The sequence below is a fragment of the Bos taurus genome, chromosome 7 (genome assembly GCF_002263795.3).
Source record: "Bos taurus isolate L1 Dominette 01449 registration number 42190680 breed Hereford chromosome 7, ARS-UCD2.0, whole genome shotgun sequence".
Classification (NCBI taxonomy): Eukaryota; Metazoa; Chordata; class Mammalia; order Artiodactyla; family Bovidae; genus Bos; species Bos taurus.
Genome location: NC_037334.1, coordinates 37,259,354 through 37,547,711, shown reverse-complemented (window position 1 = coordinate 37,547,711; position 288,358 = coordinate 37,259,354). Strand labels below are relative to the sequence as shown.

Below are 288,358 nucleotides of genomic sequence, written 5' to 3'. Positions count from 1 at the left end.
CTCCATCTATAAAATAACATGGTTAGACAGCATCACTGGTTGTCAACTTTGAGGTGGCAGAGTGGTCATACATACAAAATAGATGATAAATTTTCTGAAACAACTTTTTAAAAACATGTGTATTTGTTCCTCCTCAGCCCCCATCCCCAAGAGGTTGTATCTCATTCTCTGGGGGCAAAGACCCAGAATGTGTATTTTGGAAAAAGCGCCCCCCCCGCCCCCCTACCCCCAGCCCCACTGGATGATTTAATAAGGGCCCGTCCCCCCAGCCCAGTGTTCTTTCTTCAGGGAATTGCTTTGCTGAGAAGCTAGTCTTTTCTCTCCCAAATGTCATCGCTCAGAAAGTGATAGTGAGAAAGATGTGGTTAGTCAGAGCTGGGTCAGGGCGTTTATCAGAGGCACCAGATGCCCTGAGCTCTGCCCTTGGTGGGCAGATGGCCAAAGAGCCGACAGCTTTATTTTTACAGCTTCATTCTTTGGGCCTGTCCCCATTCAAATGCATAAGGATGAGAACTGAATCTCAGCTCAGTTTTGTTGCTGTTTTTTGGGGTTTGGGGTGTAATATCAGGCCACACCATGCTGTTGACCAACCTAAGCATTGGCTCTGCTTGAGAAGGGTGCTGCCTTGGCCGGTAATTGGGGGAAGCACAGGATATATAGGCCCAAAGGTGGGGAGTGAACTCAGCGCACTGACTCACCCTATATCCATAACACCTAGAGATGTACTCAGCACATAGTAGGGACTCAACAGATACTTGTTAAACTGAAATCTAAGGGGAAAAAAAGGAGTCAGACATGACTGAGCAACTAACATTACTACTACTACTAAGAAAAAGCAGTAAGAGATCAGAGTATAGCCATTTAGGAGAATTCATTGGCTTTCAACCACAGGAAAGAGAATGGCTTCAGAGAAGTACAATTTTATGCTAAGTCCAGCTAGCATTAGAGTTGAAGGACAGAATAAAATTTAGATCACTGACTTGCAAAGACTTGAGAGTTAATTATCTACAGAACTTCTCTGAGCAAATGTTTCTAGTAAGAAGAAAAATGATTAAGAAAGTGATCAACAAATAACAAAGAAACCATAGACCTGTAAGATTAATAGTTAAATCTGAAAAAGTTTTAGATTCAAGGTAAAAATCTTCCCAACCAAGGGACTGAATCCACATCTCCTGCATTGCAGGCAGATTTTCTACTGCTGAGCCACCAGGGAAGCCCTACTATAACTAAACTAAAATTAAAACCCCAAGTGATTTCAAGACGGTGGGGTTTGGATGGAGAAGACCGTTAGAGCTGACTAATACTGAAATTGTATCAAATCACTAGATAACTTTCAGGGAAATTATAGAGATATTAACAAATACCATAAGGTCATAGAAAACATACTTAAATATGTGTTAAAACATAAGAATGATCAACAGAAAAATGGAAATAGGTTATATAATGTCCAAAGTATTGGAGGAAAAAAATTCAAAGTATTTAAAATCAATTTAAACATACAGTTTAAAAAAAAGGGAAATGAAGATTTTTTAAAAGTAGGATACATGGAAAAGATAAGGTTGTAGAAATCCATTCATTCATATTAGTAATCATGATACTTGTAAATGGATTACATTTCCCCTATTGAAAAAGATTCACAGATTGGGTAAAAGAAAATCCAGTGTGGGTCATGATATGAAGAGATTGGAAAGCACTACTCCCAGGTGCTGCTAGCGGTAAAGGACCTGCCTGCCAACGCAGGAGACATGAGACGTAGGTTGGATACCTGGGTGGGAAAGATCCCCTGGAAGAGGGCATGGCAGCCCATTCCAGAATTCTTGCCTGGGGAATCCCATGAACAGAGGAGACTGGTTGGTTACAATCCATGGGGTTGGGAAGAGTTGGACACGACAGAAGTGACTCAGCATGCATACAGCACACACATACTTTCAGGATATACACCCAGGAGTGAAATTTCTGAAACTCTCTGACTCAGAGAGTATGTGCCTATTTGGTTTTACGAGGTGCTGCCTCACTGCTCTCCAAGTTAATTGTATTAATGACCTTTAGAGTCATATTAGAGCTCCCATTGCCAAATCTCGATATTGTTAGGCTTCAAAATTTTTGCCAGTATATGAGGTGTAGATTTTATCTCATTATTGTATTTCATGTTACTTTGCTTACTAATGAGGTTGAGCATCTTTGTATGTGTTTTTTTGCTCTTCCAGTTTATTATTTGAATAGCTTGTTCCTATCATGTTTATACATTTTGGCTTGTTCTTACTGGTTTGTAGGATTTCTTTATAAATTTGAATAGTAGCCTTTTATTAGTCATATGCACTATAGTACCTTCTCTTTGATTTGTCTTTTCATTTTGTTTATGGTATTTTGGAACTCTACAAGTTTTAAATTTTAATGAAATCAAATTCTATAGATTAGCCTTATTGTGATTTGTTAAAAAAGTCCTTTTGTTTCCTAAAGTCATAACCAGATTCCAATAAGCCCAAATTTTACTTCCTTAGGAAAGTCTTCTCCAATCCTTCAAAATAGATCATGTTCCACTGTTACGTGCTGTTAGGATTTTTTTTTTTTTGGTCATACCACATGTCATGTGGGAATTTAATTCCCTAATCTGGGATCAGACCCATGCCCCCCACAGGGGAAGGGCAGAGTCTTAACCACTGACAGGGAAGTCCCTGTTACATGCTTTTATGATACTGTTTTCTCTCTTTTATTACACTTCTCTCAGCTATAATTATACATTTATTTGCATGATTAAACAAAAGTCTGAAACCTCCACAAGGTAAACTCCACGAGGTCTCAGATCATGCCTTATATTCTCACTTTCATTACAGTAGCACCAGAATTTAACATGGTTCCTGTCACATAATGCTGCTGCTGCTGCTGCTAAGTCACTTCAGTCGTGTCCGACTCTGTGCGACCCCATAGACGGCAGCCCACCAGGCTCCCCTGTCCCTGGGATTCTCCAGGTAAGAACACTGGAGTGGGTTGCCATTTCCTTCTCCAATGCATGAAAGTGAAAAGTGAAAGGGAAGTCGCTCAGTCGTGTCCGACTCTTAGCGACCCCATGGACTGCAGCCCACCAGGCTCCTCCGTCCATGGGATTTTCCAGGCAAGAGTACTGGAGTGGGGTGCCATTGCCTTATCTGTGTCACATAATAGCTGACATTTATTAAGTTCTTACTATATGCAAGCATTTTTTCTAGGACTTTATATGTACTCATTTAATACTTAGGACCAACAACATGAGGTAGTGACTACATTAGCCACATTTTAATGACATAAAAACTGGGGCACAGAGAAATGAGTTGCGTATTCAGTATCACACAGCTAGTAGAGAGCAGGGCCAGGATTCAACCCCAGGAGGTTGAATCTAGTTCCACCAGGCCCTGGTTCCACATCCTCTGCTCTCAACCTTTAATGCATAGGGTAAGAACTCAGCAAATGTTTCCTGGATGAAATGAGTGACAAGTATACAATTTTAGCATGTTTTTATCAGAAATAGAATTAACATTTTAAAAATAAAAATAGTATATTTGAATAACAAACTATCAGCTATATCTTAAAAAGTTATTTCTAACAGAATAACACATATTCTTTCAAATATTCATGGAGCAATAACAAAAATAAATATTAAGAAACTGATTGTATTTAAATAAGTTTCCTGGCTAAATGCAATAATAGTATGAACTAATAACAGAAAGAGGGAAAAAATACACATTTTTATTATTGTACTTGTTCTTCTGAGTATAATTTCCACAGTTAAATGCATAAGTATTCTATGTACAACTCGAACAATTTTGACGTGTACACTTAAGTACTAGGTGTGTGCTCAGTCATGTCCAGCTCCTTGCGACCCCATGGACTATAGTCTGCCAGGTTCCTCTGTCCTTGGAATTTTCTAGGCAAGAATACTGGGGTGGGTTTCTATTTCTTTCTCCAGGGGATCTTCCTGATCCAGGGATTGAACATGCATCTCTTGCAGCTCCTGCATTGACAGGCGAATTCTTTACCACTGCACCACTTGGGAGACCTGCGGGTTCAGTTCAGTTGCTCAGTCGTGTCCTACTCTTTGCAGCTCCATGGGCTGCAACACGCTAGGCCTCCCTGTCCATCACCAACTCCCGGAGCTTGCTTAAACTCATGTCCATTGAGTCAGTGATGCCATCCAACCATCTCATCCTCTGTCATCCCCTTCTCCTCTTGCCTTTAGTCTTTCCCAGGATCAGGGTCTTTTCCAGTGAGTGAATTAATTGCATCAGATAGCCAAAGTATTGGAGTTTCAGCTTCAGTATCAGTCCTTCCAATGAATATTCAGGACTGATTTCCTTTAAGATTGACTGGTTTAATCTCCTTGCAGTCCAAGGGACTCTCAAGAGTCTTTTCCAACACCACAGTTCAAAAGCATCAATTCTTTGGTGCTCAGCTTTTTTATAGTGCAACTCTCACATCCATACATGACTACTGGAAATGTATGGACTAGATGGACCTTTTGTTGGCAAATTAATGTCTCTGCTTTTTAATATGCTGTCTAGGTTGGTCATAGCTTTTCTTCCAAGGAGCAAGTGTCTTTTAATTTCATGGCTCAGTCACCATCTGCAGTGATTTTTGGAGCCCAAGAAAATAAAGTCTGTCACTGTTTCCATTGTTTCCCCACCTACTTGCCAGGAAGTGATGGGACTGAATACCATGATCTTCATCTTTTGAATGTTGAGTTTTAAGCCAGCTTTTTCAGTCTCTTCTTTCACTTTTACCAAGAGGCTCTTTAGTTGCTCTTCATTTTCTGCCATACGGGTGGTGTCATCTGCATATCTGAGGTTATTGATATTTCTCCCTGCAGTCTTGATCCCAGCTTGTGCTTCATTCAGCCCGGCATTTCATATGATGTACTCTGCATATAAGTTAAATAAGCAGGGTGACAATGTACAGCCTTGTTGTACTCCTTTCCCTATTTGGAACCTGTCTGTTGTTCCATGTCCAGTTGTAACTGTTGCTTCTTGACCTGCATACAGGTTTCTCAGGAGGCAAGTAAGGTGGTCTGGTATTCCCATCTCTTGAAGAATTTTCCATAGTTTGTTGTGATCTACACAGTCAAAGGCTTTGGTGTAATCAATAAAGCAGAATAAATATATAAAGTTTATATATATATAAAATATAAATATATATTTATATTTTATGTAGTTTATATATTTATATAATATATATAAATATATTTATATTTTATATAGTTTATATATATAAAATATAAAAAATATATAACGATGGAAGCCCATAAATACCCATTATTCAAATGAAGATCTAGAACAGTTCCACCACTCCAAAAGGACTTCTCACACCCCTTTTCATTCCTCAACCCAGAGACAATCACTGTCTGTTCTTCTTTTTAAAAACCTTATTATTTATTACGTATTTCTGAGTGCGCTGGGTCTTCACTGCTGTGCCTGGGCTTTGTGTGGTTGTGGCAAGTGGGAGCTACTCCCCAGCTGCAGTGCGGGGGGCCTCCCACTGCAGTGGCTTTTCTTGTTTCAGAGCATGGGCTCAGTAGTTGTGGCACACGGGCTTGGTTGCCCTGCAGCACGTGGGATCTTCCCCGACCAGGAACTGATCCCATGTCCCATGCACTGGCAGGAAGATTCTCAACCACTGGACCATCAGGGAAGTCCCACCATCTGTCCTTGAACTTGACATAAATGGCATCTTGCTGCATGTACTCTTTTGTGTCTGGCTCGTTTCATTCAACATAATGTTTCTGAGATGCATCCATGTTAATTGTGTGTAGCAGCAGTTCATTCCTTATTTATATATTCATTTTCTGTGTAGTATCTCTTTGTGTGGATATATGACTGTTTGGTAACCGGATTTTCAGTTTGGGGTTATTGTAAATAAAGCGAATATAAACATTTGTGTACAGGATTTTTCTGAACATATACATTCATTTCTCTTAGCTATGTATCTAGTAATAAAATGTCTGGTTTGTAGGGTAGGGCCATGTTTAATTTTATTAGAAACTGCCAGAAACTCACTCTTTTCCAAAGTGGTTGTGTCATTTTATATCAATACTTCCATCAGCAATATACAAGAGTTTTTGTTCCAATTTGATCAAATACCAACATTTGATATTTGACATCATTTAAGTGACAGCCATTGGGTGGATGTCAAGTGGTATTTCACTGGAGTTTTAATTTGCATTTCTCTGATGACTGCTAATGTTGAATACCTTTAACATGTTTATTGGCCATTCAAATATCTCCTTCTGTGAGTTGCCTGTTCAAATTTTGCCCATTTAATAATAGGTTGTCTTTAATTTATCTTTGCTGTGCTGGGTCTTTGCTGTCGCACAGGGGCTCTCTCTAGTTGTGCGCACACAGGCTTTTCGTCGCAGTGGCTTCTCATTGTGGAGCATGGGCTCTGGGGTGCGCCGCCTTCAGTAGTTGTGGTGCACGGGGTTAGTTGCTCCACAGCATGTGGGATCTTCCCGGACCAGAGATCAAACCAGTGTCCCTTGCATTGCAAGACAGATTCTTAACCTTGGCAGAGTTAGTGCAGAGTTAGGACCACTGGACAGCCAGAAAATTCCCAAGGTTTTTTTAATGAACTTATGAATCAAGAAGCTAGCTTTTAAAAAAAAGTTAAGGTAACACTCCAAAAAAGCAGAAGGAAAGAATTAATAAACATGCAAAAATGTGGAAGTTAATAGAGTAAATGCAAAATTGAAGTCACTCAATCATGTCTAACTCTTTGCGACCCCATGGATGGTAGCCCACCAGGCTCCTCTGTCCATGGGATTTTCCAGGCAAGAACACTGGAATGGGTTGCCATTTTCTTCTCCAGGAGATCTTCCCAACCCAGGGATTGAACCCAGGTCTCCCGCAGTGTAGGCAGACGCTTTACAGTCTGAGACACCAGGGAAATAAATGCAAAAAAGAATAACTAATCAAGACTTTGCAATTCCAATTATGAAAAAAGGAAGAAATTAATGAAACATTAGAAATAAGAAAGCACATGTATTCTGTTAGCAGATTTAAAACATAAAAGCATACCACGCTCAACCTCATTAAATAAATTTGAGAAACTAGATTAAAAAACAGGTGGTTTCCTGGTAAACACAAATTCTAAAATTAAAGAGAGATAAATAATTACAGAAACATTTAGCAGTTAGTAAAAGTTAGTCATAAAGCTCAGATCATGAAGGCAGATAATTTGAGGGTTATATCACTTCTTTCTGAACACATAATAAACTTGGAAGCTTCTCAACTCATCTATGAGGCTTGGATAATGATATACCAAGACTAAACAAAGCTATCATGGGAAAATAAAACTATAGATCAATCACTGTTATGAACAAAGATATAAAAATCCTAAACAAAACATTACTAAATTAAATCCATTAATATACTAAGTGAATAATACATCTTAACTAAGTGCAGTTTATCTTTGGAATGCCAAGACATTTCAACATGAGGAAATCTATTAACATTAATTCATTTGATCAAGAATTAAGAGAGAAAAATCATAACATCATCTTGATAGATTAACAAAATTTAATTCAACAAAGACGATTTAAAAAACCACTTAACAAAATAGAAATTAAAACAACCCCTCTACAAACATCATAAGAAAGAAACCCCTCTACAAACATCATTTTCAATAGTGAATCACTAGTTTGAAATCAGAAACAAAGACGTGCCACTGACAGTAGCCTAGCAAATGGAATAGTCTTTTGGACTCTGTGGGAGAGGGAGAGGGAGAGGGTGGGATGATTTGGGAGAATGGCATTGAAACATGTATAATATCATATATGAAACGAGTCGCCAGTCCAGGTTCGATGCACGATACTGGATGCTTGGGGCTAGTGCACTGGGACAACCCAGAGGGATGGTACGGGGAGGGAGGAGGGAGGAGGGTTCAAGATGGGGAGCACGTGTATACCTGTGGTGGATTCATGTTGATATATGGCAAAACCAATACAATATTGTAAAGCTAAAAAATAAAATAAAATAAAAAAATATTAAACTGAACAGAAAAAAAGAGTAAAAAGAAAATATAAATATTGTAAAAGAAGAGACAGTTATTTTTACTTGCAGATAATATAACTATTTAGAAAATCCATGCAAACCAACTGAAAAATGAGTTGAACTAAGAAGAGAATTCAGCAAATTGTTCAGATACTATACCCCATTCGTAAGCAACTATGAAAATGTCATGAGAAAAAACGATGACATTTATAAAACTCTAAGCCACCCAGGAATGACTAAATGAAAAAATGTTTAAGATGTACCTGGGGTAAACAGAGCTGAAACAATTTCCTAAAGATTTAAGAAAGCTTTACTGAAGAACTGCTCAGACATCTGTGTAGAGGGAGCTGTGATAGGGCCCATGTGGGTGAGATGAGTCCACATTATCATATTTGACCAACAAATTCCTATCAAGATTGTGGGTTTACTTTTTTCTTGGATAGATTTTCCAAAATTGAAAGTAACAATTCCCTCTACCTGTCAAAATTAGATGTTATTTTAACCCCTTACCCTGACGAATCCAAGCTGTTGTATTTTCTATAATTTGATTTACAGGTTTTGCAGAACTGAAAGCTAACCCTCAAAATGACCTCAAGCCATTTATTCACTGGACAGTTGAAGTATGTCATACAATAGTTGTATCTTTTGGAAGGCGACTGCAAGGGTGAAGACGGCTCTTGGCTGATCTTTAGGCAGCAGGGGAAGACTGGTATTGGCTGCAACATGATTTGGAAAGACCGGTGATCACAGAGCTGTGGAGTTAACTGCATCCAAGAATGCAGCTGGTTTCGAGGAACATCCATTCTCTGGTCACACAGAGATATTTTTCAACATGTCTTGAGCACTGAGATCATGTGCTGCTTTGCTCCTTCCAGAGGTAGGCTGGCATCAAGAACTGTAGCTGTCAAGCTCTCATGGGTTTATATGTGTGTGTGACACATTTGAAAGTGGCCTTGCAGACTAATCAAGACCTAACCCTCATGTCCCAGCTGGGAACTCCAAGAAATCAGGGCACACCTTGGGGGTCAGTTGAAGTGTTGGGGGAGAAACAGTAAAAGAGACTTTGATGTTTAAGATTCTGAAACACTGATAATCAAGCAGCCTGGGTAAAGAGGAGATGCATGATAACTACTAGGCAGCATAGTACAAAGCAGACATATCATACATGTATACCTGTGGCCAATTCATGTTGATGTATGGCAAAAACCAACACAATGTTGTAGGGTAATTATCATCCAATTAAAATAAATTAATTAATGAAAGCAGAGATATCACTTTGACAACAAAGGTCCGTAGAGTCAAAGCTATGGTTTTTCCAGTAGTCATGTATGGATGTGAGAGTTGGACCATATAGAAGGCCAAGTGCTGAAGAACTGATGCTTTCAAACTGTGGTGCTGGAGAAGACTCTTCAGAGTTCTTTGAACTGCAAGAAGATCAAGAGTCCATCCTAAAGGAAATCAACCCTGAATATTCATTGGACAGATGCTGAAACTGAAGCTGCAATACTTTGGCTACCTGATGCAAAGAGCTGACTCACTGGAAAAGACCTTGATCCTGGGAAAGATCGAAGGCAAGAGGACAAACAGGCGGCAGAGGACGAGATGATTGGAGGGCATCACTGACTCAGTGGACGTGAGTTTGAGCAAACTCCGGGAGATAGTGAAGGACAGGGAAGCCTGGTGTGTTGCAGTTCATGGGGTCGCAAAGAGTTGGACACAACTTAACGACTGAACAACAAAAACAAAATGTCAGGTTAGAGACATTTTCCAAGAAGCTGGTAGCTTCTATTGAGCTGATGAGAAGTCATAAATATATATGCCTTTCTAGGGCTGGTATGAGGGCTTCCCCAATGGCTCTAGCAGTAAAAAATCCACCTGCAGTACAGCAGATACAGGTTCAATCCCTGGGTCAGGAAGATCCCCTGAAGGAGGAAATGGCAACCCACTCCAGTATTCTTGTCTGGAAAATCCCATGGGCCAGAGGAGCCTGGCAGCTTACAGTCCATGGGGTCACAAAGAGTCAGACACGACTGAGCTCATGATGGATGGAGGGCTGGTATGATCCGAAAAAAAAATTAGAACACCCTACATGTAAATTAAAATACTCTAACAACTCCTGATTCCAGGGGGGACCATGGTGGCAGGATGGCTCCCATAAGCGTGTTCCTTCAGGTGTCAGTTCATCCATTGAATGTCCATGGCCTGCCTCCCGTGTTCCAGTCCCAGTGCATAGTCCAGGTTGATGAGTGTAGAAACCAGGTCCCAGCAGGAACAATTAAAACGGCTTTGGGCTTTTGCCCATTTTCATAGCCACCTTGCTCTCCGTGGTTAATAGAGACTGAGTGTGGAGTAAGTGATTTCCTGCTAGTGGCAGGAGTCCAGAGGCCACAGCTGATCGCTGCCCTGCTCTTCACTCCAGTCCTGCCCGAGGGCAAAGCAGGAAGTCACCTGCCTGCCTCAGGCCCACATGGGCATCTGGCAGAGGACACGAGCAGCAGCAGCTGTAAGAGCAGTGGGTTGTTTTCTGGTTTCGGAGCAAAGAACAACAAAATATCCTGTTTGACTAAATTGAGGGAAGCTGGCCAGTTCTGAAACAGGTGGTCTGTTGATTTTGCTTCTTGACAACAATTAACTGAGGTTTTGTGTCCTGTTCTCAACACCCCACATCTCCTGCCTGGATCCGGTGTAGCCAACAGCCCTGCCTGACAAAGTTCCTTTGGGGACACCAGCAAGCCCTGCATGAACTCCGCTCCACTTCGGGTTTTGCGTCTGATCTCAAGTTCATTCCTCAGTCAACTTAGGATAATGGCATGTATTGTCTGGGCTGGAAGGTACCTCGCATCCTGTGGGGAAGGAGGCTGAATAAGTTAGTTTCAAAATAATGATGATGAGGTCCACGCAGCAGAAGGATGAGCCCGTTCTTTGGCTGTTCAGATGCCTTTTTAGGTGAAAGGAAAACCACAGCAACAACCTCCCAAGTGGGAACTTAAACACAGTAGCATCCAGGTGCTCAGATATTTGAAAGCCACAATTTAAAACCATATGTAAAACCAACAGGTTCGGGAGTGATGAGACTTTTTTTGGAATTCTTGTTTTGCATCTGACCCCTAACATGTCTGCTTCACCTCTCTTCGGAATATACATTGTCAAGCTGTTTATCGGGTTTGAGATCATGTTTATCTGGCTCCAGCCACTCTGGAGAAGGGAGTGGGTTTTGTTGGTTTGGTGTTTGTTTTTAAGTTCTACATTTCTCTCTGGAGCATTTGGAAAGGGTACTTGAGTGGAATTCAGTACACATATAAGACTTTTAAAAGTCAGATATCATAGGATGAAAAGGAAGGCTGAAAAAAAGGAAATGCTGTTTGCATAAAACTGACATTCCCTGACTTTGCCAAATTTTGTTCCAGAGGTTAGTAACCTTCTGTTTCAAAACAGGAAAGAAGCTGAATCACAGGGAGTCACCTACACACAGACTTTGCTAGATAATTATCCAGCTGACAGTTCAGAGAGCTTAACAAACCCTACTCAGTGGCCTCTGAAGACTGAATTCATTATGCCTTAAATAAGAGAAAAAAAATCCCATTGGGATTTTCAGATCTTAGTACTTTCTTTAAATATGTGGTTTACCTGTTTAAGGACTTGGCAAACAGGATAAAATGTCTTTCTTGACAGTTACATCTCAGGCTTTAATTATTCCTATTTTTGATCTTCTAGCTGTGGATCTAGAATTAAACAGTCTTCCTTTAATGTGGGTAGTTGCTTTTTAAAAAAGCTGTTTTCAACTTGTAGACTTTTTTTTTCCCCCTGCATGAACGGCTGGGTGGAGAGAGAAAAGAAAGTGCCAACTACAACCTTTTTGTTTTCCTGGGAAGCTGATGGCAATTATCTGGAAATGTCTGGTGTGTCTTGTGCCACACAGATTGGGAGAAAGTGTGAGGAGTGCTCAGAGGTGCCGCGGGGGAGACAGACACAGGGGCACAGCCAAGGTAGCTTCCTCCACCCATGTCCTTCAGCAGCAGTGACGACGGTCTTTGTTCCCACCTGCTTGGTGGGCTGTGAGGTCAGGAGTTGCAGGTGGGGAGAGCCATTATGTGGGGCTTGGGAATTTTATTTCCATAACTTCTATCCAAGTGGCCAGAAAGGACAGGTTTACCTAAGAGGATTCTCTTTTAATCTCTGTTGTTGTAGCTTAAAAAAAGATGGCTATTAAGAGGGGACCTATTAAGAAAAATCAAAACAGTCTCCTGTGTGCCTCCCACATTTTGGGAGAGTTAGGAACTTAGCAAAACTGTCTTTTGTTCCCCATCTTAGGTTCTGGGGTGGGGCTGTGCGTGGTGGTGGTGGTGAGGTTGACATATGTGGGTCTTTTTAAAAAATTATGCATGTATCTGTTTGCAAAATGTAGATATATATTTCTCTCTGTGGAAGTGAGGCAGAGTGGGTATACGGAAATGTGAGTAAACAAGATAGTTCCGGAGAAAGAGGAACCGTCCCAAGAACAGGAAGGACTGAACTCTCTGGGATCACAATAAACAGGCAGAGAGAGCCTGCAGTGTGATGGATTAGCTCGGAGTGGAGAGCTGACTGGGCAGTCTCTATTCTTTCTCTCCTGAGACACGAAACCTCCGAAGAACCCTGCTAATGATGAGAGGTTACTGAGGCATGAGAAAGCAGCAATAAAGCAGTCAGCAACAGCGTGGCTGTGCTTACTACGTTCCAGACACTGTTCTCAGTGCTTTAGACACCTAAACACTGTGTGCAGTGTTTCATCCTCACAGCAACCCTGTAAAGGAGGAGCTGTTATTACCCCCATTTTACGGTTGTTAGAAACCGAGGCACAGACAGATTAAGAAACTTGGCTAAAGTCACATACACAGTAAGTGGGAAAGCAGCATGTAAACTTAGGTAGTCTGAGACCAGAGTCCATGCTTATTATTGTTTAATCGCTAAGTCGTGTGCAACCATTTGCGACCCTACGGACTGCAGCCCATCAGGTTCTTCTGTCCGTGGGATTTTCCAGGCAAGAACCCTGGAGTGGGTTGTCCTTTTCTTCTCCAAGGGATCTTCCCAACCCAGGGGTTGAACCTGGTCTCCTGCTCTGGCAGGCAGATTCTTTACCCCTGAGCCACCAGGGAAACCCAGAGTTCATGCTGTTAATGACTAAAAGTTTACTAGTAAGAAAAAAAATTAGGTAAAACAATAAGTCTAGGTAGGAAATGCTGTGTCCAGGACTTGAAGGGCATTAGAATGGGGATGGGAAATTCCACTAGAGGAACTGGAGGTAGTCAAGGGAGGGAGAGAGGGAGGAAGATTTTCTGCATCACTTATCGGAGCCACCACCTCCCTGAGTCATCAGATCCCCACCACATTCCAAGCTGGATGCGGACTGTCTTGAGGAGCATGTGATCTCTAGTGGAATCAAGAGAAAGTAGTCTCTGGCCCCAGCTTGTTCCCAGGCTGACACATGAGGATGAAAGTGTGTAGGGTTTAGAATCTCTAGGGGCTGACTGCCTGTGCCTGTCAGACAAGTTGAGGACCCGTCCAAAGGGAGGATGGTTGTGGTGAAGAGACACCAGATGATTAACAGGGTTGCCTGCCAGCCATCAGTGGGTCTTTGAGAGAAGCTCAGAGCACTCAACAGCAACCAATACTGAACTCCAGAACAGGGTCTCCAGCATGACTGAGCAAGGAGTTATCATGAGGCTTTTACCTTCTCTTCTTCATAAAGGAGGATACATGGGCTTGGAGAGGTTCAATGACTTGCCTGCAGCTCTGCAGCTGGCAAACAGCAGAGCCAGGATGAGTGAAGCTATGGCCGTGTCCTCTACCCCATGTGTTCAGCCACAGGTATCACACCAAGACCCTGGCTATGCCTCTGTGTGTGGAATTATACAACCTCCTCTTTTCTGATTCAGCTGGGCTTCATATGAACACCCAACCCCCAGCTAAAAGTTTATTTAATGTTTCCCATGGGACACTAATAAACATAGGTGTGACCAAAATTATCAGGGCTTTGAGGAGGGTGGCAAAAATGACTCATTTCTCACTCTGTCTATAATGGCAGAGGTGCTGCTTTGGGACCAAGTGCTGTGAAATCACAGGTGCAAAAACCAGAGCTGTTGGCTCATAGCCAGTGAACTGCTCCATGCCCTTCCTAAACCAGAAGGTTCTGCAGCCCCCAGTCCTTCTTCTAGAGCAGGCATGTAGGTCATATCAAATTTAGCTTCCATGATACCCTGTCCTCAGGGGGGTTTTGTGGCGGGGACAAAGAAGGGGTTTTTAGTGACACCAAACACAAGAGCTACATATTACTAAACACTTCCTACACATCAGCGTCCTTGGCGTGAATTATCTCATTGGATTAACATACCAACCTGATGAAGGGACTGTTTCTGAAACCCATTTTATGGATGAGGAGACTAAAGCTTAAGTAGATGAAGTCAGTTGTTCAAGTTACGTGACCTGAAAGAGCCTCAGAGAATAACTATCAGGAATACTGTCCCTCTCGTTTTGATTGTGTGAGATGACACATCTGTTGCAATAGGTTGAGTTTGGAATCAAACCTGCTGTCTGTGGCCTAAAGGGAAACCTGATGCTGCCCTATTTCTCTGGCCCCTGACCTTGGCCTCTGAGGCCGTGGGAGTCCTGAAGAGGGAGTTCACTCAGCTCCAAGAGGAAGGAAGCCCCTCGTCATTTCCCCAAATGAAGCCTCCTACTTCCCCTCTTTCAAACGGACTTGGAAGAACTCCTGAGTCTGGTCTGGGATTAAGGGTCATAGGGATAGAAAGTCTTCAGAGCTATATAATTTCAGGTCTGGTCAGGAGGTCTCTGGGAGGAAGATATCCTTAAGCATCAAATCTGAGTGACAGGCTGAAAACTTCAAGGTCTTTCTGTATCAGAGAAAGAAGTTTGTTGAACTAGAACTGGATGTGCAAGGTGGTCATCTCAGGTGGATTTTCCCTTGGGGTCGGGGGCAAAATTATAGTGCAAAGCATGGGATTCAGCCCATTGTATCTCCCTTTATAACTTGCTTTGGGTTTAGGAGTAAAAGGAAGACAAGCAGCCTCTGAGTTCTTTCTCCAACTGTGGTATAGATTTGGGTTTTGTTTTGAGAGGAGTTACTGTATGTGTGTGTGTGTGTGTGTGTTTGTGTTCTTTTCCTAGCGTTACTGATTTCAGAAGAAAGATCATCTTTGGAGATAGATCATTTTATACATTAGTAGAGTCTCTCCGTTTTATAGCTGAGAAAAGTGAAACGAGGGGTTCCCAAGGTCATTCCTTGACTGATAAAGCTAAGGCTTGAACCCGTGTCTCTTGACCCCTTGTCCAGATCCCAAGACTTGCTTATGTCCAATGGCTCCCCCATGCCTTTGGGTGAAATTCCTCATGATTCCTCTTCTCTGAGGACATAATGTTTAAGCTGTTATAGTACAGTCTTAAAAATAATGTTTGGTGTCACAAAGATGGTCATTTAAACATCCAGTGTTGGAGATTCCCTGGTGTCTCAGTGGTGGGGAGTCTGCCTGCCCGTGCAGGAGATACTGGTTTGATCCCTAGTCTGGCAAAGTCCCACATGCTGCAGGGCAACTAAGCCTGTGTGTCACAAGTATTGAGCCTGTGCTCTAGAGCTCAGGAGGCACAACTACTAAAACCCATGTGCCCTAAACCCATGCTCTGAAACAAGAGAAGCCACCACAATGAGAGGCTCGAGCAATGCAGCTCGAGAGTAGCCCCCACTCCCCACAACTAGAGAAAAGCCTGAACAGCAACAAAGGCCCAGAACAGCCAAAACACATAAATAAATAAAATACAAATTAAGCATCTCATGCCCAGCTTCCCTGAGAACAAAATAGAGCCTTTTTTTTGTTGTTGTTGCAAATCTTCCCAAAATATTTGTGGCCACATTTATGCCTTAGTAATTAGAGTCTGATGAACATAACACATTTTCACATGATTCAAGATGCCACAGTACCTCAGGGTCACCATTTTAGAGCTCTCTAAGCACAACTTGTAAGACACCACCTAGTTTAACACTTTTAAAGTGATATTTTTGGTCATATGACCTTTTATGTTTATAAAAGTAAACAGTAAAATGTCTGATTAATTGAGAAGTTTGGGTTACTTGAATTCTGGTTAGTGGAGGTCTTTTTACACTATATGGTCTGCATCACCCTTGCCCTGCCTGCCTCCTCAGACAAGTTGTGAAGAATATTTCATGGCCTAGAAACTTCTTGAAGTTTATAAAAATACCATGCATCCTTCCTAGCCTAGAGCGTGCTCACTGTAAATCAAACAGAAAAGAAGATAAAACACCAAAGTACCTGCCACCCAGCCTGGAACAGGAATCCACCTAAACTTCCTATAGCTTCTCATTTGTTGTCAGTCGAAAGGAATCAGGCCTCTGACCCCTTCTCAGGCCACATCTGCTAGTGGCCCTGCCCAGAGAGAGACGCGAGAGCTGCCTGGCATGACTGGTGTGTTTTGAATCTCCAAATGGACAGCCGTTCTGGCAGGAGAGATCAGATGCCGTCTTTCTCCCTCTGAGGCAATCGGGTTATTCAATCTGTATAAATGGCACTGCCTTTGCCTGCCTGGATCATCCTCGCAGGGTCTGGTGGTTGCCTTATAAATCAGGGCTTTTGTTTGCCTTCCTTTAATCAAACAGAGTGGGAATGATTAAATGTGTTCTTAATGTAATCGCCCTTTTCTTTTTCGGCCTGGGGAAACAAGTCTCCCCAAGATATCTGTTGTGTTTTTCCAGGGGAGTTTTCAGGGAAGGAACAGCGCCTCTGGAAGGGGGAACTGATGATGAGCTGTGCGGGGAGCAATGAGGAAGGCCAGAAACCAAGATCACAAAATGAGGCATAGCTGCGTCGCCTGGAAATGGTACAGAAGATTCAAAGGGGCTCCAGCAGGGTCCTCACTCAGGTACTCCTCCTGTAGGACGAAATATAATACAATCCACCCTCCATCTCTGCAGATGTGGAAGTGGCAGGTGCTGACGGCTCACTATGGGTGGTGGCCAGAACCAATGCCCATGATACCAAGGAACAATTGTATCTATATTCAGTGTGATGGCCTCTTTCTCTCTCACTCTCAACCATTAGTGACTCCTGGTGCTCACAGCCCTGCTGCTGCTGCTGCTGCTGCTAAGTTACTTCAGTCATGTCTGACTCTGTGCGACCCCATAGACGGCAGTCCACCAGGCTTCCCCGTCCCTGGGATTCTCCAGGCAAGAACACTGGAGTGGGTTGCCATTTCCTTCTCCAATGCATGAAAGTGAAAAGTGAAAGTGAAGCTGCTCAGTCGTGTCTGACTCTTAGAGACCCCATGGGCCGCAGCCCACCAGGCTCCTCTGGCCATGCTCATCCTTAATTTTGATTTCTTTAGCTCTACATTTATTTCATGACTCTTCAGAAGTCATTTCTTCTGCCACTAGGAAAGTCTTGTCTGATTCATGGTTCACATTAGTGAGAAAGAGAAGTTTAATTATTACTTTCTCCTTCTTTTTGTTTTTTGAAACATGGGTCATAGGTCATTGGAAAGGTAATTTGTTCTTTCTGTGTGTCAGGTCTCCAAGCCCTGGTCCAGTGAGTTGTGCAGGAGGAGTATGCATGGAGCGAGATGGTTCAAAAGTACACACCTAAGCAGCAAGGGTTTTACGTGGACTGGTTTCTCTTTGAACAGAGCATGGTCACAAGTGGGCATCAACTACCCACCAATACAGCCGGCACTTACAGGCATTTGAGAGTCTTTAGAGCAGCCATAAGCTATTCCTAAACTACTACTCCCACTGGAGACCTGGTTCTGTAGGAGGCTGGAGAAAGCTAGGAGAAGGTGAGAAATGTGTCCTTGGCTCTAACAGTTAAATACACATTTTGAGTTCAAGGGCAAAGCCAAGGCCAATCTGGCTCTTCCAGAGTGCAAGGAAAAGAGCCACACTCACAACCGCTAGGCTTGCCCTGTGCTCCTGGCTCTGGAACCAGATTAAGTCTGTCACTCGCACGTGCGCGTCCAGGCGCTCGCGCATGCGCACATCGGCAGGCTGGAGCAGATGTGGTGGAAGACTTGAAACTCGCCTGCGGTTTTGATGGGAAGTCTCCCGGTGCCCCTCTGTCGTCGGCCTGAACCGAGAAGCCGGCAGCAGCTCCTGCCCTTTCGGCCAGACGTGCCTACAGAGCTGCTATTGTTTCCCTCAGGTAACAAATGCCACGGGCCTGGGCCAGCCCAGTTGCTTCCGCGCCCGTCAAATGAAGGGTGCTTTGTTTTAATTGTCACATTTGTTGTTTGGAGGGAGGCTCCGACCACGGAGTTTTCTGGGTGACCTTTCTGTTAGAATTGCATGCAAATGGCCCAGCGAAAGGTTGTGATTGGTCTGGAAAGGTTATCTCCGTTTGTCTAGATGGCTTTCTTCACAAAGGAAGAAAGTTCAGGCAGGGAGCCCAGGGCTAGGGTACAGCGGAGGAGAAAGGTCATCTGGTCTACACCCTTCAGTCCACAGGGCCCTGCCTGCTGGTGGCGACTTCTGTCTGCTTCCGGCCTCCTACTCGTTTTTACCTCAGCCTGGAGTAACCGTGGGGCTGAGGCTCCTTGCTGCTGCTCCCCCAGGTTGCCTTTTTTCCTCAGAACAAGCTCTGTTTGAACTGATACAGTACATCCTCCAGTAGCCCTGAGCTAGGCCATGTAGAGGAATCACCCCTCAACAACCCAGGCTGTTAATAGGTTCTTAAAGGGTTTGTTGAGGGGACAATGTATTAAATCTTCACCCTCCAGACAACTCTATTTAAATAACTACCCTTTCTGAACAACAACAACAACAATTCTCTCTGGAAGCTCAGCTGAGATTAATGTGTTCTTTATTACCACAGAGCCACCTGATAACCCCTTTCCCCTAATTTCAGACTGGCATTGGGAGTGAGATCTATTTTAAATCAGACACTCAGACTTTAAGCTGCTGAAGAGAAAGATGTCTGCTAGGATTATGTGTGGGGAGTGGGGCAGATTTCTTGCCCCCCACTGGCCAGTCCCTCCCAGGGAAATCAGACTGTTGACTTTCCTGCTGGGTGGAGGCCTGGAGGCAGCGCAATTAACCTTAGAGGTCGCGTTGGGCGAGGGTGGGAGAACATGAAGCCAGCGACCGGGACTGTGTGTGAGGGCTAGCAGAGAAGGTTCCAGAGGCGTGAGGGGATTGCAGTGCAGGAGTGTGAAGGTCTCATGAATCATGTCAGCTGTTGACCGGGGATTCACAACAAAGCAGCTGCTTGAGCAAGCTATAGCTCAGTCCTTGGGGAAGCAGGTGGTGGGGGCTGTGTGGGGCATGGCCTGCCCCAACCTGTCTCCATTAGCTGTAATTACGCTCGTGACTTGTGCTTGGGGACAGCAAGGAGCCATCAAGGCCTGCCGGGACTACCGGAGACCTGCCTTTCTAGCCGGTGGTCAGTCAGCTGTAAAAATGGGCCAGAGTTGGCAACAACAGAAGGAGTTGAGGCCTGAAGCAATTTTTCTTTGAAATCAACTTCTAAATTGCAGGGAGTCCAAATAAATTGACACATTTACTGGTTTGCCAGGCTTTCTCATTCCTGCTTCGTTGCCTCTGCCTGGCCACTCCTTGCTAGAGCAGTTCTGGGTGGGGGAGGGGGGATGTAGGAGATCTCCTCCCCCGACAACTGGCGGCAGCACTGAACTGTTTGGAAGGCTGTCACAGGCTGGGCACTTAGATGACAATTTCTGTGTGCAAGCCCAGTTTCATTACAACATTACTGAGTGCTTTTCAATTTATAAACTGAAAACATGTTCCACAAAAGAAACCTATAATCTACAGGGGAAAACCCCTGTACACTAAACAACAAAGAGGTACCAAGTATTCTTTCCAAGATAAATACGTGTTTTACCATGATGTAGGCTCTCTCTTCAGTCCACCCTCCTGGGGAGAGAAAACCACTTTCTTAGCAGAATTTTCTCATTTACCCAGTTTAAATTCTGGCCTATTTCCTTCTCTAATCATAACTGAAATTCACTGACAAAAGAAGGCCCTCATGAGTTTTGATCAGTCACTTAGTATTTACAGTAGCATCTTGGTCACTGGGATTTTGAAGTGCTGGCCTGCTTGGGCAGCCTAGAAGCACTTAGGGAGGAGTGGTCATTGGCGGTGACAGTCTCTGCGTGGGTGGACAGCTTAGGGACAGGGCTGCAAGCACAGGCATGGATTCAGAATGCAGTTCTGCCACTTGATGGTTGGGCAAGGAATGTCATCTAAGACTCAGGTTCCTCATCCATCAGTGGGGAAAATAATAGCTACCTACTGGTTAGTTTAGGATTGAGTGATGTGACAGCCCAGGTACACTGTAGATGCTTAGTGACTGTTGGCTGTCTGTCATCATCATTGAGGATCAACACGGTTCTACTTTCTCTTCTCAGTGCTGGACAAGCTCAGGCAGTGAGGTGGAGGATCACTTCCTGATATCATTCTTGACGTGAGCCCTAGCTTTTTATCCTCCTGTCCTCTACACTAGGGCTTCCCAGGTGGCACAGAGGTAAAGAATCCACCTGCCAATGCAAGAGATGCAGGCAACACAGGTTCATTCCCTAGGTTGGGAAAATCCCCTGGAGGAGGCAATGACAACCCACTCCAGTATTCTTGCCTGGAAAATCCCATGGACAGAGAAGCCTGGAGAGCTGCAGTTCCTGGGCTAACAAAGAGTCGGACATGACTGAGCAACTGAGCACCTCCACACAAAGTCGAAAAGCCAGCTGGGTTGGGGCCTTCCCCTGTTCCAAATAGGCCCTTTGAACTCTGACTTCTTCTTTCTCTCCCTTTTCCTCCATCTATCTTCATGCCCTGACTGAAGTCTCACCTCCTCTAGGAAGGCTTCCTGAAGTCGCTTGTCATGATTCATAGAGTAATTTGTTAGCACTCTTTGTCTCCTTACCAAATGTAATGTCACGACATTAATTAGCTTTTGATGAATCTGTGTCACCTCTTAAACCACCTGGCTACTATTTTGAGGTCATGGGTGGCTCTTTCTCTTTCCTTGCATTTCCCCCTGTACCCAGGTTAGTGTCTGGCTCAAAATAGGTGTTGAGCAAATGCTTGTTTACTCATAGATTGATGTAAAAAAAAAAAAGTGGGCTGAAGACTTGTGCAAAGATTAGAGTTTGCTTTGATCATCTCTGGCATTGATTCGTTCAGCCAAATTTGACTGAGACTAGGCTCAGACATATGGTGGTGAGCAAAACACAAATAGGTGCTGCTGAGAACAAATGCATTGCGCTGGGATTGGTATTTCTTCTACAGGTGTGGGGAAGGGGCGTGGAGGTGGAGGTCACAGGTCTTAGCAAGTATTTCAGTTGTTTGTACTGTAGCAACTTAGGAAGCTGGAGCTGCAGCCCCCCCTGAATTCCCCGAGCTGCATGGTTCTAGGTGAGCCTTAGCCACAGGAGACATTTTGAGTAAAATTTGGAAGATGGAGGTTAAGCAGGAGCCACAGTTCTTCTTTTAAAATTTATTTTGTTGAGGTATAGTTTATTTACCATGTCTTAATTTTTACTGTATATCAAAGTGGTTCAGTTATATATATATATATATATATACATATATATATATATATATATACACACACACACATATTCTTTTTCATCTTCTTTTCCATTATGGTTTATCACAGGATATTGAGTATCGTTCCCTGTGCTATGTAGCAGGGCCTTGTTTATCCATTCTGTATACAATAGTTTGCACCTGCTAATGCCAGCCCCCAGTCCACCCCCCTGCCCCTCTCCCTTGGCAACCACAAGTCTGTTCTGTATGTCTGAGTCTGTTTCTGTCTCATAGATATGTTCATTTGTGTCATATTTTAGATTATATATATATGTGTGATATCATAATGGTTTTTGTCTTTCTCTGTCTGACTTATTTCACTTAGTATGATAATCACTAGGTTCATCTATGTTGCTCCAAATGGCATTATTCATTCCTTTTTATGGCTGAGTAATATTCCATTGCATATATGTACCATATCTTCTTTATTCATCCTTCTGTTGATGGACATTTAGGTGGTTTTTGTGTCTTGGCTGTTGTGAATAGTGCTGCTATGAACACTGGGGTACATTTGTCTTTATGAATTGTAACTTTGTCCAGATACATGCCCAAGGAGTGGGATTGCTGGATCCTACAGCAGCTCTGTTTTTAGTTTCGTGAGGAACCTCCATTCCATTTTCCAAGGTGGTGGCACCAATTTACATTCCTACTGGTAGTGTAGGAGGGTTCCCTTTTCCAGGAGCCACAGTTCTTAAGCCCTGAATGTGGCTACAAGGCAAGAGCAAGGTAGCAGTTTGTATACCCCCATGCTGATGTGCTGGCTAACCCAGGAGGTGCTCTCTGCAGATCTTCCCACTCCTACCAGATCTCCTTCAGCCTCTCCAAGGCCTGGGCCAGCTCCGTAGCATAGAACCCCCGCTTCTGCAGGTCACCAAGAGCATCCAGGTGTCGAGACACAGAGCGGCATCCCCCTGGGTTTCCAGATGTCATGTGCTATGCATGCTTAGTCGCTCAGTCACGTGCTGTTCTTAGTTGCTCAGTTGTGGCTGACTCTTTGTGACCCCATAGACTCTAGCCTGCCAGGCTCCTCTGTCCGTGAAAATTCTCCAGGCAAGAATACTGGAGTGGGTCATATGAGTCTCAGTATATTGTAGGTTCCAGTTTGCCCCTGCCGTCATCCACATGTGCTTCCTTTTCCGAGGACGGTCTAGCTGACCCAGAGTAACTGCAGATCCAACACTAGACACAGAAGCAGAGGCCATGCAAATGGCACGACTTCACTGAAGGACGTCTAACTCCCGCCAACTCTGATATCCAAGTCTAAATCATCTAGAATGGTTCTGCTTCTCCAACCAAACCCTGCCTGATCCGGTGTCTACAGCACATAACATTTGTGGCGCTTCATTGTGTGCAGGTTGGGTGGTCACGCTGCATCTAAGAGAGATGACACGCAAATGATGTGGTGGGGACCCTTCACACCCCAACCTCGGAGGGAGAAACGCCTACCACTCCCCCATCTCCTGGACTATTCAAGCCGGCCTTGGGGTTGATGGAGAGGAGGTAGAATCTGTGCACATGACCACCACTGGAGGCACAACCGGTTCATCACAACATTGGCATGATGGAGACGCAAAGATGCAAAGCAGCTTCGGTTTGTGTGGCTGGAAGTGAGAGAAGCGGCAGCTTGCTTTCAGTTGAGCAGATTATTGCTTGGCTTCTGCCAGCTGGTGGTAGGAAGAGGTACCAGAGAATCCCATTTCCCAGATTCAGGGGATGTGCGTGTTTGCCTTAAGGGACCACAGCCTTACCTGGTCTTTGGATGATATGGGCCAGGGCTGGGTGCAGCGCTAGACCTCCGGCTCTGGCATCACACACGGGCCAGCACAACCATCACCCAGCAGCACAGCTGTGGGAATCTAGGGCAGGACAAGATGAGCAGAAACACCCAAATTCAAAGTCAGTTACACGACAGTGTACATATTCATGTGCAGAAAACACAGGGAGGTGGAGAAGGAAGTGGAGTGGAATAAGGGAGCCTCCTGGGGGGCACACTTTATTATCGAGTGATGAACTGAAGCCTTGCTGTCTGTCACTGTTCAGAGCACCGTCATTTTTTTTTTTTAATCCCTCCCACGCAGCGCTGTGCTATTTTGAGTTCTGTTATTTTTTTTCCCTCTCTCTCACCTCAGTCTGCTTGAGATGCTTGACAAATGAATGTGGAAGAAATGCTTTATTTTCCCCAATTCGGATGAGGGGTTTATTCCAGGGTAGCTGCCTCCTTCTTTGTGTCATCATGCTCTGCCTGGGCGGAAGGTGCCTGCTGAGAGCAGAGCCTGCGGTGGTCTCTTCCTGTGGTCTCCTGCCGCTGCTTTGAAGCCCTGTTTGCTAGTGAGAGGCCTTCCTTTAGCCAGGATCCAAGTAGAACAGAAAAGAATGCCAGGTACCCTTTTGCAAAGACCACGTACCTCTCCTCTATCTCACACACGGTGTGCCGAAGATTTGTTTAATTTCCCTTTTAAAAAGCAAAAGAAGGTCCCATTTGTTTATTTTTGTTTTTTATTTCCATTACTCTGGGAGTTGGGTTCATAGAGGATCTTGCTGCGATTTATGTCAGAGTGTTCTGCCTATGTTTTCTTCTCAGAGTTTTATAGTTTCTAGTCTTGTATTTAGGTCTTTAATTCATTTTGAGTTTGTTTTAGACATGTGAAATAGGTAGCTAGTGGGAAGTTGGTGTATAACACAGGGCGCTCAACCCGGTGCTCTGTGACAACCTAGAGAAGAGGGATGGGGTGGGGGTGGGAGGAAGGTTCAAGAGGGAGGGGACACGCGTGCTTATGGCTGATTCACGTTGTACGGCAGACACCGACACAACATTGTAAAGCAATTAGCCTCCAATTGGAAAAAAAGACAAAACCAGGGAAAAAACCCAAAAAACATAAAACTTGGAACTCTTTTGAGGACAGGAAGGAGATGCCAGAGGACGTGGAAGCATTTGATGTTATCTTCTTACCACCTGTTCACCTAAGTTAGCTATTTAATCAAATGAACAGTTGAGGGCCTGTGTAAACCAGGAGACCAGTGAGCACCTCATTCATCCCACTCTTTCTCTCACTGCCCTTGCTGGCCAGGCCTCCTCAGTGTCAGGACGGTGGAAACCTGCATCCCTGGCGTACGTCCTCTGCTCTGGGTGAGGACCGAGCTGCGGGCTGGCCCTGCTGTTGCTTCACCTCTTGACCTGCGTCGTCCAGGCCAGGGAGGTGCCAGCTCTCCTCAGAGTAAATTGCTGTGCCCGTAACCCTGGGGCCGGGGCTGCCCTCAGCAGTGCACCAGAGGCTGCATTACTTTAAGAAGAGTATTTTCAGCAGGGGGACAAACCATTAAACTTAAGAAGCTGCCAGCCGCCTCCAGCAGAGCATGCATCCCACAGGATGTGGCCAGTGACTGGTTCCCAGCCAGCTTGAGCAGCCATCTGCAGAGATCAAGCCCTTTCTCTCTGGAACTTGGTGACACTTCACCTTAAAAAGGGAATGGAGCCAATTTGGGGCATCAGCTTGGGCCTTATCTAAGTGTGCTAATAAAAAGTTATGTTTCCCTAGGAGAGAGTGCAGTGACAGCAGAGAGGTGACTGCCTGGGTTTAAGACTCCACTGACAGGTGCCTCCGGCCCCCCTCATTTTCGTAGCACCCCCAGGCAGATGCTCCTCCATCCTGCCATTTATATGCTTCTTTATATGGAAATCCTAAAGCCCTGCAAATGGAAGCTAGAGGACTTGGTGAAAATTTCTGAGAGAGCTTCCCTGGTGGCTCAGATGGTAAAGAGTCTGCCTGACGGTGCAGAAGACCTGGGTTTGATTTCTGGTTCAGGAAAATCCCCTGGAGAATGAAATGGCAACCTGCTCCAGTATTCTTGCCTGGAGAATCCCATGGACAGAAGAGCCTGGTGAGCCCAAGTCCATGGGGTTGCAGAGAGTTGGACATGATTGAGCAACTAACACTTACGTGGGAATCAGACCTAAATGAACCCTATAATGCTTGGAAGATTTATTTTACAGTATGCAATACATGACCTGTCTCTCTAAACTGTTTTCAGTTCTGCCTCACATAACTCACTTACCTCTTTAGTGGAATGTTTTACTGTTACTGTGTTTCTCTGTCACTTCCAAGGCCATGTCAACCTCATCATTTCTACCTGAAAAGCTCCCCACCTAGTACCGGTTTTTCAAACTCATCCATTCTTTAATTTGCACACAAATGCCAGATCCTCTGTGAAGTCTGACTGAGACCCCAGTGCCCCTGTTCCCCACCCAGAGGGGCTCTCCATCTCCTCGGGATTCCCACAGGTTTTTTTTTTTTGGCCACACCACATGGCATGTAGGACCTTAGTTCCCCGTCCGAGAATTGAACCTGTGCCCCCAGTGGTGGAAACACAGAGTCTCAACCACTGGACCACCAGGGAAGACCCTCCCATAGCTATTTACTGTGACATGTTTTATGTATCCTATTTATTTATGCATCATTTAATGATTGTCTAGCTTCCTGGTATAGTGGTCAAATATGTGGATTTAAGGGGCTTCCCAGGTGGATCACTGGTGAGGAATCTACCTGCCAATGCAGGAGCTGTAAGAGATTTGGGTTTGATCCCTGGGTCGGAAAGATCCCCTGGAGGAGGAAATGGCAACCTACTCCACTATCTTGTCTGGAAAATCCCATGGACAGAGGAACCTGGAGGGCTACAGTCCATAGGATTGCAAAGAGTCAGACTCAGCTGAGCAACTGAGCAGACATGCATGTGGATTCAGGAGGCAGGTTTTCTGGATGCAAACCCTGACTTGGGTGTTTATTGTGTGACTTCGGGCAAATTAACTAGACCTTCTGTGCATCAACTTCTTCATCTATGAGATGGGACAATAATTAAATACTGTATAGGACTGTTGTGCAAATCAATTGAGCAAATCCATGTTGAATGTGTACAGCAGTGACTGGCAATATTTAGTAATGTTAGGTGTTTATTATTATTAATTGTTACTATTGTTATCATTATGATTATATCTTCTCCTTTAAACTTTCTGATGGCAGGGTCCCACCTTGTCTATCTTTCTGCTTCACCACATGACTTTGTATATTGATACACGTTGATTTACTTTGTATATGATAATGGTTATTTATAAATAAGTAGATGGCCACAGGGGTTTCCCAGGTGGCTCCATGGTAAAGAATCTGCCTGCCAATGCAGGAGACGTGGGTTTGGTCCCTGGGTTGGGAAGATTCCCTGGAGGAAGAAATGGCAACCCACTCCAGTATTCTTGCCTGGAGAATCCTGTGGACAGAGAAGTCTGATGGACTACAGTCCATGGGGTTGCAAAGAGTCAGACACGACTGAGTGAATGAGCACATATACACGGCCAAAGAATAAATAAGACTGCCATTCCTAGCAAATTGATCCCATTTTCCTTCATTAGTTTTAAGTTAGAGGGACTTAATAAAACTGACTTAGGCTTCAGATGACAGTATTGACATACTTTTTTAAACATAATACATCATGAGCATCCTTTCCATCTCAGCACATCAGCCCATGCTGTTGTTGCTCAGAAGCAGTATCAAGAGTCCGTAGCACAAACCAAGACTTCTAGCAATGGACCGTTAAGAAATAACACACTACTGGGCTGAGGCCTGTCTACAAGTGCGTGGCCTCTGGTGGTATTCCCTGGCCACTATGCAGAGATTGACCCCAGAAAGCCAGAGATGTGACTAAAAGTAGAATTTAGAGTTCCAGATACATCTGGCATCAGGGAGGGGCCGTGGAGAAGAGCCATACAACTTTTCTCATACACGTAGTGCTCCGTGGCTCACTTGTGTCTGACTCTTTGTGGCACCATGGACTGTAGCCCACCGGTCTCCTCTGTCTATGGAAATATCCACATAGGAATATTGGAGTGGGTTGCCATTTCCTACTCCAGAGGATCTTCCTGACCTGGGGATCGAACCTGTGTCTCTTGCATCTCCTGCATTGGCAGGAGGATTGTTTTCCACTGAGCCACCTAGGAAGCCCATAGACATAGTGTAACCCTCAAATTTGAGAGGTATCCTCACACAAATACTGCTGTCCATAAGCCTCACAATCATTTTATAAAAGGACCTGGTGGTTTTTTGTGAAGTCTAGGCCATGCTAGTTTCTGTCCTGCCTGTTTCTGAGATTCTTGAGCAAGTGAGAGAAAATGTAGTGATAGAAAAGAGAGGAGGGAGATAAATTGGAGAAAAATAACCACAGTGGAAATTACCAGGGAGGAGGAGGAGAGATTTCTATTTTGACATCTTTTCCCACTCTTGTGACCACGAATGAAACGACAATGGAAGCTGTCTGAAATATTGATCAATTGAAAGAGAGTGAGGAATGTGTGTGCCCACACTGGCCCTGCCAGTGGCACCCCACAGATTGCTCTGCAGGGGGCAGAGGTGGTGGGCACCAGGTGAGTGTGGGTGATGGTAGTGTCAGGGCAGCTGAGTTATACTGACTAGCTCAGAGTTCTTTCTTGATGAAAAATTTGAAATTTTTACACTGTGGTGAAGCAAACGGGACAGTGACAGTTCACAACTGATGCAGTTTGGCACGCCTAGCGTACTTCTCAGTGGCACAAAACTCTGTTGTTCTCAGCTTCATGGAGAGAAGCAGCAGACGGGAGGGGAGGCACTATTCCCGCTTCGTCCTCGTCGGTTGATGTTTGTTTGTTTGAATTCATTCAACTCAACTAAAAAGTCATCTTGGAAGAGCTAGATGGGTGTTCTGAGTTTCTTATAGAACTGTGCAGGAAAGACCAGGCGGATTCGGGAGTCTGACTGGGAAATAAGGAAGAAGAGAAAGTTCTTGAATAAATTAGTCAAGATCCTGGCCAGCAATAGCTTAGACGTGAGAAATGCCACAGAAAATGTCGGTAATTTGTGATGTATGTGACCTCAGTTAGCAGGCACAGGAGAGCAGGGATGTGTGTCCCTTGATGAGATGACGTGTCCAGGAGGGGATTCGGATAGAGCCACAAGCAGCAGCCAGCCACCCCCTGGGACCTCATTTAGTCCACTTTCAAACCTGTGAATGCAGTGGGTTTCTGTTGAAAGCAAATATGATTAAGTTGGTTTAAATAATTTAAGGACCAAATAAAATCTTCACAGAGTCGACTGAGGTGTGAAGCACAAATGTCTCTTGAGCTGCAGATTAAAGTGGGAGCAGGGCTCGAATCACAGACTCAATGGACATGAGTTTGAGCAAACTCTGGGAGATGGTGAAGGACAGGGAAGCCTGGCCTGCTGCAGTCCGCGGGGTCACAAAGAGTCAGACACGACCGAGCGACTGAACAACAGCAGCAACAAAGCGCCGACGCTCGGAGGACATGTGATCCCCACAGTGTCTGGGGACAGTGAAGCCATGGAGTGTGACTTCCCTTCCTGCCCTGGATGGCAGGAGGGGAATTGCGTCAGAACTGAAATGTATGGGAGTCTGAACACTCCATGTAACCTCCCTGGGCAGGCTATCTGCTCCCAGGCTAGGAAGTCAAGGTTAGGTTGTGTTCAGCTTATGCTGGGAGCTGCCTACTCACAGGTTGGAGGCAGAAAGTCCCACACCATGGCCTGACATCATCCCAGGAAATAACCTCTTTGACCGCCTGAAACCTCCTGCGTCATCCACGATGCAGTGTTCCCTTCCTGGCCTGAAGCATGGTCACAAAGCGCCCCTCTCTGCTTAGCCAAGGGTACACTGGCGTCTTTGGGACTGGGGACACCCTGGTCACAGTACAACCAAGAGAAGACCCCGGACCTCTGTGGCCTCCTTGCCCATAGTCCAGTAGCCACTTACAGGACCCTCAGGAGGTATGGGACAAAGCCGTGGACAGAGCAGCTGAACTGTTTCTGGCTCATCAGATGACAGAATTACAAAATGAGAGGCATATGGCAATGTCCATCTGCATCTTATTTTTTTAAGATTTCTTTTCATGTGGACCATTTTTAAAAAGTTAGTATTGAATTTGTTCCAGTGTTGCTTCTGTTTATTTATCATTTTTGGTTGTGCTGGGTCTGTGTTGCTAGGTGTGGGCTTTCTCTAGTTGTGGCGAGCGGGGGCCACTCTTCATTGCATTGCAGTGGCTTCTATTGTTGCACCACATGGGCTCTAGGGCACTCAGGATTCAGTAGTTGTGGCTCCTGAGCTCTAGAGCACGGGCTCAATAGTTGTGGCACATGGGCTTATTTGCTCCATGGCGTGTGGGATCTTCCTGGACCAGGGATCAAGCCTGTGTGCCCTGCATTGGCAGGAGGATTCTTATCCAGTGTACCACCAGGGAAGTCTTTGCTTCTGTTTTTATATTTTGGTTTTTTGGCAGAGGCATGTGGAATCTTAGCTCCCTGACTAGGGATTGAACACGCACCCCTTCCATTGGAAGGAGGAGTCCTAACCACTAGACCACCAGGGATGTCCCCTCCATCTGCATTTTATTTATTTATTTATTTTTTTTCTAAGCCTGTATGCTACAATCACCAAGTCCAAGTGCTGCAACTACTGTAACCTGAGCACTGACAGCCTGTGCTCTGCAACAAGAGAAGCCGCCGCAGTGAGAAGCCTGCACACGGAAACCAAGATCAGCCCCCCTTCCTGCAACTAGAGAAAGCCCATGTGCAGCAACGAAGCCCTAGTGCAACCAAAAAATAAAAGAGCACCTCCTCAAAAGGCAGCTGTGGGAACCACAATTCACATATGTAAAGCACTTGCAGGAGCGCCTGCTGCAGGCTTGGCAGTGTGTATGTGAGAGCTGCTATTACTGCATCATTATTACATTGTTCCTGTTCCTTGGCTATGCTTCCTTCTCATCCTTCAGCTCTCAACTTAGCTGGTGTCTTCTGGCCCTTCAGGCCTGGATTGGGGGTTCCCCTTGCTCACCCTTATGATGGCACTCGTCACTGTTTCATTTGTCTCTCTCCTCCATTGCATTAGAATCCCTGTCTGGATCTTATTCACTGTTGTAGCCCGGGTATACTGTCTAATATTTTTTGTAAGAGTAAGAGCCAACTGGGCTTGATCCCTACTCTGCCTCTTAGAGGAGTTTTCCCTGGGACCTGGCAACCCCACTTTTATGCATCTATAAATTGATACACCTGTACATATATTCAGTAGACGCACAAAGCTATTCACTGTGATAGTACAGTAGCCAAAGATTAGAGTCAACTCAAGTATTTATTAATAGGAAACTGGTCAAACAAATAATGGTACATCTGCACAGTGGAATACTACATCACGATAAAAAAGAATGAAGTAAATCTGTATGAATCAACATGGAAAGATCTCTAGGATATACTGTAAAGTGAAAAAAAAAAAACCCAAGGTGTGGAACAGTATCTATTGTATACTACTTTCTGTAACAATCGTTTTTTCATTATCCCCCTCCCAAGAAGCCTTTTTTAAGACATTTTTTTCCTAATTGCCACGCCTATGAAATTTTAATATCATGTATAATCAGTTTATGTGCTGTATGTATACTGCATATCTGTGATTTATACATAAAAAGAGTAAGAATTTTTCACTTCTGAAAACCAGTTGTCACCCCCTTGGGGGTGGTATCCCCCCTGTTAAGAATGCCTATTCAGTAAGAAAGGGAGGAAATAAACATATGTAACCAACTGGAAGGACACATAAAAAACAGGTGTGGGCAAGCTTTCTTCAGGTATTCATTTTCATATTATTTTTGTTTTTGAACTATCTAAATATGTGGCCTGTTCAAAAAATTAAATTGAAAGACATGAATTCATTTTTTCTAAAGTGAAACAAACAATAAGGAACGTCTGAGGAATGGCCAAACAAAACACACAAGCAAGCAAAACGTGCTGCTCCACCGATTGCTTGTCCCTGAACCCTGCAGGGTCCTGCCGGCTGGAGGCTGCCTCTGGCAGAGCCGGCATCCGGTTCCCCTGGGGGCCTCCGGCCCTCAGCAAAGGACTCCTGTCCTCCCAGGGTTAGGGTTCAGCACAAAAGAAACCTGGGAGTACTCTCTGCTCTCTTTTAAGCACTGTTTGGGTTAGTCTTTAAGATCATAGCTTCTACTTTAAAAGCATCAGGATGTCTCAGAGCCTTCGGCATAGGGGCTGGAAGGAAGCACGCACCTCCTGGCTTTTTGGAGAGAATGGGAAATGAAGGGGGAAGTCACTCACGCCCTCTCTTCCTCTTGAGGCCCACAAAAGCTCTTGCCAAGAAGGGCCTGGGATGGGGCAACACAGCCCTGGCAGTGAGAGAGGGATAAAAGGCCCCTCTGGTTCCCAGTCTCCGGGACCAAGGCCAGGTCAGCTTCCTCCAGCAGTGCGCTTCCTCCTCCCAGAGAGATGGCTCCGGAGGAGGAAAGGCCATGCTTCAGGTTGATTAGGAGACCAAACATTCCACCGTGGGCCTAACAAAACAAAATCCAACAAAAACGTGTGTGTACACCTCAAGGTATCAGCAACTTTCATTTGATTGTATAAGGAGACAAGATGATAAATTAGATTTGTGTGACTGCGCCCTTTCCTCTGCTTAAATATCAAACATCGCCATGCATATTTGGAATAACTGGCTGCTGGTGAATGAGTTTTGTTTTTAGATTGCTACAGTAATGTACCTGGAGAAGAGAGTCAGTTCATTTAGGTCAAGTCCTGGTTGTGTCCCTCAGCCTCACTTTCTCCATTGGTAGAATGTGTATGATAATAATCATATCTGCATGATAATGCTGTTGTAGAGAGTGACCGGTTGATATAAGAATTGTTTCACGAGAGCAAGATATTGTCATTGTTGACATTGTTATTTCTAGAAGATTGAGGGAAGGTCTTGCTTTTTAGAACTCAGCTGGGGACACTTAAGGGGCTTCCCAGGTAGCTCAGTGGTAAAGAATCTGCATGACAATGCAGGAGATGCAGGAGACATGGGTTCAATCCCTGGGTTGGGAAGATCCCTTGGAGAAGAGAATGGCCACCCACTCCAGTATTCTTGCCAGGATAATCCCCTGGACAGAGGAGCCTGGTGGGCTACAGTGTGTGGGATCGCAAAGTCAGACACGACTGAGTGATTGAGCACACACAGACATACAAACACACACACAGGGTACACTTAACCACCTTGTTGAGCTGAATCGTGCTGAATTCACATGTCTCTGCTCCATTGAAGGAGATTCTAGATTTTCCCTTCTATAATGTGGATTCATTTCTCAACATTTTTGGAAACATCGAAGCCACTTACGAGTGGGTGGTTCGGATATCTAGGGTGTCGTGTGGGAAATGGCAGCTTTTGATGATTTGCCTTATGCCATCTTACCACATCTCCCTGTTGGGCCTCAGGTCTCTCACTTTTCTGTTTTCTCTCCTCTTTCTGTGTCTGAGGGGTTGCTGTTTGAAACACACACAGGGAAACGAATCTGTCTCAGGCCACACCAGTGCTGAGTGCTAAACTATAAATGTTAGAATGCTCCTCTCAGAATTGTGTAGACCCCCAGCACCATTTTATATCCTAGTGAATTACCCTCACACCTGTCCACCTTACTAACATGTATTCCTGGCAGAAGTGGCTGAGCATTTTTTGCTTTAAATTAAAAAAATTGTTATATGTTTATTATAGAAGTTCTAAAATAAACATAAAATGTATGCAGGAAAAGGTATTACTCATAATCTTACTACTTAGAGTTATGGAATGTTAACCTCTAGGCACATAATAATCTATGTATTTGTATATATCTAGTCAAGGCTATGGTTTTTCCAGTGGTCATGTATGGATGTGAGAGTTGGACTGTGAAGAAAGCTGAGCGCTGAAGAATTGATGCTTTTGAACTGTGGTGTTGGAGAAGACTCTTGAGAGTCCCTTGGACTGCAAGGAGATCCAACCAGTCCATTCTAAAGGAGATCAGCCCTGGGATTTCTTTGGAAGGAATGATGCTAAAGCTGAAACTCCAGTACTTTGGCCACCTCATGCGAAGAGTTGATTCGTTGGAAAAGACCCTGATGCTGGGAGGGATTGGGGGCAGGAGGAGAACAGGACGCCAGAGGATGAGATGGCTGGATGGCATCACTGACTTGATGGACTTGAGTCTGAGTGAACTCTGGGAGTTGGTGATGGACAGGGAGGCCTGGCGTGCTGTGATTCATGGGGTCGAAAAGGGTTGGACACGACTGAGCTACTGAACTGAACTGATGATGTGTATATACATATATATATAGAGAGAGAAATATAGACTATGCATATGTGTATACATGTTTATATGCATGTATTTGGGTTTATATAATTTTGCTCATTTTTCTTTTGAGGGGCTGCACTGGGTTTTAGTTGCAGCACATGGGATCTTCGGTCTTCACTGTGGCATTTGGGATCTTTAGTTGTGGCACGTGGAATCTAGTTCACTGAACAGAGATTGAACCAGGCTGAGTGCATTGGGAGCACTGGACCACCAGGGAAATCCCTGCTCACCTTACTTTTATGTGCAAATGGAATCACAGTGAATCTACTATTGTGTGGTCTACTCTATTCCTTTTCTAAAATTTGATAATATATTGCAAACAACTTTCCATATTAATAAACATATCATATACATTATTCTTAGCAGAAGTATCCCAACTCCCAACTCACCTTCAAGAAAAAGAGCCAGCGGCAAGTCTCATGTCTAAAAACATAGGGAACTGGTAGGAAAAGTAGTTCTTCACATTCCCTGTTCCTCCAAAAAAGCAGTGTGCGTGCATTCTCAGTCACTCATTCATGTCTGACTCTTTGCAAACCTGTGGACTATAGCCTCCCAGGCTCCTCTATCCGTGGAATTCTCTAGGCAAGAATACTGGAGTTGCCATTTCCTTCTCCAGGGAATCTTTCTGACCCAGGGATCAAATGCATGTCTTCTGCATTGGCAGGTGAATTCTTTACCTCTGAGTCACCTGGGAAGCCATCAAAGAAGCAGGTGACTGCAGTAAGGATGTGCTGAACTGCTAAGAAGAGAGATTTTCTCTAGTACATGTGAGTCCCATGGGAGTGACATGGACCTGAAGCTTTTCTTAATGGAAGACTTTCCCAGGTTTGGGTTCCCAAGTGGGGCAGCAGCACAGCCACAATGCTGCAGGGCTCCTGGGCTTGCACTGAATCCCACCCCCACCCCTTCCACCCCCAGAGAGTCCTCCTGGTTTCCAAGGACCCTCAGGACATCGCTTCAGGACAGACAGAAGGAGAGGTGTTCCAAGGGCTTTTTTGTGTTTCTGTTGCCCAAATCTTCCCTGGCTTCTGGTTTTTTGTTTGTTTGAGGGTTTTGTTTTTGCACCGAAAATGTTTTCCATCTGGGTACATACTTGTGCTGTTTTCAGCCAGCTCTTTACCATTCTGCTGTTACCATGTCTGTCCTGGCCAGGGTGGCTGCTGTTGCTGCAGTCTTCTGATAGTTCTTGTTTACCTCAGCGGGTATTCTTTCTTTTAAGACAGGGCTATGTGGCACAGTCAGCTCAGTGCAAACTGCTACCTTCCTTTCCTGGGGCTAGTCAGCAGCAGAATGCAGCTCTGGGGCCTCTTGGCAGACTGCACTCTCTGTCCCTGAGAATGCCCCCTGCAGCTACCCTGATCAGGTCTGTACCTCCTCTGCTCTTGTAGAAACCGGTTTTCTGAGGGAGAAGGGGAACGGTGTTCCATAAGAATCAGGGAGAAAGCGCTGCCCATTTCTGAAGAGGTAAATACCAATTCCAGAGAGCCATGGCATAGACCCTGTCTGCAGATAATGCTCCAGGCAGTCGAGAATGGTTCTTGGAGGTTTGGACACAAAGGGCCCTGCTTCTCAGAGAGGAAGAACAGAGCAAGTTTACCTTTCTGGAGCAATAGTTCTTAACTATTCTGGGGTCATTGAAACTGATAGTCTCTCAGTCATGTCTGACTCTGTGCAATGCTATGGACCATAGCCTGCCAGGCTCCTCCGTCCACAGGATTCTCCAGGCAAGAGTACTGAAGTGGGTAGCCATTCCGTTCTCCAAGGGATCTTTACAATCAAGGGAATGAACCCAGGTCTCCTACATTGCACGTGGATTCTTTACTGTCTGAGTCACCAAGGAAAGTGAAAAATGAAAATGAAAGTCATGTCTGACTCCTTGCAACCTCATGGACTATAGTCCAACAATGTCCTCTGTCCACAGGATTCTCCAGGCAAGAATACTGGAGTGGGTGGCTGTTCCCTTCTCCAGGGGATTTTCCCAACCCAGGGATCGAACCCAGGTCTCCTGTGTTGCAGGCAGATTCTTTACCATCTGAGCCACCAGGGAAGTGCTTAAGAAATAGGATCAATAGAGCCTGATGGGGGCCAGCAGGTGTCCTCCTTGCTATGTACACATACAGTACAGACACATCACAGACAATCTCAGGAAGTTCACGGACCTGATAACATCCAGCAAAAGGCCTGCTGGGAGTTAAGTCCAGGAAAAATCTGGTTAGAGATTTTAGTGGAGGAAATCGAAAGCTCTGGAGAGTGACTCTCCACCCCCAAGCTGAGCAGAAGGCAGAGGCTGTTTTTGGGGTAATTTAGGTTGAATCCCTCCTGGCCTTCCCCCATGATTTCTTTACAGGGGGAAGTCAACCTCCAGATTTGTGCTTTGCTGGGTATGTAGTCAGCCCCAGACTTGGCCTGGATACCATGGCCGAGCCTTCATGCCCAGCTCTCCCTAAAGAAGATCCAGTGGGGCTGGGAGAACAGGCTCTGGATCAACCAGGGCTTACTAACCAGAAGATAAACCCTGCAGCACCAGCTTGGAGTTTGGCCTCTGGTAACAGGGACCCCTATTGGCCTTGAAGCTGGTGCATTTGGACTGATTTATTGTGCCAACTGTGGGAAGCCGCTGAGCCCCTCTGCTAGCTGAGAAAGGAGGGCTTCCTGGCATCTGTTTGGATATGTTTTTTTGTGGCAGGACAGCCTCGTGGACCCAGGCCCCATTTCTCAGCAAGGTGGCTGGTGGTGGTCTTGCTCCAACCCATCCATCAGACCCAGCACCTGGCCGGAGGCCTGGGACTAGGCCAGTGAGGGTGGCGGTGTTATTACAGGGGTTCTGCTGGTTGAGCCCTCACTCATGGAGCCCTGTGGGACAAGAGGTAGCCTTGGACAAAACTGGAGAGCCTGAGGAGTACTTTTTCCTCCTGCAGCTTGTTTCAGGGCCACTTCCTTCTGCCACCCCCTTGAAGGTGTGTCCTTCCCGTTAGGTCCCAGGGGTGCCAATTCTGCTTTTTGGAGAAGAGCCCAGGTTTTGCACAGCTCCCGTGCTGCTCTCATCTCTTCATCAAAGCATGCCTGTTAGTAAAGTCCTCCCTTCAGAGCTGAAAAGCTGCTTTCTCATTTTAACTTCAGAATGGTCCTGTGAAATGAGCAGAGTTATCTCTGCCCCAGCCTTGCTCCCTCATTTACAGATAAAGGACCCAAGATCCTGAGGAAGTGGGGAGTTGGTGTTTATTTTTTAAAAATTAAAAAAAAAATTTATTTGGCTATGCCAGGTTGGCATGTAGGATCTAGTTCCCTGATGAGAGATCAAACCCAGGCCCCCTGCTTCTGGGACTGCAGAGTCTTAGCTACTGGACTGCCAGGCAAGTCCCAGGAGTTGGTGTTTTTTGAGCAAAGGTGTGACTTCTCTGGAGCCCTGGGTTTGAGGTAAAAAGGATCTGGATTCAAATTAAGGTCCTTTTGCCTGACATTATGCCTGGGGTTGATAGGAAAATGGAAAGGAACTGGTAGCAGGTGTTCAGTCCTGGTGGAAATACTGGCTGTAATCTGTGGAAAGCCCACGCATCGTGTTTTATTGTTGACTTGCTCACGTACCACTCACGTGGCGGCATCTCTTTGGAGCCAGTTTCCATGAATGATGACCCGGTGTGAGGTTGACATAATATGGCCAGGACATTTCCCAGTGTCCTCACACTGAAATGACACAGCTCATTAATTTTGTTCCAATGCTGTTTTAAATAGCCTGAATCCAAAGGGCACTTTCCGTTCTCATTTCCTTGGCAAATCGCTTGGTGCATTTGCCAGGATTTGTTTGGTTACTCTCAGGTATGGGTTAGTGGAGCATTTTAATACTGAGAGTGTTCTTTGGAAGGAGTGATGCTAAAGCTGAAACTCCAGTACTTTGGCCACCTCATGCAAAGATTTGACTCATTGGAAACAACTCTGATGCTGGGAGGGACTGGGGGCAGGAGGAGAAGGGGATGACTGAGGATGAGATGCTGGTTCGAATCACTGACTCGATGGACGTGAGTTTGAGTGAACTCCGGGAGTTGGTGATGGACAGGGAGGCCTGGTGTGCTGCGATTCATGGGGTCGCGAAGAGTCGGACACGACTGAGCGACTGAACTGAACTGAACTGAATACCGAGGCAAACAGAGCCAAACTGAGAATTTCACATTTTCGACATATGCGTTTATTTTTTTTAACTTGGAACTCTCCATTAAAGCTTCTTATAAACTCCCGTTTGGTGAGTTTGCCACTGACACACCGGTGCACTGTCACTGGCCGCTTCCCTCTCAGTCCTCTGGTCCCTCACTTTGACTAACAGAGTCAAGTCCCAGATCTCGGCTGCCAGATGTTACAAACACACTCAAATGTCTTAACATAATGACCCGGGGTGCCCAGAAGATGACGCTCTTTCCTTCTGCCATTTCTGCCCTTCCTCACCGACAGCCTGTCTCCCCAGATAGAATTCCAAACAGAAAAGCATCTCTCGTCCCACAGCTGGAAGCACCCTCCCTTCCTCAGAAGTCCCTGGTGCTTCTCTTTGTCTTTCATATACCACTTATCGCATTCTCCTTTGAAGAATATTCATTTAATCTCATCCACCTGGCTTAGCACCTCTTATAGAAATCTCCTTGGAGGCAAATTCCCTCCCAATTCATCTTTGTAACCCCATGATACCATGCACAATATCTTTCACAGATTTTCAAATGAATTAGTGCATTGAATAGGTAGATTAAAAACTTTAAGTATGGAAGAAAGTGATAAGAAGTAGCTTGAATTATTAAAAAGTTAGAAAGTAGTTGAGGCCATGTAGTCATATTACTTTCAAGTATGTATCTCCAACTAGGCTAATCTAGTCTTGCATCATAGATAGCATGAGGGAACCTATTTTAATGAATAATTGACTTATTATTAATATTCTCTGAATTACTAATATTTATATGTACTTGGTGCTTCTGAAATACTTTTCAGGTCTTTAGAAACAGTTCTTTTTCCTGCTAAGTATTTTACTGTTTCTACTTTGAAATCTGGGGCTTCCCTGGTGGCTCAGATGGTAAAGAATCCACCTTCTATGCAGGAGACCTGGGTTTGATCCCTGGGTCGAGAAGATTCCCTGGAGAAGGGAATGGCAGCCCATTCCAGTATTCTTGCCTGGTAAATCCCAAGGACAGAGGAGCCTGGCGGGCTACAGTACATGAGGTCGCAAAGGGTCAGACATGACTGAGTGACTAAGCACACACACATACCTTGAAATCTAGTTTACACTATTAATTTCTTGTTTGCAGATGTGCATAGATATATTTTAGCTCAACTCCTGTCTGAGTGACCAAAATATATTCTGGGAAACACCAGTCCTGGGAGATGTTCCATGAAAACAACACATTTAGTCATCTAATACTTTTAGGATATATCCTGTTCCTTCCTCTATAAGATTCCTAGCTAGACACTAGTTCTCCACAGGTACACTGTATTATTGAGTAGGCATCTGCTGTATTCAGTCACCCTTTACTGGAGCCTCCACTGGGTGTCAGGCGCCCAGGTAAGGTCTAGGAATGCACAGCAGACTGACACTGTCCCTGCCCTCTGGAGGCACCTTTAAAACAAATCATTGCAAGGCAGGGTGATGAGGGCAATGGTGATATGGAGGCAGTGCAAAGAATAATCCCCCTTTGTCACTCAGGACAGGGTCACTTCTGAACTCCACTCCTGTCTCAGTTGTCTACAGTCTCCCTTGCAGCTCGGCTTCTGTCTTCACCACCATCCACATACCCACCTCCTACCATGGCAAATTTTGGAGGCTTCTATGTCCTCAGCCTCTTCATTCCTTCCTATTTCTCTGCTCTTATCCAGTAGCATATTGGGCACCTACTGACCTGGGGAGTTCATTTTTCAGTGTCCTATCTTTTTGGCTTTTCATACTGTTCACGGGGTTCTCAAGGCAAGAATGCTGAAGTGGTTTGCCATTCCCTTCTCCAGTGGACCACGTTTTATCTGAATTCTCTACCTGACCTGTCCATCTTGGGTGGCCCTACATGGCATGGCTCATAGTTTCATTGAATTAGACAAGGCTGTGATCCATGTGATCAGTTCGGTTAGTTTTCTGTGATTGTGGTTTTCTGCTCAGTTATGGATGAGTCTGGTGGTGAAAGTAAAGTCCGATTCTGTAAAGAACAGTATTGCATAGGAACCTGGAATGTTAGGTCCATGAATCAAGGTAAACTGAAAGTGATCAAACAGAAGATGGCAAGAGTAAACATTGACCTTTTAGGAATCAGTGAACTAAAGTGAACAAGAATGGGCGAATTTAAATCAGATGACCATTCTGTTACGGTGGACAAGAATCCTTTAGAAGAAATGAAGTAGCCCTCATAGTCAAAAAAAGAATCTGAAATATAGTACTTGGGTGCAATCTCAAAAACGACAGAATGATCTCTATTTGTTTCCAAGGCAAACCATTCAATATCACAGTAATCCAAGTCTGTGCCCCATTAATAATGCTGAAGAAGCTGAACAGTTCTGTGAAGACCTACAAGACCTTCTAGAACTAACACCAAAAAAGATGTTCTTTTCATCATAGCAGGCTGGAATGCAAAAGTAGGAAGCCAAGCGATACCTGGAGTAACAGGCAAATTTGGCATTGGAGTACAAAATGAAGCAGAGCAACAGAGTTTCGCCAAGAGAACACACTCATCATAGCAAACACACTCTTCCAACATACAAGGGATGACCCTACACATGGACATCACCAGGTGGTCAATGCTGAAATCAGATTGATTATATTCTTTGTAGCCGAAGATGGAGAAGCTCTCTACAGTCTGCAAAAACAAGACCTGGAACTGACTGTGGCTAAGATCATGAACTGCTTATTGCAAAATTCAGATTTAAATTGAACAAAGTAGGGAAAACTACTTGGCCATTCAGGTATGACCTAAATCAAATCCGTTATGATTATACAGTTGAAGTGACAAGTAGATTCAAGGGATTAGGTCTGATAGACAGAGTGCCTGAAGAACTATGGACAGAGGTTCATAACAGGAGACAGTGATCAAAAGCATCCCCAAGAAAAAGAAATGCAAAAAGGCAAAATGGTTGTTTGAAGAGGTCTTACAAATAGCTGAGAAAGAAGAGAAGTGAAAGGCAAAGGACAAAAGGAAAGACATACCCATCTGAATGCAGAGTTTCAAAGAATAGCAAGGAGAGATAAGAGAGCCTTCCTAAGTGAACAATGCAAAGAAATAGAGGAAGACAGTTGAATGGAAAAGACTAGATATCTCTTCAAGAAAATCAGAGATACCAAGGGAACATTTCATGCAAAGATGGGCACAATAAATGACAGAAATGGTATGGACCTAATAGAAGTAGAAGATACTAAGAAGAAGTGACAAGAATACACAGAAGAATTGTACAAAAAAGATCTTAATGACCCAGATAACCATGATGATGTATGTGATCACTCACCTAGAGCCAGACATCCTGGAGTGCTAAGTCAAGTGGGCCTTAGGAGGTATCACTATGAACAAAGCAAGTGAAGGTGGCAGAATTCCAGCTGAGCTATTTCAGATCCTAAAAGATGATGCTGTGAAAGTGCTGCACTCAATATGCCAGCAAATTTGCAAAACCCAGCAGTGGCTACAGGACTGGAAAAGATCAGTTTTCATTCCAGTCTCAAAGAAAGGCAATGCCAAAGAATGTTCAAACTACTGCACAATTGCACTCATCTCACACACTAGCAAAGTAATGCTCAGAATTCACCAAGCTAGGCTTCAACAGTATGTGAACCAAGAACTTCTAGATGTTCATGCTGGATTTAGAAAAGGCAGAGGAACCAGAGATTAAATTGCCAACATCCATTGGATCATAGAAAAAGCAAGAGAATTCCAGTAAAACATTTACTTCTGCTTCTTTGACCTATGCTAAAGCCTTTGACTGTATGGATCACAACAAACTGGAAAATTCTTCATGAGATGGGAATACCAGACCACCTTATGTACCTCCTGAGAAATCTGTATGCAGGTCAAGAAGCAACAGTTAGAACCAGACCTGGAAAAATGGACTGGTTCCAAATTGGGAAAGGAGTACGTCAAGGTTGTGTATTGTCACCTTGCTTATTTAACTTCTATGCAGAGTACATCATGCGAAATGCTGGGCTGGATGAAGCACAAGCTGGAATCAGGATTGCAGGGAGAAATATCAATAACCTCAGATATGCAGATGACACCACCCTTATGGCAGAAAATGAAGAGGAACTAAAGAGCCTCTTGATGAAAGTGAAAGAAGAGAGTGAAAATGGCATCCAGTCCCATCACTTCATGGCAAATAGATGGGGAAAAAATGGAAACAGTGACAGACAATTTTCCTGGGCTCCAAAATCACTGCAGATGGTGACTGCAGTCACGAAATTAAAAGATGCTTGCTCCTTGGAAGAAAAGCTATGACAAACATAGATAGCATATTAAAAAGCAGAGACATTACTTACTGACAAAGGTCTGTATAGTCAAAGCTGTGGTTTTTCTAGTAGTCATGTATGGATGTGAGAGTTGGACTATAAAGAAAGCTGAGTGCCAAAGAATCGATGCCTTTGAACTGTGTTCAGGACTCTCAAGGAGACTCTTGAGAGTCTCTTGGACAGCAAGGAGATCAAACCAGTCAATCTTAAAGGAAATCAGTCCTAAATATTCATTGGAAGGACTGATGCTGAAGCTCCAATACTTTGGCCACCTGATGCAAAGAACTGACTCTTAGAAAAGACCCTGATGCTGAGAAAGATTGAAGGCAGGAGGAGAAGGGGATGACAGAGGACTAGATGGTTGGATGGCATCACTGACTCAATGGACATGAGTTTGAGCAAGCTCCAGTAGATGGTGAAGGACAGGGAGGCCTGATGTGCTGCAGTCCATGGGGTCACAAAGAGTCGGACACGACTGAGCGACTGAACAACAACAGCCCATGTCCTCCCTCTCGAACCTTTCCATCAGGTAGTTTTAGATGAAATTGTATGAAGTTGCCCACAGTCAACCGTTTTGTGCCTAGAAACGGCAGTGTCATGTGGTTCAACTCCGTACTTCTCTGTTGGCCTCATGACCCTCCTTCCAGGGTGGGGACGGAGGAGGAGCTTGCACAAGAGCAGCAGAAAGGCTGTCCCATTCGGGCTGCTGTCACCCCACCTCCCAGATTAGCTTTTAGTCTCCCCCTCTTGACCCCTGAGGCAGTGTCTCCCACCTTCAGCCTCCATCAGCTGTTTCCTCTTAATACTCAAAGCTCATCACTCACAATTTCAACTTGCCACTTCCAGAAGAGACCCCAGAGCAGAATCCACCCTGTCTCCCGAGTTCTAGCCCTGTGTATCCACTGCTGGAGAGACAAGTACATGTCTCACAGGGGGAGAAAGAATGGGGTGACTGTGTCCATCTGTGATGCCCTCCCCCCAACCCTGGGACGAGGGTGGGCACAGAAGTGTGGGTGGACTTATACACCCTTTCCCACTGCTAGAGACAACTGAGGCCCCTGCCCTCCTTGCTTCTGAAGGGCACACCATCTGTACCTTCATAGAACTCTCTCCAAGCAACGACTTTCAGCTGGGGACCAATCTCTTTGCAAAGATGGGAAACTGAGGCACCAGTAAAACACCGAGCAGACAGGAGTCCTGCTCAAAGCTAGAACTCAAAAGTATTATCAGCCTGGATTAAAAAACAACAGCAAAGAATGAATTACAAACCAAGTCTCTTGTTGGCAATTAGCATGTTATTGGATGTCTACTATGTGTGATACAGGGTGGGTATGTGGGTGTGTGGGTGGGCGGAGGGGGGTCCCAGGGGACAGATGGAGACTGTGAGGCGGCCTCTCCCAGCAGAGGAGATGAGTTCTAGAACCTAGGAGAGAAATCACATTAGACACATCAGGATGCATTTTTGGCTTCAGGGGCCTGAGGAGTGAAATATTCTCATGTATGTCATGGTCACATTTTATGCATCCCATGCTTTTATGAGGATCCTGCATAATTCAAGACAACTTTTCCCATAGCAGCAAATGTGAAGTCAGGGGGCTGTGTTCCAGGAGCACATAAATCTGTAATTACTATGTTGTCCTCTCGCTTTCAAGCTGCCTCCCCACCCCCAGCATTATCTTTAATATTTGGCAGAGCCTTTTCTTCCATTAACAGCATGTCAGAGTGTATGGATGGGTTTTATCATGGCATTTTGCCACATCTAACTTCTCTTGCCAAGATTTTGATTTGGGGGCCCCTATTATCAGCTCCCATTAACATCCCCATTCAGGGCTCTTTTAAGTGGTACTTCTATATCAGATTTTCTTAAGATAATAAATTCTATCAGTAATGATTAATATTAGCAAAATAGTCACCAATATACTAACAGACTCTTTCATATATATAAACATTAAGAAGGTTCACAGATTACAGATCCTAAAAAAGCATGGTAGACATTTCTATGGCCTTACATGTGGGAAAAATGCAAATGGTTTCCAAGGGTCTCTGCTGGTCTTAAAATTATGCAGTTCCTGATGGATTTTTTTGGGGGGGATTCATATTCTGATTTTGTATATAACATGAGACTGTTAAGTCTATACTACTGTATATCACTTGGTTTGGATTTTCTGCAATTATGTTGTGATAATTAACTGGGACCCTCTCTTGTGTGCCTGACAATTTAGGCTGGAAATCCTCTAGGCAGAGAGGCAGGCCTGAGCAGTGTGAGAGGAGGTGCAGGGGATGTGGGATGCAGGAGAGGCTGGATCTGGGTGACAGCTGATAGCAATGAATGGAAAGTGAGTTTTCCACCCCAAGTGTACTGTCCTGCTGGTTGGTCACCTCTGTCAGCAAGGAAATGAAAGCTCATTAACTGCCTCTTCAACCCCCAGTGGAAAACACCCCAGGGGAAACTCAAGGAGTGTTGATTCCCTGACTAGTTCTTAGGCAGTAGTTCTCAAACAGTGGTCCCTGATCAGTGCCATCAGCACCACCTGGGGGTCTTGTTACAGTGCACATTCCCATCCAGTTCAGCTGCTGGAGCCTGAGCATCTGCATTCCTAACAAGCTCCCAGGGGATGCAGATTCTGCTGGTCCAGGGACCACATTTTGGGTCATAAGGCTGTTGAGGTCTTTTAGGGCCCATCAGCTCTGTCCCCTAATACCTCTTCACCCACTTGTGTGTGTGTGCTCAGTCACTAAGTTGTGTCCAGCTCTTTGCGACCCCATGGACTGTAGGCCACCAGACTCCTCTGTCCACGGAATTTTCCAGGCAAGAATACTGGAGTGGGTTGCCATTTCCTTCTCCAGGGAATCTTCCTGAACCAGGGACTGAGCCTGTGTCTCTTGTGTTTCCTGCATTGGCAGGTGGATTATTTACCACTCTGCCACCTCGGGAAGTCCCTTCACCCACTTCTAAGTGCCTCAGATTCACCTGATCATACAGTTAGAGGAAAGGTCAAACACTGCTGAAGCCGCAATGTCAGTGATGAGTTCTTTCACGGGAGGCAACGACTGGTTCACCTTTTGATACTGGAGAGAGGATGAGGCCCCAGCTTTGACCTGGGAGAGAGGACAGAGGAAGGAATCTGGAAAGCCAGAGTCATAGCAAAGACTTGATGGTTCTGCACAGGACGAGCCAAAGGGGTCCTGGGAGCCTCCATCTCTCAGAACGGCTCTGGCTCCATGCTGCTTCGGATGTATTTATTATGTCTGACTTCACAGAAAGGGGCTTTGTTTAGGGGTGAGCTAACTGAGGCATCAAGGTATATGAGGTAGACCTTGTCATCCAGGAGTGTAATGTTGGATTTTTAACTATTTCCAGAACAAGACTTAAGCACCCCAACTCTGCACAAAACCCACCATGGTTAGTTTCCAGTTTCTAAGCACTTTCTCATCCCGGACAGAGAGGCGGACAATCCTGAAAGAGCCTGCTTTCTTCTCTAGAAGCCAGAGGTCTCTCTTACATGTCAAAATATATTCAGCATTGGGGGGAAATGACATGACAACTCATTTTCCCATAAAATTCATCTTCACAAAGGACAGCAGGCAATGTGCAAGAGCCATGCATGGGATTCCTGAGATTTATTTTTCTTCTTTAAACACACCTTTTACTAGGACTCTGATGATGTGCATACAATAAAAACATTCATTTTAGAAGGCGGAGGAGTCTCTGAACTGTTTCTATTGTGCATTATATTGGTCAGGAGAGAATAAGCTCATTATTCCCATACAGGCAGGAGAGCAGGAAGTGATTAAACCTTTTGATAAGAAGATAAATGATAGGAAATCCATCTGAAAGCCAGTCAGCCTTTCCACACGGGGCCAGCACAAAGCCTGCCTTCTTTGTGCGGCAGCCCCCTCCTTCCAGCTGTTGTCCGCCGTTGGCGGTGACCCTCTTGGAGCCCCACACCTGGGGCAGTAGTGGTTCCTGAAAGCAGGACCTGGAGGCGTGGGCACGCCCCTGGCCCTTCACGCCTGTCACCCTCAGCGCCCTTGGAACCGTTTGCTGTTCAGTGTGTGCTCCCCGGATGCTTGATGCTTCCAGATGTTGGAGATCAGGTCTCACGTGCCCAGCCTGCGATACATGGGAACTTAGGAAGATTCGTTAGGTGGATGGACATATAGATGGATAGATGAAAGCTGATCAAACTTTAAAGTGGCCTTCACTGAAAGCTTTGGAGAAGGCAATGGCACCCCACTCCAGTACTCTTGGCTGGAAACTCCCATGGACGGAGGAGCCTGGTAGGCTGCAGTCCATGGGGTTGCTAAGAGTCGGACACAACTGAGCGACTTCACTTTCACTTTTCACTTTCATGTATTGAAGAAGGAAATGGCATCCCACTTCAGTGTTCTTGCCTGGAGAATCCCAGGGATGGGGGAGCCTGGTGGGCTGCCGTCTGTGGGGTCACACAGAGTCGGACACGACTGAAGCGACTTAGCAGCAGCAGCAGCAGCAGCAGGCCAGACTGTTGTATGAATTGGTAACTGAGAGACCATATGTTTGCATCACTTACCCATCTAGGGGGGCTTCCCTGGTGGCACTAGGGGTAAAGAACCCAGCCACCAATGCAGGAGACTTAAGAAATGCTGGTTTGATCTCTGGGTGGAGAAGATCCCCTGGAAGAGGGCTTGGCAACCCACTCCAGTATTCTTGCCTGGAGAATCCCATGGACAGAAGAGCCTGGCGGGCTGTGGTACATAGGGTCACAAACAGTGGGACAGGACTGAAGCAACTTAGCGTGCACGCACCCCTCTACTGGGCAGGTTTCTTCTTGGGGAGATCAGGGGGCACCCATCTTTCTCAGGAATTTTGTGTGCATGCAATGATTTGCTTTATTTTATTTTTTAATATTTATTTACTTATTTGGCTGTACTGGTCTTAGTTGTGGCACATGGGGTCTTCGATCTTTGTTGTGGCGTGCAAACTCTTAGTTAGAGCATGCGGAATCTAGTTCCCCAACCAGGGACCAAACCCAGGTTTCCTGCATTGGGAGCATGGAGTATTAGCCAATTGACCACCAGGGAAGTCTCTGATTTAAGTGCATCAAAAATTGTATCCACTGATGTCCAGGCTCTTAAGTAACACAAACCAACTTCAGTTTGTCTGCTTCAGATGTCATAGCTCACATTCAGGGCCTTGAAGGCACTCCGGACATAGGACCCTCCAACTCTCAGCTCCCTCTCATTTCATCTCAGGTTGTGGCCCAGCAGGGTCTGGACTTCCAGTCCCAAGTTTAACATTCAGGAAGAAAGGAGGCACTGAGAGATTATGGAAATACCACTCCATGGCCCACCTTCCTCCCATTTCTCTGCCTCCGTGCTTCAGGTAAAGCATCGCATGTTTAGGATTAGTGACTCGCTTGACCGCCAGCCAGAATCCACTCATTTAATTGATGCTTCTGAACGTCTGTGTAGCAAAGATAAGGATTAAAAATAGTCTAGGTGTTGTTTCTATGCAAAAAAAAAAAAAAAAAAAAAGCTTCCTTTTCTTATGTACAGGTAAATATAAACAAAAGAAAACCCCAGCCTTCCCATTAGACATCCTATGTATGCTCTTGATCTCATCTGACAAATTAACAGCTCTGTCCCTTCCACAAGCCGTGTTCACCTCTTCCCTTTTGGACCTCATGGTGATGGGTGGACAGAACTCCCAAGAGCCCTGAAGCATACATTGGGCTCTGTTGTCAGCTTGCTCTAAATTTTGTCTCACGCATGCGAAAGCAACAGTGCTTTGTAATCCTGTATCAGGAGTTTATCAAATTAGAGCTTTCTCAAGTGTCAGAATCAATTAGAGGACAAATTATTTTCTGGAACAATACTAATACAACGAGGCCAGGGGTCTCATTTGCTGTCTTGTGTGTGAAATGATATTGTTTACATGGGTGTATTTTTAACAGGTCCTTCATGCAGGATAAATTGAGTTTTGGGATTACCTATTAATGCTAGCGAATTTACCTATTAATTTATCTATTAATTCCAGCGAATAAAATATAAAAAGAGAGTCACTTTTTATAAATAATATAAATTTATAAAAAATATAAATTTCAGTGAAATTTCTTTGGACTGACAAAAATCTTTGGTTTAGGAATAAAAACATGTACATTCTGATCCCTGCTTTGCCATTTACTTACTGGCGTTCTGTCCAGAGTGAACATCTGTTGTTTTTGCCTGCCTATCACCCATGTCCTCGTCTTCAAGTACCAGCAGCTCTTTCTCACTCACTTGCCATGTTTTCCCTGGGACTGATCCCAAATCCCAGCCCCAAGGAATGTTCTAGGCCAGGACATTCAGACGTATAGTGATTAGTTCAGCACTGGGCATGCAATTTAAACCAGGTCAATGAAATTCAAGCTGTGACACCTGCTAGAACCGCTCTTTTTCACTGGGATTGCCCATTTGGTAGAATACTAGAGCTACTGGTGGCCATCTTTGTTCACAGCAAAGCAAATGCATTGGCAAGAAATGGAAAAAACATACATGTTTGGGATAATGTTAATTGAGCACTTAGAAACAGCCTTGAAAGTGAAAGTGAAAGTGTTAGTCGCTCAATCGTGTCTGACTCTTTGCTATGGACTCCTCTGTCCATGGAATCCTCTAGGCAAGAATACTGAAGGAGGTTGCCATGCCCTTCTCCAGGAGATCTTTCCGACCCAGGGATCGAACCTGGATCTCCCACATTGCAGGCAGATTCTTTACCATCTGAGCCGCCAGGGAAGCCCCAGATACAGCCTTACCTGTACAAATAATGCTGCTGCTGCTGCTAAGTCACTTCAGTCGTGTCCGACTCTGTGCGACCCCAGAGACAGCAGCCCACCAGGCTTCCCCGTCCCTGGGATTCTCCAGGCAAGAACACTGGAGTGGGTTGCCATTTCCTTCTCCAATGCATGAAAGCGAAAAGTGAAAGTGAAGTTGCTCGGTCATGTCCGACTCTTAGCGACCCCATGGACTGCAGCCTACCAGGCTCCTCTGTCCATGGATTTTCCAGGCAAGAGTACTGGAGTGGGGTGCCATTGCCTTCTCTGATACAAATAATGCCTCACATACAAAAGCTAATAAACGTTCCACATATTTGCCTTTTTCTTTTCTCTCACTCCCTCCTATCCTTTCCTTCCTGACTTGGTTTTTGTTATTTGCAACCAAAAGAACAGTGATTTTAGCAAAGGCCTTAACCTCTTTGGTCTTTACTGTACAATTGATAAAATTAAATGAAATGAGATTCCTTGCCTGTCCATGCAGGAGACATAAACGACAAAGGTTCAATCTCTGGGTTGGGAAGATCCCCTGAAGGAGGGCGCAGGAACCCTCTCCAGTACTCTTGCCTGGAGAACCCATGGACAGAGGAGCCTGGTGGGCTATAGTCCATACGTTTGCACAGAGTCGGACATGACTGAAGCGACTAAGCACACAGGCTTTTATGACTCAAATATCCATTATAGAGATGGTAAAGCACCTTTGGAAATATGTTTATCTGGGACACCAACTAAACATACGGGGACTGGGAAGAGTCAGTGCCCCCCCAAACCTTTCTAAGCCCTGGCTCCAGGGAGCAGTGGCTGCATCATGTCACTGGCCATCTCATCTGCCCTCCTGGGTTGGTGAATGAGCTGACCGCTCCCACCAAGCCAGACCTGTCCAGAGGGTGACAACCATTGCAAGCACACGGATATCCCTGCAGCGTGTGTAACTGGCACACTGACTGACCCAAACTTGGGGGGTGCAGGTAGAAAACAATTTTGTTGTTGTTCAGTCACTCAGTCGTGTCTGACTTCGCAGCCCCATGGACTGCAACACACCAGGCTCCTCTATCCTTCACCATCTCCTGGAGTTTGCTCAAACTCACGTCCATTGAGTTGATGATGCCATCTAACCATCTCATCCTCTGTCATCCCCTTCTCCTCCTGCCCATAATCTTTCCCAGCATCAGGGTCTTTTCCAGTGAGTTTGCTCTTTACGTCAGGTGACTTAAGTATTGGAGCTTCAGCTTCAGCACCAGCCCTTTCTCATTGTTGACTCTCCAGATCCATTCTCTGTAGCAATTTTTATCCATCCATGATAAAATTTCTTGGGAATTCCCTGAATGGTCCAGTAGTTAGGACGCTATGCTTTCACTGCATGGCCTGAGTTCAGTACCTGGTTGGGGAACTAAGATTCTGCAAGCCACATGGTGAGGCCACACACACACACATTCTGGTCGTTTAAGAATAGTTACAGTTCAGTAATTAAAAGTACCCAGTCTGCTGTAATAATTAAAACCAAACTTGACTGAAATAGGAAAGCTCTGTCCTCCCAGCTTAGGTTTGAGCAGTGGGAGATGGATGAAGGTTGGCTGGATTCTCTTCCATCCCCACTGTCCTGTTCACCTTCTCTTCACTTTACCAGGCTGCTTCTGGCTCCTCCAGAGCCTGGAGAGGGTGGAGAGAGCAGAGATGGGGGTAGGAAAACTCGAATTTGGCTGGTGTCGCTATAACCCATGCTGTTGCCTCTTGGGTAGACAGGTTCCCAGCAGGGCCCATGTGGGGTTTATGGGGGGACATTCTTGGGAGCCTTCAACTGCCATGGGTATCACCTTTTCTCCTTCAGCCCCTGAGTCCACTGGCCCTGTAGTTCACTTTCCTTCCAGGTGGCCCATATGGGCCGGGTCTAAGATGTTTTGCTAGGCCAGGTCCCTTCTTGTGGTCCCACATCTCATCCTGGGGAGATGGCCACTGTGGATGTATAGTCAGTTTTCAGGAACCCTCTCTGCTCCGCCACCAGGCTGGTTCAGCATGCCTCTGCCTGTGGACTTCTTGAGGAGTGAGCCAGACTTAGTCTCTGTCCCCCAAGCATTCCAGGGGACACAGATCAGACTCTCCAAGTGATTCTTTTGAAGCCATTATCAGCTGAATTGAAAAGGGGTAAAGCCTCAGCCCTCCTTCATGACCCCAATGAAGGATAGAGCCTTGCAGACTCAGGGCACACTCTCATGCCTGTCCAAAGAAAACCTGGAAGCTTCCTTCAGCTCCGGGCAGATGATGGCTGGTGGACACATCTTCGAAGTGGCCTGCGTAATGGTCGAGCACCCCACTTTGGACTGGAGCTTCCTTGACTCCTAGTGTTCTCTCATACTTCTCTGCCTCTGGGATCTTAACCAAAACTGAGACGACGTAAAGAGCCCCCTGTTGATTTCCTGTCCAGGAACTGCCCTGGTGGTCCAGTGGCTAAGATTCTGTGCTCCCAGTGCAGGAGCCCAGGTTTGATCCCTGGTCAGGGAACTGGATCCCACATGCTACTACTGAGAGTTCACATCTGTAGTTAAAGATCCCATGTGCCACAACTAAGACCCAGTGCAGCCAAATAAATAAATAAAATTTAAAATATATTTCCTGTCCATGCCTTGGGGTCGCTGTCAGAATTTTCTAGTTCTAAGTGCAAGTGGAATCTTCTTGGTAGAGGGGTCTCCAATCCTATCCTTGGACTCTTCCCCCAAATCATCTCTCTGCCCAGGAATCAGTAGGATCTGGGCCACCATGACCCCAGGAGTGAAGGGGGCACACCTTTGCACAGGAGGGTTCATTTTGATTTCTTGCTCCCTTGCTCATTTGGGAGGATTTCAATCACACTTGATGAGTCTTCAAGCACTCTTCCCAATGATTTGCATCATTATTTAGATTCTAACATATATCATTTGTCTGAACACCTTTGTGAGTTAGACTCCTAGAAGGAGACCAGAGAGTTTAAGCACCTCACCCAAGGTCACACAGCAGAGCCATGGCAAAAACTCTACGACTGTGACCCCCAGATCATTGCTCTGGCCTCTACACCTTGCCAGGGCCCTCCTAAGCTCATTATCATCTGTTAAAAATCCCTCCTCCCATTTTTACACACAGCCTCTGAGATGTCTACAGATTCATTTTAAACAGAAAGCAGACATTTCCAGAACTCATTTCCATTTCCAGCTCTGAGGAGTGTTAACATCTGAGTACTTGGCTGATCATTTTTCCTCTAGCAGCAATAATTGTTTTGAAGAACTTGACACACATTTCACCAGGACTCAGTGCTACCGGGTGGGCAGGGAGCTGTGAGCAACTGAATTCCAAGAGCTAAATTTACATGGTACGGGTGTCCAGAGAATGAGCTGAACACCCAGCTCCCATTAACAATAATGAGAGGTGTGCGTTAAGCTCTTCCTTGTTGCCAGAAATATATCTCATCCTCTGGGGATCTGTTCTGATCCTTGGCCCTTCTGTGCACCCAGCCTCCACAGCATTTGCTCTGTAATTTATAAAAGATGTGTGTTGCACCTGGGTGCCTCAGAAAATTTAACATAATTTAAAAGCATTCAACACCAGCCTTAAATTAAATCTCCCCAAATCCCTTGCCAGACAAGTATAATTAAACTCAGACCCACACAGGTGAGTCTATTAATACATTTGAGGGATCAGGAGACCTGGGCTGGGTCTAAGACAGGAGCAGTTCCAGAGACTGGAGGGGGGAGGAGGATTGTTGCACAGGTGGTGTGGCATCCCGAGGGCAGATCCCAGAGCTTGGGAGGGCACCATTGTTCCCAGACACTCTGAGCTGTAACAGACACCATCTTACTCACCTGGCTCCGCCCATCAAGGAGAATAGCTCTGGCTTCCCACTCAACACCTTCCCACTCAAAACACCAGGCTGGCCTGACCCCAGGCTTTTCAGCAGAGCAGGAGAGTAAAGTAATCAGAGTCTCTCCCAGTACTGGGATCACTTGCTCATTGTGAGGTAGAAGGGTATCCCATGGACAAAGTGCTTGAGCTTAGGACCTGAATGATCTGCTACTACACCAATAACAACAACACTTGCCACTAAAACACTTATTTTTTAAACCCAAGTCCCTGGAACCTTGGGTAGCATGAACAGTACCACTTTGGGAATTAGAGGGAACTGGGTTGCGTCTTGGCTCTTACTACCCACTAGTGCTGTTGCTGCTGCTGAGTCGCTTCAGTCGTGTCCGACTCTGTGCGACCCCATAGACGGCAGCCCACCAGGCTCCCCCGTCCCTGGGATTCTCCAGGCAACAACATTGGAGTGGGTTGCCATTTCCTTCTCCAATGCATGAAAGTGAAAAGTGAAAGTGAAGTCGCTCAGTCATGTCCAACCCTCAGCGACCCCATGGACTGCAGCCTACCAGGCTCCTCCGTCCATGGGATTTTCCAGGCAAGAGTACTGGAGTGGGGTGCCATTGCCTTCTCCGACCCACTAGTGAGTGACCTTCAATAAGTCATGTCACCTCTCAGCTTCATTGTCCTCATCTGTAAGGGGGAAGGGGATAACAGAGTCCACTCTACCATCGCTTTCTTTTTTTTTGAAAGATGTTATCAGTTGGGGAATCTGGATAAAAGGTATACAGGAGTTCTTTCTGCTATTCTTCTTTTAACTTAGCACTTTATTTTTTATGATAAAATTTATTAAGAAATAAAATATATGTAAATAACATTTTTGAGGACTCAAATACGTGTTATTTAATTTTCTTTACCTTTTACCAATAATTTTTTTTAATTTTTAACTTTTATTGGAGCATAGTTGCCTTAGTGGCACAGATGGTAAAAAAATCTGCCTACATTGCAAGAGACCTGGGTTTGACCCCTGGGTCAGGAAGATCCCCTGGAGAAGGACATGGGAGAAGAATACCCACTCCAGTATTCTTGCCTGGAGAATGCCATGGATGAGGAACCTGGAGGGCTGCAGTCCATGGGGTTGCAAAAGAGTAGGACATGACTGAGCGACTGACACTTTCCCACTTTTGCCTTACAGTGTTGTGTTAGTTTCTGCTTGGGAATCAGTTACGTATACACATATCCACTTTTTTCAGGTCTCCTTCCCATTAGGTCCCTGCAGAGCGCTGGGTAGAGTTGCTTGTGCTGTACAGTGGTTTCTCACTAGTTACCTGTTTTATACATAGTGGTGTGTATGTGTCACTCCTGACCCTCATCGCACCAGCCCCCTTCCTTGGTATCCATATGTTTGTCCTCTGCATCTGTGTCTCTCTTCTGCTTTGGTTCATCTCTAACATTTTTCTAGATTCCACATATAAGAGATAGTACACAATGTTTGCTTCTCTGACTTCACTCCATATGATAGTCTCTAGGTCTATCCACACCTCTGCAAATGACGGCGTTTTGGTACTTTTTATGGCTAATTTTCCCTTGTATATATGAACCACATCTTCCTTCTCCTTTCCTCTATTGATAGGCATTTAGTTTGATGCTGCAACGAACATTGGAGTGCATGCATCTTTTTGAATTATGGCTTTCTCCGGGTATATGCTCAGGAGTGGGATTGCTGGGTCATACGGTGGACCTTTTTTAGTTTTTTGAGGAACCTCCATACTGTTCTCTGTAGTGGTTGTGGCAATTTACATTCCCACTAATGGTGTAGGAGGGTTCCCTCATTTTTATTTTTGGCTGTACTGCACGGCATGTGGAACTTCCCCAACCAGGGGTCAAACCTGCGTCCCCTGCTTTGGAAGTGCAGAGTCTTAACCCCTGAACCACCAAGGAAGTCCTGCCGCAGCTTTCTTAACAGACAGACCTGGACGCCCTATTTCCAGGGTTGCCCTACCTCCGTGGTGCAAGCTGGATAAACTCGCATGACGCTGAATCCCTGGTATTTTATCCCAGACTGCAAATCATCTCAATATTTCTCTTATTTCCAAATCTAAAAGCAAGGGTGCTCCATAAGCTCCTAAGTAAATATGTCCTTGTGCTCCACTCTAGATGGGATTCTAGAGAAACAGAATCACTCAACTGAGACAATAAAGAAAAAGCCAAATTTAGGACCTGAGCAATCCGTGTAATGGCTTTACCTATGTACTTGGTAGGGTTGGAGGCCCCAACTGGGATTGTGCGTTAGAATTGCATAGTCCAGAGTGTGTGTGTGTGTGTGTGTCTCTGTGTATAATACATTATATATATGTGCTGTGCTTAGTCATGTCTGGCTCTTTGTGACCCTGTGGACCGTAGCCTGCCAGCCCCTCTGTCCATGGGATTCTCCAGGAAACCCTGGAGTGGACATTATAAATATATGCACATACATTCTCATTAACCTTTTTTATATTGATTACATGTTGAAATAATATTTTGAACTTAATCAGTTAGATAAAATATTTATTTAAATTTTACTGACTTCTTTTACATTTTTTAATATGGCTACCAGAAAGTTAAAAATTACATATTTGTTTTGTATTATATCTATACTATCCTGGATGTATCTTTTGTTGCCATTGTGAGAGGTAGATACATAGCAACATCAGCTCAAACAAGGGGTTTTATTTTCTGGATCCTTGTGTAATTGTTCAGAAACCTCAGAACCCAAACTCCAGTGTGGATATTGCTCTGGGCGACTGGGTCTGGGAGGCGTTCCTGTGTCCCCAGTGGCTCAAAGGCTTCCAGCAGCGGAGTCAGAAGTCATCTTCAGCCTGCGTGGTTCACCAGCTCCTGTTCATGCATGTTCTCTCGCCTTCCCCGACCAGTGGGCAGCCTCTCTCCAGATTTTGTGTTTATATTCCTGAGAGAAGGGGAATCATACTGGCCTAGCTAATGTCTCTCTTCTCCATCAGCTCCCATGGTCAGTCCCAACAGCATCCAGTTAGTGTTTGGATTCAGACAAAGCACAGGAAGAAGCTCAGGTGAGGGTCGTACAACAGAGTGAGAGGAAATCTAGGAGAGAAGGCTTTTGTTATGTGCTGAGTTTTGAAGTGAAGTGAAAATCACTTAGTTGTGTCCGACTCTTTGCGACCTCATGGACTGTATGGTCCATGGAATTCTCTAGGCAAGAATACTGGAGTGGGTAGCCTTTCCCTTCTCCAGGGGATCTCCCCAACCCAGGGATCAAACCCAGGTCTCTTGCATTGCAGGCTGATTCTTTACCAGCTGAGCCACAAGGGAAGCCCGTGCTGAGTTTTGTTCCCCTTCAAATTCAGACATTAAAATCCTAACCTCCTGAATGTGACTGTATTTGTAGGATCTTTGGAAATGTACTTAATATAAAAAGAGGTCATGAGTTGGGTCCTAATGATGTGCGGCCTAATAAAAGCCTTGAGGTGCAGACCTATGAGGGCAAAGATCGTATCAAGACACAGGAGAAGGTGGTCACTTACAAGTGAAAGCAGGGGGCCTCAGAGGAGACTGACCCTGGTGGCATCTTGATCTCAGATTTCTAGCCCCAAGAGTTGTGAGGAAGTAAGTTTCTGTTGTTTGAGCCACTTCATCTGCAGTACAGTTTTATAGCAGCCCTAGAACACTAAAGGAAACAGGGACAAACTTTATTTTCTTGGGCTCCAAACCACTGCAGTTGGTGACTGCAGTCATGAAATTTAAAGACGCTTGCTCCTGGGAAGAAAAGCTATGACAAACCTAGACAGCATATCAGAAAGCAGACACATTACTTTGCCAACAAAGGTCCATCTAGTCAAAGCTGTGGTTTTTCCAGTAGTCATGTATGGATGTGAGAGTTGGACTATAAAGAAAGCTGAGCACCGAAGAATTGATGCTTTTGAACTGTGGTGTTGGAGAAGACTCTTGAGAGTCTCTTGGACTGCAAGGAGATCCAACCAGTCCATCCTAAAGGAAATCAGTCCTGAATATTCATTGGAAGGACTGATGCTGAAGCTAAAGCTTCAATACTTTGGCCACCTAATGAGAAGAGCCGACTCATTTGAAAAGACCCTGATGCTGGGAAAGATTGAAGGCAGGAGGAGAAGGAGACAACAGAGGATGAGATGGCTGGATGGCATTACCGACTCAATGAACATGAATTTGAGCAAGCTCCGGGAGTTGAGCAGACTCCAAACAGAGGAGCCTGACGTGCTGCAGTCCATGGGGTCGCAAAGAGTCAGACACGATTCAGTGACTGAACAGCAGCAACAAGCAAACTCACACAGCCTCAAAGATGAACTTGCCCCAGGCTCAGATTTTCTGTCAACTCAGCCTACCTGGGCTGCAGACTTGTGACTGGTGAAGGCAGCCAGGGAGATTTCCCGACAGGAAGTCAGCCCATCCAGGTGTTCACATCTCCCTGACTCTGTGGCTGGAGGCATAGCCGTGGGGGGAGCCCTCCCCTCACCCCTGCTGCGGTGCACTTCAGCCGGCCGCTCCTTTCTGCTCTGTTGGCTCCTGGAGGATGAGGTCTGCTTTCCACACCTGCTGCTGTCTTTCCCTCCTGAGTTGGCAGCAGGAAGACAAGGACTTGCCCTGGCTTCTCAGCAGCTGCGAGGCAGCTGTTTTTGCTTTGAAAGTCACCAACCTGGGAGCTCCCAGAACTGCTACCCTCTTTAGTGGAACAGGCCCCGAAAGAGCACGTGGCAGGCTGCCGAGTGCCAGGAGAAAGTGTAGTTGTCATCCGAGGCCTTGAAACTTTTAAAGTGACTCAGCAAAGCTGTGTACCCAAAACGTTATCAATTATGCATCATAAAGAAGTTGTTTAAATGCTCAATGTACTAATTAAATAGTACTTTAATTCATAGCAATATGGAGTCATTATGAACCCCACTCCACCCCTTTGCAAAATGCATAGGTGCGCAGAATGGACACCCCTTGAGAAGCCTTGCCATTGGAGAGAAATACTCAGGGTGTATTAATGGAACACAGTACAGAGATGCTTCTTTAAGTCCGTTTTCTGTACCTGTTTTGCCTGTCATCCTGTGATTGCAGAAATCTGCAGCCTGAAATCTCTACTCCTCCTGTTTGCTAAGTTTTTGAGTTCAAGAAAGGGGCAGCTGTTTGGCTTCTGACAGTGTGCGATGCACCTCACTAGCACTGGGCTCTGAAGGTCACACTTGAACCTGGGACATATGTAGATGTGGCCAGCACCACCCTTCAGAGAGGCTCCACCTTTACCTCCAGAACTTGGGGTTCCTCCAGAACCTGTAGCCTTGGATGGTCTCAGGATGTCCCTTATCACAGCCACTTGCCAGATGCATTGTTATATTGAGAGAAAATGGTTTATGAGAAATCAGAGTGACAGTAATATAGTTTGTAACAAGGGAGAATTGAAATGCTTGCAGATAAAATTCACTTACAGTGGTTATCTCGGGAAACTTTTCAATTTTCTGCTCCATTTTTTGGTAGTGACATTATATTCATTTTTAAAATAATAATAAAGGAGACAAAGCATCTAAATGTCTCCTCTCTACAGTTGAATCAGATGCCCCACATCGTGGCTGTGGCAGACCATCCATCCAGACTGCACAGAGTCTGGGATGACATCCAAGCCGTGTGACCCACCAACAGTCTAGCCCATCACTGGGAGTTTGATTGCCAAACAGGCTGGTGTGTTGGAGAGAGCATCCACGAGAGGGAAAATCCAGAATGTAGCCCCTGGCAAAGGAGAGGCCCTGGGCAGGGCCCACTAGGAAGCACAGCCTTGGCCGCGTGTCTTAGCCCAGCATTCTCTGCCCTTGCCTGACCCGTCTCCCCTGTTAGGTTCTGTCCTCCAAAGCCAGATGGTGTGAAAGGAGCTGGTTTCCCTGAGAACACAACAAAGTGGCCCTGTCTTTAGGGCTGGAGGGGCCGGGGCGAGAGAATAGAGCTGCAGCTTTCTGCCTGCAAAACCCACATCTCAGGGTCCCGCCAGCCGCCTCCTGGCAGCCCCTCTCCTTCCTCCCATGGGCTTTCCACGGGAAGGAAGGAGGGTGAGGAACCAGGGAATGAACAGTCAGTATTTGTCAACCATGAGCCAACTGCTTTATGTGAATTAATCCATCTGAGTTGTCACAAGGACTTGGAGAGATTGGGGTGGTAGTCTACGTTTTTTTAAAAAAACTGTTTATTTTTGGCTGTGCTGGGTCTTCGTTGCTGCACTGGCTTTTCTCTCGTTGTAGTGAGTAGGGCACGCTCTAGTGGCGCTGCACAGCTTCTCATTGTGGTGGCTTCCTTTGCAGTGGAACACAAGTTCTAGACTCTGTGGGCTTCAGTAATTATGGCGCATGGGCTCAGTAGTTGCAGTTCCCAGGCTCTAGAGCAGAGGCTCAATAGTTGTGGTGCACGAGCTTAGTTGCTCCATGGCATGTAGGATCTTCCCAGACCAGGGCTTGAACCTGTGTCTCCTGCACTGGCAGGCGGATTCTTTACCACTGAACCACAAGCCCTCTACCTTTATAAAATGAGGAAACTGGGGCTAACGACCTAAGAAATGAGGCAACTAACATCATGCAGCCAATAAGACAGATGATCAAGACTTGATTCCAGATTTTCTGACGTTGAAATTCAGGCTCCTGGCTTGACTTCTGGTGCATCCTGCAGGGTGAACAACTAGTTCCAAGACTCCAAGTCTATTTTTTCCCCCAAATGTATTGCTATGGACTGAGTTTCTTTTGCCTAGCTTAGCAATATGTGTAGATTAGAGATGCAGGTACAGAGTCCATAGAAGGGACAACTGGAAGCTGACCACACTAGGCTAGAAAATTGTGGATGCAATAGGTTGTGTGGCTTGGCCATTGTTCCTCCTGTGAACACTGAGCGTGGAGAGTGTAGTCTCCCCTGCACACCCCCCACTCCTCCTCTTCCACCACTGCACCCAGCACCATTCTTCATTTCGTACAAGTTTAAAAAGTGTTGAACCACAGTCAGAATAAAGTTGTGAGCAGATGAGCCTTTTATCATGTGCCCCAGTGTGAAGTCTGCATGCGAAGTGTGTACTAGGATCACCTAATCACTAGGGCTCAAAATTGGGAAAGGAGTACATCAAGGCTGAATAGTGTCACCTTGTTGTTGAATTTCTATGCAGGGTACATCATGTGAAATGCCGGGCTGGATGAAGCTCAAGCTGGAATCAAGATTGCCGGGAGAAATATCAATAACCTCAGATATGCAGATGACACCACCCTAATGGCAGAAAGCAGAGAGGAACTAAAGAACTTCTTGATGAAGGTGAAAGAGGAGAGTGAAAAAGTTGGCTTAAAACAACATTCAAAAAACTAAAATCATGGCATCTGGTCCCATCACTTCATGGCAAATAGATGGGGAAAAAATGGAAACAGTGGCAGGTTTTATTTTCCTGGGCTCCAAAATCACTGCAGATGGTGACTGCAGTCATGAAATTAAAAGACACTTGCTCCTTGGAAGAAAAGCTATGACAAATCTAGACAGCATATTAAAAAGCAGAGACATTACTTTGTTGACAAAGATCCATCTAGTCCAAGCTATGGTTTTTCCAGTGGTCATGTATGGATGTGAGAGTTGGACCGTAAAGACAACTGAGTGCCAAAGAATTGATGCTTCTGAACTGTGGTGTTGGAGCAGACTTTTGAGAGCCCCTTGGACTGCAAGGAGATCCAACCAGTCCATTCTGAAGGAAATAAGCCCTGAATATTCATTGGAAGGACTGATGCTGAAGCTGAAGCTCCAATACTTTGGTCACCTGATGTGAAGAGCCAACGCACTGGAAAAGACCCTGATGGTGGGACAGATTGAGGGCAAGACCAGAAGAGGGCAACAGAGCATGAGATGGTTTGACGGCATCACTCACTTGATGGACGTGAGTTTGAGCCAACTCTGGGGAATAGTGAAGGACAGGGAAGCCTGGCGTGCTGTAGTCCATGGGGTCGCAAAGAGTCAGACACGACTGAGCGACTGAACAAGAGCAGCCACTGCTGGGGCACACTTCATCATGCAATGCGTTGTTCTTTCAGCAGAGCGGAGAGATTCCTGTAAGCCCAGTAGCCTGGTCACTGTTCTTACGTAGCCAAATATGACATTTCTCTGCTCTGTGGGGAAGTGGGTGAGGGTTGAAGGCAAGAAAAACAAGACAATACTCTGAAGAAACGTGGTCCAGAGAAACAGACTCCTCTGAAGACATTAGAGCGACAACAAAGGGCAGAGTTTGCTAAATGTCTTTCCTTTCTCTGCCACCTTTATGATTTTTTGTCATTACATTAGATCACTGAGCTATTATTTATTTTATATTTTGACTTGACTCATTTGTATTTTGGCCACCTCTCAGGCAATCATATCCATCAAGTTACTTTCTAGTTATATAGTTTTCTAAAATGTCCTTAAATTAGGATAATTGGAATAAAAAATATTTGTGTGGCCTGTATAAATCATCCGAGGGCCAGACTATGGCAATCAAGGCCCAAGGGGGACCAAGAACGCTTTCCTCCTCTGCATGGGGCTGTCTGTACTTGGGGTCCTAAGAGCTGGAATCTGCCAGCGCCCACCCCTTGCCCTAGTGTTGGAAAGGACAGTAACTACACAGGCCCTGAGTGGCCACTGGGGCGGAGCCTATCTGTCATGAGAGGTGTGTTTCCTGAGAACTCAGACTGCTCGGTTGTTGCCATGTGAGCAGTAGGCCATGCTTCCAGAACCCCAAATCGGGATACGTGGTTTGGTCACAAGGTAGAATATATATTTTTTTATCAGAGTATAATTGCTTTACAATGTTGTGTTAGTTTCTGTGCTACAGCAAAGTGAATCAGCTATGCATATACATATATCCCCTCCCTCTTAGACCTCCCTCCACCTGACCCCCATCCCACCCCTGTAGATCATCACAGAGCTCTGAGCTGGGATCCCTGTGCTTTAGCAGGTTCCCACCAGCCATCCGTTTTACCCATGGTAATGTATATGTATACACGTACGGGCTTCCCTGGTGGCTCAGAGGTCAAGAATCGCTTGAGATGCAGGAGACTGTCTGGAGTGCAGGAGATCAACCCTTCCCTGGGTTAGGAAGGTCCCCTGGAGAAGGAAATGGCTACCCACTCCAGTATTCTTGCCTGGAGAATTCCATGGACGGAGGAAACTGATGGTCTACAGTCCATGGGGATCACTAAGAGTTGGGCACAACTTAACAACTAAACCGTCATCACTGCTGTATTGTCAATCCTAATCTCCCAATTCGCCTCCTGCTTCCCCTCGCCTCCTGAGTCCACATTCTGTTCTCTGCATCTGCGTCTCTATTCCTGCCCTGGAAATAGGTTCATCTGTACCATTTTTCTAGATCCCATACATATACGTTAATATACAATATTTGTTCTTTTTTCTGATGCACTTCCTTCTTTATGACAGATCCTTGGTCCATCCACATCACTACAAATGACCCAATTTCATTCCTTTTTGTGGCTGAGTAATATCCCATTGTCTATATGTACCACATCTTCTTTATTCATTCATCTGTCGATGGACATCTAGGTTGCTTCCATGTCCTAGTTACTGTAAAAAGTGCTGCAGTGAACATTGGGGTATGTGTTTTTTTTTTTTTTTTTGAGTTATGGTTTTCTCAGGGTGTATGCCCAGGAGTGGGATTGCTGGGTCATAGGGTGGTTTTATTCCTAGTTTTTAAAGGAACCTCCATCCTGTTATCCATAGTGACTATATCAGTTTACATTCCCACCAATAGTGCAAAAGCATTCTCTTTTCTCCACACCCTCTCCAGCATTTATTAATCATAGACTTTTTTGATGATGGCCATTCTAACTGATGGAGAAGGCGATGGAATTCTTGCCTGGAAAATCGCATGGATGGAGGAGCCTGGTAGGCTGCAGTCCATGGGGTCGTTAAGAGTTGGACACGACTGAGCGACATCACTTTCACTTTTCACTTTCATGCATTGGAGAAGGAAATGGCAACCCACTCCAATGTTGTTGCCTGGAGAATCCCAGGGATGGGGGAGCCTGGTGGGCTGCTGTCTATGGGGTCACACAGAGTCGGACATGACTGAAGCGACTTAGCAGCATTCTAACTGGTATAAAGTGATACCTCACTGTAGTTTTGATTTGCATTTCTCTAATAATGAATGATGTTGAGCATCTTTTCATGTGACTCTTGGCCATCTGTGTGTCTTCTTTTGAGAAATGTCTATTTAGGTCTTCCACCCATTTTTTATTTTTTTATATTGAGCTGCATGAGCTGCTTGTATATTTTGGGATAGAATATTTTTAAATGAAACATTTCCCCAAAATATGGAGAGCGAGGTTGTTGTAGTCACAGCACTTTCGGAGTGGGGTGGGGTGGCTGCTCTCCTGCTCCTTCATGGGTCTGGTGCTTAGAGTAAAAGTGGACCCACCTGGGGGCAGCTTGTGCCCTCTGCTGCCTTGCTGGGTTTTATGAGCTGGCTTGAATGCAGCTGTACGTTTTCCAGAACTTTAATCCCCTGTATCTTATTACTTGAAACCCGCAGACTCTTTCATGAGCATGCGTTGCTGTGGTCCAAACTAACTGGAGAAAGAAAGAGAGGAGAGAAGGGAGTGGCGAGGCTAGAGATTGAGAGAGAGAATGAAAGCAGGTGAATTGATGTGATATGAGGAGCAGGAGGCCCAGCACTGAGAAGGAAAATAAAGTGGAAGCCCAAGGGTCTCCTACCAGTGCCCTTTTCTGGCCCAGACAAGGTGGCCAGAAGGCAAAATAAAAGAGCTCCCGCTGGAATGGGGGTCTTTATAATATTTGGGCAGAGAGACCTATTCACCATGTGGTTTTCCTGCCTCAGTCACCTCAGGAAATTTTCTTTGTGTGTGTTGATAGGTTAGGGCTCTTTCTTTAAATTCTGTTAATTTTAATTTATTTATTATCTTTTTGGCTGTGCCGGGTCTTCATTGTTCCATGGGCTTTTTTCTAGTTGCAGAGAGCAGGGGCCTCTCTCCAGCCGTGGTGCATGGGCTTCTCGTTGTGGTGGCTGCTCTTGGTGAGGAGCACAGGCTCTAGGTGTGTGGGCTCAGGAGTTGCGCTCCTAGACTCTAGAGCACTGGTTCAGTAGCTGTGGTGCACGGGCTTAGCTTTTCTGTGGTACGTGGGATCTTCCCAGACCAGGAATCGAACCTGTGTCTCCAGCATTGGCAAAGAGGTTCTTTATCACTGAGCCACCAGGGAAACCCTAGTTAGGGCTCTTAATTGCAAGGGACACAAGAACCTGCTCAAAGAGTTTTCAGCAAAACCAGAAGGTGTTGATTCTTGTAGGCTACACTGCACTTCCCTGGTGGCTCACTTCCCTGGTGGCTCAGAGGGTAAATCATCTGCCTGCAATGTGGGAGACCTGGGTTCGACCCCCAGGTCGGGAAGATCTGCTGGAGAAGGAAATGGCAACCCCCTCTAGTAATCATGCCTGGAAAATTCCACGGACAGAGGAGCCTGGTAGGCTGCAGTGTATGGGATCGCAAAGAGTCACACACGGCTGAGCAACTTCACTTCTCAGGCTACACTGCACAGGGGTAGGGCTGGTTTTGGGTATGGCTGAGCACGAACCTCAGATAGTGTCTTCAAAACTCAATTTATTTTCCTTTCATTTTCAGTGCTATTTACCAAGTTGGCTTCTGTCTTTTTAAATTTAAATTTTTATTTTATATTGGAGTATAGTTGATTTACAGTGTTGTGTTAGTTTCAGGTATATAGCAAAGTAATTCAGTTACACATATACCCATTCTTTTTCCGATTCTTTTCCTATATAGGTTATTAGAATGTACTGAGTAGAGTTCCCTGTGTTATACATTAGGTCCTTGTTGATTATCTGTTTTTGTCTTTATTTTTTGACCATGCCATGTGGCATGCAGGATCTTAATTCCCCGACCCCCTGCATTGGAAGTGCAGAGTCTTAACCACTGGACCAGGAGGGAAGTATCAGTTATCTATATATAGTAGTAGTATGTATATATACTATATACGTATATATTAATCCCAAACTCCTAATTTACCCCCTACCTTTCCCCTTTGGGAACCATAAGTCTGTTTTTGAAGTCTGTGAATCTGTTTCTATTTTGTGAGTAAGTCCATTTGCTTCGTCTTGACTTTACAGAGTCCTAACCTGGCTGCAGGAGCACCGCTGCTGACGTTGTGTTTGATTTCCAGAACATATTCGGCTGCAACTCACTCCTCTTCAGCTTTTCAGCAGATCCAGGGTTGTAGGAAAGTCAAAGGCCATTTCCGCCAAACTCAGGCCTAACTGAATCTCAAAGGAGAAAAACTGAAGGGCAACAACCAGGCATTGAATTTGATTCAGAAAGATCTCTTTGGTGGTTTTTACACCTTGATGTACAAAGTAAGTTATTGATTTCCATCATTAAATTGGGACTTGGATTATCAGATTTCTGCTCAGTATGTGAAATAGACTTTAAAAAGATAAGGAAAATATTTTTTAAAAAGATAGCCATATAACCGCCCTTTGCAGAGATTGAGACTTTTGGAAGCACTCTCTGGGCCAGACTCACTGTGGCCAAGGACGTCCTTGAAGGCACAGGTGCCCACTGAACCAGGCTGATTTTTGGCTCCTCTCTCTGAATTATTTCCCCTTCAGACTTTCTAGTTTTGCTCCATAATGTAACTGACACCATAATCCAAAGATATGGGTCCAAAAGGAAACCAGAGGGACTTGGTTTAGAGTTTCCTGACAGAGAGTACAGAATAACTCAAACTTACTGTTAGACACTGACATTTGTTTCCTCACAGCACCTTTAAAAGAAGATCGATATTCTTCATGTATCTGCTGGAGGAAGGGTCTCAGACAGCCTCCCCAGGTCACCTTGAGCCCTGAGATGATAAACGGCAGCATCCCGTCCCATCCTGGCCTGTGTTGTTCCTTCTCCACACCCGCTCCTGCTCCATCCTACCTTCTGTACTTGCTGCCCTTTGCAACCACCTCCTCTTCCCTGAACTTGGGCCAAAGCTGACTTGGCTGAGACAACCACAGCATTGCTGCCTATTTACCTTGGAATAATACAAAATAAAAGCTGTGCTGACACTCTTGAGTTTATCGAGAATTTTCAGTTTTCATGCTTTCTCTCTCATTCGAGTGCTGTAACGCTTCCACGAGGAAGGCTGAGAATATGTAAGGGCTCTGGGTCATTGCTGCACCTCAGCCCAGCCCAAACACGGGCCCAAAACACCAATAGTCAGGTCCTCACCACATGAGTCTGCAATCTGAGCAGTGCCCTGTGGGGCAGGCTCGCCTCTGCTCCACGAGGGATAAGCTGAGACAATTTGATGGGAAGCTGTAGGATGAATTTCTAAGATGGCTCACTCACCTGGCTGGCCAAGTGGTGCTGGCCATTCCACTGGGCTTCTCCAGGGGCTAGTTGGATTTCCTCACAGCATGGTGGCTGGGTCCTGACAATGAGTATCCCAAGAGACATAGAGTGAAATTCTGTTGTTTTTTTAAAAGGCCTGGGTTCAGACACTGGCATAGCAGAATTTGTGCTAGATTCCGCTGGCTCAGCTGTCACAAAGCCCAGATTGCAGGGGAGGCACAGAGGCCTGGACCTCTCAGTGGGAAGAGTGGCGAGGAACTGGAGGGCCATGTTTTAAAACTGCCAAGTTGAGATGAGGGAGTTGAAACCCCAAGACATCTAGTGACTTGCTGGAGGTCACTTCAGTAGACACCTTTTGGGGTGCCTGCCCAGTTTGTTACCACCTTGAGATTTGCTCTTCATCCTTGGGGTGCCCTCTGAAGCCCTATTCATACTAGGAAACCAGGTGCCATAGGAGTTCGATGGTCTGCATGAATAGTGCCCTCTGGAGTTTCTCAGTGCCACCATCCTGAAGGCCCCACTGTGACTTGCTCCCAGGAATTTGGAATTGGGATGCAGACAGATGAGGACTGTAATTGGCAGACAGACCTAGAGTCCTGTCTCTGGGTCAGAGGAAGCCCAGAGCAGGGGCACCCCAATGCATGTTCAAGATAGGGGAAGTTACTTCTTTTCTCTGGGCCTCATCCTTCTGTGAATGATGCTGATGATGATCTGTGTTGATTCACAGCAGAAGGGAAATGTACAAACTTGGCTCCCCAAAGCACTTTCAGTGTCATATTTCCTGTCTTTTTTTTTTTTTTAACCTGAAGTGTAATTAATTTAAAAGGTTGTGTTAGTTGTGGATATGTAGCAAAGTGATTCAGTTCAGTTTAGTTCAGTTCAGTCACTCAGTCGTGTCTGACTCTTTGCGACCCCATGAATCGCAGCACGCCAGGCCTCCCTGTCCATCACCAACTCCCAGAGTTCACCCAGACTCATGTCCATCGAGTCAGTGATGCCATCCAGCCATCTCATCCTCTGTCATCCCCTTCTCCTCCTGCCCCCAATCCCTACCAGCATCAGAGTCTTTTCCAATGAGTCAACTCTTCACATGAGGTGGCCAAAGTACTGGAGTTTCAGCTTTAGCATCATTCCTTCCAAAGAAATCCCAGGGCTGATCTCCTTCAGAATGGACTGGTTAGATCTCCTTGCAGTCCAAGGGACTCTCAAGAGTCTTCTCCAACACCACAGTTCAAAAGCATCAATTCTTCAGCACTCAGCCTTCTTCACAGTCCAACTCTCACATCCATACATGACCACTGGAAAAACCATAGCCTTGACTAGACGAACCTTTGTTGGCAAAGTAATGTCTCTGCTTTTCAATATGCTATCTAGGTTGATCATAACTTTTCTTCAAAGGAGTAAGCATCTTTTAATTTCATGGCTGCAGTCACCATCTGCAGTGATTTTGGAGCCCCCCAAAATAAAGTCAGCCACTGTTTCCACTGTTTCCCCATCTATTTCCCATGAAGTGATGGGGCCAGATGCCATGATCTTCCTTTTCTGAATGTTGAGCTTTAAGCCAACTTTTTCACTCTCCACTTTCACTCTCATCAAGAGGCTTTTTAGTTCCTCTTCACTTTCTGCCATAAGGGTGGTGTCATCTGCATATCTGAGGTTATTGATATTTCTCCCAGCAATCTTGATTCCAGCTTGTGCTTCTTCCAGCCCAGTGTTTCTCATGATGTACTCTGCATAGAAGTTAAATAAGCAGGGTGACAATATACAGCCTTGATATACTCCTTTTCCTATTTGGAACCAGTCTGTTGTTCCATGTCCAGTTCTAATTGTTGCTTCCTGACCTGCATATAGGTTTCTCAAGAGGCAGGTCAGGTGGTCTAGTGTTCCTATCACTTTAAGAATTTTCCACAGTTTATTGTGATCCACACAGTCAAAGGCTTTGGCATAGTCAATAAAGCAGAAATAGATGTTTTTCTGGAACTCTCTTGCTTTTTCCATGATCCAGCAGACGTTGGCAATTTGATCTCTGGTTCCTCTGCCTTTTCTAAAACCAGCTTGAACATCTGGTAGTTCACGGTTCATGTATTGCTGAAGCCTGGCTTGGAGAGTTTTGAGCATTACTTTACTAGCATGTGAGATGAGTGCAATTGTGCGGTAGTTTGAACATTCTTTGGCATTGCCTTTCTTTGGGATTGGAATGAAAACTGACCTTTTCCAGTCCTGTGGCCACTGCTGAGTTTTCCAAATTTGCTGGCATATTGAATGCAGCACTTTCACAGCATCATCATTCAGGATTTGAAATAGCTCCACTGGAATTCCATCACCTCCACTAGCTTTGTTTGTAGTGATGCTTTCTAAGGCCCACTTGACTTCACATTCCAGGATGTCTGGCTCTAGGTGAGTGATCACACCATCGTGATTAGCTGGGTCTTGAAGATCTTTTTTGTACAGTTCTTCTGTGTATTCTTACCACCTCTTCTTAATATTTTCTGCTTCTGTTAGGTCCATACCATTTCTGTCCTTTATCAAGCCCATCTTTTCATGACATGTTCCCTTGGTATCTCTAATTTTCTTGAAGAGATCTCTAGTCTTTCCCACTCTGTTGTTTTCCTCTATATCTTTGCATTGATCACTGAGGAAGGCTTTCTTATCTCTCCTTGCTATTCTTTGGAACTCTGTATTCAGATGCTTATATCTGCTTTTCTCCTTTGCTTTTCGCTTCTCTTCTTTTCACACATATTTGTAAGACCTCCCCAGGCAGCCATTTTGCTTTTTTGCATTTCTTTCCCATCGGGATGGTCTTGATCCCTGTCTCCTGTACAATGTCACGAACCTCATTCCATAGTTCATCAGGCACTTTGTCTATCAGATCTAGTCCCTTAAATCTATTTCTCACGTCCACTGTATAATCGTAAGGGATTTGATTTAGGTCATACCTGAATGGTCTAGTGGTTTTCCCCACTTTCTTCAATTTAAGTCTGAATTTGGCAATAAGGAGTTCATGGTCTGAGCCACAGTCACTTAAATCATGTCCAATTCTTTGCAACCCCATGAACTGTAGCCCGCCTCTGTAGGCTTCTCTGTCCATGGCATTTCCCAGAGAAGAATACTGGAGTGGGTTGCCATTTCCTTCTCCAGGGGATCTTCCCGGATCAGGGTCAAACCCACATCTCCTGTATTGCAGGTGGATTTTTTTTACCACTGTGCCACCAGGGAAGCCCATATATATATATACATACAACATATATGTGTATACATATTCTTTTTCAGATTCTTTTTAATTATTGATTATTACAAGATATTGAATATAGTCCTCTGTGCTATACAGTAGGACTTTGTTGATTATCTGTTTTGTATATAATAGGGTATATATGTTAATCCCAAACTCTTCTTTATCTCTGCTCCCCCATCTCCTTTGGTAACCATAAATTTGTTTTCTAAATCTGTGAATCTATTTGTGTGTTGTAAATAAGTTCATTTGTATTATTTTTTTAGATTCCACATATAATCTGTCTCATATATCTCTCTTTGTCTGACTTACTTCACTTACTCTGATAATCTTTAGGTCCGTCCATATTGCTGCAAATAGCATAATTTCATTCGTTTTTGTGACTGTGAAATGTTTCATTTGTGTGTATATATATATACCGCATCTTTATTCATTCATCTGTCTATGGACACTTAGGTTGCTTCTGTGTCCTGACTGTTGTAAATAGCGCTGCTATGAACATTGGGGTGCATGAGTCTTTTTGAATGAGAGTTTTGCTTGGATATATGCCTAGCAGTGGAATTATTAGATCATATGGTAGCTCTGGTTCTAGTTTTTTAAGGAACCTCCATACCACTCTCCATAGTGGCTTCACTGATTTAGATTCCCATAAACAGTGTCATTTCCTGGTATTTTGATTCTCATCTTAACATTGTCGGAAGACTGAGAATAGGATAAGGAGTGGCTCATTTTGTGATTGACTCGACTACATGAAGTCACAGATTCTCTGCTTCAGAGTGGAAAGACTGAGGCTGAGATTCCACGAGCACTGAGGTGCCCCAGGCAGTGGGGCAATGGTACGTTCCTGTGGGGCCTGTCTTACCAGCAGGCCTGGCCTCCAGGTCTGCTATGTGGGCCAGAAGAAATCATGCCTGGAGAGGAGCTTATCACCCATGAGACACTTCATGACATTGTTTTTAGTACCGTCATCATATAACAGTGGTTCTCAGTTGGGGTGAATTTACCCCCAGGGATCAGTTGGCAGTGTCTGAGACAGTTTCGGTGGTCACAAGTGGGGAAGGAATAAGCTATTGGCATCTAGTAGGTGGAGGCCAGAGGTGCTGCCCCCCTTTTCCCCAATAAAAAATTATCCAACCCAAAATGTCTATAGTACCCAAGGTTGAGAAGTCCTGCTATATCCAGTGGCCCAAGGGAAAATTTGAATTTGCAATCTACATTGACTCAAAGTTTAGATTATGGCTTGAGTTTTTAACATTGGGCTTTTTTTTTTTTTCTTCTGGGTTATGACTCAGGTAACAGGTGAAATCTCCCTGCATCTTGAATTAATTTCATGAAGTTAATTCAATTCTAAGTCCATACCTCCTTGCCTAAGATTTCTGCAAACTCCCATGTTCGTGCTTCTGATCACCTTCCATAACCACATGTGGTGTCTGTTCTGTTCCATATCAGCTCATGTGTGAAACTCACCTTCTGTGTCAATTTCCATTCAAGTGTGAGCATGCACACACATCCTATGGGCACTAGACAGTTTATATGTGTGTGTGGTACAGTATTGTGTGTGTGTATGTTTCAGAGGGGACAGGATGGACTAGGAGATTTTCAATGGGGCATTATTCCTGTTCTTAAGTTTCTTACCTGCCATGCTCATGGGTCACATGGAAACAAAGGTTGCAGCAATGAGTGTATGAAGAGTAGAGAGCGAGGTATAATAACTGGTGGCTATGAGAGAGTGATCGGAGAAGGCAATGGCACCCCACTCCAGTACTCTTGCCTGGAAAATTCCATGGATGGAGGAGCCTGGTAGGCTGCAGTCCATGGGGTCGAGAAGAGTTGGACATGACTGAGTGACTTCACTTTCCCTTTTCACTTTCATGAATTGGAGAAGGAAATGGCAACCCACTCCAGTGTTCTTGCCTGGAGAATCCCAGGGACGGGGGAGCCTGGTGGGCTGCCGTCAATGGGGTCACACAGAGTCGGACACGACTGAAGTGACTTAGCAGCAGTAGCAGCAGCATGAGACAGTGATATTTTAAAAATGGAATGTTCTGTGAATGAAAAAGCCAAGGGAAGTATTTCTTAAACTTTTTTGACCATAACTCTCAGGAAAAAAAATCTGACACCACAGTTCTGTATGCCTATCAAGTACGTATAATTCAAGCAAAAGTTTCTTGAGATATGCCCTTATTACATGCAATGATCTTGGATGTTTTCTTTTCCATTTTGTAAAAATGCTGCTGCTGCTGCTGCTAAGTCACTTCAGTTGTGTCCGACTCTGTGCAGCCCCATAGATAGCAGCCCACCAGGCTCCCCTGTCCCTGGTATTCTCCAGGCAAGAACACTGGAGTGGGTTGCCATTTCCTTCTCCAGTGAAAATGCTACAGCTCACTAAATTGCCTTCATGACTTACCATTGGCTCTGATCGGCAGTTTGAAAATGTGGTGAGGCTGATGCCCTAGGTTTAAAGCCTGAGTAATGGAGATGGATGGATGTGAGGAAGAGTAAGGCTGCTAGTGTTGACAGAGTTGGGAGCTGCAAAGCTTGGGTACTACGTGGTCTTCACAGTTGTACCCAAGTTCTCCAGGAGAATGGTGGGACTTGTGGATCAGGGAAGGTTGTAACACATGAGCCCAAGTCATCAGTAATATGGAAGAACCATCAGAATGTCATTCAATGTTTAAAAGGACAAGAGTGAGAAAGCAGGTTGGAAAAAAGCCTCAGAGGTAGTGTTTCTCTTTGAGTGGTAGCATATTCACCCAGTCATGTCTAACTCTTTGCAACCCCATGAACTATAGCCCACCAGTCTCCTCTGTCCATGGAATTCTCCAGGCAAGAATGCTGGAGTGGGTAGCTGTCCCCTTCTCCAGGGGATCTTCCCCACCCTGGGATCAAACCAGAGTTTACTACATTGCAGGCAGATTCTTCACTGTCTGAGCCATCAGGGAAGCCCACTGGCGGTTTAGACGAACTCTAAACATCCTTCCAGTCACCAGCACCCATGATACAATAAGCTGCACTGCACAGGTAGATAATCTTTGTTGATGGATAAATTTTTTTGGCAAATATTTATCCAGCACCAACTAACTTACCACCAGATCCCTGCACTTCTGTGACCTGCTTTGTTCTCCCTAAGAGCATCCTAGAGACTCGCAGCTACACCTGTGAATGCTGTCTGATAACGTTATCCTGTTCCTCCGATACTATCTTCTGCATTAACACATGAGTCAAATGTAAGAAAGCAATTAGAACATGTAAAAGTCTGAACTTGTAACTTGAAAATAACTCCTGACCCCTTTATAGCAGAGAATTTAGGGCAAGATTGTATGACTCATACAGTCTAGGACTAACTTCAATGCCTGCAAGAGTATTAGAATGAGCAAGCAGTGAATCTGCAGTCTAAATGATGAAAGACTCAGCCACTGGACTCCAATTATTACTTCAGACACAATGTTCCTGCTTCCGGCTCTTTGGGAGAAGCCTGGGTTTGAAAAGATCACCATTTATTTACCTCTTTCCTTGCTCAGCATCAATCTGTGGTCCTGCAAGAGTAAGACAGAGGTTGCTGTCTCCAGCTCTCTAACCCTTGGCAGAGTCTGGGGTCTGTTGGACCCATGTGTGAATCCAGGCTCAGTTGCTCACCAGCGTTCCCATCTAGATGTCAGTCTTCTATTTATAATATAGGCTTCTTATGCCTGAAACATGTAGGACAATACCTGGCACAAAATAGATCTCTAAAAATATTATTTCTTTTGCCATCCTTCCCTTTACCCTCCCTCCTTATGGTAGCTGGCTTCTCAGTTCTTCACCCCTTACTGTGTGCCATTTCCCATGTTCCTTCTATGAGAGGCAGAATATATTTTTCTGCCCTTCTGATCCTGGGCTTGCCCTAGTTAGTTTTATCTTGGCCATGCAACTTGCTATGGCTGTTGGCATATAAGCAGACATGATGTAAGTGGAGGCTTGAAATGTGTTTTCATGGTTGAGCTTGCACTCCCACTTTTTTTTTTTTTTTTAACCATGAGAACAACATGTCTCAAAAAGCTGCTGGGCCAAGGAGGGTGGAAAACCTGTGGCGAGACCTGGACCCAGCCTGCAGGTTGGTGTAAAGTCCACCTGAACCCAGGCTGATCTTCAGGGGGAGAAATACATGCTTCTGGTCATAGGCCTGTGAGTTAATGCAACATTATTGTAGCAATAGCTAACTGATAACTACCTTATAAATTTCGTCCTCCATGATACATGTTTCATATATTCAGTAACAGAGAGAGTAACTTTTCCAGGGAAGCAGTAGAACAAAGCGAATCACTGGTGTATAAAAGGGACTAAAGGTCCGGTGGTGTCAGTGGCTAAGACTCCACATTCCCAGCGTTGGGGTCCTGGGTTAGATCCCTGGTCAGGAAACTAGATCCCATATGCCACAACTAAGAGTTCACATGCTGCAACTGAAGATGCCGAGTACCTCAGCTAAGACCCAGCACAGCCAAATAAGTAAAAAAAAAGATCAAAGGGACTAGAGATTTATTTTTCTGCTGAGCCTGAGAAACATGTTGTAGTGTCACATACTGCAACTTCCCCTCCATCTGTGTCTGTGGGTAGGGGATTTCATATCAAGATGAAACTGGAGATGGCTCCATTTTCTTGAAGATAGTAGTGCCAGGATTATTTTTCTCTGAGACTAGACCCAAACTATTATTAATTGAAAAAAAATAAGCATACTTTACATGAAGCTATATTTTATTGACTTCAGGAGAAAGCAGATTCTTACTGGGTGAAGTTGTCTGCTCCTAGGTAGTCATAAGGTGACCTGAGCCATCATGGTGGAGAAACTAAAGGAGGTTCCTGTTGTACCAGAGACAGAGTCCTTTTCTGTCCACTCTGCAGCCCCTGAAAGCAGAGGAAAAGGGGCACCACCTCACATAACTCCTGAAGGCCTGCAGACTTGTCTCCCATGGGGAAAGTGAAAGTGTTAGTCTCTCAGTTGTGTCCAACTCTTTGTGACCCCATGGACTGTAGCCCACTAGGGATTCTCCAGGCAAGAATACTGGAGTGGGTTGCCATTCCCTTCTCCAGGGGATCTTCCCAACCCAGGGATTGAACCCAGTTCTCCTACATGTGGGCACATTCTTTACCAGCTGAGCTACCAGGGAAGTCCAAGAATACTGGAATGGGTAGCTTATCCTTTCCCCAGGGGATCTTCCCGACCCAGGAATCGAATCAGGGTCTCCTGCATTGCAGGCAGATTCTTACCAGCTGAGCTACTGGGGAAGGCCATGGGGAAAGTGGACTCCAAACAGATAGAGGCAGGGGATGGGAAGCAGCAGGGCTCAGAGAAGGGCTGCAGGAGAAGACGGATGGAGGCTCCTGGGGACAGGGGCCCTACTCGGGCCCCCCAGAGCAGGGAGCATTAGGGAGCCGGTGGGTGGGGGGACTAGAATTCCAGGTGTGCCCCACTCACCTAGCCAGCAATCAGGCACGAACCATTGTCTGCCTGGCGCACCATCAAGACAGAAGGAGGGAACTTCCTTATTTTTCTGATTCTCACGGGAGCACAGCATAAACTGGCAGCTGTTCTGGATAAGAACAAAGCACCGCTTCTGTGGGACTGTCCGTGGGGGACATCCTCTGAAGACCTAAACTCTGAGGTCTGTTCTCCCAGCCCCAAGTGTGTCTGGGACAAGGAACCATGCTAGTTAAATAAAGCCGCTTCTTCCTGTCTGTTCACCGAGTCTGCTGTGGGCTACCTTTCTTTCAGTAAAGTGTCCTGCTGAGTTCAGAGTGAGCTCCTGCCGAGGAAGACGGGTGCGGTGCCCCTTCCAGAGAGGAAGCACCTGTTTCCTGGTTACCTGGTAGTGCCCGGCCCTTCTGCATTGGCCTCTAATTCCTTTGGCCCCAGGGACCATCATGCGTATTTCTCTGCTTGCCCACAGTCCCCATGAAGTACTGAGGGACATCTCCCTGTGATATAGAAAGAAGGGCGGGTCCTGCTACACCCTGCTTACCATTCTCTTCTATTTCTTCTGTGCAGAGAACTCCCACTGATGAGTTTCCTTTTTTCATTGCTCTTTCCTCTGTTTGTATCCCACTGGGGATAGAGCCAGGTTTCGTTGGGGTCTGTGCTTACATGATGTGAAGGGCCTACTTTATGGGAAAAAAAAAAAAGTGGAAAAGAACATTGTGGGATTGGGTGTCGAAGTGGAGTTTTACTTATATGAGACTGGAAGGGGCTGGTGTAAGGACCTGATCCTGAAGTTGGGGTGTTCTTTGCTTCCTGGGAGTCTGTCTCTGAGCACAGCTGATTTAATTTCTCCCCCTTTGGTCTAGGAGGATGGGAGCCAGGAGCCAGAGCCTCCTCGGGGGTGGTGGGCGGAGGGGGGGGAGTTGGCTTCCTCCTGGGCTCCTTGTGGGGATGTCCTCCAGTTTAAGCTGGGCCTGCACTGCTGGCAAGGATGCCCCCAAAACGCAGCTGCCCGCCGTGTCCTGGGGTGTCATCCTTAGAAGGGCTCCAGCAAGGGCCCAGCCAGGCTTTGAGGGCAGAGTCATCCCCCATGACCAGAAAACAAGTGGGATCCTCATGCCAAGGTCTTGGCACATGTCAAATGTCACCCACAGCACTTTGATCATCCCCTTAACGGAATCTGCTGGTGGAGAGGCTAGGCTACACCAGAAACATCCACTGGCATTTTCTCTTTTGTCAAGGAACACACCCAACCTCTCCTGAGGCCACTTTGTCTGAAATAGTCTCTTCCAAGGCTTCCTTTTCTTAAAATGTCCACAGTTGACCATTCCTTCAGATAAGAAATAGGATTAGGGGTTTGTGCCTTGCAAACGAATCTAAGAGAGAATAAAAATGCTGAGGTGTGGCCTGACTTTTCCTGGGTAATTATTCAGGCCGGAGAAAGGACAAGAAAGGAAACAGGGCAGGCATGGAGCTCTGGATAGCCAGCGCACAGAGCCCTGCTTTTGGGTCCGCCGGTTCCAGCTGTTGAGTTATCCTTAGGTCACTTCTGTCAAGGAAAGCCAGATTGGCCTGGAATGGTCCCGTGTGCACCTCTTGTTCCTGACAGATCGGGTCATCCTGAGCGAACGTCCTGTTAAGATGGCACACGATGGGGAGATGAGGTTCTGCAAAGGGAAGCTGAGAGCATGGGGAGGGGTGCAGAGCAGCACAGGCACTAAAGGTGTGCTCTAGGGTGGAAACAGCCTCTCCCGCAGTCTGCCGTCGGAAGGCGCTTTCACAGCAGCGCCACTCCACCATTAGATGGGTTAGAGTTCAGGGTGTAAGGAGGTGAGACACAGGGTGTTTTGGTGGAAGGCTGGGCTTCAGGGAAGATCTGGAACATGGAAACTGGTAAGAGTCAAATCTGGGTAAAGGATTCAAGAGGAAAAGAAGACCCTGAGCCCTGGAGAGTGTGGGGTCAGTGCTGAATGAGATAAGGTTGCTAAAAGGAGGATGGGTCCTAACCAGAAACTATATTGAGTTCACCAGTTTGGGGAGAACGCTTAAGTTTTTCCTATAATGAAGCACTATCCTTTTACAGGGCTTCCCTGGTGGCTCAGTGGTAAAGAATCTGCCTGCAATTCAGGAGCTACAGGATACATGGGTTCAATCCTTGGGTTGGAAATATCCACTGGAGGAGGAAATGGCAACCCACTTCAGTATTCTTGCCTGTAGAATCCCATGGACAGAGGAGTCTGGCAGGCTACAGTCCATGGGGTCATAAAGAGTCAGACACAACTGAAGCAACTTAGCACGCATCCTTTTACAGTAGCCATTTTTTAAAACGGTATCCAGGCATCTCAGCCCAAATGGGGGTCAGACGGTAAAGGAAGCAGGCTTGGAGAAGCAAGCAATTTTGTATTTACTGGCTGAGGCTAAGGCTCCGAGCAGCATCTCTGCAAGGGATTTTGGGAGCTCTGAGGTGTTGAACAGTCATTGGCAAAGCTGTCTGGGACCTCTCATAAAGCCATGGGAGACTATAACAGGCTGCTTCTCAGAAAGAACAGAGGACAAATAACATCATTTTGGAATTTAAAAAAGCAAACAAACTTACGACATCACAGAGCCCTGAGGAAGGACTTACTATATCAAATAGTGGGTCACAATTAATGCTCAGGATCTATTCAGTGAGGTCTTCATAGTCACAAAATGAGAGTGTCATGACTGGAATGCAGCCTGCTCCTACTTCAGGGTCCCTGGGATCATAAATTACTTGTCTGTTCAAACTGTGGAAATAAGTCCTTGTCCCATCAGATTCCTTGGGCTTAGAACGCATGCTGTGAGCTCATCTGTAGAGTGGCTCTCCCAGTGAAGGACGGTGGGCTCTCAAGGGGAGGCTGGCCAGCGAGGATCAGGGAATGTGGTCATTGTCAGAGGTGGAAGAGATGAGTGGCCCCATCTCTCTCCCTGCAAAGAGCAGGGAGACCTGTGCTCTGTGACATCTTGCCTCTTCTTGGCTTCCTAGGTAACCCCCTACACTTTTAGAACAGGTGTATTTCCTGTCCACATGCCTCCAGAACCACTGGGCTCTGCCTAGAACCCCAGTGTTGGCTCTAACCCAGTCTGGGCTCCCATCCCTCCTTCAGCTGCGTTGCATTTGGCTTTTTGTCCCACTGGAAGCTGCTGCACGAAGGGGGAACAGGCTATTGCTTTTGTTCTTTTAACTACACAGAGGAGTGGAAAGTACCTACGTGTCTTTCTCCAAAAAACAGTTTTTAGACGGTTCCCAATTCGGCTTTTCTTTTTTTCTTCCAAAATGCCTAGATTTATTCTTGGAAGTAGCTCCCTGCTGCTGATGTGACACCTCTTCTTGGTTATGCCTAAGCAGGATCACTGAGCCAGAGTCCCTGGTTATCTGTTTTATGAGGAAGTACACGCAGTTCTGCTTTGCAGAAGAACACCGAGCTTGCAGGCAATGCCCTCGTTTTGGTTCTTGGTTGCTTCAGGTGAGGTTTTGTTGGCCAGTTTTAGACTCTCCATCAGCCTTGTGGGCTTTGAGGATCTTAAGCAAATAGAGGAAACCCATGATCTGAATTCGTCGCTCCCTGCTTAAACATCTTTGATGGTTCTCATGCCAAGCCCCAGATTCCTTAGCCTCACATAAAAGGCCCTTCATGATTTAACTGCAGCCAAAATGTCAAGCCTCCTCTTGTTCTGCCATGAGCATGCACTCCACACCCTAGGTGTGCCACCCTGCTCCTTTCCCATAAAACTGGTTGCCCATCTCTGTACTTCCTCTGCCTGTAGGAGACCCTCAGGTGGGAAGCCTCCTGTTCCCTCCTCCTAGTTTCTGGAATGCTGGCCTTCCTCAAGTAAAGTTCATGTCTCTCTTCTGTGTTTCCATGTTGATGGTCATCTGTCTTTCGGGACACATATCGAGTTTCATTCTAATTATTTGCTCACATCTACCTTCCCTGACCATGAGATCCTTGAACGAAGGCACCAGGTTCTTATTCTCAACGTTAAACTGTTAGTCTGGAGTCTGGCCAGAGCTCAGTTCAGTTTAGTCACTCAGTTGTGTCTGACTTTTTAAAACCCAATGGACTGCAGCATGCCAGGCTTCCTGTCCATCACCAACTCCCGGAGCTTACTCAAACTCATGTCCATTGATTCAGTGATGGCATCCAATTATCTCATCCTCTGTTGTCCCCTACTCCTCCTGCCTTCAGTCTTTCCCAGCATCATGGTCTTTTCCAATGAGTCAGTTCTTCAAGTTAGGTGGCCAAAGTATTGGAGTTTCAGCTTCAGCATCAGTCCTTCCAATGAACACTCAGGACTGATTTCCTTTAGGATGAACTGGTTGGATCTCCTTGCAGTCCAAGGGACTCTCAAGAGTCTTGTCCAACACCACAGTCCAAAAGTATCAATTCTTTGGCGCTCAGCTTTCTTTATAGTCCGATTCTCTCATCCACACATGACTACTGGGAAAACCATAGCTTTGACTAAATGGACCTTTGTTGGCAAAGTAATGTCTCTGCTTTTTAATATGCTGTCTAGGTTGGTCATAGTTTTTCTTCCAAGGATCAAGCGTCTTTTAATTTCATGGTTGCAGTCACCCTCTGAAGTGATTTTGGGGCCCCCCAAAATAAAGTCTGTCACTGTTCCCATTTTTTCCCCATCTATTTGCTGTGAAGTGATGGGACCAGATGCCATGTTTTTAGTTTTCTGAATGTTGAGTTTTAAGCCAACTTTTTCACTTTCACTTTCATCAAAAGGCTCTTTAGGTCTTCACTTTCTGCCATAAGGGTGATGTTATCTGCATATCTGAGGTTATTGATATTTCTCCCAGCAGTCTTGATTCCAGCTTGTTCTTCATCCAGCTCGACATTTTGCATGATGTACTCTACATATAAGTTAAATAAGCAGGGTGACAATGTACAGCCTTGACATACTCCTTTCCCAATTTGGAACCAGTCTGTTGTTCAGTAAATATTTGATGAGCAGAATGAACAGTTTGACGAGGGCATCTTTTCTTTAGATGGCAGAAACAGCCCTTTTTAGATGGACACATGTCATCCCTGCAGGAGCCGGATGTTCAGGGAGGGACTCACCTCCATTCTCCTCCCCTTCCTTAGGTCTCCTCTGGCCAAAAGGGCCAGAATTCCCAGGAGATGGCTAACGCCTCTCCTGATGGTCTGTTTCCTGTTACGAACTAAAGGAAACGATATACCATTGTGTTTGCCTTCTTTTTTCTCTCTTGGAGGACAGGAAGTTCAGAGTGAAGCCAGTGCTTCCTGATACAATTATTCTACAGACTGCCTCCTTCTTTTGCCTTTTTGCCTTCTTGGCTCTCACCTCCTGAGTTTAGTTGTAGAGGCTGCATGATTCTTTCATATCTGTGCTTTTCACTGAAAGCCGTGTCACATCCTTTTGGAAGCAGGTGGGACATAAATAATAAATGGGAGATGAGGACATGATACGGTGTTCGTATGTTGCTCCACGACAGCCTTGCTAACACCAGAGGTTTCCCACCCCATCTGTGGGTGTATGCTCCTGCCTTCCTCCAATGCACACCCTGGATTCTTGGTCACACTTGTGAGGCAGTGTCACTGCTTACATCATCCCTCACTGGAGTAAAGTCTGTTGACTTGTCTCTTCACTGGAGCACCTGTCACAAATTTCAGAGAATAGGTTCTGTGCATGCAAGGCATTGATCTTTTTTTTAAACAATATGTATGTATATATTTGGCTGTATTGTGTCTCAGTTGCAGCACGTGGAGTCTTTGTTTCATCATGAGGATCTTTCACTGTGGCACGTGGGATCAGTAGTGGCCCTGTGGTATGTGGGGTCTGAGTTCCCTGACCAGGGATCAAATCTGCAAATCTTCTCCATTGCAAGGCAGGTTCTTAACCACCAAGTCACCTGGGACCACTGGATCTCCAGGGAAGGCCCCTGCATCCATCTTCTTGTGTTTTGTTTATTTTTTGTATTTTCTTGGGCTGTGCTGGGTCTTCATTGCTACTTGGGCTTTTTTCTAGTTGTGGTGAGGGGTGGCTACTCTCTAGTTGTGGTGTGATGGCTTCTCAGTGCAGTGGCTTCTCTTGTTGCGAAGCTTGGGCTTTAGGGCTGTAAGGGCTTCAGGAGTTGTGGCACATGGGCTCAGTAGTTGTGGTTCCTGGGCTCTGGAGCATAGACTCAAAAGTTGTGGTGCACGGGCCTAGCCGCTCCTTGGCATGTGGGATCTGCCCAACTTATGGATTGAACCCGTGTCTCCTGCATTGGCAAGTGGATTCTTTACCACTGAGCCACCAGGGAAGAAGCCCTCCTGCATCCATCTTTACTGTGGATGGATCTCCCTGACTTGCCTGCCATGTGCTTTGTAGGAGATTCTGAAAAGGTAGGGTGATTAGAAAAATATTACGCTTCAGAGTGACCACCTTTCATAGCATCTCTGCTGCTAAGTCACTTCAGTCGTGTCCGACTCTGTGCAACCCCATAGACCGCAGCCCACCAGGCTTCCCTGTCCCTGGGATTCTCCAGACAAGAACACTAGAGTGGGTTGCCATTTCCTTCTCCAGTGCATGAAAGTGAAAAGTGAAAGTGAAGTCTCTCAGTCGTGTCCAACTCTTAGCGACCCCATGGACTGCACAGCCCACCAGGCTCCTCTGTCCATAGCTTCTCTGGAAACACACAAAGACACACATGTACACACGTAATTTTACATACAACTTCAAGGGGGTCAGGAACTCTGGTTTAAAAACCCATTCTATACAGAATGGCTTCAATGGGACGTTGTTCCCGGTCAGAGATGGCTACATCATATGTAGGTGAATAAATACGTGATAAATGCTGAGGAAAGGTTGACAAGAGAACAGTATGATGGTTTCGCTTTACCTGCTTTAAAACTACCATAACTAATGCAGGCGTAGTACTGACACAAATACAAAGATTGATGAATAGAAGAGAACAAGGAAAGAGATCCAGAAGACCGTGTATGATAAAGATGATGACCACACTCTGGGTTCAATCACAGAAGCAGAACCACTATCAGTGACATGGAGTGGCAGTTGTCAAGAGAGGTGATATGACCCCAAGGTATGTTTGGCAATGTGTGGAGGCATTATTGTGTTTTTTTGGTAGCTGCAACTAAGGGCCAAGTGCTACAGTGTGTAACAGAGGGCAGGGAGCTACCGATATCCCAATGCACAGGACAGCCTCACATAACACAGAGTTCTCCAACCCAGTGTTAATACCGTTGAAGTTGAGAAGCCCTGATATAAAGGATTTATTATTTACTATAGGTTATACCTGGTACTTCTCAGGTGGCACTAGTGGTAGAGAATCCACCTGCCAGTGCAGGAAACCTAACAGACATGGGTTCGACCCTTGGGTTGGAAAGATTCCCTGGAGGAGGGTGTAGCATGGCAACCCACTCCAGTATTCTTGCCTGGAGAATCCCATGGACAGAGGAGCCTGGCAGGCTACAGTCCATAGGCGCTCATAGAGTCAGACATGACTGAAGCAATTTAGCATGCACGCAGGGTGTACACTTAAAATTTTACCAGTATTCAGGGACACTAAAAGCAATGAACCTTTTTGCCCACAAGATCGACCCAACTTGAAAAGACAGAGACCTTACAAGGGTGGTCACGGTGTGGGGAGAAGGAGAACTACCTTTGTGATTGGTTGTTATGAGCTGAACATTTGTGTCCCCCAAAGTTCCTGAACTGAACTGAAAGTTCCTATGTCAAAACCTTATGCCCCGTGATGTGGTAGTTTTAGAATATGGGGCCTTTGGGAAATAATTAGGGTTAGAAGGGCTCCAGATGAGTCTTCTCATCCAGGATTCATGTTCTTGTCAGGGTCACCAGCGAGCTGTGCCCTCTCTCTGCTCTCTGCCAGGTGCGCCTATAACACGGAGCTGGAGGTCAGCACCGGAAGAGGCTCCTCATCAGAACCTGATCATTCTGGCACCTGATCTGTTATTTATAAGCCACCTAAATTACAGTATTTTGTTATAGCACCCCAAGGTAAGACATTAGTGTTATTGTGAATTAGAGGCTCATTTCTGAGTAATTTTTAGAAATAATCATTAATACCAAAATACGCACAACTTTTAATATAGGCTTCCCTGGTAGCTCAGCTGGGAAAGAATCTGCCTGCAGTATGGGAGACCTGGGTTCGATCCCTGGGTTGGGAAGATCCACTGGAGAAGGGGTAGGCTACCCACTCCAGTATTCTTGGACTTCCCTGGTGGCTCAGCTGGTAAAGAATCCGCCTGCAGTGTGGGAGATCTGGGTTTGATCCCTGGGTTGGGAAGATCCCCTGGAGAAGGGAAAGGCTACCCATGGTCACAAGGAGTCAGACTCAATTGAGCAACTTTCACTTTTAAAATAGTAACCCAATTTCTGGGAATCTAATAAATCAAAATAATGTCAATTTTTAATGATAGAGCTTCCAGTTTATGTATTTTAGCCTTGTTGACATGGGAACAAGTAAATACATATTGCGATCTACCAAGTTTAAAATATTGTGAAGTCCAATATCACTATTCACTTGGAGATCTAGTGAATGTAATTACTGCAATTAGCAGTATATGGACGGAGAAGGCAATGGCACCCCACTCCACTACTCTTGCCTGGAAAATTCCATGGATGGAGGAGCCTGGTGGGCTGCAGTCCATGGGGTCGCTCAGAGTCGGACACGACTGAGCGACTTCATTTTCACTTTCACTTTTCACTTTCATGCATTGGAGAAGGAAATGGCAACCCACTCCAGTGTTCTTGCCTGGAGAATACCAGGAACGGGGGAGCCTGGTGGGCTGCCGTCTATGGGGTCGCACAGAGTCGGACACAACTGAAGCAACTTAGCAGCAGCCGCAGTATATGGATAGTGGAAATATAGATAGATTCCATATTTGAAAAGAATCCTGCCAAAGAGATAGTATGTGAGAGCGCATGTCAGATTGTTAACACCGGTTACAATGTATGTGTGGGTGTGTGCGTGTGTGTGTGGGTGTGTGCATGTGTGTGTGTGTGTATGTGTGTATACAAGAGGAAGAGGCTGCCAAGGGAAAAACAGTATTGTGTGTAGACATTGACTGTGTAATGCGTGCTGACTTCAGAGACCTAAGCATCTGAAGAAATGTGTCTGTCTTAGATTTGAAGACTTGTGTGCTTGCGGATTTCTCCATGAGCTTTATTCTGCTGAGCCTTTGTTAAGACATGCTGTCTCTTTCTCATGGAACAACCCCTCTATGCCACCACCATGAGATCCAACTGTCAGCCCCACTCACTCAGCTCATTCCTACTCATCTTTGAAGACCCAGCTTGGGGGCCACCTCCTCCAGGAAGCCCTCTCGAAGCCCCCTCCAGGCCCACAATCCGGGTGGGGGCCCCTCCTCTGGTCTCTCCTTGGGCCCCACATCACCAGATCTTGCCCACTTTTCCAGCCACTAGAATAGCAGCCAGCGAATGATGTGTAATCAGTGTTTGCTCACTAATGAATCAGTTTCAGATTTTCTGACAGATGTTTTGGGGAAAGGCCTCTGTTTCCATGTGGTCATTAGAATTAGGCCACAATGCTTGTCAACCTAACACTAAAGCAGAGTGAGGCCTAGCCAAGAGGAGAGACTTTATTATTCAATGTCCCATCCCTCCCCTACTGGCCCCTATCTCTGAATACCAGGCACTTGTTGAGAATCTCCCTCTTCATCTGATATCTGGGGCTCTGATATCCCGGGAAAACTCTATTTCCGTTTTTAACGTTTAAAGAGTAAAAACATACCGAGCACCTGTGGAGTCCCATTAACCACATGGGATGTCATGTTTGTTCAAACACAATCAGGGCCCAGAGACTGCTCACAGCATTGCCACTCAGCCTTCACGTGCAGAGTCGGGATGTTAGAGCAAGCCCAACGAACTTGTATTTACAGTCGAAACAGACCCTCAAAAAGGCTAAGGAAAAGCCAGCAGTCCCTACCCGTGTCTGAAACCTCAGGGCCATGCAAAAATCATAGGAGAAAGGCCCCTGTCCTCTGATCCCCCCGTGCAGCAAGGCAAGGGGGGATAGATGGATGCTGTTTATTGGAAATTGTTGTGTGCCAGCATTTTCTTAAATTATCTGATTTAATTCTTTCCTAAAAACTTACTTTTTAAAAATGAGGAAATTTGGGCTCAGAAAGGCTGAGCAATTTTCCCCAAACTTAAAAATAATGATCATCGAACTGCAAAATCAGACTATGCTCCTTCCTTCTATCCTTAGGTGGTACCCAAGACATTCTTCAGTGGGCAGCTAACTCCCAAATCAGCACAGAGGCTCCAGGGAATGCAGCAAGGCTCTGATCTGGCCGGAGAGGATGGCTGCTGGGCCTCCACTGACACGGACCACCCCAGCTGTGGGCTTCAGCCATGAGTCCCAAGGCTCACGAGTCCCCACACTCAGTGTGGTCAATCTTGCCAAGTGTTTGAATCCAGAAGTCATGTGTGTTGGGGGCTCATGTGCCTTTGTGGAGTGCCCACTTTAGATCTGTGTGAAGAGAGTCAGAGATTGGCAGGGCAATCTCTGCCAATAAACTAAGACGGGGCACCAGAGACTGAGGGGCCCCTGAGACACAGAGAGCACCCTGCTTCTTGACTTTCTAGTTTTTGGGACTGGGCCTTCATGTGGATCAATGAACCCTTGTACCTGGGATTTGTGATACCCTCCTATCCTGTTAACAAACTCCTGCTTTACTTAATTGACTCTATGTCATTTGGGGCTTCCCAGGTGGCACAGTGGTAAAGAATCTGCCTGCCAGTGCAGGAGACATGAATTTGATCCTGGCTTGGGAAGATCCCCTGGGAAGGAAATGGCAACCCACGGACAGAGAAGCCTGGCCAGCTACAGTCCATGAGGTCTCAAAAAGTCAGACACTACTGAGCACTAAGCACAGCCCAGTATGGGCAGGATTCTTGCCTGGAAAATCCCACAGACAGAGGAACCTGGTGGATGGCAGTCCATGGGGTCACAAAGAGTTGGGCACAACCTAGTGGCTAAACAACAATGACGGCTACATGTCATGTTAGTTTGGTCCCCAAGTTGTATGCTTTGTCCAGAAGGCTCAGTGTCCCAGCCCCATGATTCAGCAAAGCTGACTAGACACTGCCTTTATTCAACATGCCTTCCAAGAGGCCTTCCAGGATGATACAGCTGACTGACGCAGCCTGTAGGCCCACTTGCTGTAGATGGAGGGCTCATATAGTGGCTTCTTCTTCCTGTTTCACCACGTGTACCAGCACATGCTCTCCCCTTCAAACTGCACTTATCCTAGACTTTATAGCACAGGGGTATTTTACTGTGGACATCTGAAACCGCTGGCAGCTGTGGAGGTACATCATAGTGATGGACTTTCAAGGGTGCATCTGGTGATGTTCCTTTTGTTCAGGCATCAGTGCCGACTATGGAGAACGTCCTTCTCCTTGAGATTCTGGGAAGAAGGCTTTGGTCTAGCTTGGGTCACCTGTCTACCTCCTGGTTGCTGTTGGTGTTCAGTTGCCTAGTCGTCCGACTCTTTGTGACCCCATGGACCACAGCACACCAGGCCTCCCCGTCCCTCACCATTTCCAGGAGTTTGCCCAAGTTCATGTTCATGGCGTCAGTGATGCCATCCAACCATCTCATCCTCTGATGCCTTCTTCTCCTTCTGCCCTACAGTCTTTCCCATCAGGGTCTTTTCCAATGAGTTGGCCATCCTCTTGTTTAGAGGAGGACAAACAACCTTAACGTATGGTCCCATCAAGACCATTACAAAGGGGGCATTAGCTCTCCAAAGGAAAGTAGGATGCTATTATCAGGAAAAAAGAGAAGCAAACAAGCAGGACATCTAAATGTCTACACTGCCCAAGGCTACCGTGTGTGGCCTCCATTCATTTGCACCTGCCTCTTCCATGTACGAAGGCAGATGGGAGGGCTGCTTTGTCCCCTGCCCATGTATCCCCATAAGCTCTATTAAAATCAAATTTCCCACCTTCAAATGAGGTTCTTGGGTCAGGAGGAGCCCCTGGAGAAGGAAATGGCAACCTACTCCAGTATTCTTGCCTGGAGAATCCCATGGATGGAGGAGCCTGGTGGGCTAGAGTCAGTAGGATCACAGAGAGTCGGATATGACTGAAGTGAGTGAGCAATGTGGTTCTTTATATTTACTATAAACCAATTCAATCTGCATTTAAAAATTATAGAGTGGGGTTGTAGGGTCCCCTCTGGGGCCTGCCATGTCTTTTAGCACGAGTTGAGTCCCATGAAATCTTAAGGATAAGCATTGTGCATGTCGGCTTGCTTTTGTTGAGCATCCTACAGTTTCTTATCTTAGTGAAAAGGCTTCAGATTCTGGGTCCTTCCCTTTCCCTGGGGAAGCCGTCACACTATCCTGTTTGCAAAGGCAGTTACTCTGTGTGGATGATCCTCAAGACTCTCGCACCAGTTCTCCTCAAAGATCCTGAAAGGGAAACAGTCGTGTTGTTTTCAGCTTGAAGAGGTTTCCTCCCAGAGTGTCACCCTTACCCCGACTCAGGGGATGTGAAGAAAGGTGGGGTGTAGGTGGCCCGCTGATGCTGGAAGGGGCTCCACCAGCACCCACCATCCCCCTACCCCACTGCCTTCTCTGGGCTCTCTGCAGGTCTTTGAAGGAGGCACTGGGGTGAGGGCACCCCTAAGTGAGGAAGTTCTTATGAGGCTGCGTCCCCTTCTCCCCTTTGCCCACCCACAAAAAGATCCGAAACTTCTTTAAGCCAACATTTTTGCCTCCAGTTTTTGAATAAGTGAAACTTGAAGCTTTGATACCTTATTTATTTTAAAATCAAATGTAACTCCTTCCCACACAGCCCAGATGTTCCTTCACTTTTCCTATTTTGACTTCCGCTTGACATGAGTGATGACTGATGGAAATGAGGGCCAGCGAAGGTGTCATTGCAAACCACCCCATGCCCCTTGAAAGGCTCCTGACCTGTGGATTCTCCCAACTCTTCACCCAGAGCTTCTTTGCCTCCTCAAGACCCTGGTTGATCTTGTGTCTGAACTTGGGAAATGTGTGAGCCTGCTAATTCAGGCTCACTCTGTCAGCTTGCCTATGCTGGCACATCAGAGAGACGGATGAAGAGCCAGAGTAAAAATGAACCTAAAATAAATGGTATTTGAAGACCTTGAAACAGATTAATTTAGATGTGATTTGAAAAAGAGTGGGTTGGCTTTCCCCTCTGCTTAATTTCTTAGTTGGGATTTGGAGATTTTCTTTTTTTAATGGTAGAGCAAAAGATTCAAGTTCTATCCCTTTAATTTCTTCACATTGCTGCAGAGAGTAATGAAGGCTCAACTTGGCTCAAATATTTTTCCTTTGTGTAGAGCGGGCACTCAGTTAATGAGAGGACTCTTGGGCTTCTGGGTATGAGAGAGCTTGTTCTACCCTCCTAGCCCCCACTGCAGAGAGAGGAAGAGGCAGATATTAAACACGGCTCAAAAAAAAAAAAAAAAAAAAAAGTAAAGAAGAGCCCTGGTCCTTGAACTACCTCTAAAAGATATCCTATTACATTTTTTTCAGTGTTTCCTAGGAAACCAGTTCAGTGTAAAAACGTATGCTTTGTCTTCTGCTCTTTGCAAAATTGTTTGAACCATCATATCTCATAAAAGGTTGCTCTACCGGCAATTTGAACAGCATTTAAAAAAAAAAAAAAGCTTAATCTGCAGTTTGCTGCACCAATGAAGGTGATACACCTTTATCAAAGGCTTGAATGCTTCAGATTGTATTTGCTGAAAACGGATAAGATTATGCCATTATTTCTGAAGTGTCTGTGGAATCAAATCTCGTTGTCTTTTCCCCTCCAAATCATGTCTCCCAACCCCTCCGCCCGCCCCCCACCCCCAGACTCTAGTTGCTTTAAAAAAAAAAAAAAAAACAAACTCTACGATGGTTTTAGGAGATTCTTCTCACTACTTACATAGAACATCAAAAAAGAGAAGCGAACCTGCCTCCTTTCTTCATGCCATCCTTTCTTCCTCTCCCGTCATCTTTCCCTCCCTCCCTCTCCCGCCTCCTTCTCCCTAGTATTCAGCATGCATGTGCTTGGTGTCCACGGCTGACGTGCTTGTGTGTCTCAGGGTCATCACCGGCTCACTGTCCCCTCATGCCCACTCTGCCGTCTGGGGTAATCTCTGATTTCTATTCCGCTATCACTGCGTGACTAGTTCTTACTGTGATTTTGCAGACAATGTAAGTATTTGAGTGGGTACTGGGGTGGGGCTCTCATGAGGCTTCTGGGTTTAGGCTATTAGAAGATTTGTTTGTTTTGGACATGTGAAATTGCAGTTGCTAACTTCATCTCACACGCAAAAGCCCTTTGGAAAATAGGACCAGTGTCCCCGCAGCACTGGCGTGGGCGTGAGCATATGGCGTAGCTGCGGGATGGGCTGCTCAGTGTTGTCTGTACTGTTGGAAGAGTGTTGCTGAGGGATTAGTCTGACTCCCATCCCTTGTGTCATTAATCACTTAGCTTCCTGCAGAGTTGGCTGTCTCTTGGTGTCTGATGTGTGTGTGTAAGTCGCTCAGTCATGTCCGATTCTTTGCGACCCCACTGACTGTAGCCCGCCAGGCTTCTCTGTCCATGGGATTCTCCAGGCAAGAATACTGGAGTGAGTTGCTGTGTCCTCCTCTAGGGGATCTTTGTGACCCAGGGATCGAACCCAGGTCTTCTGCATTGCAGGTGAATTCTTTACCATCTGAGCCACCAGAGAAGCCCAAGAATACTGGAGTGGGTAGCCTGTCCCTTCCCAGGAATCAAACTGGGTTCTCCTGCATTGCAGGTGGATTATTTTTACTAACCGAGCTACCCAGGAAGCCCTGGTGTCTGATAAGCACTCTTTATCATGTTAGAAAAGAATCTCCTAGCCCACCTCACCTAATAAGACATAAGATAATTAAAAGCACTGGCTATGGGGGTCATCGACCCATCGCCAGCTCAGTGAGTACGGAGGTTCTTTAATTTGTTTGTGCTTCACTTAGCTTATCTGTCATATGGCACTGACAAAGGCAGGGTTCTTGTGAGGATTCAGTGAGCTAAAGTTGGGAAAACACATAACCCAGGATCTGGTACCTGGTGAGTGTGTAATCAGTGCTACTGCTGTTATGACAACCATGGCAACTGCTAGCAGTAACTTTGTTCCTGCGTGGATGTGTGTGGAGACTCAACTCTAACTGTCTTATCTCTGATGATAACTTAGTTTAGCAAATAATTTCTTGTGTACCTCCAATTTATCAGGCTCAATTGTCGACTGTGGACTTACAAAGGTGAAAAAGATTCAGTTCCTGCCCTTTGGTGTGTTAACAGTCTAATGGAGAAGTAAATCTTTCCAATGGGTTTGTGGTACAAATGAGAAGCTTGTATGCACAGGCTGCCTTGGGGGACAAGAGAAGGAAAGCCCACTTCTGCGTGAGAACTCATAGAAGGCTTGGTGGATGCACGGTACCTAAACCAAGTGTTGATGTAGCAATTCATGGTTGATTACATCTCATTTCCCCCTGGTCTTAGTTGTGGCATGTGGGATCTAGTTCCCTGACTAGGGATTGAACCCGGGCCTGTTGAATTGGGAGCACAGAGTCTTAGCCACTAGACCACCAGGGAAGTCCCTTCTTCTTTTTTAAAGTCCCAGCACACTTCTGAGTTTTCGCTGAGCACAAGCCTCTGAAGTCTACATTTCCTAGTTGCCATCACTTGTGTCGATGTGCAGTTACATTCCTGTCCCTGGGATGTGCTGAAGACTTCTTGCAACTATTGGGATGAGCTCTTAAAAATGGCTGGGAATGCTCCAGCGTGCCTTCTACTCTCCTGTGCTCTTCCTGTTGACTGAGAAAACGGCACAATTAGAAGAGCTTCTCAGATCCAAAGAAAGACAGAGCATGTTGAAAATTGCAGAGCTGCTGGATCGTGTGTTTGGGGGCTTTTATATGAGAGTGAAATGAACTTCTGTCTTTTTTTTCAGCCTCCAAGTTCAGCTGTTACTTTTTTTCAGAAGTTAAATCCGTACTTCACAGCGTATGGTGTCAGGCAGTGAATTAGGAATTGGGACGCCTGCTTCCTGCCCTCAGCTCTAGACACGGACAAGCAGTGTATTATTGAGCCACCACTTATGATTTCATCTTCTCCAACAGAAGGATGTCGAACTATATCTTTCAGCACCACGAGATACATGATAATGACTCTCACTGATATTTCTGGTATAATGCTTTACAGGGGTAACAAAGCAGTTTTTCCCTTGAAAAAAAATGTCACAAACCCTTGGGATGTGGCACAGGGATGGGCTGGGGACTGAGTGAGCAGTTCTTCCATCCAGGCCAACTGGAGCTGAGATTGGAAATGCTTTGGACCTGGACAGGGCAGCACTGGAGGTGTGCTCAGGGAATGAGGCTATGAGGGTGTTGGAAGAAAGTACAAGACTCATTGGAAAAGACCCTGATGCTGGGAAAGATTGAAGACAGGAGGAGAAGGGGACGACAGAGGATGAGATGGTTGGATGGCATCACTGACTTGACAGACCTGAGTTTGAGCAAGCTCCAGGAGTTGGTGATGACAGGGAAGCCTGGCATGCTGCAGTCCGTGGGGTTGCAAAGAGTTGGATACGACTGAGCAACTGAACAACAACAAGTCACCATAGCGGACAGGTGGTCCAGGGCCACCAGGCATCATAGGATGCCATGGACATTGCCTCAACACCCAAGGCTGTGAGTGAACTTGCAGCTGTGTTCCTTGCAGTGCATTCTGGAGCCTATTCTGGAGGCCAGGCTGTCTAGCCCAGAGACTGCACTGGGGCCAAGCAGAGAGGAAGAGTCTTGGGAGCAGCAAAGGCAGGATTCAGTGATAGGACTACCAGTTCTCCCCAGCCAGCCATCTAGGAATGGAGGAGGAGAACAGCACTGCAGGCTGGGGAGCCCCTGGCCTCTGAGCAGGCGTCATGTGGCTGAGATGGCCGCATCAGTAAGAAAGAGCCTGGGCTCTCTTGGGCCAGGCAGCGCTTTTGTTTAACCAGGTCCGGCTGGCTGCTTTTGTTTTCAGATAAGTAGTGTTTAGGGGAGAGAGAAAAAAGAGACGTTTCCATTATCAGCAGGATGGGGACTCAAAGTCATTTATTTAATCAGAAGATTTAAAGGACTAGGATCTCATTTTGGATGCCAAGTTGGGGAAGAAGAATGCAGTAGGATTTCGCGTTTTGTAAGTACCAGTAAACATTCACCTTGGGTGACTTTAACACGCTCCTGCAAAGTAGACAGGGGCACCATCATTGTCCACTTCGAAGATGGGAAGGGGAAGATGCCAAGAGTTTGAATGACCACCCCACAACTGGGGAGGCTGGCTCAGAGTAGGCCCACAGACTTACAGTGCGAGGCGCTTTCTTCTCAGCTGCTTTGCCTTGTGAGAAGTGAGAACTCTAAGTCACCAAATGAGGGCTGACTGTCCCTAAAAGCCCCCAGGGGCTGGCCTTTGTGGGGCATCTCATCCTCCTGACACCACCCCTACTGAGCCCTGCTCTGTCCCTGGGCCCAGGCTCTTCAGCTGCTCTGGCCAGGTAATTAGAGAGGATCTTTTTGGGTCACTCTTTCCTGAGGACAAAACAAGCCCTTTGGTTTCTCAATTAGAAAGCTCAACAGATTGAGTGACAAGGAAAAGTTTTTGATCTTGCTATTACAGTCACCTAATTAAAATGAGAGGCAGATGTTCTAACACCTAGTAATTTTCGCCTCACTTTACTCTGGCTCCAATTACAGCCCTTCCCTACTGACTTACACTGTTTAAATTACAAAGTCAGAAGGAAATATGAGTATTTACCTGTTTCTATTCATTCATGTAAGTCTAACACATTATCTTTTCTCCCCAAGACAGAAATGTGATCACAGGCCTTCTCCCTGGAAGCAGAGAGGGACGCATCTTTGGTTCTTAAAATTAAACACCAATAAGAATTTGAATCAGTCCGCACCTAGTCAGACTTCTATGGACAACTTTATTTCACAAAAGAAATGTACTCTTTCCCCAGGAATGGAGGAGGCACGTCTTCACAACAACTGCAGCCCGTATTGTCCTGGAATACACACTTTGGAATAGAAAACTTCCTTGACAAAGTCAACCAGTTATTGATTCAGACCCTTTAGATCAGGGAAAGTTAATTGCTTCAAAGGTCATTCTGTTTTTTGAGTACATAATTAAGTAAACAGCACCCCGCAGCAGTTGGAATTATGTATATATTTTGTACCAGAGCTACCAAAGGCGGTGCCAGCCAAGCCTTCGTCTTTATTGAAAGCATAGTTGTGTACTGAGAAAAGGCTTGTGGGCTGGGAACAGGGTTTTAACTGGTAAACAAACAAATAGCAAGCCATCAACCAAGCAGAAAGAGAACAGTGGGGTAAAGAAGGGTGATTTTCCTCTCCCTCCAAGTGGAATCTGTCTGAGGTTATGAGTCAGGAGGTGAGTGAAGATGCCGGCTTCTTCAGAGTGCTGGAGAACAGCCCTGCATGGTGACTGGCTGGGTCACGCTGCCCCCAGGGCAGGAGGGAGGCCAGCCACCCGTTCCGGACGAGATGGGCTTGACCCTGTGCACCACGTACCCTGTGAACTCCAGGTGGCCATGGGCAGTGATGTGACAGAGGAAGATGGGTACCTGGGTGGAGGCCATCTCTATCTTCTGTCTCCTATTGGGAGAATTGTCTAGGTGCTCAACTGAATCATCCCACCACTGACATCAGAGATGGAGTCAAATTGTTTAGCTGATATCCATACTGCCAAAGTGGCCAAAGGGGCTTACGTGAGAAGTCAACAGGGATATTTCTTTTTTTAAAGAAAACCATTTATTTATTTTTTTGTTTAGTCTGGGTCTTAATTGCGTCATGCATGCATGCTAAGTCGCTTCAGTCATATCGGACTCTGTGCTACCTTATGGACCACAGCCCGCCAGGCTCCTCTGTCCATGGGATTCTCCAGGCAGGAATACTGGACTGGGTTGCCATGCCCTCTTCCAGGGGATCTTCCTGACCCAGGGGTCAAATTTTCATCTTTCACGTCTCTTATGTCTCCTGAATTGGCAGGTGGGTTCTTTACCACTAGCGCCACCTGAGAAGCCCTAATTGCAGCATGCAGTATCATTTTTTTAGTTGTGACATGTGGGATCTGGTTCCCTGACTAGGAATTGAACCCAGGCCCCCTGCATTGGGAGCACAGATTCTTAACCACTGTCCCACCAGGGCAGTCCCCCAGCTTGGCTATTTCTTACTTACCTCTTCCTCTATTCTTACTTCTCCTCATTCTTCTACGAAAGGAAGGGTAAGCAGAATCTTTACCCTTCAACATAGGAGACATTTCTTCTTCTGTGTTCCGAATTAATCCTGCGTTCTCTTAAGCTTCTTATATTTCTCTTGTGCTCTTGGGGTTCGGATAGGAAGAAGAAGCTATAACAGCCGGGCCTTTCATCCTTTTTTTCCACTGAGGCAGCCCGCGTCACCGCCCCTGAAGTGGCAGGGTATGTCTCCAGAAGGGAGGTCAGGGAATTTGGCTTCAGCTCTTTCTTTTCTTGCTTTGTGGATAGTACCTTATAACCTGGCTGGCATCAGGACTTTGCAGACGCAGGAAGGAAGAGATGTGTTCTTTAATGATGGAAAAATATTAGAGCACAATGCCCTCAAAATAGAACGTGTGCACCTCGCCTTTATTTTGGGGACTTTTATTGTTGTAACCATCTCTCCTGGGAAATGCTGTGGGAGGCTTTTCCCCTTTGGTGAAGCAGAATAATTGTGTAACCTGAGGTGTCCCCGAGAGAGCTGAAGGGATGATGTCAACACACAGGTTTTAGAAACATGACTGCATATTTTTTAATGTCAATCACTGCTCAAGTAACATCCCTTGTCTCCAAAGTCCAATTTCTGTAAAATGAAGATAATCATATATGTGGCTGCCCACCCCACCAGGCTGCTATGAGGATCTAATGATATAATGGATAAGATTATGTCTGCAGACTATAAAATGCCCCCAGTGTAAATTGTCATTTTCATCAGCAATCAGAAGACCTGCTACTTTTGGGTTGGTGCCATTCCACATTTCATTGTTTATGAAGCAAGCATTAGCCTTATTTTTGAAATTTGTGCTTCTGCGCTGACACGGATCAGGCCTACAAAATGTTCAGTGTCCATATCTAAGAAAGAAGTTTGTTGAGATCACCCACTTTCTCATCACCCTGTAACGTGGTCAGGGCAGGTGTCATGATGAACAGGATAAAAGAGAGCGTTTGGTTCTCAGACAGAGTTTTCATCATCTTTCTCATCCTAGGAGACCCCTGGGAATCCTGCCAGAGTTTCTTTTCGTGTTGGTTGCCTGGCACTGGTGTTGTGTCCAATGTCACCTTCATCTGTTTTTTTGTTTTGTTTTTTTTTTTAAACTGAAAATCATCAATGAGAAAAATTCCTTCAATTTCATGGTGTCCTACTTTTGCCTTCATTAACATCCCCTTATTTGAACCATTATTGCAGCTCTGTCAGTGGGACCAATAATGTGGGACCAATCACTTGATGTTAGTGATTCTCAAGAGAGAATCTCCTATTTGAAGCAGATTAGGAAGAATAAAAAAACGGCCAGTGCCTGTGGGCTGCCAGTGACCCGTGTCCAGGCCCCTCTACAAAGGTCTTGGCTCCCACTCCTGTGACTATGGTTTATGACAGTGTGTGCGCACGCTCAGTCACTCAGTCATGTCTGACTCTTGGTGACCCCATGGGTTGCAGTCCTCCAGGCTCCTGTGTCCACGGGATTCTCCAGGCAAGAAGAGTACTGGAGTGGGTTGCCATTTCCTGTTCCCAGACCAGGGATTGAACCCGAGTCTCCTGCACTGCATGTGGATTCTTTTACTGCTGAGCCACCTGGAAGCCCCTTATGACTGTTCACTTTTGACCACAAAGTACTGAGATGGAACGCATGTTTTATCAGGAAAGGGGAGGAAGCCTTCCCAAAGGGTCCACGTCCAGTGGGCACTGGTTCTGACCCCTGTGCCAGGTTTGGTTTTAGACCAAGGGGGGAAAAGCCTTGTCACAGCAGCTGTGTGCACATGTGTGCAGGGATGTGTTTACCGAGGGGGTTGGGGAACTCCCCACCACTCAGCTGCCTCTCTGGATTGGCTCAGATTTCATTTCCATTTGCCAGAGAGACATCTGCACGTTTTTCTGCCCAGTCATATCTAATGTGCATCAGTTCAGCCCTAACCCTCTGTTGAGGTTAACCACCCCCACCTCCAGGCATCCCCTAGGGGTTAGAGCTGAGGATACACAATAGTCTAAATGGAATATTGAAGATCCCCATCTGTCTGGCAGGCCCGATCAATAATTGTGAGCCTTCCTTCCCAATTCTGTACAAGAGACACGTCACCACCTGGGTTTAAGATGGGCGTGAGATGCAGGTTTCTAAGGGTTACTGAGTCCAAACACCCAGCTGTCACAGTGTTCAGCCTGGACAAGGATTAAGCTCTTGATTGTGCTATTTTGTTACTAAAGGGTTCTTTGAAATCTCCCTCACCCCTTTCCCTCATGCAAAATATCCCAGGGTCCTGAAACTGTAGGTGCCCTTCTGACAACTTCTATTTCACTTACTGAATGACTTTTCTGGAAAGAGCTTTTGTTCTGGCAGTCAAACCTAGGCCCTGTGATTCTGTGAGTCTTGTATGTCTTCTGCCAACTTACAAGACTGAACAATGAGACAAGTTTGTGCTTGCTTGACATTGTACTTAAGGGAAGCAGGCAGGTCTAAGACACCAACTCTGGCCCCATGAAATACTTGGCCTGTATTGGGACAGCCACTCCTGGGAGCTGGCTGTCTAAAAACTTTTGGCAGAAGCCACCAACCCTATAACAGGCAAGCAAGGAAACATAATTAAAAAGCTGGGTTACCTGATGCACATCTCAGGTCTGAGCAGGGACATCCCCAGGGCCTAAAATGCAGCTAAAATATAGGCTGCATCTGGTCAGCCTTGGTCACCTCTTCACCACCAGAACAAAGCCAACTTCAGTGAAAGTCACCATCTCAAGTTTCAGGTTGCACGGTAGGCAGGACCTGTCTACCTACTTGTCAGTGTGGTCTGAGCCTCAGCCTTTCCCTTTGCCTCAACCTGGATGAAGGAATTTGGGATGCTCAGCTGGGGAAGAGTGAGGTATGTCCAAATGACTTCCAGAAGGATGGCTGAGTAATTTGGAGATGCAGTTTGGGAGTAGTAGGTGTCATGTCTTTTAAGCTAGTATTACTCTAATGATGAAGGTGAAAGAGGAGAGTGAAAAAACTGGCTTAAAATTCAACATTCAGAAAACTAATATCATGGCATCTGGTCCCATCACTTCATGGCAAATAGAAGGGGAAAAAAGGGAAACGGTGGCAGATTTTATTTTCTTAGGTTCCAAAATCACTGTGGATGGTGACTAAGCCATGAAATTAAAAGACTATGACCAACCTAGACAGCATACTAAAAAGCAGAGACATTGCCAACAAAGGTCTCTCTAGTCAAAGCTAAGGTTTTTCCAGTAGTCATGTATAGATGTGAGAGTTGGACCATAAAGAAAGCTGAGCACTGAAAAATTGATCCTTTTGAACTGTGGTGTTGGAGAAGACTCTAGAGAGTCCCGTGGACTGCAAGGAGATCCAACCAGTCCATCCTAAAGGAAATCAGTCCTGAATATTCATTGGAAGGACTGATGCTGAAGCTGAAACTCCAATACTTTGACCACCTGATGCGAAGAACTGACTCATTGGAAAAGACCATGATGCTGGGAAAGATTGAAGGTGGGAGAAGGGGATGACAGAGGATGAGATGGTTGGGTGACATCACCAACTCGATGGACATGAGTTTGAGTAAGCTCCGGGAGTTCGTAATGGACAGGGAAGCCTGGCGCGCTGCAGTTCATGGGGTTGCAAATAGTTGGACATGACTGAGTGGCTGAACTGAACTGAATAGTAAAAGGCAATAAATTTGTGCTTGGTAGAGTGTTCTACCACCAGCTTTAGATCATGGGCAAATCCTTTTACTCAGTGGGCTACAGCTTCCTCATTTTTTAAAACAGAAGGGTCAGACAAGCTGTTGGTCATTCTCTGCATTTGACATTTGGGTATAACTGGACAGGACAAACCTGTCAGTCACAGAAGGAGAAGGAAGCTCTTCTGACCAGCCAAGGAAGGAATGGTCACAGAGCTGAGTCAGTTCTGTTTCCAAAAGAATCCAAAACTGGATGTGGGGTTTTCATGCATTGCTCCTACCAACTTGGCATGCCGCTTGGCACACCGCCCGACAGTCAGCAGCCTCTTCCTGAACCAGTCCATTTTGCACATTACTGCCAGGTAGCTTTCTAAACACAAACACATGTGCGTGCAGCTTCACAGACTTCTAATGCGCTCCACTGCCCATCAGCTAGAATCCTGCCCCTGGTACACAGGCCTCTCCTGGTCTGACCCCTTTTCCCAGCCCTGCTCTGGCCAGGCTCTTTCACAGATCCCGCTCAAGGTTCCCTAAACTTTCTGTGTTGCAGTCACAGCGGCCTTGGCACCTTTGTACAAGTTAGCCCTTCCGTCTGGGTCAGACGTCCAGAGAACTGATTCTATAAGGACCAGCTCATATGCAGAGCCCCAGATCTCTGGGCCTTGCCCTCAGCACTTTGTTCCCATCTCCCAGTCTTAGAGGCCATGTCCACCCCTCCTTATACATGAGGAGGCAGAGACTATATTCTAGTCAACTTTGCGCCTGATAGCACTTGGCCCTGTGGGTGGGATTCAAGTAAAACAATTGGAAATAACTTAGCAAAAGGTGACCAGACCACTGAGGGGTGTAAACTGAGGTCCAACCACAGCTTTTCACACTCAAACTGACCCAAAACACTTGAAAAAAATAATTTCAGAAGGTCAACAGTAAAATACTACAGCTGAAGACTTATTTAAATAACTGTTTTAAAAATACTACACAAGGGGGAAAAAACCTGATCTAGGCATTTCAAAATGCTACCCTGCAAAATAAAAACCAAGTGCTGTACTGCAATATACCTCCATCCGTGTCTTCTGGCTTATAAGAGATAGATGCTAACAAGGAGTAAAATCTGGCACCCTCTACCTTATTAATATGTAAAAAGGCTGAAGTCACATCTGTGCAAAGATCTATTTTTAGTGGACCTTACATACTAAAATCCTAGCCTTGATCTCTTAAACTATCAAGCCTACCATAAATGTTTGATGATGAACAAGCCCATAAAAAGAAAATGCATAAAATGAATCGAGGGAGTCAACGTGTGCTCTGCCTTTTAATTACTGGTGGCTTCTGCTCCAATCCTGCTCCGGGCTGGGTGCAGGCAGAGAAAACACATCAATAATTTGGGGAGCAGGGTGTGGGTACTGCAAACAAATGGGCCTAACTACATTGTGATTTATGCTTTGGAAGCCAAATAGAGATGGAAAGAGAAGCATCCGAGCCCAAAAGGGGAGGGGCGAGAACGGAGGAAATTACGAGATAAACAAAAGCATTCAGGACACAAAAGAGAATGCAGAACAGTCTTGTTTTATTACTTTTAAGTAATAAAGAGCCTTTTCCTTGCCTTTTTGTCTTTTTTCCCTTTTTTTCTCTTCTTTTTTTTACTTTTTTACAACATACATTAAGTCATGAATCAGATGTTAGGGGATGTGGAGATGGAAGGAAAATTGGTGACATCACAATATTTTTACAACTTTACAACAAATATAAATCTGAGTTGGTTGCATCTACCAGTGTCTAGCAAGGGTGGAGAGCAAAGGCACACTCAGGTTTAGGGACCCTCCCCCCACACGCTGTGGGGAACAAAAGAAAACGGGAAAAATACTTCAATGCAGAAGACCACCTCAATACCTGTGGGCATTTTAGGGTTAACACCATGAGTGATGGGTTGTGGGAGGCAGGGAGGGGTGGAGGCAGACACGGGTCTCTGTAACACAGCTGAGGCATTGATGCCCGCACATGGGGACCAGAGAGAGTAGGTGGGTGCTGCACCTCATTTCTGGTGGGAGTGAAGCTTGGGGAAGAAGGCAGCAGGGTGATTATACCCATCATCTTCCTAAGTTCCCCATTTCTAAAGAAAATAGACGGAAAGAGACAATATCTCTCTTTGCAGCGAAGTTTCATGGTTTCAGGGCACAGAGTTCACAGGATGTGAATATGGATTCCATTAACAAAACAAAAGCATAACAACACAACAAAAACCTGTCCCCAAGGAGAGCAAAACTGAAGGGGTGTCTGGAATAAGAAGGTCGTGCATGAGTTCTGGCTGCACACCCAGGTCTCACTCTGATTATGGAGGTAGCACTCTTCACTAGCCAATTCAAAGTTATCCCCGATCGTCTTTTTCAGAAGTTTCCTTTTTAAGACAAAACTAAACCCAGAGATTGAACTGGAAATGAAAACGAGACAAAGAGGCCACTAGGTATACTGTTTAGCGGTTTAAAAAAACAATAACAACCAACAACAATGCTCACAGTTTACAATATGTTGACAGTTCTTTGCAATAGAGTAAGTAAACAAAAGTCCCTTGTGTGTGCTTGAGCTAATGAAAACCAAGGGGAAAAACACACACCCCACCCCCTCCCCCTACAAACAACAGCCACAAAAGGATAGTGAAATAAAAAAAAACTAAAAACCTTTTGCCCCAGTCAACGTTTTTGCAGCATCCATTGTGGTTGGCCTTGTACTTGGAGTTACTCATTAATCACAGCAGGGACCAGCCTGCCTGCATCTATTTCCATGGTATTTCTTTGTGTGCACTGCACGTGTGTGCCTAGCACATGGCTTGGAGACTTCCCCCAGGTGCCTGCCCAACCTTACACAGCGTGTTCTCCTGGCAGTGGACACAGCAGAAATGAGGACTGGGACATTAGTCCCTTTTCTGCTGGCTAATGAGGACATCATCATGTTGAAATGATCTGAGAATACAAGGGAAGCAGGGAGCTCTGGAGGAAGAAAGAGGATTTGCCACCCACAACACTGGGATCCATGCTTGGCAGAATGGCCAAAGGGTGGTTGGGGTTGGCACCACTAGATGGAAGTGTGATTCGGGCTGTGGTACCACCCGGCTCCCCTATAACCATCACTACTGCATCCTCCTTCCCTCAGCTGGATGCTAATCTTCCAGAGGACTGCAGTGGGGGTGGGAGGAGGGAGGATCAAATAAATATCTGCATTTATTTCAAAAGAGGGAAAAGATTATCATAATGACAGTTTACAAGTGTACACAACTCAGGGTGTAAGGCACAAATTTACATGTGGAAAACAGGCTATTCACAGATGTAACCCCACGAAAAACCTGTGTGATCAAACCATTAATTTATGCAAGGTAGCAGCCAGCATATTAATTAGTTCACACCAGTGGTAGATTTTGTTTGCTGTCTCACATGCAAGGTAAAATGAGATGGTGTTTCACAAGCTGGTGCCTTCACAGAAAGTAGGAACCCCTGACAAAGCTATGTTGGCAGCAATGGGACATGAAGTGCCATTCTCAAAGTTCCTCTCCTGGTTGCTTTAAGTTAGGATCTGGAAGGACTTTTAAACAAATTATTCTTTTGCATGTTATAGGCCAGGGACCTGACCAGAAAATTAAGCTGGTAGATTTAAATAAATATTCCCCTCTTAAGTGTTTTTTCTTTAGCTAGAGATCAGACAGTCCAAACACAAAGCTCAGAATTCCAGCTCCGACTTATTTACTCAGTGAATTTATTGTAAAAATAAAGAAACTCAATTATTCCAGTTAATGGATTTCACGTTAAATAGTTTTAACTATCAAGGGGGCTTTCTGAAGAGCTGTTCAGAGGATGGTATGTGGAAGAGTCCTTTCCTTAAGGAAAAAAAAAAATGTGAACAATAAATAAAGAGTTACTTGCGTTAACGGTCACGTTATTTCATTAAAAGAGAGGAGCAGAAATCTATGACATAGTTGCCCAGCATGGCATTCATCTGTTATAACAGAAAGCTGTAACTGGTGGGCATTTCACAGTATCTGCGCATAGTAAACTTCTGCCATTGTTAAAGTCTGAGTTAGAATTATCAATGAATTCTTTTTTTTTGTCTTTTTAATTCTCATTTTTAAAAAATGTGTTTTGCAGGTGGGAGCGCTAGCCCAGTTGGGCAGCGCCCCGTGCAGTCATGGACACGATGTTGCCGTTGCTATCCACGTGTGTGTGTGTGTGTGTGTGTGCGCGCGCGCGCGCGCGCGAGGGCGTGCAGACGCACACAGTAGGCGTGGGTGGAGGGGTGGGTATGTGTGCTTTTGGCTCATGTTTGTGATGCTGATTGAAGTCTTTCGTGAGTCCAGCCTGTTGCAGGGCGTGGGGGAAGAGTGAAGGAAGAAAAATGGAGGTGAGTCCTTCGTCGTGAACCTTCACCGAACCGCACGGCCCAATTGTCGACAGTCCCTTCGCCCCCACTGCGTCCCAGGGAGGGACTCAGAGTCCCGGGCGCCGCCGCGGCCGTCTTGGTCGGGTGGGTACTCAGCCATGGAGAACCTTGCCGAGCTGAGCGGGCGGGCGCCTCGCCTTTTCCTGCTGGTTCGACACCTGCCCCCTCCCCACCCCGGGGATTATGTACACGCGTCGTTGGGCTTCATGGATGTGGAAAGAGGGGCAAAGGAGGGTTTGGGGGGCACGTCCGGCTTTAGCGAGGGCGTGCGCTTCAGCCCTGCCCGGGTCAGTGAGTTGTAGGCGCTGTTGAGGCTGGGCTGCCTCGACACAGTCACGGCCTGGCCTGAGGGCTGCGGCGAGCTGTGCGCCTGGATGGAGTCCACCCTCTGTGGGGCAGGGGGCGGGTTGTCTCCCCGGCCAAAGCTCTGGTTCCTGGAGAGGTGGGAGGAATTGGAGGAGTTAGTATTGTTTCTTTTGAGGGTGGCGGCCTGATGGCTTCTGGTGAGCGAGTTCGTGGGGTAGCTCCTCTTATAGTCCAGCCCGTAGGACGAGGAGGGGCGCATCTCCAGCCGCTTGCTCAGGCCGTTCTGCGACAGGGAGGCTCCGGGAGGGCCCAGGGAGGCCTCCCGCTGGGGGACTTTGGGGGGCAGGCTGTCTAGGTTCTCCACCAGGTTCACCCCATGGTTGGGACTCTTGCTGCTGAGATGTTCCTTGATGGTCTTATACTCCAGGGTGGCCGCCTGGTCCTCCAGAGCCATCTGTGCCACCTCGCTCATTTTGGGCTGGTCCACGTACTCGTGCTGGTAGCCCTGCCGCGTGGTCGGCAGCACGACCACGCTGGGGATGTGGCTGGGGGAGGCCCGCAGGGGCAGGTCAGTGGGGATCACTGGGGAGCCCATGGGGGGCATGTCCTTGGTGCAGGCGTTGATGAGGTTCTGATTCCGTTCCCACTCGCGGCTGCCACGGCTGGGCTTGCGTTTCTGCTGCAGCGTTGGCGTGGACTCCGGGGTGGGCAGGGCGGCCAGGTCCAGGTGGTGCTGATCGGCCTTGATGAGCATCTTGGCGGTGTTGCTGGGAGTGGCGAGCTTGCCGTTGTGCATGAGTGGCGTGAGGATGGCCTCTGGCTTGGGGTCTTTGGATTGGGTGTCCCCGAAGAGGCCACTGAGCTTGGTGACGCTGCTCATGGAGCCGCGGCGCGAGTGGGTGAGCTCCTTCTCCTTGCGCTGCACGGAGGACACGTCTTTGCGCCGGTGATCGCAGACGCAGTAGACGATGATGCCCGAGAACACGGCCCCCATGACAAAAGCCAGAATGACCGCGATGGCCAGGAGGGTGACAGGAACGAGCTGGTCGTGGCCTTTGAGATAGCTCTCCCGAATCACTCCTGCAAAAGACATCGCATATGGTGTGAAGAAATGAGAGCAGACCCCGAGGCTTAATTTTGTTTGGCATTCACCCTGTTAATTAATAACAGTAATAAGTGACAATGGCACCTCTGCAGAACTTGTCTTTGAGGCTCCCTCTTGCCAAACATTAACTCATTAATCCTCCCCGCCCCACCCCCCAGGATGTAAACAGACTTCCCTTATTGTCTTCTTTGTGTTTTGGAAAGGTGCATTCCCCTCTTTTCAAGTATGGGCTCTAAGTTGGTTCAGTCCGTGGAATATGGCGGTTTTTTCCTTTCCAAAATCTAATCCTTTTTCCCTTTTCATCTTTTTTTCAATCTTCCCCATCATAAAAGTGCCAGTGAGGTATTCTGAGTCTCGGGAAATAGGCAATACTTTTATGCATGTTAAATGAACAAATGGCACACTGCTCCAGGCTTCCAGGGAGTTTGCTGATGACTTACTTCCTGGTGGGCCCCATGGCCTCTGTCTGGAGAACAGCTAGGTTAGCATTTCAAGCAACAGGGAGAAAGACAGTGGGTATCATTTATAATGAAAGAGAGTAGCTAAAGCCCATAGATTACAAATGTTTATGCTGATTTTGCATCACTTCTCCCAAAACAAAGAACCCATGTAAAAAAACTCAATTTTAGGTAAATAAGCTGAATATTTGAATGAAGCTCTTCCTCTACTTGAGCTGAAAGAATATTTCAAAGTAGAGACCATTTGGGGTCCTGTAGTGGGTTTGAGAAGTGTCAGGTCTCATTATTACAGCTAGAGTTTGCTGTCACGGTGAGATTCTTCAGCAGAGCTAATCTCTTCAATTTAATAAAAATTATGTGACTCTGCCTGTCAATAATCTTACACTACATTAACCAAGATGCTGTGTTTCTGAAGAAAGTGGCTTTCCCTGTTCCTGCTTAATCAGCCACCAAGCTGAGAGACTCTAATCAAATGCAAACTTACTGAAGCTTTTATTTTTTAATGCCAAGTGAGAATACACATCACAATTGTCAGATCTTAAGTGCTTGATGCAGTAGCTGAAAAAATAAAATCTCAAATACCTCAATTCCTGCCTCTGGAGAGTGAAAGAACATGAATACATTAGAGGCTCTAACATGGGCTGAGGAAATGTAAACATTGTTCCTATTATGGAAATGATAGTAAGACAGAAAATGTACCTTCTCTGGTCTCAGGAGACACATTTTTCATCAACTAAATCAACTCTTTCTGGAATATGTTTAATGTATTTTACTGGCAGATATCAGTAGTACAGAATGAGAATAAAATGAAATAAAAATCTCTACCCTTTCCCAAACCCACAACACACAACCCTTACACTTCTGTTGAAATGCTTTGTGTGTGACACCCGAGACCCTGAGGAAATGCAGCTTTGTCCTGGGGTTTTTCTGTTACAATATTTTGATTGGTGAAGCAATGGTTTTAAAACTCAGAAAACTTAGCCTGGAGAAGAAAGCATTCTCTTTCTCTTTGTGTACTGTCCTCATCCCCTCAATCGTGACATCACAGTTGGTTGCTGTGGAAATGACTGTCCTGTGACAAAGGATTGCAACTGCAGGTGGGGAATAAATATTATAGAAACACCAAATATCTCTTGAGAAACAAAGATTCTGTGATTAAACAAATGCCCTTGGTGTTGAAGGGTAAGGGGGGAAACTCACCCAGGGAAAATACGATCAGACACTGACTAATTTCCAAATGTGACACTTGTCAAATATTTCACGATTTATCTTCATGAACTTTTAAAGGGTAGAAACTGAGAGGCAAAAAACCAGCAGGAAATTCAGCTAAAACTCACACCTTTTTAGGCTGTGGAGCTCCCCAAACAGTGGGGTGTCTTGCATCCAAATATGTTGTAATACCAAGTAACTGCGCTAATGAGAATTTCTTCCTTAAATTTGCATTTCCTTGTTATAGCAACCAATTTTCTTTCAACTTTGGTTTTGCATAGTGTTCTACTAAACATCATTTTTAACCACCTACATATGATGGCACAGAAATGTACACCTGTGAATAAAATGGGCTTAATTTCACTTATTGACTTGGTGATGTCAGTGGGGTGTAACACAGGCTAGGCCCCCCCAATACAGATATTAGGTAGATTGTTTCATAGCAGTGGGCATTTCTTGGGCCCCTTCTGGCAACTGTATTTATGGGGGCTCCCCAATAAATTCATACTTGTGATAGGTAGTGATCTACAATTGACTGTCAATTTACAATTTAAATTACCATCTAAGTTTAAGAGGATCATAGAAGAAGGCTAGAGCAATCCATTTGTTTCATTTATTGTTTAATTGGGAAAACTGCAAAATTTTAAAGTATATACATTGCTTCTTCTTAACTTTGCTTTTAGCTCCCAAATAGTCTTTCTTGTCTGAAGGTGCTTAACTATCCGAGTCTCTTGGACCCCATTTGCTCTTTCACTGGGAAAGACTCTTTTAGTGCATGACATTTGAGTTCAGGTTTTTGGTTGTTTAACAAATCAAGCAGGGTCTGACCTTTGAGAAAAATAGTCTCAGACAGCTTTCTTTGGCTCATTTTGTTATGTAAATAATGTCTTTAAAAACCTTTCTGCATTTCTTGGGCTTTGAGATAGCTACCTTGAAACAGGTGGCTTCCCTCCTCTGCTTGTGCAAAATCAGAAACCCCATGTCCAAAGTTAGAAACAGATCAGAGATTAACTTGAAAGCAAAGTCAAGAAGATAAGACGTGAAAAGTTATTTTTGGAAGATGCTTTCCAAACTTAAAGCTTTCTGATTATATCATAAGAAAAGGGCAAAGCAGCATCTGTGGAAATGATTAAATCAGCTTTGTACAGATGGTCATTGTGAAGACTTGAACACACCAGACCTGTCAGTCAGGCTGAGGGTAGTGTAACACTAGAGATCTTGCTCCCACTTACTGCTGGGTGACCATTAAGCAAGTGACAATGTCTCTGGGCCTCAGTTTTTTCCATCTGTAATGTGGGGTAAACACCCTTAATTTTAATGCCTTACTGCGTAGTTATAAGAATCAGTTGAAATAATGATTAAGAAAGAGCTTAAGTACAGCAGTTTGCTGGACACATCTAAAGATCAGAGGAAGCCACCAAAGAGAGATGGGGGGTTAGTAGCTCACGGAGGGCTTAAGAGTGACAGTCACAGCTTTGCCATTAGATTCTATTTGCTATGGGTCTCCCAGAGGAGGGGCAGACGTGTTCTTCCCAGCTCCAATCCTTGGGCTTTGCAAATGTTGCCAAAAGGTTGATATGTTGAGGCAACATCAGGGAACATGTACCTCTGTTTCAGGATTGCCTGTAGGCCCTGAATTTGGAAATAAGTGAAACAACAACAGTGGGAAATGTTGAGCAAAACACAGTGATTATATTAATAGTTGGGCTTCCCAGGTGGCACTAGTGGTAAAGAACCTTCCTGCCAGTGCAGGAGATGTAAAGAGACGCAGGTTTGATCCCTGGGTTGAGAAGATCCCCTGGAGGAGGGCTTGGCAATCACTCCAGTATTCTTGCCTAGAGAATCCCTTGGACAGAAGAGCCTGGTGGGCTATAGTCCATGGGGTTGCAAAGAGTCTGACATTACTGAAATGACTTAGGACTCATGCATATTACTAGTTAGACTCCTGCTGCTGCTGCTGCTGCTGCTGCTAAGTCGCTTCAGTCGTGTCTGACTCTGTGCGACCCCATAGACGGCAGCTCAGCAGGCTCCCCCGTCCCTGGGATTCTCCAGGCAAGAACACTGGAATGGGTTGCCATTTCCTTCTCCAATGCATGAAAGTGTAAAGTTAAAGTGAAGTTGTTCAGTCATGTCCAACTCTTAGCGACCCCATGGACTGCAGCCCACCAGGCTCCTCCGTCCATGGGATTTTCCAGGCAAGAGTACTGGAGTGGGGTGCCATTGCCTTCTCCGAGTTAGATTCCTAGTGGGGTAGTAATCCTATAATCAGCTCCTTGAGGGTAGGGTACATATTTTATATGTGTTTATAATCCTCACCATCCCCAGGGCTCTTGGTCGAGCACTTACTGAGTAATTATTAAATAAATGGGTTTGCAACACATTTAGAGACAGATTTTAAATAAACTTCTAAACTTGGTGGGTCATCTTTGAAGTGATTTGCTTCTGAAATCACAGAATATCCCCATATAACAGAATATAATCATACTAACAACCATTAGATGAAAGAAATCTATAAAGGTGCTCGATATGTATTCAAAATAATAATAGGATAAACTATTTTTAAAGTAAAAAGATATTTGTTCTGGGATAATTCCAAAAGAGAGGATAAAGGTAAATGGGTTATTTGTAACAACTGAGTGCTCCAGCGAAATCAGCTAATACAAAACCAATGCGTCTTTGCAAAGGGCTCAGGGTTAGGGTTGGAGGAACATCATTGCTTCAGGAGTGGCGCGGAAACCCTAGGCAAGTAGAAGGGCCTTTGTAGGGTGATGCCTTTTCCACCCTGGGCTGTTGGAATACCTTCCTCTACCGACCCCTGGGCCTTCTGCTCTCGCCAGTTGAAAATGGGGCATTAGTAATGAAAACAGTATCTGAGAAACCCTTTGCATTGATTCATTAACCACCAGCTATTTCTCACTAGTCATGAGGTGCTAAATGGTTATTCTTTCCACCTTCCTATTGCAGGAAGCTAGACACACAATGGCCCAAAGATTTCTCTGAAATCATGCCTTAAATTGGCAGAACTGAGAAAGAATAGAATCTCCACTCTTTTTTTTTCTGAGCTGAGAGAGTTTTCAGAGGCTGCTGGAAGGAGGTCTCAGAGGGGCAGTGTGAAGCTCTTTAGAGGCTGAAAAGATTATGAACAACCCCACCCTCCAGGCCCTACAATATGTAATTCACAATAAGAGCAGTTATAAATGGCAAAATAAGAGGAAACCCAACACAGTTCTGATTTTTCCTATGATGACGATGTCCATGCACTTTGAAATGTCAAACATCAAGTTCCTTATTTAAATAATGGTTTTTGGTAGCTCGAAGATTCTCTACCATTGCCTCTAGTCTGCACAGGATGCCCAGCGCCAGGCTTGGGAACAACATGCCTCAGAAAAGATACTCTCCTAACTCAGGGCTGGATTGTGATGTTGTTGGCGCCTTGACTGTCCTCTCCTGAACTAACAAGGTTTTGACCAAATGCACCTTGTGGCTGCCTTCAGCAAGCAATTACTGAGCATGGATGAAAGTCCCTTGGTGGGCTTTGGGGGGACAAAGATGAAGGAGGCACAAAGTCTGTGATCCAGTACGGGAGAAGATAGGTGTGTGCATATGAACTACATCCAAAGCCCAGAAGCATCATGAGATGATTGCTTCTACCTAATACGGATGGGCAAAGGCTTTATATAGGAGCTGGCGTTTGAGCTAAGTCTTCAAGTGCATGGGATGTCAACCCAAGTGGAGAGAGCAACAAGAACCCAGGCATGGAGGGGAGGAAAGAGCAGGCTGTGTTCAGTGATGGCCAGTGGTCCAGGTGCCTTCTAGCCTCTTAGCTCTAGGCACCACCTCTCTGCTGCATTCTCATTGCTTCTGGGCTTTCACACAGGCTGCTCCCTCTGCGCAGAAAACCCCTGCTCACCTCCCAGCCTTCCGACCTCCTCCAGGTCTCAGCTGACCTGAAGAAACTGTCTCCAATTCCCTCAAGCCAGTTTAGCTCTTCCTTCTGTTAAGGGTTCCTGGACCTCTGCACCTCTCTCCCCTAAAGTCATCACTCTTATGATGCTCTGTTTTTTACACCTAAATTGCTCCAGACAGATCCAGGAAGGAGAGATTTTCTGCTCCGCTGCACCCCCAGGCATACAGGTGCTCAGTAAATAGCTGTTAAATAAATAGTAAATGAGTGCATGCCTGAATGAGTACTTGGAGGGGAAGATAGGAGTGAGAGCTGAACCCCATTTGGAAGCAGGCTGTGAAAAGCCTTGAAAGTCTAAAAAAGATGTTTAGAAGACATGTCCATTTGGAAGGAAAATTACCGATTAATTTACCTGTGATTTCAAGGGTCTTCTTGCCTAAGAAAACTGACTTTCAGCTTATTCTGTTCCACACTGAATCCATTATTGAGAAACTACAGGCTTCCAAGAGTCAGTACCTTTGCATCAAAAGCACAGCCAGCCTACTTGAATTTATTATCACTGTTATTAAAATAAGACTCTGTCTTCAACTATACTTATCCCCTGCACCATACAGACATGGCTGGGAGATGTTACCTGTCCTATCAAAGAAATGAAGCCAAACAAAGAGAAATAAATTTACTCTCGCACCTGTTAAACTAAGTACCAAAGGAAAAGCCTTACCCATCCCCACTCCAGTTACCTTGCTAAGTACATGAGACCTTCTACTATCAGAACCTTGAAATGGTTAAGTGCACACTTTCCCCTCTCACCCCTGTTCACTGGACTGCCTGTTTCGGAGCTGCTGTGATATGATGGATGTGTCTGTCTCCACAGTGAAGTGATTAATAGGCATCTGTGTGAAGCGGACCCGCTGACCACAAAGACAACAAAGCCTCTCTGTGTCCTTTAGAGAAATATGCAGAGGCAAAAAGGAGGATGGACATTTCCTCCACCACTGAGCCAGAGCGGGGCTCGTGTTGGGCCTGAGAGCTAAGAAAGATGGCAAAATACCAAGAAAAGCTCTGGAGTGGGATCCCCTAAAAATAGACTCTTGCTTCTGCTTTATAGTAAGACAAGCCTGTAATTTCCTTGAAATCCTCATAACAACTTGGGTGAATGGAATCCAACAACCCAATTTTTCTTGTTTGAAAATCTTAAGTGCACCAAAATGCCAGCCTCAGAGTCCTGCAAGGCAGCATGAATGAATGAACGAGTCACGGGCCAAGCATCGCGGCCGCTAACCACAGAGGACCCGCTGTAATCCCTGCAAAGAGAGAAAAAAACAAATAGGGGAAAAACCTAACTGCAGATAATTTATTCTCAGAGCCACACCCCGGCCCATGGAGATGACCACACGGAAAGTGCAGGGGGAGCTCTCTGTGGTTATCTCGGCAGGAAGCAGCCTTCTCCTAGTCTTACACGGCATAATGCGAACCAGATGGCTTAGGAATAAACGGAACCACCAGCAGCCATGGAAATGGGCTCAGAGTTTACAACTCAAACTTTCCCTCTTTATTTTATTTTCAAATCGTTTTTTTCCCCCCTGGCAGGCCAAAGATTAGGTACTGGAAGAGGCCATGGTCTGTCTTCCAGAGGTATCAAGTTAATGACTGACCACGCCACAGTAGAGACAGCTTCCTGGCTGTTTAATATCCTCCGTTCAGAGGCTATTTTAAAACTCCCATATTGAAATGATGCTGCCTGTGGTCGTCTGCGGATGAATCCACTTCCAGTCCTATCACCTCTGAAACTGATGCATTATTTGTTGTGGCGATGCCATCGCAGGAGGAAAAGGGAGGATGAGCATAAAGCTTCATTTTCCCCTCCGTGCCAGTGGGAGTGCTTGGTTGGCTCCTCCTCCTCGGCCCCACTATTTTAGACTCGGCCCTGCCCCTGGGAGGACTGCACCCAGAGCGGAGATGAGGTCTAGAATGGGGGTCATGATCAGATCATTTTTAAAAGCCATGCTTTGGAATGTTGACCTGTGGTTCCATGTGCTGAGACTCTCACTGTCTTTGTAAAGGTAATGACTATTTCAGATGGGCCAAGTTTTAAGCAGAATTTGCATGGTTTACTTTCCTTCTATTTGAGGTTTTCTTTCTTGGAAGACTAGAAACCCAACATCTAAAGTTTTGGAAACCAGACAAAGCATTTCTGTTTTCCAGCTTCCCGGTTCCATCTTTCTTTGCTCTCTTAAGAGACATCAAGGCTACAAAATAAGGAAGTAGATCGTCTTATAAAATTGTGGAGTTTGGGTCATTCTTTGGAATTTTTTGCAGCACTCTGATTTTTTTTCTCTGCAATGCAAAGATAAAACAGATTTGAGGAAACAGGTTTGTTTAAATACTCTTAAACTTACTGTTAAGGAGACAGGTTTGTTTGAATACTCTTAAAACTTAAACTTACTGGGAATATAGTTCATGGAATCTGGGTTATAGATGATTTTGGGTATTATTGGTTAAGAATGTAAATCTTGAGATCATAAAGACCTGGGTATCAGTCTTGAATCTATAACTAACTAGTTGTGTTCCTGGGCAAGTCACTCAATCTCTCTAAGCCCCAGTAGTATTGACTCTGAGATGGGTGTTGTGGATGGATTAAATAGATTGAATAAACGAATTCATGTAAAGCATTTAGCACTGTGCAGGACACATTTAATGTTCAATTAATAATGTAAGGTGAGTGTTTCCAACTGACAAGTTACCTGCTTTCTTTGTGGTCCCAGATAAACTGTTTTGATGCAACACTTTGGGTTCAAGTGTGTTAACCAAGAATGGAGAAATAAGGATTTAAAAATATAACAGAATCTTGGAGAGAGACCTTAAATAAGATAGCCCATACAATTTGAAAAGTGTCCTAAATTAGGGTGACTCCGTATTAGTAACCTGTTGGAAATACAAATCCTTGGGTCCTACTAGAACTTTTGAATCAGAATCTCTGGAGATTGGGTTCAGAAATCTGTGTTTTAACAAGGCCTCCAGATGATTCATACATTCGCTAAAGCTTGAGAGGCACTGCCCTAAATGATAGGAATAATATTCCAGAGAACAACATCAAAGTGTTTCACTTTGAAATCCAACCCCAGACAGCACTGAGGCAATGTGTAGCCAGACTTGCTAAATTATTTGTAAAATAAAAAAAAAAATAATGCAATCTTCCTTGATGTTCACGAAAGTATGAATCTTTAGTGGGTCTTGTGTATGACATTTTCTTGCAGTTGCCATATTCTGACAAAGGATACAAAATTGATGTGATTTTATTGGCGAGAACAATACATCCCTAACACTTCCACTTGGTACCTGACAAAAGCTTGACGTATGGCCTAAAATGCTGTACCACTACTTCTGTAACAGAATCAACCCTTCTGCTGGAGCCAGAAGCTGCTGGCAAAATGCCCACTGTCTCTTTATTTGCCCCACCATAAAGTCGCAGGAATTTCTCATGCTCCCCATCTCTGACCCAGGGGCCTTCAGTTAGTGGATGGTCCTAGAGAGCCCAGTCAGGACTGGGTCTCGGGGACAGAGGAAAGAGAAGCTTGGTAGGAGCTCACTACCAAATAGTTGCGTAGAGCATCCTCCCTTAAAGCTTGCATCCCATGTCACCTTGAAATCTCCTCAAACAATGCACAGCCATCAAGGGACATCTGGTTCAGGGGATCTTTCCCCTTACCTCGCCACGATCAGACAAGAGAATAAAAAACCCAGGAAGATTCTTTTCCTTTCTTTTCTGGATAGAAGTAGGGGACCTGAGCTCATGTTCTGTTCCTCAAATGAAGGTCCTGCTTTACAACGTGCACTCAGCAGAGCTCGGTGGTTACACATCTGCTGAGGTGAACTGAATCTGCAAACCCATAGAATTATATAAGACATTTTAAGTTACATTAAATTTCTGCTGCGTGCTTTTAAATCATGGAGTGCAAGACCCGTCAGCACTTAGGGTATATTTATTACCTTAACAAATGTCAGATGATTGTGTCCAGTGTTATCTATTATTTATGAATAACAAGAGGCTGTAGGGCTGGAAATGACAGGCTCTAATATGTCCAAAAGGTTAGGCGTAACGCAGTGTGCTGCCCTGTAAATTTCTTGACATCATTTTCTCTCCTAATGAGCGCTGTCTGTGGTGATTGTACTGAACTTCCATTATCTCTATACAGTTCCTAATGGCTGCGCCTGCCTTCAGTGAAGAAATCTAATTGCAGATACATATTTGAAAAAGAGTGCATCTTTTTTAAAAACACAAATTTTAAAAATAATTGCAGTGGGAAATTCCTATTGTCACATTAAAAAGGAATCTCTTTACAAAGATAACACCCAACTGTAGACTTACAAGAGCTTAAGAAATACTAATTAAGGATGACAAACCTTCATACCACCCGTAATTAGCTTTCTGACACCTATGAAGAGCCCGTGTTCTCTGTACCCAATATATGTGAATTTACCCAGCTGTGTTTCAGTGGTTGACTCTAGAGTCTTTCTGTGACTGAAGTGCTGGGAGACTGGTGTCTGATGGGGTTCTTGTGGGTCTGCTCAGGCCTGCAGCACAGTCACACGCTTGGCAGGACTTTACCTATTATGACTTGCATAGCCTGTGTCTCCCTGCAACCCCCGAGTGGATACAGCGCTTCCATCCTCTTTCCTTCTATAGCAATGGCATGAATTATGTATTCTGAGCAACTCTTGCAGCTTTTGAGGCCATTCTCATGTATAATGTCAAGAAAAGAGAGGCTATCCTCAAGAAATTTCCCTGTTTCCACCATTTTGCCCTTGCTAGACTACTTTGTCTGTGGAGCAGTGAGGTTTGCAAAGTCAAACCTGTATATAACAAGCATTTTTTTTTTTAACTCCAAGAAACGAGGCTATCAGAAAGAGTTCTGAGACAAAGCTAGTATTATTTTCCCATTAATATACGTGCTCCAAAATACACACTGACTCTTCCCAATTTGATTGTGAGGACAAAACAAATTTTAGCTGAGCACAGTGCAGTTGAGCCAATTAAAGAGCACATTTTTAACTATACCAGATGTTCAGTTAATACGATCATGCCTAACCTAGTCCCTGTAGTCCTTGAAAGTTCCATTAAGCTGTCAGAAAACTTTGTCACTTGTGTGTGTTTTTGTGCAAAAGATAGGAGAGAAAGGGGGAAAAAGATTGAAGGAAAAGGGTGAGGCAAATGAATTCATGTCAAGGGTGATGTGGCTTAAAAAAGTAGCTACAGATTAAAGTAAGTAGCACTTTTAGAGGTGAACTGATTTTTTTTTTAACACCCCAAGATTTAAGTTGCTGATTTTAAAATAAAAAAGTCTCTCTAATCATAATTTGAGTCCTTTTTTTTTTTTTTTTGAGAAAATGATGTTAAGTGAAGATAAAAGGTTCAATTGGTATTTCTAGAAAAGAAAATTCAAATATTGGTGTGCACTTTCAGGCAGGCAGGGAGACGAAACAGCTTTCTACATGGCTGACATTTAACTTCTTTTCCTTCTACCCTTTCCACAATAATCTCATCAAGACCCCAGATAAATTTAGCAAGTTGTCAAGAGGATACAAAATTAATTAGGTCAAATCTACATCTCTGCCTGTGCGGCTGAAAGAACAATTACAGCTGACCACGTGGGTATCCTGCTGCCCCACCCCCAAACACCCATGCTCGCAGGGAACCTTCCAGGTCGTCCAGTAGAGAGCCCAGTGCCTGGCTGGCTCACAATAGATCATTTTCCTTGGTGCCTCAAAGAAATGTCAGAGACTACCAATAGATTCCTTTTCTGGCAGGTGACAAAGAAATATTAATTTAGTAAAAGTTAGCATTGGCAGGTGGGTTCTTTACCACTAGTGCCACCTGGGAAGCCCCAAATGGTGGCACCCTGAATTATATTATCATTTCTTTCTCAGTCTCCCCCTGCCCTCCCCCGCCATTTCAAAATCTGTTCTGGATGAAGTCTGGCGTGTGCCCTGCACCCCAGTGTTTTACCCACTGACACAGAAGGCGGAGTCTGGGGCTCAGCTTTACCAGCACAGAGGTCTTAGTTTGGCATGAAACAGCTGTAGAAAATGCCAGTGATATACAGAAAAACACTATAGATTCAAAACTGACGCAAAATTCTATTTTCCAAACATATTGTGTATGTGTAATTAACAATCTATAGGACTGAATAATCAATTTATTATTTATCTATCGTCTGTCAGTCTCTTTGATCTCTGTATTTCCCTCCCTCCCACCCACTGCCTACAGGTAAAGCCAAAACCCCTGAGCATGACTTTTAAGGTTGCAGACTAGCATTTCAATCTCAGTTCCCTTTCTGACCCTTTATGTGCTTCTCTGAACTCTCAGCCTTTGCCATGCCCCACTGCTAGCCAAGAGGCCACCTGTGGGTACCCCCTGCTAACCTGCAGGCTCCTTGTGTATAGCCTCCATGAATCAGATCAGCCTGTAGTATAGCACTCAGCAGAAGGCTCCCATATAGCACACATGTTTGCTGAATGTTTTGAATGCATGAAGAAAGAAATGAAGGAAAGTTGCTGTTTTCCCTTTCTTTGATACTAGGGTTTGTGGTTTAGTCGCTAAGAGTCTCTGACTCTTGCGGCTCCATGGACTGTAGCCCGCCAGGCTCCTCTGTCCATGGATTCTCCAGGCAAGAGTACTGGAGTGGGTGGCCATTTCCTTCTCCAGGAGATTTTCCCGATCCAGGAATTGAACCTGGGTCTCCTGCATTGCAGGCAGGTTCTTTACAACCAAGCTAGGGTTAATGTTACTAAAGTGTAGTTAACTTACTACATCTCTGGGGCCTCCCAGGTGGCTCAGAGGTAAAGAATCTGCCTGCCAGCGCAAGACCTGCAAGAGACTTGGGTTCAGTCCCTGGGTTGGAAAAATCCCCTGAAGGCGGAAATGGCAACCCACTCTAGTATTCTTGCCTGGAGAATCCTATGGACAGAGGGCTGCAAAAAGCCGCTTACGACTGAGGGACTGAAATGCATGCCTTTCTTTGCGACTAGGGTTAGTGTCACCATTATTACATTTTCTGTTAAATTAACTGTGAAATTTAGTATTATTTTCTAGTGCTTTCTGGATTCTAGTTCATCTCCTTCAAAGTCATGTAAATGAGAAATGAAAAAAAAAAGGCATCCAAATAATTACAGAAAAAAAAACCCATATAGTTACATAATAGTTGATAAAAAACCTGAGGTTAAATTAAAATTAGAAACAGTGGTTTTAATCTTGCCTTTGTTTAGGAACAATTTGATTTCTGAGTCTTCTTCACTTAAAAGTGACCCTTGAAAGCTTACTTTTCGTGATAACTTTTTCAATTACCCTAATATCCAAACACACATACAACTTTTGGAATTAGATATAATGAAAATATTTTTTCCCAGAATGAAGTTGTTAACTTTAATTGCTCTTATGTAGGTTACTATAAATTTCCTAAGAGTTAAAGGGCAGATGTAGACTAGAGATTAAATCTTATATACTTACTGAACAAATTATCAGCAGCCTCTTCAATAGAATTGCCAAGGTCGCAAATCAATATGCAGAACTCTTGGTTAATTTCAGCTTCAGGTAAGTAATAATGTTTTAGTGTAAGCATGTCCCATGAAACAGGTGGGGCACACTTATACTAAGGAATTATTCATGGTTTGTCAAATTCACATTTAACTGGGTACTCTGTATTTAATGTAGCAACCCTACTCTTCCACCCTCAGCTGATGTACATCTATTGGTTACCCATGACTATTCTTCAGACTCACTCTAAACTTTTGGAGATTAAAATAGTTTAACAGAGCATAATAACAATGATAATAAATCTTTAAGGGGCAGGTATAGCACAATTTACAAATTTAAAACTATGCGAATGGACTGCATTTCATGAACTGTATTTTTCTTTATCAGCAACGACGTAGATGCCAAATTTCTTAGGAATTTTGAAGGATGCCTTTCCTCTCCCTCTCAAAACCAGAAATAAGTGAAGTCTTACTCAAAAGCATTGTGGGGAAAACAGCCACCAGTCCCCCATCTCCTTGACCCTCACCAGGCATGCTCCCACCTGGCTGAGTTAGCTGTTGATTGTTAAGAGGAAGTTGCAGCCCTTTGTCTCCCCACTGGCAGCCCCCTCCCCGTCAAACAGAACCCCTCTTAACCCCTTTTGCTTCCAAGACTGTCCTGTTCTATCACATTTAAAAATGGCTGTGGTACTATAGGTTTTATTAATAAAAACTATGAAAATTACTGTCGAGCTTTTTTTTTTTTTAAAATAAAGCTCAGAGTGTTCAAAAAGAGCCCAACTTTGCCAGCATTTCCACAAAAATTTTAAGTATGAGCTCTGTACCAAAGACACCTCCTTTCCCTCATCCTCCCTGGCAAGTGGTGTATGACTGCTATAATACTGGTACTGAGGGGGACGACTAAAGAAAAGGGGCTGGGAAAGTGTTTCCAAGTCCTGTGTCCTTGATGTGTTCAGCCAAGTTGTCTTCAGTTGTCTAATACCTTTTTCTAAATCTGCTGTGCACCACTTTGCCTTGTGAACAGGATAATAGTGGTCGTAAAGGCTTTTTGGTGCATTTTTGTGTCTGTGTGTGCTTCATCTGTCTGGCGGTTTGATATTTCTTGGACAGGAACTCTGTCTATCTCTAGTTTAGCCTCTAACTCCTTATTGGCATCCAATACTGTGCAGTGGAGCCAGTAATAAATTTTGCTTGACGACTCCTCAGAAAACATTTTTGTTATGTTAATGTTACTGAAGAAATGGCAGAAAAAAATGCAGTCCAAGTTTACGAGTCAGGAAAAGATGCTTATTTTTCTGCCTTTATTACCTTCATCAGCAATAATTTTCTGTGTATATATGATCACCTGCATATGACTTGCTAGGAGCCAAGAGATCTCTTTCCTCACTGGGAGAAATAAGATGTTTTAAAACCTTCATCCATTAGATTTTAAGCATTGTTGTTCAGTCACTAAGTCATGTCTGACTCTTTGCCACCCCATGGACTCCTCTGTCCTCCACTGTGTCCTGGAGTTTCCTCAGATTCTTGTCCATTGAGTCGGCGATCCTATCTAACCGTCTCGTCCTCTGCTGCCCCTTCTCCTTTTGCCTTCAGTCTTTCCCAGCATCAAGGTCTTTTCCAATGAGTTGGCTCTTTACATCAGGTGGCCAAAGTATTGGAGCCTCAGCTTTAGCATCAGGCCTTCCAGTGAACATTCTGTGTTGATTTCCTTTAGGACTGAACGGTTTGATTTCCTTGCTGTCCAAGGGACTCTCAAGGGTCTTCGTGGCACTTAGCCTTCTTTATGATCCAACTCTCACATGTGTACATTACATGATTACCTGAAAACCATAGCTTTGACTATATGGACCTTTGTTGGCATTTTAAGCATTACAGATTGTTAAATGCAGAAGCAATTGGGCTAGACTCTGTTACCAAACATGCTCTCTGAAAATGGGGTTTCTTAGTCTGTTCATGAGGAAACTCTGACTCTAGGGTTTGGGACTCACAGTAGGTAAAGTTTGAAAGAGAGAAAAGGCAAAGAAAAGGTCAAGTAAAGGTTATTGCCAGGCCAACGGGATGCGCTGTAGCACAAGAGTCCTTACAGATCTTGGAAAAGTGTAAGTGCTAGAGGTAAACTGTCCCTGGGCCGCATTAGGGAAGTAACGAGCTGTTGTCTATACTTGGATGCTCACTGCTGGTCTGGAAAGCATCTCGCCAGATGCTTAACAAGCCTAGGATGACTAATTTCTTTTTAGTCGAAATCCATCGTGCTCTCGATTCCTACTTGACCAAACTTCTCATCTCTAATCACAAAGCTCTGTAGTTGGAAGAGAAATCAGAAGAGCACTAGATTGTATAATTGAAGTGGTCAGGGCCCAGCCAGTAGAAGGTAGCACCCTCATTCAATCTTGTTCTTCCAAATGCCAGAAGCACAGTTTTGGTGGTAATTTCATCCTCACTGTACTCTGTTAATTGCTCCAGGCCAGAGTTACCCACAGTTTGCTGCTGCTGCTGCTAAGTCGCTTCGGTCATGTCCGACTCTGTGTGACCCCATCCCCGGGATTTTCTAGGCAACAGTACTGGAGTGGCTTGCCATTGCCTTCTCCGACCCACAGTTTAGTCATCAGCTAAGTGCTGCAAATCAAGGAGTCTCACATACAGTGTTATTTACTTTTAGTATTCCTGTATCCCTCTACTTCCTACATCAGCATTTACTTAGTATTTTATTTACATTGCCTTTAAAATTTGTTTCAGGTGGAAAGTTTATATCATTAAAAAAGTGTCACTTTTCATAACTAGAAGGTAACCACAGAAATAAAACTGCATGCTCAGTCGCTAAGTTGTGTCTGACTCTTTTTGACCCCATGGACTATAGCTCACCAGACTCTTCCATCCATGGGATTCTCCAGGCAAGAATACTGGAGTGGGTTGCCAGCTCCCACTCCAGGGGATCTCCCTGACCTAAGATTGAACTTGAGTCTCCTGTGTCTCCTGCCTTGGCAGGTGGATTCTTTACCACTGAGCCACCTGGGAAGCCCCCAAATCAAATTAACTGAAAGTAAAACAGAGTGAGTTCCAGCTAGCTTCAGCTGCATGGCAAAGCCATCTAAAGCCTGTTCTTTCTTCTCAAAAGGATAGTAGTGAGTTTCTGGAGTTGTTAAAGCACCAAACAGACTTTTGTGTTGACATAACTAAGAAGATGGAAGGAGAAATGACACGGGTGTTAACTTTCCACCATATGATTGGGTATTGAAGGCCATGATGTCTCTGAGTCATTTAAATCATCTCTTGTAAGATGTGACCTGTCCTCCTTGGAGGTGATGATGTACTTGAGGAATAAAGAATTGGATATAAAGAGGATTGTTGATAAACTCTATGATTTATGCAGTTCCATTCAGGATTGTTAGAAAGTGTGGACAGTATACTCAGCATCCTTTATAGACCTTTTGAATCTTACTGGAATATTATTTCCCAGACTAAAAATTGCTTACAAAACAGCTTGTACATTGATTAAAATATATTCAGCATTTGCTGTACATTTTAGTTTAAATTATTCATTTGATCTCTAATTTAAATTCTGTTTCTACATCTTTTCCTGGTCTGAATTGAGCACATCTTCTTGACTAAATATAATAATGTGATAATAACTTGTTTCAAAGATTTCCCAAAATATATATGCATACTACAGCTCTGGCACTTCCAATCCAATGGGAACATTTTTCTACATATCGACTATTTCATCAGCTTGCTGAGAGCTCATGAGAACTCTAGAAAATAAACTCTGAAGGAGATTTCCTTCTAATCTGGTTTATTCCTGTGTCCTTGGGGCAGTGGTCCATGTGTCCACTGGACATTTATGCTCCACAGCTCTCTTGGCAGAGCTGTCCATGGCTACTCCCCTCACCTATCTTGCAGTCTTCTTGGAAATAAGGTTTTAGAGGACTGTTACTTTGGGTCAGAAACGAGGCACAAGAGTGGCTATTACTTCTCACTATTGCTTAACCTAGAAAAGAAAGCTCTCATTTCTTTTGCTGTGGGAAGGGGGGGTGGGGTGGTGAGGGGAGACAGGCCAAATCTAAAAATAAACTGGATTTTCTTTCTTATTCATAGGTAGTTAGAGCCTCTTTGTAACTACCCATTACCACCTCAATAGTTATAGGATGAGTAAATAATATATATTTTTAAATGTGGCGAAACCAAGAAAGAAGTAGCCAGGGCTGCTTCTAATTTATCAGCTTGGTGATTAAAGGGCTGGCTAGTAGAGGCTCCAGACATCTAGGGAGCCAGAGATAAAACAGGGCAGCTGGCTGTGTTTTTTCCTAATGAATCTAGGGCTTGAAAGATATCAGGCAATTTTAAAGAAAAGCAACAAGGACAAGTGACATTAGACAAGGCCAGCAGGGTAATGAAGGGCAAGGCCAGTTACTGAGAGAGAAAATTACTTCATTTTCTGTGATAATGCTTCTGTGTGCTTTGCGGGTCTCTTCTCACACTTTGTTAGCATGACTGTGTATACACAAACAGTGTTGGAATGCTACCCCCCAGTGTAGAAGGAAAGAGCCTTGGAACGGTCCGCAGAGGGGCAGAGGGCTGGCATCTATTATTAATATTTTGAAAAGGGGAGGCTGAGAACAATGGTAGCAGAAGAGGGTTAGATTGCAAGGTGAGGAACGGGGCTTTGACAGAATGTGGGGGACGCACAGAATTAAATCAAGACAAAAGACACAGCGAGGAAAAGAAAGAAAAAGGCAAGCAAACATACTCTGGAAATGCAGAACTGTTTGGAAGATGAGGTGAGACCAGGAGGGGACCAGCCCAGTAGTGCTCAGCATTTCTGCAGAGCAGAGCTCTGGGCTCATCTGCTCACTGGCTTTTTCCCCCCACAGCAGCCAAAGTAAAAAGGGCACCAGACACTTGATTCCTCTTCAGCTAACTGGTCAGCAGATACCATTTTCTGCTTAGCGGGGAAATGTGTGGTATTTTAGAAACAATTCCAGAGTATATTTAGCTCCTAAAGCCAGGGCACACAAATGTCACATTCCCATGAGACAATCAGCCCAGTGAAAAGAGGACCCACCAGAGGCCTGCAGAAAACCCACGAAACTCTCGCATCCCAGGAGATGCTACACGCACGGATGTGACATCATTAAGGCGCCCACATCAGGGAATGAAAAGAAGCAAGGGGATCACAGATTGGGTCAAGTTAAAGGACGTCATCATGAGTCAGAAAAGAAACAAGACTTTTCCAACAGAGTCACGCCATCACCAAGTCATACCACACAGCGCTTGGCGAAACCAAAGAAAAGTTGGAAATAAATCATGAACATTAAAGTTGGAAATAAATCATGAACATTCAACAGAAAAAAAAAAAACACTTCAGAGCAAAATGGAAATCAAAATCATAAAAAATCATGGCAAAAGGAACATTAAGCTACATCACATTTTTATTTTTTAAATTTCGGCATAACAACTCGTTGTCGTTGCCCCATCAAATACATAATCAGTTGTCAAAAAACGAAGCTCCAGTTTGACAGGGCAAGGCAAAGAGTTAATAGCACGAGAACAGTGATCATGTTAAACACCCATGCAATCACCTCTGCCACCATTGTTTGACAATCGGTAGACTGCTTCCAGCTTTGTCAATATTCATAAGAAGACCCAAGAGAATGAACAATGCCGAATTTTCAAATGATCTGTCAAAGTGTTAATTGGACTCTTTGATAACCTCCATCCCCTGGGAGAGTTAACGACTGGAGAAAATTCTCGCCATCCGTCTCGGGGAAGTGAGGAGGAAATGACTATAACCAACTGCTAGATATTTGGTTGACATATTTAGTGCTTTACTGGAAAGGCTGTTTGGTTTTTCAGAAAGTCGCAGTAGGCAAACACAATGTGATTTTTACTGTGTTGTCTCTTCTTGAGTAGTCGGCCAAGACTAACACATCTGTGGTCGAGAGCCACACAAAACAAATAATGGCACATGTTAGGGCTGGTATAGCCTGCGGTGGTAGTTCTGCCCTGTTACAAACGGATCTGGTGCTGTCTTGAGGTGGTGAAGAGCAGGGATCCCACCAACTTAAGTGGCTGCCGAGACACCAGCTTCTTTAAAAAAAAATATTGGGGCAGGACATATTAGCAGTAAGAAGTTACAGGAGAATAATAAAATCGACTAAGGGAGTAAGTTCACAAGTTAAAAGGGTTGCATCGTCCTATGTGGGCTTGGCATGTAGCGGCTGAGTGTACAGCATTCTCAGGAGAGGAGCCTCCAGAAAAAAAAAGAAAAGGATGAAAATTTAGCGTGAGTCTCCTAAGCAAACATTCTCTAAAAGCAGAGATGGAAGTATGTATACAGAAACCTGTGGGGGAGGACACTGAGACTGTCTTCCAAAGGTCACCAGAGCTGGTCTGCCCTCGACACTCAAACCCCCGCTTGGATGAAACTCTTGAAAACATATAGAAGTCAACAATGCTGAATGGGGAGAAACAGCTCACAACATAACTGAGCTTTTCAGTCTCTGATTTACAGGACTGTTTTTTGGACAAGTAAAGGCCTCTTTGGTTGCAGCTGCAACTAAAGTAGGATGTGTTACCAGAAGCAGCAAATGGCGAGAAAAGAGATGACATTTCCTGTCTCTAGTCTCTAGCAAAGAAAGCCGGGGAGAATTTAGGACAGTTCACAGTAGAGTCCCTTTCATTTAGCGTGGCTTCCTTTCCATTTTAAATGCATAGCAATTCTGCTTGATTAAATAACATATTTTTTGTTTTAGCTGTTGTCCTCTAAGGGCAATCAAGTGCGTCTCAGAACCTCGGCTCTGTTGAGATTCGGCCCACTGTAAGGGTGAGGGATGGGACCAGCCAGAAAAGACTTCACTCGGCTACTTCTCCATTCATGATTAAAGGGGCTTTGACTGCAATTACATGTACTTGCCAAAGCCCGCATTGCATTCCATCTTATTATGGGGGGAAAAAGAGGATCCAAAAATCACTAGATGAGCTAAGAGGAGTAGAAGGGGACTTTAGGAGCCAGCGTCCACTTTGGGCCAAGCCATGCCTCTCTTGGGTGGAGGAAGCTGAGAGGATGTGTTATTTGTTTTGTGTGGTTTCTCCTTGGTTGGGGAATCATTTCGGATCAAGTCTAGCACGGAGGATTGGGTTGCAGTCTTTTCTGAGACACTTTCCGTCAGCGTGTGTTGGAGGTCCGTTCCTTAAACGCTGCTGCGGTTCAGCTGGAAGCAGCTACACGGTCCTCCCCACTCCGCCCTCCCTCTCCCCGCAGAGGAAGAGGTGCTTCCAAGGCCTTACCCTTCTTGTCTTGGTGATTATGGGAAGACACTGCCCCCAAAGAGTCTGTGCTGTCGGGTGACTCCTTCCAGTCCATCATTCCTCCCCTAGACTCATACCCCTCTTGAGCCGCCGAATCGGACGTGGTGGTGCTGGGCAGGAGGGAACTGGAGTGCCCTGTTTTCATCACAAACACAGTTAGGGAAGACATCACCGGAGACGCCTGCTTTTTCTTTGCTCAGAGGCCAGGAGGTGGGACACCCGAACTGGCGGTAAAAGACTCAAAGGGGATTGCCCTAGACATAATAAGGCTGGTGGTAGGATTCGGCAGGAGAGCCCTTGAACTTGCAGTTAGAGGGTCTTGTCTCTGCTGCTGGCTGGGTGAGCTGAGGGAATCACTTAACCTCCCTGGGCCTTCATTTTCCTTGTGCACAAAACAGAGGCCTCCAGTGTTTGGAGGCTACAGTGGCATCATGCTGAAAGTACCTAGCAGTGTCTGACACATGGTAGGTGCTCAGGAAATATCAGAGTCCCTTGGTATTCCCATAGCAGCACTAAGGCAGAATGTGTCCACTCTGGGGGTAACATTCATGATGATGGGGCCAGTGTATGGTAGTGGCTGAGTGTGTGCCCTGTCACAGACAACTCAGCTGCCCCGAGCCTTTCCCATGGAGTATGTGTCTAGTATTTGCTTGCAGTGCAGCCTCACAGGCATTCTGCTTTCTAAAGGGAGCTGCTCCAGCCCTCCTGCCTGGAATACAGGGCTTAACTGTTCTGCTTGTTATGGCTTTGCCTTTTGTGTCTTACTCAAACCAAGTTAAGTTTCTTGGTCTCCTGACTCATACCGGTGAGAGGTGGGTTTTGAGGCCACCATGACTGATACGATTCAGACTAGAAAGGGAGAGCTTTCTGAGATCCAGAGTCGCCTACTGCAGGATAATGCCAGAAGAAGGATGGCCAGGTTGGGAGTTATGGCAGAAATTGGACATTTCCTGTGAATACATTTCTAAGCCTTCCTTTCCATCATCCCACAAGGTTAAATGCAGATCGCATCTGGCGCTTTGATCTAAACTGTCACAATGATTTAAAGAAGCCCCACTACCCGTTCTCTCTGGTGGAAATAAAAAATAACCTCTCTATGATTTTCAAGTGGAGTCTTTGGCTTATTAAACCATCTTACCTGTAGAAGCAACCTCTTGAACAATTTTTAAAAAGACATCAGGGAACTACTGTGAATGTGTAGTTGATGGCTTTGGTAGAAAGTAGGACAGATTTCACAAGTGACTCCATCCTCAGGCTGTGATCACCACACATGTGATAAATAAAATGCCAGCCACCAGAAAGAAAGATTCTAGTGAATGCACTGCATTCTTCTTTTTCACAATTATTATCGCAGGTTGGAGTTTCAGGAGACTTTAATACTGTAAATTACAGACCATGTAACCATATACATACATGGTTATATATATAACGTGTGTGTGTGAATAAAGCAGGGAAAAGCAAGCAAGCCAAGTGGGTATCTAAGCTATAGGATTTCCCTGGGAGCTCTACATTTAAAATGTTACCACAAAGCTTTGGTAACATTTAAGAGGCCTCTTTCTGTGTAGGGCTTGTTTGGCTTCTACACAGCTTCAAATATCTGCTTTGCTACAAAGAGTCTAGTTCATATCCAACTGCTAAAAACATGTTCATTTAAAACTCAAGAATGCTTGCATCTAGATTTTTTGTTTTTTACATTTCTGGGTTTCACATTTCATCTCCCAATACTGATAAGAGAACATGAGTCGGAAAATTAATAACCTGGAATTGGAAATACAGACTTTCTTTTACTTCCTTTATGCTTATATTGAGGTCTAAAATATAGCCTCTATTTTCTGCTGTTGAATTAACCATGCTCTCATGAAACATGCTGTCAACCTAAGAGAGACTTCAGCACCCAAACAGTGAGAAATAGCTTAGTAGTGAGTCAGAAAGAGAGGGGAGGAAAACTGAAGCCTTTCCTCCAAGTAGCAAGAACTTCTTTTACCTGAATTGATATGCATTTTGAGCACTTTCAATTTAACTGTGTTCAAGGGGCAATTTTATGGTAATGCCATAAGTATGGTTTAGGGAGAACATTTCTTAATACGGTAATCTAGGGGAAATATATGCCTAAGGGACATATTCTCTATAGAAAAGAGTTCCTGGACCATATGCTGCAAATACATGGAAAAGTCATTGGTAACGGAAAGCTATGGCTATGAGAGGAAATTAGTGTGGACCAGATGGTAGTTAGGTAGGAAAATGTTGCACGCAAATGTGAGAAATCAGCTTCTGCCTATTGCTGAAATGTTAGTTTAATACCCACCACATCTCCGTTTTCTCCATGTAAATCTAGAGAAACCATGCATCGTATATACTCAAATGGAAGGAAAAAACAGAGCAGCGTGAGGCTTGTAATCTCTGAAACGTATGCTCGAGGACAGACAGTGTGTGTCACTGGTGGAAGCGGTAGTCTGAGAAAGCAGTGCCTGATTCTCAGGAATTTTAGAACTACCATGTGAAAGCACCCGTAAGCAGCCGTCCTTCACTTGAAGTCAAAGAAGTGTATTATTATGACCTTGTTATTACGACCTCTCCAGCTGTTAAATAGGTGTCACTCATGTTTCTTCTTAGAGTCTGGTTCTATGGGCTATATTGTTTTTGTGCATTCCCTAAGAGACTCTGTAACCAAAATCATGCAACAAAAATAGGCAATCATTTGTGGATATGGTATTACAGGTCAACAATTTGGAACCTATAATTTGGTCTTGTTAATCCAATACGAAAAGTCATAATTTTAATCAGTGGAGCTAATTATGTATTATTCTTACAATATACAAAGAAATAGATTTTAAAAGTTAACTCCAGTATGCATCATATTGTTTCTCTATATCTACAAGTCTTTGTATTAATAATTCCAGAGGTTAGAGACCCTTCAAACTACTCTAACCTATTAACAGTGATGGTAGCCAATTAGACACAGAGGAGGCACTAAATCAATACAAGAGAGGATGAGAGAAGGAAGACAATCAGGGTCCAATTCACTAAAAAGGGGTTCTTGTATATGTACTTGGTATTGCAGAGAGCTTCTACCATGCAGAGTTTGCATGGGTTATTGAATGATTCTTTTTTTCAGAGTTAGGCAGTTCTTGTTCTGTGGGTCACTCTATGAGTCTGTACTCAGCCACGGAGCTTCAGTGTTATGGGACATGTAAAGGACATGGCTAGACACAGTGGGTGCACTTTGGACTTTGGGGTTGGCTTCCTTGTTTATATCTGGGCTCATGAAAACAGCTATTTGGGTTTTTTTTGATGGTACAAAAAGAGTAGCTAGTCCAGTGCCTGGCACATAGTAGGCCCCATGCAGCTATCTGCAAATGAATGAATTAAATCTCTTCTAGGTTTATTAGCTCCAAAATAAGCATCTTTTGCAGTAGTTGGTGTAAAGAAAGTCTCCTGTGCTTTTGTAAGTACTGACTGAACCAGCCCTCATTTTGATGGTCAGTTAATCATCTGACCACTTTACACTGGAGAGACTGGGCCTGAAATGAACAGAATTATTAGCTGAAAGGAAAATTCCAACTCTTCTTAGTGTCATCACAGAAATCACTGATGGAGCGAATGGGGATTGTCCTTTAAAGTGTTAATGTGGAGGAATTAATAAGTTCCTTTCCTTTTGTAAAGGCAGGAAGAGGGGTCCATAAATCGAAGAGTACTTTTTATTCATCAAGAGCATCCCATGCTTTAATTATTCTATCTATATGAGAAACTACCTGGGAGTTAAAGTTGGCCTTAGTCCGACTGATGAATGCTGGGGAGGCTGCTGGTTCAAGTAGATTTAAGACCTGAATTTCTCAATATCTGATAAATATTATTCAATTACAGGAAATGATTGCAAAGTATGATATTGAAAAGAGCAGATGCTAACTGGGTTCTCTTTATGAAGGGCACACTGAGCTACATGACACTCGCCTCCTGAGGAATGTTTCTCCCAGTTGCTGGGGTTCAGTATTCCGGCTTGAATCGGAGATGAGAGAAGGTTAAAGGTGGATGAATTCAGTGGGCTCACTGACTCCACACTGCCTCACTTCATGACAGGAGAGACTGGGTGTTGTTTTCTGTATCTGTACAGCCGCCATTTATAAGATAAACTTTACGACTTTCAAAGAGGTGTTTTATTGATGCTAGTTAGACACAGGAATGACAGTTTCCACAGAGCTGTTAAACACATTTGTAGCCATTAGGAGCTGTTTTTCTGAATCCTAAATCTACCTTGCTTTCTTTTCCCCCCCTCTTTTTTCTTTCCTTTCTTTTGTTCTCTTCCTCTGTTACCTACCTCGACATTGAAAGACTGACCTGGAGCTGTTACTGTTACGTATTTCAAAACATAAAACTGATAAAATGTCTGCATATCAATGAAATTTGTAGTCCCCGTTATAATACAGAAGTTTAAATTTGCCATTACATATGTGCTGTTCATTATCTTTAAAAAAAACCCCACATGAATAGTTTACCTTAATAAACATTTGGGGCAGCTTTGAGAAAAGGAACTGGAACATTTCAACTACATATTAACTTTCCTTATAAAGAGCTCAGAATATCTGTTTATGGACTTACGGGCTTTATTTAGTGTACTGTCTGTATTTCAGAGGAGGAACAATGGGATAGATCCTGTTTGCACATCATTTCGACTGCGTAACTCTTCCTTATATACATTTAAAGAAATAATCACTGATGATAGGTCTACAAATTCATACTCCATGTATGATTAAATTTTGATGGCTATATTGTAAAGTTTTGCCTGTTAAGAACTTGGTATCTGCATTCTGTATGGGTTTTCCTGCAGAGGATGTTGTTCTGAAAGTCAGCATTTTGAGGAATGGTACCATCTATCAGGTAAGGAGCTGTGGCCTATTACTTATAAGCACTGTTCTTTTATCTTGGATGTACTTATGTCCAAAAGCAATTTCTTCTCCCTCAAGAACTCATTAAATGCATTCACCAAATTCCCTAAGGTTGGCATATTTCATGTTATGTGGATTAAAAATGTAAGACTCATTCTCACACGTCAGTTGTCTCATATATGTAGAGAAATTTTTGAAGCATCATGAAAGCTATGAATAATTTTAGTGAATTGGGGCCCTGAAGTAGCAAAGGATCTGGTCCATGATGTTTAGGAATGAAAACTCGAAACTACCACAGGATGAGTGGCTCGAAGAATAAGAAAACAAAGCAAAACCATAAACTGACCATATACTGTGTTGTAAGACATTTCATGATCTGGTAGAGGAGTTGAAATGTCTATAAAAAATAATGAGAATTTAAAAGTTAATTGAAAAAGAAACATAAGATTCGGAAATACTCAAGAGGGTTAGTGAAATAGGATTTCACAAATAGATTTCCATTGCTATTAAATTATCAGTAACATCTTCCTTACCATTCAGTGCCACGAAGGAATCTGAAAGACAAAAGGGAGGAGTGAGTTACTTAACGTTTAACACTCTGCTCAATGTGACTTTTGTAACCAGTGGGAATGAGCTGATACAGAGCTGCGCTAACACACAAGGCCTAGACTAAGAAAGTGCTTTTTAGTTTCTGCTGGTTACGGAAGATGCTTCATATTTGGTTCAGTTTCATATCCCTGTGTCTCTTTACCAAGTGGGCTTCCTCAAAGTCATGCCTTTGTTGCCAAGAGGCAGAGGAAAAGCAAGCGTGAGTGCAGAGAAGGGTAACTGCGATTATACATAAGCCGTGCTCCATCAGGAGGGACTTGTACATGGGTAAGATGAGTCACTTCTGGACCACACTTACGAAGCAATTGTTCTTTATCGTCTCTCTCATTTCATCCTCCCAACTGTCCTGTGAGGAACTGTCCGATATCACAATGTTCTGACCTCAGCAGGGGTTTAAGTTAGGAAATGAACAAAAATAAAAAAAATCACACATAGAGACAACATCCTGTTTGTGTGTGTGCACGCATGTATATATGTGCTGTGTATCTGGGTCATGTCACTGGGTCACTCAGCCTGCTCCTCAGCCTCTGATACTGGCTCTTTATGGTTTCCTCATTTCCCCTGCAACTTCTGTGCGAGAGTCACCGTGCACCAGATGTCTAAGTCCTGTGAATGCCTATGTGACTAGGGAACAACTAACAGAAGTAGTCGCGCTCCAGTGAGCGCCCAGGACGAGAGACAGCGCTGGAAAAGTCACTACCCTGCCTGGAGCAGGCACCCTATATGCCTCAATGGGAATGCGTGTCAGGTTATGGGGAACACGAGACCGAAGGGTGAATCTCCGGTCTCGGACCTGAAGGCCTGCCCTGAGCCCCGCCCTGGGACCCGGGTGCGGTGTGAACCTGCTGGTGTCGTTGACGCCTCAGAGAGCCCATAACACGTCCCCACGTTTCATGTGTGCACCTATTCAATCCATATCGATACCCCTGTTTTTTCTACAGATGCCTTTATCATCAACTCATAAAAATATGAAGAAAATATTCACTGACGTCAGCTAATTAAGTTCACTCACATAGACACACATACAGACCAAAGCCTGCTTCCCTAAAAATGGCACTGGAAAGCGCCAACTTGACTAAGGTCCACCAGTCAAACATCACATTGTTTCGCTGTACACACCTAACAGATCTTTCGGTGATGCCACTGTCTCCTATGTCTACTTCTTAATTCAGATGTTGTGTGTGAGGACGTAGTAAGAAAAAGACAAAGGAAGGAGCTTTTGCCAATATATATTTGCAAACCAAAAATATATATGACCAAGAATTTGGAAATGAGGCTGTCTGTAGCCCTCTTTATTTAATTATGTCTCTTCTCCAGAAAAGGTATTAAATGGCACCTTAGAGTCTGTCATTTCAGGACTCATGGCTCAAAGATGGAGAGTTATATCCATGATTTTCATTATCGAATCAAGTATCAGAAGTAATACAGTTTCATTCCCCTAGGAGCTATTTCTGGTGCCATTCTGAATACAAGCTTCTTGAAAATTCATCACATATAACGTTTTGAAACATGGCAAACTAAACATTTTTCAAGGGTATGGCATTATTCTCTAAATTAGTGTTAATAAAGCATTTTCAAGAGAATATGGATATTAATCAGATCACTGAACAGCTGGGCAGAGTTTTGACTAGGATCCTTTATATAAAGTTCTAACTAAAATATTAACATCCAACCAGTCCATCCTAAAGGAGATCAATCCTGAGTGTTCACTGGAAGGACTGATGTTGAAGCTGAAACTCCAATACTCTGGCCACCTGATGCGAAGAGCTGACTCATTTGAAAAGACCCTGATGCTGGGAAAGATTGAAGGCGGGAGGAGAAGGGAATGACAAGACGAGATGGTTGGATGGCATCACCGACTCAATGGTATGAGTTTGGGTAAACTCTGGGAGTTGGTGATGGACAGGGAGGCCTGGTGTGCTGTGGTTCATGGGGTCGAAAAGAGTCGAACCTGACTGAGCGACTGAACTGAATAACTTTTGAAATGCACCCTGAGATTTAGCCTAGTAGGTCAGTTCTTATAAAAAGGGTATTTGGAATCACTTTGTACTTAGTGTGTTCTTTCTGAATATTTGTTTTTATTGCAAATGGTAATAAACATAAGTCTAATTAAAAAATAATTACTTTTGTTCATCGATATGTTCAAGAAAAGTAAATAGTCCCATTCAACTAAAAAAACAGAGTTCAGTGATCAACCTTTTTAATCATTTGTCTAAAGATTATGCCAATATTGTATTTTTAAAGACAAGACTAGTGGTGTTTTGGCTTTTTTTAAAATAGTTTTTTATTCTTTAATTGGAAGAAAATTGCTTTACAGTGTTGTGTTGGTAAAACTGGTTTTTAAATGGAAATGCTGATACAGCTGACTGTGCTGCTACAGGTTCATCCTCAAGAGTGAATTTGTTTCGCATTTATGATAACGAGCTAGGTGCCAGCATTTTCAGCAACAGCACTGACAACTCTGGCTTCAAAAGACACTATTTTCTCTGATATTTAGAAGGTGATTTATGTTATTTTTGCATGTTTTAGAGGCAGCTGCACTCAATTTCACATGTGGGGTCATGTTTCTAGGCCATTCTATAAAAGCATCTTTTATCGACTAAATATCCCCAAACAAGCATGGATAAAAAAACTCCACTTACTGTGACAATCCCCCAGGCCATCGGTATTGCCACGCTCTATGTCCTGTTCAAAAGTCAGTCTTCAAAAGGAAGGAAGGAGAAGATAGAAACAGATTCAATGATATGAGTCTTTATTCCAGCATGCATCTTAAATTTCACTAAAGCAACTAACACAGTTTGAAAAACTGAGTGCCAGGTATAAAAAGAAGTAGATAAAACAGCTTGAAAATTTATCTCCGAAGTTTATAGAAATGAGTCCTTTGTGAATCTCCAAGGAGAAGCCATGGTTTGGGCAGTCAATTCAGGTTTTATTCAAGGGGTAAACAAGTTTGTGGATTACCTATATCACTCTTTGCTGCTAATGCCCTGAGCATTTTTGAAACATCTGAAAAGTTTAAATGTTAACCAACATCCTGATGTGATATAGAAGTCTATACCTTAAGAAAAGCGTTTTCCTCTCTCCCTTTCTCTTTCACCCCAACTCTTGCCTTCCTAGACCTTTATCTATTTCTTTGTTTAGAAATAACTTTGTATAGCAAAGTGTTCACAGCGGTCGGTGGCTATAAGTGGGCCTCTGAGAGGACACAGAACACGGTGGTGTGTTTTGCTGAGACTCTGTGGGTATTTTGTTCACACCTGGCCCCACATCCAGTCTTCAGGAGTATTGCTGTCACGCTCCTCTACAGGTTCACTCTTCTTTCAAGTCCACTAGGTCACTTTTGGAGAAGGCAATGGCACCCCAGTCCAGTACTCTTGCCTGGAAAATCCATAGACGGAGGAGCCTGGTAGGCTGCAGTCCATGGGGTCGCTAAGAGTCGGACATGACTGAGCGACTTAACTTTCACTTTTTACTTTCATGCATGGGAGAAGGAAATGGCAACCCACTCCAGTGTTCTTGCCTGGAGAATCCCAGGGACAGGGAAGCCTGGTGGGCTGCCGTCTATGGGTCACACAGAGTCGGACACGACTGAAGGGACTTAGCAGCAGCAGCAGGTCACCTTTGGGCTGCATAAACTCTATACCCCAAAAGAACTGATCTTAATAGTATCTAATTTGATTTTTAAATAAACACACTGGAATAGTCCAAAGGAGTCTTGTTTTTTTGGGGGGAACTCTGCTCTTCTTTCTGCAACATACTCAAAACTCTGATTTTGCAACTGCCTTCAGAGTTTATTTATGAACCATCTCGGAAAACTACTTTGACAGTCACACCTTGATCTAATAATCTGCTGTGTTCATTTCTAGTGTTTTTAAGCTGTGTCAAAAATCAAATTCAGCCTCAAAGGATAAAGATTTCTAGCTGTAATGAAAGCCAGGATTCACCCGGTCCTGAGGCCACGTTCCAAGGAGAGTTGCACATGTTTTGAACAGTTGAGTTCTCATGCTGACTTAAAAATGATTCTTAAAATTCAGTCTTATTACCTTTGTTACACCTTGACTAAAGAAAGGAGATAGGCCATTTCTCAGCTTCCCTCACTGTGCACTTCTGTGATCCTTCCTCCTTCACTTCAAGGTCCCCGTGAAAAGCTATAAAGCTCTCACCCTGTAGTCTGTCAATATTGCTACTTGCAAAGCTGATCTAATACTGCATGGTGAGTCAACCCTTTGCATTAGCCAGATTTCCAGGTCAGACTTTACAGTTTTCATCAGCTCTGTTATGGGAATACTTTCCCTCAAATTATGCAGGTGGTGGTCAATCAGCTGTCCTTCTATCTGTTTAACTTGGTATTCTCAAATGGGAGAGGGGGCTCTCCCATTGTGTTGGGAGGACAATTCCTTTTGCCTGGTGGATTGGGGGAAGTGAAGAAATGACTACGAAAGAACTGTGCTGGCATCTGGCATCTTCCTTGAAATGCCATAACCTGTCGAGGACATGCACTGAATATTTCTCCAAATGTTATTTTGGATTTCAAATCCACAGAAGTAAAAGCATAAAGCCTTTGAACTGACACCATCCATGCACTGGAAGTCAGGGTAGCAATTCTCAGCACCAAAATCACATGCGTGGTAGACTGGCTTGATCTAGCTGATCTGCTGGAGAAATGCCAAGAATTGATTGACTCCCTAATGAGGAATAGGGTCAGCTGTTCTGTGGTGTGGGAGAAAGGTTTATTGGATGTGTACACATGCTTGCAGCACAAATGCATTGCTTATTAACAAATGCCCCGCAGTTTCTTCTCAGCCCTGGATGGTCAATTACAGGAGCCAGTTTTGCTATGGCTGGGACAGGCCACATCACTAACCTAATCGGTACCCTCTTGCTCCCTTTCTCTGCCGTTCTTGTACTATGATGATCAAGGCACATACCCTCTTGTCCCTCTCCTCAGGGAATACTTAAAGTCCACTGTGTTGTTTTTCTCTGTTTTTACTCAGTCTGAGGATGGATGATTAATCAATTGGAAGTCTGCCACGTATGATGTTGGGGTATTCTATGAAATGGGGAAAGGAAGGAGAACGGCCGGCAGGCACAATGATGAGGTATGTGCACAGAAGGCCGAGCGGCAGTGCTGTGTGTGAGCACAATCAAGCCTACGTTTAGGCCACTTTAAACTCTCCCATGCCTCGGGCTCCTTACCTGCTGCTGGGCGACAGATGGGCACACGCACCTGCTTCCTTTACCCACCCACAGTAGGGGTCTCTGGAAGCAATACAGGTTCTGCAGGAAGAGAATGACTGTGAGCTTACCTAGGACTCTTCCCTAAGCACCGTGAACATATCAATGAGGCAAATACGTACTTTTTACACTTGCCATGCCGCTCACACCGGCCAAGGGGAACCTTGATCACACAAGTGGAGAATGCAACATACAGGAAGCTGCTGGCTTTGTCCAGCTGCATGCCCATGATCCTCTTGTCTTCTACTCCGTCATAGCTGCACCTACATTTTTAAGGCAGGATAGTCTAAGGCATTCATAGTCTCTCTTGGGTTAGTTCTTTTCTTCCTGCCACCACCTGCCACCTCCCCGCCACCTCCCCGCCCCCAGCCTATGAGATTAGGTCTCTTCATCTGATCTAACTGAAGAAGCAATGGATCCTTATGTGTGCACCCACATACATACACATAAATACACAATATATGTGTTTACCTGTATAAACGCACACATTAGCAGCAAGGAGGAAATAATGCTTTTAATGTATGAAAGGATTTTTACAAATAATGCTAAAAGTCACCTAAAATGCATAAAATCTAAGTCTACCATGCTTTCTCTGAATGGAAAAGATAATAACGTGACAAATAAGTACTAGGAAAAGAACCAAACATTCCACGCACTTTTCAGGATTGTAAACGCTCATCTCCTCCAGGAAAAGGCTGTCATTTAGGAAACCACTGTTTCCTGTCCTGGCCAAGAACTTCAAGATGATTCCCTTCTCTGATCCCAGGAAAACCACAGTGTGGTTCTGATACGGGCCAGCAGCGGTGTCCACCGCGATTTTGGTCAGGCGGTATCTAAAATGACAGGATCACAGTTTTTACATCTTTGTTGGTCTTTCATTAACGTGTCCCCCTTTTCCACTTCAAACAATTGCGATCGAGCTTTCTAGTAAGAACCTCAAGAAAAATATATGCATATAAATAATGCTCTCAAGCTGTTCTGCTCCTTTATTTCCATATGTAGAGCATTAGTATGGCTCCAACGGGAGGAGAGAGGTATGTATGTGCAGAGGCCAAGTTACATAATAAATACGTAGCCACACCATCTGAAACCACTCAGCAATTATCCCTTCCATGAGCAACAAGGAGAGACTGATGTCTCCTATGAAGAGGAGAAGAAATAAGTGAACTCATTGAATGTTTCGCACTAACCACGAACGCTTCACTGAATACTGAAAAGAAAAGCCCTGGCTACCATTTTTCCACACTCTTCCTCTGAGGTGCCAAGACTTGTCAACAAAACGTCAGGTTGGGAAGATTTTGGATTGTGTACAGAGGGGCTGAGAATTCTGAAGGATAGGGGGGAAGGGGTAGAGTGCGAATGGCACTGTTAATAAATAAAAGGGTATATAAGCCAAACAAAATTCATTTAAAGCCAAAGGTAAAGAGCGTTAGTCCTTATCAGCCTCTTAGGTAAGTCTTACATGGCATCTTCTCTAAAATCCCAGAGCAGTTCAACAGTCCATGGAAACCCTTTTCTCTTTAAGCATTGTGGCAGGAATGGGAAAACATGGACTCTTCTGCAAGTTAGGTACCATGGTTTCCATCTTATGGGCAAGAACCATTATAGTATTTTGTGCGTGCCAAGTTGCTTCAGTGGTGTCTGACTCTTTGCGACCCCATGGACTGTAGCCTGCCAGGCTCCTTTGTCCATGGGATTCTCCAGGCAAGAATACTGGAGTGGGTTGCCATGCCCTTCTCCAGTGGGTCTTCCTGACCCAGGGATTGAACCCAGTTCTCCTGCACTGTAGACAGATTCTTTACTGTTTGAGCTGTCAAGGAGGCCTGCTGTGACAGCTAACAATTCAGAGACAGTGCTCAGATGGAATCTGCAGTATGTTTTGCAACCACAGCAAACAAACAGGTGTGTACATCCATTGACTGATTGTCTTCACGCTCCTCTACTTGAACACACGTGGAATTAACCAGCTAAGGTAAAGGAGACATCTTTGCTTCCTCTAATTGTTGGTCTGGGTCCAGTTAGCCTGAAACTCTCTGAACTGTGTTTTCACTGGGAATGTGGTTATGGGGGTTTGGTGGCATCCACCCAACTGCCCAGGACTTCAGAACTGAACCCGGGCCAGGATGACAGAAGGGGTTCATGGCGCTTCAAATCATGATCCACCAATGACAGGTCCAATGATCGTGGGCGGGAACAGGGGAAATCCAGTAAGGATGCGGTTTGCCTCACACCCACCTGACCATCGTCCTTAGGAACCATGGCCTGTTGATGATGGATGGCACGGCCTCATCCATGAGCGGGTGCGTTTTGATGAAATTCAAGGTGTCGTCAGGAAATTCATTGGAGGTGGTGTATTTTTCTAAGGAGGTGGAGCCGGCGCAGCAGCCTGGCCTACAAAGAAACAAAGGGAGTGAGCTTCTATCACGCTTTATGGCAAATTCTTTGAATGAACTGCTTCTCTATGCAACTCGCATGAGGGAGAATAGATTGGAGGCTGAGAATAGGAAGCTGAACAATGCATAACGCCACCAAAAAATATGCTTAGATTGCCTCGGGGCTGCCTCCGCGCTCCATAGAGAAGCCCGAGCCAGGACGGTTCAGCCTTGGCTGAGAGGAGCCGGGTTTCCCCGCCAGAAACACAAACAAACCACACAGTGATGGAACTCGAAACAAGTGAGAGTTTCGAAACAAGTGAGACGTTTGCACGTCCCTGGGACTGCTCTGCCTGTCTTAAAACCCTGCTAGGAGTTCTGGAGGCATTTGTTCCACAGAAGGAGACAACTGGGCTGACTTTTTCACAAATGTAGAAAACAAAGGTGTTCAGAAAGTTGCTGGCCTTATGAAACCTGCTTTGTGGTGGTTTAGTTGCTAAGCCGTGTCCGTCTCTTTTGCGACCCCACGGATTGTAGGCCACCAGGCTCCTCTGTCCATGGGATTTCTCAGACAAGAATACTGGAATGGGTTGCCATTTCCTCCTCCAGGGGATCTTCCCAACCCAGGGACTGAACCTGCATCTCCTGCTTGGCAGGTGGATTCTTTACCACTGAACCTACCTGCTAGACTCAGTATAACCCTCCTGCATCTCCTGCTTGGCAGGTGGATTCTTTACCACTGAACCTACCTGCTAGACTCAGTATAACCCTCCTGCATCTCCTGCTTGGCAGGTGGATTCTTTACCACTGAACCTACCTGCTAGACTCAGTATAACCCTCCTGCATCTCCTGCTTGGCAGGTGGATTCTTTACCATTGAACCTACCTGCTAGACTCAGTATAACCCATTCTCATTACCAGGAGGTCAGGGAACCTTTTGTTTTTTTATTGCTTTCATTTGATTTGGGTAGGCATGAAAAGCCAATTACACTGAAATTCTTGTCTGAAAAGTCATTTTAAAACACGCTGAACAATGACACTGAAGATTGGTTTCTAGAAGAAATGACATGGTTTCAGGAGTCAAGGGACATCTCAGCAAAGTCAGATCAGGGAGACATTAGCGCCAGTCTTGTCCAGACTCCTGGCTGCCCCTCTGGTGCAGGAGGGAAAAGTGGACCCTGACAGCACTGGCAGGATCTAGCCCTGGGCACATGCTTTCATGGCACTAACCCAGCCAGCCAGGGAAAGCATCCTGCTGTCTGTAAGAGAGACAGGCCAGCGTGCGGAACGATGACCAGTGGAAAGTCACTTAAAGTATGCGTCCTGCTTGCCTGGAAGGTAGTCAACACTCCTTTAGAGAATCCATCTGACTTAGAGCCTTTGAGAATTCGCCTGAGGTTGCCAGAGTATGTTTTTTACAATTAGCCTGTTCTCCTTTAGTAACAGAGAAGGCACATACCAGATAGTTCAGGGGATGAAAAAGGATGGATCATAGGGGTTTCTGCCCTGGGTACAGTGATTCATATTATCTAAGGTTGTTCAATTCAGTGAATTGGGTTAGGTACTTTTGGGGGGATGGAATTGGATGTTGGAGGAAAGAGTTGGAAACCAAAAAAGTTTAAAAGACATTGGGTTTCCTTCCACAGATTAAGTGGAGGAAGCTAACACACAGGTATGTTTCTGTATATTCATAATGTAGGTTTCAAATGCTGTAGGAGTCAGACACGACTGAGTGACTGAGCAACAAAGGGAGGTATGCCGCGTGTGAAACATAAAGAGGGCAGGCACAGGGCTGGGAGAGGGTTTCATCCTGTCCCAGTTAGAGAAATGAATGAACTGGTTTGTTGTTCAGTCACTCAGTTGTGTCCGACTCTTTGTGACCCCACAGACTGCAAGCATGCTAGGCTTCTCTGTCCTTCACCATCTCCTGGAGTTTGCTCAAACTCACATCTGTTGAGTCAGTGATGCCATCCAACTATCCCATCCTCTGTTGCCCCCTTATCCTGCTCTCAATATTTCCCAGCATCATGGTCTTTTCCAATGAGTTGGCTGTTCATATCAGGTGGACAAAGTATTGGACTGGTTTAGTGTGTAGATTTGATGGAAATTACACAGGACCAAAAGTCTCTAGATTGTCTCTGGACAATAGGTTCCCCATAAAGGCACTTTTGGGGCATGTTTTGAGGACGAGGGAACCCACGGTATATCCAGACCCCAAACAGACTAGAACCCTCAGACCAGAGACATCCTAATAATGGCCCACTGCACCTGCTGATCCCTACCTGCCCTTAGCTCAGGATTAGCTGTGATTCAGTCTAGTCACAGAATCCAGCGAACACTGTTTATATTTTACATTTTATTAAGGCTGAAAGACATGGGTCTCCGTGAAACTGAAGGGAAGCAGGGAGGAGTGGTGGAAGTCATCTCCCCAGATCGGTGAGCTTGCACAACACACTCTGTACCTCTCTGGGCCTCAGTTTCCTCAGCTATAGACCACTGGGGCTGCTGGGGCAGATGGCTCCTGTCATCCAAGGATTACAGTGGATAATCCACAGATTATATAGTCTAAGTGAAAGACTAGAGAGTCACTGTTTTGAATATAACTTGGGTAATTTGGCGTTTTGGCTAAAGGAATGAAGGTAAATGGCCTCATAGGCCTTTCTTTTGTGTTGGCATTTGTATCTGCCCGCATGGAAGGCCCTGGTGTGCAGTTGATAAGATGCTCATTGCGTGTGTGCTAAGTTGCTTCAGTTGTGTCTGACTCTCTGTGGCCCTGTGGACTGCAGTCCTCTGGGCTCCTTTGTCTATGGGATTCTCCAGACAAGAATACTGGAGTGAGTTGCCATGCCCTCCTCCAGGGGATCTTCCCAACCCAGGGATCGAACCCATGTCTCTTATGTCTCCTGCATTGGCAGGAGAGTTCTTTACCACTAGTGCCACCTGGGAAGCCCAAGATACTCATCATGGGAGCTAACTGCACCACTTCTGGAAATTTAAAAGAGCCTGATAAACATGGGCACGTACCTGGGCTTAGGCACGCGTTCATCAGGAACTGGTGTCCATGTGGAATCTGGAGACTTCTGTTCTTTGAATCTCCCAGTAAAGACATTGGCGATGTCATGCATGTCATAGGCACACACTGCAGATCCAGGGATGCTGCGATGGGACATTTCATACAAAGTGTTACTTATGCAACAGTTCTGCATGCAGTTTGGAAAACATACACCAAAGAAACTTCCCTAGTGCTGGCAGTTGAAATTTAGTGTTCATACTCTGAACAGTATAAATGTAAGGGACCCTAGTGCATAAGGAGACTGTTCCAGTGAATCAGATTTGCCTCACTGGTCTTAAAGAAAGGGCTAGTTAAAGCAAAATCATAGGGAAAAAAACCCTTTTTTGGTCTTGTGTCTGGCACTGCTTTTGTTTATAAAGGAGGAATGGTTGACCTGGTAATTTTCAAGTTTCATGAATTCCCTGAAATTAATTACCAGTCTTTAAACCAAAGATAAAATGTTTGGACAACATTCTGCATCTCTGATACTGGTAAAAGTTTGAAGTAAAAGTGTCCCTGCTGTCCACATATTCCTTCTCTGAATTTGGCTCCTCAAGTCAAGGACGTCAGTAGTGAGAATGTATGTGTGAGGAACCCAAACATATTTTATGTTAATCACTGGACACTGCCAATTTTACTTCCTGTTTATTTGCATAAGACTAAACAGTTTAAATCTCTAAAGCACCAATGCTTTGCAAATAAAATGCTCGATTAAGTGCTAAATAATAACATCAGTAATCTCTACCTATAATTACATTCTTGCCTGGCACTCCTGGAAGGACTTTGGGGTTGTTTTTCATCAATGGTGAGAAGACATGAATTATTCATTCATCTAGGTACACTACTTGAACCTGTGTTTGTTTCTATGGTTGTTCCTTGATTTTGATCAAATAAATTTCAGGCACTGGCTGGCCAACAGTTTGAATCAGGCTTTGAGATAGTGGGTCACTGCACACAGAAGCACCCAGGGCAAGACACAGGCGCTTGGCAGCATCAGCTTCATACAGGGCAGAGAGAATGATTTGGCCTGGATTTTGCACATGTCGAAAAGCTATGGAAAACACTGCATGTATGATTAGGAGAATTTTATGCCACCTTTAATTTCACAAAATAATTATTGAAGTATTACTAAGAAAGTGAGAAATGGGGGAGGATTAGAAAGCTTATTTAAAACAGAGTGGCAGGATGAATTTTAAAGTATGTAGCGTGTGTGTGTGTGTATGTGTGTATTATTCACAATATTAAGTCTATAATAAGACAGTGATCTCCATTTGTTTTGAAACTTTAGCGCCCCTAACATTATTTAATTTTGTAAGACTCTTTTCACATCTTGCTCTCCTAAAAAAGGTGTACACATTTACTTTAAATATTAAGAAAAATAGGATAAATTTGGAAGTATTTTATGAGGCACTTCATAATTGCTAAAGATACCCTAGGGTTTATAATCTTCCTAATGTTAGAATCATGTGTAAAATCCTTTCTTTTTTCTTCCCTACTTTATCCCCTCCCTTTATTCCCATCTTCTGTTCATTCAACATATATTTATGGAATCCCCAATCTCAAGCAGTGAATGCTCAGTAAATAACAAATCGTGCTCTCAGCTGATTCATAATTCAGTGTGGCAGCAAGCAACAGCAGCAGTGATAATAATAATAACAACAGCAACTTTTCCAAGACCATCTGGTAAAGGCAGTATATATGAAAGGCACATGCAGAGTTCCAGGGAATGTGATTGGAACTGAGCCTTGGAGCATGCCCAGGGGCTCAGTGGGCAAGCAGACAGGTTGGGGGAGCAGGCTGGGCAAGACAGCAGGGTGTGAGTGGTTCAGTCAACCCTCTGCACTGGAGGAGGAGCTGACCATGATGGGCTTCCATGCCATGCCAACAAGGGAGCTGGGCTTTATCTTCAGGGCAAGAGGAGCCCCTAAAGGATTTGAGACAACCTGACATGATGGAGTGGGAATGTGTGGAGAATGGGGTGGAAAGGGATGAAACCAGAGGGAGTAATCAGAGAGGGACTATCATTTATAGATGAAGACTGGTCTGCATACTTTTGCCATTTTCTGATCTTACTGACCAAATATGGTTTCTGAGACTGCATTAGCATGCACTTATTGAATGTCTCCTAGGGACCTTTAAAGAAAATTCTTTAAATGGAGTTTGTGTAATATTTAGGAATCTCCTACTTTGTTATAATCACAACGTAATTCATTTTCTCAAAAAACATTAAAAAAAATTAGAAATGTGCTCTGAAATTCCACTGGCACTTACATTCCTATGTTCCAGAACAGTCTTCTTTTTCAACACTCCTAGATACATGGGTTCCAAAGTACAAGCAGTTAAGGCCTGAATTTTTACATCTTTTCTATTCTCAAGTCTAAAAATTCTCAAGTCTAAAAATGGTCACAACTTACTTAAACCTAACTAAATACTTGCTGCAATACAGGTTTATGTTTTCTGTCTTCAATGGGGGATGCTCGATTCTCGCCCTCTGTATAATTGAGGAACGTTATTTCATCTTTCAGCTTGCTCTGTTGTGGACTTTACCCAGTTCTTGGGCATTTTTTCCTAGCTGCTGTCCTTCAGTCTCATCATGTATGTTCCTATCATCTAGCCATTCACCAGGTTCTTCAAAGTCTTTGTAAAAAGTATAATCCAAAACAAGACAGTGTATTGTCTTGAAGATCAGAAGATTGAGCAGAAGATCAGAGAGAACAGGCAGAATTGTACATAGTCTAGTACATGTACTTCAATTTCTTGGCCACGGCCAGAGTGAAGATCATTTCCACAGGACAGTGCTAGGGCTGGGAGAGCCGAGTACCAGGGAACACAGCGTCCCTCTTCCTCTATGCGTTAGTCTCCACATGTGTCCACTGCTCCAGGGACAGTTTTTAGTGTGTCATTTAATAGCTCAGTGTCTTAGCTTAAATAAATACAAAAATAGGAATGAATGGGCTGAGACTCAGTATTTCTCAGTACAATGTTTGATGACTTGTAAATCCTCAATGGAGGTGGTGGTGGTGTCGCTCAGTCATGTCCATCTCTTGTGACCCCATGGACTGTAGGCCACTAGGGTCCTCTGTCCATGGGATTTCCCAGGCAAGAATACTGGAGTGCGTTGCCATTTCTTTCTCCAAAGGATCTTCCAGGCCCAGGGATCAAACCTGCATCACTTGCATTGCAGGTGGATTCTTTAGTACTGAACCACTAACTCCTTTTATTGAGGTTTATTGATGAAACCTAAATCCTCAATAAACCCCTCCAGAATCAGACAGTGGTGCTGTGGTTGGGATTCTGGTTCCTCAAACAGGATGATAACCAGGTGGGATGCAAGATGGACTCATCTACTTCCTAAATTTCACCCTGTAGCATTTTAATACATATCCAGTATTTTTCAAAAATTACTGATCTAATCATAGAAATATTAAAAGTCAAATAAAAGGTTAGGTGACCTAGAAAAGAGGAACATTCTTGAATGCCAAAGCTGCTGCTTCTATCTGTGGACTACCTGGACCAGAGAGTAGAATTGAACTCGGTTTCCTCAAGTGTAAAAAGAAGGCAACGGTATTCACTTTTCAAGATAACTAGAGGGATTGAGAAATAACACATGAATAGTGTTTCTATCCCAGACATCTGAAAAGATATTGGAATAATTTATCTCATTACTTTCTCCAAAATTCTCTAACAGCACTTATACTGACCATTTGTGGATGAAAACTGAGCGTTACAGTTATAGTGAATGGCAGTGTTTCCATCAGTTGCAAATCTTGTGTATTAGACAAGAACCCCTTGGGAAAAGGAAGCCGGGAAGGACCGATGAAGTCCGCACCGCCAGGACATGGTTACCTGTTATAAGGTGTGGAGAAGGTTGCCAGGACAACATCACGGCCATGAATATGAATCACATCGGTAACTGCCTGCAGGATGTTGAAATAAAAATGGGAGTCCCCGGGAACGGAGCAATTGAGGCGAGCCTTCAGGAAAGAAGTCCACTGCTTCTCCAGCACTCTCTGAGACCCTCCCATGTCATTCTTACAAACCTGAGCCACCCTTGGGAAAACTACCTGCAGGGGGAAAACACGGAGAAGACAAAATGCACTTACTTTTCATGGAGATCTTGGTAGAATTTACCTTTCTTAGAAAAATAGAAACAGAACAAGATGCTTAATTTAATCCTGTGTTTCTAAAATCAGTGGCAAAAAAAAAAAAAGGGAAAAACTCAGCATTGGAACAGCATGTTTTGAAAGATAAGGCTGTGGCATTTAATACAGAACTATAAATCCTTCAGGGGATCAGCTCCCAGGCACATACACTCATTTCCATACAGACTGCTTAGCTTTTTATTTCCTCAAACAAAAGCGTACTTTGTATGCGCCATCTCTGCCATCCTCCCTGGCTGCCTCTGGGCTCTGCCTCTCATGCTCTGAATTCCTCTAACTGTGCAAGCCACCCTGGTATTGAATTTGTGCCCTCCAACTCAGTGGTCTTGATCCACTCTCTGGTAAAAAATAATCGAAATAGACATCCCCTAAGTCTTCTATTGCTTTTTTGCAATGAATACAGTCGAGACCCTGGGGTTGCTTATAGGTATTGAATAGTTACTTTCTCTCTGTAGAGCAGCTCAGCTTAAAACAAATCAAAACAAAAAAACTTGATGAGTAGACCTGGAAACCACATCTTTCTTAAGATACTTGAAACTCATCTGTTTATTATGTTTTCAATGTATTTAAGAGGTTTCCCTGTATTCTGTTACTAATCAGAAAAAGCATATAGGGGTTCAAGGAAGCAAAATGTTTCACTTCCACCAGTCTTTGCTGGGTCTTCTCAAAACGATGACCTTGTCCTTAGATTTATGGTTTTGTTTCAAAGCCATTCATAACCACATTGGCCCCATATTAAGGCATCCTCCCCTCTTACCTTTCCCATGCTGTTGTACTCCACCGCTATTTCCCTAAAGAAGAAGTAGATGTAGTCTCCATAATCTACCGCTTGGACAAAATACGGTTCTGTGGACAAATGGGCACTTTAATTGGGGGCGTGTCACACAGAGTGAAAAGAACTGCAATCAGTTGCAACCAAAGACATGTTATGAAATAAAATCGTAGGGCCATTAGACATTTGGTTAACACTAACTGTTTCTAGTGACTTTACACATGCAAGTGCTTAATGATTTCCAAAAGCATTTAAGCCTACAGATTTAATCTTCCAGAAGCAGTTGCAATGAACAATGAAGAATAAATGAGTTTTGCATATCTCTGTAATTTTATTTTCTACAATACAAGGCTCATACTACAGAATAGATTTTGTACACATTGCCTTGTCAACCTTGACTCATTCGGGTTGTGAACAGCTTTTTTCCTGTTCCCCACCACCTCTAATTCCCCGTTCCCTTCTATGAATGAAGTGTTTTGTTTAGTTGGTTTTATGTGGGACTTTGAAATGAGAGCTTGAAGCAGGAAAGATGAATGTAATGTATTCTATTATAGTGGTGTTGGTAGTTTTGATAATACTCCAGAAACTCATGGGAAGTGAAAAGGGGAGGTAATAAATCAACTCGGGGCAAGAGATGCAATTTCCACCTTCCTGTCCGTGAGAAGCCATTACTAAAATGAAACTACAATCTGGACCATTCAGACGCTAAATCTCCTTCAAGATATACATCTCCCCCACCACACCTCCTTTCTTTTTTTAATTGTTTGTTCACCTTTTAACCACTTTGAATCATGCTTGACGGTCCGTAGGGTTGGGCTGTCTCCAAGACTCCGGTAGATGACTGCATCAATGGCAAGGAAGTCTGTCACTGTAGCAGAGTATAGTTTTCCATCTTTGAAGAGAAAGAGGAGAGGAGAATAGGGTTGGAGCAAGATGGTGGGCACGGGGGAATAATAGAGACATCCCCCACCTGGCTTTCCTATATCAGGCAAATAAGAGGACAACTGAGACAAATCCAAGAGTCGCTAGGAAAATACTTGGCCCACATTCCTAACCATTTTAAACTGGGATCACGAGATGAAACATTTTTCATTTTTAAATTGCATGGCAATTTCTAAGCAGCAGCAGCTCAGGGAACAGGGTAAATGAAAAATGTTGTTTGCTTCACTCCATTAGATGGACCTTGACTGAAATCTCAAGGCCAAGGCCCCTTGGACACTGCAGCCACCACCATACCGTGGTAAACTGGATTAGGTAGGAGCCCCGGGAAAGAGAGACGCTGATTGTATCACCAGAAAAATTTAAGTGCAAGCAGAAGAAAGTCCGCAGCCTAAGCAAGTGAGGGAAGTTGAAGAAAGAGGATTTGTAAGCAAAAAAGAGCTGACTAAATTGCTACATATAATCATACTCCGATTAAAAAAAAGAAAAAAAAAGAAGATTGGTATGTGTATCCTTTTTGAGTCTGTGCTCCTCTTTACCTCAATCAGGAGAGCCACTAACTCCTACTGATCTAGCTTTCCATTTAAGAGATACTTGTTTCAGTATTTCCAAAGTCTCAAACTGAGAACATTCTGATATACAAGAAGCCAAAATAAAGAGGGGGAAGGGATGATGATGAGTTCAAACTGGACTTTTCTTTAAGAATTCATACTCTTTGGGACTTCTGCTTGAGGATACATCCAAGGCAAAAGAGAGACAAGATGATTGAAGATGAAATCCTTAAAATTTGTGGTTCTTTTCCTGGATTAGCAAGCATTCTTTACACAGATAATCAAATGGGCTGTTCTGGAATAGTAAAATCTGTGTAGGTGAAATGGAAACAATAATTATATTCAATATAAATATAAATAGCTTCCTTGGCTCAGCTTTAATGGGTTACCTGTCTTCATTAATTGTGGTTTCCAGAGCATCTTCAGAAGTGGCTTATATACATCACAGTTCTCTTTAAGCTCTAACGCTTGTGGGATAAGCATATGGTTCTGTTTTAAATAAACATACCTAAGCAAAGTCTTTGAGGTCTACTTTTGGTCCCCAGTGGTTCAGAGGGTAAAGCGTCTGCCTGCAATGCAGGAGACCTGGGTTCGATCCCTGGGTCAGGAAGATCCCCTGGAGAAGGCAGTGACAACCCACTCCAGTACTCTTGCCTGGAAAATCCCATGGACAGAGAAGCCTGGTAGACTACAGTCCATGGGATCGCAAAGAGTCGGACACGACTGAGCGACTTTACTTTCTTTCACTTTCACTTTCTTTGGTCTTAACTGGTATTTGCTCAGTTTCAGGTAGAGCTGTCTTCATATCTACATTATTGGCAGTCATATATCTGTACGTGTTGACCTTCTGGATTAGATTTTGGCTGCAGATGGCAAACCTTTCTACTGATACACATGCGTCTGCAAAAATCACAATTGTTCTTATAGAATCATAGCTCCGGGTCATATGGATATACCTGAGGAGGAGAGGACAGTGGGGGGTATGTGTGTGTGTGGGTATGTGGTTACTGCTGTTGAACACTCCTCCATACTCTTTGTTTTACATTTTAAACTGGATATCTTGCCAGAACTTTTACTCGTAAAATAGAGTACTATTTTGTCACTCTAGGTAATATGACAACTATTCAGGGGCAACAAGTATCTTCTGTTTATAATGGTGGAAGTTTTAAGAGCTTTCAAGCATTTCAGTGAACATGGATTCAGATACACCTTCCGGGGAGGAGGAGTGGCAGCCACAGGATGGTTTCATGGGGCTTGCTCTTGGAAGGTTGGTGGCCTCGGAAAACACTCTGCTCATTCTCCTCTTTCTACCTTGGGGTGCCTCTTTTTCCTTATTAAATTTACATTCTCCACTGCAGTCCACAACCTCCATTACTCTATTACTAATGCAGGTTCCAAGTGTCAGAAAAGTGCTGCAGTAGAAGTTAGGCACTTAGGAATATAATCCTCAAGCTCTTAGTGGCCTTGCCCCTGCCCATGCTTACAAATAGGTTTACATGACTTTGTGTTTCTTACAAGGCTGCTTGCTAGGAATGCTCTACCTTTGGAGGAGCTCCTATACCAATACTTCTCCCTGCACCCACCTCAACGAGCACAGCTGGCAATGAATTCCTAAATAAATTTCTAATTATCAATAAAACACCCACATACATACACAAAAATCCCCATCTGAAAGTCATGGCTTATTTGCTTTCATTCTATATCCTTTGCAGTGCAAGGAAGGAGTAGCAATGGGGAGTGTTGGTCAGCCTCTGATCATCAGTATCATCCCTTTGGCCACTACAGTTTTATCAGAGAGGCATGTAAGCTCATGAGGTCATGATATTTGAGAAGATGCGCTGGTAACCGAAAGAGCTTATAGAAGCTTCCTTTCGCCTCTTTCCTTCTCCCTTCTATATGTAGACAAGGGGATGCATTTATGTGCTAAGTTGCTTCAGTCACGTCCAACTCTATGCAACCTTATGGACTGTAGCCTGCCAGGCTCCTCTGTCCAGGGGATTCTCCAGGCTAGAATACTGGAGTCAGTTGCCATGCCCTCTTCCAGGGGAATCTTCAAAACCCAGGGATCAAACCCATGTCTCTTAAGTGTCCTGCATTGGCATGTGAGTTCTTTACCACTAGCGCCACCTGAGAAGCCCAGACAAAAGGATATGTAGCCCTAATTAAGACCCAACAGCCATCCTATGACTGTGAGAACAGCCAGTCTCCCTCAGAGAAAGAAAGAAAACTGAGCAGAGAAATGAAAAGGACCTGCGTCCTGGATGAGATGAATGAGTTGTTGAATCAAAGCAACCCCAAAGTCTACCCCACCTTAAATACTCAGTTCACACTGGGGGTTTGAGGTGGGATTTTCTATTACTTCAGCCCAGACACGCCCTAACCAGTATGTCGCATGTTCAGTGCAAAGTTGTTACTCTTTCTAAAGGCAGAGAAGCATGGGTAAGCATGGCAAAGACTTGTCTTAAGAAGTGAGGAGAGAAAAAAGAAAAAGCAAGGAGATCAAACCAGTGAATCCTAAAGGAATCTACCCTGAATATTCACTGGAAGAACAGACGCTCAGGCTGAAGCTCCAATACTTTGGCCACTTGATGTGAAGAGCCAACTCATTGGAAATGACCCTGATGCTGGGAAAGATTGAAGGCCCGAGGAGAAGGGGACGACAGAGGACGAGATGGTTGGATGGCATCCCTGACTCAATGGACACGAGTTTGAGCAAACTCCAGGAGATAGTAAAGGACAGGGAAGCCTGGCATGTTGCAGTCCACGGGTTCGCAAAGAGTTGGAGACAACTGAGTGACTGAACAGCAATAAAAAAACAAAAGTACAATTTCCATATGATTTCAAATGGAAAAGGCTTTCTTAGTTACAGTAGTCACCAGAAAATCAAAGTACAACTGTGACTCTGCAAATCCTCCAGAGCCACAGGCTGAGCCCATGAAAACAAATGCAATGAGGAGAAATCAGGAAATCAGGTCATTTACCTGCAAACAGTGCGATATTGGCATGTTTGGCATCGTAAGGGCATCTGGCCATTCCGCTAAATTCATCACCCACAGGCTCCAAAGTATCCATCTAAATGAAATAATAGGACTAAATTAGAAACAACAACTGACAGTAATAACAGCAACTAATATTTACAAAGCACTTAATTTTTTGAGCAATTTTTATGCCTGGTGCAAATAATACTCAAATACTCTCTAAGGTTAAGTCTTTTAGTTTCAGATGGGGAAGCTGATGTTGAGAGAGATTAAGTCACTTGACCAAGATTCTGTAGCTAGGAGAGTCAGAAGAATCAGTCATGTCTGCTTGACTCAGAACCATGACAATAAAGAGATTCCCATATCCTCCTGGAATGCTAGAGAAATAAGCATCTTTCTCCTTGGAAAAGGGATTTCTGAGGTATTCACCAGGAAAACATATTCCCCTGTCCCCTAGAATTATCTGCTAAGTCATGAACTCTACAGAGAATGACCTCAATTTTGGTTTTGTTTTGCCAGAGGAGTCTTGCCTTTGTGGGTTAAGTTCTAGGAGAAGACTCTGGAATTCTTTCTCAGGTTACCTGCTAAATAGTATGGCATCAGCAAGCATGAACAAAAACACAGGTGCAAGCAGAGCTCAGGTGGCCTTTGCACCTACTTCAGAAACATGTCTGACCCTCAGATTGTGGAGATGAGAAAGAGAGGCCCAGAAGCTGAGAGGCTCCCATGGGCCCCGGATATGAGCAGTGTGGTTGCCACTTGACTCCCATCTCCTTGTGCCCAGCCCAGGCTTGTTCCTGTATGCTAGAGGTTATTACTAGCCTGCCTGTTTGGTCATCTGAGTATGTTCAGAAAAAGAAAAAGGAAAACTAATTCTCTTTTAAAAAGGCAGATTGCTTATGAAAACTTGGATTTCTTTTGTCTTTTGAACATGTGGGTAAGTCAATTCAGGCCCTTCTTAGCCAAGTGGCAGGAAGGTACAGTTGAATAACGGCCACCCCTGCCATTTTCTTCAGATCGGCATATAGTCTCTAGCACCAAGACCCCTTTACCCATAGATTGTACTGACATCCTGCTTGCTTCACTCTTACAAGTTACCTACCTGGCTCATAGGCATTTGCAGGTGAGGTAAAGCCTTACTAGCTGTTCAACAAATTAATTTCCCTTTCCTCCATATCACACTAAACTACATTTCCCATCCTCCCTTGCAGTCAGGCACGATCACATGACTGAGCTCTGGCCAGTGGGGTGTGAGTATTAGGCTCTGCCCCGCCTCTAGGTCTTGCCCCTGAAAACCTCCCCAGATCCTCCACTCTTGCTCTCTGTCCACATTCTTCCCTTCTCTTTCCATCTTCTTCACTGGATCCCCAGTGGAGAATTGCAAGATCCTAAGAGATTGCAGGAGATGGCAGACATATAAGCAGGATGGAGCTGGCTTTCTGAATAACCTCTCAGAATAGAAACTCTCTGACTGACCCACACTTGACTGTGATGTGAGCAGGTAATGAACCTCTGTTGATCAGCCAACTGTCAGTGCTTGGCCCATCTAGACCAATAATTCAGGGGTTCCTCCCACCCTCCCTTTTTGACACCATGAGAACTTCCTAGCATTTAAATCTCAGCATCACAGAGACCAAACAGTGATATCTTCCACAGTACTAATGTTCTGACTCCTCTGTATTTCAGTCTTCTTTATGGTTTTAGGGTATTTTGTTTATCATCTGGCAGTGGCATGGTTTGACTCCATATATGAAAACGGAAAGAAGACAAACCCAAGACAGCACTGAGGAGGGATCTGTAAAGTGCTCTTTAGCACTAAAATCGAAGTGCCTTAAATCAAGGTGCCTGGAGTTGCTGCCCAGGAGGAAAGTGTGAGATCCTTACTGAGCAGTCGCTAGTATAGTCCAATCATTTGTGCTCTTTGCCCTCAACCCACAGAAACTTTTCAAGGATAGGACAGGCCTTTTCTATGTGCAACCACTTTGGGATCTCCCACATCAAAGCCATAATGCTTGTTTAAACTGTGGCTGAGAATCACATGAAGCAGTTGTGTTAAAAATACATTTTTAGGAGAAAGATGTTCAAGTTAGACACCCTTTAAAGCAAATGTACTCTTCCCCGGCACATTTTTATGAAAGTCTTTTCCTAATATTTTATCCCAACAAGAGCTTCTTATTGAACTGCGACAGACTTTGCAGTCTGTGACAAGGATTCAGAGCGATACCCGCTATACATATATATATATGTGTGTGTGTGTGTGTGTGTGTATATATATATATATATATATATATATATATTTCGTTTGCAACAGAAATGCCGTTATCCCAAGCAGTTGCAGGCTGTAATCCTGCCCCTGGGGAAACAATAATATATGAGGGGGATATATTTTTTTAAATGTACCTACTTCTAAAAAAGCGGCCACAGCTATAGCTAGTCACGGGCGGGAAGCAATGAGGAATTAATGTATTGGTTTGTGAACTTGGAAAGGTCCAGACACAAGACAATGCCATGGTGAAATCCTCTTTCCCTGAAGTAAGAACTAATCCTTGTAGCAATCATCGAATCTCAGACTTAACAACAGCCCCTGGGAAATTAAATCACCGTGGGGTAGAGATAATTATACTAAGAACCAGCCTGACTTGTGCAGAAGTTCAAGAGGTTTAGAAAACAGGAGGGAAAAGGTATGGAGTGTAGTTGTAGATTTATAATGGACAGTCTTCAGAATTCTTCCCTGGATAATCTTATTTGGGGCTCTAATCTCTCTAATATATTCAGCTTACTTCTGTTATAAAACTTGTGGAAGTCAGGGCATGATGCAGAAGCAGAGACCAAAATTTTGTCACCTTCCTGCTTCAAAGTTTCACTTGATGCTTCTGAACTCTGTGATTTGGGTCTTTCAGTGGAAGACTGGCTATTGTTTTTGCTTTGACCCTTTGGTCCTGATCTAGTGATTAAAAAGCACTTATGAGACAGACTGTCCATTTTCTCTGAACCCAAATACATTATGTCCCATGTCCTCGGGAAAGTCCCAGTCTGCCCAGAGATTCTAAAAACACTTTTCTGAGCAATGCCAAGAGTTCTCACTGCCATTCTCTGTGCTAGGTATATCCTGTCTGTTGTTCCTGAGAGGCCCTGGGCTCCTGGAACATGTCTCAGCAGGTGTGGCTAGAACAAGGGGGAGGTGAAGGCACCTCTTAGAGGTGGAGCACCCTGGGGAATGGAACACGTGTGGGAAGAAGGAGCTGGATCCCTTGCAGGCTGGGTAACACAGTGCCAAGGAAACCTGTAATTTGTCATAGGAGATAGGTCTCCAGCTAGGGAATTCGTTTGGATTTGTTCAAAGCATTCATCTTAATGAGTCCTAAACAATGACACACAGGGATGGAATATTAAGTGGCAGAATTAAAGTCAGAGCTCCAGTATACCGTTACTGGCTGAATGTTTGACTTGATGGGCTGCCTCTTACCACCTGAATTAGCTCCTGTCATTATGTGAAATTTTAATATCTAGTGATAGTATTTTTTTGCATTGTTGTTGTTCAGTCATTAAGTCATGTCCAACTTTGTGACCCCATGGACTGCAGAATACTAGGCTTCCCTGTCTTTCACCATCTCCTGGAGTTTGCCCAAACTCATGTTTATTGAGTCAGTGATGCCATCCAACCATCTCATCCTCTGCTTCCCTGGTGGCTCAGATGGTAAAGAATCTGCTTGCAAAGCAGGAGACCCAGGTTCGATCCCTGGGTTGGGAAGATCTGCTGGAGAAGGGAATGGCTGCCTACTCCAGTATTCTTGCCTGGAGAATTCCATGGACAGAGGAGCCTGGTGGGCTACAGTCCATGAAGTTGCAAAGAGTCAGACACAACTGAGTGACTAACACTTTGACATTTTTGGCATTAGTTTAGACTTATAAAAATACCACATTGAAAATATCATGTATCTTGATTACTAAATTAAAAAAAAATCATTTACTTATTTATTGGCTCTGGTGGGTCCTAGCTGCTGGAAGTGGGCTTTCTCTATTTACTAAGAGCCAGGGGGAGGGGGCAGTCTCTAGTTGCAGTGTGCATGTCTCCCTGCAGTGGCCTCTCTTGTTGCGGCTCACGGCCTCAGTAGTTGTGGTACATGGTTGCTCCATAGCGTGTGGGATCTTCCTGCACCAGGGATTCAGCCCATGTCTCTTGCGTTGCAAGGCAGATTGCTCACCACTGACGCCCGGGAAGCCCCATTATGGAATTGTTTTTGGTGTGCCCTCGCATGTTGCACCTGATCGGAGTGCCTCCCTTGCCTCACTCTAATGCTGGCCTTGCTGGTGCCCATTTCCAGACATACGTGGAAGATGAGCATGAGGGTAAAATAGATTCTCCCTCTCTCTTGCTAAGGCAAAGTCTTTTAAAACTGTCCAACCCAGGCTGGTGAGCCCTCTGGTCCTGACAGCAGCCCATCATTTCTTTTCTCATCCCTAAGGTTTTACTTTATGCTGGTGAACCCAAATCTAGACATCCCCGTGTCTCTCCCTAAATCAAGGCTGAGCCGTCCATCTTTTTGTTAGAGATCTCTATTCATGTCCGGTAGGCATTGCCATCCGTGGTGCCAGGCACACTCAGCATATGCAAAATGGAACCCCCCACGATCTCACCACCCCACCGCTCTTCTGTCCTCCCTGTCCACATTGATGGCCGCCCCAGCCACCCAACCAGGAGATGGTCTCACAGTAGTTCTTAACTCCTCTCTCTCTTTATCCTGTGCTTCTTATTAATTAGTAAATCCTCCTTTTGTTTTTTTTTAAATAGGAGGATAATTGCCTTACAGTGCTGTGTTGGTTTCTACCGCACAACAACAACATAAATCCTCCTGGTTTTGGTCACTTCAGTATTTCCTGAATCTCTTCTTTTCCCTTCATCCCTGGGGCCACCTACCTCTGCAGACTCTTGTTGATTGTCACTTGTCACTTCACGGCCCAACACTTTGGCACCAAATGAAGTTTCTCAAGCTCAGTAGATGGTTTCTTACTCCATGCCTTTGTTCATGCTGTTCCCCTACCTGGAATGCCCCGCTCCTTTCATTGGGTTACTTCTTTAAGACTGAGGTTAGGCATTATCTCATTCACTGTTTACCCAACAAAAAATGAACTGAACACCGTTTGGAGACACTATGTCAGGTTCTGGGCAATCACAGATGCTCGGGTTTCTCTTGGGCTGGGGTATTCATGTTCCATGTGTCCTGACAACAGGAGGGAGTACTCAAAGAGAGGGGTTGTCCACCTCCTTCTGGAAGCTTTCCCTGACTCCTCATCTCGGGCTGAAGTAAGCACTTTTCTGCGATGCTTCCATCATGCTCTGTATTATGCCACCATGGCAGCAAACCCATGGATTGAAGTTTTCTTCTCCCTGTCTGGCTTCACTAAGAATGGACGCCTCATATCTATCTTTACAGTGTCAATTCCTAGTCATGGGAGGAACTCAGCATGTCTTTGCTGAACAAGAGACTATTGCAGGAAGAGGGACAAGCAAAGGTAAAGATGTGGGGTCAAGACCTCAGGTCATTTTTACCTCCACTCCTGCAGTGACACCATTAGCAGATGAACTAACTTGATTTATTAATGCTGCAAGGGTTAATCTTTTTCCCCTTTGCATGAAGGCCAAGATAAGTCAGACCATGGTCAAGTCAGCTGAGTTCTGAATGGAATTAAATTCCTGTGTTCTTGAAAATCTTACCTAGAGGAATGTCTACAGTTTCCAATGGCATGCTTTTGAGATCCCTTTTAAAGTAGAAACCGTTCACAGTATAAGTGTGCTTTTGTGCTCAGAGAGGAGATGGTGGGGTGGGAGGGAAGAGGAGAAAGGGAGAGAGAGGAAATCCACATGGTCTGTGGGGTACACAGGCTGACATTCTGAACAATAGAGAATAGGGTCTTAACAGAAACGTACTTTGCCGGGTCGGCTCTTTAAAGCCACGTCAGTCAATCCTGAACAAACAGGAAGCTTAGAAGCCTGCTCAGGATCAGTCATGTGGAGCACTACATTAAGCGGAACAAGCAAGAGGAACCCAGGTGGTGTTGAATTAACCCTCTTAGGTGACTGCGGGCACAATCGCAGTAAATTATGAAATACCTCCAGGCTGTGTGGTTCCAACAGACAGAACAACATTTACCTTATAGTTTCTGCAGGAAGGGTTGAAGGCATTAGTTCCACAGACGAACAAAGTATCATCATTTTTCTTCAGCAGAACTTTAATAAAGTTGTGACACTCATCCTGAAAAACAGTTCAAACTTGTGGGTGTCCAGTTCAGGGTAGAAACCCATTCAACCGTGGGCCATGATGTGCTGAGAGCAAGGTGAAAATGCAGGTGGCCGGGGTGTTCTCCTGGGAAAAGTCCCGGTGTTTTTACCCCCAAGGTGATGCTGATAGTAACAACTGCTTTTCAACAGTAAATAAGAACAGGAGGTGTGTGTTTGTGCCACCAAAGGAAGGCAAGCCAGGACATAGAAGCATCCCGTCACATTAATTTTAATGCCAGAGGCTCCAGAGTCCCTTGATGCACGAGGTCCCCCGCTGGAGTGTGTTTTATGCTGCTCTGTGGCCGGAGGCGCAGACCCCTTGGGTCTGCGGCAGCCTTTCTGGACTTTGCTGCAGACTTTCTGAGGGCTGTGGACCACGAGGCAGGCTCCCAACAAGTGTGCTCAGAAGACTCAGCACAAGCCAGTTTGGGGTCCAAAGTCCCTGGTGCCCCCTAAATAGTTCATGATGCAGCCCTAGCAGCTGTCATACTGTTTCATCACATTAAAAGCAAACTGTTTTTTGCAAATTAAAGCCTTCAATAAGTTGATGGAAGAAGCAATTACTGGGGGAAAAGGGACTAGCGTGAGCCATTCCACATCACGGTCTGCGGCTGGAGATAACAGTCAAGAACTTAACCCAAAGTGGCAGCTGCAGAAGAAATGAAAATTGCCTACCTTATGTTTTCCCTTCATTCTGCATGTGTCTACATCAGCCTGTCTAGATTTCCATGTCAGTTTCTGCAGGGATCAAGAAAGAAATCAATTAGAGCCCAGAGGTTGTTGCATTTGATTTTAGAAATAAGAGTTCCCTGGGGGAGACTAGAAGCTAAACATATATTTATTAAAAGCTTTCCACACCCTTTCTCCATGATTAATTCACCATAACAACAAAAGATTAGAAATGGAAATGTTCATTTAATTTTGAACCCCTATCTATTCATTAGACTACAAAACGATCTTCTCTTTGAGAAAAAGATGAAGGAGAAAGGAAAGAAGAATAAACAACAGTGTGGAAATTTCACATAAAATATCCACATTAACTTGCTAAATTATGCTCATTTTGATAAAATACATGTCCTTGCCCTTTCCTTTCACTTGATAAATCAGTTTCCATAAAGCAGGCCTTTTCCTTAAAATATGGAAGTCATTTTCTTAAACATAAAGGGGACATTCACTTTAGGTGGACAAAGATTTAATTCAGGTTATACTCCTTCACATAAATTCATGTGTTGAAGGGATCATCTACCTCTGGGGCAGACTTTATTAACTTAAAATACCTCCATGTGGAGTTATAAGAAAGCATAGGTTATATTTTATATCTGCCTGAAATGGATAATGATCAAATTCCTGAACCACAACAGTTGAGTCAAACGTAATATTGCAAGATATGGAAACAGTGAAACACTTGTGGGACAAAAGTTTACGTATGGAAACTGATCTTTTCCTGGACAAACATCCAATATTTTATCCAAAGAATTTAGGAATTACCTAAAATTCCAGTGTGTTTATGTGCATGTAATTGATGAATAAAATATGAAGTACACAACCATTTCATATTAAGCCGTAACTCATCCCCAAATTAGAATTTCATAAAATGTTCCCAATTATTCTAAGCCATGTCATCTCAATCAATGCATTTACAATACATATTCTCTCCAAGACCCATCCTAAGATCTTCATTTCTGAAAGAATGTTTTAAAACTACTTACTTTGCTACAATAAATTTCTTCTGTGTGTGAGGTGTCTATATCAACAGTATAAATATGGTCCCTATAAACAAAGAATTAAGAGAATGTTAGATGCAAGAGTCAAGCCAATGCATTTTCTCCTGAATGAGTCCATGTCTCATTCAAGGCAGATAAATCCACATCCATGTTATTAAAAACAAGATCCGAGGGCAAGAAGAAGGGGAGGGTTCAGCTTCTAAGAGATGCTTCAGGAACACATTCAGCACCTTCAGAGAAATCATGGCATCTTGCCACCTTTTATGAAAACTTTCCAGTAGTCTCTTGCATCCGGTAACAATAACATCTGTATGTACGTACGTAGTTTAGGTGGGAGATGTCTGAAAGTTAAATAGGCTTCCAAACTAGCACACAGATGGGTTTGCATGGCCTTTCACTTGGTATTCAACATGCTACAGTTGTTCATCAAGAGAGCTAACAAAAAGCTAACGTCTATCTCCATCATTTTTTCAAAAACATATTTTCAGCTTTACCTTTGATGATTTGATTGACAAGACGCAAGACGATAAAGGTAAAATTATTTCCAGAAGCCACTCTTTTTCACACAGTGATGGTCAATTAAGGTTAAGGTGTACTTGAGCTAAAGTTTACATTTCTTGCTTCTGTTCACCTTCCTGTTTTGCTGAGAACTTGGTTGTCTTTACGATTTGCTGCCAATCTCCCCTTGGAAGGCGAGAAACAGAATGAGCAGCTCAGGTGTGGGGCTATATTTAAACATCCCCTTCTGTGTGAGCTGAGTACAAGGGCGTTTTTGTCTGGAATTCAGAAGAAAGAAAAGAAAAGCGCTACATTCAACTGAGGAGATGGGGGGCTAGTGAGGGAAAGCAAAACAGCTCGTTTTCCCTTGAAATAACATTGACTTTTTCTAAAATGCAGGAAGTCCTGGGGCTGGAAAATTACCCACAGCTTTAAAGCAAGACCTCAAGGCTCCCATGCAGACATTCAGGGCCCCTCATTACTTAAAAGAAAGGGAAAGGGGAGAAGGGAAGAAAGAAAAGAGAAAGAAAAGAGAAAGAAAAAAGTGAATTCTGCTGTCAGGATTCACTTCCATTTTTCCCCCCAGTTCTTTGGAAATCTGTTTGCTACTACTTTTAGGGAAAGAACAACAGTGAAAAACAGAAATAAAAACAGGCTTTCTCCTATGAAAGTAAAAGGAGGGGGTAAGGCAGTTGGCCTATAAAATTCCCTTGCCCTTGTGAGTGTGTGTGAGTGTGTATGTGTGTGTAAGAGTGGTGAGGGAGAGAGAGAGGAGCCTGTTTTGTAAATTGCTGAATTGGAAAGTTCTTCAGACTCCAGTGGGGTGCCAGAACTGCTCTGCCCTTTAATTCCGAGGCAGTTTTATGGCATTCCTTTATTGCTTGTTTGACTTTATTGGCGGTGCTGTGGGTCAGGTTCATTATTGGAGTGGAATTGCCTATTACTTTGGTATCAGCTTTGAGATGACTCTAGATTTTTTCTGGCCCTGCCTCTCCTTAAAACTTTAAGTAGGAGCTGAACATATGAACTGTAAATTAACATCTGATTAATATGCACTGGCAATTCCTCAGAAAGCTCTTGATTGCCACCGCCCCCCCCGCCACCCCTTTGGCATGGCCTGTTTATGTTAATTAGCAGTTCAGAGATTAAACAACAAAAAAGAATTTACAAAATGGATAATAATAAAGCAGAACTGAAAAGGGGCGTTGCTCATCAAGCTTCACTCAGTCCCTGGGTTCTGGCTGGGGACATGGCTTCTGATAGCTGACACCCATTGTCTAGAAGAACTGGGGAGCCTTTTAAAAATAAAAATTCTATGAATGAAATCTCCTTTGGACAGTGGCAATATTTTTCAGTCTCCAAGAGATCACAGTGCCCAACACACAGAACAATGCATTATGCTAAACCACATATCAAGGGTCAGGGGGTTTTCCCCAGCACCATGTGTGCATCCCGGGTTTGTACGCTGCTCTTACTGAACTCAGTTACTTGAACACAAACTGACTCAATCCTAGGACTTCCTCTTCCCCTCTCCAGTGAGCACCACTGAACTATGTTGGCATGACTTGAGTCTGGGGAAGGATTTCACTTTAAATCATGTTAGTGGCTGCCTGGGAACGTGGATCTCTTGGGGCTCTGTTGGGATATGTGAAATTTAAGAGAGAGGAGAGACCCTAAATATGCAAACCACAGAAATCATTTAGGAATTTTTCCAGGGGTGCGTACTCCAGGGAAGTGACTGCACAAAGTGAAAACCAACATGTCAATACTAGCTGTTACAGATTTGACTTTTAACCAAGGTCAAGATTTGACCTTTAACCAAAGATGAGTCTGTCTTATAGTGTTACAAAAGTGAATGTGTTTCTCCTTTGTTTCCTTCTTTCCTTTCTTCTTTTCTTGGGGTCAGGAGTTAGGATGAAACAGTCTTGGTTTTAACAAAGTGTTAATATTGGTCACTTTAAAGTCTGCACAGCACCTTGTTCCTAACTCTGGTGCCCCTTGGACTGTTTCACAGCCAAGTTAAAGTCATCAGGTCGTTGGTTATGTTTCTTTTCCCCTAAAGACTGGCTTGCAAAGTGAAAAATTCATAGAAGATTCTTGAGTCAGCCTATTTCTCACAGATATAATGTTTAATCATTTGTTTTGAACAGCCTTTAGCTAACTGGGTACAAATGTAATCTTCCATCCCTGTTACATTTAGGAAACTGAAAATGGTATTTAAGAGGGAGCTAATACTTTCCAGTGGTCATGTATGGATGTGAGAGTTGGACTGTGAAGAAAGCTGAGTGCCGAAAAATTGATGCTTTTGAACTGTGGTGTTGGAGAAGACTCTTGAGAGTCCCTTGGACTGCAAGGAGATCCAAGCAGTCCATCCTAAAGGAGATCAGTCCTGGTGTTCATTGGAAGGACTGATGCTGAAGCTGAAACTCCAATACTTTGGCCACTGCATGCGAAGAGTTGACTCATTGGAAAAGACCCTGATGTTGGGAGGAATTGGGGGCAGGAGGAGAAGGGGATGACAGAGGATGAGATGGCTGGATGGCATCACCGACTCGATGGACATGAGTTTGGGTGAATTCCGGGAGTTGGTGATGGACAGGGAGGCCTGGTGTGCTGCAATTCATGGGGTCGCAAAGAGTCAGACATGACTGAGTGACTGAACTGAACTGAACTGAATACTCTCCCAGAGAGGTGGCTACTGGGGACTCATTGGAATGTTTTTAATGAATACCCACAGTGGCTACTGTTCTTGGGGAAAAGCTATTAGAAGGTTATTACCAGGACAAGTAGGCCTTCCATGGCTCAGTAGGCTGCAGAGCACAGACAGTAGTGGCCTAGACTCTAGAGAAAGACTATTCCCGTTCAAATCCTGCCCGTGTCGTTCTGACCCAGTCATTCCACCTTTGTGCACTTTGGTTTCTTCCTGATATACATGGGGATGAAAACAGCTCTAGCTCAAAGGGTTTTTTTTTTTTTTTTTTGCCCCAGGATTGAATGAATTAACATTTATAAAGAACTTACAACTATATTTTCAATTTATATAGCACATACAATAAGTATGTACTCAGTGTCTGTGAAGTAGAATTTTTAGAAAGTGCTTTGGCATTGTTCCCTGTGACCAAAATGTAGGGTACTCATAGGATATTTTAATCTAGCCAGTGTTTTTTAACTTTACATTGTATAGCTTGTATTTTCAGAACATCTAAGTGCTTTGAAGGAACCAGCACTGTTATTATTTACTTTACTTGTGTTCACAGCCAGACAGGTACTACAAACATAATCTCTATTTCTCCTTCCCAGTGTAAAACGATCAGTCTAGACCCAGGTTATACCACAGTGGACCCCCACAAGATAGTGCTCCTTGTTGCTGTTTATTTAGAAATATTTTGAATAAGCCACAACCCCTGTCCCCAATGGGGGATCATGTATTTTTAGAATCCCAGGGGACACCATTAAGAAATTCTACTCTAGTCTCTACTCTAGTCTCTTATTTAACAGAGGACACTGGACAGCCAGAGAAGTTGTGGTCCAGGTAAGTTAAGAGTAGAGCTGAAACAAAACCTAAATCCATATGATCCCTGTCTGGGTAGTAGTCTTACCAGGCCATTCATCCTTAAGACATGGTCTGTTTGAATAACATTTCCCCAGTGGATGAGTATTTTCTGAACTAGATCCCTATCAAAAACTTCTACTGGGTGGCTGCTGCCATTCTGCTAAAGTAATAATATATACTATACATTATCTGCAAAAATACAGGTTTAACATACACCCACCCACAGATACATTCAACTTAATTTGATACATGTTGACACATTCAACTTAATTTAGCAAGTATCAAGGAGAGAACACTTTATGCTATGCTTGAGTAAATATCTGTGTATACTGTATGTGTGTATATACATATATATGTATATACACAATGTTCAAGATAAACCATATGATTGAGTTTAAACTCCAAAATATGCAATTATTTCTATCCAAATCCACTTCATGAAGTTAAAAGGACACAGAAAGTCTTGAAAGAATGGTTGCTTGACAAATGAAAGTAGCCTTTAAATGAAGTAACACTGTCTTTGGGAATGTCAGGATCTTTACTATGAGGCAGAGTGTGGACATTTAGGTATTAGGCCCGTTGGATGCTCCAAAGGCAAACACGGGGGAAAGGGGGCTCACCTGGCAGCAATGTAGAGGGTTCTGTTCATGATCACGATCATTTGGATGTCCAGCCTGTGCCTCTGCGTGGTGTTCCGTCCTGGCTTGTGGCCCACAAACACCGGATACTGTTTTGTATCTGTGAAAAGAGGACATGGGGCAAGAGAGGGAAGAGGAACTCAAGCCAAGAATTGACAGGGCCGGGGCGGGCGGAAGGGGGTGGCCGCAGAACAAAACCATATTGAAGTCCAACCTTGCCACCATTTTCCATTTCCACGCAGGTCTGTTATTTTAGGAAATGTTGTGATAGAAAAGTGCTCTTTAAGGATAATTGAGTTACAGTTTCATTTCCTGATGCTAATAAGCCTGGGCTTAGATTTCCGAGTGTCAGTCTTTCTGACTTGTCCCTCTTTCTGGGGGGTTAAACTTGCCAGTGAACCCTTTACATGAAGGTGCTCTTTTCTTGCCCAGTTTTCTTTTCATCTTCTTTAGAGTGCTAAGCCTGAGGGGCAGTCTGCCAAAGATCTTGTCTCCGGACAAAACTATTTCAAAGCAGCCTTCCCATCAATCACCACAAAGGCAATGTGGTCTGGAGGCAAGAGCCCTCGTCCAGGAGCCAGAAGGAAAATACAGTCTCCACAGGCGTCCAGCTGGAATAATCTACTATTGAAGGCAGCTCCGCTAGGTCGGCTGGCATTCTAGGAACTGTGGGAAGTTCACTCTCAAGTTAAGCAATTGGCTAATCTCACAGAAATGGGGACTTTGACAGGACAGGGTCAAACTGAGTGTAGCCAGTCGGGTGATCTGGAATTTTCCCTGACCTGCAGAGTCAGTGAGTGTATTTCTCCTTTTCTGCAGTTCTCCTCAGTGGAGAATAGGCAATTTGTAATAATACCTGACCTTTGGAAATACCTACATCTCAAAAATCTCTCTGCCTTTAAACCTATGATCTCCAGAGCACTGGCAGTCCTTCAGAGAAACCAAGGGGGGAAAAAGATGAGTCACATTTAAAAGGCAGTTGTTTTGGGGGGTGAGAGGAATATAAATAATGACTCAAAATCCATTCATAGATTAATGCTCTGACCCACACACCTTAAACCCCTGTAGCCTCTGAGTCTGACTCACTCTTAGAGACTTACTCACAACCATGCTTGGTATGGGATTATCTTGTACTTTCCCTTCCACTGCTCTGAAATTTTATCTACCCATTCACCAAGGAAGTTGCTAAAACAATTAATTCCTGTCTCTGTCCTGTCAAAGATTTGAGTGTCCACTGAAGTATGGTTTTCAGCAACATATTTGGGGTCTCTTTCTTATTTATTTATTCATTTTTTCTCCTGGAGTCTCTTCTGCACAGGGGCACCAAAGATAGAATACTTACCTCAAATGGAGATAAATGCTTATTAAGGTTTAGTACCTTGAGTTAGGTGGAGGAAGGAAATGGCAAGCCACTCCAGTGTTCTTGCCTGGAGAATCCCCATGGACAGAGGAGCCTGGTGGGCTACAGTCCATGGGGTCACAAAAGAGTTGGATACGACTAAGGCGACTTGGCATGCACACACGCCACTTCAAGAATGATGATTTCAAACTACACAGTCTGGTCCTTAGTCATACCGTAACTTTTGTTCTTAATTAGAAGTGTAAAGCCTTGCCACCTCACCTTCATGTAAAATTACTTCTTTTTACAACCTAGACCGTCCGGCAGAAAGCTGGGTGGACGGCGTTAGTATCATAATATTACTGTCAAATACCTTTTTAAACACCCATTCAGTGTTTGAGGATAACTACTGTGAAGATAGATATTTGGGTAAAATGCTTTCCGCTTTACTGTGATAAAATATTTTATCTTTTGGAGAAAAGGAAAAAAAGTAGTTAATTGTCTGTTTCATTCCACACGCAGGTAGAATTGTCCTCTTTTGAGGAGTCAACTGACCTTTTCATCATGGTGCTTTCTACCCTTGATATTGAAGCAGAGATCAAAAGAAAGTTATGAACAGTTAAACCAGGTCCACTGGGAATTCAGAAGCACTTTAAGTCTTGCAATGATATACTTCTGAGTCTAAACAAAAGTTAATTTTTGTCCCAGTCTTCTTCTTTTCTGTTGTAACAATGCCTCTGTATTCGTTACCCCATGAAAATGTGCAGTCCTGGCAACACCCAGAAGACCGTGATGTTCTCCCGCAGCTGGTTTCTAGGTGTGATCACAGCCTCCTTGTAGTAACTCAGACTTCATTGGAGGTACTGAGGGCTGTTTCAAATCCTCACACAAGTATGTCCCCGCAACCTCGTTTATTGGAGTCATAGAACAGTCATCCCACCAGTTTGACTAGACTTGAATTATCCACCGTCCCAGGTGGCACTCCCTGGGTGGGGAAGATCCCCTGGAGGAGGGCATGGCAACCCACTCCAGTACTGTTGCCTGGAGAATCTCATGGACAGAGGAGCCTGGAGGGCTACAGTCCATGGGGTCGCAAAGAGTTGGACACGACTGAAGCAACTTAGCACGCACACATGCATGCCATCCACACAAGTTTAAGTGACTAACAAGTCTCCTCTTCTATGAAATGTTTAATGTGTGTCTTTTGCCGGTTGAAACAGGCACAAGTGCCCATGGACAGAGTGAGAGAGAGGTGGATACTTACAGTTGCCATGCGAAATACTGATTGGCTCAGAATCTTCTGGGAAAGCAGCCCCAGCACAGTGTAGCAGTGTGAAATATAGCAGCAAGGCTTCTGACCTCATAGTAGTTCAGCGGGGAGACTTTACTTCTCTACTTCACCCTGCCAAAGAGCAAAGAAGGGATTTTTATTCTTTTCTCTTTTTTTGCAAGTCAGTTTTATTCCACTCCATAAAATCAAATGGCCTTGAAGATAAATTTTAGAGAAAGGGGCCTCTGTGTTCTATCTTTCTCATGGTGGATACACTCGTGATGGTATTTTGCAGAAGGAACCTGTGTCTTATCACTCACTGCACCCTCCTCCCTCATGCATAGGAGCCCTTTTGCAAAATTTCTCCCAAACCAGTGACTCAGAGTCTTGGTTCTTTTGCCCTGAGCCATCATGAGGCCATTATGTGTGACTATTTCACAATCACGAAATGACATTCTGAAAAATGTGGATAATTGAGAATGCTTTTTTCCCCCTTTTAATGTAAATGTATATATTTTTTTCTTCTCAGCAGGTTTAGAGCGACATGCCATCCCCAGACATGTTCTGTGTGGCCACCCCAGGATCTTTCAGAATTTTGAAATAGTTCCCCAATATTGAAAAATTAGAAGGTTCCTACCTTTCTTTAGAAAAATCAGAATATCCGACATACTGACCTAAATGACAGTTTCCTTCAAGCATTATGCTCTCAGCCACAAACACCACCACCCCACCTGACCCCCAACACCTGTACTGGCCCAGTTCAATGATTTCCATTACCCCCTTGACCCCTTAGTTGAGATTTTCACTCCTGGTTATGTAATTCTACAGTAATTCTATAGTGACCTTAGACATAAATAAAGTCACACAATCTATGTTTAAAAAGAAAGAAATGGATCCTTTCAGTCTCTGTGGAGAATGTTACAGGCAGCATCTGAAACCACATCCTGAATAGTATTGTTGACTCTGAAAAAACCCTGTCTTTGTATATTTTAGTGTCAGATGCTGCCATGTGGTGAAATGGTAGTGAATAAAAATGCCAGATATACTGTTCTACCCATCTGCATTTTCTTAAAGATGCTCTTTATGTGTAGGAAAAAAATCTCCTAAATCATTAGAAGTAGAAACACTCCCACGTGGGGCTGCCGGATACAGTGAAAGGAAAGTCGTAAGATAGAACCTATTGCATAATTCCCAGGCACATTTCAAATAACTGTTGATCTATCAGGGAAATTAATGTAAAATAGGGATATCTTTTTATCTTTGTAAAGTCTTTGAAGTAGCCTGCCAAAGATTGTCTTTTTTGAACAAAGTTATTTCACAGTAGTGAATGATTCCATCAATCATTTAAGATTTGGGTGTAATAAAGTCAAACTTAGCAACTTACATGTCTTTGAAAGTTAATTTGGCAAACAAACTGCTAACTGACGCTTTTTGGAACACACTGAATATTAGATACCTGTGTGTCTGTTCTTCATGCCAAAAAAAGCATAACAAGCCCCAAGTGTTGCATCACAACTGATAATTTCACAGACACAGCTGGGTCTTAATCATTTGTTCAATCGAAAAGTGCACATTAATTAATTTGCCTTACCTTGAAAATCAAAGAGGGAGAGAGGTTGAGAGAAAAGCCTAAGCCATTCCATATCTCCATTTCTGATGTGTAGGTTAAAATTAAACTTTAAATAATTACTTGTTCACAGGGCAGTCCATTACCCAGAGATGCAAATGTGTATTTACAGACAGGTGAAAAGCACTGCTCTAGCCATTCATTCAGTTGCCAGTTCTTCCTATTCTGGAGAATCTAAACCCAAAGAGAAGCTCTGAGATGCCCTGATTTGGCTTGTCAGGGCTTCTGTTCAGTGTAACATTAAGGAGGAGAAATCAATCACAGGAGTAAGTAAAACATAAAGCAGACCCCAATCAGAAAGTATTCAGGTAAGAGGAAGTGGCAACCTTTACCAAGGGCTCAAGAGCAATATCATAGTATTGTACAGAAGCCTTCACCTCTGAGAGTTTGCAGCACACCGCGGAAGAATAATGGAGACTCAACAACCGGTTCTCATTCCTTTAGAAATCTTTGAGAATATCTGTATCCTTTTAAAGATTAACTTTTCTTGACATGACAAAGGAGTCTGTATCCTCCCACAATTACATCCATCTTTGTACAGATGTCCTCCAGCTAATGAGACAAAGTCCCACTATTTTAATCTGTCTCCCAATTTTAATTTTTTCCATCTTAACGATTCCGTGGATTGATGCAACACTCTCAAACCCAGATGCTGGCAGGAAGAGCAATGCATGAAGAGGAAATCTCTTATGCAATCCAATGGCTTTTTTTCCCCAATCCTTAAACCTTGCCCCGATCATGGTTGAGATGGGTTATTTAAACATCTCCAGGTTTACAGGAGGGCTCTATACCAGGAAAAATATCTGTTTTATGTGTCTTCCTCTCATCATATCATCAGGTTTTTAACATGTACATCATATGGGTGAAAGTGTTCTGGCAGTCCCGGTTAATCTTGGCTAGTCCACATGAATGCTTCATAATTTTCTTCAGCTGAGGTTTTGATGTATCATTCCCTTTATACAGAACTTTGGGCTCTAACCCTTGTAAATAAGTAGACAATATATTTTCCTGTTGAAACAATGACTTTGTGGAGAAATCCCAATTCAATAACATTGTCATTTTCTATCCTGTTGAACACGGGCTGAGTTTCTCTGCTAAGACCATAGCATACAGACTTGTACTAGCCCAGGAGAATAAAAACAAATAAGAACTCTCCACTGCTTTTCAACATCTTGAGCTAGCTGAGTTGCTGCTATGGGGTTGTTTAAGTGATCGGGAAACTCTGTAAAGTATAGGATGGGGCTTCCCAGGTGGCACAGTGGTAGAGAATCTGCCTGCCAAGCAGGAGACACAGGTTTGATCCCTGAGTCAGGAAGATCCCCTGGAGAAGGAAATGGCAACCCACTCCAGTATTCCTTCCTGGGAAATTCCATGGAGAGAGGAGCCTGGTGGGCTACAGTCCATGGAGTTGCAAAGAGTCGGACACAACTGAGCAACTAAACAACAACATATAGGATATTTATAGGCATCTGTAGACTCTTGTTAATTTCCCTCTCTGTGACTGTGCTTGTATAGGCTGAAAATGATTTAGACTTGATCAGCTACCCAGAATATTAGATCCTGGGAAGAGTATCAATATGAGGATTCTAAACAAACACATTTACTTCAAAAATAAGCTTATTACGCTTGAATTTTCCATCTACATTGTCTCAGTCTTCCATTATTCTTAGCCCGAAGAGAAATGACCCCTGTAAAATATACCATCCCTAAAACATGATATTCCAACACTTTTCTAACCCGCAAAATTCACTGGAAAACCTTAAGAATAGGCAGACGAAGTTAATGGGTAAAAAAGACATTCTAAAGACAATGGTGGGAACGTTTCCCCTGGGGGAGGGCTGGCCCCTCTCCTGTGGACAGCAGCCACATGGCTCTGGAGTGCTGGCCTGCTGCAGTGTTGGCCCGCAAAGCCAGCTCTCTGAGTTCTTCTTTTCCTTAAGAAGCCAGAAAGCTAAAGTTGTATGTTAAATCTCCTATTTTTTTTTCCCCCTAAATGTTGGCAACTAATTTAGTGTTTTTCTTCTCTGTGAGTCAGTTTGTCCAAATCCTACAAGTTTGTGAGCCCAAGTAGAATTTTCTGGGGCAGGATCTGGGGAGTAGTGGGTAGAGGATTGGAACTAGCATTGGGCAAAGTGAGCAGTTTCCTGGCTGGGTGGGCTTATCATGGCTTCTCAGTCATGTGGCACTTGTGAAATTAACCTGATTAATAAGAAGAAAGATGTGACCACTTGTGACCTCATTCTTTGACTTCATAACCATTTCTGGTTCTTGTGACATCCCCTTCACTTCATGCTTTTACTGACATGATGACTTCTGTACGACGAGGGTGGGGGGTAAATAGAAACCCCAGTTATTGTTGATACATGCAAGTCAATGGGCATTGCTGTTTTTAAAGACCCAAGTGGGCTGTTCCACATACTATCTATGTGTTCAGCTGTAGCATCATTGTACCTGGACTTGGCTATATGGATACAGCTTGCATCTGATTTGTTACAACCATTCTTCCGGAATGTTGGTAACCAGTGAACATTTTAATAGTAAGTGGTAATATGAGAAAATAATTTATCTGGAAACTTGCAAATGCAAAATGCTCTTGTGATAACTCTTAAGTATAGCCTAGAAATAAAAAGGAAATGATGGTAGTAGCCCTTTTTTTTTTTCTGTGAGGAAAAGCATTTGCTAACGTTTCTTTTTAAAAGCACATTTTCTACTAATGTCATAGGAAGTTTAAAAGGTAATCATTAGTTCACTCCATCATTAATAGATGGAAGGTGTGATGCTGGGTAAATCTCAGAGCCGCGCTGACTCCTACTTTCCTCACCTGTACAGTGAAGGGATATAAAATATAATGGCCTATGAAAACTGCTCTGAGCTCTGAGACTAGAGCAGTTACAATTCTAGGTGATTCTGCCAGTACGTGATAGTGATTTGGGAGGACAGTGCATGCAGTGACCCTGAACTGGATGCTGCGAGGCCACGGACACCTTGTGGAGGTGTGGGGCTGGGACGGGAGTCGGAGTCTAGGCAGGGTGGGCACTGGGGCTCCAGACAGCAGGAGAGGCAGCTGGGCTCTGCGGTGATTGTGTTAGCCCCCCTCTGAGATGACCACAGAGGTGGGAACAGAACAAACTCCATGCACCTAGAGGATGCTCTTTCCAAAGAGAATAGGGCTGGGTTTTTTCTGTATTCTTTCCTGAAAGTGAAAGTCACTCAGTCGTGTCTGACTCTTCATGACCCCATGGACTATACAGTCCTTGGAATTCTCCAGGCCAGAATACTGGAGTGGGTAGCCTTTCCCTTCTCCAGGGGATCTTCCTGACCCAGGAATTGCACTGGGGTCTCCTGTATTGCAGGCGGATTCTTTACCAACTGTTACCAGGGAAGCCAGTATCCTTTCCTGGTTGCCCCTAAATTGCATATGGTTTGGAAACTCTAGGGGCCATATTGTGTCACTGGTTCTGTATGTGGCAAACGGGAGGAATGGAACAGGCTCTCTTCAACTTTGCTCCTTGAGGACTGCAATAGACAACATACCAACTGTGGAAAGTTCCTCAAGCTGGGGCAAAAGAACCATGACGCTGCCTACGGTTAACATCAGGACAAAGTTCAAGGCCCATAGCTAGTTCTGACCTGGTTGAGGAGATCGCTGTTGTTACAATTGAGTCACATTTGGAGTTTAGTCAGGTTTTACTCTAAGGATGACATTTTCATTTTTATTGCCCAGCTTTCTGACCTCTTCATCTTTGTCTTTACAACATGACTATCTTGAAAAAATCTGAAGTGAATCTGGCATAAAAGCTTTTGCTTGAAATGAAATGATGGTTAATAATCCTAGGGAGGCAGTGGGAGCAGAGGGCAGGAACACAGGACTTGAATGCCTTTGCTCCATTCATGGGTTGGGACCTCTGGAGAGATGCTGAAGATCTCTGAGCTTTGGATTTCTCATCACAAAAGTGGCTAAAATCGCTTCTCAAGATTGTGAGATAACGCACATAGAAAATGGTAGCCCTCCACAAACATCTGCTCATTCTTCAGTTGAGATACTAAAAATTGCCTTTTAACAGGTTTTCTTGGGATTCTTTGAATTCCCAGATTAATGGCTGGAGCTCTGTGTCTTCAGTAGGAGAAGCAGTTCTCTCCTCCTTTTCCTTCCCTCCATCCCTCCCCTCCTCCTTCCGGCCCCTAAGCTTCTTCTCTGGAGGGAGAGTCTGTCTCACACGGCACAGCTCACATTGTGTGATTTTAAAAATGTGAATCATAGCACTCTCACAAATGCAAAGGAAAACATTGGTGTGGACACTGGTGAAGGGTGGGGTGGAAGTGAAAGTTTATTGAGCACCTTCTATGTGTGACACACATGTTTGTTATTTTAATTAAATATCACAGCAATCCAGAGAGACAGGCCATGTGCTCTCCATTGTGCAGACAAGGAAACTGAGGCTCAAAAGGATAAGTAACGTGTCCAGTCAATATTTACAGCCCATCAGTAAAAGGGGAAAGCCAGGAAACCAAGACAGGGCTCATGCATAGTCGCTCAGTCATGTCTGACTCTTTGTTACCCCATGGACTATAGCCTGCCAGGCTCCTCTGTCTGTGGGACTTTTCAGGCAAGAATACTGAAGTGGAGTGCCATTTCCTCCTCCAGGGGATCTTCCCCACCCAGGGATCAAACCTGTGTCTCTTGCATCTTCTGCATTGGCAGGTGAATTCTTTACCATTAGCACCACCTGGGTTGAGCCAGGGCTATGTGATGCCAAAGTGGATGTCCTTCCTAGCATGTCAAAGAAAGGGGAACAGACAGAAGGTTGGAAAGAGAGAGAGGCTGGCATAAATGGAAACTGCACCTAATGATCACAGTTGGATATAGGTTGATACATCTGTGCTTAGGTGGACAGAGTGGCTGAAAGTCCCTAATGGCTTCAGTAATAATAAAAAAAAATCTCTAAAAGGAGTACACAGGCACTTGCAAACGTGTAGGCACGCAAAGGCTCATTCTGCTTTATGGCCTGGTGATTGCAGGCTGAAGGTAGTAGAAAGATTCAAATGCTTCTCGACCACAGTTTTAGGAGGTATAGATGAGCTCGTGACACCTCTTTGTTAAGTAGAACCACTTGCTTGCTGGCAGCTCCCTCAAGAGTGATGTTTTAAAATAAATACATCATGGAGAACATTGTCTGTGATGAAGGGTGAAAACAAAGCTGCCTGTTTCAGGAGCTGAGAGGATAAATAGATTTGGACACTCTTTAAGTCCAAGTAGGGAACCTCTGCTCAGAGAAAAGGTGGGGAGCGGATGTCAGTACAGAAAATCCAGTTTGCTGAATGCTGGAGATTGAAGGTTATTCCTGTATCAAGGGGACAGTTCAAGAATCAAAGTGTTTAAATGGCAGGTGTCCTTCCCTGGCCTGGGCCTCCCTGTTCCACGGGCTGCAGCATGATAGGGATGGCCACAGAAGAACCCCTCCCACATGGAGGTAGGGACAACTGGGACCTGCTGGTCTGGTTGAAATGTCTACTGTACGCAGTCTTCACAGGTCATGTTGGCCACCTGCTGGGCGATGTTGCGTGAGGATACAAGTTTTATGCCCATGAGAAAAACAGCTCTAGCCTTCAAGTAAAGCATCTGATCTTTTTCTCCTCCTCTTCTCAACCATTAACAGAGACATAAAAGCTCCCATGTCAGGGGAAAGGGAAGTGGCACAGACCGAACTTCAACACATTTTGGAGAAGGATGATGGCATTCAGTGGAGTACGGTAATAAATATCGACTGTGTTTAATAGGTGTCCTATTTTAGATCTGAAACCACTGTCACAAAGGAGCAGGAAAACAGCTGTGAATTCAGAAGTCCTTTTAGGAAAAAATTTTTTTTTTTTTAAGAAAAATAAAGGTTGGTTGTAAACCTATGATACTTTGGAGGAGAGAAGGAAAGTCTGGTCTTTCAGGTGATGAAGTCTTTGTTATGATCATTTTCTTCCTTTCTACCAAGGCTCTCCCCACCCCATCAATGCTTGAGGCGGTGTATTTAATGCACGTTTCTTGGCTGTTTAAGATACAGTCTCGTGACTCGTTAGGGCTCCGCAGTTACAGGCATGATCTTGGCAATCTATGCAGAAAAGACTGTGGCAGGCTCCCTTGATCTCAGAAAGCTGCCACCATCCCAACCATGTTTACCCACATCACACCCTAGCTCCCTGCCATCTCTGTGCTTCTCGATTTTTTTGTAATATTGCTGCCCTCAAACATCTGCTCCAGAGATAGGAACAGATACCTGCTTTGTTTTGCTGTTGAGGAAACTGAGGCCCTGAGAAGTGAGATCATTTTGGCAAATGTCGTGCAGCTGAGAACTGGCAATGCTGAGCAGCCATTGAGGACTCCGGACGCCAGCCCCGAGCTCTGTCCCTGTGTTACATGGCTTTCGGAAAGGAAGCCAAGGCTCATTCATTTCTCCTTGGCTTTCTGCCTGATGTTCATTACTTCCATCACTCGCTCTCCCTCTTACTGGTTCCCTGCTTTCTGCCAGGAGCCAGGCTCTGTGCTGGATGCTGTGTCTCAGCCAGAGATGGAAAAAACTAGATCTCTTCGCCTCCTCAGGACCTTGCTGTCCTAGTAGGTGGGCCCGACAGTTCTAGATCATTGTCCAAAAATAGAACTCCTAGACAATCATTTTTACAAAAGAAATTAAAATTCTGTTGGGGAGAATACTATCTGGAGGGTGCAGGTGTTGTAGAGGAACGTGGGCGGGATGCTCAGCGAGACCTCTGTTTGGAGAAAGCCTTGGCAGGTTGCACGACTGTTCACCATGGATGGTGGGGGCTAGAGGAGAAGCAGGTCAAAGGACATTTCCGGTCGAAGGGCCCGGTCTGGAGAGCAGGGCATTGAAATGGGTGAACCCATGCTGATCAGACTTTCAGATGCTTTCAAATGGGGCCATTTCACTCTCTGCTTAAGGAATTTCAAATATTTGTCTGAAGTAATGAATGGAGTTTTTTTTTTTTAACTTCACCCAAAGTTCAGTTTAAAGAACGTAGCTCATAATGTAGCTCTGGTATCTGATTATTTTTTCCTTCTAAGAATATGACAGAAGAAGAAAAAGTGGTGTCGGGGGGAACTCTGAGGGAAGAGCTGAGAATATTGGTGTTTATTCTTTCAAGGTGCTGAGTATGTGAGTTATTGTCATATTACTCTCCCTGGTTTTCTACACATTTGTGATTTCATTAAAAATGAAAGAGGGCAAAACTAACATGCCTAAATTGAAGGCAATTTTGGCCAGCCCTTAGAAAGATATTTGCAGAGTAATTTTAAAGGGAACAAATGAAGGATATTACTGACTGGAGTTTTCCATGAACCTTTGTCAAAACCCTGAGCTGATTTAAATCAAAACGGAGCAATGGCTGCCCTTTGTCAGGATGATTCTCCCTTGTAATCACTCCTGTGTTTGGTCTCAGTATAATTTACAGAAAGCAGAATCTCCCAGCCATACCTCTGAGGCTCAGGTGGCTGAGGGATTGTGGTCATTCCCGATTTTGGAGTGAAAGTCCACCGTAGACATGAGAGAGAATTAAGAACAACTTGCAAGTTTCTCCTTTTGAGCTCTGAATAACAGTCCCAAATAACAGTATCACCAAGCACAAAAGACTGAAACCGACAGAATCCTATACATTTTTACTGCTGTTTTTGGTAAGGAGTTTAAGATCACGGAGTAAAAATCATTTCCTTAAACTAAGCTTTTGAAATAGATTTTCTGGTGTTTACTGCGTGCCATCTTTCATTGTATTTCTTGTCTCTTTCAATGAACTCTGATGCTCTCCCAGTACCCTGGAAACCCAAAGTAGAGTTTATATCTGACTACAAGCTTCTGATTTTAGACCTGCTATAATTTCAGGATCTGTTCATCACACAGCATGATATTGCTGACCAGTACTTATCAGCAGTAGAAATCTCCATACACAGCGGACTATTTGTCTCTCTGTGTGCAGACACATCCAGAACAGAAATGAGATGAAAGCATTGTCTCTTGAATTTCCATAATTCTCTTATATTCTTTAGGACATTCATTTCATTTATGAAAAGGAGAAAAATAGTCCACTTTATGTCCCATTAAACTAGAGGGAAATTGCAAAGCCATACATTTAAGCCTATTTCAGGTTATTATGGTATCTGGTAGATATCGCTGCACTTTTCTGAAATAAATATCTTTACTGGCTTTGTTCATGTTCTTTACACATATGAAAGTGACTCATTAGTCCAGCTTGATTTACTTAGGGCAGGATCAGTTTGGATTGGGGTCGAAAGAGTACTATTTACTACTTACCCACTCCCTTAAGTGTTCATTTGTTTTTAATGTGAAATCCTACCTTCAAAATGAAGAACTGTTTCTAAACATCCTGAAAATAGGCTTCCTTAAGGCCACTGAGAGTCAGTTCCAGGAAATCATGAGTTTGTCTGAATGCTTCTACCACTTAGTGACTCGATTCCTTATATAGGTGACCTAAAGGTCAGTGCACAGAACCATCTGAAATCCCGTCCACTGAGATGAAGGCGGTCAGCATCCAGTTGAAGTATTTTGGTGGTGGGAGCTGGTTTTAAAAATGCCTCCTTTCTCCCTTAGTTTATAGAAAGACAGGCAAATCAGTGTTTGAAATACAGGTATATAATCCTTTATTTGTAATTACAAAACAATAACAATGCCCCTGCCCCAAATCAAGAGTTGTTTTTTTTCTATTCATTTGGTGACAAAACTTGACCTCCAGTGGCATGACACTCTATCTCTCTTAGGATGAATATTTATACATTTCACTGCAAAAACACTAATAAGCTGATTACTAGATAAGGCCTGCACTGGGAGATATGTCCCAAGTTACCTTTCTGAAATCTTAAAAATTTTTAATTTTCTGACGCATATCTGTTTCAAAGGTTTTGATAAAGAGACTATAGAATTATATTCCTCTGTCTTGAAGAGATTTAAAAATAGGAAAAAAAAAAAGGCGGGGGGCGGGGGGAAGGTGATCTTTTAGAGCAGAATCTGCCTGCCAATGCAGAAGATGAGGATTCGATCCCTGGGTCAGTAAGATCCCCTAGAGAGGGAAATGGCAACCCAGTCCAGTATTCTTGCCTGGAGAATCCCATGGACAGAGAAGCCTGGCGGGCTACAGTCCATGAGGGTCACAAAGGGTCAGACATGATTGAGCAACCGAGCACGCATGTACCCACTCATGGAGCACTCTGATTATCCCTAGATGTATTGTGAGATTCTCACAGAATTTAAAAAATGCAATCTGATTTCATTTTTTGAAAAAACTGTATATCTTGTTATACTTTGCTTGCAAGAATAATTCCGAGATTAGGAACTGCTGACGGAGTCATCTAGTCTCAATTTCCTCTGTTCTGTGCTCATCGTGACAGGCTTCCAGGCTCCCAGCCATAACAGGGACTGAGCAGGCTTGCGCAGATAAGTGATGCTCACAGAGCAGGGCTGATCTTGGTAGAGATGGGCTCCAAGGCTCTCGTGAGTGAGTGGTGACATCCAGCAGTAGCAGAAGGTGACAGGCTCACCTGGCGAGGACGTTCCTCCCATTGAACAGCCAACCTCAGGCAGTGCCGTACTCCTTCCTCTCTGAGTTAAACACTGAGTCGTGTCAGACTCTTTGGGATCCCATGGACTGTATAGTTTATTGAATTCTCCAGGCCAGAATACTGGAGTGGGTAGCCTTTCCCTTCTCCAGGGGATCTTCCCAACCCAGCAATCGAACCCAGGTCTCCCTCATTGCAGGCAGATTCTTTACCAGCTGAGCCACCAGGGAAGCCCAAGAATACTGGAGTAGGTAGCCTACCCCTTTTCCAGCAGATCTTCCTAACCCAGGAATTGAACCGGGGTCTCCTGCATTGCAGGTGGATTCTTTACCAACTGAGCTATGAGGGAAGCCCAAATGGAAAGACCTCAAAGGCTTTTTTTGTGCATTTGGTGGTGGTTTCTCCAAAGGATTGTCTTCAGCCTGTAATTTTTCTCTTCCCCATGGAATTACGCTGGTAATGGCTTTCTCCAGTCCCTGTAATCAGTGGGAACTGTGGGCTGGCAGGGCCTGCCCTCTGCTTTGTTAAATGTGCATGCATGCTAAGTCACTCAGTCATGTCCAACTCTTTTGCAACCCAATGGACTGTAGCCTGCCGGGCTCCTCTGTCCACGGGATTCTCCAGGCAAGAATACTGGAGTGGGTTGCCATGCCCTCCTCCAGGGGGTCTTCCCAACCCAGGGGATTGAACCTGCGTTACCTTCGATTCTCTTTTCATGGAGAATACTACTAGGTTGCAGGATTAATGAATACAATGAAGATGCTAAATTTCAAAAATATTTTGGGAGGACAATTCTTATCTTGGGCAATGGGCAGGGCGGCAGAGGAGGAAGTCATACTCTCCTGCCCTCCTGTCTGAGGGGCTCCTCTACACACTGTTCTCTCCTTTCTTCCTCATGGAAGGGATGCTAGGCATTGGGCGCAATGGTAATCAGTTCTAACTCTGGGATAAAATGGAGGCAGATGGTTAATAGCAGGTAACCTGGACACCAGGTTAATCACTGCAGTCCAAATTATCTGGGGGCGGAAAACAGCACATGGCCATCAGCAATTAGCCTCTGAGTCTAAAAATAAATAAATAAGCCACAATTCCTGTAATTAATAGCCCAGCAGACAAATCGGTATAATTACCATCTCTGTGAGAGAGACCAGAATCAGGAGGAAAAGTGAAATTATTCAATAAGCTTGAGGGTGACAGGCAGAAACCAAATTAAAGTGCTGAGGGTTAGATGAAAGGGATGTGATAAATCAGAGAGAAAGCGAATATGTGACCTGGGCTGAGCCCAGCAGGAGTGCCGGGGCAGCTGGTCACCCAGGAACCCTGCACGTGCAGGCTCACCTTTCAGGGGAGGAAGTGGAGGAGGTGAAGGAAATACACTGATGGTTCTGAAAGCTCCTCATTGCCTGGTTACTGGAAAGCACAGAGGTGCCTCTGGGTCACCCAGGCTTTCCCTGGTGAGGATTCTAAGGTCTGAGAGTGAGATGGAAAAAAACACAGCCATGAAACACAAGGAGAGGGCATAACGCATGAACTTCTTGAAAGGGAGAGTCCACTGGTTCACTTTGAATAACTAAAGTGAAGTCTAAAGCAGAATGATTTCCTACCCTAATAGCAATAGTCTTCCTGCTCAGTTAACACAATTGTCATCTCTCTGAAGAGCAAACACAGAAAAGTCATTCCGAAGTGTTAGGCGAGAACAGGCAGTGTGCTCCTCGTGTTAATCGATTTAATAATCGGTCCTTTCCAGCAGCTCTGAGACAGGAAAGGCTGAATCTCCTCCCGAATCTTCAGTGAGGAGGGAGCAAGGTGCTCCAGAGCAGGAGGGCAAGATGATCCCTGCCCCCCGGGCACTGCTGCCTCATCTGGAAGTGAGGGGCATTCGGATGCCTCCCCCTCTACTCACACAGAAGGTGTATTTGAAGGTTGAGGGTCGTGATTCGTCATTTTCCTATGTTTTGCAAATCATTTTACTTCAAAGGAGCATAGCTTTTGTACATCATGGATTATTTCTTTAATGTTTTGGGGGTTACCAGTAAGAACACGAGGCATGAGGAAAATATCATACAAGTGTGTAGGCACTGAAGGTAAAATAAGAAACTGCCTTTGTTGGTTCCACCTTGACTCACTCACTCATCCCTTCATTCCCTCAGGAGTCTGATATGAGCAACCAAGGCCCTGTGCAGGGGTGGCAGGGGAGACCCCCGTCATAGGTCAGTTGCGGGTTCTGCCCTTGAGGAGCCCCACGACTACTACAGAAGATAGTACACGAGCAGCTGTAGCAAAGTAGAAAGCATGTAAAAGGAAATGATGAGAGTTCACAGCACTGAGAGGTAACATCCAGGTTCCCCGGTGGCTCGGTGGTAAAGAACCTACCTGCCAAAGCAGGAGACGAGGGTTCAATCCCTGGGTTGGGAAGACCCCCTGGAGAAGGAAATAGCAACTCACTCCAGTATTCTTGCCTGGGAAGTCCCATGGACAGAGGAGCCTGGCAGGCTGGGGTCTCAAAAGAGTCAGACATGACTTGGTGACTCAACAACAACGACGTTGATTCTACAACCAAAACACCTGTCGAATCTTCCTCTTCTCTGTGTACAACCTATGATCATCTAACCCACCGTCAGCTCCTGCCTGGACTACTGCAGTAGCTTCCTAATTAAACTCCCTGCTTCCACTTGGTTCTCCACCTTTTCACTCTCCATACAGCAACAGACAGTCTTTTAAAAACATGGATCAGATCATGTCCTCCTCTGCCTAAAACTCTAGTAGTTCCTTATTGCATTTACAACAGAGCTGAAACCCTCTATCCTGGGTGCAAATGGCGTCACCCATCTCCCAGACCCAGTCTTGTTCCATCCCACCATGGCCCACTTTACTCTAACCTCTCAGTTTGGATTTCCTCAAATGCACAGCTCTCTCACTCCTGCTTCTAGATTTGCTGCTCCCGGCTCCTAGAATCTCCAGTGTTCTTGCCTGGAGAATCCCAGGGACGGGAGAGCCTCGTGGGCTGCTGTCTATGGGGTCGCACAGAGTCAGGCATGACTGAAGCGACTTAGTAGCAGCAGCAGCAGCAGCTCCTAGAATAATCTTCCCCTATCCCAGTCTTTACATAGCTGGTTCACTTCTGTCCTTCAGAACTCAGTTGAAATGCCATATCCTTCAACAGGCTTTCCCTGACCCTGAAAACAGGCCAGTGCCTTTCTTCTATCCCTTTGTTCTAAATCTCTGTAATGGATTTGTCCCTCATTGATGTTCCTACATTTATATTCTTATTTGTTTCTGTCTGTCCCTTCCCTCCATGAGAATGTGAGCTTTGTATGGGCAAATTTGATTTTTGTTAATCACGGTATTTCCACATCCAGGAACAGTGAATTCCCAACAATTATTCATTGAATAATGAATAAATGTTAATCCAAGGAAGAGTGTCAGAACAGTTTCTGACAGATCAGTGTTAAAAACAAAGAAAAGAGATGCAAGGGGCAAGGAGAGGTATTTTGAGATATCTGAAGGAAAACCTAGAAGACAGTTATGAGGGTAGAACTAAGATCAGTGGACAGAAATTATGAGGAGATAATTTCTGCTGAAAATAAGGAGGAACTTTCTCGTAGTCCTAGTAACGCAAACATGGACTGGCTCCCCTAAGGGACCAGAAGGCCGGAGGAATGCTGGGACGGAAGGAATATTGTGCATGGAGTCAGACATCGGATGTGGGGCTAGACTAGACATTGAAGGTCCCAGTAGAGAGGCTGATTGTTGATGATTCTTGGATCCTCTGATAAGTCCTTCCTCCCACATACTGAGGAAGCACTGCTTACAGCAGAAAACCACAGGTGGTCCAGCGCAATCCTCCTGTTGACTTAAGCTCTTAAGATGAAATAACGTGCCAGCAATCAGAGGACCAAAGAGGATGTTGTTGGGCTTTGACCAGGCTTCATTCATTCAGGATCCCAGTTTGAGCAGCTTGTAGAGGCTGCGGGTTAGTAGCCAAAAAGTATATGCAAGGAGAGAGATGGTCACAACCTAATGACCAGAAGCCTTTTGGGCTGGGAATATTCCGTGTGCATACTGCCCAGCCTCTTCCATCTCTGTAAGGCTCACGGAAAGTCCTGAAGTGTGGGATACAGTTAAGCTCTGGTGTGTGGCCTTCCTAGGGATGCATGTCATCCACTGGCTTGTTACTAAGGCTCAATTGCCAATGACACACAGACCCCAAGAGATGATTTAACTCTGCTCTTGTCTCAAATCCCTTACCAGTGACTCATAACTTTCTCCTGACAACACAGCAGCTGGGCCAGCCAGCTGGAGAGAAGACATACAGATGTTGCTGGCTGGAGTCAGAGGGGGCTGAGGGTCTCCCATTTTCAGTCAGCCCAGAATGCTCCCGTGGGATACAGAGTTGGGGGGTGTTTCCCCCTCTGCAGACGAGAGGTGGATGGGGACATCAGCTCTGTCATGGACCATCTCCCATCCTCCAACACGTATGTGTCTTTGAGCACAAAACTCTGCAGCTCCTCTTCTTCAACTTGGAAAAGTTTTATTTCTTTGGGGACTATTAGATCCTTGAGCCAGTCCATCTGGAGAAGGTATGAGAGATAGTACTCTGGCCATGAATGAACCACCCACTCAGATGTCTGGCCTTAAAACAGATCTCCAATCAAAGAGCCTGTGAAAGGATGAGAAGATGAACGAGAGGGTAGAGGTGGGGGGCAAGGAAGGGTTGATCTTGGTTTCTGAGAAAAGGGTTTAGTACCAAGACATTAAATTAGATTAGTTGATTATACACCAGAACACTAGGAAATATATATGTGTGAAATCCTCATTTGAAATGGCTTGCTTAGGCAATGTTTTGTACACTGAAAGCACTTGTTAAATATTTGCTGATATTGATCCCAAGTGGCTTTGACTATTTTTATATATCAGCGCATTGCGTTCTGTAGCATTTGTAAAAGGGGCAAAATTTTAAGTGAAAACTGACACACAAGTCAGACTGACTAATTTTTTAAAACTGTGGTGAATATTTCAGCTTGGTTACATATGCAACCACAGTGGCTGTCTCTGAGAGTGGGAAGGACTGGGGGTCAGATGTGGGGAAAAACTCACTTTTTATGCTGTGTCCTTTTATGTTTTTTTTTTTCCCCAATTTTTTCCCTTATGTATGTGTTTCATTTTTGGAACAGAACTAGTTATTTTTTAAAATCTGTGTCTCCAAAGGCAAACCTGGAACACAGGCCTGCTGCTACCTGCCAATTCCCACAGTTTTCCCCAGGATCCCGTCCCCTCACAGCATGTTCAGCCAGTGGTAATGTTCTAGAATACAGGAGGAGGGTGAGGTACATTTACAGGCTCTGTAGGGTCGGCGGTTGTAACTCCATCTGTGACACAGATGAATATATACGGTGGCTGGTCGTTTACGTAACACCACAACCACCCCCTGTGCGCCATATGAATGGCTGCCTAATTTATTAACTTTCAAATAAAAATGTAACCAAGTCAGAAAGGCAGGATGTGATGAAGTGGAATACCAAGCATCAGATGAACTCAAAGCAAATGCCCTTCATATTTAAAATTTTACTTTCTGTAAGCAAGATTACAGGGCTGTGTATGGGAGCTGATGTTTTGCTTGTTCCCTTCTGGGCAGCTCCTGGCCACATGTTCTCTGGCATGATTGCCCTTTCTTGGCATTCACATCCCATGGCAAAGGCTGCTTCCAAAGCATCTCCAGAGGATGCCCAGTTTTTTACAAGTGGAATGAATGTTCTCTTCTGTGAACGATCACCAGAGACTCTCCCAGAATGCCTTCTCCAAGAGAAGAGGGGTCACTGACTAGAGAAAGAATGAAACTTCATGAGAAGAGCGATGGGGGATGAGTGGCAAGGTACCCACTATACCCACGGGACATGTTGGGTGAAAAGTGTCCTTCACCCTTCCGCAGCATCCCTCTGCAGGAGGGCAGCTACGAGGGACAGCCTCCTCCTTGCTCCTCTTCTTGCTTGTTTACTCAGCAAACACTGAGCTCGGGGCTGAGATGGGGGCCAAGGCTGATTGCTTCCTTCCTTGGTTTCCATTCTCCTGAGAGTCCATTTCAATCACTGAGTTGCTTCTCCTGCCAGGTGGGTCACATACTGCTCTTCTTGGGGCTCTATGTCTCTCAGTGGGAGACAGTAGTTTCTGATTTGAATTTCAACTCCAACTTGAACCTTGGAGGCAAGGGCTGCCTATTGGAACACGAATGTTCTCTTTTCCACACTCCACCAGTACCTGCTGCCCTGTGCATGCATGCTCGGTCTTGTCTAACTCTTTGCAACCCTGTGGACTGTAGTCCATCAGGCTCCTCTGCCCATGGAATTCCCCAGGCAAGAATACTGGAGTGGGTTGGCATTTCCTCCTCCAGGGGCTATTTCCAACCCAGTAATCAAACCCGCTTCTCCTGTGTCTCCTGCATTGGCAGGCGGATTCTTTACCACTGAGCCACCTGGGAAGCCCTATCCACAGCTAAATGTGAAAATAGACCACACTGTGGGCATAAAACAGTGCTTTCCACACTTGCCTGTACACTGGAGTCACCTGGAAAGCTTTAAACATTAAGGATGCCTGTGTCTTACACCCAGAGATTGTGACTGAGTTGACCTGGGGGTGTGACCTGGACTTCGGAAATTTTGGTAGATCCCCAGGTGACTCAAGTGAGCAGACAAGTTTGGGAACTGCTGATATAAACACAAATGGCTTCCAAATTACAATCTGAATCCCTTTCATTGCAATGCCTTCAGCTTCAGCCAGGGATAATTAATCATGATTCAGAGAACTTGTATTTGTGCCAGCCACATGGAGTGGCTTTTCAAATATCCAAGTGTATTTCGTGCCCACCCACCCTCATGCCAAACCACTAGCAAAATATAATTTAATCCATTCAAAATTACAGGGAGCCCTGCAGAAACTTCTTTTCTAGCACGGGGCTTGCAAAATATTTCTAATGTAAACACAGACAATAGGTACGTTCTCTTCTATGACAAGAGTTGAAATAAAGCAGATCTAATTAACCCACCCAGATGCTACGGAGTAGAGGCCACGTGAACACTGGATTAGAAGCCTATCTCGCAGCCTTATCAGGACGGCTTTTCTTTTCGACAGTGCCCTGGTAACCTGAGAAATATAAATTTTGATTACTGATTGCTGCATTGTTAGTAAGTGACTATATATCATCAGGAGCTGGTCACCAGTGTCAGCCCAGACTTAATTATCTCAGCTGAAGAGAAAGTAACCCCCTGAAAAGAACTGTTTTCCAATTAAAGCAGCATAGAATATGTGATTTGTCTCTCTGGCGATAACCAATTCATCTCCCCTTTTCATGTTATTTGTATTGTCTTCTTTCCCTCATTACAAGCTCACAGTTGTGCATCTTGGGCTCCCTAACAAGAAACACATAAATATCAAGAGGGCAGCTGTCAGAACTTTGAACAGAAATCATGGCCACCACCAAAAACACAACAGTTATTACAGAGTTTCCACTAGCAAATGCTACAGCTAAGGTTAAAGACAGCTTTCAGTGTATCTACTTATTTTCACAGGTTTCTAACCTCAATAGAATGTGTGTATGACTACTTGTACTCATATAAAGACACACACATACACACACATACACACACACACACATACTTAATTTTTAGAAGCTATTCTTTAGGGGTCAGATGTTCTATGCTTTGTCTTGGCTATTGTTGCAATGATAACATTTTTATACTAGTATAAGAAAAAAATATTTTGGGTAACATTCTAGACAGTACTCTCTCTTTAACTCCTCATTGTCCTAATCTTGTTAGTTTTTACTGCTGTTACTTTGTGATTTATTTCTATTGAATGTCTGCCCCCTTGTCTTTCAAGGCAGTTCTTTATCCCAGGAGAATGTATAAGTTTGTCTCTGTGACTGACTCAACCTTGCCCAGGCCATAAACAAAGGCTTAGAAGTCTGGGCTGTTTCAGAAAAGATTTGCTGAGCACCTACTGTGTGCCAGGCATGTCCTAGGCACTAAGGATTCCTCCACTTTCAGGTAATTATAGTGGGCTTCCAGCTGATTCCTTCTATTCATGGCTCTGTGGACTTGGGTGGGCTATTTAATATCTGTAAGCTTCCTGTAAAGTGGATAGTAATACTTTCTCCTCATCTGGTTCTTTTTAGGACTAAAAGCCCTTGGCCCCTGAAGAGGTGTTTAATATATGCCTCCATTTTCTTCTCCATTCCCCTTTGTGTTTGTGGTTGGCATATGGAAACTCTGTCTTCATTTTTCAGCGTTTTGAATTTTGTATACTGTACTTATATATCACACGTTTCCTAAAAATACTTCCTCACTGTAGTTTCTATTTTGCCTCTTTTCCCCAAACTTCCCAACCGCGTATAACCTTCTGTGTCTTGCCTTGGAGTCACCCACATTTGGATTCACTTATGCATCGCTGCCATTCTGAGAAGAAGGCAAATGCAGTGTGGTGCTGAACCAGACTGTCGTGGTGGTTTAATGACTTCTTCAGGGGAGGGGGTGCTGTACTTTTTTGGATGCATGGGGCCATGACATGAAAAGGAGGAGGAGCCTATGGTCCTTGGTGTTAGTCATTATCTCCTAGGCTCACAACCCTCTTTCCAGCTACTTTACAAACACCACAAAGGAGAAAACCCTTTTACGACAGACAATACATTGAGTATTTATTGTCTATATTGATGAGCAAGGTACTGTGGCTAGTATACTGATGAGGGCTGGCTGATGTATAAGAACTTGAGAAGGAAGCAGCCCTAAGAACCTTTCTGAAGGGGACTTCCCTGGCAGTCCAGTGGTAAGACTATGTGCTTGCACTGCAGTAAGTGCAGGGTTGGTCCCTGACCAGGGAGCTAAGATCCTGACATGCACAGCAAGGCCAAAATGATTAAGAAAAAAAAATTTTTTTTTTTTTTTAAGATTTCTTTCTGGAATCTTCTCGCCTAGTATTCCTTGGTGAGGGGTCCTGCCCTAGTACCTTAGCTTTCCTACCTGTGCCCAGGATTAAGAATATACACCAGGGTTTTACTGAACGGCTCCTAACAATAGGATGAGAATCTCTCACAATTCAGTTAATTGAATTGGCCATTATTGGTTTTTCTTTGCCTTCTTTTCTCCTCATCTATCCATCCTTTGTATCTGTCTTGCACTGCTCTCCCCTCTACTGATGAAAGTCACTCAGTCATGTCTGATCTTTGAGACCCCATGGACTATATAGTCCATGGAATTCTCCAGGCTAGAATACTGGAGTGGGTAGCCTTTCCCCTCTGCAGCGGATCTTTCCAACCCAGGAATTGAACCGGGGTCTCCTGCATTGCAGGCAGATTCTTTACCAACTAATCTATGAGGGAAGGGGGATTTCCCCCCCTGCCCAATATTTTCTTCATTGCCATCCCCCTAACCCAGCCTACTTCTCCGTCCCATTCTTTTTTCTGCCTTGGGAATTCCTCCCTTCCCTAAGACACTCTTCAAACATCACCTCCTCTGTGAGGTCTTTCCTGATCCCCACTGACAGTTAATCACTAATGTCTCTCTTCTTTCTTCCACTTGAAGGAGTTCTATCATAACAGTCAAACTGACATTATTTGTTTACTGATCTGCCCACACCACGGGACAGTGAACCCAGCAGGCAAGGGCTAACAAAATAACAAAGGTTTGGTGGATAGATAAATGCATCAATGAATGAATAATCAAATACACAATATCTGTCCCCAGAGGATTTCCAATTTATGGGGGAGACATATGTCAATAACACAAACTGCAAGGTAAAGTCCAAATACAAATGCCACACATTTGAGTTTTTCCAGAAAGGCTTAGATTTACCTGCTTATTTCCGTTCATAATGGATTGGAGCCATGAAGCAGTTACTATAGACTGAACCCAACCTCCTTTTTAAAAGACTTTCATGCAAACTGGCCTCAGAAACCCTATTATGTATGCATGCCCTGGTAACACACAGCAGCAGACTAACACAGGCTTGGCCTTTCTATTTGCAAATACAGGCTCTTGAAATACACATGAAATGTAAGACACTGGTATTCACATAATGACAGGAACACCTCCATAGTATACGAAATCCCTGACCTAGTTACACTGCTGAAAGCACAGCTTAAGTGCATGTAATGCCCAGCACGTGAAAGAAATTGTTATCTTGAGAAAAGTAAATTTTGCATTCCCCAAGTCCTGTATTATTAAATCTGTGATCTTAATATTACATTAGAGTATATATTTTATTCAATTACATGGACAATGAAATAAGAACTGGGAAAGAGGTAGCTGGCCCAGATTCCCCTGGGTGTGAAACGATGATATTTATTTTATCTACTCCTGACAATGAAGTTTAAATTGTTGCTTCAAGCTCCTACCAGAAAAATATCATTCAAACAGAGGTTAATTCTTCACAGTCATACTTGGCTTTCAACATTTTGTCATCAGAACAAAGCAGTTGACCATTTCTGCCCTAGAAATGGGTGGAGTTGGATCTTCCAATATGTTGGCTAAAGAAGATTGAATGTGGCCAAAAGATGATTATTGCCAGGTTAAACAAATGGATTTGGGACTTGCTCAATAAAAATAAACTGTTTAGAATGATCCAATGCATGGAAATATAAGGTTTTTTAATTTATTTTTTTCTATATGGAGGGAAAAATGTTTCTCACCAAAGCACTGTCAGAAAGTGATCTTTTATAATCAGCAGGTCAGGGAAAGATGAAAGTATAAATGAGGTTGGAGAAGGAATTCTTCTCCATCTTTCTCCTGAGAGCCGATATTCTCGCTCCGTGCTAGGAGAAAGGGGTAGGGAACATGGACTGTTTCATCTGTCCTTGTCAACCAGTTGTGGTTCTAATGAAGTCTAATGATTAGTCTTAGATGGTCTGTTAACTGCATGGTGTGAAAGTTGGTGAGCACTTTCAGTTAAAAGTCAACCCTGAGACCACAAAACCTTAGATAAGATTAAATTTTAACATCCAAACAGCTCTCAACTAATCTGTCTGACAGGCTGAAATCCAACTCAAGTGTCATTAATATAATAACACTCAAGTCTAAATACCACAAAGCAAAAGCTTATTAAAAATGAACAACTTAGAGAACCAACAAAGGGAGGGGGAGGGAAATGTGGATTTTTAATTAACAGCTTCTTACAGGACATAAGTTGGAGATATCATTTCCTTTAGGCCATATCATTTAAGTGAATTTAGCTTAAAGCAATTTACTCTCTCCAGGATCACTGGAGGTTAAACACCTAATCAACAAAAGCATAGCCCCCCCCCCTTTTTTTTTACTGCTTCCCTTTCCTTTCTTCATTTCCTTTCTTAACAATTGGATACTATTCTTAAGCGATTAACATAGCACATGCTCTCCTTCTCATTTTCCAACTTCATCCTTTGAAACCAAAAGCGAATACCAAGCCGTGGTAAACTTCCTGCCACGGTTCTTGCTTGCTTAGGGACACGATGTGAATTTCTGGAAATGTCCCATGAAAGGCAAGTGCATGTATGCAGACCCCAGTACCCTGCACATCAGTCCTCTCACCTCATCTCATCGTTTGTCTTTAGAATTGAGCGGATACCGCAGAGGCTGTATTATCATTGAGCTGATTATCAAGAAAGCCTGCTCAGGTAAATTAACTTAATGAAACAGATGACTGTGTATCGAAGTACACCTTTGAAACAAGGCTCAAATATCCACTCAGCTAATGAGCCTGAGATAGGACCCGGGCAGAGGTGCACTTCTGCCACTAAAAGCCTTTCCACAGCCCTGCGTACTATCTTTCTGGCCAAAAACTAGGCAGGAGCTTGACAGCTGCCAAGCTTCCAAAATGCAAACAGCAGCATAGTTGTGACTGATGGTGCACGAAAATACATAGCTCCTTCATAGATGTTCTGGCTGGCAACAAATTAAGGATCTAAACCTTTGTGCTGGGCGGATAGCCAGTGTATTGTGGGGGACTGCTGCGGCTGTACAATTATATCCATCCTGATAATCACCCATCCCACCGCTGTGAAGGGCCGGGACCCATGGACTTTAATTTCGCTGTCCCCCTCCACCAGATAAGGCCTGACCCTGTGTCACTCTCAGTATGAATTGCACTGAAGGAGACAAATGAGTTTTTGCTCTGTGTTAAATTAACTAATGGATTCTGATTGTAAAACTGCCTTCATCATAATAATCCGAGCTCTGCCACGTACTAGGTGGGCACATAGACAGTCTCTAAGGGTGGTTATTAACTGCAGCCATTAAAACAAAACATCAACAAAACTGAAAAATAATCTGGCGAGTGTGAACAAAGAACCTAGTTAGTGTGAATAGTGATTCATGGACAACTTTATATTTCAACCCGTTATTTTGGTATCTGGAGAGACATCCATGAGAGAGCTGTTGTATGGCCTAAAACTAGGGATTAAGTGAGCATTTAAAATCCGCATTCCCCCCTTTTCTTTCAGTGCTTTTGTTTTCCTAATTACAAGGTGCTTCTGATTCAATATGGCTGCACATCCATTTCAGCTAAATGTAAATCCTGAATACCTTAGAATGAAAATTTTCATTGCTTTCATTCTAATATAAAAGGCATGACTGCTTCCAGCAACTGGTAAAGGACATTATAATAGCCTAACTGTACGAATTTCAATGTTGTAGTTATATAGACACTCCCTGTTACACATGGTCTTAATTTTTAAAATATACTTTTCGTTTAGTTCACTCAAGTATTGTGGGTTTCATTTTCATGCAGCTGAAAAGATAAATGTCCTTTCCCATGTTCCCATCACAAATGTGTGTGTTCTGGGAGGTTAAAAAATTACAACTCAGCTGTTCCATACCGTATTAAGAGTGAAATTTGGCAATCTAGATGTGAATCTGTTTCCAAAGAGAATCTGCTAAGTTTTTTTTTTTTTTAAGAGGAAAAATTATTTTAGAAGCTTAACTTATTTTTTAAAAAGGCTCATATTGACTTTTTTAAAAGATAAAATTGTATATAACTTTATTTAAGACCCTTTGGTCTTCTGAAGAGTAAAAATCTCAAGTTAATCAGAGAATTTTACCTTTAGGAACAGGATAATGAAAACGCAGAAGTTGTACAATCTTTCTTAATCAGTGACCAAAAATACATGTTTACCTTTATTATAGGTGGTATATTTCAGAAGGGTTCCCTCTGCCCAAGAAGAATTTTGTTTTGCAAAATAATAACATTTTATTGTGTTTACCATGCACCAGGCTCAGCACTCTTTGTGTGTAATGACTCATTTAATCCTCACAACATGTCCAGACACATGCTATTATTATCCCCATTTTACAGGCCAGGAGACTTCCCAGGGTCACACACTGGATTTGAACCCTGGGCAAGCTGACTCCAAAGCTTCCTCGTAACTACCACATATACTGCCCTCTGATCAGAGTCATTTCCGGAATCTTAAATTCGTTAAACATTTAATAAGTGCCTATTAGTTTAGGTGCAGAGCACTGTACTGGAGACTGGGGGTCAGAAATGGGAGGGTCTAGAGTGGAGAACGGAGAAGGCAATGGCACCCCACTCCAGCACTCTTGCCTGGAAAATCCCATGGACGGAGGAGCCTGGTAGGCTGCAGTCCATGGGGTCGCTAAGAGTCGAGCACGACTGAGGGACTTCCCTTTCACTTTTCACTTTCAAGCATTGGAGAAGGAAATGGCAACCCAGTCCAGTGTTCTTGCCTGGAGAATCCCAGGGACAGAGGAGCCTAATGGGCTGCCATCTATGGGGTCGCACAGGGTCGGACACGACTGACGCGACTCAGCAGCAGCAGCAGCAGAATGGAGAAAACTAGGGGACAAATTTTTTAAAAAACAATTCTTCCTACAATTTTGTGGGTCAAATAGACATGACTCGATGACTTTTTTCCCCCTGGGCACCAGGAGGTGTCTCTAGGTCCCTGGTCCCCAGGCTGTTGAGATCCCGCTGGCCAGTCCACCTCTGTGTCTCCTTTCCTCAAAAAAATAATTAATTAGGCTGTGTCGGATTTTTGTGTTATGTGGGAGCTTTCGTTGCAGCTCACAGACTCTCCACCTGCGGTGCATGGGCTTAACTGCCCACAGGAGGGATCTTAGTTCCCCAACCAGGGATAGAACTCATGTCCTTTGCATTGCAAGGCAGATTTTTAACCACTGGACCACCAGAGAAGTCCTCAAATGACTATAGTTTGATATTATAAATCCTGCCTTTTCCAGCTGACCTTTCCAGCTTGGAGAATTGTGGGACCTGGAGGCTAGTGTGGGAGACACTCGGGTTCCTCAGAATGGTCTGAGGAACCTGCATGCCTGGCCCAGGCAGCCTGTGGAAAGGCCCTGCTTTGCCCCTGGAAACATTTACAGCGTTACTTTCCTGAAGGCACCCACAGCCTGGCAGTAAAGGTCGTCACCCCTGTCACATCACGGCGCCTTGTGATCTTCCCCCAAGCTGCAGCAGACGTCACTCAGAATGCCCCTGGATGCGGTTACTCTGATGCCGCTGGCTCTGCACGCTCTGTCACACATAAGCCAATTGTTAAAGTGTCCCAGACAGAGATGACAAGTGTAAACAGTTTATAATTTACAAAGTGCAGGATCGGGTTTCTCCATGCCCTCTGCCAACAGCTCACCAGCACACCTTAACTGGGCTCTGGCCTGCACAGTACACATTTTTACAGGAACGTTTTTAGATAAATCCTGTGTCACACCTACTTAGTAACCTTTTGGCCATCTGAATCCCTCTGGCTGTTCATGCAGACTGTGCAGAGCTAGTGGTTAATTTTGAAGTTATTATTGAAGAATGCCAGGTCCACAAAATAAACACATGTGTCTTGAAATACTCCAAATGGACAGTCTTTCTACTCTGAGCTGTGGATTTCTTTCTTTTCTTTTTCCCCTTTTGAACCTATGGTACCCTTATGCGTTGGAGATGGCAGGTTTGAAACGGCTAGCCTTTAAAGAGACTGGCCATTGTTGCTCTGTGATTTCTTACGCCTTTTCAGTCAGTTCCTACTTAGATGCCTTCTGCATTTTTCACTGCTGACATGTCTCAGTGAAACTTTGACTAACTGGAATACTTGAGGGAGGGGGGGCAGTGCTGGTTGAATGATTTCCTGGTTAAGCTGAAAGTTATTTAGAAAGCCCTTGTTATTGAAAATCTTTTCAAAGTACATCAGCTGCTTTTCTCTGGAGTGAAGCAATACTGCTGGAGAAAAATTGTACATAGCTGTTTGCAGCGGCTGCAAAACAAATTTAGCAATGCTGCTCCATGCTCTCCAGTCCTTTCTCTTGCTCGAAAGCTGCCCCTCTCTGGATTGGCGAGGCAGTTAAGATTCCAGACCCTTCCTGCCTCTTCCCCTGTCTAGGTGGAGGCCCCACTTCCTTTGTTTTGTTGTTGTTCAGTCGCTAAGTTGTGTCTGACTATGATCCCATGAACTGCAGCACACCAGGCTTCCCTGTCCTTCACCATCTCCTGGAGTTTGCTCAAATTCACGTCCACTGAGTTGGTGATGCCGTCAAGCCATCTCATCCTCTGTTACCCCCTTCTTCTCCTGCCTTCAATCTTTTCCAGCATCAGGGTCTTTTCCAATGAGTTGGCTCTTCACATCAGGTGGCCAAAGATTAGAGCTTCAGCTTCAATCCTCCCACTTGCTACTGGGGGCATGAAACCAAGGCCAGGTGGCCATTGGACTCTCTCTTCCCTTTCTCACACCCCCCCAGGCTTCCCTCTTTCCAGTCTCCACTTGCTTCAATACTCGCCTGCCCCTGTTCCGGATTCATTCTCTCCACCCTCCCCAAGGAGGCTGCCATCTCTTTGCCCTTTCTCTGGAAGTTTTGCTTCTTCCAACCTACTGACATGGCCATAGGCACTCCTGTCTCCCTACTCCAAACAAACCTTTCTCTCCCTCTGCCCTTCCCTTAAAGGCCTTAACCTTTGTTGCCAGACCCCTCACCAGGGTGAGTACAGCTCTGACCCACCTGTAAACATCCCAACCTCCATCACTCACAGAGGTATGTGTCCCCCCGACCTGGAACTACGCCAAAGCGGCCCTCGCAAAGGCCATCAGAGACTAACTCTGGAATCCAGTGGCTCTGTCTCTGCCAGCCTTGTTGATTCTTCTACACAGCTAGAATTTCCTCCCTCCTGTCCACCTCTGTAGTCACCCTCTTTCTGCTGATGGGGTATGGAGTATGAGTCAGGTTTTCATCACCCTCTTCACTGCTTCCATTGCACTTGGAACAAAATACAGACTTCCTGAACCCACAGACCTGTACACTCAGCTCCTGGGAGCCCTGCTCCCTCCTTCAACACATTCCAGTCAAGCCAGCTTCAAGGGTCTGTACATATCCTAAAGTTCCTTCTTGCATGGCGCTGTTTTTACCTGTGGTTCTGTCAACCTGGAGAGCTCATCCCTCTATCTCCTCTGGCTTGCTCCTTCTCCTCCAGGTCTTTGTTCCAGTGCTACCTCCTTCAAGACTTCTGTGACCAAACCGTCTATGTGGGTTCCCGACACCCCTCCTTATCACCTTGATCTTTTTCATGGAACCCCCTTCTTTCCCTTCACACTGCTGACCACAGGCAGTCATGGGCAGTGAACTCACTTGCTCACTGGTTGGGTTCATCTTTTGTGGCCACTAGGCTGTGAGCTCCTAAATCCGCAGATCATGGTCTTTTCATTTACCACTCACACCCAGTGCTGAGCTTGTGCTGGGCATGTAGTTACTGAATGAGCAGATAGACTTTCTACTCTTATAACAAAGGGCCTGTTTGGAAGATTACTGAAACCTAACCGGAGATATAACTCCATGAAGAGCAACTGAAGAAATTCACCTCTTCAGCTTTCTAGCCTTGGAATTGCCTTACTCATATTTACCTGTAGGTAAATCAGGCCACAGGGCTTCCATGGTGATTCAACAGTAAAGGATCCACCTGCCAATGCAGGAGACCCAGGTTTGATACTTGGGTTCGGGAAGATGCCCTGGAGAAGGAAATGGCAACCTACTCCAGTATTCTTGGCTGGGAAATCCCATGAACAGAGGAGTGTGACGGGCTACAGTCCGTGGGTCACAAAGAGTTGGACATGACTTAGCGACTAAACAACAACAAATCAGGCCACACAGCCAGGAGGGTAAAAGCACTCAGCATCATACAAACACATGTACTGTTATAAGGAGATGAGAGTCCAAAGAAAAGCACAGACATTGTGTCAAGAGCAGGGACTAGGGTGGCCTGAAGAAGGAAGAAGGGCAACTTGGTGGCAGGATGGCTGTGAGCACAGGGGGTCAGGGGTGGGAGGGGCAGGGAGGCTAAAGTCAGAACAAGTAATCAGGTCTTGACCTTGTCAGGAAACAGGGAAGCTGGGTAGCTGGGGGGTGCAGAACTGCAAGTCTGCACAAATGCAAAGTTGGCTCTGCGATGGTTAGAGGGAGAGGACAGGAAGGATCTGGGTGGAGATGAATAGAAACTGCAGTGATGAGCAAAAGCCCGTGGCAGTAGGATGCTGTTGTGAGCACATATGAGTGAGCAGCAGGAGATCTGTGGTAGGCACGTGATCACTGGATTCTGAACAAGGAGAAACTGATCCAGGTAATATCTCGGTTATCCTGACTTTGTATCCAATCAGAAACACAGGTAATTGGATCGAAGATGTTTCGAGTATTAGATGGGAATGTAAACCAGGAATAAAGGCTGCCGTCAACCCAAGGGAGCTAACGAGAGCAGCCTGTCAGCTGGGGCTCAGCTGGAGTCATAAAGCATCACTGTACATATTGATATCCTACTAGGTTCAGGGGGCCCATACACCCTGAAGTGTGGGGCTGATGCTGAGCTGAAGCAGAATTTGGAAATACGTATGTAGCACCTTTCAACGAATGTTCAGCTTTTAAAAAAGTCATGTTGTAGCTATGGGAGCAGAACTGCTGAAGACTCCTCCTATAATGATTTTGTGAAACAGGTTACACCCACTCCCTTGATTGTTCTCCAGTCTGGATTTTCCTATACAGAGACTACTGACAGCAGGGGACTTCTGCATCATTCAAAAATAAGAAGATACGGTAATCATTTCGGGCACTAAAAAATACTATTTAAAAATGAAATGCTGACACTAAATAACTCAATTAACTCAATCCTGTATATCCCAAAGGAAATGATTTCAAATAAAGATGCCTGTCTGGCTTTGAGTTCACTCAGCCCTGTCTACCTGCAGGGAACACAGTCATTTCCTCTGCATTAAAGAATTCTCCAGAATCATCACTTAGAAAACCACTGTAGGCAGCATGGGGGAACAGCAACCAGCACCAGTAAATTTGCCTTCCTCTTCCTCCACCCCACTATTGCAATCAGATTTGTTTTTTGGTATTATTTTAAGAGTGATTGGAATTTAATTTTAGTAAGGAAGATCAGGCCCATTGTTTACTTACAAACAAAAGAATCCTCTCTCTGCAATAGAATGCCTGCTTGGCTGGTTTTAAATAGATGAGGCCGTCCAGATATTTACCATCAGCTTGGGGGAAGAAAGAGACATTGTCCTAGGGAGGCCGAGTCCTGGGAACTCAGCTCACACAGTGATGCATTGCTAACTGGGCATGGACTATGACCAATCAAAGTCTCGCTGTACATTTCACGGAGGTGGGACCGAAACAGGAAAAGAAAAAGTCCCCAAGTGTCAGCACATTGGGAAGACAGGGTGACAACAAAATTGTGCAACAAATGCTGGCTGGCAGGCCATGACCAGAAACAAACTGCAAAATGCTTATCGGGGTTGGACCAAGAAAAAGGCCCTCTGTGTTCCGAGGACACTGGCAGAAATCCCAGGTCCTGCAACTCCTGAGCGGCGTCTCCTTCAGGTAGCGCACTGTCAGCGGGGCCCTGTTCTCAGCAGTCAAGGAGCAGCCGTACAATGCAAGCAGCCTCTGAATGGCTCAAGAGCTTTCTATTCAGGCCTTGTGTGATTAAAAAAAAAAAAAAAAAACACAACACCCAAACTGGTGTTCTTTTGTGCTTTACAAAGGCAGTACTTTTCTGGCTCCAAGTTCAAGACTCATGGGCTATTAGGAGAGGCAAGACAGTGTATTAGCCTGTGTGAAAAAGAATAGGCGTTCCTAAAAAACTCGAGTCCATAATAAGAGCAGCCCAGTATTCGGAATACCTACCTAGCCAGAAGCAGCTTGAGCAGCAGTTAGAAGGTAGGGATGTTGACTCCTTTGCTTTTGATGAAAATCTTTTGGCAACCATGACATACACACACACGCTCACTCAGAGACCAACTGATAGGAAACTACAGCTTGTGTTCATAATAAGTGCATTTCATATGTAAGATGGTAATAGAAGTTATGTACCATAATGGAATCTATAGTAGTCATGTACGGATGTGAGAGTTGGACCATAAAGAAGGCTGAGTGCCAAGGAATTGATGCTTTTGAACTGTGGTGCTGAAGAAGACTCTTGAGAGTCCCTTGGACAGCAAGGAGATCAAACTGGTCAATCCTAAAGGAAATCAGTCCTGAATGTTCATTGGAGGGATTGATGCTGAAGCTGAAGCTCTAATACTTTGGCCATCTGATGTGAAGAGCCAACCCATTGGAAAAGACCCTGATGCTGGGAAAGACTGAGGGAAAGAGGAGACGGGGACAACAGAGAATGAGATGGGTGGATGGCATCACTGACTCAATGGACATGAGTTTGAGCAAACTCCAGGAGGTGGTGAAGGACAGGGAAGCCTGGTGTGCTGCAGTTCATGGGGTCACAAAAAATTGGACATGACTGAGCAACTGAACAACAATAAATAGAAGCTAAAACCACAGAAAACATCTAATCCAGTACCTCTGCTGCAGGGAAGAAGCCTTCTTCCTGAAGAACAGGCTTCTGGAGAGGTTAAATGACTTGCCCAAAGACAGTGATACTTCACAGAGAAACTTCCACAAGCCTCACATGTAAGACAGTGTTTGAGTCAGTGGGTTTTGCCATCAGTCCAGTCTGGGCTTGGACACCTAGCACTGCTGATTTCCTGTTGTGTGACCTAGGGAAACATCCTTTTACTCTTTAGAATCTCAACTCATTTAACTGAAAAATGGGGATCATAGTCACAAGTACCTTTAAGGGTGCTATACAGATTACGTGAACAAATAGCATGGATTAAAATATATATTGGTTGTTAATGATTGTTGCTATTATTAACAGTAGTCATATTTTTACCTTCTTGGAAATTTTGGTATATTTAGAAAAAAATATTAGGAAAGATATTTTTTAAAAACCCACAGAAGTATATGAGTTGGCATATGGGAATAAATACAGGTAGGCCATATAAGCAGGATGTTTAATTGCTTTGTGTGTGTGTGTTAATCGCTCAGTCATGCCCGACGCTTTGCAACCCCATGGACTGTAGCCCACCAGGCTCCTCTGTCCATGGGATTCTCCAGGCAAGAATACTGGAGTGGGTTGCCACACACACACATACATATACACATACATACATCTATTATATTTTGATTGGGAAAAGTATCCATTATCATTCTTTTGATTCACCATCAGTTCAAACACCACTTGTAAAGTAGGTGAGTGAACAATTATTATAGTAAGTGCAGGCCAAACTGGACTGCGTCATCACCACTCACTGCAGCACAGAGGCCATTTCCTGCCCTGTGCCCTGCCTGTGCCCTCCATCCCTGGATGAACTCCTGCTGCAGGTGTTCACGAAGATCCCCTACTGTCTGGCTATGGCTCTGTTTCACCTCTACTAGAAGAGGCTGGCCCCTTGTTGTTCCCTGAAGCAAAAGAAATGAATTCCCCCATCTTTGGCACAGATCATGCTAATCTGTCACTGTCAGAACCAGGATATGGCAAGATAAGGGGGTGGGGCATGAGGGGACACTAGAGTTTTGTCCCAAGAGTCCCTGTTTGCTTGTGATCAGACATCCCTCCTGTTTCAGAGACTGACGTTGTGTGTCACATACCTAATGTCAAGAGTGAGAGAGAGAGAGAAAAACAAACTTGGCCCAAGTTAACATTTGTACTTGTGTCTTCCCTGGCAGTTTATTCTCATCTGACTGGCACCCATACCAGCCAACAAATTCTTCAGATCAGTATCTTCTGGCATTTAGACGACAGTATATTTCTGCACAACAGAAAGCAGACAGGAAAAAGTCTTGTGTAAATAAGTTTCCTTTAACAACACTGAAGGCTCTCGATCCATCCCAAGACAATAAAATTCATAAGCACATTAATAGGAAGATGACAATGAAAATGGCTTACAGGAGAGGTGGCTGTGCCCACCTCCCCCACCGCCAACCCTGATTCTAACTGGGGCAGATCAGGATCATGTCTTTCTCGAGCTGCAGTTGCTTGATAGCATTCATGTGGATCAGTGTCGATGGGTGGTCCAGGTTGGGGGCAAACACACAAACAGCTGAATCACATGCCAGCCTGGCTACGAAGAATGCTGATTAGCGATGATCACTGTGTCTAGTGTGTGTTACATATTCAAAATAAGAATCCAGATTCATCCTGCAGGTCTTTGATCTAAACTTGTGTTTGTTTTCAGAAGCCCTACTGGTGATTATTGTGTGTGGGGGAGGGGGAAGGTAGAGTCACCAAAATTATTATTATATATATATTTTAAGTGATAACTAGTATTCCAGGACATTTGAAAGTGGAACTCTTAAAAGGTAGCAACCCTGGACTAATGTAACTAAATAAAGGATAAATTACTGTGTGTGATGCTATGCTAAACCCACACAAGTTCCTCCTGTCAGTACCACGCTCACATTGTTGTCACTGTAAGTTCAAATGCTAATTAATAGTTAGAGGAACTTGGTAACATCTTATACATGAATGGATATCTAGGGCAGAAGAAACTTTTAACTTTTTCAAGATGCTTTCTTATCCAATTTCTCCCATGTAGAAACACATGTTGTATCTTGGGAAATGCATGGGGATTTGCCCACTCCATTTCTTCCCCATGTTTTCTGGAAATTCTGTCCCTGCTGCTGGGAGGGTAGTTGGTTCCTGCGTCATGCTTGGAGAAACAGGAAGCGTCTGTGGCTGACGCTTCCAGGAGCAAGGAAGTGAGGGTGTCAGAGCCTCTTCTGCTCGGTTCTGCTTCATTCACTTCTCCATCTCTTCACTCCTTTAGGCTGGAAACCGCTTCCTTTACTCCAGAGCCTGTGGCTTCAGCACCACTTGAAACATTTCCCTGACTTTTTTTTGTGCTGTCGGAGATAGGATCATTTTCCACTTACAACACTGAGATTCTGTGGTCGGTCTATTTGAATACTCACAAAGCCCAGGCAGCATATCATGAAGATAAAGGTTTTTTTCCCCCCTAAGCTCTGAAAATACTAGCTTTTTCCTTTCAAGATGATGCCAATTTCATTTTTCAACTATTAGGGGTTGTGATTGGTTTTTCAGTTATGACTATACCTGAATTCGTTTAAGCCATAGAAGTCTGGCCTTTGTATTTCATAACTAGTTAAATTTTACTTCATGTTTTTAGAAAGTTCTTACAAGTTCCCTCAGAGAAGGCAATGGCACCCCACTCCAGTACTTTTGCCTGGAAAATCCCATGGATGGAGGAGCCTGGTAGGCTGCAGTCCATGGGGTCGCTAAGAGTCGGACACGACTGAAGTGACTTAGCAGTACAAGTTCCCTTGGTTCGGTAAGACCCCCTTCCCCTGTACCTTCCCACACATGGAGCCCCAGTACCAGTTGACCCAGGTCAGGAGAGGTTCTCTCCCATTCAGAACCCCTTTTCTGAGATCATCTTTGCAATTGGAGATGGGTCTCAGCCTCTTGTTTTTCTCTTGACCTATCTTCTGCTGACAATACGTCTTTCTTCCTAGAGTAATTCTCATTACTCTTGAACCTCTACTACAGAATACTATATATAACATTACCCACTAATCTAAAAACAATGCTTCTCCTTAACCTCTGGACTTACTAACCTTTTAAATAAGACTAAGAATTTCATTTCCTAATTCTAAGTGGTCAAGACTGGACAACGTCTGGTAACTTTTTGATCTTCTCCAAAGGTTTATAATCCAACTAGTTTGCTGCCTTCCCAGGGCTGTCACACCTAGACTAGCCAGCAGAGATACTGCCCCCACTACTGATATGAGTTTAGGCTGGAAGAAGAAAAAGGAAATGGGACACTACAATAAAGCGAACAGATGTGTGTAGATAATGCGGTTAAGCCCCCACACTCTTGGTGGAGTCTCCAGTGTGGTCAGATCCGTACCCAACTAATGCTTTTCCCATTTGTAGTAAACTTCGTAGATTCTCTCTTTTCCTTCTCTTGTCATGAAACTCTAACGTTTTGGGCAGCTCCTGAAATCCACTTGGTCAGTCTTTGATGATGTCAGTATCCTTTGCTGAATTTATCTTCTCCTTCTCTTGTCATGAAACTCTTTAACGTTTTGGGCAGCTCCTGAAATCCACTTGGTCAGTCTTTGAGGATGTCAGTATCCTCCGCTGAATTTATCATGCAGAGTAAATGCACCTTGGTAGAGATGGGGAAGAAAAGAGAATTCTCTTTGGTCCCTAGTGTTTCCAAAAAATGATTTGTCTATCGGAAAAGCTGGAAATAGACTTTAGTCCTTCTTCCAGGAACATGTTTACACTTCTGGTTTATTACTGTTGAAGGCATTTCTTCCAACCTTTGTCACTAGGGGTGGCCCTTTCTTTTCAGAGTTTGTTCGTGAGCTCACTGAGGAATCGCCTTGCTGAGCTTGGGGCCAGGCAGTACCAGGGCATGGATGCAATGTGGAGTTTCCTTGTGTACCTCCCTGGAGAGACCTCCTGTGACTGTCAGAATGGATTCTGCCTGCCAAACAGGACTGAGATAATTACATCAAAATGTTGCAAGGACAAAAAAATAGATCTGCAATTACTGTGATATCGTCATTTCTAGTCAATATTTCTCTAGTGCTATATTTATTGCTTTTAGACTTTGACATATAAGGTGAAGTGGCAAGCGTTTATCTGCAGCCTCACCCTCCACTGTTACAAGAAACTGTGGAAGAGGTGTATTCATATACCACCTAATCACTTGATTGCTCTAGAAAATGGTGGCCCAGAGTGGGAGGGCAAGAGAGAAGGTCTGACCTCGTCTCTCCATGTGGGCGTGAAGAGGCTATTTGGATGTGGTGACAGACTGCTCTAAAGAGGGGCACATCGCTTTCTCCTGACATCTTCACAGCCTCATCTGGTTCCTCTGTCCAGCAAAATTGTGGAAGTGATGGCAGAAATCCTCATTTGACTTAGAATCAGTGAACACAGTGCTGAGTTACCCAGCGAGGTTATTATGATGACGAAGATTGTCTTTAAAGGGCTGGAAAGCATTTTGGATGCAGGAAGTTTTAATAAAATAATAAGTCATTTCAGTAATAAGTACCTGCTGGAAACCAAGGGAGGAGTCTTGTTTCTTAGAGTCAAAGCTCTGGAACCTAATAACAGCCATAATCCTAAAGATCATGGAGATTAGCATCAGTCTTCTTATCGTCCAGTGCTTTGACCTCACTTTTGTTTGCTCACATGGCCTTGGGGCTATTAGACAAATATTGGGCCCTCATGACTCCATGGGTACAAGTACGTCAAAGTCCAAGTTAACAACTTCCTCAAGACACTCTGCTTTACATCCTGAAAGATATATATTACCAATAAATACCATCACATCCCTACAATGTAGTTAGCTGGCGAGCTAAAATTGTTCCTCCCTTTTCTAAGACCCCCATTTTTGCACCCCACATTCCACTGTGTCCTCATATCCTTTAGGCCAGTAGCTCTGAAACATCATCGAGTGCCACTGTCACAGCAGAGACTCCTCTCCAGTCAGTCTGGCCAGGGGTGAGGGTGGCATAGGGAGGGCTGAGCACCTGCAGTTCTGATAAGCTTGCAGGTGATGCTTGGCCACACTTCCAGAAGCAAGGCTATAGGTCACCTGTCAACTGGATCACAGGGCTGGAAGTAGATGATGACTGATAGTTCTTGCCTGCAGCCGGAAGACTATCCAGACTGCCTGGGAAGCCCCCATCCAATTACAAAGATCCTTATCCTATTACACAGATCCTTATCCTAACCTCTTCCAGTGACCACCACAGCACAAGGGAGAATTAAAGAGCTTTCAAAACTCACATCCCGAGTGGACCCATTTTCCCTGATTCCATCTCCCTGTGTGTTAGCCATGCCCACCTCTTTTTATTGCTCATTATCGCTAGTCTGAACAAACACAAGCTTCAACTTGATAAGCAATCAGCTGACTTTTCCATAAATATAGATTCTCATGAAAAACAAAAAGAAAAGGGAACAGAATGGAGAGGTGTTATGTGTTCAATTTATTTTCAGTTCCAAACCTACTTTTTTCCTTAGGTTTGTTGCCTGATTTCCATTAAGTCATTCTGTTTGCTGCCTCTGCATCAGTTTTTCCTGCTACTCTATAAAGACATTGAAAAGGATTTTGGAAAAAAAAGAAACTATTAGCTTTAAAAAAAAATCTATCCTTTTTATTCTACTGGCATTAAAGAAATGGACATGTGTACCAAATATCCTAGTGAGGTCGAGCCCTGATATGGCTGAAAAACCTCACATTCAATTTTCTGGAAATATTTGCTTTGATCCTTTTCCTTTTGGTCATCCCAATTGGACCCGCAGTTAAGGAATCCAAGGTGCTAAACCCTCTAAAGGTGCTCCATTTATGTTTGTTTATTTTTTCAATATTCAAACATGAAGTTAAGACTTAGGAATTAATTCCTCAAACACCAGCCAATCTAAGTTTTAAAAGCATTTATTTTTTCTCATTATTAAACTGTTTGACTGGTATTCTGTTAAGTCATATGCTGATTAAGAAAAGGCCTTTGTTTTATCTCTTGATGAAGCCTCTGTAACAGAAGCTTTTATTCATAACAGTAGTACCAAGAAGCAAGCATTCAGACTGACTAATAATGTCTTTGGATCTAAACCAGAGAAGAAAATCCAGTGATGTAAACACCTATACATCTGATATTTAGTAAAAGAAGCCGAATGATCCCTTGAGTCAACACCATGAATGTAAAGCATTCTGCAAACAAGGAGGGAACACAATTCAATGCTATTAATTATATTCCACCCAGAACCTTGCAATACATACACTATTCTTTGGGAGAAATGAAAAGCACTTTGAGGGGCTATAGATCAATGCCATCTCCAAAAAGGCTAAACTTTATCCCTGGACATACATACCTTTTGTCCTGGAAGACACTGGCCCCATGGCTATCATAGTTATTGTGTAAGACCCCTATCACTTACATTCACACCTGCAGGCAGGGATATCTGGCAGCCCTGGACTTAACTGTCTAGCTGGTGGCTGACTGGTCTTGAATTGGTCCCAAAGCTCTGTGGGCATCAGCACAGCTGGGCACTACAGAACAGTGAGAGCCAGTTATGAAGCCTTCACCGCCTTGACAACTTTCTTTTCCATACTTGAGATTTGATTTATGAACCTTAGTTCTTGCTTCCAAGGAGGATTGGCACACTCCCTATGGTGCCTACTGAGCTGCCATGTCCAGGTCAGCTCAACAATGGTTCTCAAGGCTCCTGGGGTATTTCAGTAAATATCACACTTATTGTCACATTGGAGCAGAAAACTCCTTTGGGGTGTGTGTGGAGAAAAGTTTCAAGCTCCTGCCATGCAGGGCAGAAACTGTGTGTGTCATTCTAACACAGACTGCTTTGAAAAATGGGTTCTGGAGGGTTGCTGTGGGCTGCTAATACATCTTTAGGTTTTTTTGATGGTCAAGAATCATAAAGCCGGCCTCCTACTATCTGTTTTACATTTTGTTCAATTTAATCTAGAGACATAATGGTATATACAGATGGTGCAGTGGCAAAGAATCTGCCTGCCAAAGCAGGAGGTACAGGAGACGTGGGTTCAATCCCTGGGTTGAGAAGATCCCCTGGACTAGGAAATGGCAACCCATTCCAGTATTCTTGCTTGGAGAATCCCATGGACAGAGGAGCCTGGTGGGCTACAGTCCATGGGGTCACAAAGAGTCAGACACGTCTGAACACATTCACACACACACACACACACACACACACACACACACACACTACCCAAAAGCTACTGCTATGCTTAAATAATACATTTTTCATTAATACAGCTTCTTCAGCCAAATAAAGGGTTTTAAGATATATTTCCAAAAAACTCCCCTTTCCATGGGAAAACTGAGGCCAGGGAACAAACAGGCTTGCTCACAGATTTTACCAAGTCAACAGAAGATATACAAAGGCAATTCTATTCTCTTTGCTTATACAGCTTCAGTTCACCTTAAGACACTACTGCTCTGCACAGTTCCATTCTATGATCCATGGTTCATAACCAAACGGGTTTTTGTCACTATCCGAAACAATTTAAAACTCTGTTCTTACATGAATGCTGTCTTGAAAATGAAGGCAATAATGGGGCAGGCCTGGCATTCTCTGTTGGCAGTTCTTCTAGAAAAACATGTACAATAACTAAAGCATTATCTTATAGATACAGTATTGTAAACCATGAATTTAAAGGCTCTCAGAACTAACTGATGGGAAGACCAAATAAGCACTTTTCAAGCTCTTGATGAATCAACTAAAAATACAATTAAAAGTCATTATAAGCAAATAAGAAAATAGATCTGATAAATCATCTCTTAAATGTCTCTGAAAATTAGGGGGGGGTGGGTATCACATGCTATACTCCCTTAATATAAGGGCCTAGTAAGAGGATACTTTATAAGCCTCTATTTGAGGACTATATCAAGAAATAAAAGTTTCCCTTGGAGTCTGAGAGGTTAGCCTTAACGATAGGATACATTGTTTTGTGCCATCCCACATCTAGTATCTCAGGTACTAGAACATGATTCAGGCTAAAGCCTGGAGAGAGATAAGAAGCAGAAGGATCTTGGTGATTATGTGTATTTCCCGGAGGAGCCCAGACTACCGTGAAACCCTTGTGACATTCAGAAGGAGAGGATAAGGATGGGGAGCTGACCCAGCAGGGCTCCAGCTGGAACCCCCTGTGACCCATTTTGCTTAACCTCTGATTGGGGGTTAGAGAGGTTAATTTTCTTGTCACCTCTGCCAACACTGACCAGAGAAATAAAATGTAAAGAGATAGAAACTGGAGACAGGAAATAAAAATGATAAAAAAAAAAAAAAAGTGATAAATTATACTCCTCAGGGTTTCCCTGATAGCTCAGTTGATAAAGAATCTGCCTGCAATGCAGGAGACCCTGGTTCGATTCCTGGGTTGGGAAGATCTGCTGGAGAAGGGAAAGGCTACCCACTCCAGTATTCTGGCCTGGAGAATTCCATGGACTGCATAGTCCATGGGGTCTCAAAGAGTTGGACACAACTGAACGACTTTCACTTCACTTCACTTTCAATGAGGCATGGATATCCAGTTCTTGTTCACAGAATCTCTTCTGCTGACCAATGGGATGCACCATTTATATGAAGTGGGCAAGAGAGTTTTCCCTCATGTCACTTATTCTGTGTGTAAATTATAAATTATCAGAGCATATAAAAGTATACACACAATAACCAGAACTCTTAACCAATATTCATCCACTATCAAAATACTTCTTGCCAAAGGTCAATGCCATGACCTTTGGGACTGGTCACGGCAAACATTCAAGGTCACTTGGTTCACTGGTTTCCTTGGTCATGGGTCTTCTCCCATCCAAGTACTAACCAGGCCCAACCCTGTTTTGCTTCCAATACCAGACAAGATCAGGTGCATTCAGGGTGGGATGGCTGTGGACGGTCATAAGCCTTCTCAACAGGCATCTTATGATCATGTGTAACTCAGTGATGGATCCTAGCTTTGTACAGACAGATGATAAGGAACTCTCTCTCTCTTTAGGGTTTATATAGAAAGGGGTCCATGGTTAACAGTTTATTTATTTTTAAAGGCGTTTTAAATAGAGATGTTTTTATAAATATCCCTCAGTTATTTCAGGTAATTAATTTCCCGATATTTCCTTCTATGACTGTGTCTAACCCACTTTAACCATGTTTTAAAAGCAAAACAAATGTATCTACTGAAGGTTAGTCACAAACTTCATGCTGTCAGCAGTATCTGAATTATTTTTAAGAAAGGACAGATTACCAAGAGAATGATCCCCTCCGAGGTTATCTGACACCATTACTCTACCTTTTAGTTCTTGAATTTGAAACCAGCTCTGTGAAATGATACTCTAATAAAAAGTGCTAATGTTAACAATATCGATGATCCAGAGAACCCCATGTCCGGCTCCATGGGCTTGAAATCTTGGCTTCAAGTGGGTTTACTGAATCATAGCAAAAGCAAAGGATTCTCTCCAATGACCAGCCTTTGAAGGGCTGGTATGTCATGTGCCTAGCAGACATTTCTGGGCCCTGTGGCCTGAGCACCATCACAGCTCCCAGGGACTCAGAATCTAACAGTAAGAAGAGTGCCTTAAGTTTACCAGGGACTTCACCCTGTGTAAACACATATATGACATCTGCAGCAAACCCTGGGAGGGAAGTTTGACTCTAATCCTCTCACACCACAAGGAACATTATTCTTAGAACAGTTCACTAAATCAGGGCTCCTCAAACGGGCTGCTGCTGCTGCTGCTGCTAAGTCGCTTCAGTCGTGGCCGACTCTGTGTGACCCCATAGATGGCAGCCCATTAGGCTCCTCTGTCCCTGGGATTCTCCAGGCAAGAATATTGGACTGGGTTGCCATTTCCTTCTCCAATGCATGAAAGTGAAAAGTGAAAGTGAAGTCGCTCAGTCGTGCCCGACTCTTAGCGACCCCATGGATTGCAGCCTACCAGGCTTCTCCGCCCATGAGATTTTCCAGGCAAGAGTACTGGAGTGGGGTGCCATTGCCTTCTCTCCAAATGGCAGATCCTCACAAACATCTGAGGGACACTTGACTCCTGTTGCTCCCTAGGCCTTCACCCTGGCGATTCTGGTTAGGTAGGTAGGTCTTCTGTAACCTAGTTTCCCCAAAAACATCATGCCGAAAATTCTCACCTTTGGTCAGCTATCCAGTATCATCAAAAGAGGTTTCGGGTTAGCTTAATATTTAAAATATCAGCATCAATTAGCTCATTCAACAAGTAACTGAATGCGAAAATGATTAGGGTATAATCTCTGTTCTCGGGGACCTCAAAGTTGAGTGGCTTTATGGAGTTCATACAATGTCACTTAGATGAGAGACGGCCCATGACCGAAGAGAACGTGGGTGAAAGAATCTGAAGGAGGGAGGTAGGGTGGGGAGGGGCAGAACAGGGACCTTGGGTGTAGGGACGGTGCTGAAGCGGATGAGGCAGGCCAGGCCACAAAGGGCAAACTTGCTCATGTTGTCATTTGTGTCAATTCAATTCTATATCACATTCTATAGCGTGTGAATGGGATACAGAATACACACACACACACACTCTTTGTAGCTTATGCCTCATCAGTATGCTTATATAAACAAGATTTGGGTGGTGGTGATGTAAAAATAGCAAAAAAAAAAAAAACCAAAACAAAAACCAAAAAACCACTTATCTACTTGGGAAGATCCCCCAGAAGGGAAAGGCTACCCACTCCAGTATTCTGGCCTGGAGAGTTCCATGGATTGTATAGTCCATGGAGTTGCAAAGAGTCGGACACGACTGAGTGACTTTCACTATTACTGCTTACTATATAATAGACCCTTAAGGCAATTTACACATATTGACTCATTTAATCCTCACAGCAACCCTGAAGCAGACACCATTAGTATTCCATTATACAGAGGAGTGAACTGAGGCACAGGGAGGCTGACTTTTTTCTGAGGTCACACAGCCCAGTGAGTGATGAACTTTGACTCTGCACCCAAGCTCCAGCCTCTCTGCCAGTGACGACTGACATGATGCCTCTGTTCTCTCGGGCATGTGCTTTTTTGGCTAAAGTCATTTCCCTCCCACCCAGCCCTAAGTTTTGACCTGGTTATTGGATTCAGATAGAATAGGTTATCTTGGAGGATGTAATCAGAGCAAGCTTGCTCTATCAGCTTCCTCTTTGCAATTAAATACAGACATGCTACAACAACATCAGTAATCCCTCTAAGGAATTAGAATGTCTGAACTGACAAAGTATCAGGAGCCATCAACTTTCTGACAGCTCACACAGGGCTTTAAAAATACCTGCCTGATGTTTGCCAGAAGGACTCTCCTTAGAGTCCGTCACGGGATTCTGTCCGTAGAGCCTGACTCAGTGATCTACATGAACCTGAAAAAAAAATGATGATAAGAAAACGTAGGCAGGCCACCACCACACACTGCATGTCACTGACAACAGTCAGAGAATTACTGATTAACCTGGAGAGCACCTCGAGGTGAGCCACGGTCTTTGTTCCTACTCTTGAAAATTTCCCGGAACCTGTCAAATAACCGTAGTCCTGGCCCCAGGTTTCCTCTGATGTTCACATTTCTGTTTAAAAAAGGATTCTGTAGCCAACCATCCTTTTCAACATGTTTCACTTTGCCAAGCTGAAGATTACAAAGCACAAGAGTTGGACCAAACAATAAGCACATCTAACTTTACACAGACTGTCTTTTTATTCAAGAGGAGGTTTCTTCTCTTTTTCCAAACCAAGGCAAAGACAGGTGCCATAGAGTATTGTGAGAGTCAAATGAGATGGCAGATATAAAAGAGCGTTGACAGCCTTGCACTAATTACTGGGTCACTGTCTGGGCCCATTACTGACTTGGTAGGAAGTGAAATTCTCCCAGGCCGGGCTTGTTAGGATGGTGCTCTTCCCCATCTCTCTTCTCAGTTGCTTAGGGCCCTGGAGCAAGTCAGGTAAGCTCCTGAGGAGTTGGAAGGTGAGAAGGTGAGCAGGTGAGCTGGTCTCCATTTTAGGTGGGGCCAGGCTTCCCAGGTGGAGCTAGTGATAAAGAACCTGCAGGTCTGCCCATGCAGGAGACATGAGAGACCGGGGTTCGATCCCTGGGTCGGGAAGATCCTGTAGTGAAGAAAATAGCAACCTGCTCCAGTATGCTTGTCTAGAAACTCCCTGTGGACAGGGGAGCCTGGAGGGCTACAGTCCACAGGGTCACAAAGAGGTGGACAAGACTGAAGCAACTTAGCACTCGGCACTGACGGGAGGGGCATTTGCGCCTATCATTCAGGGGCCACTCCCATCCTCTCTCAAAGGCTTTTCTATCAGTGGCAGATAATCACTTATACTCACGCTTACTTACAGCAAGTGTTATTTTAAAAAATATTTTATTTATTTATTTGGCTATGCCAGGTTTTAGGTGTGACACATGGGCTCTTCAATCTTTGTTAAGGCATGTGGGATCTAGTTCCCTGGTGAAGGATTGAACCCGGGCTCCCTGGGTTGGGAGTGTGGAGTTTTAGCCACTGCACCACCAGAAAAGTCCCCAGGAAGTGTTATTAAAAGGGCAGTTTTATGCAGCCAATAGAAAATTATTTCATAAGTGGTGCCATATGCTGCCAGAGGTGACAAAAATGAAAACATTTTCATCCAGTGTATTCCTTGCCAAAATCCACTAGAAAGTTGAAAGGGTAAAATTGTATGTGGATAGGATGTAGGGATAAATAAGAAATGATGGAGACCCTGTCTCCAGGAGGAGAGCTTCTTCCTGGCAGACGAGGATGCAGGGGGAGTGGACTCTCAAGAGCATCCCTTCTTCCCAAGAATCCTTGTGAGGCACCAAAGGACGCATCTCCATTGGGAAAATGAGGACAATATTATGAGTTTGCAAACTGCTTTGAAAACTGTAGATTATAAATGCATACAGTACATTCAAATAACACATTATGCAACTGTGTATCAGGCTCATTTTTTGTGACTGTATTGGGAAGTCTTTTTTTTTAAAATATGTTCAATTTAAACACACACAGCCAGCCACCTCACTGACCGTTAAGTACTTGAAAATCCAAATGTAATTTTAGCCAGATTTCTTATGAACCTCCGGGTAACCACTATAGGGAGACCACCTCTGAACTCCAAGTTCAGTCCCTCAAAGGGATTAAATCTTAAACGCACCATCACGTCGACTGCTGTAGCTGATCACACTCGGTGTCATTAGCGTCTGCTTAATATGGCAGCTGATGCCTCGTGGTCCCTGCCAATGAGGGTGAGCGGAGCCTTGGAGAGAAGTGAATTATAATTGTCGGCCTCGGGGCTGTGTGGCGCTGCCGGTGACAGTGGCAAATGGGGAAAGAGGCGAGCATTAGAGAAGGTCTGTTGTACTGATGAAGTGGAATTCCTAGAACACACTGTGCTATCAAATGAGATTTGGCTCCACAGTACTGGGAGCAGACAATGGGCTCAATAGGACCCAGCACCGGTTGCTGGGCATATTCTAGCTGCTTTAGTTGAGCTGCCTTTCATTCAAGGGAGCAGGAGCTATGCTAAAGAATGGAAAGGAAGGGAGTATAGTTTTGGTCCAGAGCAATCTGGAGGATAAGATGTTAGAGGAAAAAAACTAGAGAATTTCAACCAGGATGAATACAATAATAAGATATTTTCCCACACTCAACCAAGTTTCTCTCTTTCTCTCTCTCTATATATAATAAACAGCTATAGAAAGGACTAGCAGAATAGCCCAGCCTCTTTAGTTGGGTTAGTATAGGGCATGTTTTAGAAAGATCTGGGTGAAGAATGAGTCTTTCTTAGATCTTTAGTTCTGGAAAAGGGTGGGGGAAAGAAGGCTTTAATGTTAGGGAGTGGGCTACCGAGTTTCAAGAGTTAGGGAGGGTCTCTATTCTGAGTACTCATCAGTATACAATCTGAATCCAGGGAAAACAAGCAATGAACAGTAAAATCAGAAAAAGATGTTCTAAATCACTTATTATAAAACTACATCCTGCCTCCTCCTTCTTGATGTGCTCAGTCATGTCCAACTCTTTGTGACCCCGTGGACTGTAGCCCACCAGGCCCTTCTGTCCATGGGATTTCCCAGGCAAGAATACTGGAGTGGGTTGCCATTTCCTTCTCCAGGGGATGTTTCTGACTCAGGGATCCAATATGTCTCCTACATTGGCAGGCGGATTCTTCACTGCACCACCACATCCTGCCTTATATAAAGAATTATTTGTCAGTCTCAAGATAGGTAACATTCTGTTATTAACAAGCCAGGAGTTAGTTTGTTCCCAACTTGCAAAATAGAAAGAAGAGAGTGGAGAATTCCTATTCAAAAAGGGCCCCCAGCACTTAAAAGACAGTTGAACTGTTGAAATCAAAGACAGTTAATTGTAGTCTGTACAAGTAGGAACAACTCCACCTAATTATGAATGAGGCATTGTCAAACCAGTTTGACCCTGAAATACTCACTTTCAACTCACTTAGTTTTTTAAAAACCATTTTATCCAAAACATTTGAACAAAATTACGCTGCAGCTAACCAGGTAAACCAGAGGTGTGAAATGAGCGCACACATTCTGTTTGAGGATTCCCATGAAGGTAATGATTTTTGTAAAGTATCAAAAACTACGGCACAGAAACCAAATTTGTGGAGAAAATTCTCCACCCTTAAGACTTGCCTTGGTGAGTGATGTAGTCTAAACAACCTGATCTGCCCACTTTCTAGAAAGGTTTCAATTCTAAGTACCTACGTACAGACCTCCGTACACACAAAGCAGACACTGACTATCCCTGTGGAGGTATTATATCACAGGGTCCAGGAACCCCAAATCCCTGAGGCTGGAGAGAGCCGGGTTTCCCAACAAAGCCTCGTCCACAAGCCGGGAAAGGTAGGCATGGGCCCCAAGAGGGTCACGGCAGATCCAGCCCATTCCTGCCTTATTTGTTCGAATCATTAGGAGGGCACCAATTAGCGCCTATTTGGTGACAGGTTTGTGTTGTGAACATCTGTCCACTAGCATCTGGCCAGGGCCCAAGTCCATTTCACAGGAAACACCAAACAGCTGTCAGATGGTTCTGTGTTTGGGTGAATACCAAACACAGAGTCCACTCTGCCACAGGGGAGGAGGGGCCAACATCTCCATTATCTGTCTCAGGAAGTACCCTGCCGCCAACACATTACCTAACTGCTGACCGGCATCTCCCTTATTTGTGAATTAGGCTTTGCCCACTGGAGTAAGTACTTTGAATGGATAGAGCCAGAAGTAACTTGGCGTCTGCTTGAGAGCTAATGAGCAGCATGGCCCTTGTGTCTATGCTTTAACCACCCAGCCTCCTTTCGGTCTTCTCGGTGTGCCTCAGGGAAGCGGGGGTGAAGACTGGGCTGGACTGGGGATTCACTTTTCAATCCATCTACTCTGCGGTTCAGTGCTCAGTTTTTTGGGTTTTGTGAAAAACAGCCACTTAAAGCCAGTGGATCAATTTGACATTTTCAGTTTACTGGAGTAGGTACTTAATGCCATATATATCTTAAAGTTTTGTTGTATAAAGTATAAACTTTTTGTATTTACACATTGATTTTTGAGTCAGGTTAGAGAAACAGAGACCTCTGAGCCCTCTCTGGAATATTGTGATTCCAAACATAACCCTGACTACAATCTAACACAGAAAACTCCCTCAGTGAGAAAAGCCCTCAGTATTACTGCCTTGGAGTTCCTACATAGTCTGTTCCCAGAGTGCAGGAAGGTTTGTGGCATAAGCCTGATAAATACAGGCCACCTGCGGAACACCAGACCCAACGAAGAACAATTAAGATGGGAGGAAAACGTATTCACCTAACTTCTCATCCCATAGGAACTAATATATAATATAGCTGGATGCATATTGTAGGTACGCACTAAAATATTTCCTAAATGAAGTGAAGAAATGAAGGATTATTCAGTCAACCATTTAAAATCACGCCCCGACACACAAAAGTACATAGAAAAAGACATAGCAACAGAAGCAGAGAGAAAGACTCATCTGGACGCTGTCATCTTGTCATCATCTTGTCTTCTCAGTTTTAACTTACAATGTCAACTATGCCCTCCCAGTGACATGAAGCACTGAATTTCACCAATTCCATTGGGAGAATTTGGTGTCAAATTATAATAGATAATTTTTGTGTGTCCTAAGTTGTTTTAGATGTGTCCAACTCTTTGCGACCCTATGGACAGTAGCTCACCAGGCTCCTCCATCCATGGGATTCTCCAGGCAAGAATACTGGAGTGGGTCACCATGCCCACCTCCAGGGGATCTTCCCAATCCAGGAATCCAGCCCACATCTCCTGTGGTTCCTGCATTGCAGGCAGATTCTTTACCCCTGAGCCACTGGGGAAGACCCAGATCATTCTTACTGAGTGCTTATTATATGCCAGACATTCTTCTGGTACATATCGTCTGATTTAGTCATCAGAATTGCTTCATGAGGTTGGTACTATTAGTATTCCCATTTTACAGATGAGGAAAACAAGGCACAGAGAGGTGAAGTGACTTTCCCAAGTTCTCACAGCCAACAGAACAGGAAACTCCAGGGTTCAGACTTCTAACTCCTTCGTCATGATACCCATCTAGAAGAAAAGTTGACTCCTAAATTCACTTTTAACCCTCAGCTTCATTCTGTGTGTTTCCAGCAGTAATGGGATCTCAGTTATTCTTCCTGATCTTAGTCTCAAACTTTAGGGACATTATCATCATCATTGTCATCAGTCAGCATTTCTATCAAATTCGTGTCCATCACTCTGCTTCTATCAGCTCGATGCACCCAGAACGTTGTAAGGTTACCTCCATAACCCACTGAGAATGCCAGGGTTACACATGCAAAATATAGCCACCGAAACTGAAATTTACTCTCCACTTACTGCCGACTCTGGAGCATGCTTACTCTTCATCCGAGAAAAAGCAGAGCTGGCGCTACTGTCAGAAAGGACTTAATGCCATGGTTTAGGCTGCAGTGCGTGCTTCTCTTCTTAATATCTTCAGAGGATAATCTATAAAGTGCTGAAATGTACTCTTTGAAGGTCTGTAATAGGATAGTGTACTGAAGTTAGAGAACCTTTCCCTGAGGGCTAATTATGCCAGAAACTCTGAGGTGAGTCGCTCTGGTCAAACATCTCCCACCCAGGGGTAGTTGAAAATTCTTTCTTGACATTTGTAATTTTAGTTAAACTTGTTAAAGAAGGTCTTGTTGACTTATTTGACAGAGCTTAAGTTATCGTATATTGCTCTTTTGCATGACATAAAAGAAAAATATCAGTGAAATTAATTGGATAATGTAGTCCTAAAACTTCTTGTCCGATGATTAACTTTGTAAGGGAGTCGGACTTCCGTTCCCAGTCATCAGTGTGTGTGTTTTCCACATAACTTTGTCCTCTTTGCTATCAAGAGCTTTGGGGATGGGCATACTTAAATGTGTTTACCACGTTTCAAACCAGGCATCAAACTTTTTAACACTGTATTTGGAGACAGTGTCTAGGTGGGCTAGGTTAGCTGCTAACTAGCTGCTAAGATTTGTATGTTTTTTCACCTTGCCTGGGATCTGAACAAAAGTGGGTGTGCTGAGATGAAGTAACACTAGAGGGCAGCCTACAAGTTAGAAACAAGGCAGCCTACACAGGCAGTCTTTTGGCCTCGCACAATAGACAGCAGCTCAAATATGGCGTCCCAGTGAAAAGCAAAAAATCATCGAATCATTCCTTAATGTTTAATCTGCATGTGCCTTTAAAAGAAGACTTCAAAGGAAATAACTTCATAAATGTTGTCTCCCTTCTAGAAACTCACTAATTTGTTAAACCCTCCTGAAGATGCTCGATGTTTCTAGTCCTGTTTTGTTTCACTTCTGTTATTCAACCTCTTTTTAAAATAACAAACAAAACTTTATTAGAGAATAAAACTCTTCTGTTACAAGTTTTATTCAGAAACCTCTGAAATAAAAATGCAATGTGAAGGGTAAAGACAGAATATCCATCTTTTTAGGGTTCCTTTTTATAGCATAAACATTAGTTATTTTCCACCATTAAAGGCATTGGAGGACTCTTGTGGACAACTATATGGTATCAGTACTTATCCAAAGGTTTAAACCATAAAATGAAATCTGTAATGTGTCGTTCACCTATGAGTTGAAGGTTGGTTTCTTCCTAAATAAAATATTACTCAACACATTTTTTTCTTCTGCTGCATAAGCAGTGTTCAATTTTAGCACCATGCAGCAGAAAACGCCTAGCTGTATGCTAACACTGTCTTATTAAATAACCAACACAATTTAGGTGTTATTTGTGTTTTGTGAATTACGTCACCTGTAACATTTCAGTTGCACAAGGCAACTTAAGAGATAAACACTCATATAAATATGCCCACAGCGGGGTGGAGAGGAGGGAGGGAAGGAAGGGGTGAACACATGTACATTGAATTTCAGAATTCAAAGACTTGCATACTGTTCAGAATGGAAAAAATAGGAAACAGGTGGCTCGATGCAGGCCTTGATTCTTCCATGAGTGAATCACAAGCTTCTTGCTTGCCCCGCACTTTGCAGCCAGTCTTTATAGATGCGCTGGATGGTGCTTCAGTCTTTCTCATTATTATCCACCTCGGCTCATGGTATTAACCTCCCTAATGTTGGAGAAAGTGGTACCAGCTGCCAGACCAAATGCAACAGTTTAAGTGCTCTTAATTTGAGAATCTTTAGCACTCATTTTACAGAGCTGGGTATGAGCACAATAGAACTTAAGTCCCAGGCTTTGGTGTTTGGCTTCTTATGTGTCATTTACATATGGTTTCTGATAGCTGTTAAAAATGAACAATTTTTGTCTGTAAACCTGGCCTGTCTTAGCCAATGTCACCACTATCCACTCAGCTCCCCAGATGTGACATCTTGGAACCATTTTTTTCACTCCTTCACCCCCTTACCCCACACGTCCAACTGGCCCCTAAGTCCTGAAGGCTAAACTTTGTCAATGCACCCAGAATCCATTTCCTTTTTTCCACTCACAGCATGAGCAGATTTATATTTCCAAAACACGTGTCTGATGACATCAACATTTGGCTGAAAAGCTTTAATTGCCCGCAGTTTGGAGTCCTACCTCTTAAGCAGGGCCGAGACCTCCATGGGCTGTTCTCCATCCTTCTTTCTGTCTGTGGGGCTTCCAGGCCACATCCCCCGTCACCAGGAGTTTCCCATGCTGCTCTGTGGCCAAATCTTGGATTTCTCTGCCTCTGGCCTTTGCTCCTGCCTCTCTCTTAGCCCCACTGCTCCTCTGCCCCTTGCCAACTAGGTGCCCAAATCTTGTCCACTCCTTAGGTGCAGCTCAAATGCTTCCTCCCAGACTTGACAGAGCACTCCTTTCTGTCCTCAGCATCCTTACCAGACTGCTTTGGACATGGAGAACAGTCAGCCCTCAGACACTGTAGTATTTTTTTTTTGCACATCTACCTTCCTGGATAGTATGTGGGCCCAATGTCTGGCCTTGAGTGCTGTTGTTCAGTCGCTATGTCCATGTCCAACTCTTTGCAACCTCATGAACTGCAACATGCCAGGCTTCCCTGTCCGGAGTTTGCTCAAATTCATGTCCATTGAGTCAGGGATGCCATCCAACCATCTCATCCTCTGTCACCCCCTTCTTCTGTCTTCAATCTTTCCTAGCATCAGAGTCTTTTCCAGTGAGTTGGCTCTTTGCATCAGGTGGCCAAAGTATTAGCTTCAGTTTCAGCATCAGTCCTTCCATTGAATATTCAGGGTTGATTTCCTTTAGGATTGACTGGTTTGATCTTGCTGTCCAAGGGACTCTCAAGAGTACTCCATCTCCATAGTTCAAAAGCATCAATTCTTCGGCCCTCAGACATCTTTATGGTCCAGCTCTCACATCTGTACATGACTATTGGGAAAACCATAGTTTTGACTATATGGACCTCTGTTGGCAAAGTGATGTCTGTGCTTTTTAATATGCTGTCTAGGCCCTGAGTGGTTATGCCACAATCGATCAATAGATTCTGAACTAGGTCATCACTTTGTCTCTGCAGTATCTAGAACTTGCCTAGAATAGGTGCTAAATATGTATCTGCTGAATTAAATGGACCTGATGCTTTCACTGCATCCAGCAGTGTGGACCAGAGGAGTCAAATGACCTTGGTTGGAGGGAAAATCCATTTATGTTGAGCCATGCGGTCTACTTTATTCCTCACTAAAAGCATGTTTCTGTTTCATAGGTACAGGCTGCAAGCCCCAGGAGGATATTCCTGCAGGAATATCTGGTTGAGTCCTCTGTCCCTCCAGTTGTACCCTGCACCAGGGTCAAAGTTTCCACCTTTGTTTTTATTCATACTATCAAACAGGGCTAGAATCCTAAATAACAACATCCTCCATTTTCCAAATGATGTCTTTTTGGATGACACACTCAAGGTCCTACGAGCTGCTGGAGACAAAGAGCTGCATTTGCATGCATCAAGAAGCAGGAGTATAGGTCCTGAACCCTTGGGTGGAGTCCTCGGAAAGCTACTTCTAAGGTTTTTCTGTGGCAGGAGTCAATCTGCATAGTAGGCATAATGTGAAAACATCTTCTGTTGGAAGACTAAATTATTTCCAAATTCTTTTTAAAGTATTCAGCTGTACAATGTCATAGAGCGTAACTCAGTTTCAGAAGGCTTCAGACCTTGTCTCAAGCCCTTCCCTTCCCAGAGGCGTATACTGTTAGGCCAATGATTTGACCTCTCTGAACCTCAGTTATCTCATCTTTAAATTGGGCATAATAATACCCGCCCTGCCTAACCTAGGCTGTAATGATATTAAACGAGGCAATGTTTGTAAACATACTTAGAAAAATATAAGGACTGTATAATGAGGTCTTTATTAATAGTAATAACACTGTTAAATACTGTTGATGCTGATCACCATCGGTAAGCCTGACTTCTAAATCTGAGCAGCAAGATTCTTCCTGGGCAGACCAGTCCTGGGTGTGCACCTCACTGTTGCAAAGTCAGTCTGTCCTCTCCCTGCAAGATACCATTCCAGGAAGGTATGTCGAGCTCTTGAAACATAGGCAGTGAGAAACGATGAAACACTGCAGATGCACTGTGATTACTTTTATTAGAATAAGCCCTCCAGTGAAGACTGGGTTCCGTTGACAATAAGCAAGAATAGACATTGCCTATGTTGAAAACCTTTGCAAGTTGTGCTGGAGAATTTGCATCTCAATAACAACGTGATAATGTCAAGCTATTCACAACATTTCAAAGCCTCCTCTGGCACACCTGGCGTGTGGTAGGATCTGCTTGGGGAACTGGAAGTGGCTGTTTTCTAACAGTACTGGCAGTGACGTTGTCCTTTTCATTCTTGGGAACGGATGTGTTTGAGTAGTATTAACACGTCTTGTTTCTGGACAGGGCAAAATATGAAAACGAAAGCTCCACCCTCCATGATCTCCCAGGAGAATTAATTAATCAGCATATTCAACATGTTGAACTTCCCCTCATCACAAATGAGCGGAAACATCTTGTAGATAAAAGTTGCCTTTTTAATAGAAAACTTTTCCCTGTAAGCCAAACATCCCTTTAAAAGAGAAAAGTATCCAAAAGATGTTGCCTTCCCCTTGGCTATATAGGAAACTACTCTGCTTTCTAGATGATACCAGTAGCATATTCTCTTCTTTGGGCAAACATGGGATCATGACACTGGGTTGACTTTACTTCTGTTAAAAGTAAAACCATATTGCATGCAGGGGGGCAACCATCTTGCCTATATTTTAGGTAATCACTACCCTAGAACACAGTACAGCAAATAGTATCAGTCAATTTAATTTAGGTAATTTCTCATTAAAGATGCTTCTAGATTGGTAAGCTTAATTGTAAAAGCTAGGCATTTATAATTCATAAGCACAAATTATACTCAACCAGATAGGTTATATGCTATTAAGAGTTTCAGATAAGCTGCAAAGTGATTATTCACACAGAAACTTAACTCATAAGTTGGCATTAATATATTATACCTAACTTTCATTAGGCCCTCTGGTTAAAAGTTGAATGTAAATAGTGTGTTAACATTATAGTTCAGTTACTTGACATCTGTCCCAAAACTCATGACACAAGGAAAAGTTCAGTTCAGCTCAGTTCAGTCGCTCAGTTGTGTCCGACTCTTTGTGACCCCATGAATCGCAGCATGCCAGGCCTCCCTGTCCATCACCAACTCCCGGAGTTCACTCAGACTCACATCCATCGAGTCGGTGATGCCATCCAGCCATCTCATCCTCTGTCGTCCCCTTCTCCTCCTGCCCCTGATCCCTCCCAGCATCAGAGTCTTTTCCAATGAGTCAACTCTTCGCATGAGGTGGCCAAAGTACTGGAGTTTCAGCTTCAGCATCATTCCCTCCAAATAAACCAAAAGTAAGGCCAGTTTCTCCAGTGCTTATAAGTGTTTCAATCACTATGGTTAGCACTCAAGAAAGAGTATTTTGTTGTTGTTGTTTAGTTGCCAAGTTGTGTCCGACTCTTTGTGACTCGGTGGACTAGAGCCCACCAGGCTCCTCTGTCCATGGAATTCTCCAAGCAAGAATACTGGAGTGGGTAGCCATTTCCTTCTCCAGGGGATCTTCCCAATCGAGGGATCAAACCCAAGCCTCTTGCAGTAGCAAGCGGATTCTTTTCAGCAGACAAAGGAAATACCACTTGATCCAGCACCACCAGCATACAATGGCTTTCATTTGAAAGACCTGGGGCACCACCACTTAAAGTCTCATTCTATTTTTGTAAAGCATGGCCTCAAATCCAGCTAGGTGCCAGTAAATATCAACAAATTTGTTAAGTTAAAATAAAAAATGGTTCCTCTAAAGATTAAAAACACTTTGTACCACTTATCAGTTTGAACTCTCCCCCAAGTGATATTTCATTCTTTACATGACCATTCTGTGAATGATACAGAATCATGTTTCTCATAAAGAACCTCATGTAGTCTGCATGGCAAGATAATGGAAGCATGTTCAAGTCACTGCTGTCTGAAAATGTTCCAACAGAATGCAGCCTCCAAGGTATTGATGCCTTGGAGGCACCAAAAAAAAAAAAATCTGTAATCAGAAATCATTAATTAAGGTTAATTAAAGTCTACATTGTATTTGACTGACAGCCTCACAAAAGCCCTGTGACTTTTCTTCAGGCTCCGGTGTGCGATGTGTCTGACCAGATACTGAAGAGTAATCACATCTTGGATTGTCGAGAGGACAGCAAAGTCAATTCCCAGAAACTCTCCTTGGAGCAGAAAAAGTTTCTGATCTGAAATATGAATCCCTTTGTCCTTCCCACTCTATGCCTTTTTTAAAAACAACAACAACTATCTCGTAAGAATACCATAGAAGGAGCAGGACCTATTTTCTGACCCTACCAAATAATCAATAGTCCGTAAGACTGAATTTACATATGCATGTTTTCTTTGCTTCTCCAGAGATGTTGGAGGGAGGTGGGGAAGGGCTGGGGGATAATTGTGGCCTATGGGTAAGCCAGACCACATGATCAAAAACTGCTGTGACACTTAAAAGTGTTTCTCCACAAGGAATTCTGGTGCCCAGAAGCCTGGTGAAGCCAGTAGCAATTAAGGCCATGTTATCCTTTTCATTTACTTCAAATTATTGGCCTCTAAAATCAATCAGTGAGTGTGGCTGAGTAAGGGAGGGGTCAATTTAATAGGCACGTGCATTACAAATGCTTGTTGATCTTAAGTAAAAATTTTGGCAGGCCGGATCTGTGGAAATTTAAAACGGCTGCTTTGAAGCTTGCCCTGTCATTTCCTAGTTTTTTAAAAAAATGACTAATTTTCTAGATTAAGCCCATTTATAATGAATGCAAGGTTTGCTTCTTCTGAACCCACCTGGATTTTCATATGCTGTGTTGCATGTCCTGAATCCAGTGCTGTGTGCTTCAAGTGTGAGACAGTTTTATGTTTTAATCTACAAAGGAATGAAATGGCTGGGCTTAGATGGGTAGGAATCCTTGAAAGTCCACTTGGAATATGGGAACTAAAATGTGAAGACATGTACCCGTATCTGTCATATGAGGCCAGATTTACCTAACAAAGGAAAGCTGTGTTCTCCACTGCACACGAAGCCCATAAATTGTGGAGTGTATCTCCCTCTTGTAGCAATTTACTCCTCCACATCTTCTCTTGACTGGGTCACTCACACACTATGGCCACAACTGGAGAGCTTTTCCTTATCACTCTGACATAGTAAGATATTATAATTACAGGAAGAAAAAAAATCGCTCATACACTCAAGAACTGGCAAAGCAGTAGACCTCTGGGACAGTGTTGCAAAACGCAGTCAAATGGTCCCTAGCCCTTCAGTAATGTATGTCGAACCTGAAAAAATTAAGGGGAAAACCTGAAGGAAAGCACTGAATGCTCACATGGCCATACCAAAGCACAACATTCAACACTCCTGAGGTCACTTTATTTATTTAGCCATCTGCAGAGCCGAAACCCAATTATGAGACTGAAATGTGAGTGAAGTCAGGACTGGCCTCATTTACCTCCATGTGTAGGAACAGCCTAACGAAGGGTTTGCACCCTTTGGCTTGTCCAAGGATGAAAGTGCCACCAGCCCCTGGACCGTAATTCTTTACCAGCAAGACTGAGTGAGAGACAGATCCTGGAGTAAATATCAGCTGGATGCGCACATAACAAGGTCCAGAGAGACACTCTCAGAAGTCGCCTCTTTTAATCCAATGCTGAATTATACGAGAAGTTGTTTTCAGTGCTTTCAGAAGACCATGGCTGCCAAAATCACTGCGAGGCTCTCAAGCCTAGTCTATCTCAAACCTTTCCCAAGACACCCCAACACTATCTGAGGCCCTGAAACTATGGCAACCGAATAAGAAAGCAGCCTCCATGATTAATAGATGAAGATCTCAGCAACAGTGTCTAGCTAGGGCCATCATTCATGATGTGAGAAGAATTAGCACAGAATCCATCTCGGAAACCATTAACGAGTATTTATAAAAATCCACCCAACTGCCATCCTGCTACGTAGACTCCAGTTTAGAATGCTGTAAACAGTTTGTTTTCTGTTTAGCGCTCACTCTACAGAAAATGTTCTTAAAGTAACTCAGAGCTCACATTTTTAGAATAATGCAAGGCTTTATAGGCTGGTTTTCCACCTGGGTTTCTGAGGCCTAAGAACAAATGCATTCATACACCAAAATACGTGAATGAAGTCAAGTGGCTCTTGGGTAAAAAGGAGAGACAGTCGCTGGACTGTTGTGAGTGTCTTTTATGGAGTGCAATTTTTTTCATAAAGCATTCCATGTTCAGGAAAGGAACTTTTTCATTCACCAGCTCCATCAGTATTCTCTTAGTTTCCTCATTCAAGGGCAGTAAGAGTCTCGGGGGCAGGAGTCGGGGGAGCACTGGAATCACTGCAATATTAATGAAAAGATTGAATATGCTCCTGAAAAAAAAAGACTCAGGAATAAGAAAAAGGAAAAAAGAATGGATCCACAGATAGCTTGTCTTTAAAACTCTCATATAACATGAAACCATAATAGATTGTTTATTTCCCAGTCCCTCAAATGCTTATTTTCCAGTGGTGTGTTTTCATTGTGTTTTGATGCCAGATGCTGTTCTCTTCTATAAATGCTTCAAATCAAACCATGGACAAAGGCTTGGTCTTAAACACGTGTGAGGGCAGAAGGGATAAGAGAGGGATAAATAACATCAATTTTAGAAATTCATCGGCTAAGGTTTTCAAATTGGCTTGGATTCTTTGATTTAAAGTTTCTGCAGATGGCAATTATAGGTTAGCTGGAAACCACTCGAAAGTGCTGAGTCATACTAAATGAAATCCTCAGGTCTGAAGGCTGAATGTGGAAACATCTATACTAACAACACTCTCAAAGCACCAGTCATCGCACAGGCTGCTCCGCGGGAGCTGGTCCTTCAGTCTTTGGGGCCTGTGGATTGCTGATTTATTCTGCTCTCTGTACATCCTCTTTCCGCTTACAAAATTTAAGAGAAAAATTTTGTCCTAGATGAAAATAACTGTAATTCTAAGCATGGAGGGATTCTTACTCCTTCAGGGAACTGGAGTGATAATAACAATTTATTGCCCCTTTTGCTATGCTCTTGAGGAGTCAGAGTCTTCTCACTGATAAGGACATCTATGGCTATCATTTGAATCAAATTTCAGGTTGTGTATCAGCATATCAGCAGTAGCGTAATCCCTGTCTCCACTGGGGTCAGCTGACTATTTTCTGCATTTGGTGGGAAAGGTGTGCTCAGTCTCCAAGTTAGTCCAACTCTTTGCGACCCCATAGACTGTAGCCCACCAGGCTCCTCTGTCCATGGGATTTCCCTGGCAAAAATACTGGAGTGGGTTGCCATTTCCTTCTCCAAGGGATCTTCCCGACCCAGGGATCAAACCTGTGTCTCCTGCATTGGCAGGTGGATTCTTTACCACTGTGCCACCTTGTGGGAAAGTAGTGGTTTGCTTCGGCATGGAGATTCAGGCACTCCCAAACTGTCACTATGTCAGGTTTGGCCATGGAAGAGTCATCTGGCAAGTATATGTCCACCATGAAGAAACTCATGCAGATCCCAGCCATAGCTTCTTGGAAGAGTTGACCGACAGCCAAGCTTCTCCTCTGTGACACGTGTGTGGTCCTTGGGGTCAACTTAGCTCATCCCTGAATGGTCATTATGGGCAGCTCTCAGATTCTAAATGTGGGTGCTCTCAGATTCCTTAGTGGATACAGGCTGTGTGTGTATTTTACTTTTACAGTGGTAGTAAGTGAAAGCTATCATTTTTTAAAAACAACTGTCCTTTGGGTACTTCGTTGATATACAGATAAACAGATATAAATAGCTGTTTGCTATTGTTTTACTGGTATAGTGTTTTCTTCTTCCCTGTTTTGGGTATAATGTTTCCACTTCCAAAGTTAGGCAAAGGATCCCAGCTCTTCTTCTCACGCAAGTGACCCTTTCACACACTCCTCTGCTTAGAACCCCTGACATCGTGGCCAGCTTATGGTGTGAATGTTCCTTTCTAGTCCAAAGGTCATTTCCTTTGCATCCTCTCTTCATGTTGCAGATGTGAAAGGCCGTTTCCTTTGGTCCTCTCCCCACCAGGGCACTCTCCATGACAACTGTCACCCAAATAAAAATAACACCTCATATTTAATGAGTGTGTGTAGTGTCAGGCATTGTGCCATGAATCTTACAGATGTTGTCGTATTTCCTCTCCTCAACAACAATAACACCACCAGCACTGACAAATGGAAACTGAGACAAGAGATGTAACTTCCTCAAAGTCACGGCTATTTGTAAATGGCAAAAAAAAAGGCGGGGGTATGCAAATCTGTGTTGTGTCTGCCTAAGACTGTGACCTCTGCATCACCTCGCAAGCTGTCTACAGTCCCTCCACATTTTTAGAGACTTTACACCACAAAACCTAATGAATTTGCCCTGCATTTGATGGGGAAGATAGCAGTATATACCAGAGATCAAAACTTTACCCTGGTGTGTCTGTTCTACATTAATGCTTTCATTTTATTTTGTCTGTAGTTTTGTTTGTTTATCTTTTGGTGGTGCCTCAAAGCTTGTGGCATCTCGGCTCCATGACCAGGGATGGAACCCATGCCCCACCCCACCCCCCACACTGGCAGCAAGGAATCTTAACCACGGAACCACGAGGGAGGTCCCAATGCTTTCACTGATGTGAACCATTTAAAACTTACCTGAGCAAAAAAATGCCCTTACTTAAAAAAAAAATAATGCCTGGCAGAGTGATACTCCTATGACCTTGCCTAATTTAATGGTCACATTGAAAACAATCACTAGTTGAAACGGTTGGCATCTGATTCATAAATTTGCCATCCATACACTACCTAGATTATTTTCAGTAAGTCTGAGGACCTTATTTAATTTCATCATGTGGTTAACATTAAAATGATATCCACAAGGTATAATCTTTCTTTTGTTCTATAAACGACAATGAAGCAGGGTCTCTGCTAGGCCTGGGGTCTCTGGAGATGAGAAGGGAGTTAGCATCAAACTTGTCAAACTTGTCAAACCACAGTGCATTTTATATTTTACCAAATACAATCACACTCATGATTTTGTATTATTCTCCCTATACTTCTACTAGATAGAAAGCATGCATTTTTACTCTTTACAGTTTTTATTTAAAATATTGACCTTCAAAAGAGTTAAGGGGCTTGTCCGTGGTAATGAGCCCGGAACTCAGGTCATCTAACTTCAAGCACAGGATCTTCAACAATAGTCATCACTGCACTGGGACCGGGCAGAAATGTGAGTTAGTTAATGCGCATGTTTATTCCTCCTGATGGAAACTTGAATTTTAAAAACTACTCTGAGCAAACTCCTAAAAGGCAAGAAGGTTCTGGGGCCAGCGGTTAGAATGCAGAACAAATGAGTCCAGGGTCAAAAGCTCAAGCCCCATAAGTGCTGGCTGTCTTCTTAGCTCTGTTTTTTAGAAGGTTGATTCTACCTAACTCACAGTCCCGCCAGCTTCAACCAGGTGTCCCACAGATGTGCGCTCTGAACTACAGAACGGGGACTGATGGGCGCGAGTGTGGGAACAGGCAGGCTCCAATCCATCACCAAGACTGGGAAAACAATCACAAAGGGATGACCCACTGATGGTATATGAGGCACATCACCTGTGTACATGGAAGACAGTGCTACACACACACACACACACACACACACACACTCATCAAGGCAGAGAGACGTCTCATTTGATGGACACACAGAGAAACAGGAGCAGGTGAAAAAGATTGGCTGTTCACAAAACGATTCCCTCTTCATTCATTCAACAAGTACTTGTTATGAAAGGCCTGTGATGTGACAGGCACAGGTGTTGGTGCTGGAGACAGCAATGAGACATGAGAATGTCTACCCTTGTGGCGTTATGTTCCAGCAGAAGACAGAAAATAAATGGGGACAACCAACAGTCTGTCAGGATGTGAAAAGTCCTAAGGGGAAAAAAAAAAAAACCCTGAGGCTGTCCACTGGGTTAGGGAGTGTTGGGGGAAAAATGGTGAAGTAAGAAAGATGATCAGGAAAGGCTTCACTGAGATAGCGACATGTGAGCAGAGAACCTGCAGGAGGAGAGGAGAAGCAAATTCTGCAGCTCTCTGGGCAAAGGCATGCCCCAAGCCTTGAAAGGGCAAGCCCCTGCAAAGGGCCAGATTGGGAGAGGGTATGCTCAAGTGACCCCAAGGAAGAGTGGAGGTCAGAAAGGTGGGGGCCCCAGTGCAGATCATGTGGGTCCACAAAGATCATAGGAAGGACTCTGGCTTTGATGGAATAAGATGGGAAAGCATTTGAGAACACGTAAGCTGATGAGATTTTGCTTTTAAAAATATTTATCACTTTGGCTGCTGTGTTGAGAAAAGACTGTAGGGGACATAGACCAAAGGTGGGAGAGTAGCCGGGAGGCTAGCCCGGTAGATCCCCCGGCAGGCAGATGGAGACAGGGGTTTGGCCAGTGTGAGGGCCACTGAGGTGGAAGACCTGGAAGGAGTCTGCATGCTCTCTGCAGGTGGGGCCAACAACATGGCAGTGAGAACAGGTGATGACATCAGAGAGAGGCCAGTCGAGGATAACTCTCGAGTTTCTTGGCCTAAGCAACTCAGAGGCTAGAACTGCCATTTACCAAAATGGAAAAGATGATAAGAAAGGCATATGTGGAGGAGAAAGATCTGTGCTGAAGGGGTTATTTGGGAAAGATCAGAATATTGATAGTTATATATGACATTCTCCATTAGTATAATTAGAATTATTCTAATAAAAAGGTTTTACAAGCACTCATCTGCTTGCAAATGAGTGTATACCCTACCCTTGTGTATAAACTATACTGTAATAGTCCCAGGCTAAGAAGTATGCTCAACTCCCTTCCCCCATTGAGGTTTGTGTGGTATGACATCTTACTTGCCCATTTCAAAGGGATTAAATGCCTCCCTCCCTTCCCTCCCTTCCCATATCCCCAAGAGGCAGCTGTGTGGTTGCCAGTAGAGAAATAGCTCAGTTGCTCTTGCAGCACATTTTAAGGCAGAGGAGAAAAGCCTTCACTCTGGAATAGAAATCTCTCAGAGACAACTTGGCTCCAGGACACCCCAAGAGAGTGGGGGACACTGGGAGGTCCCAACAGGAGGCTTCCAGGCTTCCCCTGGAGATGTGAACACCCAGGAACACTCACTCTGGGAGGAGGGCGATGAACTTTAAGTGTGTGTGGAGGGCGGAAGGCAGTGCAGGGATTTGTGCAGACTTTCCTAGACTTTCTACTGCTGCAAATGGCAGATGCCTAATTAAAGCATTTGCAATTAGTTTGGCTTGTTCTGTGATTCCTTTCTGCAAACAAATATGATGGGAGAATATATTAGCTCTTGGCAATCTAGTTCTAAAAAAAACTTTTTCTCCCATCATTACTCTTTTGTCCTGCTCAGAAGAGAGCTGAAGCACTGTGTACACAACCTTAAGTATCTGACTTACCTCCTTGTCCAAAACAGTATTTTTCCTTCCATTTCCTAAAGGAATGCAACTACCCATTTGCCTTTAAAAGCAGGAAGATTTATTCCGAATTTAATACAAGTTCTTAATTTGGGTGTCTTATTTGTATTCAATGATGATAACAGTCTTCCTAATTCTTGCCATCCTTCTGATTCAACACACTTGGCTGGCGATGTTATCCACCTCCTCGAAATGCAAATGCTATATTTTTTTAATGATGGGAAAAGCAGTCACTAGACTTTGAAAGAACTTGAGGGGTGTATGTTTGTGTGTGTGTGTCTGTGTGTGTAAATAAAGAGTTGCACTTACTGCCACTTTATTATAACCACTTACTTAAAGGCACAGATTTTTTTTTTCTTTTTCACTGCAGGGGAAAAAATGTGCCCAGGTCGCCTTCAAGTGGAGACACGTGACCCATTTGGGACTGTTTCTTTCCTTTACTCATTCAACATTTACTTGAGTTTCTATACTGGTTCTTATGAAATTTTAACTTATTTAAACTTAGATGGTTTTATCCAATGAGTATACTCTGCAAGTAGCCCCTGAGATAACGATCTTAGGTGTCTGTTGAACATTAAATGCATTATGAGACTGTGGCCCATCTCTAAAGGGTAATAACTGCAAAACAGAACACTTAGGGAAGATTGCCATCAAACAGTGTAAATAAGAAAAATGAACTAGAATGCCTAACACAAAAAAGGTTTAAATCTGATGGTTATTCATTTCTGCTTTCAGACTGGCTTGCAAAGCACCTCATTTAAGAAGGTCCTAAAACCAAAATAATAATAGACAGTAGTGGTTACTCAAGAGTCAAATAAAAGTTACCATATAAACAAGCATGGGTAAGCCAAATTCAAATAGTGCAATTTTTTTTAACAGATAGTTTAGGTTAATAGGTGGAGACACACAGTGTTGCCACTATATTTAAGGTTAGGTTAATAATTAACTCTGATGCCTGGAGTAGTTTAATCAAAGCTTACTATAAAAACTGCTCCATGCAGACTAAAAGGGTATTAAAGAACCATACAAAATACTTGCAATCTTGACCTCTGTAGTCATTTGGAAAGGGTGTGAAAAATCAGATGTTCCATTCAGAAATATGTACCAGCATCTTTACTTTGGGGGGAAAAAAATCTTAATAAAGATTCATATTATCTGGAACCAACAATCGTCTCACTGTCATCAGAGTGGCAGTCTGTGGACTTAATGCCCAAGAGGTATGTTGAAAGAAGACCAGACAATTATCAGGATTAGAGAAAGGCAAGGCAAAGGCACTCGACCTTCCTACCCGGAAAGACTTAAGAGTCAGCGCTGGGGGGCATTAAATAGCTTTCCTGAGACCTGCTGGCAGGACACTGCCACTGGGTTAAACGTCTTTTCAGATTGGAGGCAAAGAAAGTTGGGCGTACATGTTAGAGAGTCTGTGTCTGTACGTGTGTGTGTTCACACGCCTGTGTTTTCAACCTTTCATGGATCACACTCAGCTGCTACTTAATTTCCATCCAGCCCAAGCAGAGAGCGATCCCACGATCCCACCGTGATCGTCAGCAGATTCACTAAGCAGCCGCCTTTCTCCCAAGGACCGACGCGGAGTGGCTGGAGGGGCTGCTCCTTGCAAAACAGGTAGGGGGAGGCCCCTTGGAAGTGTTTGCCTTGGCTGCGAAAACAGCGGGGCCTCCCTGGCTCCACGCACACCTGACTCCCGGCTCTGCTCCTTCCTGAACACCCGCCGGCTGGAAAACGGCGAGCTGGGTGCAGGACACTGGAGATGCTGCGCTTGGAGCCAGCGATCCCCGGCCGGTGTCCACACGCACCCTCGCGCCAGCCGCTGTCCACAGTGGCCGGACCAGCTTCCGAGTCCTGCTGGGAAACTTCCCCTTCTCGCCCCTCCCCAGGCCCTCCCCTTGTTCGACTGCTTGAGAGACCAGTCCAGCAAGTGCCGCACCGCGACCCCAACCAAGCTGACCATCGGCCGGGGTGCCAATCTCCGAAGGGTTGGCTCCTGGCTCCTGCCTCCTAGCCATATCCTGGGCAGTCTGTCCACCTCCCTGGGGGTCCGTTTTCCCGCGGGGTGCACGTGCTGAGCCCGAAATCGGTCGTGCCCTCCCCCGCCCATTCCCTGGCCTTCAGAGAAACTTTCCAGAAGTGCCTGGTCGAGTGACCCCGTGCAGGGAAAAAAAAAAAAAAAAAGAAGAAGAGGAGGAGACGCTGGGCGGAGGGTGGCGGCGGCGAGGGAGCGGGAAAGACAGCGGAATCCTGTTTCCTTTCCCGATACCCACAAGTCTAAGACTGCTCCCTGGCTCCCCCTGTACCGTTCCGGTCGTGGAAGGAGGGAACGGACTACGGGATCCTGCTATGCACCGTGTAATACGGTGGGGAGCCGAGAAAAAAAGCAGAGCATCTGGGAGACGGGGGAGAAACACTTCCCATCCCAGCGGGGTCATGCAGAGTGGGTGGGCCCTGTCGGGCTGGGTTGGCAGCGGAGCGCCCCACTGCCAGCGAGGCAGCGCTCTACACGCAGCAAGTAGTCCGGACAATCGAGAACCCCGGGCCCCTGCAGAGGTCTCGTCTGGTTAGCAAGTACTGAGCCATTTCTAGCCAGGTCTTCCCACCCTTCCCCCTCCCGGGACACCTCCTTTCCGAAGAGGGACCACGTAGTATTTGGAAGAGGGAGCAGCGGGCGCCAGCCCCCGGCACGGGGTTCTGTGCCCGAGAGGGACGCAGACGCTACAGATGCTGTCTTCGCCGCCCAGGAGGGAGCTGCGGCGGGGAATAGGACCCAGGGCGGGGAAGCCGCGCCACACCAGGAGGAGGCCACTCATTCGAGCAAACAAAGCCCGGAACCTCTGGTGCCCAGCGGCCGCGGGAGCCGGGATGTCACCAAGTGGCAGGGTGCGCGGGTGCCAGGGCCATTACAAGTTTCCCGCACTCCACTGAGCCCAGCCCAGACCCCGCGCCGACAACAAAAGACTCTCTTTGCCCCCCACCCCCAATCTCTCCGTGTCTGTGGAACCCCTCCTCCCACCTCGAACCCAAACCTAGTGTCGAGCGAAAACAGCGCTCTTGGACCGAACCTCCTCTAGCCCTCGAGGGTAGAACCCCTTCCCCTGCCTTCGCACCAGGACCGGGCGCTTCCGAGAATCTCACCCTTTCTTGGCCTCTCTGCTGCCCGCTGGCCCGAAAGTGAGGACGACCCCCCAGGGATACTGCACACACCTCCCAGGGCCAGGCAGCTATCCGCGCGGTTGGGGTCCCGAGCGGCGCCTGGCGTGTGCGCGACGCGAGTGGGGAAGCTCATAACGCGGAGCCCGGAGGTCTCTGGGGCGCAGGGCGGAGAGGAGCGGCGGACAGGGCTCGCGACTGCTCCCCCAGGGCCGGGCAACGCTCGGAAGACAGACACAAGACAAAATAAAACGCAAGCACCACAAAGCCGACACGGTGTGCGGACCGCGGCCCCGGGACCCGCAGGAGGGAGCGGAACCGCCCGGGAGGTGGGGCGCACCAGGGCGCCCCAGCCGTACCTTTTCGGTGCATCGACGGGCAGGCGGCCGGGGCTCGGAGCGGACTGGTACAGCGTGTATCCCATTTAGTAATCCATTATCGAGGGGATCTCTCCGGGCCGCGAGCTGCGCTTTCCTTCGCAAGCCTTTGTCATTCCTACATGGGTGCTTGTCTCTGTGGGGGTACAGTCGCAGCGACTACTTTCTGGGATGCAAACGCGCCGTATTCATTTCCAATGACAGGCGGAGAAGGGGAGATGAAAAAAGAAAGAAAAAACCAACAAGAAAGGAGGAAATGTTCAAGAAACTCTTCTCCAAATCCAAATTTCACTTGGATTCCACTCCGGCGAGTCCCTTCGCTGGTGTTTGCGCCGATTAACAAGTCATTTCAGGGTGGGGGGGCGGGGTGGGGGCTGGGGCAGGGGTGCGCGCTCTAGCTCCGCTTCACAACCGGGAGCGCTACGCCGCGGGTGTGGCGGTGCTGGACGCTACCGCCGCTCCTAAGCTGGCATCGCGGGCGGTCGGCTCCGCGGAGAAGCGCTGCTGCTGCGGCCGGAGCGCCTGGGTAAGTGCGCGGGGAGCGGAGTTGGCTGCAGCCTCACCCCGTGCCGCTCACTACTCCTCTGTCACTAGAGAGGCCGCCGCTCCAGGGCGGAGCCAAGTCCCGGACTGGATTGCGCAAAGCGGACTCTCCTGCAACCCCGCCTACTTTGGCTGGCGTCTTCTCCGACCCAAAGGAGGGCTGCGGTCTCTGTGTGTGAACCGGAGCGAGCGAGGCGGAGAGAGGGAGAAACTACGCGCAGTGGCCGCAGGTGGAGCCTTGGACCGACTGGTCAGCGCCGCTTCCTTCCACCACTATTGCCCGCCCGCGGCGCGTTCGGTGGAGGTCCCGGCGGGGGCGACACCCGCAGAAGCCCAGCCCGTGCCTCCCCTCACCCCCGCATTTGCTCTTGCTGGGCGGGGGGGGGGGGTAGATCTCGGACAGCATTGCCGAGCCCTGCCAAATCAAAAAAAATAAAAATAGACGTAGTGCAGGAGCAAGTTACAAGAAAGGATTTGTTCATCGATTTTTTTAAATGGAAAAGTTTTAAAGGATGAGGGTAAGTGAACGGCGAGCCTTTCTGATTACTATATCAAGAGGTAAATTCCAGAAGTGACGGACGCTCTGCGCACCCAGATGAGTTGGATAGAAACCGGTACACTTAAAAATACACTTCGACGATATGAACTCAGCTATTAGTTAACGTACAAACAACACACGGTAATAAAGCATGTTAAGTAAGCAAATTAACTATAGTGCAAGAAATGCTGGTGGCGACGATCTGCTTTTAAACTTAGAACGTCTGTACACTGTTCTTAGAAATAATTCTGTAAACTTCAGAAATAACACACAATTCCAATGAGTATCCAACAGCTTCATGGAATAACTAAATCGCAACTTCTTCCAAGGCGCTTTTGTGTTATCATCAGGAGGAGAGTGGCAGACACAGTCTTCCTCCGCTTGAAAGTTCAGTAGCCCAAAAGTCCTACAGTTACAAGGCTTGTGCCCACTGGGCAGGCCACACGACGTCCCCCTGGCCCGGCCGTTGCGCGCTCCCTGCCTGCTGGCCGAAAAGACCGCAAAGGAGCACGTTGGCCCCCGCACCCAGGGGGCTTCTCACTTGGTTCGCGCTGGCGGCCAAGCAGTTCTCGGATCAATATTTACTAGTTATGGGGTCGGCCGAGGAAAGCACTGGGACGATCAGGGTCTCAGTCCCCCTTCGGCCGAGTTCCCTTAAATAAATGCATTAGAAACTGTACCTGTTCCCTAATTGGGGCTGCTGCTGCCTAATTGGGGCTAGGGCCACTAATAAGACCGCCTTCCCCCATTTTTTTTGCCTTTCGTACAGGCAACTAAAATACGCACAAGCATGCTAATGAAGGCTCATGAAGAATAAAATAAATGCACTCGTGACAACAGTATAAATATTGTCCACAAACCATTTAGAAAAGGTGAGGAAAATGGTTTGAGGGGAAAAGGTCCGTCTCCCTGCTGTTCGCCAAAGATGCCAGCAGGGGCCGCTATCCCCACCTTTCGCAGGCAAAAGCCGCCAGAGATCCGCGGTGGTGGGGGGTGGGGTGCTGCGGCCGTAGGTGCGCGCGCAGCCCCAGCCGCACGAGGCGCCAGCTCAGGAGGGGCTGGGGCTAGGGGGCCGTGGTCTTGTCTGCGCACTTCTGCGGCCCGGGTGGCGACTGGCTCGCGGACATCCCTTTCGAATCCGGTCCGGACCCGGGGGAAGGGTCCCGGCTAGCCGTGACCGCTCAATCCTCTGCCGTGACTATTTAACGCCCTTGATTTCGACGTTCAATCCCGAGCTCGTCTGTGCGTCCCCGGCGCGGTCCCTCATGTCTGGCCCAAGACGTCCCCGGGGTTCTCCGCCGGCAGTCTCCATCCGGGCCGGATCGCCGAGGCCCCTTCTTCCTTTTCTGCCCCTGGTTTACATGCTAATTGTGTCTGGGAAAAGTTCTTTAATTGGCAGAATGAGGCAGAGCAAACGAATTGTTTCACAGGCTGAACCAAATTAATTCCTGGTTTAGCTTCTTCCCTTGGAGAAACAAACAATTAAACTGTCTTGTTTGTTTTATGGATATATTGGAAATGCCCCACATCGACTTTCAAGATATGTTTTTAAAGGGAAATTATTTTCATTATTAATACTTGCATGTTTAATTTGCAGTAACGCTGAGCCAAGAAGCAAGAGATTAAATTTACGTAATTTAAAATTAGAGAATACAGGAAGAAAAGAATTTGAGTTAACTTTTTGCGTGGCTGAGAAATACCGCCCAGAATCTTCCTGGCAAGGACTAGATCTGAAGTCTCACCATCCAATTAGGCACCCGTCGTCCTGACCAGGTGAGATGACATTTCCACCTGCCAGGGGAGAGATGCTCCCTGGGAGCTGGCAGAAAAGCCAGCTATTGTGTCGCTGCCTGAAGCCCTCGGGGGAGCACCTGTGGGGAGCTGCCCTGAGAAACCTCATGACGTCATTTCCCCTTCTGCGCTGCGCGGACTGACTCCCAGAAGTCTGCCTTAACTTTTAAGTAAAAGCTGCCCTTCCAGAGCCTTTGAAGTCTGCTGTCTACCCTGTCCCTTCAGGGAAAGAAAGTTAATGGGAGTTAAAAAATCACCAAGCGTTAGGACTAGAAGAAACCCTGGACTGTTTGGTAGTTAAGTGGCCTGGAGTGAGAACAGCCTTAGTCTCTGGAGGCCAGCTGTTTTTAGGTAACTTACTAGCTGGTGGTGACCTTGGGGGCAGTCACTAATTTTTCTGGAGCAGTGGATTCACTTGTTAATGGGGATTCGCTATTACTTTCTTCCCAGGGATTGTGTGAATTAAATGAGATGGAGAGTGTAAACGGCAGGGGTGTAGAGATAAAGGTTAACTAGCATCTATAAAGATTAACTAGCATCATTGTCATCCTTGCCATCCTCCACTTCAAACCTCCCACCACCGTTTTACAGGGGTCAGACGGAGGCGGAGGAAGGAAGGGGCTTGCTTTGTGTCAGTGCTGGGAGCTAGTCCATCGTAATTCCCCTCTTCAGTGCTCAAAAGACCACACCTGCTTTCCCCCATATCACCTGGAAAAAGTATGATGGAGGAAGAGGAAATGAAAATGTGAACTCAGGATTCTTTTAAAGATCACATCTAGTTATTTGATCTGATCTCTGCTATACCACTGGCCTCCCTGGTGGCTGAGTGGTAAATAACTCACATGTCAATGTGGGAGGTGGTGGGTCCCATCCCTGGGTCTGGGAAGATTGCCCTGAGAAGGAAATGGCAGCCCTCTCTAGTATTCTTGCCTGGCAAGTCCCATGAACAGAGGAGCCTGGCGGGCTACAGTCTGAGGGGGTCACAAAGGCACACAACTTAGCGACTAAACTACAGCAGCTTTACCACAGAATGGAGTAGTGAATTTGGAGGAAATGTCTGCTGCTGCTGCTACTGCTGCTGCTAAGTCACTTCAGTCATGTCCAACTCTGTGTGACCCTATAGATGGCAGCCCGCCAGGCTCCACCATCAGTGGGACTCTCCAGGCAAGAACATTGGAGTGGGTTGCCATTTCCTTCTCCAATGCATGAAAGTGAAAGTGAAGTCACTCAGTCGTGTCCGACTCTTAGCGACCCCATGGGCTGCAGCCTACCAGGCTCCTCTGACCATGGGGTTTTCCAGGCAAGAATACTGGAGTAGGGTGCCATTGCCTTCTCCGAAATGTCTGCTGGTGCTTACTTATTGCTCAACTCCATGTGGGTGTTCCTGGAAGTTACATGAGGAGTACAGTTTGTACAAATAGGCCGTTATCACAAAGTGAAGTTAGTATCATGAAGGGAAATTAGTGTCTTTGGTGCTTTTCAGACCATTCTTCCTTCTCCCCAAAACTCTCAGAGCTTTGGAGGCTGTGCCCTGTGAATACATTGGTACTATTATCCACAGACTTTGTTTTACCCTACTCAAGATTTTAGCACCAGGCTTTCTGTCCTCTTACCTGTCCCACCACCTGTCACCATTCATGGCAGTGTGAGCATCCACCTAACCATGCCTCTGCATTCTCAGCTTTTTGCCTTCCTCATCTACTCTGTCCTTTGTTCTTCCTCACCTCTACCTCCCACTCCAGGACTTCATTATTATCAGAAGAGGCTCCAGGTTCTAAATCACTAATTCTGACATCCTCTCTTTAATCACAATGGACTCTCCTTCCAGCTTACTTGCCTACGCACCTCCTCACACTCACCCTAATTGCAGGAAGCCTTCTGCCATTCTTTCCATCCATCCAGTCCCTGCTTCTTTCATTCCCTTCTGTGTCCAGGAGAGCTTCATAATAACTGTCTCTCTGGCGAACACTTTCAACTCCCTGACTCCTCTTTCTTTTGGTCACGCCCATCTGAGTGAAAACCAGTCCTAAATTACAAAAATACCTTCCTTCTCTGCTCTTGGTTCTGGCAGCTGAAACCTACTAGAAAAACATTTCAAGCACACATCTAAGCAGGCTGTACACTCTGTCGTGAACCTGACTTGCTTCATGAAGCTGCTTCATCATCATCTTCCCTTTCTTTGTGTTAGTCTGTAACTTTTCCCCCTAATTGGATAGTTCACCCTCAGTGTCTTCTACTTCCCTGAAAAAGAGTCCGTCGCGTGGGTGCTTCTTGCTTCTGTACCTATCATTTCCTGCTTATCTCCTCTTAGGGTGAAGGCAGTTCCCTTCTCCAATCTGAGGCCAAACTCTCCACCTGTTTTCAGATCATTTACACAGTCTCAGAAATTCTGCCCCACTGTCTTCATCTCCTCTGCATCTCCCCAACTACATATAAACAGGCTTTAGTCTCTCTCATCTTAGAAACAAGCCTTCCTTGTGTCTTCTGCGCTTTTCAGTATTCTCTTCTCTCTTCCAAAGATGAAGGATTGTTGATGATCACCATTGCCATTGTCTTCTCTCTTATTTGTCGTTCCTGTCTGGCTTCTATTCCCAGCGCTCCATTGCCAGGGCTTTTGCTTATGTCTTCAGTGACATCCATGACAGTAAATCCAGTGGACATTTTAAAGTTTTTATTGTATTTGAAGTCTTAGCAGCCATGCACACGACCACTCCTTCCTTTGGGAAATAGGCTTTGCTCTCTCCTGGTTCTCCTCCTGCCTCCTTTTTTTTTGTTTTTAAACATTTGAGGCCATTGAAAGATACAGAAAATTTGAGGAATAATAAAACATTCCAGTTTTTACCATACCAGAATTAGCAACTGTTCATATTCTTTCATATTTGTTTCTTGTCTTTGTTGCAAGGAATGAAACATGGTGTATAAAGCTTAGTGTCCATAGAATCAACACTGTCTTTCCACTTCTTCATATTACTCATGGTCTTGAGTTTCCTGTGCATCTTTATAGTTCCTTTTCTATACTTATATATAGATCATATGTACCCAGAACCAGTATATAGAGAAATATTTTTGGTGGGGTTTTCCCCCAAATTAACATAAATAATATCCTGTTCACTCTTGTCCTCCACATTGTAGCTAAATCGATCTGTGAAAGTTGCGTATCTGATCACATCACTCCCTGGCTTAAAACACTGTGATGTCCCCAAACCTTAATAGGACCTTCAAGCCTGTACAGGACTCACTTCTAGCCTACCTCTCTGCTCTCATCTCTCTGCCAGGCTCCCATGCCCTTCTTCCCTCACAGGATCACTGGTGTGGAAAGTTCCAAGCTGCTTTGTAACTACACACCTACTCTGCAACACTATCATCTTCCCCTCTTTACCTGGCTAACTCCTACCCATCCTTCAAGTTTCAGCCCACATGTTTCTGCTCGAAACAGACTTTCCTGATACTCCAGAAGGCATCATAACCCCTCCACTATGAGTCCTTAAAGTACCCTGCCCAATCAGTCCATCTGTCACAGCTAGAGGTAATTTTTGGTCCAGTAGCTTATTGAATGCTTCTCTTTCCTGTCAGATCACAAACTCTTTGAGTCATAGGACTACATATCTTTCATTTCTCGTATACCTCTAGCACCTAGCAGACAGTAGGGGCCTGGTACCTAAAAGACAGGGTGAATTAGTGAAAGCAGAGAGTTCTTTTTCAGGGATTCAATTGGAAAAGAAATAGATGGTTGGATGGGACCACTTTTAAGCACCACTTAAAAAGGGGGGGGGGGAACAAGAAAATTATTTTGAGATTTCAGTTTTCAAGATTAACAAAATCTAGGCTTTCCCCCCCATCATAGAACTTTCAGTGTATGATGTCTGACTTGTTTTTTGAATGAGGATAAAAGGGTTTACAGATGTGAGTGATGAGTAAATACCACGGTTACAAAACAAGATGCTTGAAAATGAGGTGCAATAGGAATAGAAATGTAACCCTAAAAGACCACCGGTGGAATGAGATAAAACTGTAGTTTGAATCCCCTGGGGACGATGTAAGAACATCTCTGGGGACTGCTGTCCCAGCAGGCTGGAGTCTGCTAACAGTGATTTACTGTCTGCCCATCGTGAATAGCTTCACGGGTGGCACCCTCTCCGTGTGTAACAATTGTGCCACTGTCCCAGAGGGCCGCTTGACCTCCATTCTCTCCTGATATCGAATCATTGTTTGGGAAGTGAAGAGAATGGTAGATTAGAAATAAGGCCATGAATGAACAATAAATGTTAACTAACCAGAACTCTGTTTTTGTCCCTCACAAGAGCTCTTTACATTTAATCGAAGTGTTTAGTTATGTAACACAGAGCCAAAGCTATGTCTGACCTTATTTTCGTCTTTCTATTCTAACCTAACTTCTTTTAATTATCCCTCCTCCTACTGTTTAGATTTTAAAAAGTATCTGCTTTAAATATGCGTTTGTTTAAAAATTCAGTTTGCTAAGTATAATTTAAAATTTTCATAACCAGATAAACCAGATGATGAAACACTACTTTGAAATTTGCTGTTTAGCCAAAAGAATGATGAAAAGTAAAATAACTTATTTTTTGAGAATTGTTTTCAAAGCCTTTGCTTCCAGGTAGTGGAAGGCCTCTGGAAGCTCTACACTGGCCTGTGCTTAGCTTAATATCAAATTATTAATAGGTTCAAATTCATTCCAAATCTAGTTTTTAGATTATGTGAGAAAACACTGAATTGATATCAACTGAAAGATTTTTTTCCAGGCTGTTTATGATGAATGTGTATTTAAGATAAATTTTATAACTAGAGAGATGGAGAAAACCAAGAGTATTTTGTTTGTTTTAACATCAAAATCTTAAAACAGAAGACAGCTGTTTTAAATGTCAAACTTAGGCTGGATAATTGCGGACAATGAAAGCACTTTAAAAAAATGATATACTCGGATCTAACGTAGATTTTTAAATGAGGTATAAAAAAAATGATGTCTTTGAATACAAAATGATCCTCCAAAAACTCCTCTGTACTTATAAAATATAAGCATAGTTTCCTAAAGTCTTAGGCTGACTTTGGATTTTGTACCTGGGCAAGTCTCTAGTTAATAGTCCTATAAAACACTGACAACATGTAACTAGCTCTATTTACTAATGTTTCCAGAGATAAGTTTTTGGTGGAAATGAGCTTAAATATTACCTTTTAAAATAAATAGCATACTGTTCAGCACTTCCCCAGAGTTTCAGATGACTCAGTCACACGGTACTAGCGCTTAATTGGTACTTCAGAATTTAAGACAAGTAGAACAATTGATGTCATGTTCTTTGTGAAACCTCTTAAATATACCTTTATTCATAACCAGGTGCTTATTAATTTAAACTAGAATGCTCCATTTTAACATTTGAACTGAAAACCTACCCATCCGTTTTCTTAAGAAATATTGTGTCATGAATTGTATTATTAAGACTTATAAAAACACACATGTCGATTTCCTCCTAGCTCCTCTCGCTTTCTCTCCATGCTTCAAAGCGATTGAGTCATTTCCGTTCACCAAATGGCCCTTTACAGCCTCTTTCTTGTTTAAGCAAACTTTTGAAAGGCCCTAACTCTCCTCTCCTCCTCCTCATTTCTGTACCCTTCTCCACCCTGCGAACAAGATTGCAAGCATAGATTTTTGTATTATTACAACCTGGTGTCAACATCATTTTGTCAGAGTCCCTTGCCTTGGGCAGTTATCCCTTTTGCCTTGAATTAGTCTATCTCAGTTGTAAAGAATCCACCTACAATGCAGGAAACCCTAGTTTGATTCCTGGGTCGGGAAGATCCCCTGGAGAAGGGAACAGCTACCCACTCCAGTATTCTGACCTGGAGAATTCCGTGGACAGAGGAGCCTGGCATGCTACTGTCCATGGGGTCACAAAGAGTTGGACATGACTGAGCGAGTTTCACTTTCAGTTTTCTTTAGTCAATACATTTTCTGGTCACCTTTTTGCGAGAAGGAGAGGAGAAAGCTGTTTAGCTATTTTTCTTATAAAACACACTGTGTAAACTGTAATAATAATATTACATAATATTAACAATAATATAAAAATAATGTTGTATAAACAGTGGAAACAGTATCAGACTTTATTTTTTGGGGCTCCAAAATCACTGCAGATGGTGATTGCAGCCATGAAATTAAAAGACCCTTACTCCTTGGAAGGAAAGTTATGAGCAACCTAGATAGCATATTCAAAAGCAGAGACATTACTTTGCCAACAAAGGTCCGTCTAGTCAAGGTTATGGTTTTGGTCATGTATGGATGTGAGAGTTGGACGGTGAAGAAAGCTGAGCGCCAAAGACTTGATGCTTTTGAACTGTGGTGTTGGAGAAGACTCTTCAGAGTCCCTTGGACTGCAAGGAGATCCAACCAGTCCATTCTGAAGGAGATCAGCCCTGGGTGTTCTTTGGAAGGAATGGTGCTAAAGCTGAAACTCCAGTACTTTGGCCACCTGATGTGAAGAGCTGACTCATCAGAAAAGACTCTGATGTTCGGAGGGATTGAGGGCAGGAGGAAAAGGGGACGACGGAGGATGAGATGGCTGGATGGCATCACTGACTTGATGGACGTGAGTCTGAGTGAACTCCAGGAGTTGGTGATGGACAGGGAGGCTTGGCGTGCTGCGATTCATGGGGTCTCGAAGAGTCGGACACAACTGAGTGACTGAACTGAGGGAGTATTGACCACTCACATGGAGGGAGAGTCATCCTTGTGCTCCCAGGATTCTACTGATGCGTTATTGAAGGATGGTGAATCAGATTCCGTGATGCCTTTGTTATCAGCTTGCTCTCTGTGGATCACATTAGGTCATCGTCATCCTTCCAGCTGCTCAGGCCCCGCAGCTGAGAGTCATCTGGACTCCTCTCGTTCTCCCATGTTTTTCACCCAGTTCATCAGCAGACCTTGTTGGCTCTGCCTTCAGAATGTATCCAGAGTCTGACAACTTCTCCTTTCTGCCATTATCACACTGGTCCATGCCACCATCGTTGCCATCTGGAGTCTCCTCTTAACTGGTCTTCCCACTCCTGAATGTGCCATACTCTGTACCCTACAGTCCAATCTCCACATGGCCATCAGAAAGATCCATTAAGTTAATGCTTTCAGTAAAGTCTGGCCACTCCTCTGCTCCAAACCATCCACTGGTTTCTCTCCCATCTCCTCAGGGTGAAAGTCAAAACCCATGCCTGGTGGTCTGCTCTCTACCTGTCCTCCTCAGCTCCTCTTAGCCTCCTCTCTCCCTCCACATCTCGCCCTATGCTTGTCTCTCCACCAGAAACACTGTTTCTTAATATATCCCTTGTGCTCACTTCTTCTTCAGGTCTTTGCTCCAATGTCAGGCATCCCTGACCACCATATATAATGTTACAAATCCTCAACCCATTATACTTCCTCTGATACCCCTTACCCTACTTCATTTTCCTCATGGCCATTATTGCCCTGTGACCGTGTATGTATTTACTTGCTTATTGGTTTAGCGTCCACCTGGGCTTCCCTGGTGGCTCAGATGGCAAAGAATCTGCCTGCAGTGAAGGATACCTGGGTTCAATCTCTGGGTTGGGAAGATCCCCTGGAGGAGGGCATGGCAACCCACTGCAGTATTCTTGCCTGGAGAATCACCGTGGACAGAGGAGCCTGGAGGGCTACAGTCCATAAGGTTGAAAAGGGACTGACACGACTGAGTGACTAACACTTAGTGTCTATTTCCTGCCACTCAGACTAAGCTTCAGTAGGGCAGGAACAGACTTTCATGTACCAGTGTATCCCCAGCAGTTATAACAGTGCCTGCCACATCCTAGAAATGCAATCCCTATTTGTTGAGTAACTGAATGAACAGCCACACCTTACCAGGTGTATTGTCATCATGTTAGAACCACTGGTTGCAGGGACTGTACTAGGTAACTTTTAAAGCAAAGTGAGTAGGTCTCTTTGGAGAAATGCTCCAAAATACATAATTCCCTTTAGCAGTTTCTCTGTCTAATGTTACAGTAGGTAGCACTTGGTACATTTTTGTTCTTTGCTCTTAATACAGTGCTGCTGTTTGGTGGTCAGAGTAGAAGTAGGGCATACTGAGCTAGAAGGTCCTGAATGAGAAATACCTGGTATGATGATGAGGCTGTTTCTGGCTATTACTTGCTGGTTACTTCAGATGGTCACTTTCAAAGGCCAAGAGGTAAAGGACAGCTGGCCTCACATCACAGCCTCCCTTTGGGCCTTAGTATTAGCTTGGGCGGCCATAATAAAATGTCACAGACCAGATGTCTTACACAATAAAAGTATGTTTTCTCCTGATTCTGGAGGCTAGAAATAGGAAATCAAGGTTCTGGCTGGTTTGGTTTCTGGTGAGAACTGTCTTCCCGGCTTGCCGATGTTTCCCTCTCACTGTGTCCCTGCATGGCCTTTCCTGGGGATGTGTGAGCAGAGAACAGAGATGGTGAACTCTCAAGTCTCATCTTATAAAGACACTAATCTTATTGGGTCAGGGTCCCAATCTTATGATCTCATTTAACCCGAGTTACCTCTCCAAATAGAGCTCCACTGAGGGTTAGGGCTTTAACAAAGGGACTCTGGGGGAACCCAAGTATTTAATTCCTAAAAACCTCCCTTCCAGGTTTAGCTGAGTTCTAGGAAATTTCATGCTTACTGTCTTCCAGGCAGGCTTATATAAAGGAGTGCCCAGCAGAGCCCTTGGGTTTTGGTCTCATGTTTCGAGAAGTTCTCACGTGATCTTTTATAATTTTGTCTTCAAATAATGTCCACATACATACATATACCACATGCATAAAAATAAGCATGTGCATTAAAATATTATATTAATCAGTTCAGTTCATTCGCTCAGTCATGTTCCCCTCTTTGGGACCCCACGAACCGCAGCACGCCAGGCCTCCCTGTCCATCACCAACTCCCGGAGTTTACCCAAACTCATGTCCATTGAGTCAGTGATGCCATCCAGCCATCTCATCCTCTGTCGTCCCCTTCTCCTCCTGCCTTCAATCTCTCCCAGCGTCAGGGTCTTTTCCAATGAGTCAGCTCTTCGCATCAGGTGGCCAAAGTATTGGAGTTTCAGCTCCAACATCAGTTCCTCCAATGAACACCTAGGACTAATCTCCTTTAGGATGGACTTGTTGGATCTCCTTGCAGTCCAGGGGACTCTCAAGAGTCTTCTCCAACACCACAGTTCAAAAGCATCAATTCTCTAGCGCTCAGCTTTCTTTATAGTCCAACTCTCACATCCATACATGACTACTGGAAAAACGATAGCCTTAATATGTATATGTATATAAGATACATGTAGTTTATTAAATACATATAACATATAAAACTACTGTTTATTATTTTCTTTTATTGAACTATAGTTAATTTACAATATTAATTTCAACTGTACAACATGGTGATCCCATATTCTTTTACCATGTACTCAATTTAAAGTTAATATAAAATATTGGCTATATTCCCTGTGCTGTACAATATGTCCTTGTAGTTTATTTTATATGTAGTCATATGTATCTTTTAATCCCCTACCCCTATCTTGCCCCTCTCCCTTCCCTCTCTACACTGATAGACACTGGTTTGTTCTCTGTAAGTCCATTTTAGTTGTATTATATTGGTTAATTTGCTTCATCTTTGATATGCAACATACAAATAATAACAAATAGTATTTGTCTTTCTGTGTCTGACTTATTTCACTGAGCATAATTCCTACCAGATCCATGTGGTTGCAAATGGCAACTTTTCACTCTTTTTTCTGGCTTGTTAATATTCCATTACATATATATGTCACAGGTTCTTTATGTATTCATCTGCTGATGGACACTAAAGTCGCTTCCATATCTTGGCTGTTGTAAATAATGCTGCTGTGAACATTGGGTGCATGCATCTTTTCAAATTAGTGTTTTTGTTTTCTTTGAATCTGTACCTAGGAGTGGAAATGCTCAATCATATGGTAGTTCTATTTTCAATTTTTGAGGAGGCTTTATACCATTTCCCATAGTGGTTGCACCAATTTAGGTGCCTACCAACAGTGTACAAAGGTTCCTTCTCTGTATCCTCACCAACATTGATAATTTATGGTCTTTTTGAAGATAGCCATTTTAACAGGTGTGAGCTGATATTTCATTTTGGTTTTGATTTGCCGTTCTTTAATGATTAGTGACGTTGAATAATTTTTCATTTGCCTGTTGCCATCAGTATGTCTTCTTCCAAAAACTAGCTATTCAGGTCTTCTGCCTATCTTCTTTTTTTTTTTTCAGTTGAATTGTATGAGCTGTTTCTGTATTTGGATATCCCTTTTCGGTCCTGTCAATAGCAAATATTTTCTCCCATTTAGTAGGCTGTCTTTTAATTGTGTCAATGGTTTTCACCACTGTGCAAAAGCTTTAAAGCTTAATTGGGTCCCATTTGTTTATTTTTTCTTTTTTCCCCCTTTCTCTTCAATTGTTGCTATTGTTCAGTCACTCGGTTGTGTCTGACTCTTTGTGACCCCTTGGACTGCAGCACACCAGGCTTCCCTGTCCTTCACTGTCTCCTAGAATTTGCTCAAATTCATGTCCATTGAGTCAGTGATGCCATCTAACCATCTCATTCTCTGACACCCCCTTGTCCTCCTGCCCTCAATATTTCTCAGCATCAGAGTCTTTTGCAATGAGTCAGTCTTCAGAGAAAGAGCCCCTGGAAATTTTTCAATTTATGTCAAAAGATGTCCTATGTTTTCTTCTAGGAATTTTATGGCTTCTGGTCTTGCATGTATGTCTGGTTGTGGGTCTCTTTGGGTTCATCTTGTTTGGGACCCTCTGTACTTCCTGTACCTGGATGTCTTTGGGGTTGAGAAGTTTTCAGCCATAATTTAATCAAATACATTTTCAACCTCTTACTCTCTTTCTTCTCCTTTTGACACCCTTAATATGTGAATTTTAGTATGATGTTGACATAGAGGTCCTTTTAAGTATCTTCGTTTTTACAAATTTGCTTTCTTTTTACTGCTTTGAGTGGTTTTCATTGTTCTGTCTTCAAAATCACTCACGTGTTCTTCTGTGTCCCCTATTCTGCTGGTCGTTTCTTCTGGTGGGTTTTTCATTTCGGGTATCATATTCTTCAGCTCCAGCTGTTTCGTATTTCTTTGCTACACTTTTCATCTGTTCATCTATTCTTTTCTCAAGTTCCGTTAGCATTCTCATTATGAATGCTTTGAACTCTTTATCTGGTAAATTATTCATCTGTTTCATTAATTGTCTTTAGGGTTTTTTTCCTTTTGTTTATAGCAAATCCTCTGTTTTCTTATTATGTTTAACTTTCTCTATCTTTATGAAATTAGAGGAACCGGTTACTTATCCCTGTCTTGAAGGGATGTCCTTGTGAGGGAACGCTCTTATGAAGTTTCTGTCTGCCCCGTGGCTGTGGTGGGAAAGCTGGGTCTGAGTTGAACACAAGTCATGTCTTTCCCCAGGGTGTGCTGGCAATTGCTGCCTTGGTGGGAGTGGGGCTGGAGGTGGAGGGGTAGTGCCAGGCCCAGGTATGAACCAGGTCTTCTCCTGCGCCCAGTGGCTATCCGTGCCCTGTTAGGGGTACGGGGAGAGCCCAAGATGCTGGAAGAGCAGCCCTGAGGGTCAGGTCAGAGCTGATTCTGTTCCTGCGGAGCGTGTGTTCTCCCATCTCGAGGCAGTGGTCCTTTTGCCCCAGAGGGAAGCAGTGCTGAAGCCTGAGGACCCAGAGCAGGTGCCAGATGTGATCCAGGGAGCCCGATGGGTTGGTCTCCGTGTGCCAGTCAAAATTCCAGATGTTTCCTCATCCATTGCCTTCGTGAACAGCAGTACTGGCTGCCCTCGCATGTTCAGAGGCAGAACTAGATCTGAGCCAGCTCTGTCTCCCCTGAGTTTGCACTCCTTCTGGAAATGGCAGGCTTCACCCTGGTGGGGGGCTGTAATCTAGAGCTAGAGGGGACAGGGCAGGTGCTGGGATGGTTTCAGGAAACCAGCTAGAGCCCACAAAGTGTCAGTCTGCTTCCTCAGACTTGTTCCTGGGAGTAAGCAAGCATATGAGCACTCGTCGCAAGTTCTCTTACAGCCCTCCTGTGAGCTCCCCTTTCAGACCAGCTAAGGGGACTCATCTTCCCAGGGTCAGCATCTAGGGCTAGCGTGCCCACTCTGTGGTTTGAACACCTCACTCCCTGGGGATGATCTCTGAGTCTATGTAATCCCCTCCTTTTCTGTATCCACTCCAAGGAGCAAGGTTCCTGTGATCAATAGCTTCTCTCCCCTTCCTCCTTGACTCTGTGTGGATTTTTCTTCACAACCTTGGTGGCAAAAGAGTTTTCCAGTCTCTAGTTTGTTTTCAGTGAGAATTGCTCTACAGGTAAATGTATCTTTTTAGCTTGTATTTTTTGATTGAAGTATAGATGATTTACAATATTTCAGGTGTACAGCAAAGTGATTCAATTATGCATATTATTTATTCTTTAAAGATTCTTTTCCATTGTAGGTTATTATAAGATATTGACTATAGTTCCCTGTTCCTTTGGTATCTCTGATTTTCTTGAAGAGATCGCTAGTCTTTCCCATTCTGTTGTTTTCCTCTATTTCTTTTCATGCAAAGATGGGCTCAATAAAAGACAGAAATGGTATGGACCTAACAGAAGCAGAAGATATTAAGAAGAGATGGCAAGAGTACACAGAAGAACTGTACAAAAAAGATCTTTACCACCCAGATAATCACAATAGTGTGATCACTGACCTAGAGCCAGACATCCTGGAATGTGAAGTCAAGTAGGCCTTAGAAAGCATCACTACGAACAAAGCTAGTGGAGGTGATAGAATTCCAGTTGAGCTATTCCAAATCCTGAAAGATGATGCTTTGAAAGTGCTGCACTCAATATGCCAGCCAATTTGAAAAACTCAGCAGTGGCCACAGGACTGGAAAAGGTCAGTTTTCATTCCAATCCCAAAGAAAGGCAATGCCAAAGAATGCTCAAACGACTACACAATTGCACTCATCTCACACGCTAGTAAAGTAATGCTCAAAATTCTCCAAGCCAGGCTTCAGCAATATGTGAACCATGAACTTCCTGATTTTCAAGCTGGTTTTAGAAAAGGACAAGGAAGCAGAGATCAAATGCCAACATTCGCTGGATCATGGAAAAAGCAAGAGAGTTCCAGAAAAACATCTATTTCTGCTTTATTGACTATGCCAAAGCCTTTGACTGTGTGGATCACAATAAACTGTGGAAAATTCTGAAAGAGATGGGAATACCAGACCACCTGACCTGCGTCTTGAGAAATCTGTTTGCAGGTCCGGAAGCAACAGTTAGAACTGGACAGGGAACAACAGACTGGTTCCAAATAGGAAAAGGAGTACATCAAGGCTGTATATTGTCACCCTGTTTATTTAACTTATATGCAGAGTACATCATGAGAAAAGCTGGATTGGAAGAAACACAAGCTGGAATCAAGATTGCCGGGAGAAATATCAATAACCTCAGATATGCAGATGACACCACCCTTATGGCAGAAAGTGAAGAGGAACTCAAAAGCCTCTTAATGAAAGTGAAAGTGGGGAGTGAAAAAGTTGGCTTAAAGCTCAACCTTCAGAAAACGAAGATCATGGCATCTGGTCCCATCACTTCATGGGAAATAGATGGGGAAACAGTGGAAACAGTGTCAGACTTTATTTTTCTGGGCTCGAAAATCACTGCATATGGTGACTGCAGCCATGAAATTAAAAGACGCTTACTCCTTGGAAGGAAAGTTATGACCAACCTAGATAGCATATTCAAAAGCAGAGACATTACTTTGCCAACAAAGGTCCGTCTAGTCAAGGCTATGGTTTTTCCTGTGGTCATGTATGGATGTGAGAATTGGACTGTGAAGAAAGCTGAGCACCGCAGACTTGATGCTTTTGAACTGTGGTGTTGGAGAAGACTCTTCAGAGTCCCCTGGACTGCAAGGAGATCCAACCAGTCCATTCTGAAGGAGATCAGCACTGGGTGTTCTTTGGAAGGAATGATGCTAAAGCTGAAACTGCAGTACTTTGGCCACCTGATGCAAAGAGCTGACTCAAAGGAAAAGACTCTGATGCTGGGAGGGATTGGGGGCAGGAGGAGAGGGGGACGACAGAGGATGAGATGGCTGGATGGCATCATTGACTTGATGGATGTGAGTCTGAGTGAACTCCAGGAGTTGGTGATGGACAGGGAGGCTTGGCGTGCTGCGATTCATGGGGTCGTGAAGATTCAGACACGACTGAGCCACTGAGCTGAGGGAGTATTGACCACTCACATGGAGAGAGAGTCATCCTTGTGCTCCCAGGATTCTACTGATGCGTTATTGAAGGACGGTGAATCAGATTCCATGATGCCTTTGTTATCAGCTTGCTCTCTGTGGATCACATTAGGTCATCGTCATCCTTCCAGCTGCTCAGGCCCCGCAGCTGAGAGTCATCTGGACTCCTCTCGTTCTCCCATGTTTTTCACCCAGTTCATCAGCAGACCTTGTTGGCTCTGCCTTCAGAATGTATCCAGAGTCTGACAACTTCTCCTTTCTGCCATTATCACACTGGTCCATGCCACCATCGTTGCCATCTGGAGTCTCCTCTTAACTGGTCTTCCCACTCCTGAATGTGCCATACTCTGTACCCTACAGTCTAATCTCCACATGGCCATCAGAAAGATCCATTAAGTTAATGCTTTCAGTAAAGTCTGGCCACTCCTCTGCTCCAAACCATCCACTGGTTTCTCTCCCATCTCCTCAGGGTGAAAGTCAAAACCCATGCCTGGTGGTCTGCTCTCTACCTGTCCTCCTCAGCTCCTCTTAGCCTCCTCTCTCCCTCCACATCTCGCCCTATGCTTGTCTCTCCACCAGAAACACTGTTTCTTAATATATCCCTTGTGGTCACTCCTTCTTCAGGTCTTTGCTCCAATGTCAGGCATCCCTGACCACCATATATAATGTTACAAATCCTCAACCCATTATACTTCCTCTGATACCCCTTACCCTACTTCATTTTCCTCATGGCCATTATTGCCCTGTGACCGTGTATGTATTTACTTGCTTATTGGTTTAGCGTCCACCTGGGCTTCCCTGGTGGCTCAGATGGCAAAGAATCTGCCTGCAGTGAAGGATACCTGGGTTCAATCTCTGGGTTGGGAAGATCCCCTGGAGGAGGGCATGGCAACCCACTGCAGTATGCTTGCCTGGAGAATCACCGTGGACAGAGGAGCCTGGAGGGCTACAGTCCATAAGGTTGAAAAGGGACTGACACGACTGAGTGACTAACACTTAGTGTCTATTTCCTGCCACTCAGACTAAGCTTCAGTAGGGCAGGAACAGACTTTCATGTACCAGTGTATCCCCAGCAGTTATAACAGTGCCTGCCACATCCTAGAAATGCAATCCCTATTTGTTGAGTAACTGAATGAACAGCCACACCTTACCAGGTGTATTGTCATCATGTTAGAACCACTGGTTGCAGGGACTGTACTAGGTAAATTTAAAGCAAAGTGAGTAGGTCTCTTTGGAGAAATGCTCCAAAATACATAGTTCCCTTTAGCAGTTTCTCTGTCTAATGTTACAGTAGGTAGCACTTGGTACATTTTTGTTCTTTGCTCTTAATACAGTGCTGCTGTTTGGTGGTCAGAGTAGAAGTAGGGCATACTGAGCTAGAAGGTCCTGAATGAGAAATACCTGGTATGATGATGAGGCTGTTTCTGGCTATTACTTGCTGGTTACTTCAGATGGTCACTTTCAAAGGCCAAGAGGTAAAGGACAGCTGGCCTCACATCACAGCCTCCCTTTGGGCCTTAGTATTAGCTTGGGCGGCCATAATAAAATGTCACAGACCAGATGTCTTACACAATAAAAGTATGTTTTCTCCTGATTCTGGAGGCTAGAAATAGGAAATCAAGGTTCTGGCTGGTTTGGTTTCTGGTGAGAACTGTCTTCCCGGCTTGCCGATGTTTCCCTCTCACTGTGTCCCTGCATGGCCTTTCCTGGAGATGTGTGAGCAGAGAACAGAGATGGTGAACTCTCAAGTCTCATCTTATAAAGACACTAATCTTATTGGGTCAGGGTCCCAATCTTATGACCTCATTTAACCCGAGTTACCTCTCCAAATAGAGCTCCACTGAGGGTTAGGGCTTTAACAAAGGGACTCTGGGGGAACCCAAGTATTTAATTCCTAAAAACCTCCCTTCTAGGTTTAGCTGAGTTCTAGGAAATTTCATGCTTACTGTCTTCCAGGCAGGCTTATATAAAGGAGTGCCCAGCAGAGCCCTTGGGTTTTGGTCTCATGTTTCGAGAAGTTCTCACGTGATCCTTTATAATTTTGTCTTTAAATAATGTCCACATACATACATATACCACATGCATAAAAATAAGCATGTGCATTAAAATATTATATTAATCAGTTCAGTTCATTCGCTCAGTCATGTTCCCCTCTTTGGGACCCCACGAACCGCAGCATGCCAGGCCTCCCTGTCCATCACCAACTCCCGGAGTTTACCCAAACTCATGTCCATTGAGTCAGTGATGCCATCCAGCCATCTCATCCTCTGTCGTCCCCTTCTCCTCCTGCCTTCAATCTCTCCCAGCGTCAGGGTCTTTTCCAATGAGTCAGCTCTTCGCATCAGGTGGCCAAAGTATTGGAGTTTCAGCTCCAACATCAGTTCCTCCAATGAACACCTAGGACTAATCTCCTTTAGGATGGACTTGTTGGATCTCCTTGCAGTCCAGGGGACTCTCAAGAGTCTTCTCCAACACCACAGTTCAAAAGCATCAATTCTCTAGCGCTCAGCTTTCTTTATAGTCCAACTCTCACATCCATACATGACTACTGGAAAAACGATAGCCTTAATATGTATATGTATATAAGATACATGTAGTTTATTAAATACATATAACATATAAAACTACTGTTTATTATTTTCTTTTATTGAACTATAGTTAATTTACAATATTAATTTCAACTGTACAACATGGTGATCCCATATTCTTTTACCATGTACTCAATTTAAAGTTAATATAAAATATTGGCTATATTCCCTGTGCTGTACAATATGTCCTTGTAGTTTATTTTATATGTAGTCATATGTATCTTTTAATCCCCTACCCCTATCTTGCCCCTCTCCCTTCCCTCTCTACACTGATAGACACTGGTTTGTTCTCTGTAAGTCCATTTTAGTTGTATTATATTGGTTAATTTGCTTCATCTTTGATATGCAACATACAAATAATAACAAATAGTATTTGTCTTTCTGTGTCTGACTTATTTCACTGAGCATAATTCCTACCAGATCCATGTGGTTGCAAATGGCAACTTTTCACTCTTTTTTCTGGCTTGTTAATATTCCATTACATATATATGTCACAGGTTCTTTATGTATTCATCTGCTGATGGACACTAAAGTCGCTTCCATATCTTGGCTGTTGTAAATAATGCTGCTGTGAACATTGGGTGCATGCATCTTTTCAAATTAGTGTTTTTGTTTTCTTTGAATCTGTACCTAGGAGTGGAAATGCTCAATCATATGGTAGTTCTATTTTCAATTTTTGAGGAGGCTTTATACCATTTCCCATAGTGGTTGCACCAATTTAGGTGCCTACCAACAGTGTACAAAGGTTCCTTCTCTGTATCCTCACCAACATTGATAATTTATGGTCTTTTTGAAGATAGCCATTTTAACAGGTGTGAGCTGATATTTCATTTTGGTTTTGATTTGCCGTTCTTTAATGATTAGTGACGTTGAATAATTTTTCATTTGCCTGTTGCCATCAGTATGTCTTCTTCCAAAAACTAGCTATTCAGGTCTTCTGCCTATCTTCTTTTTTTTTTTCAGTTGAATTGTATGAGCTGTTTCTGTATTTGGATATCCCTTTTCGGTCCTGTCAATAGCAAATATTTTCTCCCATTTAGTAGGCTGTCTTTTAATTGTGTCAATGGTTTTCACCACTGTGCAAAAGCTTTAAAGCTTAATTGGGTCCCATTTGTTTATTTTTTCTTTTTTCCCCCTTTCTCTTCAATTGTTGCTATTGTTCAGTCACTCGGTTGTGTCTGACTCTTTGTGACCCCTTGGACTGCAGCACACCAGGCTTCCCTGTCCTTCACTGTCTCCTAGAATTTGCTCAAATTCATGTCCATTGAGTCAGTGATGCCATCTAACCATCTCATTCTCTGACACCCCCTTGTCCTCCTGCCCTCAATATTTCTCAGCATCAGAGTCTTTTGCAATGAGTCAGTCTTCAGAGAAAGAGCCCCTGGAAATTTTTCAATTTATGTCAAAAGATGTCCTATGTTTTCTTCTAGGAATTTTATGGCTTCTGGTCTTGCATGTATGTCTGGTTGTGGGTCTCTTTGGGTTCATCTTGTTTGGGACCCTCTGTACTTCCTGTACCTGGATGTCTTTGGGGTTGAGAAGTTTTCAGCCATAATTTAATCAAATACATTTTCAACCTCTTACTCTCTTTCTTCTCCTTTTGACACCCTTAATATGTGAATTTTAGTATGATGTTGACATAGAGGTCCTTTTAAGTATCTTCGTTTTTACAAATTTGCTTTCTTTTTACTGCTTTGAGTGGTTTTCATTGTTCTGTCTTCAAAATCACTCACGTGTTCTTCTGTGTCCCCTATTCTGCTGGTTGTTTCTTCTGGTGGGTTTTTCATTTCGGGTATCATATTCTTCAGCTCCAGCTGTTTCGTATTTCTTTGCTACACTTTTCATCTGTTCATCTATTCTTTTCTCAAGTTCCGTTAGCATTCTCATTATGAATGCTTTGAACTCTTTATCTGGTAAATTATTCATCTGTTTCATTAATTGTCTTTAGGGTTTTTTTCCTTTTGTTTATAGCAAATCCTCTGTTTTCTTATTATGTTTAACTTTCTCTATCTTTATGAAATTAGAGGAACCGGTTACTTATCCCTGTCTTGAAGGGATGTCCTTGTGAGGGAACGCTCTTATGAAGTCTCTGTCTGCCCCGTGGCTGTGGTGGGAAAGCTGGGTCTGAGTTGAACACAAGTCATGTCTTTCCCCAGGGTGTGCTGGCAATTGCTGCCTTGGTGGGAGTGGGGCTGGAGGTGGAGGGGTAGTGCCAGGCCCAGGTATGAACCAGGTCTTCTCCTGCGCCCAGTGGCTATCCGTGCCCTGTTAGGGGCACGGGGAGAGCCCAAGATGCTGGAAGAGCAGCCCTGAGGGTCAGGTCAGAGCTGATTCTGTTCCTGCGGAGCGTGTGTTCTCCCATCTCGAGGCAGTGGTCCTTTTGCCCCAGAGGGAAGCAGTGCTGAAGCCTGAGGACCCAGAGCAGGTGCCAGATGTGATCCAGGGAGCCCGATGGGTTGGTCTCGGTGTGCCAGTCAAAATTCCAGATGTTTCCTCATCCATTGCCTTCGTGAACAGCAGTACTGGCTGCCCTCGCATGTTCAGAGGCAGAACTAGATCTGAGCCAGCTCTGTCTCCCCTGAGTTTGCACTCCTTCTGGAAATGGCAGGCTTCACCCTGGTGGGGGGCTGTAATCTAGAGCTAGAGGGGACAGGGCAGGTGCTGGGATGGTTTCAGGAAACCAGCTAGAGCCCACAAAGTGTCAGTCTGCTTCCTCAGACTTGTTCCTGGGAGTAAGCAAGCATATGAGCACTCGTCGCAAGTTCTCTTACAGCCCTCCTGTGAGCTCCCCTTTCAGACCAGCTAAGGGGACTCATCTTCCCAGGGTCAGCATCTAGGGCTAGCGTGCCCACTCTGTGGTTTGAACACCTCACTCCCTGGGGATGATCTCTGAGTCTATGTAATCCCCTCCTTTTCTGTATCCACTCCAAGGAGCAAGGTTCCTGTGATCAATAGCTTCTCTCCCCTTCCTCCTTGACTCTGTGTGGATTTTTCTTCACAACCTTGGTGGCAAAAGAGTTTTCCAGTCTCTAGTTTGTTTTCAGTGAGAATTGCTCTACAGGTAAATGTATCTTTTTAGCTTGTATTTTTTGATTGAAGTATAGATGATTTACAATATTTCAGGTGTACAGCAAAGTGATTCAATTATGCATATTATTTATTCTTTAAAGATTCTTTTCCATTGTAGGTTATTATAAGATATTGACTATAGTTCCCTGTTCCTTTGGTATCTCTGATTTTCTTGAAGAGATCGCTAGTCTTTCCCATTCTGTTGTTTTCCTCTATTTCTTTTCATGCAAAGATGGGCTCAATAAAAGACAGAAATGGTATGGACCTAACAGAAGCAGAAGATATTAAGAAGAGGTGGCAAGAGTACACAGAAGAACTGTACAAAAAAGATCTTTACCACCCAGATAATCACAATAGTGTGATCACTGACCTAGAGCCAGACATCCTGGAATGTGAAGTCAAGTAGGCCTTAGAAAGCATCACTACGAACAAAGCTAGTGGAGGTGATAGAATTCCAGTTGAGCTATTCCAAATCCTGAAAGATGATGCTTTGAAAGTGCTGCACTCAATATGCCAGCCAATTTGAAAAACTCAGCAGTGGCCACAGGACTGGAAAAGGTCAGTTTTCATTCCAATCCCAAAGAAAGGCAATGCCAAAGAATGCTCAAACGACTACACAATTGCACTCATCTCACACGCTAGTAAAGTAATGCTCAAAATTCTCCAAGCCAGGCTTCAGCAATATGTGAACCATGAACTTCCTGATTTTCAAGCTGGTTTTAGAAAAGGACAAGGAAGCAGAGATCAAATGCCAACATTCGCTGGATCATGGAAAAAGCAAGAGAGTTCCAGAAAAACATCTATTTCTGCTTTATTGACTATGCCAAAGCCTTTGACTGTGTGGATCACAATAAACTGTGGAAAATTCTGAAAGAGATGGGAATACCAGACCACCTGACCTGCGTCTTGAGAAATCTGTTTGCAGGTCCGGAAGCAACAGTTAGAACTGGACAGGGAACAACAGACTGGTTCCAAATAGGAAAAGGAGTACATCAAGGCTGTATATTGTCACCCTGTTTATTTAACTTATATGCAGAGTACATCATGAGAAAAGCTGGATTGGAAGAAACACAAGCTGGAATCAAGATTGCCGGGAGAAATATCAATAACCTCAGATATGCAGATGACACCACCCTTATGGCAGAAAGTGAAGAGGAACTCAAAAGCCTCTTAATGAAAGTGAAAGTGGGGAGTGAAAAAGTTGGCTTAAAGCTCAACCTTCAGAAAACGAAGATCATGGCATCTGGTCCCATCACTTCATGGGAAATAGATGGGGAAACAGTGGAAACAGTGTCAGACTTTATTTTTCTGGGCTCGAAAATCACTGCATATGGTGACTGCAGCCATGAAATTAAAAGACGCTTACTCCTTGGAAGGAAAGTTATGACCAACCTAGATAGCATATTCAAAAGCAGAGACATTACTTTGCCAACAAAGGTCCGTCTAGTCAAGGCTATGGTTTTTCCTGTGGTCATGTATGGATGTGAGAATTGGACTGTGAAGAAAGCTGAGCACCGCAGACTTGATGCTTTTGAACTGTGGTGTTGGAGAAGACTCTTCAGAGTCCCCTGGACTGCAAGGAGATCCAACCAGTCCATTCTGAAGGAGATCAGCACTGGGTGTTCTTTGGAAGGAATGATGCTAAAGCTGAAACTGCAGTACTTTGGCCACCTGATGCAAAGAGCTGACTCAAAGGAAAAGACTCTGATGCTGGGAGGGATTGGGGGCAGGAGGAGAGGGGGACGACAGAGGATGAGATGGCTGGATGGCATCATTGACTTGATGGATGTGAGTCTGAGTGAACTCCAGGAGTTGGTGATGGACAGGGAGGCCTGGCATGCTGCGATTCATGGGGTCGTGAAGATTCAGACACGACTGAGCCACTGAGCTGAGGGAGTATTGACCACTCACATGGAGAGAGAGTCATCCTTGTGCTCCCAGGATTCTACTGATGCGTTATTGAAGGACGGTGAATCAGATTCCATGATGCCTTTGTTATCAGCTTGCTCTCTGTGGATCACATTAGGTCATCGTCATCCTTCCAGCTGCTCAGGCCCCGCAGCTGAGAGTCATCTGGACTCCTCTCGTTCTCCCATGTTTTTCACCCAGTTCATCAGCAGACCTTGTTGGCTCTGCCTTCAGAATGTATCCAGAGTCTGACAACTTCTCCTTTCTGCCATTATCACACTGGTCCATGCCACCATCGTTGCCATCTGGAGTCTCCTCTTAACTGGTCTTCCCACTCCTGAATGTGCTATACTCTGTACCCTACAGTCTAGTCTCCACATGGCCATCAGAAAGATCCATTAAGTTAATGCTTTCAGTAAAGTCTGGCCACTCCTCTGCTCCAAACCATCCACTGGTTTCTCTCCCATCTCCTCAGGGTGAAAGTCAAAACCCATGCCTGGTGGTCTGCTCTCTACCTGTCCTCCTCAGCTCCTCTTAGCCTCCTCTCTCCCTCCACATCTCGCCCTATGCTTGTCTCTCCACCAGAAACACTGTTTCTTAATATATCCCTTGTGGTCACTCCTTCTTCAGGTCTGTGCTCCAATGTCAGGCATCCCTGACCACCATATATAATGTTACAAATCCTCAACCCATTATACTTCCTCTGATACCCCTTACCCTACTTCATTTTCCTCATGGCCATTATTGCCCTGTGACCGTGTATGTATTTACTTGCTTATTGGTTTAGCGTCCACCTGGGCTTCCCTGGTGGCTCAGATGGCAAAGAATCTGCCTGCAGTGAAGGATACCTGGGTTCAATCTCTGGGTTGGGAAGATCCCCTGGAGGAGGGCATGGCAACCCACTGCAGTATGCTTGCCTGGAGAATCACCGTGGACAGAGGAGCCTGGAGGGCTACAGTCCATAAGGTTGAAAAGGGACTGACACGACTGAGTGACTAACACTTAGTGTCTATTTCCTGCCACTCAGACTAAGCTTCAGTAGGGCAGGAACAGACTTTCATGTACCAGTGTATCCCCAGCAGTTATAACAGTGCCTGCCACATCCTAGAAATGCAATCCCTATTTGTTGAGTAACTGAATGAACAGCCACACCTTACCAGGTGTATTGTCATCATGTTAGAACCACTGGTTGCAGGGACTGTACTAGGTAAATTTAAAGCAAAGTGAGTAGGTCTCTTTGGAGAAATGCTCCAAAATACATAGTTCCCTTTAGCAGTTTCTCTGTCTAATGTTACAGTAGGCAGCACTTGGTACATTTTTGTTCTTTGCTCTTAATACAGTGCTGCTGTTTGGTGGTCAGAGTAGAAGTAGGGCATACTGAGCTAGAAGGTCCTGAATGAGAAATACCTGGTATGATGATGAGGCTGTTTCTGGCTACTACTTGCTGGTTACTTCAGATGGTCACTTTCAAAGGCCAAGAGGTAAAGGACAGCTGGCCTCACATCACAGCCTCCCTTTGGGCCTTAGTATTAGCTTGGGCGGCCATAATAAAATGTCACAGACCAGATGTCTTACACAATAAAAGTATGTTTTCTCCTGATTCTGGAGGCTAGAAATAGGAAATCAAGGTTCTGGCTGGTTTGGTTTCTGGTGAGAACTGTCTTCCCGGCTTGCCGATGTTTCCCTCTCACTGTGTCCCTGCATGGCCTTTCCTGGGGATGTGTGAGCAGAGAACAGAGATGGTGAACTCTCAAGTCTCATCTTATAAAGACACTAATCTTATTGGGTCAGGGTCCCAATCTTATGACCTCATTTAACCCGAGTTACCTCTTCAAATAGAGCTCCACTGAGGGTTAGGGCTTTAACAAAGGGACTCTGGGGGAACCCAAGTATTTAATTCCTAAAAACCTCCCTTCCAGGTTTAGCTGAGTTCTAGGAAATTTCATGCTTACTGTCTTCCAGGCAGGCTTATATAAAGGAGTGCCCAGCAGAGCCCTTGGGTTTTGGTCTCATGTTTCGAGAAGTTCTCACGTGATCTTTTATAATTTTGTCTTCAAATAATGTCCACATACATACATATACCACATGCATAAAAATAAGCATGTGCATTAAAATATTATATTAATCAGTTCAGTTCAGTCGCTCAGTCATGTTCCGCTCTTTGGGACCCCACGAACCGCAGCACACCAGGCCTCCCTGTCCGTCACCAACTCCCGGGGTTTACCCAAACTCATGTCCATTGAGTCGGTGATGCCATCCAGCCATCTCATCCTCTGTCGTCCCCTTCTCCTCCTGCCTTCAATCTTTCCCAGCGTCAGGGTCTTTTCCAATGAGTCAGCTCTTCGCATCAGGTGGCCAAAGTATTGGAGTTTCAGCTCCAACATCAGTTCCTCCAATGAACACCCAGGACTGATCTCCTTTAGGATGGACTTGTTGGATCTCCTTGCAGTCCAGGGGACTCTCAAGAGTCTTCTCCAACACCACAGTTCAAAAGCATCAATTCTCTGGCACTCAGCTTTCTTTGTAGTCCAACTCTCACATCCATACATGACTACTGGAAAAACGATAGCCTTAATATGTATACGTATATAAGATACATGTAGTTTATTAAATATATATAACATATAAAACTACTGTTTATTATTTTCTTTTATTGAACTATAGTTAATTTACAATATTAATTTCAACTGTACAACATGGTGATCCCATATTCTTTTACCATGTACTCAATTTAAAGTTAATATAAAATATTGGCTATATTCCCTGTGGTGTACAATATGTCCTTGTAGTTTATTTTATATGTAGTCATATGTATCTTTTAATCCCCTACCCCTATCTTGCCCCTCTCCCTTTCCTCTCTACACTGAAAGACACTGGTTTATTCTCTGTAAGTCCATTTTAGTTTTATTATAATGATTAATTTGCTTCATCTTTGATCTAGAACATGCAAATAATAACATATAGTATTTGTCTTTCTGTGTCTGACTTATTTCACTGAGCACAATTCCTACCAGATCCATGTGGTTGCAAATGGCAACTTTTCACTCTTTTTTCTGGCTTGTTAATATTCCATTACATATATATGTCACAGGTTCTTTATGTATTCATCTGCTGATGGACACTAAAGTCGCTTCCATATCTTGGTTGTTGTAAATAATGCTGCTGTGAACATTGGGTGCATGCATCTTTTCAAATTAGTGTTTTTGTTTTCTTTGAATCTGTACCTAGGAGTGGAAATGCTCAATCATATGGTAGTTCTATTTTCAATTTTTGAGGAGGCTTTATACCATTTCCCATAGTGGTTGCACCAATTTAGGTGCCTACCAACAGTGTACAAAGGTTCCTTCTCTGTATCCTCACCAACATTGATAATTTATGGTCTTTTTGAAGATAGCCATTTTAACAGGTGTGAGCTGATATTTCATTTTGGTTTTGATTTGCCGTTCTTTAATGATTAGTGACGTTGAATAATTTTTCATTTGCCTGTTGCCATCAGTATGTCTTCTTCCAAAAACTAGCTATTCAGGTCTTCTGCCTATCTTTTTTTTTTTTTTTTCAGTTGAATTGTATGAGCTGTTTCTGTATTTGGATATCCCTTTTCGGTCCTGTCAATAGCAAATATTTTCTCCCATTTAGTAGGCTGTCTTTTAATTGTGTCAATGGTTTTCACCACTGTGCAAAAGCTTTAAAGCTTAATTGGGTCCCATTTGTTTATTTTTTCTTTTTTCCCCCTTTCTCTTCAATTGTTGCTATTGTTCAGTCACTCGGTTGTGTCTGACTCTTTGTGACCCCTTGGACTGCAGCACACCAGGCTTCCCTGTCCTTCACTGTCTCCTAGAATTTGCTCAAATTCATGTCCATTGAGTCAGTGATGCCATCTAACCATCTCATTCTCTGACACCCCCTTGTCCTCCTGCCCTCAATATTTCTCAGCATCAGAGTCTTTTGCAATGAGTCAGTCTTCAGAGAAAGAGCCCCTGGAAATTTTTCAATTTATGTCAAAAGATGTCCTATGTTTTCTTCTAGGAATTTTATGGCTTCTGGTCTTGCATGTATGTCTGGTTGTGGGTTTCTTTGGGTTCATCTTGTTTGGGACCCTCTGTACTTCCTGTACCTGGATGTCTTTGGGGTTGAGAAGTTTTCAGCCATAATTTAATCAAATACATTTTCAACCTCTTACTCTCTTTCTTCTCCTTTTGACACCCTTAATATGTGAATTTTAGTATGATGTTGACATAGAGGTCCTTTTAAGTATCTTCGTTTTTACAAATTTGCTTTCTTTTTACTGCTTTGAGTGGTTTTCATTGTTCTGTCTTCAAAATCACTCACGTGTTCTTCTGTGTCCCCTATTCTGCTGGTTGTTTCTTCTGGTGGGTTTTTCATTTCGGGTATCATATTCTTCAGCTCCAGCTGTTTCGTATTTCTTTGCTACACTTTTCATCTGTTCATCTATTCTTTTCTCAAGTTCCGTTAGCATTCTCATTATGAATGCTTTGAACTCTTTATCTGGTAAATTATTCATCTGTTTCATTAATTGTCTTTAGGGTTTTTTTCCTTTTGTTTATAGCAAATCCTCTGTTTTCTTATTATGTTTAACTTTCTCTATCTCTATGAAATTAGAGGAACCGGTTACTTATCCCTGTCTTGAAGGGATGTCCTTGTGAGGGAACGCTCTTATGAAGTCTCTGTCTGCCCCGTGGCTGTGGTGGGAAAGCTGGGTCTGAGTTGAACACAAGTCATGTCTTTCCCCAGGGTGTGCTGGCAATTGCTGCCTTGGTGGGAGTGGGGCTGGAGGTGGAGGGGTAGTGCCAGGCCCAGGTATGAACCAGGTCTTCTCCTGCGCCCAGTGGCTATCCGTGCCCTGTTAGGGGCACGGGGAGAGCCCAAGATGCTGGAAGAGCAGCCCTGAGGGTCAGGTCAGAGCTGATTCTGTTCCTGCGGAGCGTGTGTTCTCCCATCTCGAGGCAGTGGTCCTTTTGCCCCAGAGGGAAGCAGTGCTGAAGCCTGAGGACCCAGAGCAGGTGCCAGATGTGATCCAGGGAGCCCGATGGGTTGGTCTCGGTGTGCCAGTCAAAATTCCAGATGTTTCCTCATCCATTGCCTTCGTGAACAGCAGTACTGGCTGCCCTCGCATGTTCAGAGGCAGAACTAGATCTGAGCCAGCTCTGTCTCCCCTGAGTTTGCACTCCTTCTGGAAATGGCAGGCTTCACCCTGGTGGGGGGCTGTAATCTAGAGCTAGAGGGGACAGGGCAGGTGCTGGGATGGTTTCAGGAAACCAGTTGGAGCCCACAAAGTATCAGTCTGCTTCCTCAGCCTTGTTCCTGGGAGTAAGCAAGCATATGAGCACTCATCACAAGTTCTCTTACAGCCGTCCTGTGAGCTCCCCTTTCAGACCAGCTAAGGGGACTCATCTTCCCAGGGTCAGCATCTAGGGCTAGCGTGCCCACTCTGTGGTTTGAACACCTCACTCCCTGGGGATGATCTCTGAGTCTATGTAATCCCCTCCTTTTCTGTATCCACTCCAAGGAGCAAGGTTCCTGTGATCAATAGCTTCTCTCCCCTTCCTCCTTGACTCTGTGTGGATTTTTCTTCACAACCTTGGTGGCAAAAGAGTTTTCCAGTCTCTAGTTTGTTTTCAGTGAGAATTGCTCTACAGGTAAATGTATCTTTTTAGCTTGTATTTTTTGATTGAAGTATAGATGATTTACAATATTTCAGGTGTACAGCAAAGTGATTCAATTATGCATATTATTTATTCTTTGAAGATTCTTTTCCATTGTAGGTTATTATAAGATATTGACTATAGTTCCCTGTTCCTTTGGTATCTCTGATTTTCTTGAAGAGATCGCTAGTCTTTCCCATTCTGTTGTTTTCCTCTATTTCTTTTCATGCAAAGATGGGCTCGATCAAGGACAGAAATGGTATGGACCTAACAGAAGCAGAAGCTATTAAGAAGAGATGGCAAGAATACACAGAAGAACTGTACAAAACAGATCTTCACCACCCAGATACTCACAATGGTGTGATCACTGACCTAGAGCCAGACATCCTGGAATGTGAAGTCAAGTAGGCCTTAGAAAGCATCACTACGAACAAAGCTAGTGGAGGTGATAGAATTCCAGTTGAGCTATTCCAAATCCTGAAAGATGATGCTTTGAAAGTGCTGCACTCAATATGCCAGCCAATTTGGAAAACTCAGCAGTGGCCACAGGACTGGAAAAGGTCAGTTTTCATTCCAATCCCAAAGAAAGGCAATGCCAAAGAATGCTCAAACGACTGCACAATTGCACTCATCTCACACGCTAGTAAAGTAATGCTCAAAATTCTCTAAGCCAGGCTTCAGCAATATGTGAACCATGAACTTCCTGATTTTCAAGCTGGTTTTAGAAAAGGACAAGGAAGCAGAGATCAAATTGCCAACATCCGCTGGATCATGGAAAAAGCAAGAGAGTTCCAGAAAAACATCTATTTCTGCTTTATTGACTATGCCAAAGCCTTTGACTGTGTGGATCACAATAAACTGTGGAAAATTCTGAAAGAGATGGGAATACCAGACCACCTGACCTGCGTCTTGAGAAATCTGTTTGCAGGTCAGGAAGCAACAGTTAGAACTGGACAGGGAACAACAGACTGGTTCCAAATAGGAAAAGGAGTACGTCAAGGCTGTATATTGTCACCCTGTTTATTTAACTTATATGCAGAGTACATCATGAGAAACGCTGGACTGGAAGAAACACAAGCTGGAATCAAGATTGCCGGGAGAAATATCAATAACCTCAGATATGCAGATGACACCACCCTTATGGCAGAAAGTGAAGAGGAACTCAAAAGCCTCTTAATGAAAGTGAAAGTGGAGAGTGAAAAAGTTGGCTTAAAGCTCAACCTTCAGAAAACGAAGATCATGGCATCTGGTCCCATCACTTCATGGGAAATAGATGGGGAAACAGTGGAAACAGTGTCAGACTTTATTTTTCTGGGCTCGAAAATCACTGCATATGGTGACTGCAGCCATGAAATTAAAAGACGCTTACTCCTTGGAAGGAAAGTTATGACCAACCTAGATAGCATATTCAAAAGCAGAGACATTACTTTGCCAACAAAGGTCCGTCTAGTCAAGGCTATGGTTTTTCCTGTGGTCATGTATGGATGTGAGATTTGGACTGTGAAGAAGGCTGAGCACTGAAGAATTGATGCTTTTGAACTGTGGTGTTGGAGAAGACTCTTGAGAGTCCCTTGGACTGCAAGGAGATCCAACCAGTCCATTCTGAAGGAGATCAGCCTTGGGATTTCTTTGGAAGGAATGATGCTAAAGCTGAAACTGCAGTACTTTGGCCACCTCATGCGAAGAGTTTACTCATTGGAAAAGACTCTGAAGCTGGGAGGGATTGGGGGCAGGAGGGGAAGGGGACGACGGAAGATGAGATGGCTGGATGGCATCACTGACTTGATGGACGTGAGTCTGAGTGAACTCCAGGAGTTGGTGATGGACAGGGAGGCCTGGCGTGCTGCGATTCATGGGGTTGGGAAGAGTCAGACATGACTGAGCGACTGATCTGATCTGATCTGATAGTTCCCTGTGCTATGGTAAGTCCTTGGTGTTTATTTTATATATAGTAGTGTGTATCTGTTAATTGAAATTACATATTTATCCCTTTCCCAAGTGGTGATGGTAGTAAAGAACCTGCCTGCCAGTGCAGGAGACATAAAAGATGCGGGTTCCATCCCTGGGTCAGGAAGACCCCCTGGAGGAGGGCATGGATGACCCACTCCAGTATTCTTGCCTGGAGAATCTCATGGATAGAGGTGCCTGGTCGGCTACAGTCCATTGGGTTGCAAATAGCTGGACACTACTGAAGTGACTTTGCACACACGCACACTCTTCCCCCTTAGGTAATTATAGCTTCGTTTTCTGTATCTCTGGTGGATGGATTTTTGATGTGTTTGTGGGGGAAATGAGCTCTGCAAACTTGATCTCTTCCCTGTATATTGTTATTTTAAAAATTAAATATTTGCACAGTGCTTATGAGCCTGGTTTGGGACGCCTTATCTTTTGGTATATGGAGCATCTTGCCTCTGCCAACATCAGAGGGGCTGCCTTCTAGATCTGGGGAACTGTATCCACCATGCTGGCCATCTCTATTACTCTTCGTTGTTGTCCAATATTGGCTCTTCCTCCCAGCATTTCTTTCTTGGGTCTTAGTGGTTGGGTCTCCCCTGCTCTCCTCCCATCCATATTTCCCTTTATTGTCCTTGTCTCATTCCAGAACTTCCGCAGAATGTGTAGTGCCCCTGTGTTCTCAGCCTCTTCTGTGACTAATCTTTCCACCACTGGTTCTCCCCTAATATGGCATACCAAAGGACCCTGGGTGCTTTAAGGCTATTCTTAGGTTTTAGGGTAGAGCCCCAAACATACAGAGGTTCCCCCCAAATTGATCATCCCCCAGGGTGGGGTTGACAGGGGAGCCTCTGAATTAACAGTGAAGCCTGGATTCTATAAAATGAGGGCCTCTATGAGAGGGGGAGAAAGCCTGGGTGGTAAAAGAGCACTGGGGTGGGACCCAGGACACCTAGGTGACCCCAGAGATCCTGAGCCTTAGTTTTTTAAAATCTGGGATAGATACCTGAAATCTCTTAGCAAAGTGCCTCTCATGAAAAGGTCCTGGACAGTAAACATGGCAAGATACTTGCAGTGTCATGAGGGAGCAGGGGTGCTGGGACCTGGAGCTGGGGTGACTATGGAAGGGTCTGGGGCTGGATCACACATCCCCTGGGATCTAGCTGCGTGTGGGGATCAAGGTGCTTTCCTCCTCAGGCTGGCAGCAAAGACATTTCCCAACTTGCCTCGACAATACATTTGGGACAAAGACTATTTTTGAAAGTAAACAAGGAAGTCCTGATCATGGAAAAGAGAAGTGAATCTGACAACACACAGTTTAAAAAGGAGAAAATTGAGTGGGGCATCATGAAAGCAGCAGGTCTGAAATCTTCCTCTGTTGTAGAACACTGGTCTTGCTGGAGACTTTTCTAAGAGCTTTGTGGGTACTAGCCCATTTTGTCTTTATGATAATTCTAATATCTGAGTAGTGTTATTATCCCCATTCAACAGATGAAGCAAAGAGACCAGTGAAAACATGGCCAGTGTCTGGTAGTTGCGATGTGGCTGAGGCAGCATTCAGAGCCAGGCCTTTGGTGGCAGCCACCAGCTGCACTGGGCAGTCAGGCCAAGGAAGGGTGTGAGTTATATACAGCTGGTTCCTTGTGTCAACCCTTTCGAGAAACACAGGGAAGTCCAAAACATTCTTGAGGTGTGTGGTGTTTAATGCTGCTGCTCACTTGATGAGATAGAGCCTGATTGTAACTTGTGTCATCTTCTGGTGAATCTGCCCCTAACACCATTTCAGAAAATTGTTTAAATGTGTGCTCAGTCAATCAAAACCAAATTAAAGGAAAATCTTAATTGTAAAAGAGATAAAGCAGGGATTGATAATTTGATTTATAGAAACATTGGTGTCCTTTTGAGAGGCATTGATATTTTAGTCGGCTCTCAATTCAGGTTTCGGAGAAGGAAATGGCAACCTACTCCAGTACTCTTGCCTGGAAACTCCCATGGACGGGGGAGCCTGGTGGGCTGCCGTCTAAGGGGTTGCACAGAGTCGGACATGACTGAAGTGACTTAGCAGCAGCAGCAATTCAGGTTTAATGTTTAGCCTTACTGAAGTATCACCTATTTAACCTGTGTTAGTTGCATGAGGAATGGATGCACCCTGGGGTCTGTGCTTGCAAGGGTGTGGTCTTGTTCTTCTGGGCCGTGTTGGGAATGTCCTTACACACCAGTACATTTTCCTCTTGAGCTGCATCCAGAAACAGCGAGGCACAAGTGTTTTCTCTTTTTAGAGCTTGAGCTTCTAACAAAAAGAGTCAAGTCTCTACACGCGAACAACCGGCTGTCCATTCAGACAATAGTAGCATTAGTTCCTACCTCACACCACTTTCAAAAATAAATTCGAGATGGATTAGAGAGCTAAAAGCAAAACATACACAAATGTTAGAGAGCTGGATGAGCATGTAAGAGAGCATGACTGATCTTAGGACAGAAAGGCCTTCTATGACCCTGAGAGCAAGACCTCTAAGCGAAAAAATCAGAAATTTTGACCATTTTCAAAGTATATAAATTAAAAGGCAAATGGCAAATTGGGAGACAGTATCTGCCGTCTAACTAACAGAAAAGGATATAGTACATATAAAGGAGCCAGACAAATTGAGAGTAAGAAAGTGATAAATAATTTGATAAGAAGAAATGGACAAAACAAAAAAGCAGAACTTTGGAAGGAATGCAATTGGCCGATATATATCCCAGAGGATGCTCGACTTCACATTAATCGGAGAAGTACAGATTTAAACAATAAGATGACTTTGTACTCATCTGCTTGGCAGAGAATATTAAAGTTTGATACTCTCACATGGTGACAAGTATGTTCAAGCAGCCTCATAAATTACTAGTGAGAATGTAAATTAGGATAGCTGCCTTGGAGGACTGTTTGACAGTGTCTATTAAAATTGATAATGTGTATATTCCATGATCCAGCAGTTCAGCTTCTGGCTATCTCTGCTAGAGAAATATTCTTTCACCTTTGTGCACAGAGAGGCAGGTACAAAAGTTTTTTATTGCAGGGTAGACTGTAATCAGGAAATATCCTAGAAACGACTTAAATGTTTATCAATATGGTGGCAGTTATTTAAAATAGCTGATAGGATCAGGTAATCATATTTTAGAATATCATGCAGCAGTTAAAAATAATATAGTAGCTAGCTACTTGTATACCACTCTGAGAATTCACCCAGACATATTTTATAAAAAACAAGTTGAAGAGGTCTACACACAGGATTTAAAAACTGGTTAGAATTAATGGCTCAGAGGGTAAAGCGTCTGCCTGCAATGTGGGAGACCTGGGTTTGATCCCTGGGTTAGGAAGATCCCCTGGAGAAGGAAATGGCACCCCACTCCAGTACTCTTGCCTGGAGAATCCCATGCCGTCTATGGGGTAGCACAGAGTCGGACACAAATGAGCGACTTCACTTTCTTTCTTTCTTTATAAAACCTGTAACTCTATAGATTTTTTTTTTTTTTTAAAGAAAAAAGTCTAGAATGTCCTTGTACCTGAGAACTGATAATAGAAGACATAATTGGGGAAGAAGCATTTAGGTGTGGGATGGAGGGGATGATATTATTATGAATTGAATGTCCATGTCCCCAAAATTTATATGCTGAAGCCCTAGCCCTCAGGGCGGCTGTATTTGGAATTAGGAAATAATTAAGGTAAATTGAAGCCATAAAGGCAGGGCCTACTTTTATGGGATTAATGCCCTTGTAAGAAGAGACAGGTGGCTCAGTGGTAAAGAATTCACCCGACAATGCAGGAGCCGCAGGAGATGTGGGTTTGATCTCTGGGTCAGGAAGATTACCTGGAGGAGGAAATTGTAGCTCATTCCAGTGATCTTGCTTGGAGAATCCTGTAGACAGATGAGCCTGGTGGGCTATAGCCCATGGGGGTCACAAAAGAGTTGGACACAACTGAGGGACTGAGCATGCATGCAAGAAGAGACACCAGAGAGCTACCTGGTGTCCCCACCCTTACCTCCTCTCTCTCTGTCTTCACCATCTGAGAACAGCCTGAGAAGGTGGCCCTCTGCAAGTCGGAAGAAGAGATATCACCAGAAGCCAAACCCTATAAACCCTGTAGGAACCTTGATCTTGGACTTCTGGCCTCCAAACTGTGAGCAAATAAGTGATTTCTTTTTAGGCCACTCAGTCTGGTATTTTGTCATGGCAGCTCAAGCTGACTAAGACAGTTAATATCTTCTTATTCTAAAATAGTAGAACACTACAGCTAACATGTCAGTTAAGTCTAAAACAACTTATAATTTAGTACATACCTTCTTTCACTTATCAAACTTGTTATATATGCTTCATATTGTCACTTTAATGGCTTCTCAATATTTCATTCAGTTGGAATTATGTTGTGTTGGAATTTACTTATCTGTTCCCCTGTGGTTGACATCTAAGCCATTTCCGACTTACGTACATAGATACATAGATTACATACTTACTTACATAGATAATGTTGAGTAAACATTTTCATGCAGTGCATTTTTAAATTTGAGTTAGTTCTCTTGGATAAGTTTTCAAAGGCATTGCTAAGGGCCAGATGATACAAGCAGTTTTTATTCTTATTGATTAAAATTGTTCAATAGCTTTCCAAAGCCTTGTGCCAATTAATGATGGCCCCAGCGATGCACAAATATACCAGGTTCACCTCACTATTGTTGGTATCAGCTGGCATCATTTCAAGCTTTCTGCTGATGTAATAAGTTGAGGAGCTGCTCAACTCTTTGAAGACTACTTGGTGAGCTGATTAAAAATTCTTGAGTTGCATAAAAGTCCAAGGATTATTTTTCCCAGCTCAGCAGCATCCATGCCCTTTCTCTAGGAACAGCACCCTGAGTTCCTCTGCTTTCTCAGTCCACGTGGTTTGATGGCACCTCCCCACCTTCAGATCCAGCAATCAGCACACGACAGTGTGCTTCCACATATATCTCCTCTCACATGCGTACGTGCAGAGGAATGGGTTCAACCAAAGGCAAGCAGAGCCAGGAAGAATAAGTGAGACTCAGTCCTGGTGACAGTGTGTGAGTCCCTTGGTGAGCTGGCCTTGACACCAGATTCTCTTTGGATTTGGGGTCATTGTAGAGAACTTGTGAATTGCAAAGGGTTCCCAGCAAAGCAAGGAAGGGGACCTTAGTCCATCCTGTGGGTCTGGGAGCCAGTCGGCATCTACCTAGAGGAAGGGCCATCTTTCTGCTGTTGTTGTTCTCCTTGTTGTTGTTTTCACACAAAGGCCTGTCGAGCCACATCCTCACACAGGAGTCCCTCTTTCCATTTCTCAGAAGGTGCTTAGTGGGCTGTCAGTAGCTTTGCAGTTAGTTATGTGAACCAATAATTCTCCCCTTTTATTTAAGTCTGTTTGAGGTCTGCCTCTGTCACTTGAAACCCAACTAACCCTGGTTAATATATCAGGTCAAGGGATTTTTAAAACTGGGATAGACCTTAAAAGTTCCCGAGTAACTGCAGGTTCTTTACCGATGAGATGATAGGGAGTTTAGTAACTTGGCCCAGGTCACTATGGGCAGGAGGCAGGCCACTTCCTACTGGCAGTGTGTTATACCACGGCGGGAGTGGTGGCCAGCACTGAAAACCTGATTCCCAAGTGAGCGCTCTTTACAACTCAGTATACTGCGCCTATGTTTACTTCCGGCAATGCTATTTTATGAGCTGGAGTTTGAGAGCCCAGCCCTGCAGGAGGGCTTAGCTCCTCTGGGCTACCCTGCCCACCACACTGCTGCCCCAGGTCAGTGTTGGCCTCTTGTTTATGGCTTTGTGTTCCACCTACCTCTCCGTGGCATAAAGATCAGAAAAACAGGATGTGATTCAGTAAATTTATTACTGTGTATAAGAAGTCAACGCAGAAGGTGCCAGAACGCTATGAATGTTATGCCTAGGAAAATTAACAGTTGTACTCTTGAGCCTACGATTTAAAGAAAGAAATACATTTAGATATATTTGCACCTGTCCTTTAGCTGCTATTAAATCCTGTTTAGTTTGTGTGTGGTCTTTTCGAAGGTCTAAGTGAAAATGTGCTCACAGGTCCTCTCAGACTCATAGGTAAGGCCTTAGAGGGAACTTCCTCCTGGTCTGTGCCCAGCGAATGCTGGAAGGGGTTCAGGTGTTTTCAGACCGCCATCCACTGGGCTCATCATTCTGCCTGCTCATTCTGATGGTCCTGAGTTTTACTTACCCTGGACAGTCTGTCTTCTGCTCTGTATGTCTCTTTAAGCTGGAAAAAGAAGGGAGCTTTCATCTTTTTGACAGACACAAGGAATGGCTGCATGGTTTCTCTGGGTTCTTGTCAAGGCCTGTTATGGTCTCCTCCCAGACAGAAGAGGGTCACTGGCTTCTACCAGACAGCCCCTTCCTACCCAGATTGGCCCTGCGACAATGTAAAATCAGATTCTCTGCCGGGTTCTATAGACATCTTCTCGTTTTGAGGCCTAGTTTCTCTGACAGTGACCTTTGAGCAAATTGCTTTTCAGGGAGGCCCCTTTTCCTCTGCTTGTTGTGAAACGCATTCAAGCAGAGCTCTCAAGCTGGCCTCTCCTCTTATCGCATTTTGTCCATTAGTAGCACCCAGGGCAAGGTGTGCGACAGGTACCATCCAACAGGAGCTACCGCTCCCCTCCCCAGCAGCCTGATTCTACCCATGGGCATGGGTTCCAACTCCAGACTTTCAGCAGCTTTCCGCTTTCAATTATCCTGTGCATCTGTGTGACATGTTCTAATCATGCTCAAGTCTTATCCACCTAAATAAGTCCTTTTGTCAACCCAGAATTCCCTCCCAGATATCCCTCTGCCTTCTTTTGTCCCCTTATTCCCACGTTCTTGAAAGATTTGTCTGCATGCACCATCTCTGCTTCCTAACTGTCACTTACTCCTTATATACCACTCTCCAAGCAAAGAGGAGCTAAAGAACCTTTTGATGAAGGTGACAGAGGAGAGTGAAGAAGCTGGTTTGAAACTCAGCATTCAAAAAACTAAGATCATGGCATCCAGTACCATCACTTCCTGGCAAATAGATGCGGAAAAAATGGACACAGTGGCAGATTTTATTTTCTTGGGTTCCAGAATCACTGTGGACAGTGACTGCAACCATGAAATTTTAAAAAATGCTTGCTCCTTGGAAGAAAAGCTATGACAAACCTTGATAGCATATTAAAAAGCAGAGACATCACTTTGCTGACAAAGGTCCATATAGTCAAAGCTATGGTTTTTCCAGTAGTCAGGTATGGATGTGAGAGTTGGACCATAAAGAAGGCTCAGTGCTGAAGAATTGATGCTTTCGAACTGTGGTGCTGGAGAATTCTGACTCTTGAGAGTCCCTTAGACAGCAGGAAGATCCAACCAGTCAATCCTAAAGGAAATCAACCCTGAATATTCACTGGAAGGACTGATGCTGAAGCTGAAGCTGAAGCTCTAACACTTAAGCCACCTAATGGGAACAGCTGATTCATTGGACAAGACCCTGATGCAGGAAATATTGAGGGCAGGAGGAGAAGGGGGCAGCAGAGGATGAGGTGGTTGGATGGCATCACTGACTCAATGGACATGAATTTGAGCCAACTCTGGGAGATGATAAACAGGGAAGCCCGATGTGCTGCAATCCATGGGGTCGGAAAGAGTCAGACATGACTGAGCAACTGAATAACAACAACTATAGCATCCTTCCCCAGCTCTCCACCAAAACAACTTGGGCTCAAGGCATTCGTTGGGGAAACATGTAGGCATCTAAGTGGCTCCAACACAGGAGACCCCTTGAGTGCTCTGTTATCACTTCCTGCTGACCTTTTCCTCCTCCATCCAGTCTCTAAATGTTGGGATTCATTTGGGCTTTATAATACCCACCTCCTGTTTTTTTTTCTTCTGTCTTTATTCCTATGATTTTAAAGACCATTCATATGTGATGACTCCTGAGTATGCATCTTCAGTCCATAGCTCTGCTCTGGAAATCAGATTGACACACTCAACTGCTGCTTGACGCCTCCACTTAGATGCCACACAAGCACGACCCAGATAGGGCTTTGCTTTTCTCACCAATCTCGGGTTGCACTCAGTCTTCCTCATCTCACTTTTCAGACTAGAGACCAAGGATCCTCCTTGATTCTTCCTCACCTCTCAGTTAATTCATTTGCAAATGTTGTCTTCTAGCTCCAACATGTCACATCCCTCTCTTCTTTCCTGTTCTACTGCCACCACACCCATTGAAGCCGCTGTCGTTTCCTAAACTGTTTAGCTGCAACAGCCTCCTAACTAGTTTCTCTGAAGCCCATCTTGTGTGTGTGTGTTGATCACTCAGTCGTGTCCGACTCTTTGCGACTACATGGACTGTAGCCAGCCAGGCTTCTCTGTCCATGGAATTCTCCAGGCAAGAATACTGGCGTGGGTTGCCATTTCCTCCTCTAGGGGATCTTCCTGACCCAGGGATCGAGCCCAGGTCTCTTGCACTGAAGGCAGATTCTTTACCACCTGATCCACCAGGGAGGACCATGCATCCCATCTTGGTTCCCTCTAATCTATTATTCCTAATACTGCACCTGGAATAAAGATACAAATGTCATCATATCATTCTGTTGCAGAGAACCATTTAACCATTTGCCATTGACCTTAAATCCTGACCACCATCTGCAAGTCTTGGCTAATCCTCTGGAACGTAAGCTTCATGAGAGCAAGTGTCTCTTCTCTCTCATTCTCTTAGGGCTTCACATTATGTTTATCACATGAAGGCATTTGATAAATACATATTGAAAAAAATGAATGATGAACACTTTACCGTACCATGTGTGTTTATTTCCTTGAAGTCTACTCTCCCAAGTAAAATGCAGGCTCTGTGGAAGCAGGAACCATGAGTTTTCTTGCTTGACCCTTTATACTAGAAAGACTATAACTAGAAAAAAGGCTCCACCATTAATATACAAGAATTGGGAAGAGTAGACTGACTCTGTATATGGCCTTGTGTTTGCTTAATTGCTCAGTCAAGTCCGACTCTGTGACCCTGCGGACTGTAGCCTGCCAGGCCCCTCTGTCCATGGGGATTCTCCAGGCAAGAATACTGCAGTGGGTTGCCATGACTTCCTCCAGGGGATCTTCCCAACCCAGGCACCCAGGTCTCCTGCATTGCAGGCGGATTTTTTTTTATCATGTGAGCCACCAGGGAAGCCCAAGAATATCTGAAAACATGGTGTTGAGTGGTAGTGAGGTGAAAGAAAATTTGATGTATAATACAAGGCCACTTAAAAAATAGCACATATATGCAGAACAGCAATGCATATTCTGCAGGATACAATTAAAAAGGCATACATTAAACATCTCAGAATGGCTGCTTATAGAAAGGAGGGATAGGCATGGATTGTTGTTGTTTAGTCACTAAGTTATGTCCACCTCTTTTGCGACCCCATGGACTGCAGTGCGCCAAGCTACTCTATCTGTTATTTCCCAGGCAGAAATACTGGAGTGGGTTGTCATTTCCTTCTCCAAGATGTATCAGAATGGCTGCTTATAGAAGGGAGGGATGGGCATGGGAAATAAGATAAAATAGAAAAATATCTAAAGTAAGAGAGGGCAAATGTGTTTGTTAAATGATTGATGAATGGAATCTGCAAGTGATATGAAACTCCAAGTTGAGAAAACATGGGTTTTTAAGGACTTGCAAAATAGGGTTTCAAAGATGTTATAAAAACCCATTTGTTAGCTGGGGATTCTGTCCAACATTTTGAGAATAATGATGGAAATGTGACAGTCATAGCTTTATGACTTTTTTTTCAATACTTTAAAAAGAGAAAATTCCTTAGCACAGATGAAATAGAAACATTCCTATTCCCACTAGCATCAAACATTCCAAATAAGAGTACAAAATTGTCCTTTAATTCTTAAAGAGTCCTTGAGAAAATTCCATTGTTCTTTGCTCTTGTGCATGCTACTTAAGAATGGTTAAGTTTCAGTGTCCTCAGAAATGTGGTTTTTAAATCTGATTCTGTTGATCTTCAGGAAATCTCCATGGGTGCCAGCAAATTCTTCAAACAAAATTTGCTGTAATTCATTTTTAATAAGGACAAATAAGTATGTGTTATTCAGTACTTTTAAGAGAAAAATGGATTGTCACATCAAATTAATGAGGCTGGGCATGATAAGTGAGAAATTATCATCTTGGAATCAAAACCATAGGCTCTGTACAACATAGTGTAAAGATTTTAGGCTATTTAAAAATTTCCAAGATAGATTCATGGCTCAGCCTAAGCACGTAAAACTTGCTTTTTTTCAGTTGAGAATCACAGGCTGCTTATTCCAGCACCTAAAGCAATGGTGCAGCCAAAACAAGATGTAAAGTCTGAACAGACATTAATGAACAAAGAAAAGGTGAGAAGGAAAAAGTAAAAATAAATCTCATAGTTAAATTTAAGTATTATCAAAGAAGGTCAGCCTCACTGAAAGAGACACGCACACTCGCACTTTGTCGTGAAAGCTAGACAGCCAAAATTCTGAAACACCATACAACTGCAGCTTTTCTTATGAGTTTACTATTTGGTAATTTCAGCTGTGTTGCATAACTGTTTATGAAATGTTTATAAACTTAGGGGATTTCATTTCCACATTTTACCAAGGGGTCTCACATATCAACTTGATTATACTCATAAAGGCCTTCCCTGGTGGCTCAGATGATAAAGAATCCGCCTGCCATGCGAGAGGCCTGAGTTTGATCCCTGGGTTGGGAAGATCCCTTGGAGGAGAGCATGGCAATGCACTCCAGTATTCTTGCCTGGAGAATCCCCATGGACAGAGGAGCCTGCTGGGATGCAATCCACAGGGTCGCAAAGAGTCAGACATGACTGAGTGACTAAGCATGCACACATAATGATAAACTTGACTTTTGCAATGGGATTATGACATCCTAAGTTCTGGAGAATCTTAAGAATTCCTGCATCTTCATTTCCAAATAGAGGAAGGAGCACGTATTAACTGGGAATCAAGATTCCATTTATAAAATATAACCCACATATTTTGTTGTGAGGAATATAACCCGGAGTGTTTTTACTTAGTTGTAATAGCTGGTTTTCATCAAGAGGCTCTTTAGTTCTTCTTCACCTTCTGCCATAAGGATAGTGTCATCCATGTATCTGAGGTTATTGATATTTCTCCTGGAAATATTGATTCCAGCTTGTGCTTCATCCAACCCTGCATTTTACATGATGTACTCTGCATATAAGTTAAATAAACAAGGTGACAATATATAGCCTTGACATACTCCTTTCCCAATTTGGAACCAGTCTGTTGTCCCATGTCTGGTTCTAACTGTTGCTTCTTGATATTTCAGGAGAAAGATCAGTAACCTTAATAATCAATATCAAATAATCAATAATCAGATATCAATAACCTCAGATATGCAGATGACACCACCCTTATAGCAGAAAGCGAAGAAGAACTAAAGAGCCTCTTGATGAAAGTGAAAGAAAAGAGTGAAAAAGATAGCTTAAAACTCAACATTCAAAAAACTAAGATCATGGCATCCAGTCCCATCACTTCATGGCAAATAGATGGGGAAACAATGGTAACAGTGAGAAACTTTATTTTTGGGGGCTCCAAAATCACTGCAGATGATGACTGCAGCCATGAAATTAAAAGACACTTGCTCCTTGGAAGAAAAGCTATGACCAACCTAGATAGAATATTAAAAAGCAGAGACATTACTTTGCTGACAAAGGTCCATCTAGTCAAAGCTATGGTTTTTCCAGTAGTCATGTATGGATGTGAGAGTTGGACTATAAGGAAAGCTGAGCACCAAAGAATTGATGCTTTTGAACTGTGGTGTTGAAAAAGATTCTTGAGAGTCCCTTGGACAGCAGGGAGATCCAACCAGTCCATCCTAAAGGAAATCAGTTCTAAATATTCATTGGAAGGACTGATGCAGAGGCTGAAACTCCAATACTTCACCACCTGATATGAAGAACTGACTACTTGGAAAAGATCCTGATGCTGGGAAAGATTGAAGATGGGAGGAAAAGGGGACAACAGAGGATGAGATGGTAGGATGGCATCACCGACTCTATGGACATGAGTTTGAGCAAGCTCCAGGAGTTGGTGATGGACAGCGAAGCCTGGTGTGCCTGGTGTGGTAAAACTCCATGGGGTCTCAAAGAGTTGGACACAACTGAGTGACTGAACTGAACTGAATAGGTGGTTTGTCTCCAGTCATGTGCCTTAACCAATATCATTTCTCCCATACTCACTACGTGCTGGATTGGATCAGTCAGGATGTCTATGCAATGGTTATCCAACTTGAGAGTACGTCAAAATCACCTCGAGAGCTTGTTACAACACAGATTCCTGGGCTCCATCTCCAGATTTTCCAAGTTAGCAGGCCAGGGGTGGGGTCTGACAGTGTGCATTTCAAGCCCGTACCCAGATGATGCAGCAGTAGAAGGTAAACTCCCGAATTTCAGGAGCTGAAGATCACAAAGCTTTGTCTCTTGCTTTCACACAATCCCACGCAAGTGAGCAGCCCTCGTCCACCTTGTGGCCTCGCCATCTGCCTACACGGCCTCCAGCGATGGCAGAAGCACTGCTTCCTCGACCTGCTTGGGACACGAATGCAGTCAGCCCATGCACTGACTGGAGCTGGATTCCAGGAGCACTCCTTCTGCCAAACAGGTACTTGACATTGACTGACCTTGCTCTGCGCCTCAGAGCTGAAAGGCAGTGTGACAGGGGATTCAGAGATAAGAAAGTGGAAACTCAGAGAGATAGCTGCCTTGACAGGGGGAGGCCTAGAGCTGGGATATAGAGCTGCTGGGCTGACTTCTTCAGAAAACCACCGAACGTGCTGAAGAGGTAAGTTAGTTCAGTCAAGGGTTGGCATAGAGCTGGCTGTTCTATTGAGGATGGGTAAAAAATGTGTTCAACCTTAACAGAACAGACCCACAATTGCAGGCCTGCGGCACGCTCTTTCCACAGCTCCCTCTCTCTATATAGTTTTGGAACCTGAGAGCCCCTCAGAGTAGCATGAATTAGCTATGTATTTTCACAGCAGTGTATGCCCCTGTGGTAGCTAGATATTTTGAGGAAATGTATCCTAAAGAGGAGAAAGAGGTATTTAAGCAAGAAGCCTCTAGAAGATGGCAGAGGAAAGGCCATCACAGGTTGTTACAGAGTCATTTCTCAGTTGGAAACACTGAAGAGAAACTGAGTCTGCCCAGCTCTTTATTTAATCTGGCATTCTAAGAAACTTTCAGCCATGCATCTCTTTCTTGCCATCCAAGCTTTATCTCAACATAAATAATACAATTTTATGTTTTAAGTTCAAATCTTTTTTTAAATTTAAAAAGTATAGTTGATTTACAATGTTGGTTTCAGGTGTACAGCATAATTATTCAATGTTTTTTATAGATTATACTCTATCTAATATTGTTATCGGAGCAGGCAATGGCACCCCACTCCAGTACTGTTGCCTGGAAAATCCCATGGATGGAAGAGCCTGGTAGGCTGCAGTCGATGGGATCGAGAAGTGACTTCGCGATCTGAGCAGCTTCCCTTTCACTTTTCACTTTCATGCATTGGAGAAGGAAATGGCAACCCACTCCAGTGTTCTTGCCTGGAGAATCCCAGGGACAGGGGAGCCTGGTGGGATGCCGTCTAGAGTCGCACAGAGTCGGACACGACTGAAGCAACTTAGCAGTAGCAGTAGCAAAATTGTTATAACACGTTGGCTATATTCGCTGTGGTGTACAATGTATCCCTGTAGCTTATTTATTTTGTACATAGTAGTTGGTGCCTCTTAATTTCCTGCCCTTATCTGGCTTCTCACCCCTCCCTCTCCCCACTGGTAACCCTTAGTTAGCTCTCTATATCTGTGAGTGTTTTGTGTTGTTACATTCATTCATTTGTTTTATTTTTTAAATTCCATAGGTAAGTGATAACACAGTATTTGTCTTTCTCTGACTTATTTCACTAAGCATTATATACTTGAGATCCATCTCCGTTTTTGCAAATGGCAGAATTCATTTTTGATGGCTGAGTAGTATTCCACTGTGTGTATATATGTATGTATGTATACATCTACTGTTTATCTGTTGACAGGCACTTGGGTTGCTTCCATATCTTAGTTATGCTGCTATGACCTTTGGGGTGCATGTTTCTTTTCAAATTAGTGCTTTCATTCATTTTCTTCAGATATATACCCAGGAGTAGAATTCCTTGATCATATGGTAGTTCTGTTTTTTGGTTCTGTTTGAGGAACCTCCATACTGTTTGCCATACTGGCTGCATCAATTTACATTCCCACCAATAGTGTAAAAGGGTTTTCTTGTCTTCACATCCTCGCCTTTGTTATTTGTGGCCTTTTTGGTAACAGCCACTCTGACTGTGTGAGGTGTGAGGTGCCAGCTCATGGTGGTTTTGATGTGCATTTCTCTGAAGGTGAGTGATGGCGAACATCTTTTTGTGTGGCCAGTGGCCATCTGTAAATATAAATCTTAACTGAGTGAAGCAGAGCATAGTGATGCCTGGTGTTCAAGCCCTCCCACAGATGTTGTTAACTAGTTCTTCAATTCTAGATACAAGTATACCTAATACTGCTTTAAAACTTAATGTTTCAGGAACTAACGATCCTATATGTAGTCTTTATCTGCCTTGTGCTTGTTCACTCTTTTTGAGCTCCTTATGCTCTTCAGAAGAGCCTTTAAAAGAAACTGGTACACTAACAAAGATAAAACGAAGCACATTCCTTCCACCCACCCACCACGTGTGTTTTGCGTCTTTTAAGTAGTTCTCACAAGAGACTCAGTGGACAAAGGGGTCTGAAATACAGACTGAAAATTAACACTTCCTGTGGATTTACTTTACATTGTGACTAATTGGGAACTGAAAATATATCTTGACCAATTCTCCTCATTCTAAAGGTTAAATTTCATGTTGATTATTCTGTGTCACTTACTTGCATCTATTTCCTTGAGGGAGGGTCTGTAGACATTTCCAGTGTGATAATCTTTTAGACAGCCTTTAAAAAGCACTGTTTAAACACTGCCAGGGAAATTGAAAGATTCTGTTATCTGCAGTATTTTACTTCATTTTTGCTTAATGCCAGAAAATTTGATTTCTTCAGGTCTATATACTTGTTACATATTAATCAAATGAACTCAGTGCTAACATATGCCATTTAAAAAGAACGATGATGATCATTTCTTGCCATTTTGGCTAAGATCAAGTGTGCTAAAAAGAACCACTGATGTGGTATATGAAAAATTAATTCAGTATGGGAACTTGTTACATTTTGATTCAGAAAGTCAAATTAGCCACATTCTAAGAAAAATTAAATATTGGATTTTTTCTCAAGCAGATGTCATTAACCCGCTGAAAATTAATGTATTAATGTAAAAAGAATATGAAGATTTTTTGAAAATTACTGCAAATAAATAGGCGCATTTTAACTATATGCTGAAAATATAGTGATTAAGCTTTAGGGAAAATCACTTTACTAAATGTTGAGATGTCTTATTCATGGTACAGTTAGAACTCTTTTATGAAGGGCACTTCTGCTTCATAAGTTTAGTAATGCTAAAAATAATTTGAATCTTTAACAAGATTCTCTGACAGTGAGGCCAAAATATATGTGTGTATGTTTTCCAGTGATCTAACTTTAATGGATATATGACTTATTAAACAGGTTCATTTTAAAGAACAACGGTGAAGAAAAATATATAGATAAAAAATAATATGAAACATTCTGAAGTTAAAATGGACGAGGAGAAGGAATATATATCATATAACAAAGACTGAATTGATATTCAGAATATAGTTTATAAAAATGTCTATAAATCAATAAGAAAAAGACTAAAAAGTAGAAGTCTGTAAAGGTTGTAAGCAGATCATTATCAAAAGAAATTCAAAAAGAATAAACAGGTATTGAAAAAAAAGATTCAACTTCATCAATGACCAGAATTCTACAAATTGAAACAAAAGTGATATGCTGTTTATTATTGATCATAATTAAAAAATGACATTAGGATTGGAGAAAGTGTGGGCAAACAATATACCAATGAAGGGGGAATACAACCATTTTGGAAAACATTCTGGAATTATCTAGTAAATTTGAATTTTTACATGTGCTAAAACTTAACATTTTCCCTTCTGGATGTGTTACTTATATAACATCTCTCACAAGTGGATAAGGAGGAGTGGCAGGAATGTTTACAGCAGCATTGTTTTAACAGCAGAAATAATACCCGAACAATGGAAATGGTTTAAATGTCTGTAAATAGAGAAAAAGATAAATAAAGGATGGTTGGCCCTCAGTGTCCTAGGAAGAGCCGAAGTAACTATGCCATTTTGTGTAAGGGACTCAAGCATCCCTGGATTTGGGTGTCTTCTTGTCTGAGGGGATCCTGGAACTGATCTCCTCCCCATAGGCAAGGAGGACATACTGAGATGCCAAAATAATAACAACGCTTGGAGTGAATGTGCCGCACCTATACGTATTAACACAGATCTTAAAAGAATACATTATAGCCTAGGGTATTGTTAGTAGAGGGGGAAAATCAGAAGTATAAGTTGAAGAGTGTTATTGGGTGTCTCCCACCATGTTCCCAGCCTTCCCTCAATGTCTCTTAACCCTACCCCCTTTCCAGCATAGTTCATGCTTCCTGTTGTTCTTGTTCAGTCACTGAGTCGTGTCCAGCTCTTTGTGACTCATGGACTGCAGCACGCCAGGCTTCCCTGTCCTTCACTATCTCCCTGAGTTTGCTCAAACTCATGTCCCTTGAGTGGGTGATGCCGTCCAACCACCTCATCCTCTGTCGTCCCTTTCTCCTGCTTTCAATCTTTCCCAGCGTTAGGGTCTTTTCTAATGAGTTGGCTTTTCGCATCAGGTGGGCAAAATATTGGAGTTTCAGCTTGAGCATCAGTCCTTCTGATGAGTATTCAGGATTGACTTCCTTTAGGACTGACTGGTTTGATCTCCTTGTAGTCCAAGGGACTCTCCAGTGTCTTCTTCAGCACCACAGTGGGAAAGCATCAGTTCTTCAGCACTCAGCCTTCTTAATGGTCCAACTCTCTGTACATGACTACTGGAAAAAGTGTAACTTTGACTAGAAGGACCTTTGTTGGCAAAGTGATGTCTCTGCTTTTGCATATGCTGTCTAGCTTTGTCATAGCTTTTCTTCCAAGGAGCAAGTATCTTTTAATTTCGTGGCTGCATTCACTGTCTGCAGTGATTATACAGTCCAAGAAAATAAAATCTGTCACTATTTCCTGCTTCTTAATTCCTGGAAAAAGCCTGTTTACTCCACCCATCCCACCACCACCTTCCTCCTTCCACTACCCCAGGGCTGGGCTGCCCTGTTGATCTGTATCACACTATTATCATAGTGGCTGTTTTATTTGTGAGATCCGGAAAAGCAGGGTCTGTGCCTTTTAATTCTAAATCCCTAGCACTGAGCACCAGAGAAGGTGATGGCACCCCACTCCAGTACCCTTGCCTGGAAAATCCCATGGACAGAGGAGCCTGGTGGGCTGCAGTCTATGGGGTCGCGAAGAGTCGGACACGACTGAGCGACTTGACTTTCACTTTTCACTTTCATACATTGGAGAAGGAAATGGCAGCCCACTCCAGTGTTCTTGCCTGGAGAATACTAGGGACGGGGGAGCCTGGTAGGAGGCCGTCTATGAGGTCGCACAGAATCGGACATGACTGAAGTGACTTAGCAGCAGCAGCAGCAGCAGCAGCAGCAGCAGCACTGAGCACACTGCCCAGAACATGGAATAGTGAGTAAATGAAGCAGCTTGGTTTAACTGATGGCACCAGGGTTCATTTGAGGCAGCAGGAACAGAGACATGGTGCACATAGGAAAAGAAAGTTACATATTATTCTTTTATTTCTTTGAAGGATCATCAATAGTTTATAGAAATCTGTTGTTTTCCAAGTGCAAAGAATGTCTGAAGGTAGTTAAATAAATACATCATTACACTGGAAACAGAAATGTGAACTGAGACCCAGTTTACTAATTGGACCTATAATTCTTTTAGGTCTGTTTTTAATACAAATTAAATTCTCAACTATTGACCTCCCTTTAACACGATTCTTTTTTCAGATGGGAACCATCTTTTAGTTTAAAAATCGACGGTTTAAATACTGACCTAAATTTTTCTTGGAGCTGGCTTTTCTTTACAGCTTTGATCACAACTAGATTGACTTCTTGAGTCATGTAGTTTGGGGACATTCTTCAAAGCATGCAATCTACATGTGGGCACTGAACTCCTGATAACTATCCTGGGGGCGGGACTGTGATTCGAGGGTATTATCTAAATAGGAGTAATGACATAGTCCAGAACAGTCCTGAACTTACACATGGAGGACATTTTCTTATGGGAGTTGAATCAAAAGTCTTCTTGAAATATTGATGCGTTTTAATTGTTATCAATCAGAGTCATTGCTCCATCAAGAATTAGGTCAAATTCCACAGTTTTACCATTTCCATTGTTTAGCTGCTGCTATTACTGATATTAGCATTGCTGCTGTTTGCTTGTTCTTATTTTCCACTCTGTCTGCTCACACACACAACTCCACAGGCACCTAGATTATGTTTCAGTGGGGTCTGACTTTAGTGGGTAGGAGTCTGACTTTAGTAAGTGTTGGAAGGCAATTTAGCTATACAGAAATGTTTTGTAATGGCATAATTTGTAATGCAATTTTACCTGCAAGTTAAACTGGTCTTCCTTGAGTTTCCTGTCATACAACCAGATTGGTTGCTATTTCATCATCACTGTTTACATTCTTCTAGGAGTTTTGTATTTAGTGTTTTCTATGATCTTGGTCCACATTAAAATTAAGCTGACCAATTTAGCATTGTAAGCATCATTTTTTTTCTTCTTTAAATATAGAGGATTTCAGGAAAATGGTATTTTTCATAGCGATCTTTAAGCAGAAGTGAAACCAAGTGTTTGTATCAACGTAACACACCTCACCACCTTCAGAAATCATGCAATAATTATTTAAAAATTATTTTCAATTTTCCTTCTGTTGCTCTTTTTCTTTAAACATGAAGTTGGCAACTTAGGAGCAAAGACAATAAAATTCGCAGTTTTGCAGCTACTATCCCTGTTTATGTGATCTGGAGCTACAGCTAACCCTACAGTGTTGTTTGGAGATGCAAAAGCTCTCCCTGGGAATGTGCAAAAGGCATCCTGACAGGAGCGTCATGGATTAAATGCTGTGTTCACAGCAAGACTTCATAAAGGCAGAGCATCAATCAAGAATTTAGGGGAGCAGTGGGAGAGGGTTGCGTTTGTCTTGGCAAGGTCCATGTTATCACAAAAGAAGACTGTGGGCCAGTGTAGACCCTTACCACCTCCTGAAATAGCCAAAGTCAAGGAAAGGGTGTAATTGCCATAATTGGGAATAAGTGGCCCAGAGAAGCCTGTTTTATATCATAGAGGTATTACATACACTTACAACATGGAACAGACTATTAAACATCATATGAAAATAATAGAAAAAGTATGAATGGGTAAATGAAAGGCTGTCTCTATGACCTTGGATCCTTCCATGGATGAAGTCTGGTCAGCTGGACACAAAACAGTCTCTGGCAGGTGAGAAGCCATGTACACCTTCAGAGATTTGAACTCTGGGTTTGAATGGCTAATTTCAATTATTATGAAGCCAGTCGTTTTTGTTCTTGGGATAAAAGGGACTGAAGATGGGAAAAGAAGATGATACTCTAAAAGTTTTGCAGTAGAGGTTGTGCTAGAAAGAAAGTCAAGGTCAATAAATAAAAAGGATCTGGAAAGAAGGTGAGAAACAAAGGGGGAAATAGTGAATGCACTAAAAGGATGATGCCAAACAGGAATCTTATCTCGGAAAAGCTGGGGAGAGAGTGGGTTCTTTCCCCATGTTAGTGTCTGCTGCTGCTGCTGCTAAGTCGCTTCAGTCGTGTCCGACTCTGTGCGACCCCAGAGACGGCAGCCCACCAGGCCCCCCGTCCCTGGGATTCTCCAGGCAAGAACACTGGAGTGGGTTGCCATTTCCTTCTCCAATGCAGGAAAGTGAAAAGTGAAAGTGAAGTCGCTCAGTCGTGACCGACTCTTAGCGACCCCATGGACTGCAGCCTCTCAGGCTCCTCCGCCCATGGGATTTTCCAGGCAAGAGTACTGGAGTGGGGTGCCATTGCCTTCTCCAATGTTCATGTCTAGAGTACAGCTATTGATACTATTTGGTTCTTCTCATTAGCTGAAATAGGCTGATTGCCTAATCCAGATGAACAGTGAAACATGTTGTTAGTTATCCAGATGTTCCCAGATATCTGGAAACACCAAATAAGGCATCTCAACGATCAGTTGAATTTTTTTTCGCTTTGATTATATAGATGTTGACATCATGTGGCAGCTGAAGTTTGCTTGGCACCTGCCTTTGTAGACTATAAAATAGGTTTCAAACGTGAACCTGTTTAACATATAGTGAACCCTTAGGCAGCCACTATGGGCACATGTTTGCTCTGACTCCAACACAATGCTGCAGCTATCTTTGTGTATCAGAAGGCGAATTAATGTTAAGCACGTTGTCATTACCCATGAAAAGAGGTGACAGTGTTTTGAAAGATAAGAAGAATGCTTCTTTTTCAACATGATATTCAACTGGTGCTCCAGAATTTGAAAAATCATTTTGATTTAATTCTAATCCTTGGGAATAATTGAAGAGCAAATCCTGGAACAGATGAAAAAAAAAAAACAGCATAAATTGGGGGTCAGCATATCCTTTCTGTAAAGGACCAGAGAGAAAATATAGTTTGGGCTTTATGGTTCCTACCGTCTCTGATACTACTTCTAAACTCTGCTGCTGGACTATAAAAGCAGCTGTCAACATTATAGACTTGAATGAGAGTGGCTGTGTTCCAGGAGAACTTTACTTATGGACAATATGATTTGTATTTCATATCACTTTCAGGCAGGGCTGAAATATAATAGGGCTATATTTGGCAGGGCTTCTCATATAGCTCAGTGGTAAAGAATCTACCTGCCGAGTAGGAGACATGGGTTTGCTCCCTGGGTTGGGAAGATCCCCTGAAGGAGGGAATGTCTATCCACTCCAGTATTCTTGCCTGGAGAATCCCATGGGCAGAGGAGCCTGACAGGCCACAGTTCATGGGGTTGCAGAGTTGGACATGACTTAGCTACTAAACAGCAATGATTTTCATGTCAGAAAGTATTCTTCTTTTGTTTCTGACCACTGAAAATTATAAGAACAATTCTTACCTGTCCAACTGTAGAAAAGCAGGTGGTGGGCTGGTTAGTTTGCTCTCCTCTGCCCTAACATAGGAAAGATTTAGATGAATAAAAATTAATAATAATAGTAAAGACTTGCAGCACACTTTTTTTTTTTAGTTTAATTTTATTTTATTTTTAAACTTTACAATATTGTATTAGTTTTGCCAAACATCTAAATGAATCCGCCACAGGTATACATGTGCTCCCCATTCTGAACCCTCCTCCCTCCTCCCTCCCCATACCATCCCTCTGGGTCATCCCAGTGCACCAGCCCCAAGCATCCAGTATTGTGCATCGAACCTGGACTGTCAACTCGTTTCATACATGATATTATACATGTTTCAATGCCATTCTCCCAAATCTTCCCACCCTCTCCCTCTCCAACAGAGTCCATAAGACTGTTCTATACATCAGTGTCTCTTTTGCTGTCTCGTACACAGGGTTATTGTTACCATCTTTCTAAATTCCATATATATGCGTTAGTATACTGTATTGGTGTTTTTCTTTCTGGCTTACTTCACTCTGTATAATAGGCTCCAGTTTCATCCACCTCATTAGAACTGATTCAAATGTATTCTTTTTAATGGCTGAGTAATACTCCATTGTGTATATGTACCACAGCTTTCTTATCCATTCATCTGCTGATGGACATCTAGGTTGCTTCCATGTCCTGGCTATTATAAACAGTGCTGCGATGAACATTGGGGTACACGTGTCTCTTTCCCTTCTGGTTTCCTCAGTGTGTATGCCCAGCAGTGGGATTGCTGGATCATAAGGCAGTTCTATTTCCAGTTTTTTAAGGAATCTTCACACTGTTCTCCATAGTGGCTGTACTAGTTTGCATTCCCGCCAACAGTGTAAGAGGGTTCCCTTTTCTCCACACCCTCTCCAGCATTTATTGCTTGTAGACTTTTGGATCGCAGCCATTCTGACTGGCATGAAATAGTACCTCATAGTGGTTTTGATTTGCATTTCTCTGATAATGAGTGATGTTGAGCATCTTTTCATGTGTTTGTTAGCCCTCTGTATGTCTTCTTTGGAGAAATGTCTATTTAGTTCTTTGGCCCATTTTTTGATTGGGTCATTTATTTTTCTGGAGTTGAGCTGTAGGAGTTGCTTGTATATTTTTGAGATTAGTTGTTTGTCAGTTGCTTCATTTGCTATTATTTTCTCCCATTCTGAAGGCTGCCTTTTCACCTTGCTAATAGTTTCCTTTGATGTGCAGCACACTTTCTGTGTTTGCTCTGTAGCAATATAATCCTCCAAACAGCCCCATAAGATTCTTTCAGCAGACAAAGAGGAAATGAAAATTCTGAGATTTTGGGTCATAGAGCCACTATGTACAGCTGTGTGGATTGCTCCTTGCATGTGGGTACCTAGTCATGTGAGTGGGAGGCTGTGGGTTGAAAATGGGCCTTCTGCCTTCTTGGGATTTTCATCTGCCTAGAGGGACACCTGTTTCTAATTTTCCCGAGGTCCTAAGGACCAGTCTTGGAAGTAACATACTCAAGGCTATATGTGGTCTTTAAGTGGCTGATCAGGATTTGAACCCGGGACTCTCCTTCTAAAGACTCTGCTATTTTTTGAAGCAATTCCTTGAATCCTTTTGAAGATATTTCATGTTCCAGAGGTAATTTTTGCACAAATCTTGCTTGTTTCTGTATGAATTCTCTCTTCCTTCCCAGAACTAACAGATGCGAGCACTCTGAGGTGGCTTTGTTCCTGCAATTAGCTCTGTTTGTGTTCATAGCCGCCTTGTGCAGCAGTGCGTCAAAGTGTCAGAAGACATAAAACAGCAGCAGCTTGAACGTTACAAGAATGAAACATTCTGAGGATGGAAACACTTGTTTTCTCTTCACTCCTGTAATTCTTTTCCAAGCCCAAACCAAGACAACCCATTTCCAGTGGGACTGAGGTGAACAGCAGCTTAAAATAGCAAGCCAGAATGTATTACACGATTTGGGCCTGTAATATTACTTGTGTGTGCTAAGTCGCTTCAGTTGTGTCCGACTCTTTGTGACCCCATGGACTGTATCCTGCCAGGCTCCTCTGTCCATGGGATTTCCCAGACAAGGATACTGGAGTGGAGGGATTGAACCTGCATCTCTTATGTCTCCTGCATTGCAGGCAGATGCTTTACTGCTGAGCCACCAGGGAAGCCCCGTTTTGGCTATTAATAATCTTTTGTATCAATTTCATGTTCATCTTAAAATATAAATCTTAAAATATTCATTTATGTATTTGATCGCATTGCGTCTTAGTTGCGTCATGCGGGATCTCTCACTGCAGTGCACGAGCTCAGTAGCTATGGTGCACGGGCTTAGTTGCACTGCTGCAGGTGGGATCTTAGTTCATCCACGAGGGACTGAATCCATGTCCCCTGCATTGCAAGGTGGATTCTTAACCACTGGCCCACCATGGAAGTCCTTAGAATATAATTTTTAAAAAACAATTTCACAGTCTAGTTGGAGACTTTTGTTGCCTGTGTTGTATAGACTTGAGCCAGGCTCTCAAGACCTTCTACAGGACTTCCCACCTTTATTTTTCTAGTTATCCACTATTCCCTCAACTTATTTGGTTAGATTATCTCCTTTTCATTGTCACTGTCGAATATATATGCTCACTCTCCATCCTGGCTCCTTCTGCCCCATGGCCTGGAGAGCCTGCCCCCAGCCCTGCACATCCCGCTGTGACACCCTCTGCTGAGTTACCGTGTCAGCTACCCACCCTCTCCAGAGAGCTTCTTTTGGGTCCCTAGCTCCAAATCACATCTCCTACCCCACATTGTATCATGTAAGCTATGTTCTGTGTTTGTTGGTCTCAGATTCATCTTGTCTCAGTATTCTGGGTACTGAAGATTATAAACTCTTAGGGCAGGGTATTGCATTCTCTTTAGCAGCCACAGGGTCCACACCCCGAACTCTGCTTTACAAGTAATACTTCTCACTTTCTGTAGCTCAACTTGAGAACTGACTATGATGTGCCCATTCTGGGAAGCCTGTGGAAGAACGAGCCAACAAGCAAAACACAACTAAATTTTAGTTCTCCGTGGGCTTCTCTCACCCCTCCTCTGGCACTGTGCCACGGTTCTGGGAGCTTCCGCAGAGCTGAGGATTGGGGAGGCAGGGGACACTGGGCCCTCTGTTAGCACTCCAGACAGGGTAAGCCTGAGAGCCTGTCGCCTCTGTCCTCAGCTTTAATGGTCTGCTGTTCCCATGTCATGCTGGGAGCCCAGGAATCTTCATGAAGGCTGCTTATATTTCTGTCAGTGTGCACAATGTAGCCATCCCTCTGGGGGCTGGCAGCCTTCCTAGAGGGCTGCTTAATGCAAGGCGCAGCTCTCTGCCCTTGGGACGGGTCCTGGGCCTCGCCTCTTCTCCGCTTCCCCAAGCCCCGGGAACTGGGAGAGTTGAGAGGAATGGCTCCATTCTTATTTCTTCAGGATATGAATAGAGAATCTCTCCCCATAGGTTGGGGCTTTTACAAAACAAAGACACAAAAGCTTGTGGTTTGCCCTGTTTTCTCCTCTATTGTGTGCTTCTCTTGAATGAATGGAGATCTGATCTGGTGTTGGAATGGGGTGGGGTGGGAGAGGTTTACTGGGATAAAATGAGAAACAAAGAGAAAAAAAAGTAAGTGAATATTTTAAAAGAGTAACCATCCACAGACATGTTTTGTTGTTTTCTCTAGTCCCTTACCCAGCATTACTGATGATGCAGAAAGAGCTTAATAAAGACTATCTCATGTAACTCATGGAGTTCATGGTTTACATGTACAATGAAAACAATAAGAGCATCCATTTCTACCATCAGACATTTTAATGCATTATTTTGTTTTGTTAACTTTTATAGCTGGATTAGATTTAACTAACATGGTTACCATGTAAGCAAAAAAAAAAATCCTCTTCCAAATAGGTGCTTTTTTGTCCTCATATCCTTGTCTGTAAAGAGGAGTGAGAAAGAGAGGTCAGAACTGTTTACAGAGAAAAACTTTGGCTCTCAGTGACATCAACAGGTTAGTAGGTGGTGGCGAAGTCTGTGCAAGTAACTGGCAGGAGAACTCCCTCTGTTTACCTAATTCCTTGGCATGAAACACTTCAAACACTGTCCACTTAGCTCTGCCAGGTATGTCCCTGTCTGAACATCGTGCTTCATTCAGATGAACCCTAGTTATGTCTCATGCTGAGTTTCAAAGGAAGTTACAAACAAAGAGTACGCAGAGAACACCCAGGATCCTAGTGGGAAATCTCAATGAAAGCTTTAAATTAGGGACTGAAAAGGCAAGAGCAGCAGAGGGTGATGGGCCAGCACTGGAGCCAACCTCTGGCTTGAGTTGCAGCATTTAAAAATTTTTTTATTTATTTATTTTGGCTGTGTTGGGTCTTTGTTGCTGCATGGACTTTTCTTTGGTTGCAGTGAGTTTAGGCTACTCTTCACGGCAGTGCGTGGGCTTCTCCTTGCAGTGGCTTCTCTCATTGCGGGCTCTACGGTGCACCCGCTTCAGTAATTGCAGTTCCTGGGCTCTAGAGCACAGGTTCAGTAGTTGGGGCACATGGGTTTAATTGCTCCAAGGCATGTAGAATCTTTCTGGGCCAGGGATCGAACCCATGTCT

General features: G+C 44.2%; 1 protein-coding gene across 4 annotated transcripts; it reads right to left on the bottom strand.

Moving 5' to 3' along the window:
- Positions 1-99,446: 99,446 nt before the first annotated feature.
- Positions 99,447-230,687, bottom strand: SEMA6A (semaphorin 6A). 4 transcript variants are annotated; one of them, XM_005209138.5, is made up of 20 exons: positions 230,084-230,687; positions 164,988-165,125; positions 162,367-162,484; positions 157,681-157,741; positions 156,647-156,709; positions 155,844-155,945; positions 149,695-149,785; positions 145,996-146,115; positions 145,209-145,297; positions 144,138-144,355; positions 140,264-140,395; positions 137,104-137,259; positions 135,525-135,701; positions 134,991-135,131; positions 134,830-134,910; positions 132,276-132,334; positions 129,558-129,578; positions 129,371-129,421; positions 124,121-124,276; positions 99,447-103,707 (listed from the first exon to the last, which is right to left on the bottom strand). In XM_005209138.5, exons 2-20 carry the CDS (start codon positions 165,085-165,087, stop codon positions 102,503-102,505), a joined length of 3,141 nt encoding a protein of 1,046 aa, XP_005209195.1. In that variant the 5' UTR covers positions 165,088-165,125; positions 230,084-230,687; the 3' UTR covers positions 99,447-102,502. The 4 variants fall into 4 exon arrangements, with proteins under 4 accessions (XP_005209195.1, XP_005209196.1, XP_005209197.1 ...); XM_005209139.5 differs by lacking the exon at positions 129,371-129,421; XM_005209140.5 differs by lacking the exons at positions 124,121-124,276; positions 129,371-129,421.
- Positions 230,688-288,358: the final 57,671 nt, after the last annotated feature.

Bases quoted from the DNA above. Each gene is read 5' to 3' on its own strand.
- SEMA6A (XM_005209138.5), bottom strand. From the start codon at position 165,087: ATGAGGTCAGAAGCCTTGCTGCTATATTTCACACTGCTACACTGTGCT. The intron at 155,946-156,646 runs GTAGGCAATTTT...ACTGTTTTTCAG, and splicing joins GAATGAAGGGAAAACATAAG to GATGAGTGTCACAACTTTAT. The intron at 145,298-145,995 runs GTGAACAAACAA...ATTTGTCCACAG, and splicing joins TGATTCAAAGTGGTTAAAAG to AACCGTATTTTGTCCAAGCG.